The following is a 288,358-nucleotide window of genomic DNA, read 5'->3' on the forward strand; positions in this document are numbered from 1 at the left end:
TCCTTGTTAAAACATAAACAAAATAAAACATATCAGAGTCTCTCAGATTAACATTAATAGTCGTTTCTTATGAAATAAAATCTTCTAACTCACTCCAAAATCTTCTGACATAAGAACAGTCCCAAAATAAATAGTCAAGAGTTTCTGGGTCACAACCACAAAATACACATTTGTTGTCAATAGCTATTTTAAATCTGTGTATAACAAAAGGTCTTTACAGGGTAGATTCTATGAATGAGTTTGTATGATACTACTTTCACCTTATTAGATATACAATACCAAATCAAATCAAATTTTATTTGTCACATACACATGGTTAGCAGATGTTAATGCGAGTGTAGCGAAATGCTTGTGCTTCTAGTTCCGACAATGCAGTAATAACCAACAAGTAATCTAACTAACAATTCCAAAACTACTGTCTTATACACAGTGTAAGGAGATAAAGAATATGTACATAAGGATATATGAATGAGTGATGGTACAGAGCAGCATAGGCAAGATACAGTAGATGGTATCGAGTACAGTATATACATATGAGATGAGTATGTAAACAAAGTGGCATAGTTAAAGTAGCTAGTGATACATGTATTACATAAGGATGCAGTCGATGATATAGAGTACAGTATATACGTATGCATATGAGATGAATAATGTAGGGTAAGTAACATTATATAGGGTAGCATTGTTTAAAGTGGCTAGTGATATATTTACATCATTTCCCATCAATTCCCATTATTAAAGTGGCTGGAGTTGAGTCAGTGTCAGTGTGTTGGCAGCAGCCACTCAATGTTAGTGGTGGCTGTTTTGATTGTGGCCTGTGGAATGTTGTCCCACTCCTCTTCAATGGCTGTGTGAAGTTGCTGGATACTGGCGGGAACTGGAAAATCCCAAACATTCTCAATGGGTGACATGTCTGGTGAGTATGCAGGCCATGGAAGAACTTGGACATTTTCAGCTTCCAGGAAATGTATACAGATCCTTGCGAGATGGCCATTATCATGCTGAAACATGAGGTGATGGTGGCAGATGAATGGCACGACAATGGGCCTTAGGATCTTGTAAAGGTATCTCTGTTCATTCAAAATTGCCATTGATAAAATCCAATTGTGTTCGTTGTCCGTAGAGCACGGACAACGAACCATGGAGCACTCTGTTCACAACACTGATATCAGCAAACGACTCACCCACACAATGCCAAACACATGGTCTGCGGTTGTGAGGCCGGTTGGACGTACTGCCAAATTCTCTAAAATGACATTGGAGGCGTCTTATGGTAGAAAAATTAACATTCAATTCTCTGGCAACAGCTCTGGTGGGCATTCCTGCAGCCAGCATGCCAATTGCACTGACCCTCAAAACATCAGACACCTGTGGCATTGTGTTGTGTGACAAAACTGCACATTTAGACTGGCTTTTTTTTGTCCCCAGCACAAGGTGCACCTGTGTACGAATCATGCTGTTTAATCAGCTTCTTGATATGCCACACCGGTCAGGTGGATGGATTATCTTGGCGAAGGAGAAATGCTCACTAACAAGGATATAAACACATTTCTGCACATTTGAGAGAAATTTGCTTTTTGTGCATATTGAACATTTCTGGGATATTTTATTTCAGCTCATGAAACAGTGGACAAACCCTTTACTTGTTGCATTTATATTTATTTTCAGTGTATTTTAATGTGGACAAATGTGTTGACTATCAGCCTGTGGGCAAGGATACCAGGCTATGCAAAAATGTTTTATAACATTAGAACCACTGGGCATCTCATATCACCTCCTTCAGGGCAGTTAGTACAATCCTTTTCTGTGTCATGTGGGCTATTCTCTTTGGTGGACCTCTTGGTGCCTGTCAACTACTAACTATTGTTCAGTCATTATCGCATGAATGGGAGATAGAGCAGTGTTTCTCTAAGAGAAAGTCTTAAGACCTGTGATGCTATGTAAGAGTGGTAGGTCTTTCCGTAGCTATGTAGTTCCCATTAACACACTTATCTGGATACACTAGGCTGCAACGGGCCATAGGGACATTACACTGCCGTCATCGACACAATCACCTCGCCTCTAATTGTCTATGGTGGATGAAAGTATGGGGTCAATGGGGGTAATCGATAACTGGTCTATCCGACCTGATGTTGACCAGGTTCAAAACCATTAGATCAAATTAAAGTGCATTTAAAAATGAACACTAAAGTAACAGAAAAGAGCAGTCCCAGACTTATGTAAACAATTTATTCTCAACTATGTACAGATCCAAGCAGTGATTACCGTTAACATCCATCACATCATACAAATGTCATTACAAAATTACTACAGTACAATATAGATTCTTTGCATGATCCAAAATATTTGGTGGCCCCGAAAATTATTTTACCTTTAAAAAAAAAGGTCCAATGCAGCTGTTTTTATCTCACTATCAAATCATTTCTGGGAAACAATTAAGTACATTTTAGTCATTTAGTGGACGCGCTTATCCGGAGCGACTTACAGGAGCAATTAGGGTTAAATGCCATGCTCAAGGGCACAGACATCTTTCACCTAGTCGGCTCGGAATTCAAAACAGTGACCTTTCAGTTACTGGCCCAACGCTTTCAATTAAAATGGTCCAAAAAAAACAAAAATAGCTTCTTAGCAAAGATCGATTTCTCAAGCAAAAATGTTGCTTGGACTGTTTGGGAGTGGGGAGGGGTTAAACTGAAAATTAGCTGTTATTGGCAGGAAGATTTTATAACCCTCTTTCTTATTGGTCTATTAGCTAATTTACCTCATGGTGATGTCACCATGGAAGGTCAAAACTCCATCCCACCAAAACAGGCTGAAATTTCAGGTGGCCTTTTCAAAAACCTCTCGCACTAAAAGGGCATTATAATTTTCACAGTATTATTCCAGTCTCATAGTGTATATAAAACAGTTAAATAAAGTTTGACTGCACTGGGCCTTTAAAATTTCATCAGCATTTACAGAAACCAGTCAAAAGTTTGGACACCTACTCATTCAAGGGTTTGTCTTCATTTTTACATTTTACATTGTAGAATAATAGTGAAGACTTAAACTGTGAAATAACACATATGGAATCATGTAGTAACAGAAAAAAAAGTGTTAAATAAATATTTTAAATTCGAGATTCTTTCAAAGTAGCCACCCTTTGACTTGATGACAGATTTGCACAATCTTGGCATTCTCTCAATCAGCTTCATGAGGTAGTCACCTGGAATGCATTTCAATTAACAGGTGTGCCTTGTTAAGTTGATTTGTGGAATTTGTTTACTTCTTAATGCGTTTGAGCCAAATCAGTTGTGTTGTGACAAGGTAGGGGTGGTGTACAGAAGATAGCCCTATTTGGTAAGAGACCAAGTCCATCTTATGACAAGAACATCTCAAATAAGCAAAAAGAAATGGTCCATCATTACTTTAAGACATGGTCAGTCAATACAGAAAATGTAAAGAACTTTGAGTCTTTAAGTGCAGTCGCAAAAACAATCAAGCGCATTGATAAAACTGGCTCCATTGAGGACCACCATAGAAAAGGAAGACCCAGAGTTACCGCTGCTGCAGAGGATAAGTTCATTAGGGTTAACAGCCTCAAATCTGCAATTAACTGCACCACAGATTGCAGCCCAAATAAATGCTTCAGAGTTCAAGTAATAGACAACACAAACTGTTCAGAGGAGACTGCATGAATCAGGCCTTCATGGTCAAATTGCTGCAAAGAAACCACTACTAAAGGACACCAATAAGGAGGAACAGACTTGATTGGGACAAGAAACACGAGTGATGGACATTAGACCAGTGGAAATATGTCCTTTTAATGAGTCCAAATATAAGATTTTTGGTTCCAACCGCCGCGTGAGACGCGGAGTAGGTGAACGGATGATCTCTGCATGTGTGGTTCCCATCGTGAAGCATGGAGGTGGTGGAGTTATGGTGCTTTGCTGGTGACTCTGTCTGTGATTTATTTAGAATTCAAGGCACACTAAACCAGCATGGCTACCACAGCATTCTGCAACTATACGCCATCCCATCTGGTTTGTGCTTAGTGGGCCTATCACTTGTTTTCAACGGGACAATGACCCAACACACCTCCAGACTGTGTTAAGGGCTATTTGACCAAGGAGAGTGATGGAGTGCTGCATCAGATGACGTGGCCTCCACAATCATCCTACCTCAACCCAATTGAGATGGTTTGGGATGCGTTGGACGGCAGAGTGAAGGAAAAGCAGCCAACAAGTGCTCAGCATATGTGGTAACTCCTTCAAGACTGTTGGAAAAACATTCCAGGTGATGACCTCATGAAGCTGGTTGAGAGAATGCCAAGAGTGTGTCAAACTGTCATCAAGGCAAAGGGTGGCTACTTTAAAGAATTTGAAATGTTTTGATTTGTTTAACACTTTTTTGGTTACTACATGACCACATGCCATTTCATATTTTTAAAGTCTTCACTATTATTCTACAATGAATGAAAATAGTCCAAATAAATAAAAATCCTTTAACGAGTAGGTGTTTCCAAACTTTTGACTGGTACTGTATCTAAATAAAATCACTAGTTTCTTACATTATTCAGCAAAAAGGGTGAAGGCAGACTTGGGAGAAATTCTAGTCAAGTTTTTTTTTCTCATGGCTAAATTAAGGTATTAGGCTATTGTTAGAGGTGTTCTTTAAATGAGACATTCTACGGTTGGTTGGTGCTGTAAAAAGAGAATAAGATTTTTCAATAAAGCTATTTTTGCCCCTCACTTCTTCAAAATGAAAGACCTCAATTTGCAAACAAAGCTGTAAGAAGCCATGAGCCTATTTGTTTTTCGCTTAATGTCTAAGGTCTTTCTTCCATTATTGGAAAACATTATGAATCACCATCAAAATCATCCAGTTGTTATCAAGGCATCATGTACATATTACATTTTAACACCACCTAAAAATGTCTTACAATCACTTTGCCACAGTTGCATTAATTATGTGCAAGTTCTCTTCCTAATTTCATATTCCTCAAAGTTACAAGTCAATTTGAATGTCTGTGTATATCTAGATACAATTACTCTTTGACACTGACTCTGGGTGTGTGTAAGTCTCAGTGTCTTAATGGTGAGCTAGCACACATATCAAAACACAGTGAACTGAACACCCATGGACAGGTATATGCTCTGTATTCAAGGGTTAAAGCAGGAGAGGCTTACTAATCTCTTATCGGTAAAGGGAGATGGAAAAAAGGCATACATTTGGAAAATAACAACAAGAAAAATAACAGTAAACATAACCTCCCGAGGTTACTACAAACAAATATTCAAGTAAAGAAACTACATCATAGCAGCGGCAATATCAGTAAAACAGCACACCGGTTCTGCGGAGGACACAGATAAAGCTAAGTCCTGGACTAAACAAATACTTCAGTGGATATTCTCCATTCACCATGCTTTTTAGTCCACCACTAGGTTTAACTTGTGTCTCGGAAACCGGCCTTCTTTGTTTGTATTTTTTAAATTCAGTGTGACAAGTAGTGGTAGGACGAAACTAATCAAGCCATGCCTCATCCAATTTTTTACATGACAAAAACACCTGGAATGTGACAAAAACTCAATTAATTTCAACTTCAGGACACAACAGACATGGCACAAAAACAACTACAGAAACAAGTGCCTCCATATATCCCATGATGTCTTATTAACCTGGTGAAGTGAAAAGGAACAATCCAGTTTGGATCCAGGCTAACTTGACATACCCCATCATTTTTTTTTTTTTTTACTAGTGTTAAAATGTCCCATTAACTACATGTTACCAATGAGTAAAACCTCCCATCAATACACAGTTACAAAAAATAACAATAATACAAAATGTATAATAATAATAACAACAACCTTAGTTTGTTGGCTTTGGAAAGGGTTTGTAGCTATATCTGCAGTACTTCATATCCAGGCTTAGTTTACACCAATTATCTTTTAGAGCATTTCTGATATTGAGAATCGTATATTTAAAAACAGGTCAAATACACCCACAAGTTTAAAAATATATATATATTTAGAAGTGACTATACCATATCGAATACCCAGTGAAGTAATACATGAGGTGTTTAGTGTTATAAGTCTCCTGTAAATTAATACTTTATGAGTATGTAAATGTGTGGGTCTACTAAAGTATGTGTATGTGTAGTCTGTTTGAACAAGTGCTTCCAATGTTCTTGTGAGGGGGGGACAAAATACTACAAAATGATTACACTCACCTACAGAGTGAATCTGATTAGTTGGTTGGGCATAAAGATGCTTTCTCCCCTACTCAATCTCTGACAACCATGGGATACATTCAGGCAATCAACAACTTCAAGACTTCTGTCAAAAACAATAACACTCCAAAACAAAAAGGAACAAAAAGTAGGTCAAGCGTCACAGTATTTAACAAGATAATACATTTGGATGTGGGCTACGGGTAAAAGGTTAAGGGGGGAATGCTCCTGCAGGTATGTATGAGATACAAGGTCCAATATTGTACGTCAACTAAATGGTTTGGGAAGTAAAGGGCCACCAACACGCAAGGGATCAAGCATTGGAGTACGCTGCATTCAAAACGGTCATTACAATCATCCTCAAAGGTCATGCTTTTAAAACAAAAAGCAAAGCCACAATAACAGAAAAGAAAAAAACAGTACAAGAAAAAAAAAAAATCATTTAAAACAACGATTTGCTTGCTGTTGAGTTTTGGATCGACAACCAAACAAGGTCAGAGACATACACGCTATCAAGACCGTGCCATAGTCCCAGTAGTAATACTCAAGGAACAAAGGAGGAACACGTTCAGCCAAAGCCCTGTATGCCCTTTCTCGACCCCGCTCCCTACCTCCCTCCTCTGACAAGTTTAGAAATACGTCTCCACGATTCAAAGTTTTGTTTTCGGGAAAGGTGAGAAAGATGGAAATTGAGATTTTAAACAATATGAGTCAGGTAAGCATCTAAGAGTCTGATATTATGGCCGCTAGGTAAAACGTCCATGCATGCAGAGAACACGTCACTTCCACAGCACAGAACAGAGGCAGCCTGAAAAAGTTGACCTTAAAGTTATGACATGTATGAAGCAGTGTTCACGGTCTCTTTTTAGAATCACAACCAAAACCCTGCTAGATGGATTCAACTAGATGAGAATATAAAAAAGGTAGTTCCCAGACTTGTATGTTTTCTAAACCTGGTTCATGCTAGACACTGATGGGAAAGCCTCTGGTAAACAAAGGGGTGGTGGAGGGATAAAAACCTGAAAAACAAGAAACTACATGGTTGTTTAAGAAACCTCATCACAGGGCTACACAAGAAATACCACAACTATCCGATGACGCCACACACTGACGTCACACTAACGTTGTACACCCACTGTCCTCACTTCCAACTTTGACGCAAGCATGCTACTTAGTTATTTCCTGTTTTTAAGACAAGTCACTTTTCAACCACAACAAATAAAAATCATATGCACTTCTGTCTGTGATGTGCGTTTGACTGACTGGTTTAGGCAACAACTTCTGACCTGCCTATAAAGATTTAAACTCTGATATTACTCTAAATATGCACTGACAAGATGTTTTATTAACTCAATGTAATTACTTTGATGACTACAAGAAAATACATGCTATTCTTATTCTAAGATATGCAGAGGCAGTTTCCCAAAGAAAAAAGAAAAACTTGCTGGTTCGATTTTTGAAATTAATGATAGTATCAGCATTTACTTTACTCGAATACCCTCCGCTGCTGTTGTTTGGCTAGCAGCCGTCCTGGCTGTTGAGGATACTATGCTGTCTTTGAGACCATTAACAACATTTCCATGCAACTTCCTGATTTCTTTTAACCACCCCTACATACATTTTATGGTTGGTATCCTCCAGTCTAGTTCTACACCAAGACCCTCCCTCCCCCTACCTCTGAGTGACACTTTCCGGCCGATATGTATCGATTAAAAAGCTCTTCTTCACTGACCGTTTATCCTCAAATCAGCACTACCCCCTCTGTAAATATAAAACCATGATTTTACCACAACGAAACAAAAGTTTCCCCCGTATTTTTTGTTTTGTTTAACGTCGCTGGAGAGCATGGATGAAAGAAAATGTTTAAAAAAGAGACAAAACAAAAAGCTAAGCTGACATCTTTTCATTACTGATTGTGATGTGGAAATGATTAAATACATTTTTCATCCCTTGATAAATTTGGCCCGCCGGTCCCCATGTTCCCCTCGCCTGTTGCGTGGGGGGGCGGTGAGTGCCTCGGCTGGCTAACACCTCCCTCCCACCCCGCCCATCCAGAAGGTTGAGGAGGGGTCACGGTCTGCACCCCCTTCCCTCCCCAGCTGGCAGACCCTACCCCCAGTAAAGGGTAACATGTTCTCTGGGTATAAGAGGTTCCAATCCGTCGTCTCCCATAGTGAATTACCTGGTAGGAGAGAGACAGAGGGAGACCAATATTAATTGAAAAATATGCTTTAATCCCATCCCCCTTTTCCTGCTATAACAGACTCCACTCTTCTGGGAAGGCTTTCCACTAGATGTTGGAACATTGCTGCAGGGACTTGCATTCAGCCACAAGAGCATTAGAGAGGTCAGGCATTGATGTTGGGCTATTAGGCCTGGCTTGCAGTCATCGTTCCAATTCATCCCAAAAGTGTTTGAAGGGGTTGAGGTCAGGACTCTGGTGTGGAAGAACTTGACTGGTCTGCACAATCTCTACAAACCATTTCTGTATGGACCTCGCTTTGTGCACGAGGACATTGTCAAATCAGAAACAGGAAAGGACCTTCCCCAAACTGTTGCCACAAATTTGGAAGCACAGAATCATCTAGAATGTCATTGTATGCCGTAGCGTTCAGATTTCCCTTCACTGGATCTACGGGGCCTAGAACGAACCATGAGAAACAGCCCCAGGTCATTATTATGTTGCTTCAATATATTCACATAATTTCCCTGCCTCATGATGCCATCTATTTTGTGAAGTGCACCAGTCCCTCCTGCAGCAAAGTACCCCCACAACATGGTGCTGCCACCCCTGTGCTTCACGGTTGGGATGGTGTTCTTCGGCTTGCAAGCGTGCCAATTTTTTCCTCCAAACATAACGATGGTCATTACGGCCAAACAGTTCTATTTTTGTTTCATCAGACCAGAGGACATTTCTCCAAAAAGTACGATCTTTGTCCCCATGGGCAGTTGCAAACTGTAGTCTGGCTTTTTTATGGTGGTTTTGGAGCAGTGGCTTCTTCCTTGCTGAGCGGCCTTTCAGGTTATGTCGATATAGGCCTCATTTTACTCTGGATATTGATACTTGTATACCCGTTTCCTCCAGAATTTCCACAAGGTCTTTTCATGTTGTTCTGGGATTGATTTGCACTTTTCGCACCAAAGTCCATTCATCTCTAGGAGACAGAACGCATCTCCTTCCTGAGCGGTATGACGGCTGCGTGGTCCCATGGTGTTTATACTTGTTCATCTGTACAAACAAAAGTACACGTGGTAACTTCAGGCATTTGGAAATTGCTCAAAGGATCAACCAGACTTGTAGAGGTCTACAATTTATTTTCTGAGGTCTTGGCTGATTTAATTTGATTTTCCCATGGTGTCAAGCAAAGAGGCACTGAGTTTGAAGGTAGGCCTTGAAATACATCCACAGGTACACCACCAATTGACTCAAATAATGTCAATTAGCCTATCAGAAGCTTCTAAAGCCATGACATAATTTTCTGGAATTTCCCAAGCTGTTTAAAGGCACAGTCAACTTAGTGTATGTAAACTTCTGACCCACTGGAATTGAGATCGTGAAATAATCTGTCTGTAAACAACTGTTGGAAAAATTACTTGTGTCATGCACAAAGCAGATGTCCTAACCGACTTGCCAAAACTATAGCAAGAAATGTGTGGCATGTTTAAAGAACACAAATGACTCCAATCTAAGTGTATGTAAACTTCCAACTGTCTATATCGGTGTATTGTTATTCTGTACAGGCTTCCCTGTTCTTTGGGTTTGAAATTCACTGCTCGCCTGAAGGACCTTACAGATAATTGTATGTGTGGGGTACAGAGAAGAGGTAGTCATTCAAAAATCACTAATCACTATTAAAAAACTATTATTTCAGTGTGAGTCCAATGCAACTTATGTGAGTTGTTCAGCACATTTTTAACCATGAATTTAAGCTGATTAAGACATGTATTTACATGAATTTACTGACTTAAGACATTTAATTTTAAATTAATTTGTAAAAATGTCAAAAAACATAATTCCACTTTGACATTGTGAGGTATTGTGTTTAGGCCAGTGACAAAAAAAATCTCAATTGAATCCATTTTAAATTCAGGCTGTAACACAACATAACATGGAAAAAGTCCAGGGGTGTGAATACTTTCTGAAGGCACTGTATATCAACTAGAGGTCGACCGCTTAAATCGTAATGGACAATTAATTAGGGCCGATTTCAAGTTTTACGGTGGGTTAACTGCCTTGTTCAGGGGCAGAACGACAGATTTTTACCTTGTCAGCTCAGGGATTCAATCTTGCAACCCTACGGTTAACTAGTCCAATGCTCTAACCACCTGCCTCACGAGGAGCCCGCCTGTTACACGAATGCAGTAAGAAGCCAAGGTAAGTTAATAGCTAGCATTAAACTTAAATCATAAGTTTAATCATAATCACTAGTTATAACTACACATGGTTGTTGATATTACTAGTTTATCTAGCGTGTCCTGCGTTGCATATAATCGATGCAGTACGCATTCGCGAAAAAGGACTGTCGTTGCGCCAACGTGTACCTAACCATAAACACCAATGCCTTTCTTAAAATCAATACACAGAAGTATATATTTTTAAACCTGCATATTTAGCTAAAAGAAATCCAGGTTAGCAGGCAATATTAACCAGGTGAAATTGTGTCACTTCTCTTGCGTTCATTGCACGCAGAGTCTGGGTATATGCCTGGCTCATTGCGAACTAATTTGCCAGAATTTTACGTAATTATGATATAACATTGAAGGTTGTGCAATGTAACAGGAATATTTAGACTGATGGATGGCACCCGTTAGATAAAATACAGAACGGTTCCGTATTTCACTGAAAGAATACAACAATACTACAACCTAAAACTTCTTACCTGGGAATATTGAAGACTCATGTTAAAAGGAACCACCAGCTTTCATGTGTTCTCATGTTCTGAGCAAGGAACTTAAACGTTAGCTTTCTTACATGGCACATATTGCACTTTTACTTTCTTCTCCAACACTTTGTTTTTGCATTATTTAAACCAAATTGAACATGTCTTATTTATTTGAGGTTAAATTGATTTTATTGATGTATTATATTAAGTTAAAATAAGTGTTCCTTCAGTATTGTTGTAATTGTCATTATTACAAAAAATATAATAATCGACCGATTAAATCGGTACCGGCTTTTTTTGCCCTCCAATAATCGGTATCGGCGTTAAAAAAAAATCATAATCGGTCGACCTCTAATATCAACATAATTTTGCTAACTTTATCGTTTTGCTCAAATAAGGTGGATGACAAACTGAAGAGACACGAAAATGCCTTAGATCCGATATTTCAGCTCTAATTAGATTTCCAACCATTTTTAAACATGAATGCGCAACGTACCCCCTTGAACAGGCCTGTTCCTATGGAAAGTGTTACACCCCGTAGAAGGCTGCCAGTCGTTCCTTCAGAGGCAGAGGGAACTGGTCTGAGAAACGCCCCCAGTTCTCCTCGCCCACCTGGTTCTTGAACCCATGGAGGATCTGAAAATATCAACACATAATTACAATGTACACACAAAGCTATGCACGCACATGCATACACACACACACATTGTGCATCAGGATAATCTCATCTTCTCCTTTCTCACACAAAGGTACTCAGTCTTGGCCCATGGCACATGAGCAACTCCAATTGAGAAAAGGTCTAACTCCTGCGTCCTCTCTCCTCCTTCCACGCTCGCCTCCTTTTGAAAAAGGTCAAAGGTAATCGAGGAGAGTTGGCGATGTGAAGGAACGTGGGTGAAAATGCGCTTGTATGAAATAACTCCACTCGCGCATCATAAATTACGTTTATAGGGGTGGAATCCCAAAATGAATGTGTAAAGTCTTAAAACTAATGTAGTTAGTTGTGCAAGAAATGTAATTTCTTATAATTTTTAAACGTTTGCATACTTTTCTCATTCGAGAAAACAACTGCTTCAAAGGGGGTGTGGCAGATGTCAAAACTCTTCCATAAAAGGACTGGCTATCAAGGCTATCACCCTACTAAGAAATTGACACTCTCCTCAACCACTTACAAGTTTCCAAGTCACGGAAGAGAGTGGACGGAATTTTGCCCAAATGAAAAAGGCCAAAGTCACGATCAGTTCTTACCTTGCCAAACATGTCTCGCAGATCATCCTTTGGATTTACCCATGAGGCCACTGCATCACAAAAAAATATAAAATCCTGGAGGAAATGAGAAAAAGTCTGGCTTGAGACAAGTTTTACAACTAACATCCTTCACGAAATGGGGCCATCGAAACAGTAATGCAGTTCCTTTATTTTTCTTAGACCTCAACTGATGGGGCCATGAAAAGTGCAGTTCATATATTATCCTCAAGAGGGCAGCGTTGCCTAGGCGGCCTCACCTGCACAACTCCTCCTGGGTTGACACTGATCATAGTGCAGATGCCTCGGAATGCCGAGTCTTTCTCCTCATTGTCTCTTATGTTACGTAAAGAGGTACACCTGCCAACAGGAACAGCCACGTTTTACACCAGGCCAGAAGGGCTGCCTTTAAGTACTGCATAGAATTACAATTCAATACCCTTATAGCACTCTGAAGTTACCATTGACTGCATTCAATAACTTACTTGTACAGGTATGCCATATTACTATTACTTTCCATTAATACATTCTAACACAATTCAAAAACAAATTCCGTATGAAATGTCATGTATAAGTAAAATACCTTCTAAAATATAAAAATACTACATATTGCCTCAAAGGGTTTTTGTTGATTATATGTTACTGTAAACATTTTTATAAATATAACCTATAGTACATGAAATGTCAACTTGCCATTTTTACTCTATACATGTGAATTCAATCTACAACCTTTTAGATCTTTCAAAGATTTGATACTACTGGAAGTACTTTTACAAAGACTACTTAGTTCGGTACAACACATTCTTGTGGAGAGAAAATTATTTCTCTCAGGTTATCTAAAACAGTATCAGAATTGTGCATGCAGATCAAACAAACCTGTCATTCTGAGACTGTGTGAAGGCACTTAACTCTATTCACTTACACGTGAGTCACTAAAACTGCTTTATAACACTTCACTTTGGCCGATATGGCATTCACTATATTTACAAAAAAAAATTTCTTAAAAGGAAGTTTTGAGGAATTCTGGGATAAGCACGTGCAGCTGGAGGACTATTGGACGAGGGGGGATTTGGGAATGATCTGGATCTGGGAATGCTTTTGGAATTTTTTTTGGAATGCGTCTGGAATTTTTGGGAATCCGTTTGTTTTCCCTTTCTGAACCAGCAGGCATGTGACAATCTGATCCCATGCACTAATTAGTAGTCACCGACATTTAACAACGACAACAAAAAAAAAGTAAAATAAATAAACCAATAATGTATCAAATACATAAAGGTGCTACTGAGGCAAAAATAAATCACAGACTGAGGGGACCTAAAAGAGGACAGGATTAGTCACATGGTTGGCAATGCTTACAGACTGATTCAGGAGAAACAGAAAATACTGAGAGAGAGAAACAGAAAATACAGAGAGAGAGAGAGAGAGAGAGAGAGAGAGAGAGAGAGAGAGAGAGAGAGAGAGAGACAGAGAGAGAGAGACAGAGAGAGAGAGAGACAGAGAGAGAGAGACAGAGAGAGAGAGAGACAGAGAGAGAGAGACAGACAGAGAGAGAGAGAGACAGAGAGACAGAGACAGAGAGAGACAGAGAGAGAGAGACAGAGAGAGAGACAGAGAGAGAGAGACAGAGAGAGAGACAGAAGCGAGACAGAAGCGAGACTGACAGGACAGGGAGCGACAGACCAAGAGAAAATGAATAAAATAAAATATTGAAAAATACACACCAGGGTCTTATAAACTGCTGTAGCATCGGTGCCACCTCTTGAGGACAAACGTAACCAAGACGACCAATTGTTATTGCTAAAGGTAACGCAATCACGGTTATACACCACCAAACGCCAACCAAGACATGAGCAATGAGGAGAAAAAAAAAAAGAAAAAATAAAGAAACATAAATCAACAGAATCTGTGCATGATAATAAACAGAAGAATTCACTAGTGTTGATTATTACAGCCCCACTCACTACTGGGGAGGAATTTAAGATAGTAAAAACAAAAAAATAATTTAAGGGAGAACACTTTGACGACACAATACCAATCAAACGGCAACATGCCTGCTCGGACGTCAGAAATATGACGTCAGAAATATGGCCTCTGTTCACTTGCAACAAACTCCTCTTTCCAAAATGTTAATGATCTTTGTCGAACTAAAAAAAAAACTGTAAATGTGAAGTCATTAGTTAACTGCCAGCATGGAATGTTTACACGGTTATTATTCCTCTCAAAGTTGGTAGCTGGGAATTGAGCTTTCATAGGGTTCTCCCTTAAACTCACAAAAAGGTTAATCTTTCCTTAAGAAACAGAAACTTTTTCTTTTGGTTGTAAAGAAATTACATTACTCCAAGCCAACTACATGGAAGGAGACTAGTATCCAGGACAGCAGGTTCTTATGAAGAGGCAGAGAGGACCTACGTTTAAGAGACACAAAACTATGCAACATTCTCATTAAGAAAACAGGCATTTATGAACAGTCCAATGAGACATGCAGAAAGCAGATGATAGGCTCATTAGAAATCGAGTTCAGTGCAGGATAGGCTGATTAGTTTCAAATGAGGGTGGAGGGGAGGAGTTATATATGGCCTCAAACCCAAGCCACCTCAATTTTTGTGTTGATGTGACATTAACTGTGCTCTGAATGATCAAATTGGTGAGGTATAAGATAATCAACATTAATATATTTCAGAATGTTTTGATTGGTTAGGGGAAAAATTGAGATTGGGAAACCAAATGGAAACAAAGAGGTTTATGTTTCAATTTATCAAACTAATATAGAATGGCAGTGGTCAGAGCTCAACATCATAGTGCTAGGGCTCCATCAACCCATCACGTATCCTGCATCAAACATTTGCCATCCTTTCACTAAACAACATTCAACATCTATTGGCAGATATATGCATTCACATAAAAAAACAGTAACTAAAAACAAATAAACTGACAAACAGAACATCTACAAATCCCCTATTTTTCCTGGTAGGGTTAGTTAAGCAGATTACACTTCACCCTCATTTTGGCTCAGTAGTTCTAGTTTATGTCAGCTGGCCATTTTGGCTTTCCCAAGCACAGTTTACAATTCCAATAGAGCGTCTAAATAAGAGCAGAGTGTAACCGAAGGTTTGTTTGCTAAGTGTAGGTGCTATAACACCACAAAAATGTTTAGGGTGGGATTAGCTCTTTCCTCAATCAGCAAAGAAGACTAGTTATTATTATTCATTATTATTATCCGAGTGTTTGGTAAACATTCAATTAACCGTATGAACTCTTTAAGCGTTTAACTATAAGTGAGGTTGGGAGACACTCATCTGTCTCAGTTAAGGCCTCACTGTCAGCTACTGATGCTGCTCAACACTTCAACTTCACTTCAATGGAAATACAGCTAGAAAAAGCTGACAACCACAGGTACAATAGAATCAATTCATGTCAGTTAATCACGCCAAGACTGTACACTTACAGGGTTCGCTCGGTTTAAAAAAAAAAGCTTTCCAAGATTTAGTCTATAGCTAGGTTTCCATCCAATTGGCGACAGATTCTCATGCTAATATGATAAAATCTGCATAAAAACGCGCATTTTCACACCAGCGATGTGTTTCCATCAAATTGACTTGTTGCGGATAAAAGGCTGTGCGTGATGACGCGGTGCATATAAAACAACGTTGCGGATAAAAGGCTGTGCGTGATGACGCGGTGCATATAAAACAACGTTGCGGATAAAAGGCTGTGCGTGATGACGCGGTGCATATAAAACGTTGCGGATAAAAGGCTGTGCGTGATGACGTGGTGCATATAAAACAACGTTGCAGATAAAAGGCTGTGCGTGATGACGTGGTGCATATAAAACAACGTTGCGGATAAAAGGCTGTGCGTGATGACGTGGTGCATATAAAACAACGCTGCGGATAAAAGGCTGTGCGTGATGACGTGGTGCATATAAAATAAAGTTTGCAGTTAAATTCCCATGTAACGAATAAAGAAATACAAGTTAAATTGGTTTCTATCGCATATTCAACCCTACTGATGGTTTTGTCACAACAAATGTTCCATTATATATAGCGAATGTGCCCACTCTGGTCTTCGCATTTGTGTGCTCTAACCAACAGCTTGCAGGTACAGTGCAGGTAGGATACATGTATGCTCTTAGCATGTATTTTTTCCCCTTGTCAAACAGCCATCAAGCGGCAATCCTCATGTCACCAGAATAAGACCCTCAATATTTATTGGAAAGGAGCATCAAGCTCATCACCGTGCTCTTTCACCACCCTGTGAAGTTGATCATCATTTATTTCATCTGTAGCCTAATAAACTGCATGCTTTCCCGAATTCGTAGTGGGAGGACTACACAACATATTGCGTTACTCCAAGTTTACTTCGATATGATGGTTATTATATCAATTGTTATTATATTTATTTGTGCATAAAGGGGTTTCAACCGTGCCTGGCTACCCAGACGCCTTGCCTCGGCCAAACGGTACACCACGCCCATGGACATTAGTTTCTTCTCTGCAATGAGTCTGGATCCGAGTACCTCCCTGACGCATCACCGAATGCGAACATATTCAGGGCCATCTGATTGGTCCAGAAACTAGTCGGTTGGGCCAGAGCCAGAACACACGTGGGTAAAGCGGAAGATTGAAAATTCGTCATTGGGTTTGATAATCTGATTGGTTGGAGAGGATACAATCGATGATGACTTTTGTACAATGCCCATCGTCACCACAAATTGCTTCCAATGATTGCAGACTAAAGTATGTAGCAAATGAAAGAGCAGCGGAAGAATTTAGTATGGGTCACCAGTCTAGTTTCCAATGCCATTTCTCGCACAACTAATTTTACCGACAAAAAGTTCACCTTGTCTAGCGTATTTTGTTTAGTCAACATTTGGAAAGTTTAGACAAAATGTGCCATTCCCATCAGGCCTGTCATGCCATTTTTTATCCGACATGTACTTTACTCGCATAAAAGGATTTCAGGAGGCCTCCCGAGTGAGCGGTCTATTTAAAAAAAATTATAATTGGCTCATCGCGCTCTAGCAACTCCTTCACGCAGGCTGGGCACCTACAAGCTGACTTCGGGTTGTCAGTTAAGAAGCGCAGTTTGGCAGTTCATGTTTTCGGAGGACGTACGACTCGACCTTCGCCTCTCCCAAGCTTGTTGGCGAGTTGCAGCGATGAGACAAGATCGTCATAATGAAATTGGGGAGGAAAATGGGGTAAAAAAATAAATGGATGGGTGGAAACCTGGTTCACTCAGTCTTTCCACCTGAGCAACATTTCATTTACTTCAGCTGGGATCCAACAGCCCATAAACAGAGCCTCTAAGCCATAAATCGATTGGTAGGAATAGTTGGAATATTTGGGCGAAACCGGCGAAACCTGTAAGGCATAGGGCTTGGGGAGGCTTTCAGATAATAGAGATGAATGGCCTCTCTCCAGTCAGAGGGTGCATCCCAATAATCTCTCCTTCATCCTCAAGTGTGCACTTGTTCACTACTCCCCAAAAATGTAAACACTTTGGATTAGTCTTGGCAAGGGGGAGTTTTCATATACCGATCATTTCCTGTCAAATCCATGAAGGGAAGTGAACAAGTGCACACTTTTGGAGAAGGGAGGAACGATTGGGACGCGCTCAGAGCAGGCCTGATGGACTGTGCGACACCTCCCTGCACTGTGGCTGGCGGGCTCAGCAAAGTGCCACCTTGTGGTACCTGTGTTCTCCAGCAGGGTCTTTGGGGTGTTGGGCCTGTTGATGATCTCAACCAGCTGGTGCAGCACCATGGCCACGTATGGTTGCATCTCAGCTCCTGGGGAAAGGCGGGAAAAGGTCAGTGAAGGAGGCTGTGTGTGTGTGTGTTCATTAGAATGCATGTAAGCTGGTGTGTGTGTGTGTGACTGTTTTGTGACATTTTGCGAACACTCACCCATTTGTATAGATATCTCTCCGATTGCCCATGTTGCATTATTGCACACCGATATCAATTCTGGGTTCAGATTAGTGCCTAATATAGGCATGAAATCAGCTGCACAGGAGAGAAAGAGGCTTATATCATCAGTAATTGATAACCTGACATTTGGACTACGAAGCGGTGTGTTACTGCCAATGTGGATTAAGAGAAAGAGTACTTACCAATGCACGGCTTTACGTGCATGAAACAAGCCTTAGTCAGGTCACCCAGCAGAGCAAAGGAGCTCTGACGCACCTCAGGCATTTTGTCCTGAGTGGGAGGAAGAGTGAAAAGAAAAAAGAAAGAGCGAGAGAGCGAAAGAGGGGGAGATAAAGAGAAAGGGGAAGACAAAGGAAGAGAGAGAAAGAGAAGGCGAATGACAGAGAGAGGAAAATAGTTGGGAGAGGAAACAATAAAGAGAGGAAGAGAGAATTTGTCGATAACAAGCAAATACAATCTAAAAATAACATTTAATGTATAGTAACTTTACATTAGCGGCAATGTCAAGACAGACAACTGTGATGGTAGCCTGTGATTTAAAAAGTAAGCCATCTAACATATCCAGGAAATGCATGATTGATATTTTGATGTGCAACCTTTGATGTTGGATCCAGACTTTTCCGATTTATTTTTGGTGCTTCAGAGAATTTCCTGACATCTTCGTCCATGTTGGCATACACTACAGGCTATATTATTCACCACCTGAGGAAGTGGGAACTCAAAACACTTAGTGAGATTGCTAACTCTAAATATGATATTGTTGCTAGATAGCCATGTAGGCTAATTGATTGATCATTCTGTAAATGTAGCCCGATGCCCTACACAAACTTTCCAGTGCTAGGCCTAGGCTACTATTCACTGCAAATGGTGCGCTGCGCTCTTTGGGCGCATCAAAACCATACTAACTACAGCCTTCTCCGGATGTAGTGGTGCCATGAACTCAATATTAAGGAGGTGAGAAATACATGATAAAAATCACGGAAAGCTGTGACTCTCCTCTATGTAACTAGAACAGTAGTTGCTTTGAAAACTGTATTTTTAGCAACGGTCATATGCTTGTGCTTCTCAGAATGCATCTCTCCCTCCTTGAGCAGAGTGGGGAGAGATTGAGAATGGCTCGCTCACACAGCAGCCGACAGCAAAACGGGGTCAGGCAGATACAGTACCTTCATAGCAAGAATCAACATAATCCATAGGCTATTCCTGTTGACCAAATAATGGTTTTAGAACAATCTACAGCAACTTTGTGTAGCAAAAAAAAAAAAAAATTCACTGAAAATGACCGATGTAAACTAAATGCACCGGTAAGAGGAAGGCAATGGCGGTCATTTTCGGTTTATCGTCACAGCTCTAGATGAGGACACAGGTTACCTGCATGCACTGGTACATGAGCGTGAGGATGTTGCTACGCGCGACCAGCTGCTCGATGTTGTCGCCCAACCCTTCAGCCAATCCACTGAGAAGGTCCAGGGCCACAATCATAAAGTCCTTATCAGGGGCCTCGTACTGGTCTGGCTGGGACTGGTGGAGCTGGATGATGGGGGGGGTAGACAAGTGGTAGAGGAAGTGAGAGTGTGGATTACAATTAGATGCCACATTCCCCAAGCATGACACCCTACTGCAAGCAGAAAGTCTTCCGAACGTTCTCACACACAATCTGTGCCAATGGTGTGTTCAGTGCCAACTCACTCAGCCAGTTGGCACAAACAATATATTGCTTATAGGAAAGAAAACAAGCATTGCGCTACACAAACAAAGTCACTCATGCAACAGACTGATTTAGGGGAGCCAGAATCCAGGCCAAACATTTACATCATTCACTAGACAGACACTTGGTAGGGTGTGGGCCTTTAAAAATGAATCGTATCCATTTTAGAATAAGGCTGTAAAGTAACAAAATGTGGAAAAAGTCAGGGGGTCTGAATACTTTCCAAATGCACTGTATGTGCACTGTGTGCGTGCGTGCCCGTGTGTCTCACCATAGTCTGAGCGAGGGTCTTCTGCACCAGGTTTACACAGCGCTGGTACACAGGTTCACAGTAGGGCAGGAAACCACTCTGGAGAGCCGTGGCTACTGATGAAAGGCACTGAGAGAGGGATGATGAGAGAGCGAGAAAGAAGGACAAATGCGGGAGGGGGAAGAGAGTTGGGGGTGATTGAGAGAAGGGAGATGGGACAAGAGAGGACATAAGAGGAAGAAAGAATATTATACTTGATAACCTCAGTTACAGGAAGTAATTAATCGTTTTACAGGGTAAGCATTTGTTGTTGGTAAAGAAAAAACTCCCCTTGAGGCAAGTGGATTGGTCTGATTTGAGGACAGTGAGTAGGGCTGCAAAAGGAGGGTATATTACTGGAAACTTTCAAAGTTTAACAGTAAACTAACATAATTGTGGTATCATCCAAGGATTTTATTTAATCTACCACAAGAGATCTAGTGGCCCTTTTGGGTACATGAGATTATCACAGGTGTCGGTCATTATCTATGGCCCTATGTGTGGCATGATCACATGTAAAGTATATGAAATAATTCAATAAGATGATTTTGAAATTAAAATATAATGAAAAAGCTGTAAAACATCCCAAATATAAACCCTACATGAATACCATTGGGGTTTCAATATGAAATATCCTTTATATTTTCTTACACACTTTTTTTACTATGTCAATATGTGACTCGTTTCAGGAAACTAGGCATATGTCGCGCATCACTACTTTACAGGAGAGGCATTTGAACATATTTTTTTAATCAAAATGCATTTGCAGCATTTGCAGAAATGCCTTCTGGAACTTTCTTGTGCCTTAATAACAAACTATGCCATCTGTAAATACAAATCAAATGGTTACATTACAAGCCTAGTTGGTTTAGCCACAGAAAAAGTCAGGAACCTTCCCGCTAGCCATGATCGGCTGAGATAATGGATGGGCTGGAGATGCCGAGTGATGAATACGGATTGGTCTGCCATGTAGCATGCTTCGGTCTATAACATGAGCTGCTCAATATGTATAGGTTTATCCTTTCTAATGCAGATTTTTTTGAAAGATATCACAAAGAATTGCATAAGAATTTCTAATGCTCTCCACTTTCTGGAGAACAGAGTTTTGAAATCAGTGGAATGCCCGGTGAAAGCAGAGTATGACAGCTAAAGAGATGGAGAAATTCAGCCATTTGATTACAAATAATGTGGAGGGAGTCAAAAAGACAACACACAGAAGGCTGTTGTATAAAACAATTGTCTCCGGATTAGATCTTCAAACTAAGGGCAACCGTGGCATCCATGACAGAGGGGGAAGCGTTCATCTATGTATACGGCTAAGAGAGTCTAGCTAGCTACATTCAGATATACATTTCTAATTGTTAGAACGTAATTTTCATTTCTAGTTCAAGTGTACTGTTAGCAAGCTAGCTAAAGTTAAGTGTATGATCTAATGTAGTAATATTATTAATATCTCAGATCCATTTTCATTGCTAGTTATAGCCTAATGTTAGCTAGCTAGCTAACATTGAACCTAACTAGTTTGTTAGCTTTAGCTACCAGCAGATTCATGCAGGGTAGTAATGTTATGAGTTGGGATTATTGTCCATTGTTTAGCTAGCTAGCTACTGCACATGATTAAACAAAAGACTCCACTATGCAAGTAACCATTTCACTGTACCGTTTACATCTTCTCTATCCTGTGCATGTGATAAATAAACATTGATTTTATTTGATATAGAGTGTGTTTAACAGCGACGGTAATGTGAAGAACATGACCTGCACCAATGTCAAATTAGGATATAACATTAGGCCAAAGAAACAGTGTCCAAGTTCTAAAATTCTCCGGTAGAATGCCCTGCTTTTACTTCGTCAAAACTCACGACCGTAAGCTATTTTCTGTAATGAGCTCACCATTAACTTGTAAAAAAGTATCTTGATGTCAGTTTATTTTCCTGTAATATTCAAATACAAACTAGCTCAATTTAAGACGTTGTCAGCTCCAGTTGAAGTCAGAAGTTTACATACACTTAGACTGGAGTCATTAAAACTCGTTTTTCAACCACTCCACAAATTTTTTGTTGACAAACTATCATTTTGGCAAGTCGGTTAGGACATTGATTTTGTGCACGACACAGGTAATTTTTACAACAATTGTTTACAGACAGATTATTTCACTTAATCACAATTCCAGTGGGTCAGAAGTTTACATACACTCAGTTGACTGTGCCTTTAAACAACTTGGAAAATTCCAGAAAATGATGTCATGGCTTTAGAAGTTTCTGATAGGCTAATTGACATCATTTGAGTCAATTGGAGGTGTACCTGTGGATGTATTTCAAGGCTTACCTTCAAACTCAGTGCCTCTTTGCTTGACATCATGGGAAAATCAAAAGAAATCAGCCAATACCTCCACAAGTCTGGTTCATTCTTGGGAGCAAATTCCAAATGCCTGAAGGTACCACATTCATCTGTACAAACAATAGTATGCAAGTATAAACACCATGGGACCACACAGCCGTCATACCGCTCAGGAAGGAGACGCGTTCTGTCTCCTAGAGATGAACGTACTTGTGCAAAAAGTGCAAATCAATCCCAGAACAACAGCAAAAGACCGTGTGAAGATGCTGGAGGAAACGGGTGCAAAAGTATCTATATCCACAGTAAAACGAGTCCTATATCGACATAACCTGAAAGGCCGCTCAGCAAGGAAGAAGCCACTGCTCCAAAAAAGCCAGACTACGGTTTGCAACTGCACATGGGGACAAAGATTGTACTTTTTGGAGAAATATCCTCTGGTCTGATGAAACAAAAATATAACTGTTTGGCAATATTGGCCATCGTTATATTTGGAGGAAAAAGGGGGAGGTTTGCAAGCCGAAGAACACCATCCAAACCGTGAAGCATGGGGGTGGCAGCATCATGTTGTGGGAGTGCTTTGCAGTAGGAGGGACTGGTGCACTTCACAAGATGGATGGCATCATGAGTCAGGAAAATTACGTGGATATATTGAAGCAACATCTCAAGACATCAGTCAGGAAGTTAATGCTTGGTAGCAAATGGTCTTCCAAATGGACAATGACCCCAAGCATACTTCCAAGTTGTGGCAAAATGGCTTAAGGACTATAAAGTCAAGGTATTGGAGTGGCCATCACAAAGCCCTCTGACCTCAATCCTATAGAAAATGTGTGGGCAGAACTGAAAAAGCATGTGCGAGCAAGGAGGCCTACAAACCTACTCAGTCACACCAGCTCTGTCAGGAGGACTGGGCCAAAATTCACACAACTTATTGTGGGAAGCTTGTGGATGGCTACCCGAAACGTTTGACCAAAGTTTAAATTGTTTAAGGCAATGCTACCAAATACTAATTGAGTGTATGTAAACTTCTGAACCCACTGGGAATGTGATGAAAGAAATAAAAGCTGAAATCATTCCCTCTACTATTATTCTGACATTTCACATTATTAAAATAAAGTGGTGATCCTAACTGACCTACGAAAGGGAAGTTTTACTAGGATTCAATATCAGGAATTGTGAAAAACTGACTTTAAAAGTATTTGGCTAAGGTGTATGTAAACTTCCGACATCAACTGTATATGATATGGTCATTATTTGAACTGCCTAACAAGCTAGAAACTAACCAAAACATTGATGTCATGCAACCTGTTGTTTTTGTGTTTATTCATTTTCATAATGACAAGTTTGATGGCGGACGACAATTGAATGTCCATGATGTCACAGCGACAACAGTCTACAGACATGTCAATAGACATAGGGCGGCAGGGTAGCCTAGTGGTTAGAGCATTGAACTAGTAACCGAAAGGTTGCAAGTTCGAGCTGACGAGGTACAAATCAAATGTCATTCTGCCCCTGAACAGGCAGTTAACCCACTGTTCCTAGGCCGTCATTGAAAATAAGAATTTGTTCTTAACTGACTTGCCTAGTAAAATAAATAAAAATAGTATAAACCAGCCTTTAGTCTTGAAATCTTTGGTTGTTTAGTACACTACCGTACTCACTCTGTTAAGCACATGGCCTCATGTGAATCCTTAAAGGAGATGGGTGGGGCTAAGGCTTAAGAGGGTGTGTGAACGATGCTGCATGGGTGTAGACAAAGAAAGGCTCTCCAGTAGGTGTACCAAAATAGGGTCTATTTCTCAAACGTGGGGTTACAAGTTTATCAACTTTAAAAGCAGAATAACTTTCCCATTGTTTCTCAACTGTAATATATTATATAACATTTTTTTTATCTCTAAGTCTCTACTTTTATCCAATGTAAAAAACTGCATTTTAAATTTTGCTACATAAGGCTGAATCCTGCTGGTCGGTCACATGTATTTTTTGTCAATGTTTTGGTGTCAAACTGGTGGCAGTTGTGAAAAAAGTCAATAGTTGGAAGAGTTGCAGAGTTCATTGAAAATAATGCCATTGTTGATTAGATGCTTTTTTTCATTATGTAGGATACTTATTCTTGAAGCATATGGTCTATCTAATAGAAACTCATGGACAATACGGACACAAATAAAAATAAAACTGAAGACTATATGAATAAAAAAATTAAAGTTAATCAAGAATACATTTCCAGATTTACAATAGATCGACATAGATTTAATTACCGTAATTACTTAAGATTCTGGTAAGATTCCGGTAACTTTGGTAAACTACCTGTAGCTTTACAACCCTAAGGGTGAGGCTCACCTCTAGTAAAGGGAACAGATCCTTGTCTTCATCCTTCAACTGGTTCCACTTTGCTATCAGTGGAGGCATCAGCATCTGAATGTACTCCTAAACACATACAGTAGTACACACATTAGCAATCACACCTGAAAGGGGAAATCAAATGCAAGTGCAGATTCTGTATTGCTCAAGTCATTGTGGTGTGTGTGGAAGACATTGGCGGAATGTGTGTGTGTGTGTCTAAAGACAAGAATTCCTAAAGGAACATTCCCCCCCACACACACATTTTGAGGTCACAGTGTATCTGCCTCGCCAGCTCTTTCACTTATTTAATGATGCAAGTGTTTTAGTTCTTCGGTCTGTCACATGTAGAATATCCTCAAGATGATTTAGTCTCCAGAGAAGGTTCCGTGTCGGCATTTAAAAAGCCGTAGTGTACCCTTACAAACAAACGGGCCATAGCCGAGGCACTTTCATGGGTATATGACTGCGGAAAATACAACTTCATTGCCTTGCCCTACTGTAGCATACATGCCTAATATGACTATTATTCTGCATTGTGAATTGATGTGGAATTGTGCGAGGGCGGGGTCTACTAAACTAAAATATGTTATTGTTTTAATTCTTAAGAGTCTGACACACCAGCGCATCAATCTAAATAAATCATTTTTAAAAATTCCCATCAAAATCCTTCAGTTTAAGCTAGAGATATTTTTTGCACGGGCTCTGTCTCAATCCACCGAATCCGCCTATTTCGGCCTTCCGCATCTGCAGTGGAAGGTGGCTGAGCTACAGCAGTGTTCGTCAGCCCATGAGTCATCCTAAAAATCGGTCTTTCACAAAAACGTCTGTTAACGTCCAAAAGGTTTGGCCTCTGTAGAAAGGGGACTCTCACGAAGGTGTTCTCCGTTTTGCTCTACAACCCCCACAAGTGTCACGGGACTGTCTGAAGGTAACCCATACAAATAAATGGAAGTATAAAGGTACATTAATTTAGTTGTGGGATGTCTCATGGCCTGACAAACACCGCTGTAGCTCGGCCCCTTTCAGCACAAATGCGGAAGGCGGACATTGGCAGATGCGGTCGATTGAGAAACAGCCCATGCAAAAAAAAAAAAAAAAAAATCTCTCTAGCTTAAACATAAAACAAAATGTTCCATTTATCACATCCCTAGTATTTGTGTGCGCTTCTGTGTGTACCGGCTTGTTGAGGTGGTGTCCCACAGAGTCAGCGAGCGTCCCTATAGCGTCATACAGTATGAGCAGGTTCTTGTGTTGGTACTTGCTGAAGGCAAACACCAGAGTGTCCAGAATATAGGCCAGGTAGGGAACCAACTCTGTACACGCCTCCTCTTCCAGAGTGGCAAAGGCACTGAGAGGGGAGAGAAGAGAGGAGAGAGAGAGAAAGGGGTGAGAGAAAAATAAAGGGGAGTTTGGAACGTAACTTTGCAATCAAGCTGTTCAAAAACGTTTGATTGGGTCAACCAAACATCAATGATCATCATCTTTACTTCCACTCCCAAGGACAATAATCATCAGCTTGAGTGGGAAAACCAGTAATAAGTGGCTTTTGGTTATCTATCGATCATTTACAAAAAAATAAGAAAAAAAAGGACACATCTGGACAAAAGTAACCACAGCAAACCACACACTGACCGCAACTGAACCACAGTCAACCTCTCTCTCACCTGCAGGCGGCCTCCTGCACCCTCTTGTTGGAGTCCAGGATGCGTTTGAGCAGCTCAGTCATCAGGGGCTTCAGGTAGGTGTCAGGTGGCTGACTGACCACCCAGTGGGCATACCGACTCAGGGTCCAGCAGGTGATGGAGCGCACCAGGGCCTTCTTATCACTCAGACACTGCACCAGGTGGGGGATGAGCTCTGGCAGGTAGGCAATCATACCCTGCATACAACCTGGAAGGACAAAGGTGGGTGTTATTACTATAATTACCATGTATGCCAATGATGTCTGCTGGTTTCAAAGTTTACATATCAATGATATTCTAGCACTTCCAGGTGATTCTCATCCTCCCTACAAAGTCTCTTTCTCCCATCTCTTTCGGCATAACACTTCCTTCCCTTTCTCTCCCCTCGGGTTTCTAGTAGTCGCCCCCCGACCTTAGGGGTTAGGGTACTATAACAGGGCCTTACCCTCAGCGATGGCCCCCAGAACAAGTATTCCAGACTCCTTGATGACCCACTCTGGGTGAAAGAGGAGCTCTTTGAGGAGAGGCAAGATAGGGAGGAGCAGGTCGTCTCTGAACACGTTAGCCAACACATCCAACGCCGCTGCTGAACACTTACCTGAAAACAGAGAGAGAGAAGGACATGTAAGTATAGAGGTGTACACAGAAAAGCACCCTTGCCCACAAAAAAAGGTCAACAATATCAATGGCATATTGTACATATGTGGGGTAAGGCTGGAAGAGAGACAGCAAGATAAAGACAAAAGCATTGGACTTAAGTGGATGGAGATTGGAGAGGAGGGAGAGAGAGCTAGAAAAATTGTGAATGTGGAAAGAAAACCGAGTAAGTGTTTACATACCACAACAGTCAGAGGCTGGCACTAAGATAGCATTGAAAGAGCTGTATTCCGCCATTAGCAAACAAGAAAACGTTCACCTAGAGGCTGCGTTCCTATTAGCCAGGGACTTAAACGCAGGGAAACTTAAATCAGTTTTACCAAATGTATATCAGCATGTTAAATGTGAGACCAGAGGGGGGGGAAACAAACTCTGGACCACCTTTACTCCACACACACAGACGCATCTCACCTTCCATTTGGCAAATCTGACCATAATTCTATCCTCATGCTTACAAGAAAAAATTAAAAGCAGGAAGCACCAGTGACTAGATCAATAAAGTGGTCAGATGAAGCAGATGCTAATAGGACTATAGGACTGTTTTGCTAGCACAGACTGGAATATGTTCCGGGATTCCTCCAATAGCATTGAAGAGTACACCACATCAGCCATTGGCTTCATCAATAAGTGCATTGATGACGTCGTCCCCACAGTGACCGTACGTACATACCCCAACCAGAAGCCATGGATTACAGGCAACATCCACACTGAGCTAAAGGCTAGAGCTGCCGCTTTCAAGGAGCGGGACTCTAACCTGGAAGCTTACAAGAAATCCCGCTATGCCCTCCGACGAACCATCAAACAGGCAAAGTGTCAATACAGGACTAAGATCAGGACACCAGCTCTGACGCTCGTCGGATGTGGAAGGGCTTGCAATCCATTACAGACTACAAAGGGTAGCACAGCTGAGAGCTACCCAGTGACACGAGCCTACCAGACGAGCTAAATTACTTCTATGCAAATAACACTGAAACATGCATGAGAGCACCAGCTGTTCCGGAAGACTGTGTGATCACGCTCTCTGCAGGCGATGTGAGCAAGACCTTTAAACAGGCCAACATTCACAAGGCCGCAGGGCCAGACGGATTACCAGGACGTGTACTGCGAGAATGCGCTGACCAACTGGCAAGTGCCTTCACTGACATTTTCAACCTCTCCCTGTCCTAGTCTGTAACACTAACACGTTTCAAGCAGACTACCATAGTGCCTGTGCCCAAGAACACTAAGGTAACCTGTCTAAATGACTACCGACCCGTAGCACTCACATCTGTAGCCATGAAGTGCTTTGAAAGGCTGGTCATGGCTCACATCAACACCATTATCCCAGAAACCCTAGACCCACTCCAATTTGCATACCACCCCAACATATCCACAGATAATGCAATCTCTATTGCATTCCACACTGCCCTTTCCCACCTGGACAAAAGGAACACCTATGTGAGGATACTATTCATTGATTACAGATCAGCGTTCAACACCATAGTCCCCACAAAGCTCATCACTAAGCTAAGAACCCTGGGACTAAACACCTCCCTCTGCAACTGGATCCTGGACTTCCTGACGGGCCACCTCCAGGTGGTAAGGGTAGGTAACAACACATCCACCATGCTGATCCTCAACACAGGGGCCCCTCCTGTACTCCCTGTTCACTCATGACTGCACAGCCAGGCAGGACTCCAACACCATCATTAAGTTTGCCGATGACACAGCAACGACGAGACAGCCTATAGGGAAGTCAGAGACCTGGCCGTGTGGTGCCAGGACAACAACCTCTCCCTCAACGTGATCAAGACAAAAGGAGATGATTGTGGACTACAGGAAAAATGGACCGAGCACACCCCCATTCTCATCGATGGGGCTACAGTAGAGAAAGTTGAGAGCTTCATGTTCCTTGGTGTCCACATCAACAACAAACTAACATGGTCCAAGCACACAAAGACAGTCATGAAGAGGGTACGACAAAACCTATTCCCCCTCAAGAGACTGAAAAGATTTGGCCTGGGTCCTCAGATCTTCAAAAGGTTCTGCAGGTGCACCAGAGAGCATCCTGGCTGGTTGCGTCACTGCCTGTTATGGCAACTCCTTGGCCTCCGACCACAAGGCACTACAGAGGGTAGTGCGAACGGCCCAGTACATGGCCTTTCTAGGGAGTTTTTCCTAGCCACCGTGCTTGCTTGCATTGCTTGCTGTTTGGGGTTTTAGGCTGGGTTTCTGTACAGCACTTTGAGATATCAGCTGATGTACGAAGGGCAATATAAATCCATTTGATTTGATCACTCTATACCAAGAGGTGTCAGAGGGAGGCCCTAAAAATTGTCAAAGACTCCAGCCACCCTAGTCATAGAATGTTCTCTCTGCTACCGAACAGCAAGCGGTACCGGAGCGCCAAGTCTAGGTCCAAGAGGCTTCTAAACAGCTTCAAGCCCCAAGCCATAAGACTCCTGAACACCTCAATCAAATGGCTACCCAGACTATTTGCATTGCCCCCCCCTCCCCCTCTTTTACACCGCTGCTACTCTTTGTTGTTATCATCTTGGCATAGTCACTTTAATAACTCTACCTACATGTACATATTACCTCAAATTACCAGTGCCCCAGCACATTGACTCTGTATCGCTACCCCCCTGTATATAGTCTCGCAATTGTTATTTTACTGCTGCTCTTTAATTAGTTGTTACTTTTATTTCTTATTCTTATCCATATATTTTTTTAACTGCATTGTTGGTTAGGGGCTCGTAAGTAAGCATTTCACTGTAAGGTCTACAACAGTTGTATTCGGCGCATGTGACTAATACAATTTGATTTGAAAAACAGATAATCAGAGGTCCACTCACGGAGGTTCCAGTCAGAGATGGTGTCATCATCTTCCAGGTCATCGTCTTCATCGTCGTCTTCCTCAATCCCGTCCCGGTCACCCTCGTATTGCTGGGCAACCGTACGGGAGCGGTGGAACCTGGGCCTGATGTCCTGCTCGTTGTCAGGGATGGCCTCATCATCCTCCTCCACGTCACCCTGACACACACACTCACACAGTTAAACACACAAGTCTCACAAAAACACAAAGTTAGACACTCGCAAGTGTACACAGACACACACGTATGCAATTCAAATTATTTATACTACTTTAAGACATTGAGCTTCCTTTAGGCTTTAGCTGGGTAGCTGTCAGTTAACCTATCAGACTATAATCTTACAAGCAGACAGAGACCCATACATATTTATGAATCTTTAAAAATGTATATAATTGTAACCATAGTGACAGGTCAGTGACGGGTTATACTCAAACCTCAGGACCAACACATACCCAAGGTTGAGACAAGAGCCATGCACAGCAACAAGATTGATATGCCTTGCAATACCCTCCACCCTCTCCCTCCCCCAGGGTTGAGGTGTGATGTGTCAAGTACATCTTAATCACAGTCTCCAGTCCAGCAGCAGTCTAGCAGCCCATAGATCTATTTCCGGGCTCACACTCGGAGCAGACTGACCTTGAGCAGAATGATGTCGATCTCCGAGTACTTCATCCCGTTGACAAGCACCGGAGTCAGCCTGAAAACAGACAGGGGATGGAGGGTAGGGGAGAAGGGGCAAGGACAGGCCACATTTATACGTCAGCATTGTCACCACCGTGTAACAGATGAGCTCTAACAGCTATGTCTCTTGAGCAATGGCCGGGGTGACAGGATGAGGACAGTACACCCAGGGGTGAGGTCTAGAACGACTTAGTGTGGGATTGGAGCAAATGTTATAGCTAAAGCTTTGATATGGAGGCTGGTGTTGTACTGTGCATGTGTCACAAAGCATTTGTGCTGCTATGACCGTTATTGCTTTCCCATATGCCATATCTAACATTCTTGTAGTATCATCTGTGAGATGTTCTCTCTGTGTGTGTGTGTGTGTGTGTGTGTGTGTGTGTGTGTGTGTGTGTGTAAATTGTGTTACTCACTTGGAGAGGTGGTTACACAGAACGTCCTTACATACAGGCTGTTCAGCCAGGGTCAGCCAGAACTCACAGGCCTCCAGAGCCACATTCTCATCCTGGTCCTGAGTCCTCTGCAGCATGTACTGAGAAGGAGAGTACCAGGGGAAAATGTGTCCTTTAGCATTATACTTGTAGTGCACTTCCTCTATCAATATTCAGGATCCATTCCAAGGCCACAAGCTGGCCAGCCACAATCACCTGATTATGGATAAAGTTGGGAAATATAGCTTTTGGCCACTAGGTGGCATCTTGAGCTCATGTGATGAAAGACTTAGCTGAACCCATTCTAGTCTCTTGGTTTGTTTTTCTCCCTTCTTTCATCTCTATATCCCTCCCCACGCCCTCTCCCTCCATCTCAACCGCCTATATCCCTCCCCCAGTCCGACGCCAACCAGCCCCAGTCCGACGCCAACCAGCCCCAGTCCGACGCCAACCAGCCCCAGTCCGACGCCCCGGTCCTAGTCTCACCTCTATAATGTTGTGCATGTGTGGTAGGAGACGGTCCATGCGGACCTCCAGCAGCATGACCAGAGCTCTGCACACGTTCTTCCTCACCTCCGGTTCTTCATCAGTCGCCAAGGCAAATAGGTTCTACAGGGAGGGAAGGGGGTCAAACATTGTACACCTATGTACCCATACTAGTCTCAAAGGGACTGTCATTCCTCACTTAAAATTATTTGTAAAAGAATAATAATAATAATAATCCCATTACTATTGAATCGCATTTCCAATCTTAAAGACAAAGGGAAGGAGACGAGATAAGGACACATTTTAGGGCAATTGAGATAGAGCCAAGGAAAGGTTACTTGAGTTCAGACAATGTCTTCATGTGCGTCCTGAGGTCTGACGTGTACCACTTCCAACTACTGAGCCTCTAGCCATCTACCGACCACCTGAGCCTCTACTGACCACAGCCATCTCCTTTTACTCAAAGCCTGCTATCAACTCTGGCCTTCAGCCTGTTATCACAAAGAACTCCAGTGAAAATAGCTTTATAAAAACACCCTACAGAAATAAACCAATTTAGAGTATGCAAATCAGATTCCATGTGACCTGTCCCTCTTCTACGCAGAGTGCCCGCTCTCTCACCCCTACACCTAAAGACAGAGGGACTTTCAACAGCAGCCTTTTCTTTATCCCTTATCCGCCTGCAATATTCTACTGCCTGTCATGTATTGTCAACGTCACCGTGCTGGGTGCATCTGTCCTCATCCAGGGTCCAGCTGGCTGGAATTTAAGCTCATCAGTGGTTAACCTGATCTACTTCCAACGGCTTACCAGCCCTGAGCCAATCGGAGGAATTGGGGTTTGTGTACTGAACTGAAGCTAGGGTAGAACAGTGTTGTGCTGCCTAGAGGCTCAGAGCTAACCCACTGACACACTGCACTAAGGCCATATACCTGCCTGCCTGGATGACGCCTTCTGGGTCTTAGGGCTGGGGTGGGTGTGTGATAACCTAATGGCCATGTGTGATGGTCAGCAGAGGTGTTGTGGGTGTCAAAGGGAATATGTGCTAGTTGTGTGTTTGTACGTGTGGTATATGACTTGCTTGCATAACTTAGGGGTCACATAAGCCTCATACCATACCATGTGTCTGACTTTGTGGGCATATTAGAGAGTTACAGGGCTGTCTGGGGGTTATGAGAGGTCAGAGTGTATAGGTCAGAGGTCACTGCGGGGTCAGACTTGCCTCAATGAAGCCATCGATGTGCAGCATGAGGGCCTGGGTCCTACTTATGATGAACTGGTTGACGCAGGCGATGGCATGAGACCTGCAACACAACATGCCCTTTAAAACCTTAACTTCACACAAGCCAAATTCACATGATCCCCTCATCAATGCTGCCTCGGTCTCTGTTCCTCCCCCCACCTCCCTTTTCCCCAGTCTCCTATCTGGAATCTCAGACCTTGACAACACCAAAGGATGGATACAAATCAGAGAGAAAGTTTAATCTATAAGCCTGAGGAAAGAGGGATGTGAGGGGACATTTTGGGTCAAAGCGCCTGTGAATTTCTCTCAAATGTTTTAATAAATACTTGGCTATGGGTTGTTTTGGGACCGATTAGAGGAGGTGCAAGGTGTTGGCTCCCCCGTGAGTGAGGAGTGGGGAAAAAAAGGCAAGGCTGTGTGAGAGAGGGAGGTACAGTACACTCATACTAGAGTACAGTCATTCCTTCTAGGGACTTTTGCTTACCACTGTGCTTCAGCTTGCTGTCTGTGGTCTAGGCCAGGTTATTATAAGTCACTTTGTAGTGTGTCCAAACAAAAATGCATTTTTTGACCAATGGGTAAGATGTTAATTGGATAGATACTCCTCTAAAGAAAACCAATGGTCCAAACCTAATGTCTTTATCATAATCCGTTCAAAAAGGTTATTGGAGTTTTTACCCTTTTATGATGGCCAAAATTAGGGCAACTAAATCAATGGAGGCCAAAAAAAAGACAACAAAAAATATAATAGTCAGCTAGGCTGGATGCTGTACACGAACTGAGGCTAACTGAAAGGCTCACCGTTGAACTAGTAATCTTTCTTCATAAAATCCAGAGATCATAAAGCAATAGAGGTAAGATGGATATGACATGTAGTATTTTCACATTTTATTTTAAACTTCATATTAGTGCACCCTACACATTGTGACAACTGCTGTTGTAAAAAAAGGCTTTATAAATCTATTTGGTCTGAGTGCCTGATCAGGCGGTAAGGGCTGTTAATGAACCTCATTGGCCAAGGAGTGAGGACTGAGGGAGAGACAAGGCAGTGAGCAGGGGGAGCGGGAGAGATAGCCAGTACCTGATCTTGGGGCTGCTGTGCTTGAAGAACTGCAGGAACTTTGGGATCATGACATTGAGCGGACGGTCCAACATGTCACTGTCCAAGACCTCTGCGGAGTCCTCACAGATTTTCTGAAGAGCTCCAAACGCCCCCTAAAAGATAGGGGGGGGTGGAGAGAGAAAGAGTGAGAGATAGAGGGAGAGATTGAAAAATAGCAAGAGAGGAGGAAGGGATAGCGAGATGAAAATGGAGGAGGTGAAGGGTTAACCAACATGTTTCAGGGCCAGACAGTCACCTCAAAGACAGAAGATAGAGCAGAGACCATATGGACAGGAAACATGTCACACTCCATCAATCCTGAGTCAACCTATAAAAAAGGACAAGTACTATATCTAACGTCAGCACAAGGATAAAACGCGTAAACCAGACCCGGCTGGCCAATTAGGAAATGAACAGCAGGAGGTACTGATGAATTTGACGGTTAAATATAAAAACAGCTACACTATAGGCCTAGTCAAGGGAGAGGCAGTCAGTGTGTACTGTAGTCGCTCTATAACGACTAAAGTAAAGAACGTTTTTACCATAAAGGTCAACAGCGCTTCCGTGATATACAGTTTGGTACACACTCACAGTGAGCACACACACTAAACATGAGTCCAGCAGGTGTCCACTTGGCAGAGCAGCTAGATATACACAACCAAAAGTATGTGGACTTGTCGAACATCTCATTCCAAAATCATGGGCATTAAAATGGAGTTGGGTCCTCCACAGACGGCACCGCCGAGTGCTGAAATTGTCTGTCCTCGGTTGCAACACGCACTACAGAGCTCCAAGCTGCCTCTGGAAGCAATGTCAACAGAGAACTGTTCGTCAGGAGTTTCTTGCAATGGGTTTTTGCAAGAAGCGCCCGACGAACAGTTCTCTGTTGCAACCGAGGACAGACAATTTCAGCACTCGGCGGTCCCGTCTGTGAGCTTGTGTGGCCTACCACTTTGCGGCTGAGCCGTTGTTGCTCCTAAACGTTTCCACTTCGCACTTACAGTTGACCGGGGCAGCTCTAGCAGGGCAGACAAACTGACTTGTTGGATAGGTGGCATCCTATGACGGTGCCACGTAGAAAGTCTCTGAGCTCTTCAGTAAGGCCATTCTACTGCCAATGTTTGTCTATGGAGATTGCATGGCTGGGTGCTCAATTTTATACACCTGTCAGCAACGGGTGTGTCTGAAATAGCCGAATCCAATCATTTGAAGGGGTGTCCACATTCAGTATACATAGTGTATCAATGAGAGCCACATGTGTCTATGCACTACGCTTAACTACTCTACAGGAGTGTCTTATTTTCCACACTTAAAATATGTATTATTTTCTCCCAACCTGTCACTCAATGCCCTTGAGCCCAAAACTAGCAAACATCACAGCTGTACATTATATACAGTGCCTGTTCACACCCCTAGACTTTTTCCACATTTTGTTGTGTTACAGCCTTAATTTAAATTGGATTACATTTAGAGTTGACACTGGCCCACACACAATACACCATAATGTCAAAGCGGAATTGTGGTTTTCAAAATGTTTACAAATTAATCAAAAAAATGTGAAGCTGAAATGTCTTGAGTAAATATTCAACCCCTTTGTTATGGCAAGCCTAAACAATTTCAGGAGTACACATTTTCTTAAATCACATTATAAGCTGCTTGCAATATTAGTGTCATTATATTTTGAATGACTACCTTATCTCTGTAGCCCACACATACGATTATCTCTAAGGTCCCTCAGTCGAGCAGTGAATTTCAAAACAGATTTAACCACATGGAGGTTTTCCAATACCTCGCAAAGAAGGGCACCTATTGGTAGATGGGTATAAAAAAAGCAGATATTGAAAATCCCTTTGAGCATGGTGAAGTTATTAAATTACACTTTGGATGGTGTATCAATACACCCAATCACTACAAAGATACAGGTCTCCTTCCTAACTCAGTTGCCTGTGAGGAAGGAAACCACTCAATGACTTCACCATGATGCCAATGGTGACTTTAAAACAGTTAGGGAGTTTAATTGCCGTGATAGGAGAAAACTGAGGATGGATCAACAACATTGTAGTTACTCAACAATACGAACCTAACTGACAGAGTGAAAAGGAAGCCTGTAAAGACAAATATTCCAAAACATGCATCCTGTTTATGAGGCACTAAAGTAATACTGCAAAAAATGTGGCAAAGCAATTAAACTTTTTGTCCTGAACACAAAGTGTTATGTTTGGGGCAAATCCAATACAACACATTACATTACTGAGTACCACTCTCCATATTTTCAAGCATAGTGGTGGCTGCATCATGCTATGGGTAAACTTGTAATCGTTAAGGACTGGGGAGTTTTTCAGGATAAAAAATAAACGGAATGGAGCTAAGCACAGGCAAAACCCTAGAGGAAAATCTGTGTCTGCTTTCCACCAGACACTGGGATAGGACTTCACCTTTCAGCATAACTTAAAACACCAAGGCCAAATCTACACTGGAGATGCTTACCAAGAAAACTGTGAATGTTCCTGAGTGGCCGAGTTACAGTTTTGACTTAAATCTACTTGAAAATCCATGGCAAGACCTGAAAATGGATGTCTAGCAATGATCAACAACCAATTTGACGATTCCAGAAAAGAATATGCACATATTGCACAATCCTGGTGTGCAAAGCTCTTAGAGACTTATCCTGAAAGACTCACAGCTGTAATTTCTGCCAAAGGTGCTTCTACAAAGTATTGATTTAGGGGTTTGAATACTTATGTAAATGAGATATTTCTGGATTTTATTTTCAATACATTTCTAAAAACATGCTTTCACGGTCATTGTAGGGCAATGTGTGTCGATGGGTGAGATTTTTTTTATTTTTATATATATATATTTTTATAAATACATTTTGAATTCAGACTAGAACAAAACATGGAATAAGTCAAGGGTTATGAATAATTTCTGAAGGCAATGTACACACAAATAAGCACAAGCCCCTTGAAAAGCTCCATTGTCTAAATCTAACGAGGACATTGACGATGTAAGCCTGCATCATGTTTGAATGCATCTGATGATTTGCAGTTCTGTCTGTAAATAATGATAATGCAGCCCAGGGAAATATATATTCTGGGATTGACGGCAGTGGCAGATAAATTCAATATGCCGTCAGTCATACATTACACACACGGAGAGGAATGCAACAAAGACCACGGCGGCCGTGGCAGCGGTGCTGTCTGAGGGCCGTTTCCTAGGTAACCATTTCCAGGGCGGGCGCTCTTTCCTTCCAACCAGTCAGCTTAGAGACTGAGACCGAGACGATGTGGTTAAAGAAAATAAGGTTTCTGTCTGTATGAGAGACAGCCGGTCCAACCAAGGTTAAACCAAGGTCAGCAATGATATAGCTTACAAGGAAGTGGATGCAGCCTATTAGGATGGAGACTGTGTAGGCAAAGGGCTGTAATCCAGGCACTCCACGTTGCGTTGTCCATAAGAACAGCCCTTAGCTGTGGTATATTTGCCATATACCACACCTCCTCAGGCCTTATTGTTTAATTGTTCAAATTCATTTCTGATTGGCTAGAAGGACATTCTAGAACGGACATTATATTTACTGTAGATACACGGGACAGCACTTTCTCAAATCAGATACTGCTGATCTGTCTGATATGATCTGTCTGAACTTGCAAACGCTCATGGGATTGCTAAAAATAAAAGTTTGGCCAGTTTCTAAACCTTTAGACCTAATGACGTGCTTCTGAACATGAGCTTAGCAAGTGTAGCACATGGGGATTTGTGACATGTACTCCTCAGCCTTAAAATGTCCTGCTTGCGTCGCCTCATTATCGAGCTTTTGAGGTGGCATGATCGGCTAAGACGCTTGAGGAGGGTGGCCACGTGTGTTTGTGAAGCGGAGGACCCGAGGTTGCGCCAGGTATGGGCCGAAATGAGAGGAAGTGGTACTCGCTAAGCAAGCAGTGTGAAGGTGTTCCCCCTAGCCAACGTCGCCATGACATAGTCTACAAATGTAATAGGAGATTTCTATTGAAGAAGCAGTTTCTTCATACTGATACAATATGCTGCCCTAACTAGGGGTGTTAATGTTTAAACAGGATCGTTAATTAAAATCACAGTGCAGTTATCAAAAAACTACTAACAGGCCCCGATCATCATCATCAAGGGAAAAATAATAAATGCTGTAACATTAGTAGAAGATATGCATCTTTTCATTGATTTGCCACGGATAAAAAGCGCGCCGCACGTCATCGTCATTATCTGTAAGAAAAATGGCAGTCCCATAGCGCGGCGCACAATTGGCCCAGCGTCGTCTGGGTTAGGCCGTCATTGTAAATAAGAATTTATTGTTAACCGACTTGCCTAGTTAAATAAAATGTTTTAAAAAATAAAATGTTAGATGTCTATGAATATGCTGTCATACATCACTGCAACGAGCAATCACATTGATGAGAATTGGAACATGAAGTAGGTACTGGCAACAGAACATGGAGTAGAGGCACACAGAGAACCTACAACGACATTAACCTTTTGAGTGACGGGGGCAGGATTTTGATGTTTGGATGAAAACGTACCCAAATGAAATTGCCCATTTCTCAGGCCCAGAATATGCATATAATTGTGTGATTTGGATAGAAAACACTAAAGTTTCCAAAACTGTCAAAATATTGTCTGTGAGTATAACAGAACTGATATTGCAGGCGAAAACCTGAGGAAAATCCAACCAGGAAGTGCTGTTTTTCCTGAAAGCTCTATGTTCCATTGCATGCCTTCCCTCCATTTAAAGGGATATCAACCAGATTCCTTTTCCTATGGCTTCCACATGGTGTGAAGTCTTTAGACATAGTTTCAGGCTTTAATTCTGAAAAATGAGCGAGAAAGATCACATCACGTCATTGGATGGCTGGGTGCCAGCAGCGTTTTGCATGCACCAACAGAGTGGAGCAGACATGCTCTCTCCCTCTCTCTCTCCTATTGAAGAAGCTATAGTCCGGTTGAAATATTATCGATTATATATTGTAAAAACAACCTAATTTGATTATAAAAAAACTTTTAACATGTTTCTACGAACTTTACGGATACTATTAGAATTTTTCGCCTGCCCCGTCGTGACCGCTCGAGCCTGTGGATTTCTGAACATAACGCGCCAACCAAATAGAGTTATTTTGGATATACAAATAATCTTTATGGATCAAAAGGAACATTTATTGTGTAACTGGGAGTCTCGTGAGTGCAAACATCCGAAGATCATCAATGGTTAGAGATTCATTTTATTGCTTTTCTGACCAATCTACTTTGCTGCTAGCTGTTTGTAATGCTTGTCTGCTGAGAGAGATGTTCTAACATAAACCCTTGGATAGCTTTTGCCAAAAAGCTTTTTTGAAATCTGACACACTAAGCTAAGCTGTAACAAGCTACGCTGTGTTTTGCTATATTGCACTTGTAATTTCATGAAAATTAAATATTTTTTGTAATTTAATTTGATGCTCTGCAATTCAGCGGATGTTGATGAAAATGATCCCGCTAAAGGGATGAGTGCGCCAAGAAGTTAACCTCTGGTGACACCCCATCCCGTGAACAGGACCGTTGTCATCATCTGACACTAATTAGCATAACGCAACGGACATAAATCTTCCTAGAAAATATTCCTATTCATGAAAATCACAAGTGAAATATATTGGAACACAGCTTAGCCTTTTGTTAATCACCCTGTCATCTCAGATTTTTGAAAATATGCTTTACAGCCAAAGCTAGACAAGCATTTGTGTACGTTTATCGATAGCATAGCATTATGCCTTGCTAGCAGCAGGCAACCTCGTCACGAAAATCAGAAAAGCAATCAAATTTAATCATTTACCTTTGATGAACTTATTCACTCACGAGACTCCCAGGTAGATAGCCAAAGTTCATTTTTCCCCAAAATATTATTTTTGTAGGCGAAATATGTCCGTTTGTTCTTCACGTTTGGCTGAGAAATCGACCGGAAATTGCGGTCACGACAAAGCCGAAAAATATTCCAAATTAGCTCCATAATATTGACAGAAACATGGCAAACGTTGTTTAGAATCAATCCTCAAGGTGTTTTTCAAATATCCATCGGGACAATTGGTTTCTCAGTAGAAGCGATTGGAATAATGGCTACCTCTGTACTTTACGCAAGATTTTCTCTCCGGGAGCATCATGTGACCACTTGCGCAATGTAGCCCCCTACGGGTATTCTTCAACATAAATGCGTAAAACTACGTCACAATGCTGTAGACACCTTGGGGAATACGTAGAAAGCGTAAGCTGGTTCATAGCACACAGCGCTTTCAAAACCTGGGGCACTTCCGGATTGGATTTCTCAGGCTTTCGCCTGCAACATCAGTTCTGTTATACTCACAGACAATATCTTTACAGTTTGAAACTTTAGAGTGTTTTCTATCCAAAGCTGTCAATTACATGCATATTGTAGCATCTTGTCCTGACAAAATATCCCGTTTCAAACGGGAATGTTTTTTTCCCAAAAATGAAAATACTGCCCCTAGAGTCTCAACAGGTTTTAATACCACCGCGCTGAGTGGGTGTGGGACAGCAGTAAGGTGTGTGCCGTCTGGTAGGGTTTCCACTAGTTACCACAGTCAAAACATTTTGGGATGGGCTATATCGTAAACATTTATTAATTTAAGGTTAGGCGTAAGGTTAGCAGTTTGGTTAGGGTTTAAAAATCACATTTTAACCCTTGTGTTGTCTTAAGGGTAAAAAAAAAAAAAATGACCCACCACTATGTTAACTGCAGAGAAAATCCCCTAACTGACATTTTTCAACTGGACTTTTCCTAGTGTGACCACAACATTAGAAAAAGTGAAACATCGCCTTTGTTCATATTTCCATGAAAGCTGTTCTCGACCAGGGTACAAATATTGTCTTAGAGTCATTTTTGACCCGGCAGTTATAAAATCATTTACACACCACAAAAACAATGAGAAATTTAGATTGTGTGCTACCGATTGAACTCAGACAAAACAAAAACTCTGCATGTGCAGCATTTCCCCTCAGCGACCCCACACGACTTTCACAGAAAAAAGAAACAATGACAAAATAAACAATTTCAGGCAAAATAAAAATTTCTTGAAAGCGATGTTTACTAATGGGGAATGCAGTCAGAGGCTATAAAGGTGCTGCAGATGACAGTCCCCCCAGTTCTCTCTTTGCTGAAGGCATGAGTGCACGTTTCAGTGCCCAACAGGTCGTAGACCTGATTTATTAAGATGTCCAGGAGGAATAAGGAAACAATTTAGAAGAGGAGGTATCTGAAGAAGATGGGGGAAGAATACAACCCAGAGCACATTGCATCATCTTCAGATGAAGAAGAAATCCCCCAAGCTGAAAGAGAGACATTTCTGTAAAAGACCAGCAAAATAACATGGTCCTTGTCACCATTGACAATCAGGGCAGGATGGCAGGACAAATGTCATAAGGATGACCCCAGAGCCCACAAGACATGCAGTTGCTCATGTCCAGGACAGTGCCTCAACATTCTACATGTTCATCGCAAAAGGCATCGAAAAAAATCTTCCTGGAGATGACAAATTGAGGGTTTCTGTAAATATGGAGACAACTGGAAAAGGATGGATGAGATTGACCTGCGTACCTATACAGGGCTGCTAATCTTAGCGGGTGTGTATAGGTCCCGAGGCGAGGCTACATGTGGTCTCTGGGATTCTGAGAGTGGAAGGGAGATTTTCTGTGCCACGATGCCACTGAGTCTTTCACACGTTCTCAAGAATGCTACGGTTTGATAACCATGAGTCAAGACCTGCAAGACTTGTGAGAGACAAACAAACGACCATAAGAGAGGTCTGGGAGAAGGGGATTGAGCGTCTGACAATCCTCTACAACCCTGGGCCTGCAGTAACAGTGGATAAGCAACTGGTTCCATTCAGAGGTACATTTTTATTTTCATATCACTAATGTAAGTGATTTTCACTGTTCATTTTATTATGTATTGCTGTAATATCCTTGATGTATGTTATTGTTTTCTGTGACACTGATACTAATTACTGATAGTAATCTCTTTTGTCAAAAGGTTGCTGTCCTTTCCCGGCAGTATATGCCCAGCAAAGTATGGCATCAAGATATGGGTAGCCTGTGACGCACAATCCAAGTCTACACAGGGAAGCCGACCAGTGGAAGCCTGGAGAAGAACCAGGGGGTGCGGGTTGTACTTGATGTGACAGATGGACTGAGGGGGCATAATGTCCCACGTAACAATTTCTTTACCTCTTATGGACTCAGCCAGCAGCTCCTGAAGAGGAAGATACCATGGTTGGCACAGTTCGAAAGAATAAGCCTCGCACACGAGGCGCACAATTGGCCCAGTGTCATCCGGGTTTGGCCATCATTGTAAATGAGAATTTGTTCTTAACGGACTTGCCTACTAAATCAATTTAAAAAAACAGGCTTTATGACTTTGTGGCAACGACAGGTAGATAGAAGCCAGGACCGTGGTAGATTGAACTGCATTGCCCCCTAGCGGCCATACGTAGAACCACATCTGAACTCACCTCTTAACTTTTTGTATTTATGTTGTTTTTTTAATGGCACTTTAAACGTTAAGACAAAATGTATATCCCTAGTCCTAACATTCAAAAAGGTTACCAAGAAGACATCCAACCAGGAAAAGGTCCAACCAGGAAAAACATAGCTAGCATTCATTTATTTTTGCAGCTTCTGATGACTGGGACAGGTGTGTGTGTGTGTGTGTGGTGTGTGTGTGTGTAAGCAGCAGAGAAAGCGGGAGGGCAGTCAGACTAAGAGCACATTCCAATGAACCTGGACAGTCCTGGTAAGGCTAAGAGCCTTGCTTTGGAAACGTGTAAGAATTACAACTATGCAAAAATAAATCGGAGCTGGTTGAGAGGAGAGAGAAAGGAATTATATAAAAAAAACTAATGTTACTACTCCTTTATCCTCTGTTAGAAAGCTATGTTCAGACAACATGGTAGAGTATACAGTACAGTGTCTGAATGAGAAAGCACTTGGTTGTTCGGTCAGTCGACCAGCACCAACCTCCCGTTAATCACCACAGTAAAAACGGCTCTCCAGCAAAACCTAAATTAAGCAATCAGCCAATATTCTATAAGCATGAGGTGACATCCCACACACATACCTGCTCTGGCCTTTTTATAGAGCGAGGGGCGCAGAGGGAAGAGGGGAAGAGAGGGAAAGGGGTGACAGAGGAGAACGGGAACAGGAAACAGGGAGAGAGGGGTATTGCTGTGACAAGAGACAGAACCGGTTCGGACGCGGTCTGCGGTCGTAGTGACTGCTGTGCTGACGGTCAGAGAGACAGACACCTGTGTGGAGTTAGCATTAGGGTTGGGTGACGTCTGGAATGACACATTTTCCCATCCTAACATTGTTGATATACGATTGTATAGTCTACAAAAAGTCCCTCTGTACCCAACATCATTACTAAACTTTAAACAAGTTACCACACCAAGTCTCAGGGATGGCTATCTCTGGAAATTCCTTTGGTCTCTACGGAGTTCGGTAAATCAGCTTTAAATTTTCTTAAACCTTATTTTTGGAACAATCTTCAAAATGTTCTTAAATTTGATGTTTTGGTGCCTCTAGGCCAATTCAGAAAGCTGATTGAGGACCTTATTACTAATGAACGTGTTTATGACAGTGTTTTTCCTTTCTGCTTTCGTTTTGTATTTAAATTTGGATGTGTGCATTTTCAGTAATTCAGGGCTCATCTGTAAAAGAGACCTTGGTCTCAGTATGACTCTCTAATAAAATAAAAGTTGAAAGAAAGAAAATGAAGGCTATGGCATTTAGGGACAATACAATTTGGCATGTTGCCCTGCTGTGTGCTCACTGCCAGACTACAGTCAAATTCAAATAAGCTAAAACAATCATGTGACATCACGATGTTGTCACCATCGACGATGGTAGACGATGCAATCGTAAAATTGCCAAACCTAGTTAGCATTTTCATTCCACACTGAGGTAGAATCTACTCAGCTCACAGGGATCTGTGCAGACAGAGGGACTGAGATTCATCTAATACTTGGGAGAGCAGGAGAGGGCAAAACGCAGACAATGAGACTGCAGCACAGAAACTCAAGATTGTGTCTGAGAGCACTGCAGATTTCAACATAAATATAGTCTGCGTGCAATAAGGATTTTAACACACACAGCTCAAAACGGTGTGTGATGTGGATAATCTAGTAATAGGCCAGCCGCTGAAGGATCATCTTTATGTATAAAAACACATAAAAGACACACTGCTCATAGCCAAAATCAGAGCCACGCCACCCAGTGCCAATAGCACTGCCTTTGAGGCCCAGTAGACTTTGAGGTCGTCAACTCACATAATTTGCTACCCAGAGCCCTGTACCACGCAAAGCTGTTAGGACCACTGCCAGAGCTCAGTCAGTGGAATGCCTTTTTTACACACACATACACACACACAAATGTACCAGTCAGCTAGAATTTACAAGTCCAACGGCTGTATGTAACATGACCCGGCTGAGGCTAATCCATATGCTCTGAATAACTCACATCAATCACTGACATATTAACAGCAGGCCTGATACGCTACATGCATACTATTTGTATTCTCTGATGAATGCAACTACTCTTTCAGCAAATTAAAAACAGCAGAACTAGGCTACGCAGATCTCAAGGCGACACTTCTAAACCGACTTGACGAGGTTCCTCTAGTCGAGTACACCAAACCCTTAGGAGTACCCGCCAGTCTGCCTGAAGAGTACTACCAAAACACAATCACAGCTCATTCCAGCTCCACCGCAGAAAATACAGAGCTAAATCTCTGCTTCTAAACCAGCTCTGTGTTGGGAGGAACACCCTGTGTCAATAGTGAGAACCATTGTACAGGCTTTCCTTTGGGATGTCTGCCAGGCCCAGGCGTAAGGGTCAACTCGATCTCCCGTCGGCTTTACTTGGATTCCCTTTGATGAGTCCAGATTGTGTCCCGTTGAAGATAGCACTGGGGCATATTTAAGTGTAAGACTATAAGAGTGATCCATGCTTCCATGGTAAATTATCAATGGCATGCAGATTGTGTAGATCTGAATGAGCCATTGGACACACACAGACACACACAGGTTCAAAGAGATGTTAAAAGGAAGTGGAGACACTAATCTGTCATCAAGCCAAGATTAGGTCATTCTGAAGTACAAAGGTCATGTGCTGTCTGTGTCCAATCAACACTACACACAAGTGAGTAAGAAGAAAATGAGAGGGTGTCTGGGCTTTACTGTAAGTGAATGCACGTAGGTGTGTGAGCTCACCTGTGTGTGTGTGTCGTGTCTGTGTCTCTCTGTGTGTCCTTCAGAACACAGTGATCTGAAGGATGGAGAACAAGCTATATGATGAAAAATAGTGGAGTTGGTACAGGTACAGCAGACTAGTGCTTGCGAACACAGCATTGAGAGATATATATATATGCATTTACAATTTTTTTTTTAACAAATCGATAGTCAAAGCATCCATATAATATAATGACATTTAACTGCGTCAATTACCCCCTCTCCCCATCACTAGTGTATGTGAAGAACTCTGTGTGTGTGTGTGGCACCCTCAAATCAGCTCATTTGTGAGGCGCGAGTGTGTGGCTTTATATTTACTGCTGCTGGCAAGCCGCCAGGGGCCACCGCAAAGAATCCTGGGACAGCCAGGCTATTTTTGGGGCTGTTGCAAGGGAGTGTTTTCCCACGATGCAACTCTGCATCAGCAGCACCGGGCTTGATGCAAAGTATGACGCCCAAATCAAATTGGTATTTAAAATACGCTAGCCTCCATGCAAACACACTCCATTCATTCCTTCGTAGTTTGATCATCAAATGCACTTAGTGGATTTTTCTAACCCTCTCCCTGACTTGAATATCTATGAGCACAGCATAGCAGAGAGAAGGCTATAACTCTGGACACACCCATAACTAAAGGCGTGTCAGAGAGGAGAGCTGTGAGAGGGGACTGGCAGACCAACAGCAGATGGAGTAACACCTGAGGGGTATACTACAATCGAAGCAAGATTTTCTCAGGGTTTTGTAGCTTCAGATTCCAGCTCAGGCTTCATCCGTACTACGACGGTGGAGATTTCTCGCCCGGCTGCAGCCAACTCTAGCAGGCTTGTAACTGCGGATGCGGGTCACACATGGCTAGTCAAAACGCCAAACTCTTCACTGATAATGCTGAAACATCAATCCATGGGCAAGTCAGTGCCACGTTTTCATGTGCCGAAGTCAAAAGGAAAGAAAAGTTACCTTGCAAAATCAGCAGGCTATCGTGTGAAATAAGCTTGAAGTACAGTCTTAATTTTATTACTACTTTATTACTCATTAATGCAGCCTTTGGCAGGTAGCCTAGTGGTTAGAGGGTTGGGCCAGTAACCGAAAGGTTGCTAGACCAAATCCCTGAGCTGACAATGTACAAATCTGTCGTTCTGCCCCTGAACAAGGCATTTAACCCAGTGGGCCGTCATTGAAAATTTGTTTAAACGAAGGTTAAATTTTAAAAAATGAAAATCCGTGCACAAGCACCTAATTTTGCACACCTAACAATTTTTTGTTTGTTATTAAAGACAAATAAGTTTCATCATTGTATGATGCAAGGAACCACATTACAAAATAACCTATATTACCATATTTGTTTACCATCGAGAATCGGAAGAAAATGCAGAAAAACACCCTGCCCATTGGCTTCTTTGCATATTCAAGCTTGTCTCAAAATACAACACTGCCCCTTTAAGGCTCTCCTGGAGGATGGCCACCCTTGCTAGCCTATAAAATACTGCAAAATTACAATTACAACCAAATATACTGAACAAAAAATTTAATTTAACTAGGCAAGTCAGTTAACAAATTCGTATTTCCAATGATGGCCTACACCGGCTAAACCCGGACGACGCTGGGCCAATTGTGCGCTGCCCTACGGGACTCCCAATCATGGCTGGTTGAGATACAGCCTGGATTTGAACCAGGGTGTCTATAGTGAAGCCTCAAGCACTGAGATGCAGTGGCTTAGACTGCTGCGCCACTCGGGAGCCCAAGTTACAGTTCATGTAAAAAGGAAATCAGTCAATTGAAATAAATTCCTTAAACCCTAATCTATGGATTTCACGACTGGGCAAGGCCGCAGCCATAGGTGGCCTGGGAGGGCATGGGCCCACCCACCTGGGAGCCAGGCCCAGCCAATCAGAATGAGTTTTTACACCAAAAAAGGACTTTATTACAGACAGAAATATTATAATATTCTAATACAGACAGAAATATTCATCAGCTGTCCGGGTGGCTGGTCTCAGACGATCCCGAAGGTAAAGAAACCGGATGGGGAGGTCCTGGGCAGGCGTGGTTACACGTGGGCTGTGTGGTTGTGAGGCCAAATTCTCAAAAATCGTTGGAGGCGGCTTATGGTAGAGAAATTAACATTAAATTCTCTAGCAACAGCTTTGGTAAACATTCCTGCAGTCAGCATTCCAATTGCACGCTCGCTCAAAACTTGACATCTGTTACATTGTGTTGTGTGACAAAACTGCACATTCAAGTGGCCTTTTGTCCCCAGCACAAGGTGCACCTGTGTAATGATCATGCTGTTTAATCAGCTTCTTGATATGCCACCCCTGTCAGGTGGATGGATTATCTTGGCAAAGGAGAATTGCTCACTAATAGGGATGTAAACAAATGTATGCACAATATTTTCAAGAAATAAGCTTTATGTGCTTATGTTTTATTTCAGCTCATGAAACATGGGACCAACACTTAACACTATATTTTTGTTCAGTTTACTTATTTCTTTTTTAAATAATTCCCTCCAGGCCTCAAAATTAAATATATTGATACTGTTCAAAACAGACTACAAAAGCAATGGTTGATGCAAAAGAATTATCTTAAAATGCTGATTGTTTTATTTTTTCATATTATAAGCTCGACGAACCAACGAACCATGCCTCAAGTATGTCGACAGAATCAAGCCTTTTGACGTTAATTATCATTCATTACAAACTGGGTGGTTTAAACCCTGAATGCTGATTGGCTAACAGCCAGAGTATATCAGACCGTATACCACGGGTATGACAAAACATGTATTTGTACTGCTGTAATTATGTTGGTAACCAGTTTATAATAGCAATAAGGCACCTCGGGCGCTTGTGATAAATGGCCAAGATACCACGGCTAAGGGCTGTGTATAGGCAGCCCGCGTTGCGTCGTACGTAAGAACAGCCATTAGCCGTGGTATACTGGCCATATACCACACCTCCTCGGGCCTTACTGCATCAGCTTGGACAAGAGGCTGTAGCCAATATGCATATCACCTACACTGACATGTAGGCTTTTTTATTTATGTACACTGCATTTGGAAAGTATTCTGACCTAGACTTTTTCCACATTTTGTTACAGCATTATTCTAAAATGGATTAAATACAGTTTGTTCCTCAATCTACACACAATACCCCATAATAACAAAGTGAGAACAGGTTTAGCAATTTAGCAAATGTCGATTTAAAAAAAAAAGAATTTTATGAAATACCTCATTTACATAAGTATTCAGACTCTTTGCTATACGACTCGAAGTTGAGCTCAGGTGCATCCTGTTTCCATTGATCATCCTTGAGATGTTTCTACAACTTGATTGTAGATTCAATTGATTGGACATGATTTGGAAAGGCACACCTGTCAATATAAGGTCCCACAGTTGATGGTGCATGTCAGAGCAAAAACCAAGCCATGAGGTAGAAGGAATTGTCCGTAGAGCTCTAAGACCAGATTGTGTCTAGGCACAGATCTGAGGAAGGATAACCCCACTTTTTGAAGCATTGAAGGTCCCCAAGAACACAGTGGCCTCCATCCTTAAATGGAAAAAGTTTGGAACCACCAAGACTCTTCCTAGAGATGGCCGTCCGGCCAAACTGAGCAATTGGGGGAGAAGAGCAAGAGAATAAAATTACAGCTTGATCCTTGATGAAAACCTGCTCCAGAGCACTCAGGACAACAACCCTAAGCACACAGCCAAGACAACGCAGGAGTGGCGGTCCTTAAGTGGCCCAGCCAGAGCCCGGACTTGAATCCGATCAAACCTCTCTGGATGTAACAAAATGTGGGGGGGTAAAAAACAAAGGGTCCAAATAAATGCACTGTATATGAACATTCGATCAGATTATTATTCCAATGTTGGCCTCACTGATCCAATTCATATCGGAGTAATTGCTTGATATTGTGATTTTTATTTTTTCTATTTTACTTGTCCCGGACAAGTAAACAAGTTATTGTTGAGCCCTGCACTACATTCAGGATAAATGGAGTTAGCCTGCCCGGGAGTAGGTTAGTTCTGGAGGATTCGTTGCCATATACATTTACCTGGCTAATAGGTGAGCCACTTTCATGGTACCAGTTACTCAGAGTTGAACTCAAGAGTTGACCAAAGTTACGTTACCTCGCTACCTTCTCAAATCACATACATAGTATAATGCTTTAGTCTTAAATGTCCCCCAAACATGGCATGATGACACATTAAATGAATGAAGATCACAAATCTGACTGATCGATTGACTATCCACAGATCTGCTGTGTCAACTATGAGGGATACTGTGAGATTCCCTTGAGATTCTGACATAAAAATGGATAGTTTTTTATTTTATTATGAAGGAAGTTAGTTATAGTGTTTCAGGAGCGAATGCTAACTAGCTTTAGCACAATGACTGGAAGTCTAAAAGTACAGTAGCATTGTATCCATCCCTTTAACCTTACTAACACTTCTTGCAATAATAAGTCATTCTAATAGTTGTGTTAGTAACACTAATACTAGGGCAGCCACCCAACATTGACACCAAATGTGATTAAGTGCTAAAAATATCCCCCCCCCCATAAAAAAGCTTAACCTAGCACCACCACTTTGATGTTGTTGGCTTGCTCCTAACTCATAACCAAAGACGGTATTCTTGGTCATGGCGAGAGCCAGTCAAGAAATGAGGTCAGATTATATTCACTGGTATAAAAGATAGGCAGATAGAGAGAAAGAAAGAGGGATAATATAAGTGATTTCATATTGAATAAGCTGCAGTTTTGGGTTAGTTCCTATCCAGCTGTGAGTATTTCCCTTCAACTGAGTCAGTCAGCAGGACTCCATCCAGATGCTGCTTTATTTGACCACCCCTCCCCAGAGAAGTGCACAGGAACACTAACAAACAGACACCTACATATTTTTGGCTTGTGTCTGGTATTGAATGTGAAAAAGGACAAGAAAACCAGATCACTCATTCAAAACGTCAAGGTCACTCATTCAAATACAGATAATCTCTGATAAATCCACAGATTACAGCGACGAGACAACGACTCTCAAACCAACCTCTATCCTAAACCAAACTCACCCCAGTAGCCGTCATGAGACAGTATTAGTAGTACATTTGTAAACCTGAGCTCCCAGACGTAGCAGTGTAGTCCAGGCGTATCCTTATCTAGTCTTCTCCTCACAATATTTAGCATATGACAGTTCAGAAAACCTCGGCAGCCCAGTCCTGTGTTAACCTAGGTCGTCACCTCACAGAACTGATAAACATATAGCTCAGCTCACAGACCTGGCAGCCCAGACCCTGTCCTAGTCTAGTCGCATCCCTCACCTCACAGGTGTTGTAGTCCTCAGAGTCCAGCAGAAGGCAGAGTTTGGGCAGCAGCTCAGGCCAGTTCTGCAGCTCCCCTTTGGAGGCGATGGTAGTAATGAGGATACCTGGGTCGAGAGAGATAGATAAAGACACACACAGAGAGACAAAGACAGAGAGAGCGAGACACAGAAAGAGAAAGAGACAGAGAGAAACAGAGATGAGACAGGTCTCCTCGAAGCAACTCCACAACACTCCCTTATAACAATCACCTCCTTGCTTAATCATCATGATCACCATCAGGATTGGCAGAGCCAATATCCTGCACTTTTAGTCGGTTTATAATAGGTGATTTACACACTCCTGTTTGTTCATTTCTGTCAGATGTTAGGTAACCATGGCAACAGAGCCCTGGCACAGTCTTTGCTTGCCTGCTGACTCTGATAAGGAGGCACCATGCAAACACCATTGGGCTATCTCAACAAGCCAGCTGGCTAATCAAACCTTCAGAAATATCCATGCAGCCAGACACCAGTGAGATGAACGAAGTTATATTACCCTGAGCCGCAGTGTACCAGTCTATGGCATGTGACATGAACAGGCAAAAACAGTGAGGGAGGGGCGCCTTTCTCAAATCAAACAATGATCTGTGGCGCTTGGTCATGTCGGCTATAAGGCAGCATGGTACATCGTCCAGAAACATTAAACATATTTTCCATAAAATATGTTAGAATTTTCAAAGTAGTTTTAAAATTGGGAAGGCAAATAAAGCATTTTTTTTAAGCAATCACTTCTGCATTGGAAACAGAGAATCCTACTCATTACTTCACGTGCATAATCTAGCCTATGCTACGTCACTTTTGTTTTGAGATGATTTTGCAGTGGGCTTTGTGGTGTAAAGTACTTAAGTAAAAATACTTCAAAATGTACTACTAAAGTTGTTTTTTGGGGGTATTTTTGATAACTTTAACACATTCCTAAAGGGAATAAATGTACTCCATACATTTTCGTTGACACCCAAAAGTACTTGCTAAGCATTCAAAATGTAACAGGATGATAAAATTGTCCAGTTCACGCACTTATCAACAGAACATCCCTACTGCCTCTGATCCCTGGTCATCCCTACTGCCTCTGAACTCACATGCTTCATTTGTAAATGTCGTCAATGTTGGAGTGTGCCCCTGGCTTTCTGTAAAGAAAATTCAGTTAAAAAAATGTGCCATCTGGTTCGCTTAATATAAAGGAATTTGAAATTATTTACACTTTTACTTTTGGTATATTCAAAACCAAACACTTTTCGATTTTTACTCAAGTAGTATATTACTGGGTGACTTTCACTTGAGTCATTTTCTATTAAGGCATCTTTACTTGTACTCAAGTATGACAGTTGGCTACTTTATCCACCACTGGCTTTGAACGGGGCACGTGGCTCACACCCGCAAGGCAGCCCGGTTCCAAAAAGAATGCAATCACTTTTCACCCGTTGCAAACTTCTCCCACCGAGGTAACCCGGGCCAGATAATCAAATCCCCCTCAATGACTCAAAGATTCAGGTTAATTCACACCAATGGGTGTGTCTGAGTCTTATCAACATTAAAACCTAGGTAAGCGATTCCAATGTTCCCTCTAAGCTGCGAGTGGGCGCACAGCTGGCCAGGGACTGATGAGCATTTATTTTTAAATAATTATCAGAATAATAATAAAAATCCACCTTTGAGAAAATCACAAGACTGAACTGAACTAACGGGGAAAACTCTAGCAAGTTAACACTATCAACGTTTCCCTTCACTGTTGGAATTCTGATGGAATCAGCGCAATATTAGCCACTATCAATGCAACATACCGAAACAAAAACTAACTATGCAAGACTTCATATGCAAAACTAACTATGCAAGAGATTATTTTTTAATAGGCAAAGCGCAATCGGACTAGGATTCTATTGCATTGACAGGCACGACGACTCAGGCCTGTACTCTACAGAGACTGGTGCGCCATAACAAATCAAAGCTGCAGTAGACCTATATGCAATTAGAACATTGCCATATATAGATGTGTCATTTAATTTGAACTGGACTGTTTTACAGCATGAGCGGTCGCAATTATTATGTGCTTGTTTTGAGATCAAGGCGAGAGCTGCATATAGACACGTGCGCACATTTGTTCACATTCTTAGCTAGTTAGTGAGTTATTAGCCCAGTTATAGCTCATTTGTAGTCAGCAATGTGGGAGCACAAAACTTCAACATTTCTAGCCATCTTTGAAAAGCATTTTTTTTTAAATGTCTTAAAAAAGGCTTGAATAAGCCAAGTAGCCAATAGGCAACAGGTAGCACAATCTGTCTGATTCTCTGTAATAAATGGTATTGGAATAATAATCAATTTTTCTTTTGTAAAGCATCACAACAAAATGTTCAGTCGCCTCCTTGTCTGAAGGACAAGTTGCTAAACAAGTTCATGTCAAGCCCTGCATGTTGTTTTTTGTGGGGGGTTTTCAAAAGTCTCATGGAATGCAGACCTACATTGGCTGCTACTGTAGGCTGAATGATATCCTTTTAACATGGAAATAGCTGTTACGGTATGCATTTTCTCCATTGTTTTTGATGGTAGGGCACTCTGGTAGGCCTACATTATGATCAAATAGCCACAGTAGCCTATTTGGCCACTGTTAAAACAGTATATTAAAGCGGGTACAGCCTTGAGGGTTCACAGCAAACGCACGCCGGAAGTTACACAGACATTTCACAAGGTTCAAGTTAGCGATCAGCAGACCAAAAAAATTGCTCAATGCCTATAAATATTAGAGGGAACATTGCCTGGAACACCATTCTCCTGCTTTGATCTGTTTGAGTCATTGAAGAGAAGGAGTGTGTGAAGGGTTTTGTAATCAGGTATGAGCTGGGCTGGAACAAAAGCTTAGACACCACTGCCATTCAGATCTGGAGCTGTCCATCCTTAAGTCATTTTTCTGGACTATGGGTACAATGGTATTGACAGTCACAGAGTGTACAAAACATTAAGAACACCTGCTCTTTCCATGACAGACTGACCAGGTGAATCCAGATGAAAGCTATGATACCTTGAGGTCACTTGTTAAATCCATTTAAAATCAGTGTTGATTAAGGGACATGAATTGTGTATGTGTGCCATTCAAAAGGGTGAATGGGCAAGAAAATATTTAAGTGCCTTTGAACAGGGTATGGTAGTAGGTGCCATGTGCACCGGTTTGTGTCAAGAACCGCAAAGCTACTGGGGTTGTCACGCTCAACAGTTGTGTGTATCAAGAATTTGGCACCAGCCAAAGGTCATCCAGCAAACTTGACAACTGTGGGAAGCATTGTAGTCAACACAGGCCAGCATCCCTGTGGAATGCTTTGAAAACATGTAGAGTCAATAACACAACGAATTGAGGCTGTTCTGAGGGTAAAAGGGGTGGGGGGTGAAACTCAATTTTAGGAAGGTATTCCTAATATTTGGTACACTCCATGTGTGTGTTTATAAATGAAACACACACAGTACCAGTGAAAAGTTTGGACATATCTACTCACTCAAGGGTTTCTTTAAAATTGTACTATTTTCTACATTGAATGATAGAATAATAGTGAAGACATTAAACTATGAAATAACACATGGAATGATGTAGAAACCAAAAAGAAGTGGTTAACCAATCAAAATACATTTTAGAATCTTCAAAGTAGCCACCTTTTGCCTTGATGGCAGCTTTGCACTCTTGGAATTCTCTCAACCAGCTTCATGATGTAGTCACCTGCAATGCATTTCAATTAACTGGTGTGCCTTGTTAAAGTTAATATGTGGAATTTCTTTGCGTCTTAATGTGTTTGAGCCAATCAGTTGTGTTGTGACATGGTAGGGGTGGTATACAGAAGATATACCTATTTGGTAAAAGACCAGTCCATATTATGGCAAGAGCAACTCACAAAAGCAAAGAGAAACGACAGTCCATTACTTTAAGACATGACAAGGTCAGTCAATACAGGAAAACCATCAAGCACTATGATGAAACTGGCTCACATGAGTATCGCCACAGGAAATGAAGACCCAGAGTTATCACTGCTGCAGAGGACAAGTTCATCAGATTTACCAGCCTCAGAAATTGCAGCCCAAATAGATGCTTCACAGAGTTCAAGTAACAGACATTAAAATCAACTGTTCAGAGGAGACTGTATGAATCAGGCCTTCATGGTCGAATTGCTGCGAAGAAAGCACTATTAAAGTACACCAATAAGAAGAATAGACCGATGGAAATATGTCCTTTGGTCTGACGAGTCCAAAATTGAGATTTTTTTGTTCCAATCGCTGTGTCTTTGTGAGACGCAGAGTAGATGAACGGATGATCTCTGCATGTGTGGTTCTCACCATGAAGCATGGAGGTGGTGGTGTGATGGTACTCTGCTGGTGACACTGTCCGTGATATATTTAGAATTCAAGGCACACTTAACCAGCATGGCTACTACAGCATTCTGCAGCGATACGCCATCCCATCTGGTTTGCGCTTAGTGGGACTACCATTTGTTTTTCAACAGGACAATGACCCAACACACCTCCAGGCTGTGTAAGGGCTATTTGACTAAGGAGAGTGATGGTGTGCTGTATCAGTTGACCTGGCCTCCACAAATCACCTGACCCAATTGAAATGGGTTGGACCACAGAGTGAAAGAAAGGCAGCCAACAAGTGCTCAGCATACAGTTGAAGTCAGAAGTTTACATACACTTAGGTTGGAGTCATTAAAACTAGTTTTCAAACCACTCCACAACTTTCTTGTTAACAAACTATAGTTTTGGTAAGTTGGTTAGGACTAGAGGCCGATTATGATTTTTAACGCCGATACCGATTATTGGGGGGCCAATTTTTTTTAAAAAGCGGATGCCGATTAATCGGCCGATTTTTAAAAATGGATTTGTAATAATGACAATAACAACAATACTGAATGAACACTTATTAACTTAATATAATACAGCAATAAAATCAATTTAGCCTCAAATAAATAATGCAACATGTTCAATTTGGTTTAAATAATGCAAAAAAACAGTGTTGGAGAAGAACGTAAAAGTGCAATATGTGCCATGTAAGAAAGCTAACATTTAAGTTCCTTGCTCAGAACATGAGAACATATGAAAGCTGGTGGTTCCTTTTAACATGAGTCTTTAATATTCCCAGGTAAGGAGGAATCATAGGAATCATAGGACTATTATAGGAATCATAGGACTATTTCTCTCTATACCATTTGTATTTCATTAACCTTTGACTATTGGATGTTCTTATAGGCACTTCAGTATCGCCAGTGTAACAGTATGGCTTCCGTCTCTCTCCTCTACCTGGGCTCGAACCAGGAACACAATGACAACAGCCACCCTCGAAGCAGCGTTACCCATGCAGAGCAAGGTGAATAACCACTCCAAGTCTCAGAGCGAGTGACGTTTGAAACACTATTAGCGCGCAACCCGCTAACTAGCTAGCCATTTCACATTGGTTACACCAGCCTAATCTCGGAAGTTGATAGGCTTGAAGTCATAAACAGCTGCTGGCAAACGCTCGAAAGTGCTGTTTGAATGAATGCTTACGAGCCTGCTGCTGCCTACCATCGCTCCGTCAGACTGCTCTATCAAATCAGACTTAATTCTAACATAATAACACACAGAAATACGAGCCTTAGGTCATGAATATGGTCAAATCCGGAAACCATCATCTCGAAAACAAGACGTTTATTCTTTCAGTGAAATACGGAACCGTTACGTATTTTATCTAACGGGTGGCATCCATAAGTCTAAATATTCCTGTTACATTGCACAACCTTCAATGTTATGTCATAATTACGTAAAAGTCTGGCAAATTAGGCAGCCCAAAATGTTGCATATACACTGTCTCTGCGTGCAATTAACACAAGAGAAGTGACACAATTTAATTAATATTGCCTGCTAACCTGGATTTCTTTTAGCTAAATATGCAGGTTTAAAAATATATACTTCTGTGTATTGATTTTAAGAAAGGCATTGATGTTTATGGTTAGGTACACATTGGAGCAACGATACGCACCGCATCGATTATATGCAACGCAGGACACGCTAGATAAACTAGTAATATCATCAACCATGTGTAGTTAACTAGTGATCATGATTGATTGATTGTTTTTTTATAAGGTAAGTTTAATGCTAGCTAGCAACTTACCTTGGCTTTACTGCATTCGCGTAACAGGCAGTCTCCTCATGGAGTGCAATGTAATCAGGTGGTTAGAGCGTTGGACTAGTTAACTATAAGGTTGCAAGATTGTCAGCTCGGGGGGATTCAAGGTAAAAATCTGTCGTTCTGCCCCTGAACGATGCAGTTAACCCACCGTTCCTAGGCCGTCATTGAAAATAAGAACGTGTTCTTAACTGACTTGCCTAGTCAAATAAAAAGGTGTAAAAAATCAAATATATTTTTTTATTTTACTATTATTATTATTATTATTATTATTATTATTATTATTATTATAATATATATATATATATATATTTTTTTTAATTGGCCAAATCGGTATCCAAAAATACCGATTTCCGATTGTTATGAAAACTTGAAATCGGCCCTAATTAATCGGCCATTCCGATTAATCGGTCGACCTCTTATTTCTTTTTTTTATTTCACCTTTATTTAACCAGGTAGGCTAGTTGAGAATAAGTTCTCATTTGCAACTCCGACCTGGCCAAGATAAAGCATAGCAGTGTGAACAGACAACAGAGTTACACATGGAGTAAACAATTAACACAGTAGAAAAAAAAGAAGAAAAAAGGGGAGTCTATATACAGTGTGCAAAAGGCATGAGGTAGGCGAATAATTACAATTTTGCAGATTAACACTGGAGTGATAAATGATCAATGGTCATGTACAGGTAGAGATATTGGTGTGCAAAAGAGCAGAAAAGTAAATAAATAAAAACAGTATGGGGATGAGGTAGGTAAAAATGGGTGGGCTATTTACCGATAGACTATGTACAGCTGCAGCGATCGGTTAGCTGCTCAGATAGCAGATGTTTGAAGTTGGTGAGGGAGATAAGTCTCCAACTTCAGCGATTTTTTGCAATTCGCTCCAGTCACAGGCAGCAGAGAACTGGAACGAAAGGCGGCCAAATGAGGTGTTGGCTTTAGGGATGATCAGTGAGATACACCTGCTGGAGCGCGTGCTACGGGTGGGTGTTGCCATCATGACCAGTGAACTGAGATAAGGCGGAGCTTTACCTAGCATGGACTTGTAGATGACCTGGAGCCAGTGGGTCTGGCGACGAATATGTAGCGAGGGCCAGCCGACTAGAGCATACAGGTCGCAGTGGTGGGTGGTATAAGGTGCTTTAGTAACAAAATGGATGGCACTGTGATAAACTGCATCCAGTTTGCTGAGTAGAGTGTTGGAAGCTATTTTGTAGATGACTTCGCCGAAGTCGAGGATCGGTAGGATAGTCAGTTTTACTAGGGTAAGTTTGGCGGCGTGAGTGAAGGAGGCTTTGTTGCGGAATAGAAAGCCGACTCTTGATTTGATTTTCGATTGGAGATGTTTGATATGAGTCTGGAAGGTTTACAGTCTAGCCAGACACCTAGGTACTTATAGATGTCCACATATTCTAGGTCGGAACCATCCAGTGTGGTGATGCTAGTCGGGCGTGCGGGTGCAGGCAGCGAATGGTTGAAAAGCATGCATTTGGTTTTACTAGCGTTTAAGAGCAGTTGGAGGCCACGGAAGGAATGTTGTATGGCATTGAAGCTCGTTTGGAGGTTAGATAGCACAGTGTCCAAGGACGGGCCGGAAGTATATAGAATGGTGTCGTCTGCGTAGAGCTGGATCAGGGAATCACCCTAGTTAAGACATCTACTTTGTGCATGACACAAGTAATATTTCTAACAATTGTTTACAGACAGATTATTCCACTGCGTCAGAAGTTTACATAATCTAAGATGACTGTCTTTAAACAACTTGGAAAATTCCAGAAAATGGTGTCATGGCTTTAGAAGCTTCTGATAGGCTAATTGCCATATTTGAGTCAATTGGAGGTGTACCTGTGGATGTATTTCAAGGCCTAGCTTCAAACTCAGTGTCTCTTTGCTTGACATCATGGGAAAATCAAAAGAAATCAGACAAGACCCCAGAAAAACAATTGTAGCCCTCCACAAGTCTGGTTGATCCTTTGGACCAATTTCCAAACACCTGAAGGTTCCACGTTCATCTGTACAAACAATAGTATGCAAGTATAAACAGGGGACCACGCTGCCCTCATACTGCTCAGGAAGGAGACGTGTTCTGTCTCCTAGAGATGAACGTACTTTGGTGTGAAAAGTGCAAATCAATCCCAGAACCGCAGCAAAGGACCTTGTGAAGATGCTGGAAGAAACGGGTACAAAAGTATCTAAATCCACAGTAAAACGAGTCCTATATCAACATAACCTGAAAGGCCGCTCAGCAAGGAAGAAGCCACTGCTCCAAAACCACCATAAAAAAGCCAGACTACAGTTTGCAACTGCACATGGGGACAAAGATTGTACTTTTTGGACAAATGTCTTCTGGTCTGATGAAACAAAAATCGAACCATTTGGCCATAATGACCATCGTTATGTTAGGAGGACAAAGGGGGAGGCTTGCAAGCCGAAGAACACCATCCCAATCGTGAAGCACGGGGGTGGCAGGATCATGTTGTGGGGGTGCTTTGCTGCAGGAGGGACTGCTGCACTTCACAAAATAGATGAGGATGGAAAATTATGTGGATATATTGAGGCAACATCTCAAGACATCAGTCAGGAAGTTAAAGCTTGGTCGCAAATGGGTCTTCCAAATGGACAATGACCCCAAGCATACTTCCAAGTTGTGGAAAAATGGCTTAAGGGCAACAAAGTCAAGGTATTGGAGTGGCCATCACAAAGCCCTGACCTCAAGCCTATAGAACATTTGTGGGCAGAAATGAAGCGTGTGTGAGCAAGGAGGCCTACAAACCTACTCGGTTACACCAGCTCTGTCACGAGGAATGGGCGAAAACTCATCCAACTTATTGTGGGAAGCTTGTGGAAGGCTACCCGAAACGTTTGACCCAAGTTAAACAATTTAAAGGCTATGCTACCAAATACTAATTGAGTACATGTAAACTTCAGACCCACTGGGAATGTGATGAAAGAAATAAAAGCTGAAATAAATCACTCTACTATTATTCTGACATTTCACATTCTTAAAATAAAAGGGGTGATCCTAACTGACCTAAATCAGGGAATATTTACTAGGATTAAATGTCAGGAATTGTGAAAAAATGAGTTTACATGTATTTGGCCAAGGTGTATGTAAACTTCCGACTTCAACTATATATCATTTTTGTTTTATTTATTGTTGGACATGAGACTGTAAAAACGCCAGGAAATCAGTTCCAAGTGATTTTAATTTTGGAAATCTGTTGAAGTATTCCCACGCATAACAGAAAGACACGTGATCTTATACAAATTTAAGCAAGGTTTGACATTATGATTTAGTCAAATATATCCATTTGAGCATCTTGCTTTCAATTTGCAGTATACAAATGATTTGTAATTACGTTCCTCCCCACCGACCATATACTCAAGAAAACAATTATAATAATCAGCCCTCGACTGAATCTAATTGATGATCCCCTGCTCTGTCTTAATCAACCTTTATTATACTGCTTACAGTGTATTTGATTATAGTGATCAAATTGTCCAGCATGGACGTGACCACAGAGGAGAGCACTAGAATTCAATGAGGACAACATTCTCTTTTACAAATGCAGGCTATGACACTTACCCACAGTGGCCCGTATGAGGGGTGAGGAGTCTCCGATGTTCTGCAGACACTCGCTCTTGATGAAGTCAGACACTCCATTGGGGAAGTTCTGGTAGTGGGCCTTCACATTGTTCTTCAGGATCAGACCACTCAGAGACCGGGTCGGCTCATCTGTAGAGAAGGGGGGAGTGGGGGCAATCGATTTATGGGTCAATTCCATTTTCTATTAAGTCAATATACGATTAGTCTGAGCCGAAATGCATAAATTGAATTAGGACTAAACATTCAATTAAGATTTTTCCCAATTAACACTATTCTAATTTTTCTCCAAAATGTTGTTTTAATAGAATTAACACAACTTGTCCTAACTTACAAGATGCATTTGATTGGGGTCTAAATAAACTAAAATATAAAACGCAACATGTAAAAGTATTGATCCCATGATTCATGAGCTGAAATAAAAACATCCAAGAAATATTCCATATGCACAGCAAGCTTATTTCTCTAAAATGTGTTTACATCCCTGTAAGTGAGCATTTCTCCTTTGCCAAGATATTCCATCCACCTGACAGGTGTAGCATATCAAGAAGCCGATTAAACAGCATGATCATTACAGAGGTGCACCTTGTGCTGGTGACAATAAAATGTACAGTTTTGTCACAACAAAATGCCACAGATGTCTCAAGTTGAGGGACAGTGCAATTGGAATGCTGACTGCAGAATTTTGTTCACTTGAGCGGTTGCCAAAGAATTGAATGTTCATTTCTCCACCATAAGCGGCCTCCAAAGTCGTTTGAGAAAATTTGGCAGTATGTCCAAATGGCCTCACAACCGCAGATCACATGTAACCATGCCAGCCCAGGACCTACACATCTGGCTTCTTCACCTGCGGGATCATGAGACCAGCCACCCAGGCAGCTGATGAAACTGTGGGTTTGCACAACAAAATCATTTCTGCAGTGTCCGAAAGTCTCAGGGAAGCTTGTCTGCGTGCTCGTTGTCCTCACCAGGGTCTTGACCTGACCGGAGCTTGGCATCGTAACAGACTTCAGTAGGCAAATGCTCACTGTCGATGGCCACTGGCATGCTGGAGAAGTGTGCTCCTCATAGATTAATCCCGTTTTCAACTGTTTCAGGCAGATGGCAGTATGGCGTCATTGCCGAGCGGTTTGCTGATATCAATGTTGTAAACAGTGCCCCATTGTGGCGGTGGGGTTATGGTATGGGCAGACATAAGCTACGGTTAATGAACACAATTGCATTTTATTGATGGCAATTTGAAGGCACAGATACCGTGACGAGATCCTGAGGCCCACTGTTGTGCCATTCATCCGCCACCATCACCTCATGTTTCAGCATGATGCATGGCCTCATGTTACAAGGATCTATACATAATTCCTGGAAGCTGAAAATGTCCCAGTTCTTCCATGGCCTGCATACTCAGACATATCACCCACTGAGATGTGTTGCGCTTCATAAGGAAAATTGTGGCCACACCAGATACGGACTGGTTTTCTAATCCACGCCCCTACCTTTCAGGTAATGTGACCAACAGATGCATATCTATATTCTCAAATCATGTGAAATCCAGAGATTAGGGTCTAATGGATATATTTCCTTATATGAACTGTAACTCAGTCAAATCTTTGAAATTATTGCATATTACGTTTTATATTTGTTCATTGTAAAAGGGAGTTTGAATACACTACAGACAAAGGCTAAACAATTAGTGAGCATGGGGTTGCTGTATAGCCATGTCTCATATTGCAACACTACTAGAAAACCCAAACATACAAAAACATGTCATACCCCCTCTACTCAGTACATGGGGCACTCAACCAGCTAAACCAAAATAAGGGAAGCCTGTAGCCAGATTCCTGTTGATGCTGAAGAAAACCAAAAAGCGTGACCTCAGCAAAAGGCTGAGAAGGCATTAGAAAAGCTGGATAGCAACAGCAAATCAGCCAATGGCAAATCACTGCTTTCACTGGCTTCTCTGATTCAAAAGTTAATTTTCTTTGACTCATTCCCCTAACACTGTGATGCTCAACTTGGTGTAGCATAACTACAGTAGGCCTACAATCAAAGTCATAGCCTCGGTCATGATTTCTGTTTTATCAAAGGTCTTTTCAGCAAGGAACAAGTTTCCCTTAATACTACTGAATGGGCATTACTCATTGGTATTTCACTGTCTGATAATTCTCCTTCATGGCTGTTCGATCCAATGTCTACCTCTGTTCTGATTAAAAGTACACTCAAATTTGATTACCGCTGCATCTCTCTCAACCCAGAGCAGTATAATAAATGCCAACCTCAAAAGGCAATGGCTCATCAGCCTAAACCATTAGGTCATCTATTCTACTGTACACAAAACAGGTTGTCAGCAGGTCGGGAGTTGAGTTGTGCCCGGCCGGGGATTAGTTTTCAAATTTGAGTGACCCATATTCTCGTGGTGTGGTGCCACATCAGTGACAAGACATTTGATTTATTAAGATCCCCATTAGCCAACGCCAATGGCAACTGCTAGTCTTACAAGGGTCTGACACAACATTACAGACAAAATACTTTACAATTTACATATATTTAAAATCATTAACATGTGTGAGTGCCTATCAGTTACACATATACGGAACAAAAATATAAAAATGCAACATGTAAAGTGTTGGTCCCATTGTCCATGAGCTGAAATAAAATATCACAGAAATGTTCCAGTCGCATAAAAATCGTATTTCTCTCAAATTGTGTGCAGAAATGTGTTTACATCACTGTTAGTGAGCATTTCTCCTTTGCCAAGATAATCCATCCACCTGACAGGTGGGGCATGTCAAGAAACTGATTAAACAGGATGATCATAACACAGGTCCACCTTGTGCTGGGGACAATAAAAAGGCAGTTGTCGCACAACACAATGCCACAGATGTCTCAAGTAGAGGGATCGTGCAATTGGCATGCTGACTGCAGGAACGTCCAACAGAACTGTTGCCAGAGAATTTCATGTTAATTTCACAACCATGTAATTTTAGAGAATTTGGCAGTCAATCCAACCAGCTTCAACCAGACCACGTGTAACCACGCCAGCCCAGGACCTCCACATCCGGCTTATTTACCTGCGGGGATTGTCAGCGGAGAGGGTGGGGGCTGAGGAGTATTTTTGTCTAAAATAAAGCCCTTTTGTGGGGAAAAACTCATTCTGATTGGCTGGACCTGGCTCCTAAGTGGGTGGGCCTTGTCATGCCTTGTCATGTGAAATCCATAGATTAGGGCAGAATTAATTTATTTCAATTGACTAATTTCCTGTAACCAGTTTTTTAAAATCTTTGAAATTGCTGCATGTTATGTTTATATTTTTGTTCAGTATACATGTCAGTACATACACACAAGTAAGTCACATGGGGAGAGGCGTTGTGCATTGAGGTGTTGCTTTATTTGTTTTTTTGCTGTTCACTTTTTGCTGTTCATTTGCACTATATAAGACGGAAGGGAGTTCCATGTACTCATGACTGTATAATACTGTACTGGACCTGGGGAAAAGACCCCTGGTGCCATGTCTGGTGGGGTAAGTGTGTGTGTGTAAGTTGACAATGCAAACAATTTGGAATTTCCAACATAATGTTTCTTACAAAAACAAGTGACGCGCCTCCCGAGTGGCGCAGCGGTCTAAGTCCCTGCACCGCAGTGGGGAGGGTTTGGCCATCCGGGATGTCCTTGTCCCATCGCTCTCTAGCAACTCCTTGAGGTGGGCTGGACTCATGCACGCTGACTCATGTCACACATTGGTGCGGCTGGCTTCCGGGTTAAGCGAGCAATGTGTCAAGAAGCAATGCGGCTTGGAAGGGTCGTGTTTCGGAGGACGCATGGCTCTCGACCTTCGCACCTCCCGAGTCAGTACGGGAGTTGCAGCGATGGGACAAGACTAACTACCAAATTGATATCACGAAATTGGGGTAAAAAGTATGACAAAAAAGTGACGCAGTCAGTTTTCGCTAAGAGTGACTGGCATGCATAGTATTAATATTAGCCCTCTGATTACAATTAAGAGCAAGACGTGCTGCTCCGTTCTGGGCCAGCTGCAGCGTAAATAAGTTTTTCTTTGCAATACTTGACCATATGACTGGACAATAATCAAGATAAAACTAGAGCCTGCAGGACTGGCTTTTTGGAGTATGTTGTCAAAAAAGCAGAGCATCTATTACAGACAGACCTCTGCCCGTCTTTACAACCATTGAATCTTTATGTTTTCACCATGACAGTTCACAATCTAAGGTAACACAATATAGTCTCCTCAACTTGTTCCGACAGCCACACCATTCATTACCAGATTCAGCTGAGGTAAAGAACATAGGGAATGATTTGTACCAAATACAATGCTCCTAGTTTTGGTCATTGTCAACTTACACACACACACACTCTGTATATCCATCGCAAAACCCACTGGTTGATACTCATTTATAAAACCCTCTTAGAACTCACTCCCCCTATCTGAGATATCTACTGCAGCCCTCCTCTTCCACATACAACACCCGTTCTGCCAGTCACATTCTGTTAAAGGTCCCCAAAGCACACATCCCTGTGTCGCTGCTCTTTCAGTTCGCGGCAGCTAGCGACTGGAACGAGCTGCAGCAAACACTCAAACTGGACAGTTTTATCTCAATCTCTTCATCCAAAAACGAAACCATGGACACTCTTACTGACAGTTGTGGCTGCTTTACGTGATGTATTGTTGTCTCTACCTTCTTGCCCTTTGTGCTGTTGTTGTCTGTGCCCAATAATGTTTGTACCCTGTTTTGTGCTGTTACCATGTTGTGTTGCTACCATGCTGTGTTGTCATGTGTTGCTGCCTTGCCATGTTGTCATCTTTAGGTCTCTTTATGTAGTGGTCTCTTGTTGTGATATGCGTTTTGTCCTATATTTATATTTGTATTATTTTCTTAAATCCCAGTCTCCATCCCCACAAGAGGTCTTTTGGTAGGCCGTCATTGTAAATAAGAATTTGTTCTTAACTGACTTGCCTTGTTAAATAAAGGTTAAGTAGAATAAAGTAGTTTTAGAGATGTTAAGGACCAGTTTATTACTGGCCACCCATTCCTAAACAGACTGCATCTAAGGGTTTCAGTGAGTTCATTAGCTGTGGTTGCTGATGCATTTTTTTTTTTAAATATATAAATAAATGCATATACAGTGGGGCAAAAAGGTATTTAGTCAGCCACCAATTGTGCAAGTTCTCACACTTAAAAAGATGAGGCCAGTAATTTTCATCATAGGTACTCTTCAACTATGACAGACAAAATGAGAAAAAAAAAATCCAGAAAATCACATTGTAGGATTTTTTATGAATTTATTTGCAAATTATGGTGGAAAGTAAGTATTTGGTCAATAACAAAAGTTTCTTAATACTTTGTCATTGCCAACAAAGGGTATATAACAGAGGTCAAACGTTTTCTGTAAGTCTTCACAAGGTTTTCACACACTGTTGCTGGTATTTTGGCCCATTCCTCCATGCAGATCTCCTCTAGAGTAGTGATGTTTTGGGGCTGTTGCTGGGCAACACGGACTTTCAACTCCCTCCAAAGATTTTCTATGGGGTTGAGATCTGGAGACTGGCTAGGCCACTTCAGGACCTTGAAATGCTTCTTACGAAGCCACACCTTCGTTGCCCGGGCGGTGTGTTTGGGATCATTGTCATTCTGAAAGACCCAGACACATTTCATCTTCAATGCCCTTGCTGATGGAAGGAGGTTTTCACTCAAAATCTCACAATACATGGCCCCATTCATTCTTTCCTTTACACAGATCAGTCGTCCTGGTCCCTTTGCAGAAAAACAGCCCCAAAGCATGATGTTTCCACCCCCATGCTTCACAGTAGGTATGGTGTTCTTTGGATGCAACTCAGCATTCTTTGTCCTCCAAACACGACGGGGTGAGATCTTGCGTGGAGCCCCAGACCGAGGGAGATTATCAGTGGTCTTGTATGTCTTTCATTTCCTAATAATTGCTCCCACAGTTGATTTCTTCAAACCAAGCTGTTTACCTATTGCAGATTCAGTCTTCCCAGCCTGGTGCAGGTCTACAATTTTGTTTCTGGTGTCCCTTGACAGCCCTTTTGTCTTGGCCATAGTGGAGTTTGGAGTGTGACTGTTTGAGGTTGTGGACAGGTGTTTTTTATACTGATAACAAGTTCAAACAGGTTCCATTAATACAGGTAACGAGTGGAGGACAGAGGAGCCTCTTAAAGAAGAAGTTACAGGTCTGTGAGAGCCAGAAATCTTGCTTGTTTGTAGGTGACCAAATACTTATTTTCCACCATAATTTGCAAATAAATTCATTAAAATTCCTACAATGTGATTTTCTGGATTTTTTTTCTCATTTTGTCTGTCATAGTTGAAGTGTACCTATGATGAAAATTACAGGCGTCTCTCATCTTTTTAAGTGGGAGAACATGCACAATTGGTGGCTGACTAAATACTTTTTTGCCCCACTGTATATTGTTGAATCATCCGTATACATGGGCACACACTTTGTTTAATGACAGTGGCAGGTCATAAAGACATCACACACCAGCCGTGGGGTTCTTTTCCAGGGTTCGCCACTCCTAGAACAGACTGACATGCAGCCCCCGTCACTAGACTAGGTGGTCAGAACGTCAGCCTGTCTGTAACCTCGTCCCCACATTAATTTGCTATCAGAGTGAGCTGGTTGGTGGACGAGATAAGCCTGTGTGACTGCCAGCGACCATTCTATAGCCTACAGTTGTCTTTTGTGCCAATAAGCAGTAAAATAGAACAAATAGGAGATAGAGAATGAGAGTGGAAGGATAAATATCTTACCTTCTGATTTCAACTTTGTGAGCACAAATATCAAGTAGTTGTTGAAGTCTGGGTAATGGTTGAGCTGTTCCAGTCTCTTTGGAAAATATGGTTAAGGAAAGGACAGAGCCTACATTGGGCACACAACCATAGAAGTAGACATGTAGTGTGTGCTGTAGACACAAAAACAGGCTGTTTGTAAAGGTTGATATTAAATAGCAATTAGTGTTAAATGGTTGAGGGCATCAATGGACACCATGAATAACAAAATCAGAAATCAGTCACAGTTATCATAGGATGCGCAACAGGCTGATGCTGTGTAGTCTGAGCATGTGTAGTCAAATAGAAGCACTTGGCAATTCAACCAACACCACCAATCAGTAAGAACTCTAATCTGCATTGCATACATGCACAATATTGCATCACATACACTAAGTAGGTAACATATAAAGGCGTTATAACACAACATAACGTCTTGCCCGTTATTGAATGCACACACCAACGTTCATGATTCGAATGCACCTTGATACTGTAACACCTGTATTGTATGATGACAATGTGACGAGGCTCGTATACATGATCACTGCCACGAGCGAGTGTCTGGCTGAAAAGTCACGTTCCTAAACTCACAGGTTCAACAAGATTGTCAAGACAGAAGATTAAACCAAAATGAGAACGTTGTTTTCAGCTCTTTCCCCTTTCTGACATTGTACGACGGGAGAGAATCGAAAGCATACTGGGGGGCGACAGGGGGATGACTCGTTCTAAACACAGGCTTGCAGTTTCTTTGTTGCATTTAAGCCCAACGGGTCAGCAATCGCTAGTAACTACCCTGTGCCCGCTAACGTTACATTATTTCAACAACACTAAACGTTACACGGAGATCAAAGGATTTGAGACTATACGAAAACTAAACTATCATTGGGAAAACATGTGTTTGAGAATACTTGATTAACTAATTACTGATAGCTACTGCATGCCACCCCATTTATAATATTCCCATCATAGTGTGTGGCTGATTCAATAGAAAAGTACATTTGTAACATTGTAGCTAGCTAACTACACGCAGTATACTATCCGCTAGTCCGGAACAGAACAGAAGCCTAGCGCGTTCCCTAACCGCGTGTAATGTTTGCCAAGCCAAGCTAACCACACAAACGACCACAGAAACACCTCGGATACACCACCCAGTGAGGTCCAAACTTTCATGTTTAGCCGAGAGCGAAGGATACTTGCTGGACGGATCTTTGAGTGGACGTATCGGGAGACTGGGACTCTTTCAAAAGCTGTAGAATTTGCTGAAGTCCTTGGTCGTCTGGTTTCCACTCGCACTCCATCTTGGTTTGCTGCAATGAGATGAAAGGGAGAATGCAAAACTGTCAACACACGCTGTAAATGAACGTTGTCTTATTCACGGTTGAAAAGAAGCCATTAGCTAAGCGGTGTGACTTTTAGATATTATAGTTTCACCTTCCCGATATATTGTGGGATTTCTTTCTCAAATGCTACTGTCTGTAATTTATTGACATGGGGCTGTCAGCGCAGGAACATTCCGTTTTCGCAACAAGCTAACGTTACTCATGTGGATTCATGGCGCATTTATGATCCAACTGTGCTGTGAAGTCTGCGAGGTCCTATTGCTCCTCCCATTTTTTCACTCTGACCAAGAATGGTTCAATTGGGGCCAAAGCCGCCTGAAGTATGGGTACTGAGGGTGCTGCAGCTCCTGCTGAAAAATCAGATTACATACATTTTTGTACGTGCTTTTAAATAAAAATACAACAACAGGGGGCGCTGGTGAACAGGAACTCGTGAATATGTGTTTTCTCTGTGCTGTCCAGGGCAAACAACTTACTATTAATAATTGACCAACACCTTCCGATCCGTGTTAATTTTGTAACATTCAATTAGGAATCAAATCCAATTCACTAATTTGGCCATTTTTCCTGACATTTTTACCCTTTTCATCTTAAAATGTCAAAACAACGTCCACAAGTCACGAAAGAGCAGGCCTCTACTAAAGGCCGGTGTTACTGGACACTGACACGGATTCTGATCTCCCCGACCTAGCTAAGGTAATGGCGGTTATCATTAAGTCTGAACAGACGGTGCTAGCTAAGGTGGAGTCACTATCCACTGACCTATCTGCACAAATAGCCACTCTCGCCACTGAGTTCGGCACAAAGATCGACTCCGTAAAGAAGACTTGGCAGAACAAGGCACACGTCTGAATAGCCTGGAAGGCGGCGCAAATACTTACTTGTCAGTAAAAGTGTCCACTTACAAAGTGGTGACACTGGAAGAGAAAGTCACCTGGCTATCATCAGATGTCGTCAAACTTCCAAGGTCGAGACCATCGAGAACAGGTAGTGCCGGGGGAATGGTCACATTTTCGGCGTGAGAGAGGGACTTGAGACCATAGGCGGATTGCAGCCTGTCGGCTTGCGGCCTGTCATAGCTAAACTGCTACAGGAAATTCTAGGGCTCCATTACGCCCCACCCTTGACCGTGCGTACAGAAGCTTACAGTCCGCACCGAACAATGGGGAGCCGCCCAGACCCATCATAGTCAAATTTGACTACCTTCAGGAGAAGGAGGCTGTCATCCGTAAAGCATCATGAGTGGCTCCCATCACCCACGACGGCCAGAATATTCACATTTACCCTGAAAACACAGAGCAGGCATGAAGATGATGTCTGCCTTCGATGAGGTAAGGGGGCTCATACATTGCTTTCTGGACATCAAGTTCGGCATTCTCTACCCAGCAGTAGATGATGACGATAAAAGTGGAGTTGGGGTGTTGAAGAAGATTGGTGTCAAGTGCAAACACAGTGAGTCGTGCACCGAGTTCTGGAGATGAAATGGAAGTGAATGAGGGTGAGTTAAATGAGGTGGAAGGTGTGGTGAAGAACTCAGAGCCCAAGCATGGCATCGGTGGATATGATAAAGAAGAATCTGGTCCAGTAGGAGTGACATTTTGGGAGAAAGTGGATTGTTGCATTTTGGTGGATCCATTTGTGGTTTCAGGGTAGTTGGGAAAGGATTTGGGTGCAGTTAAATCAGTGAAGTTAACCTGTAGTGGACTTGTGATATTTGTTTGTGTTTTGTTCTGATCAGAGGGAGCATGCGCTCCGTGTCACGCAACTTGGGTCAAGATCTGTTTCTTGCTTTGCTCTGAGAAACAGGGCACCATTGAAGAGTGATTTCTGGGGTAGCGTTAAGTGTGAAGGTGGAGCAATTGAAGTTGAATATTCCTGGTGTTTGTGATGCCCGTGGTTTAGTGCGACGAAGACCCGGTGGTGAGTATGGTGAAAGAGAGGAGTCACTGTCAGTCCTTCTGAGTTTTGGGACAAGGCAATGTTCGGATTCATCAGTTATCCTTTTAGAGCTTTTGTGGCTAATCCGTTTCTGGTGCAACATTTATGGTAACGTCACAGCAGTCTGTAGGAGGGAGATTCCAAGATGTGGGAAGTGTGCAGGAAGGTGTGGGATAGAGGATTGTGTCGTTTTTGGTGGATAAAGTTGTGTAGTGGTGCACATGTTGCTGGGGATAGGAAGTGTCTGGTGGGAGAGAGGCAGGTTAAGGTGACTAGAGTCAGAGTAGTGGAAAAGGTATCATTTGGTGAGGCAGTCAAGAAAGTGTAGGAGGATGGGTCAAGGGTGAAGGATTCTGAGAGGATCCCTGTAGATCTGTGCCAGCACAGAGAGATAGGCCAATGAGTGATAAACTCAGCAAAAAAGAAACGTCCTCTCACTGTCAACTGCGTTTTTTTTCAGCAAACTATAAATATTTGTATGAACATAACAAGATTCAACAACTGAGACATAAACTGAACAAGTTCCATAGACACGTGAATGACAGAAATGGAATAACGTGTCCTTGAACAAAGGGGGGCTCAAAATCAAAAGTAACAGTCAGTATCTGGTGTGGCAACCAGCTGCATTAAGAACTGCAGTGCATCTCCTTCTCATGGATTGCACCATATTTGCCAGTTCTTGCTGTGAGATGTTACCCCACTCTTCCAACAAGGCACCTGCAAGTTCCCGGACATTCCTGAGGGGGTTGGCCCTAGCCCTCACCCTCCGATCCAACAGGTCCCAGACGTGCTCAATGGGATTGAGATCCGGGCTCTTCACTGGCTCTTCACCTGCTGGAGAGTTCATCAGTCTCTCTGGTTGCATTTCCCCGAAGATCAAAGTCTTTTGTGGTTGTTAGAATGAATACTTCAGAGTACCATTCGGGAAATGTTCTCATAGATTAGATATGTCGGCGTTTGTCTTTATTTTCATCCTAAATTCACGTAATTTCTAGCTACAGACTAGTAATTTGTGTCATCTAGAATTTCTCACTTATTCTGTAGTGAATTGATAGTCTCAGAGATTAACCATTTCCAGTCGTGTAGCCAATGCTCCACGTGGTATAGTCTTGTCCTTTGGTAGAGTCGTAGTTTAATCCACTTCACACACCAGCGTCACCCGGCATGTTTTGGTCTTAGAAATTCAGCCATTTGCAACCTTAGCTTATATCGGGGTTTGCGTGGTCTGATGTGAATTTCATCAGGAGTGGGTTTTATACGTTTCAGTAGAAAAGGGCGGTCCATGATGCCTAATGTGATGTCTGGGCTCACGGGGCGTGGCCACTGACTAGTCAATCTTTGTATGAATATCCATGCTCTCATTTAGAAGATTAATATCACATTACATCTTTTCACAAATAGTTTCATGTTTAATCACAATATTTTGATGTAAACCTGACAGCTGGTAAATGTACACTTCAAGGGAAACCGTTATGTGTGTTTCCTGTCCTTCATGAGATCACCAAATGAAACACACTTATCATAACTGCCCCTTATAAAGCATCCACAGACCATTCCTACATTCTCAAAAGTAGATCTACACCCAGAAAGGGCCACATCATGACAGTGCTTAGTGTCATTGTCCCATTGGAAGATGAACCTTCGACCCCCAGTCTGAGGTCCTGAGCGCTCTGGAGCAGGTTTTCATCAAGGATCTCTCTGTACTTTGCTTCGTTCATCTTTGCCTTGACCCTGACTAGTCTCCCAGTCCCTGCCGCTGAAAAACATCCCCAGAGCATGATGCTGCCACTACCATGCTTCACCGTAGGGATGGTGCCAGGTTTCCTACAGACGTGATGCTTGGCACTCAGGCCAAAGAGTTCAAACTTGGTTTCATCAGACCAGAGAAATGGTCTGAGAGTCCATTGGGTGCCTTTTGGAAAATTCCAAGCGGGCTGTCATGTGCCTTTTACCGAGGTGTGGCTTCCGTCTGGTCACTCTACCATGAAGGCCTGTTTGGTGGAGTTCTGCAGAGATGGTTGTCCTTCTGGAATGTTCTCCCATCTCCACAGAGGAACTCTGGAGCTCTGTCAGAGTGACCATCGGGTTCTTGGTCACCTGACCAAGGTCCTTCTCACACGATTGTTCAGTTTGGCGGCCAGCTCTAGGAAGAGTCTTGGTGGTTCCAAACTTCTTCCATTTAAGAATGATGGAGGCCACTGTGTTCTTGGGGACCTTCAATACTGCAGAATTTATTTTGTACCCTTCCTCGACACAATGCTGTCTTGGAGCTCTATGGACAATTCCTTCGACCTCATGGCTTTGTTTTTACTCTGACATGCACTTTTAACTGTGGGAACTTATATAGACTGTTGTGTGCATTTTCGAATCATGTCCAATCAATTAAATTTACCACCGGTGGACTCCAATGAAGTTGTAGAAACATCTCAAAGATGATCAATGGAAACAGGATTCACCTGAGCTCAATTTCGAGTCTCATAGCAAAATGTTTTTTTTTAAGTAATACATTTGCAATAATTTCTAAAAACCTGTTTTTGCTTTGTAATTATGGGGTATTGTGTGTAGATTGATGAGGAAAACATTTAATTTAATATATTTTACAATAAGTCTGTAACGTAACAAAATGTTTAAAAAGTCAATGGGTCTGAATACTTTCCAAATGCATATATATATATATATATATATATATATATACTATAGTTTAGTTGGTTGGGGCGGTAATGCAAAATATTCGATGCTAACCGTCGTTAAACCTTGCTGAAAAAGAAGAAGAAGAAATTAATGGTTTTAATTATGAACATCTCATCCGCTACTGGTTGGACAGGTGTAGTGTTTGTTACGCAAGATAGAGGAGAGTCGTGTCTCGTCAGAGATCGCATTTATTTGGGGCGATTAATATGACCTTTTCATTGAAGACAGGAGAAACACATTGTTTCAGCTGATAATAAAACATGTCTTGTTCAGTTACTTTTGCCTCAACTTATTTCCAACTTTCTAGCAAGTCACGCTCAGAGCAGCTAGCTAGATAATTTAGCCAAAAACTAGGCTATACTGTAGCTACTCTCACCTAATAATCATCATCACAATAACTAAAACGGGAGGTAACAGTCACAACGTTTAATTGGTTTATTAGCCAATGTGTATTATTTAACATACTATTAATTGAGGATAGCTACTGTGATTGGTGAATGGGTTGCAAAAATATGACCAATAGGAGTCCCTATTGAAATAGGTAAACGCCTTCATTTTTCAATCTGTATAACCCATGATGGCAATGGACCAAAACTACTCCCGGAGATGTGCTTCAAAAGTAGGATTAATAAAGGCCTATCTGAATTGAATCACTTGTTCTAGTGCTAAATACTGTCGGTGATTCTAACATAAAGTTGAGAGCACCAGTTTTACCAATGAAAAACGATTTAACCATATTTAAATTCACTTTGATTAAACACTGCTCTCTGCTGGTCCGAGTAGAGTATTAAGAAAACGTTAATGTGATTCTATCGCGAGATTTCATTTCCAAGTAGGGCTCGTTGAAGAGAGCTGTAAAATAAGTGTGCTGTGCAGTTTGCCAGATCTCACAGTAATGTTACTCAATCAACCAGCTAAGCGAACGTTTAGGGCGGTCGAATGTATAGTACCGTGGCTAGGTAGCTAGATGTTGCAGAGCTCGCTGATGCAAAGCTACATTTTAATGGCAGGGCGAAGTTTTGTTTCAGGCCAGGGTCCGCTTTAAGCAGTCTGTGACATTTGGACTAGTTTGACAAGCCACGGCACTGGCACTGTGCTGATACTGACTGGACTGGAATCATTTGTTTTGACTTCATCTCTTTCCACAACGGCATAGCCAAGGCTCCTATTGTATAACTTTAAAGAATATAAACATGAGCTTTCTTTTGTGAGTATTCGCCTCTTATTATTTTGATGTACTTGTTCAATGTGCCTGCCTTTTCAAGTTAATGTTACCATTTCCACCGTTTTTGGATATGTTAACGTTAGCTAGCTAGCTAAGCTAACACACAGTTAACTAGTTTAGGTTAACTAGCTAGCTGGCTAACAACATGTAAGCCAGACTAGCTAGCTGAGTGTCTGCAGTGAGTGTAACTGGCTAAACTGTTGGTTGGTTTGGTAATTTAACTAGCGCTAGGTCTATAACGTCAGCTGAGCGCTGCCTTGTATAAATTGCTAATTTACAATGTCTAGATTAACTAACGTTAGTTAGTCTAGCTAGCCAAGGTTAGCTATTCTAAATTATCTATTGCTAGTTAACTAGGTAGCTACTTACCCAAATGTACTATTTCCCTCTGTTGTGTATTTAAAGCATTAGCAATTTTGTGCCATTAATTTAACTAGCAAGATGCAAGTACGTAGGCCTTAGTTGGCCATGTCTATCTAGCTTGCTAAAAAGAGGAGTCGGTTTTACAGTTGGTGTGTCTTTTCCGTTTACATAACTTTGTCAAACACTGGAATGAAAGCTAGCTAAATTGTTAGCTGACTGTATCAAAGAGAGCACTTTGGCTGTTACTATTTATTAAGAGGGTGTGAGGTCAGCTTTTGTTATTGTTGAAATCAGATTATATACTCTTTCCTGTTCCATAACAATTTATTTCAATCAAATAAATGAGTAGTCTACTGTATCACTCCCTACTTCACTTCTCTTGTTTCCCTTTATGAGAGACACACGATCCAACTCATCTAATTTCTCACACAGTGGCAATCGGTCTTCCAAGACCTTCAAGCCCAAGAAGAACATCCCAGAGGGATCTCACCAGTATGAGCTGTTGAAACATGCTGAGGCTACACTGGGCAGTGGGAATTTACGCATGGCTGTCATGCTGCCTGATGGGGAAGACTTGAACGAGTGGGTGGCTGTCAACAGTAAGGAACAAGTCTGCTTCTCTATTCAATAAACACCACTAACATAGTAGGCCTAAAAAACAACTTTGACTGTTAAACAGAGCTCATCGTCCACTCCTGTTGGTGCTTTGTTTGTCTCTGGTCTTCCACCAAGACCAACGACTCGTCCGGTGGATATCTCACATCCTCTGGCACACACAAACACATTCTCTCTTACACACACAAACATACACAAACAGATGACCTCTGTCACTCAGTGGACCGACTAGTTAGGTTTCTGCTGTGAGATTAGCAAATAGAGAACCAGGCTACGCTAACATCATTAAGACAGAGTTCAATCTATGACAAAATAATTTCTGAGTAGTTGTTCCTCATGTTTCAATATAGAATGGGAGGATGGTTTGACGGGTGGAACTTTCAGAACATTGCTCATTTACTGACTTCAGTGTGTATTCGATGAGATGGTATTTGATTTCATGTGTGTTTGAGAGGAATACATGGGAGTCTAGCTATTTGGGGACCTTGAGCAAGATTTAATTTGCAGTAGACTGCGTATAGGGAGAGGTGACTCTGGAGGGGTGGAGGAATGTGAGAATGCCTTTGTGCCCCTTATGTCTGCCTACACACTAATTAGATCTGAGATCACACACTAGCACTTTGATTTTCTTCAATATGAATGTTGTCTGTAGGATATAAAAGTCTCTGAAGCTCAGCTAACATGTCCCTCATGATGCCACATGTCCTTCTTATTTCTTTATTTCCACAGCTGTAGATTTCTTCAACCAGATCAACATGCTCTATGGTACCATAACAGACTTCTGCACTGAAGAGAGCTGTCCTGTCATGTCTGCTGGCCCCAAGTAAGTGTGGGTGTGGTTGTGTAGGTACGTGCATGTGCTTGCTTGCCTTTTTGTCATGTCATAATGATAATTGCCATCCATGAAACTTCTCTTCTGTAGATATGAGTATCATTGGGCAGATGGAACCAACATCAAAAAGCCGATCAAATGCTCAGCTCCCAAGTACATTGATTACCTAATGACCTGGGTGCAGGACCAGCTCGATGACGAGACACTCTTCCCATCTAAGATAGGTATGAGTTTATATCTGTCATGTTTTTCCATAACCATGTCTTTCACATTGCATTTGTAGTAAAGTGACACCATAATTTATCAGAATACCTCGTCTCTGTTTAATCTTTACACTTTGTACCCTTGTCTTTGCCCTCAAGGTGTCCCGTTCAAGCGGAACTTCATGTCGGTGGCTAAGACCATCCTGAAGCGCCTGTTCAGGGTCTACGCCCACATCTACCACCAGCACTTTGACTCTGTGATGCAGCTGCAGGAGGAGGCCCACCTAAACACCTCCTTCAAACACTTCATCTTCTTCGTTCAGGTACTGGACTGGAGCCCACTATCAATGTAGCCTGGTTCCCAAGTCTATTTCAGTACTGAAACCGACCTCTATGAACGTCACAGGAATAAATAGGCCTATAATTTCTTGGTAATTGAAGTGGTGGAAAAAGTACCCAATTGTCATATTTGAGTAAAAGTAAAGATGCCTTAATAGAAAATGACTCAAGTGGAAGTCACCCAGTAAAATACTACTGGAGTAAAAGTATAAAAGTATTTGGTTTTAAATATACTTAAGTATCAAAAGTAAATGTAATTGCTATAATTCACGTAAGTATCAAAAGGACAAGTGTAAATAATTTCAAATTCCTTTATATTAAGCAAAGCAGACGCCCACATTTTCAAGTTAATTTAGTATTTTTATGGCTAGCCACGGGCACGCTCCAACTCCCAGACATAATTTACAGACGAGGCATGTGTTTAGTGAGTCTACCAGATCAGAGGCATTAGGGATGACCAGGGATCTTCTCTTGATACGTGTGTGAATTAGACCATATTCCTGTCCTGCTAAGCATTCAAAATGTAACGTACTTTCGGGTGTCAGGGAAAATGCATGGAGTAAAAAGTACATGATTTTCTTTAGGAATATTAGTGAAGTAAACCTTATCAAAAATATGAATAGTAAAGTACAGGTACCCCAAGAAAATGACTTAAGTAGTACTTTAAAATATTTCTACTTAAGTACTTTACACAACTGGGTAATTGTATAGTGCTGGCAAGGCTACGCTAAAAGATAAAGATGCTAGACTGGGAACCAGCCATTTACATATCTGCTTTAGCTAGCTCGTTTGATGTTGACTCAAACAAAGTTGCAACCAGGCTATCCTCAGAGTATGCGACCTAGAACTGGAGGCCATGACCCTTTGAGTAGGACTGAGAGATTATCTTTATAACGATGAATTGGGTTTATATAGTGCTTTTCCAGATGCTCAAAGTGCTTTGCAATGGTAAAGGGTAACTCACCTTATCCACCACCAATCTGTAGCAATTGCCTGTTTTAACCCAAGTATTCTATTTTTGTCTTTTTCAGGAGTTTAACTTGATTGAAAGGAAAGAGCTGGTCCCACTACAGGATTTGATTGAGAAGCTGACCACCAAGGACAGATAAACCCAGGCTGACTGATCATTTTAACTCTGTGATAGTCTACTATTCTTTTTGCACAGATACCCCTTCTGCCCTGCCCTGGCCTATATGTATACAGCATATGCTAACTTTGTGAACATGTTCTCTAGAAAGCCAGGTAAGTAAGGAAGAGTCTTGCACTGTTATAGGCACTAGGGTAATACTATGGGGGAGTTCTATACTACTGTCTGAGCCGGTATGTGCTCTATAGTTGGATGTACTATGTGGTTTTAATTTGGACGGATCCCTAAAACTGAAATAACTATGTATTGACATCCTCTGTGTGTTGTATATTTACAGTACCAGCCAAAAGTTTGGACACACCTACTCATTCAAGGATTTTTCTTTATTTTTACTATTTTCTACATTGTATAATAATAGTGCAGACATCAACTATGAAATAACACATGGAATCATGTAGTAACCAAAAAAGTGTTAAACAAATCAAAATATATTTAATTTGAGATTCTTCAAAATAGTCACCCTTTGCCTTGATGACAGCTTTGCACACTCTTGGCATTCTCTCAACCAACTTCATGAGGTAGTCACCTGGAATGCATTTCAATTCACAGATATGCCTTGTTAAAAGTTAATTGGTGGAATTTCTTTCCTTATTGCGTTTGAGCCAATCAGTTGTGTTGTGACAAGGTAGGGGTGGTATACAGAATATAGCCCTATTTGGTAAAAGACCATGTCGATATTATGGCAAGAACAGCTCAAATAAGCAAAGGGAAACAACAGTCCATCATTACTTTAAGACATGAAGGTCAGTCAATCTGGAAAATTTTGAGAATGTTGAAAGGAAGACCCAGAGTAATCTCTGCTGCAGAGGATAAGTTCATTAGTTACCAGCCTCAGAAATTGCAGCCCAAATAAATGCTTCAGAGTTTAAGTATCAGACACATCTCAACATCAACTATTCAGAGGAGACTGGTTGAATTGCTGCAAAGACACCACTACTAAAGGACACCAATAAGAGTAGGTGAACAGATTATCTGCGCATGTATGGTTCCCGCTGTGAAGTATTGAGGAGGAGGTGTGATGGTGTGGGGGTGCTTTTCTGTCGACACTGATTTATTTAGCATTCAAGGCACACTTAACCAGCATGGCTGCCGCAGCATTCTGCAGCGACGTGCCATCTCATCTTGTTTGTGCGTAGTGGGACGATCATTTGTTTTTCAACAGGACAATGACCCAAAACACACTTCCAGGCCGTGTAAGGGCTATTTGACCAAAAAGGAGAGCGATGGAGTGCTGCATCAGATGACCTGGCCTCCACAATCACCTGACCTCAACCCAATTGAGATGGTTTGGGATGAGTTGAACCGCAGAGTGAAGGAAAAGCAGCCAACAAGTGCTCAGCATATGTGGGAACTCCTTCAAGACTGTTGGAAAATCATTCCTCATGAAGCTGGTTGAGAGAATGCCAAGAGTGTGCAAAGCTGTCATCAAGGCAAAGGGTGGCTACTTTGAAGAATCTCAAATATAAAATATACTTTGGTTTAACACTTTTGTTGTTGTTGTGGTTACTACATGATTCCATATGTTTTTTCATAGTTTTGATGTCTGCTATTCTACAATGTAGAAAATAGTACAAATAAAGAAAAGCCCTGGAATGAGTAGGTGTCAACTTTTGACTGGAACTGTATATTAACATTTATCATCTGCTCGTATTGAAGTTCACCACTACAGATTGCACATTTTTAACAGAGGGTATAAAAGTTCAAGGGACTACATAAGTATTTGAGCATATTGGTCACATTGTGATTTGCCTCAAAACATATGGTAATTTTGTAAAAGTCTGTTTTCAATACAATACTGGTAATCCAGCAAATTGCCAAAGCTTTATTTGATGGGCCACATACAGTATACAAGTAAAATATTGTCTTTGAGATCAAGAGTGCCATATTTATAGCCTGGTTTCTCATGTTCTCCCCATAGAATGTTCTGGCTAATAAGCCAGCAAATTAAATATAACAGCACATTCAGTGCTATATGCTTCTGTTTCAATAGTGTGATGATTCCCTATGCCTTTTGTAAGGTCTGAGTAATGTATTGCTGTGCTGCAGACTGCTGAGGGATGGAATCCAAAATGAAAATGTTTACTATGCAATAAGTCATGCCACTCTTCAAAATTTCAATGATTACTAGTTTCCATTCACGCAGATGGGAACAAATGCTTTTCTTTACGTGTGTTATTCATAGTTAGTGGTGTTACTTTAAAAGGTAGATGTTGGGACTGAGATGTTGCTTTTGGATGACTTCAATATAGATCTACTAGAGTATGCAGTAAGACATGAAAGCAATGGAATACTTTGTTAAAATGCCATTTTATCTTGACATCTTTTTCAGGAAGATTTGATATGGAGATATAACTAACTTCTGTTCAGAAATCCACACTGTAAATACAACAATAAGGCCAGGAATTTGCTGTGATATCATATTTTGGTAGCCGGCATGGACTGGTAGTTGTAGGTCTATTAAAGGATTTAGAATGTTATTAGGTATTTTTTAGAGGTTGTTACTTCTTCCCTTTCCACCATGTCATAGTCCCTTTTTCCTTATATCATTGCGTTTAATATGTTAATTTAGATTTATAGCTTTAGAAAATTACAATTTAATGTGATTGTGTTTATCATAAGGTGGTAAAGCAACAAAGCCATCGGCCATGCTTCTCTGGGAACATTGCAGCAGAATTAGATCCCGTCTATACTCTTCCTTCAGAAAGTATTCATACCCCTTGACTTATTCCACGTTTTGTTGTTACATCCTGAATTCAAAATGGATTAAAAATAAATAAATACTAATTCTCACCCATCTACACACAATACCCCATAATTATTATTATTTTTTTGCAAATGAAATACCAGAGGCAATACTTTGTAGAAGCACATTTGGTAATGATTACTTACAGCTGTGAGTCTTTCTGGGTAAAGTGCTTTCCACACCTGGATTGTGCAACATTTGTCCATTTTTATTATTTTTAAAATTCTTTAAGGTCTGTCAAATTGGTTGTTGATCACTGCTAGACAACCACTTTCAGGTCTTGCCATTTTTTTTTTTTCATTTAGATTTAATGATGCCACTTATGAACATTCAATGTCATCTTGGTAAGCAACTCCAGTGTAGATTTGGCTTTGTGTTTTAGGTTATTGTCCTGCTGAAAGGTGAATTATTTTTGTATTTAACTAGGCAAGTTAAGAACACCATTCTTATTTACATTGATGGCCTACCCAAACCCTAACTTTGCTGGGCCAATTGTGTGCCGCCCTATGGGACCCAATCACGGCCGGTTGTGATACAGCCTGGAATTGAACCAGGGTCTGTAGTGATGCCTCTAGCACTGAGATGCAATGCGTTAGACTGCTGCGCCACTCGGGAGCCCTCTCCCAGTGTCTGGTCAAAAGCAGACTGAACCAGGTTTGCCTCAGGGTTTTGTCTGTGTTTAGCTCTATTCTGTTTGTTTTTTTATCCTGAAAAACTCCCCAGTCCTTAACGATTACAAGTATACCCATAGCATGATGCAGCCACCACTATGCTTGAAAATATGGAGAGTGGTACTCAGTAATGTAATGTGTTGTATTGGATTTGCCCCAAACATAACACTTTGCGTTCAGGACAAAAAGTTTAATTGCTTTGCCACATTTTTTGCAGTATTACTTTAGTGCCCCGTAAACAGCATGCATGTTTTGGAATATTTGTCTTTACAGGCTTCCTTTTCACTCTGTCAGTTAGGTTCGTATTGTGGAGTAACTACAATGTTGTTATTCCATCCTCAGTTTTTTTTTTTCTCTCTCAGCCATTAAACTCTCTGTTTTAAAGTCACCATTGGCCTCGTGGTGAAATCCCTGAGTGGTTTCCTACCTCTCTTGCAGCTGAGTTAGGAAGAATGCCTGTATTTTGTAGTGACTGGGTGTATTGATACACCATCCAAAGTGTAATTAATAACTTCACCATGCTCAAAGGGCTATTCAATGTTTTTTTAATGTTTTTTTATATATATTTTTTATAGCCATCTACCAATAGGTGCCCTTCTTTGCGGTGCATTGGAAAACCTCCCTGGTCTTTGTGGTTGAATCTGTCTTTTGAAATTCACTGCTTGACTGAGGGACCTTACAGGTAATTGTATGCATGTGGTACAGAGAAGAGGTAGTCATTCAAAAATCATGTTAAACACTTATTGCACACTGAGTCCATGCAACTTATGTGATTTGTTAGGCACATTTTTACTCCTGAACGTATTTAGGCTTGCCATAACAAAGGTTTTGAATACTTATTAACTCAAGACAATAAGTATTCAACTTTTCATTTGTAAAATTTTCAAAAAACATATTTCCACTTTGACATTATGGGGCATTGTGTGTAGGCCAGTGAAACAAAATCTAAATGTAATCATTTTAAAATTCAGACTGTAACACAACAAAATGTGGGAAAAGTCAAGGGGTGTAAATACTTTCTGAAGGCACTGTATATTCCCTTTACTGTAATATATATAATCTTTTGATAAATGAGTTGTAAATAATGAATTTGATTAGGCTGTTGAAACTTACTGAACTGTAATATACTGAATGCTGTTTATAAGGCAAATAAAGGTGTTTGACCAGATTGCCTAGTATGTCTCACTTTTGTGGAAAATAAAGTAGACTTCTAGCATAATGTATTTTGTGGTGATCAGATCATATGTGTTGAAAAGATGCTGTATAGGGACATTGTAACCAGTATATACACACAAACTGGAAAAAGTTAGGCGGATCTACAGTATCTCCCGCACCCACACCCGAGATGGGTGAGGCTCTACAGACAGGCCTCGTGCCCAAATGGTTGACGTATGTCGCGCAGCTGAGAGTCTTGTGTGGGGACAAATGGATTTGTTTCAGTCAGTCGTCCTGATAAGCCCTTTCCGCTCTTTGCAGTTTAACCTGTCCCCAGACTTGAATCGCTATAGAGCGTGGTAACAGTGTGGGACTGTTTAGAATTTTAGGGTGTGTGGATTTACTGAGTGACATGCTAATCAATTTGAATTCTGCGCTAATCACACAACTATGAGGTGTGGCTCTAAACCGAGGCAGCAGACGGTCATCACTAATTAACGCATCCAAAATCATAAACCCTGCCTATTTCTGTTTTAAACCGAACACTACCCACACTGCTAACCTTATGCCTAACCTTATAAATTAAGGCACAATGTGTGGCTAAAATGGCAAAAATAACCTATCACATTAACCATATTATTTTGGGGAAGACCAATTGATTCGGAGTTCAAACATATATGTGAAGATGGGTGGGCTGGCATTTCGGTCAAATGCCAAATGGGCTGGTCTGTTTTTTTGCCTATTGTACCTGTCAAGTTTTGGGGTGAAATTATTATCTGGCTAATGGACTGGGCCTTGAAACACTTCCTCTGCTTGCACCAAAGACCGTACAGCATGGAGATAGGCTGAAACTGCTTCTCCAATAAAAATCGCTGATAACACTTGTAGGCTGTCATGGCGACCTTGGCAAGCAATGCTCATGCGTAGAAACACGTCATCGGGGCTAATGGTCTCTCGCGCCGAACTGCGCAGGTGCAGGCCGTCACCTCAAAGGCACTCTTTCGATATAAAGTTGTTTTTGACGAAATTGACGAAGTGTGTCAGTTTGTCACTTTCATGCGGTTAGAGTAATAATATGTTCAACTACTTAAGACATTGTCTCGAATATTGGTTGTGCCTTTTAGATTTTGAGAAAATGAACAACTAGGTAAGAATTTTTCACTTCTCAAAACCCAGTCTGGTCTGTTTCTTTTAAGCGTTCCGGGAAGTCTCGCAATGTTGCGTCTCTGAGTGTAGCAACTTGAGCTTTGAAGTCCACAATGTAGAAGGGAAGTTCTAAGGTTTGAGCTAGATAGATGGTTATATCCTGAGAGATCAGCCAACTAAAACCTGTTCCTGCTATAGTGTGCTTTCGAGCGAATAACTTAGGTAGGTGTGTAGCATTATGGGGATAAAAATTGTCTGACTTGCGCCTACATGTCGAATACAAAAAGTGTATTTATTCGTGTCACTTTCTATTTCTTATTAATATTTTTGTTTTCTTTCTACATTGTTGTTTAAGAAGCATGTGACGAATAACATTTGATTTGAGATCTTTGCGCTGCATGCCGACAACACAAACAACACAGACAGTGTCGTTCGCTCCAGCTTGCTGCAGTAAGGAGAGGGAAGTAGCTAGATAGTGTAGCCAATATCAGACAGGGATTTTCACCGAAAATGTACAACTACGGCATTACAAAACCTAACGTAAAAACATTTTTTTGATACCCCCCCACAATTACTCAGATGAAAACAGAATTATTCTGAATACTCCCATGCCATGTTCCAAGTTTTTAGCCATAAACTATCTAACTGGGAAGGGCTCATTAGGATGTCTGAATGACTAAACTGAACTGACTGAACCGAATCTGTATAACGCCACTCGATTCTTCTTCTATGGTATAATGGTGGTCAGTTTAAGGTGCTTGCTGCCACCTACTGTGCTGGAGTTTGGTCAATCAGTTCAAATCAAATAAAACTTTATTTGTCATATGCACCGAATACAACAAGTGAGACCTTACTGTGAAATGCTCACTTACCTTAGCCAACTGTGCAGTTCAAGAAAGAGTTAAGAAAATATTTACCAAATAAAGTAAAGTAAAAAATAATAAAAAGTAACACAAAAAAATAACAATAACGAGGCTATATACAGGTTTCCCTTTGTAGTGCGTAATAGTTTTCAAGCCCTGCCACATCTGACTAGCGTCAGAGCTGGTGTAGTAGGATCCGATCTTAGTCCTGTATTGACTCTTTGCTTGTTTGATGGTTCGTCTGAGGGCTTAGTGGGATTTCTTATAAGCGTTCGGATTATTGTCCGGCTCCTTGAAAGCGGCAGCTCTAGCCTTTAGCTCGATGCGGATGTTGCCTGTAATCCATGGCTTCTGGTTGGGATATGTACGTATGGTCACTGTGAGGACGACGTAGTCAATGCACATATTGATGAAGCTGATGACTGAGGTGGTATAATCCTCAATGCCATTGGATGAATCCCGGAACCTATTCCAGTCTGTGCTAGCAAAACAGTCCTGCAGCGTAGCATCCGCATCATCTGACCACTTCCATATTGAGCGAGTCACTGGCACTTCCTGCTTTAGTTTTTGCTTGTAAGCAGGAATCGGGAGGATAGAATTATGGTCAGATTTGCCAATGGAGGGTGGGGGAGATCTTTGTATGCATCTCTGTGTGTGGAGTAAAGGTGGTCTAGAGTTTTTGTTTTCCTCTGGTTGCACATGTGACATGCTGGTAGAAATGAGGTAAAAGTGATTTAAGTTTGCCTGCATTAAAGACCCTGACCACTTGGAGTGCTGCTTCTGGAGTAGCATTTTCTTGTCTGCTTATAACCTTATAGAGTTGGTTGAGTGCGGTCTTAGTGCTAGCATTGGTTTGTGGTGGTAAATAGACGGCTACGAATAATATAGATAGTGTGGTCTACAGCTTATCATAAGGTAGCTCAGACGAGCTTATACCTCAAGACTTCTTTATTATTTGACATTGCACACCAGCTTTTATTGACAAATACACTCTCACCCCCACCCCTTGTCTTACCAGACGTAGCTTCTCTGTCCTGCCGGTGTGTGGAAAATCCCGCCAGCTCTATATTATCCGTGTCGTCGTTCAGCCACAACTCGGTGAAACATAAGATATTACAGTTTTTAATGTCCCGTTGGTAGGAAAGTCTTGATCGTAGGTCATCGATTTTATTTTCCAATAATTGCACGTTGGCCAATAGAACGGATGGCAGTGGAAGTTTACTCGCTCGCCTATGAATTCTCAGAAGTGCAATAACTCAATTTGCCTTTGCACTCCTACACAATGCAATTTTTTTGAAATTTTGGCAAAGGGTAAAGTCTACAAAACTTTGTTCACTCTGTTCTTAACAGATTGTAGTTTTGGGAACAGAAACTGTATTGTGCTAAAAAATGTTTCATTACCAGTAAATTATCTGACGGTCAAAATCCATCTCATTACATCTTATCCCACTGCTGGGCAATGGGCTTCCTCTATCTACCGTATTGGGTAGTGAGTGGAAATGCCAACCAGATGCTTCATATTTATATGTCTGGTGAAATATCGGTCTCATTGTTCTATCTGTGGTATAGCATCTCCCCACAGGGACTGTTTACCCATGATAGGCTACAGTATGTGACTGACAGCTGTTGTCGCCAAAATTTCAAACATCACAAAGTGTAACTGGTGTGAAATGGCTAGCTAGCGAGTGGGGTGCGTGCTGATAAAGTTTCAATCGGTTTCCTCATTCGCTCTAAGACTTGAAGTAGTTGTTTCCCTTGCTCTGCAAGGGCTGCAGCTTTTGTGGAGCAACGATGCTTCAAGGGTTTCAGTTGTTGATGTGTGCAGAGGGTCCCTGGTGCTATAGGAGAGGGATGGAAGCAAAACTGTTACAAAAGCGAGAGCTCAATGAGAACTGTATTACACTCCCTACAACTGTAACGAAACCTTGGATTTCCAGAAAAATAGAATAAATATCTCTGTCACGCATGCCCTGGAAAGATGATGTCATAGACTACTAAATGACAGTATGGAGAAGAGAATAACATTTATTTCAAATGAAGGCAATATTGGTAAGTACATATTATTTAGCTTAGTTGGCTAGTTTTGCACAATTAATCAAATTACTAAAAGCTTCTTATCGTATGTTGCATTGTTTCCTGTTCATCAACAAAGTGATGCACAATTAGATAGCTCCATGGCCTACTACTGTTCCAATTTTAAGCAATACTCTAGTTACACTATATATACAAAAGTATGTGAACACCCCTTCAAATTAGTATATTCGGCTATTTCAGCCACACTCGTTGCTGACAGGTGTATAAAATTGAGCAAACTTTGGCAGTAGAATGGCCTTACTGAAGAGCTCAATGACTTTCAACGTGGCACCATCATACCTCTTACATAGAATACCACTTTTTCAACAAGTCAGTTCATCGAATTTCTGGCCTGCTAGAGCTACCCTGGTCAACTGTAAGTGCTGTTATTGTGAAGTGAAAACTTCTAGGAACAACAATGTCTCAGCCACCAAGTGTTAGGCCACACAAGCTCACAGAATGGGACCGCTGAGTGCGTAGTGTGTAAAAACCTTCTGTCGACGGTTGCAACACTCACTACTGAGTTCCAAACTGCCTCTGGAAACAACATCAGCACAAGAACTGTTCCTCGGGAGCTTCATGAAATGGGTTTCTATGGCCGAGTAGCCACACACAAGCCTAAGATCACCATGCGAAATGTCAAGCGACAGCTGGAGTGATGTGAAGCTCGCCGACATTGGACTCTGAAGCAGTGGAAACGTTCTCTGGGGTAATGAATCACACTTCACCATCTGGCAGTCCAACTGAAACGTTTCGTGGAGGAGGAATAATGGTCTGGGGCTGTATTTCATGGTTCTGTCTGTAATGCTTGCCTCAATATATTTCATGATGTGTAACAATAATGTGCCAAGTCTTGATTTAGTGCGGTAAGCCGCCTCAATGTTTGCAGCCGTAGGTGATATCTTTCTACGAGCTGATATGTCATCAGTATTGTGGAATAATTATAACATTACGGTATGATTTAAATTGAGAAATCTGATCTGAAAACCGTGCAGCCTTTATTTTGATCCTTTCAGTATCGACACTATGTCTCAACGATGCACTTGGAGAATTTACTCTCTGTGTGGTGTTTTGGGAAATGCATGCTACATCTTTGACCATTGTAGGACAGATGCATCGTTAAAACACTCGTAAGCTTAAGTTCCATCACTATCGCGGAACTGGGCTCTGGGCTGTGTATGTAAATATCTTAAAATTTGTTTCCTAACACCCCCACATGATCCGACTGAGCATTTCAAGATAGATAAACACAAACAGTGATTGATTAGACATACAGTGAGGATGATTTAAATTACAAAGACTGCATGGGGATTTATTTTACAATGAAAACTTCTATATAAAAATTAATAATACAAATGTGTCCCTCTGCTGCTAAATGAATATAGGGGAAACACTGGTATATATGTGTTAGTGTGTGTGTGTGTGTGTGTGTGTATGTGTGCCTATACATGCTGTGTTTAGAATACAGCAGCTGCCATCTGTCCCACTCTGCACTGGACAGTGTCTGTTAGACAGATGGCCCCACCCTGAACAGCTGAGTATGGAGACAGGGCAGGGCACCACTACTAAACACCAATACACCCTCGGCTGCCCACCCAACATACATTACCCCGCCGGTGCAATCTCTAGTTCAATCATGTCAAACATGTCTCTCTTTTCTTCTCTGTCTCTCACTTACACAGTCTTTCAGTTCCTTAATCTAAATAGCTAGTTTTTTCCTCTGTATTTTATCTCAAATCAAGATGTGTACTGACATTACAGTTGCACCAAATGGTGAATAAATACGATGCCCATCTCCAACACTCTCCAACCATCATTAGAATCAGACAGGCTCTACATGTACCTTGGGATGTTTTCATTAAGAAATTGCTTCTCCATTTCTACACTGACCACAAGAGGGCATGACGCACCCAGGTATGACTGAATTGGAGAGAGGTTTGGAATTATAAATTATGGGTGCACTGACTGCTTGTATCAAACTTTGTGAAGTTATTGGCATTGTCCCAAACCAGAAACACATTCCATAAGCTGTTAATTCTCCCATCACTCATCTCTCTCTGCCAATCTAGAGCCTGGCACCACTCTCACTCTCAGTTTACTCAGTACTGATTAGCCTACAGCCCGATACTACATAATGCACCAAGGGCAAAATTGTGGTGTAGATATTGTGGGGGACGAACAATAGAAGGTGGTCCTCCCCTGGATTTTCTTTTGACATTTGAAAACAATTCAACACAGTTTGACATGACTTGGGGAGTATTTTGAAAACGGGTTTCTGCTGAAAATATGCAGAATTCTTTGGTGTACAGTTGAAGTTGGAAGTTTACATACACTTAGGTTGGAGTCACTAGTTTTTCAACAACTCCACAAATTTCATGTTAACAAACTATAGTTTTGGCAAGTCGGGTAGGACTTGTAATTTTTCCAACAATTGTTTACAGACAGATTATTTCACTTATAATTCACTGAATCACAATTCCAGTGGGTCAGCAGTTTACATACACTAAGTTGACTGTGCCTTTTAACAGTTTGGAAAATTCCAGAAAATTATGTCATGGCTTTAGAAGCTTCTGATAGGCTAATTGACATACTTTGAGTCAACTGGAGGTGTGTCTGTGGATGGACTTCAAGGCCTACCTTCAAAGTCAGTGCCTCTGCTTGACATAATGGGAAAATCAAAAGAAATCAGACAAGACCTCAGAAAAAAAAATGTAGAGCTCCACAAGTCTGGTTCATCCTTGGGAGCAATTTGCAAATGCCTGAAGGTACCACATTCATCTGTACAAAGAATAGTGTGCAAGTATAAACACCATGGGACCACGCTGCCTTCATACTGCTCAGGAAGGAAATGTTCTGTCTCCTAGAGATGAATGTACTTTGGTGCGAAAAGTGCAAATCAATCCCAGAACAACAGCAAAGGATCTTGTGAAGATGCTGGAGGAAACAGGTACAAAAATATCTATATCCACAGTAAAACGAGTCCTATATCGACATAACCTGAAAGGCCGTTCAGCAAGGAAGAAGCCACTGCTCCAAAACTGCCATAAAAAAGCCAGACTACTGCACATGGGGACAAAGATCGTACTTTTTGGAGAAATGTCCTCTGGTCTGATGAAACAAAAATAGAACTGTTTGGCCATAATGAACATCATTATGTTTTGAGGAAAAAGGGGGAGGCTTGCAAGCCGAAGAACACCATCCCAACCGTGAAGCACGGGGGTGGCAGTATCATGTTGTGGGGGTGCTTTCCTGCTGGAGGGACTGGGGCACTTCACAAAATAGATGGCATCATGAGGAACTGAAAATTATGTGGATGTATTGAAGCAACATCTCAAGACATCAGTCAGGAAGTTAAAGCTTGGTTGCAAATGGGTCTTCCAAATGGACAATGACCCCAAGCATACTTCCAAAGTTGTGGCAAAATGGCTTAAGGACAACAAAGTAAAGGTAGTGGCCATCACAAAGCACTGACCTCAATCCTATAGAAATGTTGTAGGCAGAAATGAAAAAGTGTGTGCGAAGAAGGAGGCCTACAAACATACTCAGTTACACCAGCTCTGTCTGGAGGAATGGGCCAAAATTCACCCAACTTATTGCGGGAAGGTTGTGGAAGGATACCTGAAAGGTTTGACCCAAGTTAAACAATTGAAAGGTGACGCTACCAAATATTAATTGAGTGTATGTAAACTTTTGACCCACTGGGAATGTAATGACAGAAATAAAAGCTGAAGTAAATCATTCTCTCTACTATTATTCTGACATTTCACATTCTTAAAATTAAGTGGTGATCCTAGGTCCTAGGTCCAAACTGACCGAAGACAGAGAATTTTTACAAGGATTAAATGTCAGCAATTGTGAAAAACTGAGTTTAAATGTATTTGGCTAAGGTGTATGTAAACATCCAACTTTAAGTGTTTATGTACATCATGAATGGGACACAATTTTATACAAATAAAGGGGACCTGTTGCATGTAAAACGACATTACACCCACTTACTTGAGATTTGGAACATTTAACTTTTCTTTCTGTACAATCAGTGTAAACAGATATGAAGTTAATAAATCAAATTAATAAATATAAGAGTGTCATGAATAAATACTTTTTAGTTAGAGAGAGATTGAAAGAGCCAGAGAGTGAGAAATATGCTGTGGGACGAGTCACCTCTTTTCTGCCTGGAGGATACATATTTCAAATTCAAAGAAAAACCAACGAATTGATGTAGCCTATACAACTCAGACCGTAATAAACTTGAATGTTATATTTTTGGATGTATGAACTAGGGTTCAAGAATTTCATTGACATAAGTGTTACACAATAGCACCCGACGTCACAGGAAGGCCAAAAAGATCATCAAGGACATCAACCACCCGAGCCACGGCCTGTTCACTCCGTTATCATTAAGAAGGCGAGTTCAGTACAAGTGCAGCAAAGCTGGGACTGAGACACTGAAAAATGACTTCTATCTCTAGACCGTTAAGACTTTTAAATAGCCATCACTAGCCGGCTACCGGTTACTCAACCCTGCACCTTAGAGGCTGCTGCCCTATATACATAGACATGGAATCACTGGCCTCCAGCTGAGTGGTGGTGCCAGTCATCTGCCTCTGCCTTGCTACCATACTCCAAGACGTGTAGGTTCTGCAACTTGTTGCCGATGTTGTGGGCTTATGGCTCTGATGTCTTCTCCAGCTTCTTAAGGAAGACCACTATAACTCCAAACTGTGGTCAATGATGAACACATAGGCCTTTAGCGAGGACTTGTGATTCCCCAGCAGCTCCTTCAGATCCTGGACACACTTGGCAGGTGGTGGGCCCATACCTTCCAGACCTACGCCTGCATGAGCAGGGTCTGAACCCAGATGAAAGCCACCAATAGGAAGCTCAGAGAGACAGAGAACCCTGTGCAGTTCTTCGAAAGGTCCGTCTACAGCAACAGGTATGGACGAACCAGACATTTCACCAGGAGAGTCATGTCTTCTTTAATATGATACGAAGGATAGGGTTTAGAATTTTATAACAATGGAAAGAATTCTCCCCTCCAAAAACATTGCTGTAAGTATGTGTTAGTATCTGTACAGCTTCCACAAGTGCCTCTAAGCACACCCCTCTCATTTGTCCTATGTTGTTGTTCTGTCTGTGTCCAGATACGTCTTTGCAGCGAACCTGTATGAGAATGAGAGTCTGAATGAGACAGAGTGGTCTATCTACCAGGACTGGCACGGCTGGCTCCACAAACAGTTTTTTTTAAATGCATTGAGCTGGACGGCATCATCTACCTTCAAGCCGCACCAGAGGTCAGCAACTAACTTAACCTCGATACATGTTCGTTAGAAACCTATCGTAGCAAAACATATCAGTTGCATTGTAGTATATTATATAATGTAGCCTATTGGCTCTTTACTAGTACTGCCATACACCTTATGCAAAAAAGAAAGAAAGAAAAATGTACATTTTACATTAATGTGCACTTATACCTGTGTAGTAACACTGCATTTAAAATGGTACTTCTCGTGTGTTTGTGTGTAGAGATGCATGGAGAAGCTACATCTGAGAGGCAGAGAGGAGGAGCAGGGCATTCCTCTGGAGTACCTGGAGAAACTCCACTTCAAACACGAGAGCTGGCTGCAGCACAAAACCATGCGGCGAGAGAGGGAGGAAGGAAGTGTTGATGGGATTGTGAATGAGGAAGGGAGTGTTAAGGAAGGGAGTAGGTTGAGGTACAGACGTGCGTGCGTGTGTGTGGGAGCATTAAATAAAAAGCTTACATTTTGACATTTCTATACAACTAACAGGTTTTAGAGATGTATGAGACAGGAAACAGGCTTGTTCCTCAGGTCTATTTTGAGCTGTGAATTTCCTTACAAAGATGGAAATGTACTTGAAATAACAAGGAAACAACCAGTAAATAGCCTGACCTGAGAAAATGTGTTTATTGCATAAGCATTATGTGTGTGCGTACATGTGCGTTGTTGAAGTCACTAACCGTATGTCTCTATTCCCTCCTGGTCCTTACCTACAGCATGGTATAGGAGTATCTGATTGACACACCCATTCTGACGCTGGATATCAACAAAAAAATTAAATGGGATAAGGTCAAGGGTGCTGACATGGTGGAAAGGTAAGAAGTTGTATCAAACCCATTTGTTTTAAACAATGTCTTTAAATGGAAATTGGTTATTATTTTTAATTAAGCAGTGTCTTTCAGAAATAGAAAGATGTGACTATATTTAGCTGTTATTTTGTTAAGGTGATTTATGAAAACATACTCTTTGGAGGACACCGGTAGTAGTGAAAAACATCCTGTTATCACTGAGTACAGTCCAGGTTATTAGTAGAGGGATGTTGATAAAGACACACACACGCATGTTTCACTTATGGAAATGAGGCCTGAAGAGCTGCTAATGTAGCTGTTTCACGTTGAAGGTAAACACCAATGCTTTGCCTGATATCATAAAGCCAATTAGTAAAACACACACACACCTATTGCTTCCTGTCCAGTTGAAGCGCTGTCATCCTTTGGCACGTCCAAGCTTAGCTCCACATTGGGTCCACATCAAACACTTGCACTGACCTGACAAACCATTTATACTGACACTAATATCCATATTCATTATGTGCTAACAGCTTGTTATGTGATTTTCTTCCAGGTCAAAGAGTTTCTCAGTACCTTGTAAACACCAGCAGATGACCATCATAGCCTGCTCTGGATGTCAGCCAGCAGTGAGGACAGATGTGGAACTTGTTTTGAAATGAATGATGTCAATTATTTTTTATATTTTATTTAAAGCATTTGAAATGTATCGACCTGCATGGGTACCTGCATGGGTAAACACAATATGATACGTTTGTATAGCTTGGTTTCACCTTCATATCCTGTCTATTTTATTTATCAATTTTAATGAGAAGGGGAAAACCTGAATATGTGTTTCTTTATTAGAAATCATTTGAGCTGTTTTATAAACGTGTAAAATAATAAAGGGCTACCAGTATAAAGGAACCTAAGGAAGTTTTCTGTGATTCTTGAGCAAACAAAAATTGCCCGTAGGTCTCTGAGAAGTTTACCTGAAGTGCTGTGAATAGCATATGCCCATAAAATGGAGCTAGGCCTACTCAACTACATGTCTAGATGACCGGTCTGAGCCCTATGGTCTGAGCAAGGCGCTGGCCAGGCAGTCCACAATCCAGATTTTCATGCAAAATATTCATATTTTCCCACCAGTGGTATTTCCACCAAACTGACTTGTTGCAGTATAAAAATCAGTGCCTGATGAGGTAGTGCACAATAAAATGTACTTTTTCGCTTATGTGCCGAATAGTTTTGTCCCAAAAACGGTCGGTATTGTTGAATGAAAAGCATTTTAAATTATTATATAGCAAATGGGCCTTAGCACATGCTCTCTATAGCCAACAACTCGCAGATACAATGCGGGTAGCAGAAACCAAACCACATGATTGGAATGAAAAGTATTTTAGTAAACATGAAAAGGTGAATGTAAGAAGTGCTCATCATTTCAAATAGGTTACATTATTAAACAACATATAAACACTCGAAATAGGTCAGGAGCCAGACATAGAGCCTAATAAGGAATACAAATGTATTATTTAGGCTATAGCCTACAAAGAAATACATTGTGAAGCATTTGCGAGTGCGACACTAGGCTGGTAGGGGCATAAAGCCTCGGCATTTAAACAACATTTTGTTGTATTAAATCATTCTAGTCTATAAATAGCGCATATAAACTGTGATTTACATATGCCAGGCATACCCTGAATTCGTGAATTAAGCGCTACTGTAGCGGAATTGGAGTGGGCAAGAAGGCTGCTCCAGCGTTTGGGAATCTCGCTCTGCGCTTCCGCTCTGCTCACATACTCTGGCGGTTAGGCTAGTGTACATGATGATATTATGTCAAGCATTGACCATCATGTCACCAGAATAAGACCCTGTATATTTATTGGAAAGGAGCCTCAAGCTCATAATCGTGCACTTTCACCACCTTGTGAAGTTCATAATTTATTTAATTTGTAGCCTAATAAACTGCATGGTTTACGGAGTGGAAGGGCCACACACCATGTCATTGCGTGACTCCCACATTTCGATGTGATGGTTATATCAATATTTGAGCTAAAGACGTTTCCACCGCTCTATCTCGCATGATACATTTTACCTACACAAAAAGATCCCACCAACCATGTCGAACCAACAAATGATCTGTCGGCATTTATAAATTGTACCGAAACTTCCTGTTTCCATCACAGCTGTCAGGATTTAAAAAAATACAAGGTATTACTCGCATAAAAACTATGGATGGAAACGTGGTTGCACACCAACCAATCTGTTATTACACAATTACTGTACTTGTAAATTAGTTTAATTCACATTAAGACCACAAGAGGTCACCAAATTATTTCCCCAACACTTTCCCTGTCTGCCACTGCTGTTACTCAACAAAAATGTCCTCTGTCATCACTTTTGGCGATATCAACAAAATTACTTTGTGGTAAATTGATCAATTATTTTTGCAATTTTAGATATATTGTATATATATATTCCAATGAAGTTAGATCTATAATTGTTTTTTAAATATACAAGTAGGAAAGCCTTACAATAAATGTTTATTTTTTATTTTTTTATTTTACCTTTATTTAACCAGGTAGGCAAGTTGAGAACAAGTTCTCATTTACAATTGCGACCTGGCCAAGATAAAGCAAAGCAGTTCGACAGATACAACGACACAGAGTTACACATGGAGTAAAACAAACATACAGTCAATAATACAGTATAAACAAGTCTATATACAATGTGAGCAAATGAGGTGAGAAGGGAGGTAAAGGCAAAAAAGGCCATGGTGGCAAAGTAAATACAATATAGTAAGTAAAACACTGGAATGGTAGTTTTGCAATGGAAGAATGTGCAAAGTAGAAATAAAAATAATGGGGTGCAAAGGAGCAAAATAAATAAATAAATTAAATACAGTTGGGAAAGAGGTAGTTGTTTGGGCTAAATTATAGGTGGGCTATGTACAGGTGCAGTAATCTGTGAGCTGCTCTGACAGTTGGTGCTTAAAGCTAGTGAGGGAGATAAGTGTTTCCAGTTTCAGAGATTTTTGTAGTTCGTTCCAGTCATTGGCAGCAGAGAACTGGAAGGAGAGGCGGCCAAAGGAAGAATTGGTTTTGTGGGTGACTAGAGAGATATACCTGCTGGAGCGTGTGCTACAGGTGGGAGATGCTATGGTGACCAGCGAGCTGAGATAAGGGGGGACTTTACCTAGCAGGGTCTTGTAGATGACATGGAGCCAGTGGGTTTGGCGACGAGTATGAAGCGAGGGCCAGCCAACGAGAGCGTACAGGTCGCAATGGTGGGTAGTATATGGGGCTTTGGTGACAAAACGGATTGCACTGTGATAGCCTGCATCCAATTTGTTGAGTAGGGTATTGGAGGCTATTTTGTAAATGACATCGCCAAAGTCGAGGATTGGTAGGATGGTCAGTTTTACAAGGGTATGTTTGGCAGCATGAGTGAAGGATGCTTTGTTGCGAAATAGGAAGCCAATTCTAGATTTAACTTTGGATTGGAGATGTTTGATATGGGTCTGGAAGGAGAGTTTACGGTCTAACCAGAGTATTAGTATTTGTAGTTGTCCACGTATTCTAAGTCAGAGCCGTCCAGAGTAGTGATGTTGGACAAGCGGGTAGGTGCAGGTAGCGATCGGTTGAAGAGCATGCATTTAGTTTTACTTGTATTTAAGAGCAATTGGAGGCCATGGAAGGTGAGTTGTATGGCATTGAAGCTTGCCTGGAGGGTTGTTAACACAGTGTCCAAAGAAGGGCCGGAAGTATACAGAATGGTGTCGTCTGCGTAGAGGTGGATCAGAGACTCACCAGCAGCAAGAGCGACCTCATTGATGTATACAGAGAAGAGAGTCAGTCCAAGAATAAATAATCCACTTGTTTAGAGAGAAATATTTCAATAATTTTTGAGTAAGTAATATTATGTTGAATGAGTGTTTTATGGTTATGAATGTCTTTCTACCTGTCATTTAGACAATGACCAGTCCAGTTAGCGCTAGTTTATGCTAACTTGCTATCTAGCAACTTCACTAATAGTAAATGCTAGCCAGCTTGCTAGTTAGCATAAGCACATAGGAGGGTTAGCTATCAACCTTACAACGAGATCGTCTGAGGTAAAATACATAACATAACTTAATTGCAGTTGTAAATGTTTCCACTAGTGACTGATAGCATTACAGTTAATTTTACTTTATAGCCTTTTAGTGATTTTAAACAGCATTTTATGTCATATATATATTTAACTAGGCAAGTCAGTTAAGTACAAATGCTTATTTACAATGACGGCCTACACCGGCCAAAACCGGACGACGCTGGGCCAATTGTGCGCCACCCTGTGGGACTCCCAATCGCGGCCTGTTGTGATACAGCTTGGATTCGAACCAGGGTGTCTGTAGTGACACCTCTAGCACTGAGATGCAGTGCCTTAGACTGCTGCGCCACTCTGGAGCTGTATAGCTAGATAGCTAGCTACATTTTTAAGAGAGAGTTTTTCAATTGGCATCTCTCCCCATTTTCAGTCACATGTGGGGACTGGATTAGGTTTGAGCAGTTCAGGCGGTGGGCTCATTACTGGGGATAGCTTTATTTGTGACCTACAATGTATGTACAAATTAGAATTGTGCAATAGCAGAGCATAAGAGAGTTGCCACGTCAATGTTACACTGAATTAATTAGTGAAGTTATTGTTATTAAATGTTATATTCCAATATTATTTAATATTATTAGTTATATTCCATTCCAATTAATACATTTTTTAATGAATTAAAAACAACTTTGAAAACCGTTTGCTCCTGAATGTCATTTGAAAGGCTGCTGCGATTTACAATCTTGCGTTATTCAAATAATATTTAGCGCAATTGTACATAATGGATTGCATGGAAAAGGAACAAAGAAAGAAAGAACAAAGAAAATTAATATGCAGGTGAGATAAAAAGAGCTTTACATCAAATCTCCTCATATTGGGGATATTAATGGTGACATGTGCAACAACATTTACTCCCCATATTTTATTTAAATAATTAAAATAAGACATCTTGACATAGCTTTTAAGTATTACTTACTAAATAATTTCTAAATAAAAAGGATTAAATTGATTTTAACACACCTGTGTGAAATCTTCTACCGGGGTAATTTGGCATCCTCGGTGGCCAGTTACACCATGGGGAGGGGGGCAGTTACCCCGGTTCTTAAAAAAAAAACCAACTTTTCTACAAACATTTAATTAAATAACAAAAAAAATGTAAACTGTAGCTATTATTTCCCTTTGGAGTTTATTCGTCTAAGCATGACCTTCATTCACATACCAATGTTTTTCCAAACGTTTGTTTTTGTGTCAGAAATTAGACATTGTTCTTAGGGGGGAATAATTACCCCAGTAGCCTACCTGTAAAATAGACCTTTCATGTGCATAAAAACACAGTGTCCAAAACATTAAGAACACCTGCTCTTTCCATGACATAGACTGACCAGGTGAAAGCTGTGTGTGATCTCTTATTGATGTCACTTGTTAAATCCATTTCAATCCGTGTAGATGTAGGAGAGAAGACATGGATTGAGTATGTGTGCCATTCAGAGGGTGAATGTGCAAGACAAAATATTTAAGTGCCTTTGAACGGGGTATGGCAGTAGGTGCCAGGCGCACCGGTTTGTCCAGAACTGCAACGCTGCTGGGTTTTTCACATTCAACAGTTTCCCGTGTGTATCAAGAATGGTCCACCACCCAAAGGACATTGAGCCAACTTGACACAACTGTGGGAAACATTGAAGTCAACATGGGCCAGCATCCCTGTGGAACGCTTTCGACACCTTGTAGAGTCCATGCCCCGACGAATTGAGGCTGTTCTGAGGGCAAACTGGGAGTTGCAACTCAATATTAGAAAGGTGTTCCTAATGTTTGGTACACTCAGTGTATAGATGAGCTTTGAGTGCAGGCAGTTTAAAGGTTCCATTTGGTGCAATAACACAATCTTTAAGTTTTAAATGTTTATTATGATTTTAGTGGCAAAGCAGAATTCAAAAATCTAAATATGAGGTAAACTCCCAACAAAGCCCCAAGTCCAATGGATTTATCCTCTGGCATGTTGATGTCCTCTGTAGGCTATCCATAGCCAGAGTGATTTTGCAGTGCATGGTGATCACATAGGTTTCCTGTTATAGTCAGAGGTATAAGGAGGGTGAAGTCTGTAAGTACAAAAAATTATAGAACCATATTCAATACCTTGTTTTTTTGTGGTAAAAATGTATGAAAAAACGTCACATTTGACAACGGTTTTCATATACATACCTTGTTTATAATGTAGGGGCCTCTGGGTCCTATAAGATTTTTGAGAAACCATTGATTCAAATGAGATGACACTTGTGATCTGCATAACATTATATCGACAAACCAATAACAATTGTACATACCTGTGTGTGCCTCCTTGTCTGTATACCTGCAGACACACAGACACAAATAAATTAGCAGTTCAGTCATCTGCGCCCAATGCGGGTAAATTCTTTAACATATTCTTACCTCTCTGTTGATTGACAGCCATTGAATTGTACATTTCCTTGTTTAGAAATCATTTTAAATACGAGTGTCAAACAACACAGCCATTTGCACAAATATGAAAAGATAGATGGTATCGTCATAAAACATTATGAATTTAGGTCATTCAAGGGAGAACCCTTACCTCTACATGAGGAGAGCTTTCAATTTTTCAGTTAAGTGCCTGCACCTGCTGTCTACTCAAATTCAAATCCACATTTGTCTGCTGGGCATCGAGGAACTAAAGGGGTTCCTCGATGAACCCCATCTCCTATGGGGTTCTAGGAATAACTTTTTGGGGGGACATTTTGGATCTAGTCACAAACTGGTTGACTAAAGACATTTTTTTTAAACTTATTTTTACTGACAGGAATATGACATATTTTTCTGACAACCATAAGGCCAGCTGGTCATAATTCTGACCACTATGTTATGCGCTATGTTACCTACTAGTCAGGTTCTTCGAGGCATTGTGAGACTCCCTGTTAGTGTAGAAAGTAAACAGGTACAAGTCAGTTTCACCTTGATTTTTTTCTACACCGTGCTGCTGACATTAATTATTTCTCAGACGTTTTCTTACCTCTCCCTCCCACTCGTGGCGTGACGTTGAAAGAGGGATGGAACTTTAAAAATTGAAAAAGACACTCCGCGCTCGAAGAGCTTCTTCAGACGCGCGCAGCGAAATACACAACGATCGCAAAAACTCGAAGATAGAATATGTCGCGGTATGAATAATCTGAAACTCAGTTTCTATATAGTTTGTAGGACCGACGAAATAACATTGATTACTGCCAGATAGTTTCACTATAAGCATTTCTAGACGATATTAGGCTACTCCTCTTGGAGATTAATAGGCTACTTCTCAAATCCGGGAGAGTTGCTCTATGGAGTGAGACCCGTGTTGCAAAGTTATTTCGTTGTTTGAAACTCAATAACAACTTTCTTGATTTTATTGAACAAGAGAACTGGGACCTCGGCTTCAGCGCGCCTCTGGAGTCATCCCTGACTAAAAGCTGGACACAAAACTCCGGTAGAATGAGCACGGATAAAAACAAGTGAGTATGAACCAGATTTACATCTGAAAATAATTTTACAATGACCATAGCCTACCCAAAATTGGGACTTGAATTGTCCACTATATAGTGGGGCTGTTGTGTGTTGTGGCTGGGCATGTTGCGCTTCAAATATTGCCCCAGTCAGAAGTGGGGTAATTTATTTTCACGTTACTACTGAGTAGCAGATGTTCCTAATACTACGACTTTGATAGAGTTCCTATTTCAACATACGCTATATATTTTTTTCTGGAATCTAAGCGTAATTACGCATAGACCTTTTGTCGCCAAAAGTGTTCCATCATGGAAAATCTTTCTGTCATTGCATTGAATCTGGCATGGCATTGTGTACCTTTTTGAGAATTCCATTTTAAAAGCAGGGGGAACTACTTATAGTGTAAATTACAACACCTTTCGAGGAAGGATGTTAATTAATCTACGTGTTAACTATTTAGCAGCCTACATTTGCTCAATTCTCAGTAGCTAACGGATCTTATAGGCTAAGCAAATGAGGTCTGGATAAGCCGCATGTTACGGTTGCTTCTTCGAGACGGCTTGAGAGGGCACGGTAATCTTTTTCCCGAGATCCTGTCACAGTCAATTAGATTGGACGCGTCTAAAAAAAACACTAGAGCCAAGTGTTATCGCTCGTCGGGGTAAAATAATCCATGGTTACAAACATGTCTGTATATAAGACAACACCACAAAGCATGTGGCACTTCTCCTTCAGTCTGTGTGGCCTCTGTTGTAAAGCATACCCAACCAATTGTGCTTGCTTCTCAGGAACATGCAACCACGTGGAAAGTTTGAATGTTTGGGTTGTATAGGTTGTTACACTCTACTCATTCTCCTCATATCTAATCCTCCAGATGGCATTGTACTATTTTGCGCAGTTATTTGTACAGAGTATGTAATCCATTCATTCAGTAGATTTTATTCTGGTATATGTCTGAAGCAGTAACTGGGGGGGACAGACATCAGCTGGTCAAATGCATTGAAAAAGAGAGCTAAGAGAACCTTTGGATATATTTGTGATCTCCTTCTGAATAATTTCCACACACATTCAATGTGCATTCATTGCTTCATAGTTTAACAAGGAAACACATTTTAAAAGATCTGGCCACACCTTTAATCTGAAGTTGCCTACTAAGAACCTTTATAAAAAACAATTAATTCCTCGTTCTTTGTCTATGTTCATCATCTATTTACTGTCTATCAGTGTATTGTTTCTGCTTTAGAGAACACATAGAGCAAACCAGTGATAGACACTTCACAGACTGCATGGCAATGCTGGTTAGATTTTGAAAACATCTCTTACTTCCTTGTTCTTTTCTTTCAAGTGGCGTCACACCTGTACAGGTATTGTTAGAGGAAATTCCAAAGTGACTTAAGACTTAAAAGTGCACAGTCACTAGGAAAGATACAGCCACTGTTTACACAATCCTTTAGAGCCGATAGCAAGTTTCCCAAAGATCGTTTTCCAAGCACACTGCAAAAACAGCCACCTTAACATGTGAGAGAGAGAGGGAAGCGCGGTGGGGAAAGTACTTCACCCTGAGCCAGGGATGAAGGCCTATGCCTTGACTAAGCAGGTACGAGTGAATGCAAAGTTGAATACCAATCAAACAAGACTTACAAAGAACCACACATGCACAGACCAAGCATACCCTCCAAAGGACACAACAGTTTTTTGCTAGCCCTGAGAAGCTAGCTCTCTGTCACTATCTTTCTGTTATTAGCCTTGTATAACTAGCTCTGTGCCAACACTGTATTAAGGTTAAAACCCCAGCCAGAGGCTAGGCTTAAGGACCCTCTTCAGGGTGGAGGACCTGACCAGAAACAGTGTGGTGGGATTGGGATTTAATGAGTCATGCTGTAAGGAGCCTGGGTCCAGGGATGATTTCTGATCCTATGGCCCTGGCCTGCTGATCCCACATCCTCACGCACTGACACACTAATCTGGGCTAGCCCAAGAGAGAGGTCACCTATATGCTGAGAGGTATCGTTAGCAAGAGGTCTGTTGGTAGTAGATAAGATAAGATTGTACTTTAACACTCTGTGATGAAATAAGTCCTTGGTGGAGAGGTTTTGCCCTCTGGTGTATCAACAGCCTATTCAGATGTTTCCACATGAGATTTTAATTTGCATAATATGTACATAAACTTTTCTTTTTACATAAACAATGGAAAGGCATGTGCCGAGAGAGGGTTCGGAGGCTTGGCGACTAAACATTCTTTCCCCGCAGCTAAAATTAAGTCAACTCCCCTTCCGTCCTTGACTTTTCCTAAATAAATCAATTTAATACACCGACTTTAGAATTTCGATATCACAAACAGAGTTTTTGTTATAAGCAGTTTTATGAGGACATGTCATTTTCCCCCCTGCCCTTCACCCGACAGATAGCTACCGATCTGACGATGTCCCATCGAAACTACACCTAATTTATATTGAAACAAATTTCACACATGTAATAATAAAGAAATTATTAAATTGACATTAGTCTGATGGGTGACAATATACATCAATTGTCTTCTGAATGAAGAGACTGATGAACAGTGCCGTGTGTAATTGACAAAGAAGGGAACGGAACATCAAGGGATAATAAATCCTGGGCTGAAAAATAAAAGTGTCAATGTATGCCGATGACTCGAGTTTCCCCTTAAGTCTGCAATCTGGATACCTGCACGGTCTCATTGAAGATCTAGATTACTTCTCTTGCCCCTCTGGACTAAAACCAAGTTATGATTAGAGTACCATATTACGTATTGGATCGTTAAAATACACAACAATTACACAACCTTTACATAAAATGGTCTGATTGTGAAGTAGACATATTTGGTATTCATATCCCTAAAGATATAAATTCATTTACCACAAATTTCCATAGAAAGTTAGCAAAAACAGATAAGATCCTGCAACCATGGAAAAATAAATACCTGTCAAAGTATCACCCTTTCTTAAACAAGCCATACAAAGCTAGTTACAATAAATAATTTATATTCCAGAAAAGACAGAACACATATTACAACAAATATTATGTTTAAACTCGTATACTGATTGATAAAAAAAATCTTAATGACAAAAAGGTAATATAGTTGTGAATTATATTATGAATAGGAATGGTGGAGTTATGTCATACATGCAGCTATTCAAACTTATAAACAACTGATTGCAACATTAACGCAAAAATGGAGGAGGCAAGTGGAAGGGAAAGAAGTTAGGGAACTTGTCTGCCATATATTAAAGACCAAAATTCTCTGAAATACATTGAACAAAAATAAACGCAACATGTAAAGTGTTGGTCCCATGCTTTTTGAGATGAAATAAAATATCCAAGAAATATTCCTTACGCAAAAAAAGCTTATTTCTCTCATTCTGTGCACAAATTTGTTCGCATCCCTTTTAGTGAGCATTTATCCTTTGCCAAGATAATCCATCCACCTGACAGGTGTGGCAAATCAAGAAGCTGATTAAACAGCATGATTGTTACACAGGTGCACCTTGTGCTGGCCACTCTAAAATGTACAGTTTTGCCACACAACACAATGCCACAGATGTCGCAAGTTTTGAGGGAGTGTGCAAATGCAATGCTAACTGCAGGAATGTCCACCAGAGCTGTTGCCAAAGATTTGAACGTTCATTTCTCTGCCATAAGCCGCCTCCAACGTATTTTTAGAGACTTTTGCATTACATCCAACCGGACTCACAACCGCATACCACGTGTATAAAACCGAGGAACCGAGAATACCAAAAAGTGATTTTTATTCCTAAAATATGGTCAGAAACGGCAGATTCTAAGGTTTCTAAAACACCTACATTTGCCAAACAGCTCTCAAAATTGATTGGTTGGGCTATATTTAAACATATTTTCTCTTTTTGAATAACTGTAACGCTCGTCGTATGAAGTAGACCAAGGTGCAGCGTGGTACGTGTTCTTGATTTTTCTCAGAACACTAAACAAAACAACAAAAGAATAACGAACGTCACGTTCTGTAGGCTTTACAGAGCTAACAAAAAATCTACATCCCACAACCTAAGGTGGCAAAACAGGCTGCCTAAGTATGATTCCCAATCAGAGACAACGATAGACAGCAGTCACTGATTGAGAACCATACCCAGCCAGAACATAGAAACACAAAACCTAGAAATAAAGAACATGGAATGCCCACCCAAATCACACCCTGGCCAAACCAAAATAGAGACTCTAAGAATAAAAACTCTAAGGTCACGGCGTGACAGTACCCCCCCCACCCCCACCCAAAGGTGCCTCTGGACGCTCCCGGACCGAGGGGCGCCTCTGTGGACGCTCCGGACCGAAGGGCGCCTCTGTGGACGCTCCGGACCGAAGGGCGCCTCTGTGGACGCTCCGGACCGAAGGGCGCCTCTGTGGACGCTCCGGACCGAAGGGCGCCTCTGTGGACGCTCCGGACCGAAGGGCGCCTCTGTGGACGCTCCGGAACGAAGGGCGCCTCTGTGGACGCTCCGGAACGAAGGGCGCCTCTGTGGACGCTCCGGAACGAAGGGCGCCTCTGTGGACGCTCCGGAACGAAGGGCGCCTCTGTGGACGCTCCGGAACGAAGGGCGCCTCTGTGGACGCCCCGGAACGAAGGGCGCCTCTGTGGACGCTCCGGACCGAAGGGCGCCTCTGTGGACGCTCCGGACCGAAGGGCGCCTCTGTGGACGCTCCGGACTGAGCGCAGGCACAGGACTCACCAGGCTGGGGAGACATACCAGAGGCCTCTTCCTTGACCGAGGCACCGGATACACTGGGCCATGGAGGTGCACTGGGGGTCTCGAGCGCAGAGCTGGCACCACCCGTTCTGGCTGGATGCCCACTTCCACCCGGCATCTGCGAAACGCTGGCACCGAGCACACCGGCCTGTGAATGCTCAGCCGAGACAGCCCGGGGCCTGACCAGTCACCTGCTTGCCACGGTAAGCACGGACAGTGGGCTCAGGTGTCCAACCTGACTCCGCCACACTCCCCGTGTGCCCCCCCCCCATTTGTTTTGGGGGCTGCCTCTCGGGCTTCCTTGCCAGCCGTGTTCCCTTATAACGCTGGTTCCCCTTTCCTGCTGCCTCCGCTCTCCTGGCTGCCTCCACCTGTTCCCATGGGGGGCGATCGCATCCACTCAGGATCTCCGCCCATCTGTAGGATCCCTTACCGTCCAGGATGTCTTCCACGCTGCTTGGTCCTCTGGTGATGGGATGCTCTGTAACGCTCGTCGTATGAAGTAGACCAAGGTGCATTGTGGTACGTGTTCATGGTTCTTGATTTTCTCAGAACACTAAACAAAAGAATAATAAACGTCACATTCTGTAGGCTTTACAAAGCTAACAAAAGAACGACATCCCACAACCTAAGGTGGCAAAACAGGCTGCCTAAGTATGATTCCCAATCAGAGACAACGATAGACAGCAGTCCCTGATTGAGAACCATACCCAGCCAGAACATAGAAACACAAAACCTAGAAATAAAGAACATGGAATGCCCACCCAAATCACACCCTGACCAAACTAAAATAGAGACATAAAAAGCTCTAAGGTCAGGGCGTGATAATAACCGCAATTCCATGCATTCCACACCTGAGCACTCGCAGTAGCATAGAGCCTAGGCTAGTGATCACAGACGGCAAACAAATAATATAATGAAGTGTAAAATATGCAAATACATGGCTCTGCTATTAAGATTTTTTACTGTAGGAGAATTACGTTTGAAGAGACAATTCTGTTTATATCCGACTGCTCAGAGAGGGTGGACTTGGGCAAGTTCGACTGCGACCTCCGGAGGTGGAGCACGAGAATTTCGCAGCTTTACATTACAGTAAATTGTCCAGTCGCTGGTAATCTTTGATACCTCTTGAATCTATCATAGAGTAAAAATGTTCTTAATCATGTGTAAACCTAAAACAATTCACCCAGACTCAGGCAGTTATATGAGGAAGACGTGTGTTTGTGATTGACTAGCTACATAGCAGTCGAGTCGGACGGTGCAAAATCACTGGTCTATAAATCTCCATGCAGCCCAAATAGCTACTCATTATGTGATCCCGATGAGCTATTCTGCTCCTCTTGCCTTGCTCAAACTGATCCCCTCAAACATTGGATCTTAGGAAGACGTACTATCTCAAAATAATGAGTTGAGTGACTAGCAAAACCGTTGTATGGAATGAAGCCAGTCCTGTAGAGACAAGCCAAACCACAGCTTTGCTGACCTTACACCTGACACACAAATCTGCTCAACACCAAGGCGTGAAAAATCGTGTTAGGCCAAATGCCCCAGTGGTAACCTCTTGTACACTGTTGTGGCCCGATGTACATGGAGACCACGAACACTACATATCATGAGGCTGGTATAAAGAAATAGAGTATAGAGTATTGTGTCACTAATAGTGGGGAAAAAAATATATCCTGAAGATATTTTTCACCCCCCTGGTGTGTGTACATCTAGTCCTGCGTCCCTGTTGTGGGTTTACCTCCGGTCCTGTGCTGTGCATTACTCATAAGGCCCTCACTTTCAGAAACCGCATCATGGGCTGATTAACTGGCTTCTGTCCTGGGCGGCGTATGGGGCCCCTAGTGTGGTAGGAGCGTTATCCACCCTCATCCATCCCCATCATTGAGCCTGCAACATGACCCTGCTTTCTTTCTTTCACTCGCTCTCTCCCCCTCTTCCCCTTTTGGGCAAGGCTAGAATGAAGGCCCTATCACTCTGTTACTCGACCTGGCTGCACTCCCCCCCAATCCGCACCCCCTTCACCCCCTCTGAAGGCTAACCTGGTGAATGCTATGCTAAATGCTACTTGAGAGGGCTATGGTAAAGGCTACACTAAATTCTACGTGAGTGGGTCGGCTAAAGGGTTTGTCCCCGTCTGTTTGGAAGATCGTAGACTGAAAGTGCACTATCAGCCAGTACTTCCATATCACGTTTCTGATGTCCTTCCAATATGCTATATCACAACAATGTAATACTAAGGCTTTATAAAATAATGAAGGTAAGCCACTGTAAACTTCATTCACTCTTCACTTTTTCCAGGGAAATTGGCAAAATAATTAGCAGTTGCAACTTACAAATACACATTTGACAAAGCCTTGTTCTGTTCAATGTTCTCTACTTTATATAGTACTCTAAATACCTAAATTCATGTTCTTAAGTTCAAAAGAATAGTAGATAAAAAAATTGCTGGCTAATTTAACTAGCTAAATATTGAAAACCTGAATTATGCCAGCCTTACAATTACCTCTGCCTGTTTGGCTGTCTGTCTCATAAACCCTCTTAAACCACCAACCAGAACTCCCTACTCCTTTTAGTTAATATGAATAGGAATGACCTCTGACCCTGTACACCTCAAAGCTCACTCTCCCTATGTGCCTGCAGCTGTCCGCACAGACATTTCTCTCTGTCCTTAAACAGAGCCTCAGAGGAAGGGCTGGCCTCGTCATATCACCAATGACACCTCAGGGACTTGAGAGATTGACTGGCTGACTTACTGACTGGCTGGCTGACTGAAGCTATGGCTGGCTCTGACAAATAGGAGATGATTCTCTGTAGCTGTTCGCCTCGAAGGCACGTAGTATCTTGGAGGGATTGACTGAGGCCATGGCCTGCCCTCTGTGTGACACATATGACTCTATAACTGTTCGCACCAGGAAGGCACGTAGGCTGTCCTGGAAAGACAGAAGAAGAAGAACCAAGGAGATAATGGTGAGAGATGGAGTATAGTACAACACCCCCCCCCATTTCAATCCCTCCTTTACCTCACAAAGAAACACAATGAAACTCAAGGCTGCTTTGATCCCGCTCAAAACACAACTCTGTGGTAACTAAACCTTTTCCCATTCTTTCCTCCATTCTTTCCTTTAAGAATGAAAAACCAAAGGAGGGTACATGAGTCTGAGTCCAAGCTTTGTCATCGCATGACAGGATGGCCTAATGCCAGGCCCCCAGGCCATGCCTCTCCCCTGTGTGTTTGATGTTGGGAGCTTTGCTTCAACTTTATGGTTATGGCCTGACCCCAATCATATCTGAAGGCCAGATAATGGAGTGATAAGGCTGTCCCTCCACTGGGGAAATGCAGATGAGCTGCTTGCTAGCTGGTGCTATCTATCTCAGGAACAAGTTGTATCCTTCCTGTCTTTGTTTATTATTTCTTTTTCAAACTGTGTAGCAGTGTTATTCCAGCCCGGGGCAGTGAAAAGGGAGAAAATAAACATTTGCTAGCCTACCTTGCTGTCCAAGATGCTCGAATTAAGGAAGTTGAATGTGAAATGTGAAATCACCTGTTGACGATGTGTCTACAGGACCATATTATTGATGAGTTAACGCATATATTATTTTTTTAAATCTAAGGACAGTGAGAAAGGGGGATGGTCACAGTTCTGCCCTTATCCTGTTAATGATCTGTATTGAAAACTGGCGTGCCCAATTACCCATATGTTGGGTAGATTTAAGAAGTATAGCTTACAATAGGTACTGTAGGTATGTTCAGTATGTATAGCTGCTGCCATCAAACCACAGATGAACAACAGCCCCTCTCCAGTACCCTCTAATGTTACAACCCCACTGGTGAACCCGGAAACCATGTGGAAGCAAACTGCTAATTCCCTTACCAACGCCTTCACTCATCACCCTTCCACAAGGCCGGAACCACTGACTGACTGTCTTTTTTTTCTCAATTTAAAGTACTGACTGACTGTCTAAAGGAGAACTTACCAGACTGATTGTCAGTCTGCACAGTACGGGGCCGTTTATTCGCCGTTCATTCGCTTGCTGTCAGCGCGGTGTGCTATGGGGACCACCTGCCATTGGCGACTGACAGCCGGCATTTCTACATGTAGAGCCGATTTGCATTTGGTTTACAAATTACGATGGCACTCTGTTCAGAGATGCTAACTGCTCTCGGCCGGTAGACGCTTGACAATCCTACCGTTCGGTCCGTGCCTTAATCTGTGTCTTTATGTTAGCATAAAAAGGGGGGATAGAAATGGAGAGAGAATAAGAAGGGGAACAGAGATGTGAAAAGAGAGAAGAAGAAGAAGAAGGGGGGTAGAGAGATGGAAAACTCTCTCTACTGATGCGACCCAAGTCTACAGGTTAAGAACATTGTGCAGGTATGTAGAATACCAAGTGTGCTGGGAGTGCGACCCTAGCCCCTGTATCTTCTGTATAGACACTCTAAGCCACGTGTCAAACTCGTTCCACGGAGGGCCAAGGGTCTGCGGGTTTTTGCTCCACCCTTGTACTTGATTGATGAATTAAGGTCACTAATTAGTAAGGAACTCCCCTCATCTGGTTGTGTAGGTCTTAATTGAAAGGAAAAAACAAAAACCAGCAGACACTAGGCTCTCCATAGAATGAGTTTGACACCCCTGCTCTAAGCGGTTGATTCACTGTGAACATTTTAATCCAAGAGTAATGAGGAAAACAGAAGTATAATGTGGTTTCTACAGGAGAGATAGGAATGATAATACAATTAGAATTGTACAAGGATTCATCAACACAGTAGTGTAACATAGTAGTACAATGGTAATAAGCTGGGATATTCATGAACATAGTGGTAAAAATACGCATAATAATATGAAGAAATGCACACAAACATAATGGTAAACATTATAGGGAATATGCATACATAATACGTTGCTGGAATATACATAAGTAATAACGAGTTATTAGGACCTCTCTGGGAAGTCATGAAGTGGCTGCCTAAAGTGGTCAGGACGTTGTGTCATGGTCCCCTGGAAGCTTTGTTTAGATCCCGGTTAGTCTCAGGGACATCCCAGAGGATGTTTTTAGGACGTCCCTGGGACAAACTGGGAACTAGACAAAACCTCCAGGGGACCAGGACACAACGTCCCAAGAACGTTCAGGGGACCAGGACACAACGTCCCAAGAACGTTCAGGGGACCATGACACAACGTCCCATGAACGTTCAGGTGACCTTCAGGGGGCCATGACAAACCTGTAACTATAAAAAGATCCCCCAGAGAACGTTACCTTGGGACCATTGATGGGAACTACACAAAGGTCTCTCAGAGAACATACCCTTGGGACCATCATGCAACATTCTTAGAACGTTCTCAGAACATCAGTGGTATAACGTCGTGCTGAAACCCTTAAGGGAACTAATGGGAACGTTGCCGAATGTCCTCAGGATGTCCCCTGTTTCCTGGGATATTAGCTGTAATATAAACTGCGTGGGAGAACAATGTAATGCTTTAAATGGCTGACTACTATGAAGACGCCGGAAGGGGTAGAGCTAGTGAACAACAACCTGTTGTAACCAGGGGTGAAAGTAGATTGAGAAGTTGTGTGATTGATACTTCGAAGGAAGATTGCGGAAATGTATGTTTTGTTTAAAACTGTTGGCGAGTCGGTTGAAGATGATAGCACAGAGAGTGAGAATGAGTGGGTGACAGTGGTGAAAAAGAAAGGAAACATGAAGTAAATTTATGGTGGTAATAGGACTGTGGCGGGTATGAAATTTTGTCAGCCGGTGATTGTCAAGCAAATGCCTGCTGGTCTCACAGTAATTGAACGTTAATTAACATAAACACGTTTAGCATCTCCTGGTTTCCACGCATGGCCTACAAGCCACTGATGCAGGACTTTGGAACATCTACATTTTAAAAAGTCCCTAAAATCTATGTAATATAGCCTACACCTTCACAATAAATCCATGATTTACTTTAGACAGGTCTAAAGAAACATGATATGAAGGAAATGTAGTCTTTTTCAGAAGAACTGAATAGCATACTGATTTTTGCTTATGTTAGGTCCTGATCTGGCTATGCCAAATGGCTGTGGTCTACACTAGCTCATTTAATCTAGCAGACAAGATTTGCTTAGAATTCCGTGGCATTGTTTTATACTATTTTATAGTATTAAGAATACAATTGAACATAGCTGAATAATATAGAATGGATATTTTCTCCATATGATTTGAGGGAGTGTGCACACATGCGGCTATTCTGTGTTAAGCGGTTAACAAAGTTACTGGTCTTCCTATATTCCGAGGTGCGTATTGAAGATGTTGGAAGAACTGTCCACATTTACTTTTCTACAAGATGAGTAGGCCTAACGTATAGCAAAAGCACTAGCCTATGTCAATCTACTATCTTCTACAGTAAAACAAGTAGATCTATTCTGTGCGAGAAACTCTTGCCCTGTGTATGTATGCCAGTTAGGCTCTACACCCGTTGTAAAGCAGATTAAAGTTATTTGTCCACCTTAGTTGTGATACAAACCTTATCAAAACATATAGGCCTATGGACTAGGCTACATGAGGTGTGCGACTATGATTTGAAAAAGTCAACAACAACAAAAAAGGCATGTGCTAATTTTTGCCGTAGTGCCCACAAGCTGGGCATCACTCACAAGGATAATATATAATTCACAAGTGATAGGCTAATATTGTCACCCATCAGACTATTCTTTGATTTAATCTTGTCTTTACATATACTAAATGATTTATGTGTGAAATTTGTTTTGATTTAGAATTTACCTTTATCATGCACCTGTATCTAAACAGAGGCAGGGAAGAAAAATACATCTATGCACTATGCACTTAAATGGTGGATGGAGGATGCTTTTTTTTATGCCAGCCAGGTAGGCTATACTCCTGTTGTAAAGAGAAGCAATGTGCTTAATATTAGGAAAGTTGAGAAATAAATGTAGTAGGCCTAGCCTATAGAAATGTTGCGCAACATGAGCTCATGAGCTCTCATGAAGAGTGCTGTGTACCAGGCAGTTAGCAAGTTTGGTAGGCTACTAATGACCATCAGCAGCATCAGAGCTTGGAGAAGCCTAATGACTAAACAGTCACGTGGAATTTGACTGCCGCCTTGACTCGTGACTGCCGTTGTGGCGGTAATATGGTCACCGTAACAGCCCTAGATGGAAACTAGGAAACCCCTAAATAATTTTGTCAGATTGAACGTTTTAGACCAATGTAACCTGGGAGATCTGTAAATGTCATGGATGCGTTGGGTGAAGTGGCATCCGCAGAGCAGTAGAGGCGTGCATTATGCCTCAAGGAGATATATGAGTGGAATGTTTGGTGTATGGATCTTCAAAACAGAGTGCCCATCGAGAGGGTTATCTCTGGGGTGGGGGATTAAGTGTGTGCAGACGAAATACCAGAGGAAGTAGGTGGATTGGTTCGCGCCCGTCGACTGACCCGTATGGTTGATGGAGTGAAGAAATTCACTTCATCCACACTTTTGTTATTTCATGTGATGTTAGGCTATATGAGATACCTTGTAAGACCATTCGGGCACAAACCCCTTCAGTGCCGTAAATGCAAAAGTTTCGGACATGTGTCAAGTGTGTGCAATTGGAAAGAGTATCGAATGCCAGTGGAGGTTAGATGCTGCATTTGTGGTGGCAAACATGCTCCCGAGATGGAGAGAATAAGGGCTGTCCAGCGTGTCTCCTATCTGCAGGGCAGTGGAAGGAGCTGGTGGCTTTGAAGACGCAATGTTTTTAGGCCTGCACCAGTGAATTTATCTCGGCAATCAATGGATCCTGATATATTACATGTGAAAAAGGTGGACTTTGTATCATTTATTACTATGGTCATAAACTTCACGGCACAAAAGAAGAAGAAATCATTGTGAGGGCAGCAGAACGCTTTTTTGGACTCTGAGTTTACAGCCGAGGCATTGCAAGAAATCCTGTAAAAGGATGTTCTGCCCTCACAGGCCCCTAAGCCTGTGTAGGGATGTGACTTGAATTGGAATGTGACGGAAGGAGTGGGATGTTGTTTATGTATCTATTTTGTATTTTGTTGGATGTCGTTTTTTTTGCCCTTTCATACAATGGATATTTTTTCTATAGTATACCACCTGTACAGTAGGTGGCGGCATCCACCTCTACCGATTGTTTACCGACCGCCATAATACCATAGAAAAAGAAGATGGAAAGTAGAAGACGAAAGTAGATTGAAATTCTTACCGGTACAGGACCTAATATGTCTGCACGCAACATTTTTGTATGGGTCTAATCATAGAATTATACAGGACCTTTTTATAGTGCCTTTGGAAAATATTCGTATTCATTCAGACACTTTTACTCAGTACTTTGTTGAAGTGGCAATTGGCAGCAATTACAGCCTAGACTCTTCTTGCGTATGATGCTACAAGCTTGGCACATCTGTATTTGGGTAGTTTCTCCCATTCTTCTCTGCAGATCCTCTCAAGCTCTGTCAGGTTGGATGGGGAGCATTGGTGCAAAGCTATTTTGAGGTCTCTCCAGAGATGTTCGATAGGGTACAAGTCCGGGCTCCCCCTGGACCACTCAAGGACATTCAGAGACTTGTCCCGAAGCCACTCTTGCGCTGTCTTGGCTGTGTGCTTAGGGTCGTTGTCCTGTTGGAAGGTGAACCTTAACCCCCCAGTCTGAGTTCCTGAGCACTCTGGAGCAGGTTTTCATCAAGGATCTCTCTGTACTTTGCTCCATTCATCTTTCCCTCGATCCTGACTAGTCTCCCAGTCCCTGCTGCTGAAAAACATCCCCACAGCATGATGCTGCCACCACCATGCTTCACCGTAGGTATGGTGCCTTTTGGCAAACTGCAAGCGGGCTTCATGTGCCTTTTACTGAGGAGTGGCTTCTGACTGGCCAATGCTGCAGAAATATTTTGGTTCCTCGTCACAATTCTGTCTCGGAGCTCTACAGACAATTCCTTCGACCTCATGGCTTGGTTTTTGCTCTGACATGCACTGTCAACTGTTGGAGCTTATGTAGACAGGTGTGTGCCTTTCCAAATCATATCCAATCAATTGAATTTCCCACAGGTGGACTCCAATGAAGTTGTAGAAACATCTCAGAGATGATCAATTGGAACAGGATGCACCTGAGCTCAATTTCGAGTCTCATAACAAGGGGTTTGAATACTTACTGTATGTAAATAAGGTATTTCTGTTTTTCAAAAAAACTGTTTTCGCTTTGTCATTAGGAGGTACTGTGTTTAGATTGCTGCAGATTTTTAAAAATGTAATACATTTTAGAATAAGGCTGTAACGTAACAATATTTGTAAAAAGTCAAGGGGTCTGAATACTTTCCGAAGGCACTGTATGGTCTCCTCTTTCTGTGGCAGCACTGGCAGTGCCATTGAGGCTATTTCTATTTTAACGTTGCATGTGCCATGCTATACCAAATGAGTTAAAGAGGATCACTATGTGGGTAGGGGACACTTCAGAAAACAGTGTAGAATATTGATATGCATAGCCAGTAGGGGGGCTCCAACTCTTCAAGAGCCCAAAAATTGACATATTTTTGGCCAAAACAAAGATGTCTATAATGTGCAATAATGTACTGTACCCTACTGTACTATACTGTGCTCTAGTCTACTGCGCTGTACTGTACTCAAGTTTACTCGACTTTAGATTCTTACATTTTGAAGAAAGAACCCATGGACTCTTGATCTAGTTGTTTTGGTCTTGAGACTGCTTAAGACCACGTACATTTTGTCTTTCACTTGTCACAGTCTCAACTCTTTGGGTCTGGATATTGGGATCAACATCCTCGTATAAATCTTGGTCTTGGCTCCTGGATATCACTGTAGTCTTTGGTTTACACACCCTAGGCAACCCAATTTGATTGATGACATTGCTCTCTGATCATTGGCTGATCACTCCCAACCCTGATCAATCCCCACCCAGTTGACAACTTTTAAATGGTGGAAGTTATAAGTTACAACTTGTGTAGCTGTGGCAATATAATACAAACATAATACCTTACACTTTATAACATTAGGAGGATTACTTACACAGGCATAAATGCACACATAACTAGAAAAGAACACAGATAAATGTTTGTGAGGGACAGCTGTAGCTGTAAGTGACCACTGCCTTTGGTGATTGAGCTGGAAACTGATGGAGAGAATTGTGTGCAGACTCTCTCACCGGGGTGACCTCACACCCCAGCTCGTGTCTGAGGGAGCAGGGGGTTCTTCACAATGTGTAAATATTTGACTATCTCCTTCCTGCTCCTCTCCCTGTGTTGTGCCGTCTTGTTCTGACTGAGACTGTCTCTCCATGTGGTCTGAACATCTGGTCTCTAATGTCACCTAAGCTGGCTGGTCTCTGCTGGACTGGAGGAGCCACATTCCTAGCCCTCCCTGCTCCTGGAAGAGCCGGCTGGCTGGGGGATCAGAGGAGATTTTGTAAGCCATGTAGCCCCAGAAAGTGATCCGACTATGGGACAGGGAACTGAACATGAGCCCTTACTTCCTCATACACCAGATACCTACCTGTCCCGCAGCAGGCTTTTAGCACAGACTATTTTGTTCTCTACTACGACTGGCACATTTGAAGCAGGTGTATGGTCATTGTCAGGGGTATGACTAAAGGCGAAATACACAATTAGGCCTACATACCAGTATACATACATAGGAAACATATTAGCATGGACACCGATGAAGGACAGGACATGCATGCATGCACATGCTCAAATCGTTTAACACTGTGTAACAAGTGTTTGGAAATCCTGCTCAGGAAATGCAAATCATTACTTTTCCAGCCTGGGAGATCGGAGCACACATGCTGGTATGAGCAGTGCCACACACTCTCTCATAGACACCATTTTGTGCTGGTCAGTCATGGGAACGTGAAAGAGCATCTGTCCAATGCAATGGAGTCGCATTGTGTCTCGAGACCTGAAGACTTACTATCCAACAACGAGAACATAGAACTTTGCTCTATTACGTGATGTTCCAGAGTCCATGCCAGGTTCAGTGACCTCCCATGAAAAAGATGAGCAATAGAGACTGAATGGGAGGAGTAATGATGTTCTATCTCTCCATTGTAGTAGCAGGATCCTCTGCCCTCTGGCACACTGTTTGACAGCTCTGAATAATAAAGGAAATAATTAGTTAGTCTGACAATGCACAACTGTGTGTGTGTGTGTTATACAGTAGAAGTGGCGGAGGTTAGCTATAGCAAGAGTACTTCACCATTGAATGAACAGCAGCAGATTTTACTCTTTCTATTCCTACTACGCACTTGTTGCCCCTAGAATGAACAAATAAGCATAAAACAAGTTTTGAGACCCTTGAGACCCTACACAGCATTTAATGAGTCTTTCTACCATTTGCTTGTTTATCAATCTGCTCGTGTTCTTTTTTTTCTCTGCACGCATTTGGATACACAATAGACGGTAGGTGGTGTGATCATACTATACATTTCACAATGGAGCTCATAACAGTCTTGATGTAAATAAACACTGAGCCTTTGATCTAGTAACTTGTCTCTTAGTGCAGGTAGCTGCAGTAAAGAAGCTTTGTGTGTGTATTTGTGTAACACGTGTTGTAGGTCTATTCCCCTGTTCAACTAGTGTTCTAAGTAAAGCTTGGCTAATCCCGACAGCCAGGGCAGATCATTGTAAGAAGCCAGCTGGAGGGGTAAGGCATGTGTGTCTGTGTCACCCTCATAACCACAGGAGTCTCTGCTCAGAGGAGCCTCTGATGTTAGGTTAATGACACACATCCTGCTCTCACTGCTACAGACTCTCTATTGATCTAATAATAGAATAATAAATAATCATAATGATAATAATGTATATGCTATTTAGCAGATGCTTTTATTCAAAGTGACTTAGACATGCATGCATATATATACACGTATGGGTGGTGTTTCCCAACCCTGTCCTCAAGACACCCTAACCCAGACTTTTCACTTATCTTACCTATTCCAGTACTAGCACAACTGATTCAGGTCAACTTATCAGCAAGCCCTTGATAAATTGGATCAGGCTGACTCGTGTTGGAAATTAACAAATGTGGAGTGGCTGCTGGTGGTCATAAGGATGGGTTTGGGAAAAAGTGATGTTGCTAGTGGTCTATTCCTCTTGTTCTACAAGTGTTCTAGTTATATTCCCCTGTTCTACAAGTGTTCTAGTTATATTCCCCTGTTCTACAAGTGTTCTAGTTATATTCCCCTGTTCTACAAGTGTTCTAGTTATATTCCCCTGTTCTACAAGTGTTCTAGTTATATTCCCCTGTTCTACGAGTGTTCTAGTTATATTCCCCTGCTCTACGAGTGTTCTAGGTCTATTCCCCTGTTCTACGAGTGTTCTAGGTCTATTCCCCTGTTCTACAAGTGTTCTAGGTCTATTCCCCTGTTCTACTAGTGTTCTAGGTTTATTCCCCTGCTCTACGAGTGTTCTAGTTATATTCCCCTGTTCTCACAGTGTTCCTGTTGTTGTTCCTGCAGGGTGGAGGATGAGGCGGTGTTGGACAGAGGTGCGTCCTTTGTCAAGCATGTCTGTGATGAGGAGGAAGTGGAAGGTAAGAGCACTGAGCCTCTGACGTCTATGATGACTGGCTAACAATGTTATTATATAATGTCTCCTCTCATGCCTCTCAACCACCAACTCCACGAGTCTACCCCTTTTATTTCTCCCTTCACTCCCTTCCTCGCTCTTCCTCTCTCCATCACTTCTCCCACCCCTTTCTCTCCTGCGCCATCCTTTTTTGCCAGCTGTCACTCTCCACTACCCTATTTCGTAGTACTCTCTCTCCAGGTCTGTGTTTTCTATTGGTTCTCTATTGTTGTGGTTTTCCCACTAATATCAGGATGACGTATAGGAGGGATTAATATTGAAGATAAAGATGTGGAGCACATAACACAGGTTTATCAAGCCATGTAATGCCTGCCCTACTCCCCACATGAAGATGTTTACTCCTTTAATCTCCCCAATGGCCAGCACACACACACACGTTTTCACAAACGCATACATTCTTACAAATTTTGACACACACACAATCACGCCACAGTTTAAGCTATGATAGGCAGTGTGTACACAGCCATATCTGCCAGCTATCTCACCTTTCTGTGAGATTGTGTCTTAGAATTTCCCTCAGTTCAAAGAAACTCCAAAACCAGAGTTCACCTCACATGGAGTCACACAGTGAAAATAATCAACAGCCAGAAAGCCACAGTCAAACTGAATGTGAAATCACCCAAAGCCACATTACTCAGTCACGACCAACCTTATGTTTGAATGGATTTCGCCTTTTGGTGGATGACCCCTGGTTGATCTCAACTTTGCTCTTTTTTTATACATCCCAAGACAGCCTGTCCTGCCATGTAGTCAGTGCTCTGATTTTAAGTGACCTTTGTAAAGCCTAGTTTATAATATAATATTCATAATACTACTTTCAGATAAGATGAAAATATATAAGCAACATTTTAAAAAGCAGCCTGTAAAATGTCTTCACTTGACTCCCTAAATCCACTGTGAATGCTACATATAGGCATGTTAGAATGTAGAATGTAGCATGTTAGAATGTAGCACGTAGCATATTAGAATGTAGCATGTTAGAATGTTAGCATGTGTGTGAGATCACACTAGGGCAGTTCTTTCCAACCCTGTTCTTGGAGAGCTACCATTCAGTTTTCACTCCAAACCTAATCAACCCTAATCTGATTTGAATGATTAGCTGGTTGATAAGACGAGGGTAGCTCTCCAGGAACAGGGTTGGAGACCCCTGCACTAGGGAGTGAGGTGTGAGTTCTGTTTTGTATAGATTACCCATGCCAACCAAATCAAATGTTATTTGTCACATGTGCCAAATAAAGAGGTGTAGGTATACCTTACAGTGAAATGCTTACTTACAAGCCCTTACCTAAACAACAAACCTAACAACTAAAACATTTTTTTATTTTAAAGTACCGGTACAGAGTCAATGTGCTGGGGCACTGGTTAGTCGAGGTAATTGAGGTAATATGTACATGTCGGTAGAGTTGTTAAACTGACTATGCATAGATAATAACAGAGAGTAACCAATACCTACATTAGTGTACATTGGGATCGTGTATACAATCCTAAAGAACTTTGACCAGGCTGGGATACAGAAATCTGTGTGCTGGAGCATCTGGCTCTGTGGGACTGTTTCTTTTTCTCTCTGAAATGACTTCCTGGAGATGTTTAGCAGTTTCCTGTCAGAGCTGCTGCACGGGAAGTGGTTGAAATTTATTTACATCCCCAGCATGTGTCAGGATGAGGACAGATCCCAGTCGGATTGGCCCAGGGGAAACAGCTTGACGAACAAAGGTTGTTTTGTCAGATAACTTTTGTTTGGTAACAGCCTAATTCATACCTAAAGGCAGGTAGCCAAATCGATCAGTAGGCATACATCTATATGTATTCTTTGACAGCCAACCCTCCCCCTGTCAAATCTAATCCATCCCTGTCTATCCCACAGTTTTACTTACCGAACAGATCCTCATTGATTTTGTGCATTTCTTCCGTTTGATGCGGATTATCAGCATGGCAGGATTAATGTTATTTCCTTGGCATAGTAATCGTAGTCCTCCTAATCTGACCTGCGTCCTTTGCATTGTGTCCCCTCTCCCTCCCTCAGGTCACCACACTGTGTACATCGGCGTACACGTGCCCAAGAGCTACCAGCGGAGGCGGCGCCACCGACGCAAGTCCAGCCACAAGGAGAGGAAGGAGAGGCCGGTAGAGAACGTAGAGGGGGACAAAACGGACGGAGAGAATGCTGATGAGGCAGCGCCCAACATCCTCAAACCTCTCAGTGAGTTATGACAGGAGAGACTACACTACCCAGCGTGCATCTCCACTAGTAAAAACAAGGAGTGAATAGATCTATGGATCTTTCAACTGTTAGGTTCTAAATAAACAGAGTAAAAAACTCAGATGCTTAATCGAGCTCAAACCAAGTTTATTCACCCACTGGGTCATACAGCTGCATAAGACAATGAATATATTCACACAATCACTGATAATTAACCCTTTCTCATATGCTGAGCCCCTACTTACAGATCTGAACAGCCAATACACCTCTGTTGCTATCCAGAAGATTAGTGATATATATTCTTCCCCACTTCATCTAACCTGACCTCTGCCCAAATTCCTCACTCCTCTCCAACTCACGGCTGTCATGGTGACTTGTACCAGACTGTTTCTCTTCTCCTCCCATAGGATCCCTAATGGCTAACAATAACATATCCTGATATAATGTAAATGTTATACATTAACCGTCTCTTCCTCAGTGAAATTAATAAGTAGGGTGGCAGGGTAGCCTAGTGGTTAGAGCACTGGACTAGTAACCGAAAGGTTGTAATATCGAATCCCAGAGCTGACAAGGTAAAAATCTGTCGTTCTTCCCCTGAACAAGGCAGTTAACCCACTGGGCCGTCATTGAAAATAAGAATTTGTTATTAACTGACTTTCCTAGTTAAATAAAGGTAAAAAATAAGTATTTCTCATTATTTCAGAGGTTAAGAAATCAGAACCCATCACAACAAATATAGGGAATAATCAACCAACCAGTTCACGTTTCACTCATGAATATCCTGATAACCATTTAATTAGATAGATTTGGTAGATCTCTGTCAGCCTTGGGATACCTTACAGTATGTTGACATTAGAAAACTGTTCATCGACAGCATCGCTGACTGAGAAACTATTACCTAATTCCCCTGGCCTAGTATTGCCTAGTAACACATCGTTGTTAACCAAACCTCACTACATCAGTATTCACGGATGTGTTACTTTTAGCTGTTGGTTCACACTAGACCACTCAACAAATAAATCCAAGTGGAGTTGTTTTTATGCTAAGAATGCTATTTCCATACTGCAGGCTTAAACCAGAGAATAAATGGGCAGGACGCTTGTCCTAAATGTAAACTAACACAGAAGCTCATGATAGACTCGTGCCATACCTTCTGTCTGTGATAACTCCGCTGGTGTCACGTCAAATAGAGACGTGTCAAAACCATAATAATTCAAACCACCACAAGCAACTTTAACACATTCAGGGTTTCTCTTGACTGTGCAGTTACCCCTCCTTGCAGTCAACTGCTTTAATCCAGCGTGTTGATAGCCCTTATTGTTGGTTTTATTACTTCGGGGCTCAAAGTTGATGGCCTAACAGCAGTAAAGAGTATATCCCCCTGCAGAAATACAGCGGCAAGCAGCAGTATGTCTAGATGATGATTGAAAAGAGGGGACAGAAGGAGATTAATTCTCCTCTGTTTGGGTCACTGATGGAGTTTAGATCTGGTTGAAAGATCCTCCACTGATCCATAGAGATACTCTTGATTGAAATGTGTGCTCCATGGTATCTTATCTCTCAGTCAGTGTCTGTCCTTAATTTGCCTTGTAACATTTCTATGTTGTATGATCCACACAGAGCCATGTACACAAATAAAAACCAAGCATTAGCGGCTGTTTATGAAGTTCTTATCTCTGCTCGGATGCATTGGAACAGAACCAGACGGACTCAGGGATGGGGGACTCTTTTGGCTGTGACAAGGCACCCAGCCAGCCAGACAGCCAGTACCTATAGTGTGTACTTAACCATAATCCCCTCTCTGTCTGCCTGTCTGTCTGACACTACCTGTAGTATACACTTTTCCATAAACCACCCTCTCTGTCTGTCTGCGAAATGATGTTGCTGTAAACAGCTCTTTGTGGTTGACTGAGAGGGTAACTAGAGGGAATACTATCACACGGTCTTGAACCCCCCGAACCATAAATACCCTGACACACTGTATTGACGATGAACTTAGCTATTGCCTATTACGCCAAGTGTCAGTACACTGAAGAGGATTATATCATTGACACACACAGCCTTTACCTGGTCCTGTTCTTGGTCTATAGCGGGATATTGAGAAGGGTGTGGTCATGTCACCAACCCTGGTTAGCTACTAGGGATGTGCATCTTTCCCTTTCAAGACGATTCAATACGTATCTTGATACATGGGCTCCGATACGATACAGGAACGATACGGTTTAAAAAACAAGGTGAACCCCGAAAGCAAGATGGAGATGGGTTAATTAGACGTGCATTTGGTCTTTATATTACTGTAGCATAGACTATGCCCCAGCAAATGTAAGCCTACCTGTCACAAGAAAAAAAGTTACCATGATGAGATGAGGGGTTGACATGCATTGTGAAGTGTGCTCCGTACTGAGATGGGCGGTCTCTCCCCACCCTGAGCGTTGATTCGTCATTCAGTGGCCGTAGAGAAGCCAGATTTAGACATCACATATAATTGAACAGTTCCATTTCACGCCATCCTGTTCATCTACATCATGTATTATATTTGACCGGTTTCACACATGTATTTATCCCAGGAAAAGGGAGAGGTTTTGAGCGATAAATCCCAGTAACCAGGTTCCCGCCACACAACCTTAGTATGGGCAACGTGCCATCGCATCACAGCACACGCAGACACCTATCCTACAAGTCTACAGCACAAAAAATGTTAACTTTGAGGATTTTCCGAACTCTGTTTTGCCCTCTGGCTAATTCCCCTTAATCCTGTTGATTTTGGCAAACAGTGTGAAGCCGTCCACCTGAGAGTTGTGTGCAACAGCAACAAAGCCCCGTTTTTTTTTATTGATAACACCAGTTGGTAGATTTAGGAGCTGAATGGCATAATGTTCTGTACGGCGTTAACGAACACTCCGTTGTAAAAGTCAGGCCCTAAAAGTCAGACAGAAGGGAACACACACGTATGCGCGCTAGCACGCATGTACACACACACACGCTGCAGACATCAGAGGGACAAAAGGTTGCCTTAAGGCCGCGTGCGTGCTTGTTTGTTTGTTTGTTTGTTTTTGTTTTGTTTAGGGGAGCTGATATGCTCTAGTCTAGTGAAAATGTCCCTTATGTCTGTATGGTCTATGTCAGGGAGTCCTAACAGTCTGGTGTACCATATACAGGACTGAAAATATAACTCTGTATTCCCCTTGTCTTGTCAGGAACGTGATATTTATTTACACTCTGTCATTTATTCCCTCTTTGTTTATTTTGAGCAGTTATGCAGCATGACTTTGTATATGAGCATCTCCGAATGAAACAGGACAAAGTTGTCCTAGAAATGAAATCAATATAATAAACTGCAACAATGGAAAACTGTATTTATAGAGCACAAAGTGATTAGCCATGGATTAAAAGCTTACTTTAAAAAAAAAAACTTTACCACGGCAAATTATTTCACAATTATTTTGTGAACTATGTAAAGCAACTCTTAAAGGGGCAATCCGAAGCTGAAACAATAACACCGGGGCATCCCCACCCCTGTTTTGGTAAAAAGCTGAGGGATGTGATTGGAGAAATGTAAGCACTCTCAAATTCATGAACAGAGCTAGGGATGCAAGGACTGAGCATCTATGATATCAAAATGATAGTTTTAACCGTGTTTTGAGGCTAGACAGTGGTTTGTGACATTTACTTTATTTCTAAACATTGGCGTAAACAAGATTATATTTTGGGTTCTACCATGTGATTACCTACCATGTGTGTACGACAGTTGAACTAAGCTCATGGGGCATATATCAATGGGAACATCATTAATTAATCAGTCCAAAAATGGATGTTGCAACTGCAGATTGACCCCTTTAAGCCCTCTTTGGTGTGTGAGAGTGTTTCTTAGGTGTCAGTAAGTCAGTTAGTCTTTGGAGCTTATTAATGGCTTCCGTAGGAAACTCTCGTCCTTCAGAAATAGCCTGGTGATTGACATCTTCACATCCTCTTTGTGACATCGACTCTACAGGAGTTGCACAACCTTTCCCTCTCCTATTCATAGAAGTGACAGCAGATGTCAATACAACTCTTATCTATTCTCACAAATCTACTTGTGACGAAATGCCTCTCGCGTGTCAGCTTATCGGCTTCTCCAACTTAAAAAAAAACGTTCTCTGAAGCGACGTCTCTCTATGTATACACCAAGTTATTTGCGTTGCATTTTACGGCCTTTCTTAACGCAATCCCGGTTAACCCAAAACTATGCGTAACAGACGAGTGAATCTCCATGAGAGATTTAAAAATGATATGACTCATTAGTCACACACACCGGGTGCCAAGTAGACATAACCCCTTTTCTTGGAAGGAAGTCATTTCCTGAAACACACATGCACACAGAACATTTCTGTCAGTCTATCAGGTGTGTGATTGCCTTCCCTTACGCTAAGCATTCCATCAGCTCTGGCTTAGTGAGTATGTCTCATTCTGGAAGCCCTGCTCCTAGGAAGTAGGGAGATCTGTAGGTCAGAGGAGAGTGAGCTAAGCATACACATGTATTTACCGTAACATTTTTTTTACGGGTCATGCACATGTTGTGACTGGTATTTTATTTCTGTCTGAATTCCCTTCTTTATATAATGAGTTATGATGTGATGACGTACAGATGGGAGCTGCCAGTGAGCACACTACAACATGCCCGCCAATAGTAGTGATCAGTAATATTACTGACACAGGCCTACCTCAGACCAGGGGTTTAAAGTTATCCGTCACGGTGACAGATTTCCGTCATATGTGTGACATGAGAGGTTTTGAGTAAGAATGATTGATTATTTTGGGTGAACCCCCCCCGACTCCAGGACACACTTGAATGTCTAAAACTACTGTAGATAAAGTATGTAGAAATGAAAATAGACCTTTTGTACAGTATTTTCAAATAACTGTCCTTTTTCTTGCCCGAAATTGATTGTGACAAATGAATTGGTCAGAAAACAATCTGTGCAACCCTCGATTTCAAAATTTCAATATGGCCCTTCAATATGACTTAAATTTCAGTCATGAGATTTTGTTGTTGTTGCTTTAACCACTGAGCCTCAGACCCTCATGTGATCTTTCGCTCTTCTTTGCTCCCTCTCTTTCTCTCTCCACCTGCTCTCTCGCTCTTTTCCTCCCCATCCCCTTCCAGTCTCCGCAGCAGCAGAGAGGATCAGGTTCATCCTGGGTGAGGAGGATGATGGACCCCCGCCCCCTCAGCTCTTCACTGAGTTGGATGAACTGCTGGCCGTCGATGGACAGGAGATGGAGTGGAAGGAGACAGCCAGGTGAGCGTTCATCTATACACATGCATATGGTGTACTGTACACACTGACTCTTTCCTTTAGTTGGAGAGTTGGTCAGTAAATCACTCAGTCACTCATGTGCGTCAGTTCAAATGTCATGGCTTTACACGTTTAACTTGGGCCATCAAGGCTTAGTAACGTTAACCCCTTGTCAACAACACACACCCAGCTGTGGTATATTGCAGTATCGGGTGTGTGTATAGATGTAGGGGAGTGTTCGTGTGTGTACATGAATTAGGGCTGGGAATTGCCAGGGACCTCACGATACTATATTAACACGATATTTAGGTGCAATTCCATACTGCGCTTGTATTGCAATTTGATGTTAGGAAGGTGTTCTTAATGTTTTGTGCACTCTGTGTATGTCTGCTGCAGAGAGAGCACAAGAAAATTAGTTTTCATCAGTCATGAAAATAAAAATGCTGAAAATATTTTGGCTCACTTTTGAAGATGGAGAACAAGCTATAGGTGCAGGTAGGGTACAGCTGACTAGCGCTAATGCTCCCCAACAAATTATATATTTTTGTATTATTTTGTATTTTTTTAGTGATACTTGGAGTCAAAGCATCAATATATTGTCGTCCAAAATAATATTGCGATATGTAACGGTATACACCCCCCCCATCACTAACATGAACTCCTTGCCCACTCTTATCTGGATGAACAACGCTGCACTGTCCCCTCAGCGAACCCAGAACACAACCTCAGTTACCTACCATGTGATCTTCTTTCTGGACAGGTGGCTTTCTGACAGCGCCTCAGTGTTGATTTCGGATACATTATGCCTTTTACAGATGTAGGATTTCAATTGGATCACTCTTTTGTTGCTGTCATTTTTCTGCAAAGCACGAAATGCAAACTTGTAGTGTATTTGAGTTTTAAAAAGGTTTCTAAAGTTGGTCATTTCCACTTTGACATTTCAGACTTGATTTGCCCTAATGGAAAATGTCAAACCCTACAAAAATGTCCAAAAATTATAATAATTCACATTTCCTGTTGCTGCAGGATTCTTTTCCTGAACTGTGCAAACTGGCTCAAATTAAGATCCTACATATGTAGATGATTTAAGATTAAACGGACGGCCGGACGGGGGGGGATCTGATCCAACATCAGTATTAGTACTCTGATGCGCTTAATACATATAAAGTTTTGACCCTAAGGGCCCTGGTCAAAAGTAGTGCACTAAATAGGGAATAGAGTGACACTTAGGAAAACAAGCACAGTAATGAAATAGCCAAATACGTCAGTTGTTTTTACTAGCAGCAGTGAGTTCCTGGTTGGCTCAAAGTGACAGACGGGCAGACGAACAGACGGACAGACAGAGACAGTAATAGCATTGCAGGTGGAAGACAATGGACATTATCTTTAGGGAAACAAATGTCTGCTTTATACACCTCTGAGTTTCAGTAGTAGGCTTATCTATTATCATAAAGCCACACACTGATACTCACACCCTATCATTTTCTCGCTCCCCCCTCTCCACCTCTCGCCCCCACCCTCTGTCTCTCTCTGTCTCTCTCTGTTTCCTCCCTTTCTTTCTCACCTTACCACTCACTGACAGAGACATGTACACATATACTGAACGATACGTGCTCCTTTACCCATTCACTTAAAATCTCCAATAAACCCCTGCTGTAATACTTGAATTGAGAGTGCCTTGAGTGTCTTAGCCCTAGTTCAAACACTGCTCTATCGCCACTCTGAACAGAAAAAAATGCCACTCTTTGGAAGAGCGTGGGTAGAGTGCCGTCTGAAACAGTGCGCCTCGGCGGACATTTGACGATAGTTCGGCAGCCTCTGCCTCTCTTTTGGTACGGTGCAGGTGAAGCACGCCTCTGTTTCATGCAGCGAGCCAGAGCAGTTCTTCCACTGTCGGGAGAAATGGTCATGCATATTAATAATAATGCAAATAAAGGTTGCTTTCTACCACACCCACAACGGAAGCACAGTCATGGTCTCAGATTTTCAGGTGAGGCTAAGGCTCATGGTTAGCGTCGTTTTTGGTGTTCTTTGAAACCAGAAAAGACAGTTAAAACATGACTTCTCAACACAGCGGTTGAAACAGTCATAACCAATGGGCAATACATCAGCGTACAAATTGAATGTCTACGTTGCACAGTAGGCATAATATCGCTATCTCTAACAGATCTCATGGCTTATTATAGGGATGAGGAGACTCTTCCTGATTCCTTAGTAAAAGGGAGTTATGAAATCTGAAGACACGTTACATTAACTGGGACATTAAACCAATCATATTCACAGTTTCAAACATTAACTTCAGCAATGCATGCACAGGTGTGTGAATCATCTTTATTTGTATTTTCAGTGCAATAAACTTGGTTTCTTTAAAACAAGAGGTCAGTGTTATGCCTGAATTTGACACAAAACCAACGAGGAAGTCTGCAACGGTTGTATGAAACCAATCAGTATGTCAAGCAAAGCTCTCAACCATGCCAGCCCACTCTTAATTTCTATTCAGTTTGCCTCGCCATATGTTCGGTGTCTGAATTGTGCGTTAGAAGATTTCAGTCCACCCCCAAACTCCCTGTGGGTTCCAGCTCCCTGCCCCCCTTCCCTCATCCCTGCCTCCCCATTAGAGGGAAAGTAAATCCCTAAGGCTGTATGTGTCCTAGGGGTCCCCTACCTCTCCCTCCCTCCCCTCCCCTCCGGGGGCCTGAATGGAGGTGAGTCAGGGGGACCGAGGTTAGATGAGGCCCGGTGGAGCATGAGTTATGACCATAGGGACACTCTATCCTCCTAGGAAACCCCATCCCCTCACCCTCTCCTGGACCAGGTGAATAGCTCTTTGTTATGGAGAAATGTGAAGAATTCTAAAGGGATGAACCTCTCCCCCTCAAGGTTCTGACTGCCACAGAGGGTGTGTGTGGTCCTTGTCTTAGTTCAGAGGCTGTTATTTTAAGATGCTTTGATGTGTACGGTTACAGTGTTTCTACCTTTAAAAGTTTTGGAGCTTACGCCGCAACCGTTTGTGGTAGATGGTGACAGATTGTGGTAAATTGCGCCATTCTGGCAACAATGGCTGCCACTTAAATGACGTGCCATAGAATTCTGCGGCACCCCGCAAACTGTGCTGCAGTACGCCGCAACTTTTCAAGGAAGAACCACGACTTGGCAATGGAAAGAACCACGTTCAGCATGTAAATGTATAGTTTTTGTATTGGGTCGTCCCGCATCCCCTGCTATTTTCCGTGAACAGTGATGAAAGCATGACATAGAGGGGTTGTTTTGTAACTAAAAAAAAAAAACTGTCTTTGTCTTCGGACCGTTTTTGGCTGTGAAATGATATGAAAGGCTTTGTTGGGATGTTTTTATTGCTCTCCTCTACTGAACTTTACTGTGAGGTAACTTACCTTGCAGAACCTGCACCTCCGTAATAATTAAGTGTTTTTTAAATCAAACTTAACTAAGGTTATTCCCTTCTGTTTGTCTCTGTATCTATTTATTTCTGGGTCTGTCTCTCTCTCTCTCTCTCTCTCACCCCATACCCTCTCACCCTCTCTTTCTCTGTGTCTTAATCTATTTCTCTCTAGGTGGATAAAGTTTGAGGAGAAGGTGGAAAAGGGAGGCGAGCGTTGGAGTAAGCCCCACGTGGCCACCCTGTCCCTTCACAGTCTGTTTGAGCTGAAGACCTGTATCGAGAAAGGCACCATCCTGCTGGACCTGGAGGCCTCCACTCTACCACAGGTGGTTGGTAAGACAACTACACTTCACATAAGCCCCGGCATCTCACTGCACCAGACACGCAAAATCATCAGTCAGTGTGTGTGACTGTACAGTGCTTTTACAATTGGGACATTGCAAAACAGTGTTCTTTGAAACCTAGTGTCCTCAATATTGACATGCTCTTCATTCCCCTTTGCCTCTCTCTGTCCCCCCCCCCTTCCTCTCTCAGAGTTGATCACTGACAGCCAGATCGAGATTGGTCAGCTGAAGGCCGAGCTGAAGGATCAAGTCATGTACACGTTGCTACGAAAACATCGCCACCAGACCAAGAAGTCCAACCTGCGTTCTCTTGCCGACATCGGCAAGACGGTGTCCAGTGCAAGCAGGCTGTTTTCCAACCAAGACCAGAACGGTAATGCAGAGGCCAGTTTGTTGCAGTCTTTATTTTTTTGTCCTTACCTCCTCCTACCTTATTCCAATCACATCTACAATGATAAATGTTTTACCTCTGGTGGACTTTAACATCAATTCTATAGGATATGGTGTAGTGTATGATCAACATTATGGGCCATCATTTGATTGCATTAAAGATGTTATAGGTACATACAGTTGAATTCACAAGTTTACATACACCTTAGCCAAATCCATTTAAACTCAGCTTTTCACAATTCCTGACATTAAATCCTAGTAAAAAAAATCGGATCACCACTTTATTTTAAGAATGTGAAATGTCAGAATAATAGTAGACAATTATTTATTTAAGCTATTATTTCTTTCATCACATTCCCAGTGGGTCAGAAGTTTACATACACTCAATTAGTATTTGGTAGCATTGCCTTCGGGTAGCCTTTCACAAGCTTCCTGTTACGGTTTTCTAGTGGTGATGAAGGAGAGTCGGACCAAACTGCAGCGTGTCGATTGCGATCCATATTTATTAAACAAAACGTAAACACGACTAAACACTAAACACTACAAAACAATAAACGTAATGAAAACCGAAAACAGCCTATCTAGTGCAAACTAACAGAGAGTACAAGTAAGACACTAAGGACAATCACCCACGACAAACTCAAAGAATATGGCTGCCTAAATATGGTTCCCAATCAGAGACAACGATAAGCACCTGCCTCTGATTGAGAACCACTCTAGACAGCCATAGACTTTGCTAGACAACCCACTAAGCTACAATCCCAATACCACCACCAAAACCCCAAGACAAACACACCACAATTACAAAAACCCCATGCCACACCCTGGCCTGACCAAATACATAAAGATAAACAAAATACTTTGACCAGGGCGTGACAGAACCCCCCCCCTAAGGTGCGGACTCCCGAACCCACCTCAAAACAATAGGGAGGGTCCGGGTGGGCGTCTGTCCATGGTGGCGGCTCCGGCGCGGGACGTGGACCCCACTCATTTAATGTCTTAGTCCCCTCTCCCTTCGTCCCTGGATAGTCCACCCTCGCCGCCGACCATGGCCTAGTAGTCCTCACCCAGAACCCCACTGGACTGAGGAGCAGCTCGGGACTGAAGGACAGCTCGGGACTGAGGCAGCTCGGGACTGAGGGAAGCTCGGGAGTGAGAAAAGCTCGGGAGTGAGAGAAAGCTCGGGAGTGAGAGAAAGCTCGGGAGTGAGAGCTCGGGAGTGAGAGAAAGCTCGGGAGTGAGTGAGAGAGAAGCTCGGGAGTGAGAGAAAGCTCGGGAGTGAGAGAAAGCTCGGGAGTGAGAGAAAGCTCGGGAGTGAGAGAAAGCTCGGGAGTGAGAGAAAGCTCGGGAGTGAGAGAAAGCTCGGGAGTGGAGAAAGCTCGGGAGTGAGAGAAAGCTCGGGAGTGAGAGAAAGCTCCTGAGCTGACTGGGAGTGAGAGAAAGCTCGGGAGTGAGAGAAAGCTCGGGAGTGAGCTGGGAGTGAGCTCGGGATGAGAGAAAGCTCGGGAGTGAGAGAAAGCTCGGGAGTGGCTCGGGAGTGAGAGAAAGCTCGGGAGTGAGAGAAAGCTCGGGAGTGAGAGAAAGCTCGGGAGTGAGCTCGGGACTGGCTCGGGAGTGAGAGAAAGCTCGGGAGTGAGAGAAAGCTCGGGAGTGAGAGAAAGCTCAGGAGTGAGAGGAAGCTCAGGCAGGTAGGTAGATCTACCATATCCTGGCTGGCTGGTGGTTTCAGCAGATCCTGGCTGACTGGCAGATCCTGGCTGACTGGCAGATCCTGGCTGACTGGCAGATCCTGGCTGACTGGCAGTTCTGGAAGAGTCTGGTTGACTGGCAGATCTGGAAGAGTCTGGTTGACTGGCAGATCTGGAAGAGTCTGGTTGACTGGCAGATCTGGACGAGTCTGGTTGACTGGCAGATCTGGACGAGTCTGGTTGACTGGCAGATCTGGACGAGTCTGGTTGACTGGCAGATCTGGACGAGTCTGGTTGACTGGCAGATCTGGACGAGTCTGGTTGACTGGCAGATCTGGACGAGTCTGGTTGACTGGCAGATCTGGACGAGTCTGGTTGACTGGCAGATCTGGACGAGTCTGGTTGACTGGCAGATCTGGACGAGTCTGGTTGACTGGCAGATCTGGACGAGTCTGGTTGACTGGCAGATCTGGACGAGTCTGGTTGACTGGCAGATCTGGACGAGTCTGGTTGACTGGCAGATCTGGACGAGTCTGGTTGACTGGCAGATCTGGACGAGTCTGGTTGACTGGCAGATCTGGACGAGTCTGGCTGACTGGCGGATCCTGGCTGACTGGCGGATCCTGGCTGACTGGCGGATCCTGGCTGACTGGCGGATCCTGGCCGACTGGCGGATCCTGGCCGACTGGCGGATCCTGGCCGACTGGCACTACTGGCAGATCCTGGCCGACTGGCACTTCTGGCGGATCCTGGAAGACTGGTGGATCCTGGAAGACTGGTGGATCCTGGCTGACTGGTGGATCCTGGCTGACTGGCGAATCCTGGCTGACTGGCGGATCTAACTGATCCTGACAGACTGGCGACGCTGGGCAGACTGGCGGCGCTGGGCAGACTGGCGACACTGGGCATACTGGCGACGCTGGGCAGACTGGCGGCGCTGGGCAGACTGGCGGCGCTGGGCAGACTGGCGGCGCTGGGCAGACTGGCGACGCTGGGCAGACTGGGAGCACTGGCGGCGCTGGGCAGACTGGCGGCACTGGCGGCGCTGGGCAGACTGGCGGCGCTGGGCAGACTGGCGGCACTGGCGGCGCTGGGCAGACTGGCGACGCTGGGCAGACTGGCGACGCTGGGCAGACTGGGAGCACTGGCGGCGCTGGGCAGACTGGCGGCACTGGCGGCGCTGGGCAGACTGGCGGCACTGGCGGCGCTGGGCAGACTGGCGGCTCCTTGCAGACTGACAGCTCCTTGCAGACTGACATCTCCTTGCAGACTGGCAGCTCCTTGCAGACTGGCAGCTCCTTGCAGACTGACGGCTCCTTGCAGACTGACAGCACTGGCTGCTTCATGTAGACTGACAGCTCTGGCTGCTCCTTGCAGACTGGCTGCTTCATGCAGACTGACAGCTCTGGCTGCTTCATGCAGACTGGCAGCTCTGGCTGCTCCATGCAGACTGGCAGCTCTGGCTGCTCCGTGCAGACTGACAGCTCTGGCTGCTCCATGCAGACTGGCTGCTTCATGCAGACTGGCAGCTCTGGCTGCTCCATGCAGACTGACAGCTCCATGCAGACTGGCAGCTCTGGCTGCTCCATGCAGACTGGCAGCTCTGGCTGCTCCATGCAGACTGACAGCTCTGGCTGCTCCTTGCAGACTGACAGCTCTGGCTGCTCCTTGCAGACTGACAGCTCTGGCTGCTCCTTGCAGACTGACATCTCTGGCTGCTCCATGCAGACTGACAGCTCTGGCTGCTCCTTGCAGACTGGCAGCTCTGGCTGCTCCATGCAGACTGACAGCTCTGGCTGCTCCATGCAGGCTGGCAGCTCTGGCTGCGCTGAACAGGCGGGAGACTCCGGCAGCGTAGGAGAGGAGAAAGGCTCTGGCTGCGCTAAACAGGCGGGAGGCTCCGGCAGCGCTGTAGAGGAGGAAGGCTCTGGCTGCGCTGAACAGGCGGGAGGCTCCGGCAGCGCTGTAGAGGAGAAAAGCTCTGGCTGCGCTAAACAGGCGGGAGACTCCAGCAGCGCAGGAGAGGAGAAAAGCGCTGGCTGCGCTGAACAGGCGAGGCACACTGAAGGCCTGGTGCTGGAACTGGTGGTACTGGATCGAGGACACGCACAGGAAGCCTGGTGCGGGGAGCTGCTACCGGAGGACTGGAGTGTGGAGGTGGCACAGGATGGGCTAGACCGTGAAGGCGTACTGGAGATCTTGAGAGCAGTGTTGGCACAGGATGTGCAAGGCTAGGGATGTGCACAGGAGGCCTGGTGCGTGAGGCTGGCACCAACTTCACCAGCCGACTAACACGCACCTCAGGACGAGTATGGAGCGCTAACCCAGGTGCCATCAAATCCCCAACACGTTCCGTCGGGCGAATTCCATGCAAAAAGCACCAACACAGCAACTCCCTCATTTCTCTCTCCTCCAATTTCCCCATTAACTCCTTCACAGTCTCTGGTTCTGGTCTCCTCCTTGGCTCCTCACGATAAACAGGGAGAGTTGGCTCAGGTCTGACTCCTGACTCTGCCACACTCTCCCTGAGCCCCCCAAAATTTTTGGGGCTGATTCTCAGGCTTCCATCCGCTACGCCGTGCTGCCTCCTCATATCTGCGCCTCTCAGCTTTCGCCGCCTCCAGTTCTTCCTTGGGGCGGCGATATTCTCCAGGCTGAGCCCAGGGTCCTTTACCGTCCAGTTCTTCCTCCCATGTCCATTTCTCCAGGTGGTGCAGCCTCTCCCACTGCAGCTGCTGCTGCTCCTGCTGCTGCTGCCTCTGTTGCCTCTCCTGTGGTTCCTGCCTGTTAACACGCTGCTTGGTCCGTTGGTGGTGGGTGATTCTGTTACGGTTTTCTAGTGGTGATGAAGGAGAGTCGGACCAAACTGCAGCGTGTCGATTGCGATCCATATTTATTAAACAAAACGTAAACACGACTAAACACTAAACACTACAAAACAATAAACGTAATGAAAACCGAAAACAGCCTATCTAGTGCAAACTAACAGAGAGTACAAGTAAGACACTAAGGACAATCACCCACGACAAACTCAAAGAATATGGCTGCCTAAATATGGTTCCCAATCAGAGACAACGATAAGCACCTGCCTCTGATTGAGAACCACTCCAGACAGCCATAGACTTTGCTAGACAACCCACTAAGCTACAATCCCAATACCACCACCAAAACCCCAAGACAAACACACCACAATTACAAAAACCCCATGCCACACCCTGGCCTGACCAAATACATAAAGATAAACACAAAATACTTTGATCAGGGCGTGACACTTCCCACAAAAAGTTGGGTTCATTTTGGCCCATTCCTCTTGACAGAACTGGTGTAACTGAGTCAGGTTTGTAGGCCTCCTTGCTCGCAAACACTTTCCGTTTCTCCCACAAACTTTCCATAGGATTGAGGTCAGGGCTTTGTGATGTCCACTCCAATACCTTGACTTTGTTGTCCTTAAACCATTTTGCCACAACTTTGGAAATATGCTTGGGGTCATTGTCCATTTGGAAGACCCATTTGCGTCCAAGCTTTAACTTGCACTGATGTCTTGAGATATTGCTTCAATATATCCACATAGTTTTCCTCCCTCATGATGGCATCTATTTTGTGAAGTGAATCAGTCCCTCCTGCAGCAAAGCACCCCCACAACATGATGCTGCCACCCCCGTGCTACATGTTTGGGATGGTGTTCTTTGGCTTGCAAGCCTCCCCTTTCTCCTCCAAACATAATGATGGTCATAATGGCCAAACAGTTCTATTTTTGTTTCATCAGAAAAGAGGACATTTCCCCAAATAGTATGATCTTTGTCCCCATGTGCAGTTGCATACAGTAGTCTGGCTTTTTTATGACGGTTTTGGAGCAGTGGCTTCTTCCTTGCTGAGCGGCCTTTCAAGTTTTGTCGCTATAGGACTCGTTTTACTGTGGATATAGATACTTTTGTACCCGTTTCCTCCAGCATCTTCACAAGGTCCTTTGCTGTTGTTCTGGGATTGATTTGCACTTTTCACACCAAAGTACGTTCATTACTAGGAGACAGAAAGCGTCTCCTTCCTGAGTGGTATGACAGCTGCGTGGTCCCATGGTGTTTATACTTGCGTACTATTGTTTGTACAGCTGAACGTGGTACCTTCAGGCATATGGAAATTGCTCCCAAGGATGAACCAGACTTATGGAAGTCTACTATTTTTTTTTTCTGAGGTCTTGTCGGATTTCTTTTGATTTTCCCATGATGTCAAGCAAAGAGGCACTATCCCCAATTGACTCAAATGTCAAATGATGTCAATTAGCCTATCAGAAGCTTCTAAAGCCGTGACATCATTTTCTGCAATTTTCCAAGCTGTTTATAGGCACAGTCAACTTAGCATATGTTAACTTCTGACCCACTGGAATTGTGATACAGTGAAATAATCTGTCTGTGAACAATTGTTGGAAGAATTACTAGTGTCATGCACAAAGTAGATGTCCTAACCGACTTGCCAAAACAATAGTTTGTTAACAAGAAATTTTGAGTTGTTGAAAAACAATTTTTAATGACTCCAACCTACGTGTATGTTAACTTCCGACTTCAGCTGTATATCTAGGTGGCTATAGACTGAACTATTAACCATGTGAATGTGCCTGGCAAGATTACTGTAACCCTGAGTGTTGATGCTTGTTTTTTTTTCTTCTAAATACTACTATCTCCGAAATGGATTCAGACTTTACAGCATCTGATTGAATTATTTATTAAAACCGTAACTGCTTGGATAGCCACTCACAGTAATATGGTACTGCACTTTGAAGTGTGTGAGATTGTTCTTGTTCTCTTTAACCTCTAACTGCGCTCTTTATTCTCCTGAGCAGACTAACATTCTCTACACTGGCTTTGTAGGAAAAGTCTAATAAGTTCTTGTCTTTCTCTTCTTTTCACTTCTTTCCTTTCCCTTTCCCCCGTCACTCATTTACGCTCTCTCTCTGGATGCTCTGTCTGCACTAAAGCACGCAGTCCCCATGAACACCCCCAGCCCTTCCCCCACTCCCACCCCCAGTCCCAGTCCCAATTTGTGCCTTATGCAACCCCGCTCGGCTCTGAGGAACCGATAGAGGAGGTCCAAAGGAGCTCCAGCATGCAATACATCAGTAAGTCAGGTTATAATGCATTTATTATACATGGGATACCTTATGTCAGGTTATAACACATATGGCACAAGACTTGCCTGTGTAAGTCAGGCTATAATACATTATAACCAGGGGTTGGAACCAAAGTTATTTTCCTTTTGTTTCATTCTAAACAGAACCACTTACTTTTGTTCCACTGTTCCGACTAGCAAAATAAAGTTCTGAACTTGAAGCGCTGGGCACCTTGTTAGGTGGATAACAAGCTTGTGTGTGCAGAGCGGTACCAGAGTTAAAAACACGTCTTTTTGTAGTTATTAAATCCAATAACTATGCCTATAGTGTCCTTAAAAAAAGTGAATGAATAACAAATCTCTATCATCTAAATCAAGTTTGTAATGTCAGTACAGTAGCCATTCTTCAGTTGTGGGGATGGACAGGTAGCTTAAACACACACAGGCAAAGATTATCAGCTTGCTGCCAGCCACTGGAATAAGTTTCGATTTACAGTGCGAGGGCTTTGCATAGGCGCTTTTGTTGCGTTTCGTTGTGGGACTAGAAAAAAATGCCTGTAACGTAAAATTAATATTATTAACTGGTTCCCATGCTTTTAAAATAACGGTTATGTTCTGAAACAGTAAGGATAACTTTCGTTCCAGGTTCCGTTTCTGTTCCTTACAAAATGTCATTATTTTCCGGTTTTCAGTTCTGTTCCCTGAACCGGTTTCAACCCCTGATTATAACATTATAATGCATTATAACATACCCTTGTGTGGGATACTTTTGTAAGTCGGGTTACAAAACAGTAAAACACTCTAAAACATGGACATTTTTCAGTAAGTCAGGTTATAATGCATTACAACGCCCTAGTGTGGGATACCTGTGTAAGTCAGGTTATAATAGTCATATAACATTAGTCTATAACAGGTCATAACACATACCTTGACAATAGTATATGTGCTAATTTGCGATCCAAAATCATATTGCTGATAATAGCATTGATGACTGAAAACAATACTCTCATGGGAAATCACAATCAGTCCACCATTTTTGGAGGATTTTTTTATACGACTGCATCAAACAGCATCCACGTCAGTCTGTCATGCCCAGAGAACTAGTAAACAACCAACAACCAACTAGCTAATGTAGACCCTACTTGACTTTTGAACAACTTTGTCAGGTTACCAGAACTGCAATGCAAAGCCAGCCTTCTCACTGAGTCTGGCTATCTCTCCCACTCACCCACCAAACCCACCATAGACTACAAACAAGACTGAGTGTCCGTGCCCTCTCTCTGCTTTGCCGTGTCAGTGAGTGACCAGTTGGCATCAGATCAGAGACGAACAGGGCATGGCAGTGGGAGATTTCAGTCAGAAGATCTGATCCACTGCAGCTGGCATCGGCCCTAAAGCTTAACTAAGCCCTGGCAGCCTTCCCGATTTTTATATTAGGCCTTCTGAAGTTTCTGTTCCTATTTTCTTCTGTTTCTCTTCATCTCCTTCTCTGAGATCAGTCTAATCTAACTGGGCCTTTGTCTTTTCTATGACGTGTGCTTTACCTTTCATCTCAGTGACTTTGTTGGACTCCAGGGTTGTTTTCATTAGGCACCAAATGGAAGAAAACTGCCTGAAACAGGGAGGGACTACCTGGTCCAATAAGAAACACTCACCTCCACTTCAGAAAGCTATAAAAAACATTTTACTGTTTTGGGCCCTAATGAACACGGTGACCCCTCTCAGTCCTGGTCTTTGAACTCTGACCTCTGACCCCACAGGTAGCCCAGCCACGACCCATCGGAACCTGACCTCTAACAGCCTCAATGACTTCTCTGACCAACCAGATCGAGACCAGGTGAGGATATTATTGTGTGTGTGCGCGCGTCTGTTTGGGCACTCTAAATTTCAACTCCTGCTCTAACACTATGCAGGGTCAAAGATTGGGCACAGCGTGTGTGGTTGTATGTGATGGAGTGTGTTCCCTAGGGGTGTGTGGCCTTGCTCGACTGATAAAGCCGATGAGCCCTGACACTCTCTTAAGTGTTTAGTGCCAATGTTGCTACTCCTCCTGAAGCCTGCTGAAACCAGTACACAGACACAGTAACTAACTCCGGGAATTACACTGACAACAGTAGCTCATTTGTCAAATTGCTCTGGCTTTTGATAACAAAACCAAGGCCTTGCTTAGTTGATCATCTCCTCACCCGAGGTCTCTGGATGTTTATTTTTTTTTTAAACATTTCACTGGGACTAAGTAGTACGTCAGTGTCCCACTTAGGCCTTAATTTGAATTTAGCGGCATATTGACCTAAAGGGAAGGGCTGGTATGCATTCACCTGGCCTGTTATTCTGTATACAGTTGTACAGAGGTGAATCTTTTCTTCTGTTGCTACTGTTACATTCTCATTACATATCATTATAGAGACTTGTTCAAGTGTATAACCAATGAACAGAAAGGACTTCATTATGTGTCCTTTCTCAGACGGCTTGTGAGTCACAGAGTGATAAAAACGCTTTAATCTGTTTCTACAGACGCGACGAGCTGCAATGTTGCCACATAAATCAGCATGCAATGCCAATGTGCCGGGGACGGGTTGTACTGTGCGGCCCCATTTAATTCATGGAACTATGTACAATTTTGGAGCATGTGAAATGTCCATTGTTACAGTACCTTTGCTGCTCTTCTCATTCTACTCTGATAAGGACAGTCGTTTCAAGCACCGTGTCTTTTGAATGGATGTGGGTCAAGGCTAGGATTTCATTGCTTTCTTTCTCTTTTTCCGTCTCCATCTTTGTTTCTCATTCTCTTGCTCTCTCCTCTTGCTCTTTGTTCAACTCTCTCTCTCTCTCCTTTCTCTTTATCTCTTGTCCCTCCCCCTCTCTCTTAATCTCCCTTTCTCTTCCCCCCTCACCATCTGTAGCTGAGGAATAAGTTTATGAAGAAGCTTCCTCGTGATGCCGAGGCATCTAACGTCCTGGTCGGAGAGGTGGACTTCCTGGACACGCCCTTTGTGGCGTTCGTCCGTCTGCAGCAGGCTGTCATGTTGGGAGCTCTGACAGAGGTCCCCGTCCCTACCAGGTAACCTAATGACCTCTGACACCAACTACAACCACAATCACACCAGAACTCAACAAACCCACCAAATATACCACATATCTCATAGCCTGTAGAGCAGGCCTGGGCAATTCCAGTCCTCGGGGGCCTGATTGGTGTCATACTTTTGCCCCAGCTAACACACCTGACTCCAATAATCGAATAATCATGATCTTCAGTTAAAAATGTAATTTGTTTAAATCAGGGGTGTTTGCTAGGGATGGGGCAAAGGTGTGACATCAATCAGGCCCCCACAAAGACTGGAATTGCCCAGGCCTGCTGTAGAGGATGATTGGTACTGTATTTATAGAGTTCAACCACTAGTGACCACTGTTTCACCCAATTTTGGCTTTTTATCTACAGTCTATTTCTGAATATCCTTCTACTTTTTTCTCCGTTTCCTTTCAGGTTTTTATTCGTGCTGCTGGGGCCCAAAGGAAAAGCCAATTCTTACCATGAGATCGGACGCGCTATCGCCACCCTCATGTCTGATGAGGTACGTGACCACTGTTTCCAGCCCGTTTATATTGTATATTTACCAAGGATTTGATACTGTCCAGTCTTCCTGGAGTTCAAGGGACTTGGTCCGTGTGAATGTATATTTTGTTTGTTAATCTGAGTGTGAGTCTATTGCTGCGCTGCTGTGTTTGCCCTATGTTTAGTGAATGTCTGGCCAGCTGTAGTATTAAGAGATTAACATAGGCAGAAAGAAGACTCCAGGCCACATATAGCACCCAGGTGGCATATGGCTCAACACGGTGTAGTCTAGGAAACTAAGATGTCATGTCTTACACAAGGCTTTCTGGATCCTACAGTTGTAATTATGAAATTGGCAAGGCTTACAAGGTTGATCTGGGATTGAAGTCATGGTACGGTTAGAGTTGATTTTAGCCTTATACTTCCACATTATTTTTTTTATTTCACCTTTATTTAACCAGGTAGGCCAGTTGAGAACAAGTTCTCATTTACAACTGCAACCTGGCCAAGATAAAGCAAAGCAGTGTGACAAAAACAGAGTTACACATGGGATAAGCAAAAGTACAGTCAATAACACAATTAAAAAATCTATATACAGTGTGTGCAAATGAAGTAAGGAGGTAAGGCAATAAATAGGCCAATAGTAGCAAAGTAATTACAATTTAGCAAATAAACACTGGAGTGATAGATGTGCAGATGATGATGTGACAGAAGAAATATTGCTGAGCAAAAAAAGTAAATAAAAACAATATGAGGATGAGGTAGGTAATTGGATGGGCTATTTACAGATGGGCTGTGTACAGCTGCAGCGATCGGTAAGCTGCTCAGATAGCTGATGCTTAAAGTTAGTGAGGGAGATTTAAGTCTCCAACTTCAGCGATTTTTGCAATTCGTTCCAGTCATTGGCAGCAGAGAACTGGAAGGAAAGGTGGCCAAAGGAGGTGTTGGCTTTAGGGATGACCAGTGAGATATACCTGCTGGAGTGCGTGCTACAGGTCGGTTATGTTATGGTGACCAGTGAGCTGAGATGAGGCGGAGCTTTACCTAGCAAAGACGAGTCGTGGAACGAATATGTAGCGAGGGCCAGCCGACGTGAGCATACAGGTCGCAGTGGTGGGTGGTATATGGAATTGATCTTGCGAGCTTACATACGGTCAGATCCATAATTATTGGCACCCTTGATAAAGGTGAGCAAAAAATACAGTATAAAATAAAGAATACAATACTGTGCTGTATTGTATGATTATTTTTTTGCAAATGTTTTGCTCATCTTTATCAAGGATGCCAATAATTATGGACCTGACTGTTTATAGTTAAATAAATAAATACAATTTTTATAATTTATTATCCGTGTAGCAAATCATATATGTAAACTTGTGAGATCAGTGTGGTAGTACGAGGCTAGGTTGACCCTCATGCCTATTGACAAGACATTATGACAAGACAATCGTAAAAAGGAGCAGCCGCGTACTGTACGACAGCTGTATCGTTTAGTGTTATTGCAGGGAAATGCCATATTCTCTGACTGTCTCCCAGCCTCATAGTAGGATATAAGGTGTTATAAAGACCAGCACTGCTCCTGCTTTAGAGTTTCTGTGATTGTAATCTCTCATGATTGTCACCATATTCTTTTCCTGTGTTGGTGGATATCAGAGTTCTTATTTTACACTCCTCCTAACCTCTCCTGCACTGCCCACACTGACCCACGAAATGTTTACAAACACTCCTCTCCCTCCGATTACCCATATTGCACCCGACTCTCATATTCCCCACGCCCCCTTTTTTCCCAGGATTTCCTCAAGTTACAGTTTAACTAAAACCTCAGCTTCCCTGTGAACGCTCAGTCCCATAGAGATCTTTATCTGACTGTGGCTCTGATGCTGCTTTTTGACTGTAACACCAGTGTTTCACTTAGTGTATACTGTACCAGGGAAGTTATACTAGGGGAGTTGTGTGCCTAGCTAGGGCTGACCGTGAGGACTTGTGAAGAGCAGAATCGACAACCCCCGCATAATCAAAACAGTTGCTTTCTGAGAAGCTGTTAAAGCTGAAAGTACCAGTGGCCTGGCTTTGGCCCCAAGTGAGAGCTGGTCCGCCGGAGTCAAGGCCCAGTGAGACACGGGTGCCAGCCCATGTAGATGGAAACGGAAAGGGCAAAGCCTTTTTGGTTAAACACCTGGTTAAATCCTCTATGAAGTGATCTGCCCTGGCCTGGCCTGAGTGGCTCAATACTCTGTGCCTGAGATTTACAGAGATACTCTCAGTGCAATAAGAGCTCCTGGTGGTCCTCTGTAGCTCAGTTGGTAGAGCATGGTGCTTGCAACGGCAGAATAGTAAGTTCGCAACCCTGTACGTAAAATGTATGCATGCATGACTGTAAGTTGCTTTGGATAAAAGTGTCTGCTAATTGGCATATATGTATACTATTATTAAGAGATTATGGCTTAAAAAGATTGGATACGGTAAGTCTTTACATAGAAATAGATGATAATGATTAGGATCCAATTACTCAGGTCACAATATGAGGAAGAGGCAAGTGTGAAACAAGAAATAATTGGTTGTGTGCTGCTGTTGATGTTAATATGATTCCTCATCGGCTGTGTTGTGGTCAGGTGTTCCATGACATTGCCTACAAGGCCAAGGACAGACAGGACCTGCTGGCGGGCATCGAGGAGTTCCTGGATGAGGTCATTGTCCTACCCCCAGGGGAGTGGGACCCCGACATCAGGATAGAACCCCCCAAATCCCTGCCCTCGTCTGACAAGAGGTACAGCCCTGTCACACACACCTCTGGTCCTAGAAGGTTAAACAATTCTGTAAATGTTCCTAGTTCCAGGAAATTACTTAAATTGCGCATGTTTCTTTTTAAAAGTGACCCAGACTATTCCCTCTCTTTCCTCCAAACTTGGTACTCATGGTGGACCACAAACAATCAGATGTGTGTCGGAGAGTGATGTCTGTGGGTTAACCTACTGTGTCTGTCTGTATAGGAAGAACCAGTATAATGCTGGGGGTGGAGGGGATGGGCCCCAGATGAATGGGGACACACCGGGACATGACGGGGGTCAGGGAGGAGGGGGACATGGACATGTCGGAGAAGAGCTCATGAACACTGGGAAGTAAGGATGACACTTCATTACTACTAGCCTAAACCATATGATATGGTGTAGTCTTGAATAACAGAGCAGTCTTCAACTGTCAATACAGAGCTGTCTTCAACTGCCAATACCAACAAGGGCCTCAACTCTCACTGAAATCAGAATGCAAAACTATTTACTTTTACACTGTAACTCCACGCATGTTTACTACGGAATTCCAGGAAATTACACCTCGTGTGTGTGGCCAAAGCAAGACACTATTTACCATTGCTTTCAGTTACGCTTTGTGCCAGACACTGATTTGTGATGAGACCGCATCTTTAGTTATCTCGTAAACCAGACAGATTCAGTAGCTACGCTGACCAAAACAGAATGGGGATCGTAGCGATCCTTCTCCTGTTACAAGGCTACGTCTTTAAATCATTTGCCAATAACAAACAGTTTGTGGCATAAATGTAACATTTTACTGTCACATTTTCATTAAGGTTTTGCGGCGGCCTCATTCTGGACATCAAGCGGAAGCTGCCTTTTTTCGCCAGTGATTTCTACGACGCCATTCACATCCAGTCGCTGTCCGCCATCTTATTCATCTATCTGGGCACCGTAACCAATGCAATCACCTTCGGAGGCTTGCTAGGAGACGCTACGGAAAACATGCAGGTGAGCCCCACCTGTTTATGTCTTTGTGAAACAGAATCAGTTGAAATATTTATTATATATATTTTTTGCATAGGCATAACTGGATTTAAGCATTGGCAAATACTATATTAATAATTTGTAATGAGGGACAGGATATCGACCTGTGACCTCGACAGGGCCCTAGTTGTAGCATATAACTGGGACTCCTTGTCATAGTACCGTCATGGCAAATGCTCAACTTCTAAATCTAAATTGCTTTACATCTCCTTATAGCTCATATTGTAATGTAGGCTATAATATAATTAACCTGACCTGGGACACAGCGCCCCACCCTACTTGTGCAGTTGCCACTAACTGTGTGTTAAGGGCATATGCCAAGACAGGTGTGTGTATATTGCTGGCTAGGATGATCTGGTTTACTGTAGATATGCAGACGGCTTGTTGACTGTTAGAGTATGAAGTGGGAGAGTTGGGGAGAGTACAACTACACTCACGCACACACACACACACACAACCCCCCACCCCCCACCACACACACAGCAAGCTGCATCAGTCGTAGCTGAGTAAACGTAACTCCGTATACTGAACATCTCAATGGAGTTGAGTTGCAACATCTCAATGGAGTTCAGCTGCGATGAGTTTTGGCGGAGTGCATCGCCGACTATATCAAGTCGGTATCTGTCGATACTTGTTAAAATGTACATTTTTTTACGCGTACCTTGTACCTATGTTTGGACTGTATAGCTATGTTTGCTTTGGGTGCTGTAGTTTTGGATAAAAATAGCATTTTATACAACCTCTGCCAAGGAAGCTGTTTGTAAAGCAGCCCCTTTATTGCACGGCAGATTTTTTTATAGAATACAATTTTTTTTAAAATAAACTACGGATCCCAACTTCTATCGTATACTCCATTGGGAAACAGTGGATTACATGGCCCAATAGAATTAAGTTATTAACAAAAACAACGGATTACAGAACCCCCAAAAAATAACATAGTTATATAGTACAAACATATGTATGCATTCAAGAATGCACATATTTGCAAGTATCGACAGATGCCGACTTGATGTAGTCTAAGTGACAACTCAACTCTATTGAGATGTAGCTGAGTAAACTCAACCCCATATACGTCAGTCGAGGCAGGCATGCATGAGCCGAGGAGAGCTGGTCTCAGGGGATTTGGCTCCACTAGAAATAACTACAGATCCAGATTACTCAGCTAGCCTCGTCACTGCCCCATCTCCTCCGTCCTCCCCCAACCTCACTCCACTGTGTGGGAGGAGGGGAAGGGAATCCCTCTCCTGACCTCTGACCTTTCCAAGAAGCCATAGCTATCCAAGCATTGGTGCACAGCGTTCCAGGCAGCGAAACTCTGATCCTGCATCCCATCTGTCCGTTGGCTCCTACCCAGGCCTGGTGATGGTGTGTAAAATACAGCTAGTATAAACACACAATGGCACAATGTGAACTTGAACAGGGCTGTCTGTCCTGATTGACCTGTATAACAGCTCTTTTGTATGTCTGGAGCTGTGTGATGGGGGAAATAAAGCAAACGCTGAATCGGCAGATTGATATCATGATGTCGAAAGCTTAAAATCAAAAGAAATTACATTTGTCACATGCTTCATAAACAACAGGTGAAGACTGTGAAACGCTTACCAAAAATGTAGAGAGAAAAAAAGATGATTAATACGAAAAATAATAACACGAGGAATAAATACACAATGAGTAACGATAACTTGGCTATACATTGCCTTTGGAAAGTTTTCAGGCCCCTTGACTCTTTCCACATTTAGTTACTTTACAGCCTTATTCTAAAATGGATTAAAAATATATATATATATATTTTGCAGTCTACACACAATACCCCATAATGACAAAGCGAAAACAGGTTTGTAGATTTTTTTTTGCAAATTTATTAAAACTAAAAAACAAAGACCTTATTTACGGGGCGGCAGGGTAGCCTAGTGGTTAGAGCGTTTGACTAGTAACCGGAAGGTTGTAAGTTCAAACCCCCGACCTGACAAGGTACAAATCTGTCGTTCTGCCCCTGAACAGGCGGTTAACCCACTGTTCCTAGGCCGTCATTGAAAATAAGAATTTGTTCTTAACTGACTTGCCTAGTTAAATAAAGGTAAAATAAAAAAAATAAAAAAATAAACGTAAGTATTCAGACCCTTTGCTATGAGACTTGAAATTGAGCTCAGGTGCATCCTGTTTCCATTCATCATCAATGGTGACTTTAAAACTGAGCAATGAAGGGCCTTGGTCTGAGATATGACCAAGAAACCGATGGTCACTCTGACAGAGCTCTAGAGTTCTTCTGTGGAGATGGGAGAACCTTCTAGAAGGACAACCATTTCTGCAGCATTCCACCAATCAGGCCTTAATGATAGTGGCCAGACAGAAGCCACTCCTGAGTTAAAAACTATTTGATACATTATTGTAACAAAATGTGGAAAAAGTCAAGTCGTCTAAATACTTTCCTAATGCACTGAATACACTGTAGATATGCAGACGGCTTGTTGACTGTTAGAGTATGAAGTGGGAGAGTTGGGGAGAGTACAACTACACACACGCACACACACACACAACCCCCCTCCCCCCCACCACACACATAGCAAGCTGCATCAGTCACGTAACTCCGTATACTGAACATCTCAATGGAGTTGAGTTGCAACATCTCAATGGAGTTCAGCTGCGATGAGTTTTGGCGGTAGATATAGGGATAAAGTGACTAGGCAACAGGATAGATCATAAATGGTAGTAGCAGCATTGTTTTATTTTTATTTAACCTTTTATTTAACCAGGTAGGCTAGTTGAGAACAAGTTCTCATTTACAACTGCGATCTGGCCAAGATAAAGCAAAGCAGTTCGACACATACAACAACAGAGTTACACATGGAGTAAACAACATACAGTCAATAATACAATAGAAAAAGTCTATATACAGTGTGCAAATGAGGTAGGATAAGGGAGGTAAGGCAATAAATAGGCCCTAGTGGTGAAATAATTACAATATAGCAATTAAATACTGGAGTGATAGATGTGCAGAAGATGAATGTGCAAGTAAAGATACTGGGCTGCAAAGGAGCAAAATAAAGTAAATAACAATATGGGGATGAGGTTGTTGGATGGGCTATTTACAGATGGGCTATGTGCAGTGATCTGTGAGCTGCTCTGACAGCTGGTGCTTAAAGTTAGTGTGTGAGAGATGAGTCCCCAGCTTCAGTGATTTTTGCAGTTCGTTCCAGTCATTGGCAGCAGAGAACTGGAAGGAACGGTGGCCAAAGTAGGAATTGGCTTTGGGGGTGTCCAGTGAAATATACCTGCTGGAGAGCATTCTAGGGGTGGGTGCTGCTATGGTGACCAGTGAGCTGAGATAAGGCGAGGCTTTACCTAGCAAAGACTTATAGATGACCCGGAGCCAGTGGGTTTGGCGCCGAATATGAAGCGAGGGCCAGCCAACGAGAGCATACAGGTCACAGAGGTGAGTAGTAATATGGGGCTTTGGTGACAAAACGGATGGCACTGTGATAGACTGCATCCAATTTGTTGAGTAGTGTTGGAGGCTATTTTATAAATGACAGCTCCGAAGTCGAGGATCAGTAGGATAGTCAGTTTTACGAGGGTAGGTTTGGTAGCATGAGTGAAGGATGCTTTGTTGCGAAATAGGAAGACGATTCTAGATTTAATTTTGGATTGCAGATGCTTAATGTGAGTCTGGAAGTAGAATTTACAGTCTAACCAGACACCTAGGTATTTGTAATTGCCCACATATTCTAAGTCCGAACCGTCCAGAGTAGTGATGCTGGACGGGCGGGCAGGTGTGGGCAGCGATCGGTTGAAGAGCATGCATTTAGTTTTACTAGCATTTAAGAGCAGTTGGAGGCCATGGAAGGAGAGTTGTATGGCATTGAAGCTCGTCTGGAGGTTAGTTAACACAATGTCCAAAGAAGGGCCAGAAGTATACAGAATGGTGTCGTCTGCATAGAGGTGGATAAGACAATCGCCAGAAGCAAGAGCAAAATCATTGATGTATACCGAGAAGAGAGTCGGCCTGAGAATTGAACCCTGTGGCAACCTCATATAGAGACTGCCAGAGGTCCGGACAACAGGCCTTCTGATTTGACACACTGAACTCTATCTGAGAAGTAGTTGGTGAACAAGGCGAGGCAGTTAATTTGAGAAACCAAGGCTGTTGAGTCTGCCGATAGGATGTGGTTATTGACAGAGTCGAAAGCCTTGGCCAGGTCGACGAATACAGCTGCACAGTATTGTCTCTTATCGATGGCGGCCATCTTGGCTCTCATTGTATGTGATGAGTCAAAAGAGTTAGTGCAAAAAGGGTCAATGCAGATAATCCAGGTAACTGTTGGTTAACTATTTAACTAACTATTTAGCAGTCTTATGGCTTGGAGATAGATGTTCAGGGTCCTTTTGGTTCCAAACTTGGTGCATTGGTACCGCTTTCCGTGTGGTAGCAGAGAGTGGTAACAGTCTATGATTTGGATGGCTGGAGTATTTGACAATTTGTAGGGCCTTCCTCTGACACTGCCTGGTATAGAGGTCCTGGATTGCAGGGAACTCGGCACTAGTGATGTACTGGGCTGTACACACTACCCTCTGTAGTGTCTTGCGGTCGCATGCCAAGCAGTTGCCATGCCAAGAGTTGATGCAGCTAGTCAAGATGCTCTCATTGGTGTAGCTGTTGAACTTTTTGAGGGTCTGAGGGCCCATGCCAAATCTTTTCAGCATCCTGAGGGGAAGAGGCATTGTTGTGCCTTCTTCACAACAGTGTTGGTGTGTGTAGACAATGATAAATCCTTAGTGATGTGGTCACGGAGGAACTTGAAACTCTCAACCCGTTCCTCTACAGCCCCTTTGATGTAGAGTGAGACGTGCTCAGCTCTCCTTTTCCTGTAGTCCACAATCAGCTCAATTGTCATCGCTGTAGGCGATTATAAGCTGTTTCATTGTCATTGGTGATCAGGCCAACCACTGTCGTGCCGTCAGCAAACTTAATGATGGTGTTGAAGTCATGCGGCCATGCAGTCGTAGGTGAACAGAGTACAGGAGGGAACTAAGTATGCACCCCTGAGGGGCCCCCGTCCTGGGGGTTAGCGTGGCGGATGTGTTATTGCCTACCCTCAACATCTGGGGGCAGCCCGTCAGGAAGTCCAGGATTCAGATGTAGAGGGAGGTGTTCAGTCTCAGGGTCCTGAGCTTGGAGGGGACTACAGTGCCTTCAGAAACTATTCACACCCCTGATCTTCTTCCACATTTTGTTGTGTTACAGCTGAATTAAACATTTATTAAATTTAGATTTTTTTGGGTCACTGGCCTACACACAGTACCCCATAATGTTAAAGTGGAATTATGTTTTAAGCAATGTTTACAAATTAATTAAAAAGGAAAAGCTGAAATGTTGTGTGTCAAAAAGTATTTGTTATTGCAAACCTAAATGAGTTCAGGAGTAAAAATGTGCTTAACAAGTCGCATAATATGGATGGATGGATCATCAAAAGTGTGGTTATTCTGCAAAACTAACCTAATTGGCAGAGTGAAAATTTGGAAGCCAGTAAAGAATAACAATATTCCAAACATGCATCTTGTTTGCAACACGTCACTAAAGTAATACTGCAAAAAAAGTGGCAAAGCAATTCACTTTTTGTCCTAAATACAATACAATACATTACTGAGTCCCACTCGTCATATTTTCAAGCGTAGTGGTGGCTGCATCATGTTATGGGTATTCTCGTAATCGTCAAGGACTGGGGAGTTTTTCACCATTAAAAAAAGAAAAGGAATGGAACTAAGCACAGGAAAAATCCTTCAGAACAACCTGGTTCAAACAGCGTTCCCCTGGAAGACTGGGAGTTGAATTCACCTTTCAGCTGGACAATAACCTAAACACAAGGCCACATCTACACTGGAGTTGCTTACCAAGAAGACAGTGAAAGTTCCTGAGTGGACGTGTTACAGTTTTGACTTAAATCTACTTGAAAATCTATGCCAAGACCTGAAAATGGTTGTCTAGCAATGATCAACAACCAATTTGACAGAGCTTGAAGAATTTTGAAAAAAGATTGGGTAAATGTTACACAATTCAGGTGTGGAAAGCTCTTAGAGACCCAGAAATACCACAGCTGTAATCACTGCCAAAGGTGCTTTTACAAAGTAAAATCGTTCTGTTTTTCATTTCCAATAAATTAGCTAAAGAAACCTAAAACATGCTTTAACTTTGTCAATATGGGGTATTGTGTGTAGATGCTTGAGAAAAATAACAACTATTTAATAAATTTTGAATCCAGGCTGAAACACAGCAAAATGTGGAATAAGTCAAGGAATGTGAATACTTCCTGAAGGCACTGTATGGTGTTGAATGCTGAGCTACAGTAAATGAGCAGCATTCTCATGTAGGCGTTCCTCTTGTCCAGGTCGGAGAGTGTGGAGTGCAATATAGATGTGAATTGGTACAGGGTGTCTGGGATGATGGTGTTGATGTGAGCCATGACAGATTACCTTGGCGTTCTTGGACACAAGGACTATGGGGGTCTGCTTGATGCATGTAGGCATTATAGACTGGGTCAGGGAGAGGTTGAAAATGTCAGTGAAAACATTTGCCTGCTCTGAGTATGCGTCCTGGTAATTTGTCTGACCCCACGGCCTTGTGAATTTGAACCTGTTTAAAGGCCTTACTTACATTTGTTGCAGAGAGCGAGATCATACAGTCGTCCAGAACAGCTGGTGCGCTCATGTATGGTTCAGTGTTGCTTGCCTCGAAATGAGCATGGAAGGAATTTAGCTCATCTGGTAGGCTAGTGTCACTGGGCAGCTCACGGCTGCGTTTCCCTTTATAATCTGTGATAGTTTGAAGCCATGCCACATTGGAGCGTCACTGCCAGCAAAGTAGAATTTGATCTTAGTCCTGTATTGACATTTTGACTATTTGATGGCATGTCGGAGATCATACCGGGATTTCTTATAAGCATCTAGATTAGTGTCCCTCTCCTTTAAAGCTGCAGCTCTAGCCTTTAACTCAGTGTCGATGTTTGCCTGTAATCCATGGCTTCTGGTTTGGATATGTATGTACTGTCACTGAGGACGACATTGTCAATGCACTAATTAATGAAGCTGGTGACTGATGTGGTAAATGTTATCGGATGAATCCCGAACATATTCCAGTCCGTGCTAGCAAAACAGTCCTGTAGCTTCATTAGACCACTACCCTATTGAGCATGTAACTGGTACTTCCCGATTGAGTTTTTGCTTGTCAGCAGGAATCAGGAGGATGAGTTATGGTCAGATTTGCCAAATGGAGGACGAGGGAGAGCTTTGTATGTGTTTCTTTGTGTGGAGTTAAGGTGATCTAGAGTTGTTTTCCCTTATTGTTACACAGGTGACATGCTGGTAAAAATGAGGTTAGACTTTTCCCTGCATTAAAATCACCAGGCACTAGGAGCGCCACCTCTGGATGTGCATTATGCTTATGGCCCTGTACAGCTCATCCTGAATTTAATTTTGCTGCTCTATCGATCTCTCCATGCATCAGTCTGAACCTCCTATCCTAGAAGTCGTTTGGGCTGATGTCCCAATTACATGATTCAGGATCTGTGTAGGCCGGCTCTGGTCCCAGAAACCAAATGGGTTGAGCCAATCAGAACGTTTTGAATGTGTTCACATTTGAGAAGTCGTCAGGGAGGAAGCAAATCCAGACTCATTGTAGAGAAGAAACAGTGATTGTGGCTTTTGGCCGGAGCGATGCGGATGGGTAACCGGGCAAGCCAAGTGTGACCAGAGCTTTGCTCTCTTGTTGTTTTTGTGAGAGTAGGGTACGAGAACAGTAGTTTGGAACCAAACCCTGCCTTTGGCCCTCCACCAATCAATCTCCTGTCCAGTCCCACTCGGTTTAAACATATCTAACAGTGGTTTGGATTTTGCCACTCTCGCTGTTTACTCTGTGTTCTTGACCTAGGACCTTTAACTAACTCCACCCGGAGACTAAATCTTTCTCTGGATTTGGGACAAACGTCTCCATCTGCCTCTTTTTTTTCATCTCTGTCTGTTTGTGTGTTTCTTTGACTCACCAGCCCTTCTGTGTCCCTCTACTGTCCTCCAGGGTGTGTTGGAAAGTTTCCTGGGCACGGCAGTGACAGGGGCCATATTCTGTCTGCTGGCTGGCCAGCCTCTCACCATCCTCAGCAGCACTGGTCCTGTACTGGTGTTTGAAAGGCTCCTCTTCAACTTCAGCAAGTATGTGTCACCCTCTCTATTTTTCTTGCATTATGAGTACCACAGATATTGATACTCCGCTGGGGAGGCTTTCAAGAGTAGGTTCCTCCAGGTTGTTAACGCTGTGGCTCCCATTATGCAAGTTAGAGTAAAGCAGAGAGCCAACCCTTCGTTTAATCATGAAATCCTTGAAGCCATTGAATGAAGGAACAAGGCCTTCCTTTTATATAAAGGGCTCAGGAATGAGGCTCAGAAGATTGTGGGAGCCAAGAGGGGGTACTATACTGACTACATTGCAGAGAACAAAAATAACCCCAAAAAGCTGTCAAAATCATTAAAGGAATTAATATGTAGTAACTCGGCCACAAACAAATCCACTAGACTGGGAACTAATGAATTCAACTCATATTTTACCTCAGTAACTAAGTTGGCAACTTACCCACCACCAGTCGTTTGTTTCTCTCTCTCATATTTAAATGACCTCCTATGACTGGGGAAATATGTCTGAGAGAATTCAATAGAAGTAAAACAAATTAGCAACAATAATGGCCCTAGGGATGTCTTATTTTGCGCCAGTATTTGTTTTCAGAGTTGGACTGTTGTTGTGAGGATTACCAGTGGTATGTGGTCCTGGCTCAAGGGTACTGTGGTGCCCACTAAAAACCCAAACCCCAATCTAATTCACCATGGGAATGTGTTTAGTTCTCCTTCTGGCAAAAGCTGCATATTGCTTTTCTATTTACACAGGTTCTGTGTATCCTTCAATATAAAACAAGTAAAACTAAAATACAAATAATACTCACGATAGACATAAACAATATGAAATTCATCTCCAGTCAGAGGTTGGCCACATTGTTTTGGGCTCAAGTTTTTGTATCTATCTGATTCTCTGGAACAAACAGTCCTTCGATTTATTCACAATAACAAACAAACTGCCTGCGGTCCCGTTGCCAGGCCGATTGTCCTTTCATTTCCCGCTGCGTCCTGCTCGCTACTTCCTATTTCCTCCACTAAATGGGGTCATGTGACCCCGGTCTAGACCTGCTCCCACACGGGCCAGACCAGACCAGAATTCTCTTCTCCTCATTCTCTCTTTTTTCCCTCCTCCTTGCCATGCCAGAGAGAAGGCCATCTTCTAGCATTACATTACAGAGAACACTGGAGTGGTTATGTTCCGTTATGAATAATTCACATTCATTCAATGTCATAACGTGAATGGAGACTATCAAAGCTGAGCTGACGGCACCATGTTTCCACGGCTCGGGTCTGAGTTGAAGCCTCCATGCCCTTCCACTGTTTTCACGACTGGGTTCACTGACTCCTGAGTGGTGTTGTTTGCAGGTCTTACAGCCTCTGTCCATCTTTGTCTGTCTCTGATACACACAAAACACACATACTGTACATGCTGTGCATGCATCGATTTGGGATAGGAATGGCCAAGTGACTTAGAAGGGACTTCCTTTTTAGATAAAGGTTAATATATTAATATGTTACCATCTCTCCCACCTGTCCCTCTACAGAGACACTGACTTCCTGGAGTTCTGGTCGTGGATTGGCCTACTCTTACATTAACTAACCATGGTTGTACCATCACTCTCTCTCTCCCTCCAGAGACAATGACTTTGACTACCTGGAATTCCGGCTGTGGATCGGCCTGTGGTCAGCTTTCTTTTGCCTGGTGCTGGTTGCCACAGACGCCAGCTTCCTGGTCCAGTACTTCACGCGCTTCACGGAGGAGGGCTTTTCATCCCTCATCTCCTTCATCTTCATCTATGATGCCTTCAAGAAGATGCTGAAGCTGGCCCACTACAACCCCATCAATGCTGACTACGACCCGAACTACGTCACAACGTACGACTGCCGCTGCATGCCCCTACCGGACGACGGTATGCTGATCAGCACTGTGCTCACAGCTCATTGGCTGTTGTGTGGTTTAAACCAATCAGATCAGAAGGTGCTAATGATGATGATCCAGGTGACAACAAGGGTGTACCAAAGAGGGTTTGACCCATCTATATATAATCCCTTTCTGGTTCTGTGGTTTGGCCAGTGTTGCTCTAGCTTTGAGCCGGTGATCTCACGTCCCATTGACATCCCTATAGCTCAGAAAACAATTTTTCACAATATTTAAACTGGTTATAATTATATGGTACAAGTATGTATTTACTTAAGAGATATCACTGTGTACTTGCTCAACAGTTTTACCAGGTCCTGTTTAGTGAGTGACTTGGCAGATTTCTATGGTTGTAGTGCTGAGCGATTAACCAAAATCTCTGTTACTTTTCCTTTTTTTAAACAATTAATTGACCAAAATTGGTTCAATTATTTGAATTCCATTTAGTTATTTTTTTCTGTGAGCTCAATGCGCAGTTTCTCTAGAGATAAATCAGATCAAGCCCGAACTCTACAATGTAGTAGGAAATTATAGTTTCCAACAGGCCAATATTCAACATAGTTTAGTGCAGAAAACGTGTTAATTAACTATAATGACCATAATCCATTGCGAGCCTACTTGTTCTGTCTGTGTGGAGCAGATACAGAGAGGGAGAAAAGAGACAGAAGACACACGATCGAGAGGGATAGAGAGTAATTGCTTCGCAAAGTATTTCCAACTGAAAAGTATGCCTTATTTACTTTGAAGAACTACTAAAATTGTGATTTTTGTCAGAGAGCATAGGCAGCAGCTCTATGGAGATGAGATGATGACATGGAATGAAATAATAAAGTCATAAAACAAATGAAATATATATATATAAATATAATATGTTCTATTAAAGTAATGTGAATAAATTATGGTTAATAAGTGATGAGCAGTAATGGTCAGTCACTACCGTCATGGGACTTTTGTTCTGTATTGTTACAGGATTCAACACACCTAATGCATTTAATAACAAATTTAAATAACAAAAAAATTGAGAAAAAACGTGATTCTTTTTTATATTCGAACCGACCTCAAAAGCACTAATCGCTCTGGACTACTGTATATGGTTGGTGGGAAATATGTTCCTCAGGGGCTCGGAGTTAAGTAGCACAGCATATGCCTGAGCCTGTCAACCATCATCTCTCTCCTTTGACAATTCCGACAAAAGGCTAGTGCTTAAAACTCAAAGGAAAATGCATGTTATAGTTTGACAAGTAAAGTGGTTTTGTGGAGACCTCACTGTCGTTGTTTTTGCTGTGGTTTGTTTCCATCCAGGAAATATGACAGGTCTCTATAGCGATGTCTCTTCCTGGATAAATGATACTGATCTGGTAAGCAGCCACTTGAGTGTTTCTTCTCTGACAGCCATATCATCTTCAGTCACGGAGGTCTGAAGGAAGTCTATATTCCTGAGTGTGTCTCAGACAGGAATGTGTCTGAGCTGGTGTGGGTTAATTAGTTTATGACAGTGTTATCCATCAACAATGCAGTGAATTGTTGATGGACAATGCTGTCATTAACTGATTTCAATTAAATCAACATTTAAATCAATAGTCTTTCTTTCACTTATGTCATGAAATGTTTTTCCTAGGATTTAGGAGATTCTGCATGTACGTTAATCCTTTAGTCATGACTCATGATGTAATGGTTTTGTATGTGTGTGTGTCTGTCTTTCTCCCGTAGCCGGTAAATGCCACGTGGGCGTCTCTCGATAGGGAACAGTGTGTGAAGTATGGTGGTGAGCTGATTGGTCCAGCCTGCGGCTTCGTCCCCGACGTCACTCTGATGTCATTCATCCTTTTCCTGGGGACCTACACTTGCTCCATGTGTCTCAAGAAGTTCAAGTTCAGCCGCTTCTTCCCCACCACTGTGAGTGACTGACATCCCTGACCGCCAATCACATTTCAGGATCAAAGTTGTGACAGCCCAGTCGGCCAATCATGTTTCAGGGTCTTCGTTTCACTGCCCCGCCGGCCAATCATGTTTTAGGATCAGTTTGGTTGATTTTTAAGAAAGGGAAAGGGGCAAATGTAATTGAAACGTCAAAACATTGTATATTACAGGGACGGGGTGTGAACAGGTAGTGGCAATACAATCAGGTTACTTTCTATATATTTACAGATAGAATTGATTCTACAGCGGTCATATGATAGTTAGGCCTATATACCTACTGTATGACTCCTAGGATTTCATTACCTTCTATGTATTCTTGGCAAATTTCCATGATCCATGTCTGGGTTTAGTGGTGAAATCTTCGGTGTCGTCAGATGAACAAATCAAACCCCCGACAGCCCTGACCCTTTTGACCCAGTTAGCATCCACTGAGCTTCTGTTCTTCCAGGTTTGAGTACATAACGATGTGTCATGATCAGACTATGTGAGCAGTCGGAAATCCTGCTCATCACTCATGGAGCTGTGCAGGCGCACCACTCCAGTGCTCCACATCCGTTCCAACCTCTCTGCCTATAAACCGCTCCGTGCTCACAAGAAATAAAGGCTGCGCCGAATTCGCCCCACATTCTTTAAGATCACAAGTTAATCAACACCCATCAATTTTTGTAAACTACCTGAATCTACCATTTGGTTTTGAAATATTGAAACCAAACCATATGATTTTTATGAAATATTTTTTCGTAAACATGAAAAGGTGAATGTAAGAAGAGCTCATCATTTCAAATAGGTTACATTATTAAACAATATATAAACACTCGAAATGGGTCAGGAGCCAGACATGGAGCCCAATAAGGAATGAAATTGCATTATTTAGGCTATATTATTTCAATTATTTCAAGGCTATGGCCTACAAAGAAATACATTGTGAAGCATTTGCGAGTGCGACAAAAGGCTGGTAGGGACATAAATCCTCGGCATTTAAACAACATTTTGTTGTCTATAAATCTATCAATTGTGCATAATGGTTGTGACTTTAAATACAAATTCAATGAAAAATTCATTTTTAGGCTCAGTCTACAGTGCCTTTGAATTCATTTTTAGAAACACGAGTTTGGCCAGAGTCTGTGGCTTCAGGCTCATGCGATGGTGCCTGGAGAGCAGGCCAGCAGCAGAGTATATCCTATCTGCGCTTGCAGGGATGCAGAGTTGTTTTTTTAACATTTTTCTATAGGTAGGCCCAAAGGTTTTTAGGCAGAATAACCCAATCAAAACGGAAAGCTTCTTGAAAGTGGGAATATGCCAGGCATATTGAGCCAAAATCTATTATTGTATAGATAACTTTTTAAGAGATCTGATTTTTAGTTTATAAATACAGCACACAAGTAGACTACAAATGGATGCTGGGCCAGGCATGCCCTGAGCTCAAGTGAGCTCTACTGGAGCAAAATTGGGGTGGGCAAGAAGGCAGACGCTCCAGCCTTTGGAAATCTCGCTCCTTACTCCAGTCAAATTGGGCCCGCTCTGCTCCAGCTCCCTTCACACACTCTTGTCATGATGTACAGTAAATCACTATAAACTCCCTTGCTCCCCCTCCTTGCTAGGTTAGTCTATAGGCTCAGATGTCAATGAGTCTTAGCAGGAAGGTCAGATGTTGACCATTGACACTGTGCAAGGTGCTGTGCTGTAAGGAATGGCATGTACTAAAGTGTAAGTCTATGTGTTAGTGTGGGCATACACGAACACTACGCTTACTCTTCAGTGTATCTGTATCCTTAAATATAAACAAAACACCAGTGGATGAGCTGCCTGGTATACAGTATGGGCAGTACTCCTCTCTGTATTTCCCAGTGGAGGAGGGCCCCATCCTCTTGTCCTCATTCACACACAGTCATTACATTAGTAGTGTGTGTTAAGCCAGCCAAGAGTCCTCTCTAGACTCTGGGGCCTTAGTTGGAGTGTTTATATAGGCAGCTCATAATGATTAAGAGTGGGGGGGAGGGGGCTGATCCTAGATCAGCACTTTAAAAAAATTAGGCCCAGAGCTAGGTTCACTTTACCCTGCTCCTCACTACTCTCTCTGTCAACTGCTTTATCTGTGTCCTGTATTGCTAGCTCGGACCCTAGGCAGGACCGTAGATCAGTGCTTGACTTGAGCAGGAGCTCAGCAGTACTGAGTTTTTATTTTTTACTATGCAAGTCAGTTAAGAACAAATTCTTATTTTCAATGACGGCCTAGGAACAGTGGGTTAAATGCCTGTTCAGGGGCAGAACGACAGATTTGTACCTTCCGGTTACTAGTCCAACGCTCTAACCACTAGGCTACCCTGCCACCCCACTGCACCACTCATTTCCTACTGCTTGAATTCCTGCACCTCATAAAATATTAGCTCCAAAGTTTTGTGCAGTTCCTGCACCTAAATATAAACCGGCACCCAAAATGAGTAACGGCACTTATTATAGACCAAGTCAAGCACTGCTGTAAACGTTAACATTTCCACTAATTTATCGCACTCTGGGAAGGAGGGAGGGATCGGAGGGAGAGAAGGGAGGGTGGGGCACCTCCATTACATACTGTTCACAACATGAGTCCAGTAGCCTATTTACAGTAAGGTGTTTCAATGTTTGAAAACATGGCTCAAATATATGGAGCAATATAGTAACAGTAATCTAAATATACAATATCTACAGTAAGATGAATGTGAAATCTGAGAATTTGAATATTTTGGTTAGCCTTATTGTAACCATCCCCCCCCCAATAAAGCTTTGGCTAAATACCTGCACTCAGTGAAACTACATTGGTCATAATGGCTTAGTTGGAAAACAATCTGCTCCACCCTCGTGAACATATTTTTGTGTGACGAAAAATGTACTGTCTCAGCCAAAAGCCTTGCAAAACTCAACACGGTTGTGCCTCCCTATTGTACCCGCAGGTGAGGAAACTGATCAGTGATTTTGCCATCATCCTGGCTATTGTCATCTTCTGTGGTGTGGATGCCTTGGTCGGAGTGGACACACCCAAGCTCATCGTGCCAACTGAATTCAAGGTGAGTACCAGGGCGGATATCTGTGGTGTTGAGAAAGGCCTTGTGCAGAAACGTTGGCTTTGTATATGGTCCACTATATCCCCTGTTCTTGTTTTGTATAGTGCGCAGGTTTACACCTGCATTCATTTTAGTGATGATGCTTTCTATTCAAGTATAAGCAAAGGTGTATGTAGTACACTCTGGTCTAGATTTTGATTTATATATTGCAACAATATCATTTTCTATAGTTACTCTATCAGGGACAGGTGTATCAATCAGATCTCCGCCTGAACAATGCTGCATTTTCTTAGGCAGACATAAAGTCTTTGTAATCCTTGTCTTAAAGTCTTGTATAATCATTACCTGGTTGTGTACTACTGCCAAGGAGGGAGAGCAGATAGAACCTGAAACTCTGATACAGAGCCAGTCACTAAGATTATTAGCTTACCTCAGTTTACCTTACCTCACTGGGGCCGAATGGTGGGGGTGAGGAAGTATCGAGCGTGGGGGTTGGGGAGGGGTGAGTTTGAATGGGGCAAGGGTGATGTGGAGGAAGAGGGGAAATGTGAGGTTGGGTGAGGAAGGGTAAGAGGGGGTGTGGGGAGGGTGCGTGCATGAAATACAAGGTGATTATAGGACATTGGGAGAACACTGAGGTCCTTATAGTTGCAGGTACAGACACAGCTTTGTGCGGCTGCAGACTAATTTCGGAGTGTTTTCTTTGTCGTGTAATGATGTACCTCTCCAGGACATTTAGACTCTAACTCGAAGTACAGCAGAATAAGGACATTTTGTTTCCATGAGAGGAAATGTTTCATATAATGTCAGGGCAACCATATCACATTTTACATTGAGTCATGACACACTCCTAACAACAAAATTACATTTCTAAGAACACCCTGAAACCATGACCATGTTAGCTTGGTAAGGATGAAGTGTGACAGAGTCTGTTGTCCTGTGTCTTTTTAAATCAACCCTGGCCTACAATATTTATCTGACTGGCTGTGTCTCTCTGCTCCTGGTCCCCAGCCCACCAGCCCCAACCGTGGCTGGTTCGTGCCCCCGTTTGGAGGGAACCCGTGGTGGGTGTATCTGGCTGCAGCCCTCCCTGCTCTCCTGGTCACCATCCTGGTGTTCATGGACCAGCAGATCACCGCTGTCATCGTCAACAGAAAGGAGCACAAACTCAAGGTGAGGAGCGGAGGGGATGGAGGGCGGAAGGGAGAGAGGGGCAGAGGGGTAGAAGTGGAGGGATGAAGGGGCACTCTGTCAGAGGGGTAAAGAGAATAGATAAGTCATTATCTTATCACAAATACACCACATGTATGTAGACACCTGCTCGTCGAACATCTCATTCCAAAATCATTATCATTAATATGGATTTGGTCCCCTCTTTGCTGCTAAAACAGCCTCCACTCCTCTGGGAAGGCTTTCCACTAGACGTTGGGGACTTGCTACCATTCAACCACAAGATAATTAGTGAGGTCGGGCACTGATGTTGAACGATTAGGCCTGGCTCGCAGTCGGCGTTCCAATTCCTCCCAAAGGTGTTCGATGGGTTTGAGGTCAGGGTCTGTGCAGGCAAGTCAAGTTCTTCCACACCGATCTTGACAAAACATTTCTGTATGGACCTTGCTTTGTGACGGGGGAATTGTCATGCTGAAACAGCAAAGGGCCTTCCCCAAACTGTTGCCACAAAGTTGGAAGCACAGAATCATCTTGAATGATATTGTATGCTGTAGCGTTAAGATTTCCCTTCACTGGAACTAAGAGGCCTAGTCCGAACTGTGAAAAACAGTCCCAGACAATTATTCCTCTTGTACCAAACTTTACAGTTTGCACTATGCATTCGGGCAGGTAGTGTTCTCCTGGAATCTGCCAAACCCAGATTCATCCATCGGACTGCCAGATGGTGAAGCGGGATTCATCACTCCAGAGAACGTGTTTCCACTGCTCCAGAGTCCAATGGCAGCGAGCTTTACACCACTCCAGCCGACACTTGGTATTGCGCATGGTGATCTTAGGCTTGTGTGCGGCTGCTCGGCCATGGAAACGCATTTCATGAAGCTCCCGACAAACAGTTCTTGTGCTGTCGTTGCTTCCAGAGGCAGTTTGGAACTCGGTAGTAAGTGTTGCAACCGAGGACAGACGATTTGCTTCAGTACTTATTGTTCCTAGATGTTTCCACTTCACAATAACAGCACTTACAGTTGACCGGGGCAGCTCGAGCAGGGCAGAAATTTGATGAACTGACTTGTAGGAAAGGTGGCATCCTATGATGGTGCCACATTAAAATTCACTGAGCTCTTCACTATGGGCCATTCTACTGGCAATGATTGTCTATGTAGATTGCATGGCTGTGTGCTCAATTTTATACACCTGTCAGCAACGGGTGTGACTGAAATAACTGAAACCACTAACTTGAAGGTGTATCCACATACTTTTGGTGATGTAGTGTATCTTAAGATAAGGATAATGAACTGGAAAAAACAGAGGTGCGGCTCCACTTTGCATTGGATGTCCATGGCAACTCATTTGATTCCTTGTGGTAAGTGGTTACTGACACACACCTCTCCATTTCCTTCTCTTCTCTCTTTCCTCCTCCACACAGAAAGGGGCAGGCTACCACTTGGACCTGTTCTGGGTAGCAGTACTACTCATTGTGTGTTCCTTCATGGGCCTGCCCTGGTACGTGGCTGCCACTGTCATCTCCATCGCCCACATCGACTCTCTGAAGATGGAGACCCAGTGCTCGGCTCCCGGGGAGCAGCCCAAGTTCCTGGGTGTCAGGTGGGTGAGCAGGGAGGGGAGGGAGGGAGGTGAGAAGGGAGGAATGGAGAAAGAGTCAGTGAAGCGAAGAGAGCTATCAGAGCAGAAAGACTCCTGGCTCCTTTACATGTAGCCTACAGTACAATGGACTTGAGTTTCACTTTGTCGCCATTCCCACACAGTCACATTTTTGTTTTTGTTTGAATAGAATACATTTTACAATCTCGTAGCAGTACGTGAACATGATGAAGTTATTTGATTGTCACATCAGAACAGTGGTGAATAGTTTGAAAATTGACTGTGGTTGATATGGTGTCTGTTGCAGTGTGTGTTTGTATGATGTGATGTGGGGTGAACTGTCCCTTCTTACCGCAGGGAGCAGAGAGTGACCGGTGTCATTGTCTTCGTTCTGACTGGACTGTCTGTCTTCATGGCTCCCATCCTCAAGGTAGCGCTTCATACATGTGTTCATTCCCCAATTCCCTTTAAATCTACCGGCTCTGTACCTGTCCATTCTCTAAATCCATCTAATTTATTCCCTTTAAATCTACAATAATATATGCCATTTAGCAAACACTTTTCATGTGAGTGGCCTTAGCTGGAATCAAACCCACAATCCTGCCACTAGCTGAGCCTGTTCTACCTGTTCATTCCTTTAAATCTATCTTTTCTATTCTCAATTTACTGGATTACTGTCCTCCCCTTTTTAGTGGGAAATCCCATCACTCATTCCAATTGTAAATAATGTGAATTATTGTGGTCATCCAATTAGTGAGGGGCCTAGTTGAGGTGATGTGATGTGAAATAAGCATGTTCATCATCGGGGCTTAGGGTCAGGTTGCAGCTCAGTGACTATGACTTCTCCGGTTACCTCTTCTCTCATTAATCTGACCATCATAAATGACTTTTACAGTGCTGTGAGTGGGAAAGGTCCTCCCCCTTGTGGGCCGTTTAGAGTAGTTACATCTCCATCTCCGAGATGGTGTCTTTTCTAGTGTAGTCTACTGTAGTCTCTTCACATCCCTCAGCTCCCTGAGCCATTTAGTGTGTTTGTGTGGAGGGGGGAGCGGGGTCTTACTCTAAACACATTGATCTCCTTCTATTCAGAATAAATTAGTGTTTTTTGTTTTGTTCTACAACATCTAAATAAGTAGGAGCTGAAGACAGCAAAAAAGGTTAACGTGGGGACCTCCCGGGTGGCGCAGCAGTCTAAGGCGCCACTACAGACCCGGATTCGATCCCAGGCTGTCACAGCCGTTCGCGACCATGTGCTGCCCATGTGGCGGGACACAATTGGCCCAGTGTCGTCCGGGTTAGGGGAGGGTTTGGCCGGCCAGAATGTGCTTGTCCCATTGTGCTCTAGCAACTCCTTGTGGCGGGCATGCACGCTGACTTCAGACACCAGCTGTATTGTGTTTTTTTGGTGCGGCTGGCTTCCGGGTTAAGCAAGCAGTGTGTCAAGGAGCAGTGCAGCTTGGCAGGGTCATGTTTCGGAGGATGCATGGCTCTCGACCTTCGCCTCTCCTGAGTCTGTATGTGAGTTGCAGCGATGGGACAAGGGTACCCCTCTTTTTTGATAAGACGTATTCATATCAGCCCTAAAAAATGTAAAAAGGAAGGAATATGTTTTTTGATTGTAGTCCTGTTCTGACAGTCCTGTTCTGTCTCCCCAGTTCATCCCTATGCCCGTGCTCTATGGCGTGTTCCTCTACATGGGCGTGGCATCTCTCAACGGTGTCCAGGTGAGTGGCTCTGACCCAAACCTGGTACACCAGTCGCTTCCATGTATCTGGGCCTTAACGCTGTACAAATGTCAGTCAGAACACCGTGTCAAAATGGAATCTGAAACTCTGTGCCTGTTAGTTATATTAGTCCAACAATAGTGTCTGTGATGCCAGTCGCACCCCCAGCCCACGTATCCTAGCCTTACTTCTGTGCGACTGTCTGTCCATCAGTTCATGGATCGCCTGCAGCTTCTCCTGATGCCTGCCAAGCACCAGCCTGACCTGATCTACCTGCGCCACGTTCCCCAGCGTCGCATCCACCTGTTTACCTTCATACAGGCTCTCTGTCTCGCCCTCCTCTGGGTCCTTAAGTCCACTGTCGCTGCCATCATCTTCCCTGTCATGGTGAGCCATACGCATGCAACACACACACACATACAAATGCAAGCAGACACACGCACTCCCAGGTATGTGTGCAGCAGTCAGACAAGTAAGTACACCTACAAGATGAAATGTACCAATTAACCAATAATAAACCATTCCTACACATACAGATGGGTAAAATATGGTTGTGACACATCCACTCAGTGTGGAATCTGTTACTAGCTGACACAAACACACATACCGTACAATGAATCCAGCCACATACCCACCAACACAGTATATAGTAGAACCATTATCTATCTCCATTGATGTGTGTCTGTGTCCGTCTCTCCAGATCTTGGCCCTGGTGGCGGTCAGAAGGGCCATGGACTACATCTTCTCCCAGCACGACCTCAGCTACCTGGACGACGTCATCCCGGAGAAAGACAAGAAGAAGAAGGAGGACGAGAAGAGGAAGAAGAAGCAGAAGAAAGGAAGCATTGACAGTGAAATCGATTTTGTACGTTATTTTGAGGCTTTATTGGAAACGGAACAGTTTGTTTAATTTAATGTGTTTTTCCCAAATGTTCTACCTCGTGATGATGATAAAAGTAGTAATAGTAGTCATGTAGCACTATTATGTTACTTTTTGTAGAACACTGACACCCTTAACTTAATGACCTGTCGTCCCTCACTTCTCCAATCCTCAATTTTGTCACCTGTGTTCACCCTCTGTCCAATACTATCTCTCTAAAATGAATACTGTCTGTCTGTCTGAGCACGGTCTTTTCCACTGACTTACGGTACAGAAATGACCAGGTATTTGTATAGAAACTACATTGTTAAAATCATTAATAACACAGCAAGAATGACAGTATGAATTACTTTGTTTTAAGACTAGCGCCACTAGACACCATTACAGTAAACGCATGTGTCGTAGTCATTATTTACCAAACAAAGTAAAACGCAATGAAACAGGTAAGGACTACCTGAACTTGTTCAATGAGAAACACACGTTTTGGTTTTCCATTGCAAAATGATTTTTTGCTACTGTGTGCCCAAATTAATACGACCCAGTTAATTAGTTGCAAAAAAATATAGCCATTGTTATTGTCTCTCCCTCCAGCCCTCTGAGTACCCCTACACTGACAATATCCCCAGTATTAAAATCTCCATGGATATAATGGAGACGGAGCCCATGTTGGGGAATAAGGATAAGACCTCAGACAGTGAGTACAACAGGATTGCGTGGGGTCTCTTACCCACAACCACACTGGGCTTACTACTTAGAGCTGCTAATGAATGCCTTGGAATTGTTTCTCTCTTACCTTGCCCGCTTCCCTTCTTTTCCTCTGGGAGAATCTAATTTGGTTTTGCTCGACTCCTCGCGTCCTGTTTTCCATCGAGGGAGTGGAGGCAAGGAGAGGAAACATGGAAACACAACAAATCCCACCATCAATGTGTAAAGTGCTAAAAACAAATGTAGCTGGTTGTGCAAGACATTTTATAGAAAAAAGGATAAGTGGCGTATGGTTTTTAAATGTTGGCAGGCTTTTCTCCTTTGAGAAAAGAACAGCTGATTCAAAGGGGATTTGGTGGATTTTAAAAACACTTCCACACTTGCTGCCAGGAGAATACTCTTGTGCATCCTCTGCCGAACTAGGTAATCGCGTAACGGAGCGTACTCCTCCGGTCAGCACACTAACGAATTATGCCCATTTGAGTATCAATCTCTCTCCCTCCCTCCCTTTCTCGCCGCAAAGCAGTAACCTCATCTTTGGGGCTTCATCAAATCCCATGCTTTTCTCTGACTTTGCAGACATCCAGTTTTATTTTGAGAAACTAATGCAGGTGACCTTACTTTTCTAATTCTTTCTTACTGTTTTATTTTCAGCTGCTTTCAAATGCTTAATTAAAGGGCCAATGCAGCCATTTTTTAAAATCTCAAAATCTATTTATTTTTGGGGTAACAATTAAGCACCTTAATGTGATTGTTTTTAATTTAAAAAGTCAACAAGGAAAATAAAAAAACAAGAATTTCGCAGTATTTTTGCTAGGACTGTCTGAGTGGGTAGTGGAAAACTGAAAATGTGCTGTTATTGGCAGAGAGGTTTGGAATTCTCTTTCTTATTGGTCTACTAAATAATTTACCACATGGTGATGTCACCATGGAAGGCCAAAACTCCATCCCACCAAATCAGGCCATCTTTTCAACAGCTCTTACTGAATGGGCGTTATCTTAATGTTCACAATTTCACAGTATTATTTAAATCTCATAGATTTTAAATCTCACTACCGGTCAAAAGGGTTTTTCTTTATTTTTTACTATTTTCTACATTGTAGAATAATAGTGAAGACATCAAAACTATGAAATAACACACATGGAATCATGTAGTAATCTTCAAATAGCCACCCTTTGCCTTGATGACAGACTTGTACAGTCTTGGCATTCTCTCAACCAGCTTCACCTGGAATGCTTTTCCAACTGTTGTGAAGGAGTTCCCACAAATGCTGAGCACTTGTTGGCTGCTTTTCCTTAAGTCCACAGTTCGACCCATCCCAAACCAACACAGCCTGGAGGTGTGTTGGGTCATTGTCCTGTTGAAAAACAAATGATAGTCCCACTACGCACAAACCAGATGGGATGGCATATCGGTGCAGAATGCTGTGGTAGCCACGCTGTTTAAGTGTGCCTTGAATTCTAAATAAATCACAGACAGTGTCACCAGCAAAGTACCCCCACACCATAACACTTCCTCCATGCTTAACAGTGGGAAATACACATGTGGATATCATCCGTTCACCCACACCGTGTCTCACAAAGAAACGGCAGTTGGAACCAAAAATCTTCAATTTGGACTTTCAAAGGACAAATTTCCATCGGTCTAATGTCCATTGCTGGTGTTTCTTGGCCCAAGCAAGTCTGTTCCTTCTTATTGGTGTCCTTTAGTAGTGGTTTCTTTGCAGCGATTTGACCACAAAGGCCTGACTCACAGTCTCCTCTGAACAGTTGATGTTGAGATGTCTGTTTCTTGAACTCTGTGAAGCATTTATTTGGGCGGCAATTTCTGAGACTGGTAACTCTCTATTCTCTGCAGCAGAGAGAACTCTTTCCTGAACTTCCTTTCCTGTGGCGGTCCACATGAGAGCCAGTTTCATCATAGCGCTTGATGGTTTTTGCGATTGCTCTTGAAGAAATGTTCCGTATTGACTGACCTTCATGTCTTAAAATAATGGACTGTCGTTTCTCTTTGCTTATTTGAGCTGTTCTTGCCATAAAATGGACTTGGTCTTTTACCAAATAGGGCCATCTTCTGTATACCACCCCTCCTTGTCACAACACAATTGATTAGCTCAAACGCATTAAGAAGGAATGAAATTCCACAAATTAACTTTTAAGAAGGCACACCTGTTAATTGAAATGCATTCCAGGTGACTACCTCATGAAGCTGGTTGAGAGAATGCCAAGAGTGTGCAAAGCTGTCAAAGGCAATGGGTATTTTGATTTGTTTAACACTTTTTTTTGGTTACAACATGATTCTGTATGTGTTATTTCATGGTTTTGATGTCTTCACTATTATTTTACAATGTAGAAAATTGTAAAAAAAATAAAGAACAACCCTTGAATGAGTAGGTGTTCTAAAACTTTTGGCCGGTAGTGTATGTACACAGGAAAATCACTTTTTGACAGCACTTCTTTAACAGCTACTTCGACTGTGAAACATCCTGGCTTTGCAAAGCTTGCTCTAACTTTCCTCTTTTGCTATACCCGTCTTGAATTGGGAGAATATTTGGGGGGAATATTTAAGTGGCTAAAACATTTATGTTAATGTTGTGCGTATTTGGTCTTCTCCCGTAGGACCCCCGCCGTCTTTCCTTGACCCACACTCAGCATGCTGAGGGCTACTTTAAGCCCACTACTGTTGCAAGGTAACTATGTGAGTGTGCCTGCTTGCATGCCTTATTTTATACCCATAGACACTCACACCAATATCACATGTTGTGACAATCTATTCTAGAGTACAGCTTGTCATATTAATGTTGAACGTTTGCTGTCCCTGGTTGTTCACTCTCTCATACTTCTCTCTGTCTCCACCTCCACTCTCTTTCTTTCTCTTTCAGTCTGAATCCATTAAAAAAAGCAGCACCTCAGATTAGGATAGAACTGGAGCAGGAGGACAAAAGCTTCTTCTGGAAAAAACAGGCTCCGGGTTCTGAAACGTCCCTTTAGTCTAACAACAACCTGTCCTAATGTCCAAACAACCCAACTGAACCAGCAGCATTGCCTGCACACCACTACTCAACACAACACAGCATCTGAAATCCCATAGGGCCCTGGTCAAAAGCAGTGCACTATATAGGGAACAGACCTGGGTTCAAATATTCAAAATTATGTATTCAGAAAACCTTTATTTGAAAAAACAAGCAGTTGAATATTGGAATGTATTTGGAGATACTAAAATACATGGACTGAAATACACTCTCATGCATTTAACTCAGCTATATGAAAATATACTTTCAAATACAATTTGGTCAACTATTTGTTTTTTTTGCATATCCATTTGAATACTAAAAAATAAAAGTGCTTGTTTGGGGCTGTGTATTTGAAAATACTCAAGTACACATGTATTTGAACCCAGGTCTGGTAGGGAATAGGGTGCCATTGTGGATGTAACCACAGACTCCTACAGCAGCCTCTTTTTATACTGTAGCACTGTTGTATACTCCTCCTTTTAATGTCCTGCATAAGTACATATTTGTCATTTTAAAAAACGGACAGAATTCTTTGTTTTGAGAGTGAGAAGTATAGGAGGGACCCTTGTGATAGGGGAGATGTGATTCTTCATTTGCTGTATGAAAACAGTAATGGCCGATTCCGCGGCAGCGTAGCCTGAAAATATTTTCTGCTCCCACTGGCTTGGAATCGCCCTAATGCTCTGTACCAAGGAAAACTTTGAAGTTCATTGTTAGCCATTTATGGCTAATTCATGGGTAAGGTATTCATGATATATAAAAGCGTTCACAAACTAATGCAATGCTTTATGTATTCATAGTACATGCCTGTTAGATCATTAGGTACAACATACTTTCTTATACAGATCTTATGGAGATGTGACGTTAAACTGGACTGTCCTATTTTTGCCGGCCAGAACAGATTAAACTTTCAAATTCCATTATTTTTTCATGTCCTACTGTCCAGCATAGGCCTATTATAGTTTTATTGTTCATGTATATTAATATTCTTCCGTCTTTTATCTTATTCCTTCACACTTGTATTATTTATTTCATCTCTATCTATGCAAAAAAAAACAAATGCTCTTGATTCAAAATGTTGATTTGAGTATTTTCCTTCCCATTGTGTGTGAAACTTTTCTGATTGAACTGTTTTCCTAAGAATGTCTGTTTCTATGAGCATAATAAGAGACAGGAGGACTTCAACCACACTTATCTGTAGTAGGGATGTATATACTTGTATTTGTGGCTCTACCTCTGACTTAATTAATGTAGGCGCCAGGTATTTGTAAGTACAGTATGATGAACACATTGTTATTATGCAAATATCTGTCATCATACTGAATTATTTTAATGAAAGGGCACAGCATAGGATCTCTATCTAATCACTTTCTGAGTTCCTTTTGCTCTGTAACTAATTCATTCAAGAGATTTTTATTTGTATCATATTGAAATGAAATGAAAATGCAATAACAGTGACGTATATTATATTGCTGAGAGAATAAGTAAAATAAGTGTATTTACTATTAAGCCGTTAATGAGATGACAGCATTTTTACAGTTGTCTGTGGAGTGACATTTGTATTACCTTTTTTTAACAAAGTGATGATTTAGTGTTGTTTTTTTATTATATTAAACTGATTATGAACTGATCAATCATTGAATAATCACTGTGAGACAATGCAATGTTGATGTTTCTTGTGTCTTGCAGTTGCATTTCTGCAAAAACTAATGCTGTGTATAGTTTGCAGCTTTTCACGAAGTTCCATACCAAGAGAAAATATGAATTCAAAAACCATTTATTTAATATCTTCAACGAGCCGACTCGCTCAGTAGCAATTGAACCTGGGGATGAGGTTATTCAACATTTCAGAGCTGCCATTTTACTGATAAACGGATACATTGCAGCCCTTTATAGAATGTATTATTTTTTAGATACAGTGTACAAATTAAGGCTTAAATTACTCACTTGAGCAAAATTGATTTTGTGGTCTTAGTGATTACTGGGTTTGTAAAAGATACTGTAGTGATAAAATACCAAAATTATATTTGTTGTAATCTTGAGAGGTATAATCAAACAAGATTGTTTTGTAGGTGTATCGGAAGTGTGAGAGGACTGCAGCGGATGTTGAAATGATGGTACACTCTTAATCAGGGTCACTATTGATGTCATGTTTTCTATCCCAAATAATGCCAGCATCCCATCTTAGTCAGTCTTGGGACAAATGTTAATCGTCTACAGTATACTCATTTTCTGCGATTCTAATTTTAGGATGAGTCCATGTTTTGCTGTAAAATGTGTTGATTCAGTGGGCTAATTTAATTAAAACGTATGTTTTTAATATTGTTGACACATTTGATGCAATATTTATATCTACAAACATGGTTCATATTAAATAAGCACTTAGATACAGGTATCGAGCAGTTTATTGTAAAACGTGGTAGAACAAAAGATTCAAGCAATTAAACTATAATTACGATCAATTAAACTTACAGTACTTGTAAGACTTCATCAGTATTTCCTTCATCTGTATAGACTAACATGAATGAGTATGTTACTTATAAAATGATTGATTTGGCATATACATTTTTCAAATGATGTATATTGACAGCAATAAACTCACTTTGAAAATGATTGCGTTAGTCTCTCCATGTAAGAAATTATATGTGATCTAATATAACCTTGTCAAACATTCAGGGGCTGGATTTACAAACAAATCCTTCTTAAGAAATGTCTTCTGAACTGCCATTTTCCAGGTCTCTTTGCAAAATAACTGATGTTAGATTGACCACCTTATCAGAGACTGCCGGCAGACACTAATTGGTTGATATACTCCGTTACCATAGACGTCATAATATGTTGAAGTTGAATAAGCCAGAGCAATCTATAGGGGTCAACCATAGGGTCAACAATTTAACTGGGATGAGAAACATAACCCTGGAGAAAAGTGAGCTGATGCGATCAAAGTGAGCTACTTAAAGACCATTAGGCCTAGCTCAATCTCCTGTCCGATAGAAAGGCCTAGAGCAGGGCACACAAGGTCTCCGTCCACACATGTTGTAGGTGGATAAGCTGTGTTTTGTGTCCACCTAACAGGCCAATATAAAGACGTCCGCTCAAGCATTATCAAAATGACCTCCTGTCACAGCATCGAGTCTAACAGCAAAGATAACCACTAGTGATGGCTGTTGCATAGTTTCCATTGCCGTAGCGAACAGAATCACGGGAACGGAATGAACGCCTAATGAGCTCAAATCTGTAACTATCTTGTATGGTGTGCCGGACACTATTGTCATGGTTTCCAGGGGAAAAGACTATCGCTTGAGGTTACCCGTTACTTTGATCTTGAGGGCCACATGACATAAAGAAATATTTTTATTGTTACATAAAGTTGCAGTTAAAAAGTGTAGTTTTTACAGGGTCAGCCATAGTAGTACGGCGCCCCTGGATAAAAATAGGGTTAAGCGCCGTGCTCAAGGGCACATCAACCGATTTTTCAACTTGTTGCCTCAGGTATTCACACCAACTTTTCAGTTACTGGCCCAACACTGTAACCACAAGGCTACGTGCTGCCCAAAGCATAATGGTTCCCATAGGGGTTTCCATAGCATGTTCCCACGGATTTCAGGCATCCGTAAACCTGATTTGAGATTACAGGTGTCTCTTTCATGGAGGGTGAAGGATGATGCTATGCCAAAACGGGGATTACAATATATTACTCCCTAGGTTACTACTTATGTCGTCCATACGCCTTCCCATTGGATGTGATATATACTGTAGGTCTAACGGAATGTTGGTTTTAATTGATAGAGACAATACAATGTTTTGAAGATAGATTTTCTTTCTGAATTCATTATTGACGTGAGCACAAAGAACATTTTCACATGTCAGATCCATATTTGCATTGCCTCATTGCCTTGAAAGAACTGAGATAAGAGACCTAAATAGTGGCCAGTACTAGAAGTAGGCTAGAGTTAATCTGCACCCTAAAGACTTGTTTCAACATTTCATATTGACTGAAAACATCAAAGGTGGATCAGATACGATAAGAGAAGTGGGAAGTGGATTCTGGCCTGTGATAGCCACCTAGGCTGTGTTTACACTGAAAGCCAAATTCTGATATTTGTTGACCAATCAGTTAAGCTCTAAAAAGATCTGATGTGAAAAGATCTGATGTGATTGGTCAAAAGACCAATTAGTGTAAAAAAAAATCTGAATTGAGCTGCCTGTGTAAACACACCTAGAGGGCTTTGAGCCTCCAGTCCCTGGTATGACCACTGAGCGGCAGTATAGACAAGGATGGACACTAGGCAAAACTAAAGTTTTATTGACCAAAGACAGCAGTGGGGGTTCTAACTTCTTGTATCCTCTGCCCTGATGTTCAGAGACCTAATACAGGTATTTCTGGTTGTCCAGCATATTCTAGATCTCTTGTGCTCTTGGAGAGAAAACAAAGAGAAAACAACAACAAAAATAACAGTTATTCCTTGAAATAACATTGAACTCTTGAAGGGGGGGAATTCATGTAGGGGGGAATTCTGACCTGAGTTACGTACATGTACATTTATGCAACTTTCTCATTTATGACTTCACATCTGCTAATTTCCACCTTCCCACTTGTTTATGAATGCAGAATTAATTCAACCAGCTTTACATGTGAGGAAACAGCGAATAAGGTTGAGTAACTTGTTGTGAACATTTAATTCATTTTCCCCAATAGAAATAACACCATTCTCCATGCAATGTATTTAAAGATTGAAAAGAGCTATTGCTAAGAGCTAGGTAAATGAGTAAGCTGTTTGGATAAGGGGATTGTAAATATAAATGACAATTGTTTTAGATCTATTTTACCTGGAGACAAATGTGAAACCAGTCATATGGCAACAAACGGAAGCATATCAACTTGACAGGTACCGTATGTGCGCCCTTTTCCCACAGTGAAGGATATGAAATGCAGAATTTAAATTGTATGGACTTTGAGGGATGACTTTGCAGGGATGAATCTTGGAGACGCAAGCTAATGTGATGGTAAGCTAAATCCGTGCCCAGTAACACTCGGCCAAATGTAACCTTTGTGTGCTCTAGACTTTACTATGTTTTTTATTTCACAATTTGTATCATGTTACATTAGCAACTATTGATAGCCACCTTCAGTAACAAACAAATGTTTTTTCCTGTCACTTTAGTGTTAACTCACTTGAATTTGTAGCCTACATTTGGCATCATTCCCTTTCTTTCCGCTGTCACGTCCGTGTGGTTGATCCTCAGGGTCGCTAGCAATAGTGGATAATATTTCACTTATTAAGTTGTTCAACACATAGTCCATTTCATGGAATCATCATGGAACGCAGACCAGGCCTGGAAGTTTAAACCTGGAGCCTGGCACATGGTTTATGACAACTGGACCGTTGACATATCAGTTTCATGATCAGTGAGGATTGGGGTAGATGTATAGGACTATTGGTCAACCCGTATTGTTAGTTTTCTCCCCTTCCAATATTTAACGGATTGAACAACTGAATGGCCACCTTCAGGATTAATCAAACCACTGTATTTTTGATTCACCAATATCAATCAATCAATCAAATGTATATATAAAGCCCTTCTTACATCAGCGGATGTCACAATGTGCTGTACAGAAACCCAGCCTAAAACTCCAAACAGCAAGCAATGCAGGCGTATAAGCACTATACATTAACTGAACCATTGGTAAACGAATAGGTTAAAATAACCGTATATTAACAATTAAGCTTGTATGATAGAAAGCTATCTACGTTAGCTTCCTAGCTACAGTAGCATGGCAGGAAGGGGGGACACCTACTACAATATATGTAGTGTGTAAAGGCTCTCCAAACTTGTTTTATGTAGGTAGATTTCTAAATGCATACCTAATCCTAAATAATAAAAGCATACATTTCCTAAATCTGAATTGGGCCCTGTAGAGATCAACCCGACCAAACCTCAATGAGGCTGCTCTTTGGTCTCTCTGGTCTCTCTGGTTCTGTGCTCAAACTGTGCATTACCCAAAGGCCTGCACCCTGCTGTGTGTGTCATTTGTTCGATCTGGAGTTCTCCACTCCTGGGGCCCTGTAACCTCACTGTGAGGACAGAGATTAAACTGGGATGGGTTTAGATGTGGATGTCTTAAGCGTCTTCTCCAAGAGTGTTCTTCAATCAAACTCCCACAGAGTGGTTAGACGCTAGAGCATGGATATTCAATCTGGGGATCACTGAGGTAATGCAAATGGTCCGCAAAAATACACATACAAAAATACATAGAAAAGAGGAGAATGTCTTTCTTATGATGCCAACTTTATTTCTTATTTCCAAATGCAAATTACACTCACTGGAGTATCTGACATGGGCTTTTGAAAAAGCACCCGAGAGCAAGACTGGCCCAGACAAAATGCAATATATACATTTAGCTCAACAATCAAATTACTTCACCTGCTAGGGGGCTACAGACCAACAAAAAAATGACTTGTTCCTATTATTATGTCATCCACTGACAGTCACTCAATTAGCTCATGTCAGCTAACATTTTTAGACAGCTGGCTAGACTAACTTACCTAGCAATCTAAACATGGTAGCAATGTAGTGACATGGTAGTGGCTTACTGACCAGGAACGCAGGGCATGTGCATAAGGGCCCTGACCTCCAGTGAGGCCCCCTTGATTCTGTTAGTCACTCTCACTAAGATATCATGGCAAAATGTGTAGAATTGCAGGAAATGAGCTTATGCTGATTTTAGAAGGGGCGCCAGTTTGCCTGGGTGAGGGTCCCTTGGAAAGAGACGTTTGAAGACCCCTGATGTAGAGAACAAACCCACCAAACCGGTACTCAAACTGCATCAGTGTTTCCTGTTGAAAAATGTCTAGGGAAAAGGTCACAGAGGGTGGGGGTTCGGGGGTTGGTCCCTTTTTAACAAAGGCCATTAAAACTGCTGTTTTCCCCACGATGGCAAGAATTTTTTTGCATTGACTGCTTGACAGAATGTTTTCCTTCCTATGGCACTCGTAACATGAATGTACCTCGAGAATAATATTTATCTGGCACAGAACACACAACAAGCAGACTAGTTAAATAGATAAACTATTCTACCATGGGGTTGTTTGATTAAAAAAATATATATTAATGACTAAAATAAATTATACGAAACATACTGTACATATACAAAAGACAACATACAGACGCACACAAACAACATAGAGACCCACCCGTTCTCACCCCTATCTCCAGTGCCTGCACTACTCAAATTGTACCATTTTGTTCCTCTCCATCGCCCACACTCTTTCAATATTCAGAAAATGAAGCATATGATATTTCTATTGTCTTAACGTTGGATGATTGGTTGATTTCCAGTTAGGTATACATTTCGTCAAGACAACTGACGAGAAGAGAATCATCCAACCCATCGGGGTAACTCACTGCCCCCTCACATGACATCTTGAAATATGCAGACAGACCGATTTAAAGTACATTTTAAATGTAATACTTATGACAGCCAGCTTTCTTACTCTGTGCATCATTTTTGGACTTTATAGAATTCCCAGAAGGTATGGATTATTTAGTAATTGTTAGTTTTATTCTTAATGGCATGTCATTGTGTTGTAGGATTTGTGAATTGTGTCTCTTGTATAATACATTCTATACATTAGTTTATACCAGGGTTGGAACCTAAATTATTTTCCAATCATTCTTACAGTTTGAACATAACCCTTATTCTTTTCATTCCCTTCTACTATTCTGACCATCAAAATAAAGTTCTGGACCATTCGAAATGGTTTATAACGGTCCTTTCTGTTCCTTTTTAATAGTCTGAAATCATTAAAAAATATATACATTTAGCTCAACAATCAAATTACTTCACCAATCAGTGTGGATAGAGTAGATTGCTATGGAGCGGGTAAGCGATTTAATCAGTATAGGAAAGTTGTTCATTAAGAGTAGGGCTGTTACGTGACCGTATAACCACCACACCGGCGGTCATGAGTCATGAAGGCAGTCAAATTCCACGTGACCATTTAGTCACAGTAATTAGGTTTCTCAAAGCTCTGATACTGCTGATGGTCAATAGTATTCTACCAAACTTGCTAACTGTCTGGTACTCAGCACTCGTTTGTCTCTCTAATCACTCTGACATCAATGCAAATGTGATAGAAAATCTAATAAAACACTTCACGAGAGCCCATGAGCTCATGTTGCGCAACATTTCTACTGGTTACGCAATTGCGCGTTTAAAACAGTGATGGCCTCTATTAAAAAGAGGAGGATCCCATCAGCTTTCTATAGGCTAGGCCTACTATATTTATTTCTCAACTTTCCTAATATTAAGCACATTACTTATCTTTACAACAGGAGTTTAGCCTACCTGGTTGGCATAAAAATTAACCATGGGAAAAGCACCCTCCATTCGCTATTTAAGTGGATAGATGACATGTATTTTTCCCCTGCCCAATTCCCAACAATACAAACAAGAACCTTCAAAGTGCGCTTCAGCAGAATATTTCCAGTGTCACAGCTAAATGATTGCAGCGGAATCACTGCTGTGCATTACCCGAAAGCCTGCACCCTGCTGTGTGTGTAATTTGTTCAATCTTGAGTTCTCCACTCCTGGGGCACTGTAACCTTGCTGTCAGGACACAGATTAAAGGGATACTTTGGGATTTTGGCATTCCCCAGAGTCAGATTAATTATTGGATGCCATTTTTATGTCTCTGTGTCCAGTATGAAGGAAGAGTTAGTTTTGCGAGCTAATGCTGATTAGCATTAGCGCAATGACTGGAAGTCTATGGGTATCTGCTAGCATGCTAGTAGGTACACACGCACATGCATAATACTATTATTATACACATATACAAGTAACTGCTAAAATAATGGAAACAATTCCGTAAATGAGGGATACAAAGTATATTGAAAGCAGGTCATTCCACACAAGTGTGGTTTATTTGTTGATGAAGCATTTAACATACCATCATGTATAAAAATGCTGGGCAGGTCATTATTTTGCCTACCATGGCATTTAAAAAATATTTTACCTTCATTTAACTAGGCAAGTCAGTTAAGAACAAATTCTTATTTTCAATGAGGGCCTAGGAACTGTGGGTTAACTGCCTTGTTCTGGGGCAGAACGACAGATTTGTACCTTGTCAGCTCGGGGATTCAAACTTGCAACCTTTCGGTAACTAGCCCAACGCTCTAACCACTAGGCTACCCTGCCGCCCAGCTATAAGCAAGCAATTCCCCCATCCATAGGGCACAAGTGGTCACTGAGTGGTTTGATGAGCATGACAACGATGTAAACCACATGCCATGGCATTCTCAGTCACCAGATCTCAACCCAGTTGAGCACTTATGGGAGATTCTGGAGTAGCACCTGAGACAGTGTTTTCCACCACCATCAACAAAACAAATGACTCAAGTAAAAGTGAAAGTCAACCAGTAAAAAGAAAATTACTACTAAAAGTATTTGTTTTTAAATATACTTAAGTATCAAAAGTATATGTAATTGCTAAATTATACTTAAGTATCGAAAGTAGAAGTATAAATCAATCCAGATGGCACCATTTTTTCATTTACACCATTGCCAGGGGCAGACTCCAACACATAATCGGCCAGATCAGAGGTTGTTGGGATGACCAGGGATGTTCTCTTGATAATTGTGTGAATTGGATAATTTCCCTATCCTGCTGAGCATTTAAATTGCTTTTGGGTTTCATGTAAAATGTATGGAGTAAAAAGTATATTATTTTCTTTAGGAATGTAGTGAAGTAAGTTGTCAAAATTATAAATAGTAAATAAGGTAAAGATACCTGAAAAACTACTTAAGTAGTACTTTAAAGTATTTTTACTGAAGTACTTTACACCACTGATCAAAGTGATGCTTGTCCATAAATCCAAACCATAAACAGCTAGACTGCTTTAGGAAATGGAATACACATTAAAGTCACTAAAGTACAGACAATGACGAAAATGAGGAAGTAAGCAACAAAGGAAAATCATATGATATCCTACAGCGGGGATCATCAACTACATTCAGCAGTGGGACAATTTCTTCTTGAGCGGATGGTCGGGGGGCCGGAACACACAGTAATTACAAATCATTTGTAGACTGCAAACTGACCGCAAGAAGCCCAAACAGATATAATATTTTCCTAAAACATAATAATTTCAAACCTTGCTTACATTTGTATATAATCAAGTGGGAATACATGGGAACAGATTTCCAACATTTAAATCACCTGGAGCTGATTTAGTGGTTTTGTTACAGTCTTTTGTGTCCGACAATAAACCCCACTGAGGCCCCATTATAGGTTAGAGCTCCAGCTTTTCAACTCAGTTGTAGTTCCCCAACACTCCCAATACATAATCCGCCAAAGCCACAGCTCATTGTCATCCCTCAAATCTTTAAATCCCCAAACTGCCACATTGACTTTGCTTTTAACCACAGAATGCCAAATTCATAGAGATCTGGTCTTCATTCGTAACATCTGTGGTCTCATCTACTTCTACTGCAACAAATGGGGCTCCATTCATCATTGTCCTTTCGAATCACATCACTGACTGTTTCAATCAAATCATTCTGTATTCGGCTTGATGTACCTGAAAACATGGTGGTCTCAGTGTTTTCCACAAGCACATGGAATAGCCAGCCAAATAGAAATAGTAGCCAGCCAGGCTCCCCCGGGAAGAAGGGAAATCATATTTTTTTCTTCCAAAAGCTCTATTTTGGTGGCCTCTGGTACATTCTAATGCTAGATTGTATTTTCAACCAGCAACTACTAGGAAATAACACTGATACATTTCCCCCCCCACTTTTACAGTGTTAGTTTCATCAGCTGTGACAATATGATAAAACACACAGGAAAACGTAATGTTGAGTGCACTGGGCCTTTAACGAATCCTGTAAGTCTGCTGACTTCCACAGGCTTTAAGCTTCTTTTTAAGAGCCATTTTCTCAGCTATCTGCAAAACAGGTATAATTGTAGAATGAAGCAGGTGTTAAACATGGGCTTTATGACACAGAAAGCAGCAGTTTATTACTCCATTGTCAACACTTTGATTAAATCAGTAGACCTAAATCAATATCTTTAATAATGCCATATGAATATGATTAGCTTTAAAAACAATTCAATCTGTTTTCTTTTGTAATATTTTGGACCAGAGTGACGCTCGCTCTCCATTAGCCTACCTATTGTTCCTACAATGACGAGGATTCACAATCTTCATAATGTTTTTGTCAGGGGTGCGTACTGGCGGCAGGGAAGTCAGGCGCAGGAAAGCAAAAACTGGGTTTACAATGGAGCAGTTGAATACATAAAACCACCGGCATCCAGGACAAACAATCAATGGGTACAAAAACCCGTCGCTCACCAGCTAAACGTGCACAAGCACTAACAATAAACAATTCCAGACAAGGACATGGTGTGAACAGAGGGTTAAATACAGAACAGGTAATGAGGGAATTGAAACCAGGTGTGTGAGAAGACAAGACAAAACAAATGGAAAATGAAAAGTGGATCGATGATGGCTAGAAGACCGGCGACGCCGAACGCCGCACGAACAAGGAGAGGAACCGACTTCGGCGGAAGTCGTGACAGTTTTCATAATTTATCTGCAGATAATGGCCAAAAAGCCTACAAGTATGCAAATTAGGCAGCCAAATGAACAGCTTTCTTAACGATGCAATTCGGTAGGCTACTCGGTAGACTCACCCACGTTATAATGTTACTGTTTGGCAAGTCCTGATGGACTTCATATCAAAAATACAAACGAGAACTTAGTTTACTTGTTCGAATGTGATAACATGGACATATAACTATGTTGTATGATTTATGAATGGCAAGGATACATGAGATTGACTTTATTCATTCAGTTCGACACCTTTCATAAAACTAGTCAAGCTTGCTGTTTGTCAATCAAAGCACAGTAAATAGCCAATGCGCCACCACTCCGTGGCTGCAAGTGAAACATGCCAGGGTCCAAGGTTAACTTTTATTCTCAAAGGCAAAAATCTACTGGCCCGAACAGAATTTCTACTAGCCCTGACATGGTGTAGTTATTAAATGCATTGGGGTCACGCAGGGTGTAACGGTTCTCCTCTTCTTCTGATGAGGAGTAAGAGATGTCGGACCAATGTGCAGCGTGGTAAGTGTCCATTTTAGTTTATTAAAACTGAACACTAAAGAATACAAAATAACAAAGTGACTGATACAAACGAAAACCGAAACAGTCCTGAAATGTGAAACAAACATCCAACAGGAAACAATCACCCACAACTCAAAAGTGAAACCAGACTACCTAAGTACGGTTCTCAATCAGGGACAACAATTGACAGCTGCCTCTGATTGAGAACCATGCCAGGCCAAACACAGAAATCCCAAAACATAGAAAAAGGAACATAGACAACCCACCCAACTCACGCCCTGACCATACTAAAACAAAAACATAACAACAGAACTAAGGTCAGAACGTGACACAGGGCCTATGAGTTCGCATGCTTTCTCTCTATATTCAGCCGTTAATAGGATGCATTTGGTTATCATGATATTTATTAAGGGATGCACAAGCCAAATTATTTACCCACACAACATGTGTAAGTAATATCCATGTAGAAAATGTGAAATCGGCTCAATGCAATGAATTTGAGCTAGGAAGCAGCGAAGCCTAGTGATCCTGTCCATTAACAGTGACTGTAGTCAGGAACGGCCGTGCACATCAAGAATTTGAATGGATGGTGAGGAAGGCATGCATACCCTGGCACCTTACATTAGGATGCAGTTTTATCATATTTTGAGATTTGGAGCATAAAGACCACCAGAAACATTCAGAAAAATAGATAACATTTTATTTTATGTTATTTTTTTATTTTTTACTTTGCTTTTCATAACAGCTTTAAACAAAACAAAAACATCACAGGGTAAGCACTGACTGCATGTCACTGCTATATATAAATAATGACACTCAAATTGAAAATCATTAAACAAAATAATGAGGATTTCTTTAAATCTAATTTAGGTGTTCGTAAATTCAATCTGGAGTGCACTCTGGGTGTTCTTAAATTCAGAGCATTGTCATGGAACGTACAGAGCTCACACTGGATGCTCTGGCTGAGGAGTAGTGGTGATCCAAGCATTCTGACTTCACAATGGCAGTCAGGCACCCAAGCTAACTGGCTAACATTGGCTAGCTTGCTAGCTACTTCCAGACACAAATGAGAGAACATCTCACTCTGACCATTTTACTCGCCCATGCAGAGCTGGTTAGGCTGTTTTCATGTTATCTAGAGCGTTGGTGACTGTAACTGTGCTGCTGTCAACAATTTAATTCCTTTTTTTTTGCTGATGTCTACCGACACCGGCCATATTCAAAGGATGTTGAGCGTTCATAAATTCATCAGTTATTCTGCGCTATGGCACACAGACGAGAGTGCTCTGAAATTGGAGTAGATGGCCAGAGTGAATTTATGAACATCACGTACATCTCACATTGCAATGTTTGAACTTGTAAACAAGGCTGCATGGAATTTATCTTAATTGCAACTCTGTGCAGCCAATGGCAATGTCCGCCTTATGTATAATGCTGGTGGATTTGACAGCTCTAATGCAGGTCCACTTCTGACACCGCCAAATCAACCTCTATGTAGGTATCAGCTACCAGAGATCTGATATAATCTATCCCTGACCTGGGATGGATTTAGATGAGGAGTGTCTTCTCCTTTAAAGTGTCTTCCCCAAGAGTGGTCTTCAATAAAATTCCCAAAGTGGTTAAATGTTAGAGGGCTGGGCCGTTCCGTGAGGCGTAACTAATAACATGTACTACAATGAAAATAAACATTATTGACTATGGTTTGGAGCCTGGTCATTGAGGTGGGCTAAGGAGAGTTAGAGCTCTGCTACCCGACCCGACTCATTCCCTGACTTTGAGAAGGGATTGCGTGACGATTAGCTTAGAAACCACGTGACACAGCATGACAACGTGAATGCAATTGGTCCATAGTCTGCTGGGTGGGGTGTTATACGTTCCTCCATTCATTGCCCAATGGGATTCCTATCTCCTTTCTCTAATATCTCTGGCAGAACTCCCCAAGCAAAGAACTTGCTTGTATGGATACACAGACTCATAGCTGCCATGAGCAGAGTGCATGCATAGTGAGCTGCCTGCTCAGAGAGCGATCGAGTGACAGACAGAGAGGAGCCGCTAATGGATTTACTAACCGGAAGTTGTTTCTGATTTCATGTTTCGGGCAGGGTCGGGCCTTAAACTTGGCAGAAGCAATCGGGCTTGGGTAAGGTAGGGCCTAAACGTTGCAGACATGTGTAGGGCTCGGGCTTAAAATTCATGCTCGCGCAGGAGAGTAGTGGAAGAAGGGTCCATCTGATGGCTTTGGTGGCATTAGTGGCACTCAAACGTTTTACATTTACATTTTTGTAATTTATCCAAAGCGACGTACAGTTAGTGCATCCATCTTAAGATAGTTAGGTGAGACAACTTCATATCGCAGTCATAGTACATTTTTCATCGATAAAAGTAGCTAGCAAAGTCAGTGCTGGCAAGAACAGACAAGTGCGAGTGTTAGTTCATACAAGGCAAGGGTGTTAGATGTATTTCAATTTTTCCTTCAAAGATACTTTTTGAAGAGGTGGGGTTTCAGACATTTTCGGGAAAGATGGCCTTGGACACTGGTCTGACGATAAGGAGGCACAAGTGTCAAACGCGAACGTTAGTTTGCATATTCGTCTAGTAGCAGAAGTCTCTCTTCGCTAGCAGTTGCAATGAGCTCAAACTAACATTGAACAAAACAATGTAAATAGCCATGAAACACAGGACAAAGACAAAGTTTAGTAGACTTTCTGGTAAATTTGACCAACTTGTATGCCTGTGCGCTTCTAAAAATGTATATTTTTAGCACATTACTTACAGTGGCCTTTAGGGTCCACCCTGAGATTGGAAGGTTGTGAGTTCCATTCCTGGCTGAGTCATACCAAAGACTGTAAAAATGGGACCTGATGGGTCTTTGCTTGGCACTCATAGATAGATCGGGGGTAAGGCCCTGCGATAGACTAGTGTCCTGTCCAGGGGGTTGTACTTGTACATCAAGCTGCCTGATGCTACAGAAACAAGAGATAGGCTCCTACCCTATGAGCCGTTCCGTCTCGCACGCTACGAGAGCTTCAAGTTCCTCGGTGTCCACATCACTAAGGATCTTTCATGTTTCACAAAGAAAGTTGTGAAGAGTGCACGACAATGACTCTTCCCTCTCAGGAGGCTGAAAAGTTTTGGCACGGGCCCTCAGATCCTCAAAAAGATCTACAGCTGCACCATTGAGAGCATCTTGACTGGCTGCATCCCTGCTTGGTATAGCAACTGCTTGGCATCCAACAGGACCCTGAACAACTTTTACTCCCAAGCCATACGACTGCTAAAAAGTTTGCTAAATAGCTACCCGGACTATCTGCATTGACCCTATTTGCCCTAACTTTTATGACTCATCACATACGCTGCTGTTACTGTTGATTATCTATCCTGTTGCCTAGTCACTTTATTCCTAGTTATATGTATCTCCCTAAATGACCTCATACCCCTGCACATCATTTCAGTACTGGTACCCTGTGTATATAGCCAAGTTATCGTTACTCATTGTGTATTTATTATATTTATTATTTATTTATTATTATTACATATTATTACTTTTCTATTATTTCTCTATTTCCTCTCTCTCTCTGTATTGTTGGGATGAATAACATTTTATTTGATCAATAAAGTGCCACCAGTCACTAAAACAGGTGTTCCTTATTTTGTAAGGATCAGAATAGATATACCATTTAGTGTGAATTAGTTATACATTCCAGAGCTTGAGTTGTAAAACCATAACTTGTAATGATACATGCCATGATTTTGACTTTGATTATAACCTTACGATCTGAGATTGATACGTTTTATTTTTTATTTACACAAATGCAAGTGCCACATTGGAGCACTTTGGCAGTTAACGACAAAGAGGTTAAGCTATGTGAATAACTGACAAAAATGTATGAAGAATGACAACTATCTTTCATTGCAATCTGGTTTCTTTATTTACTTTCAACAGTGTTTTTACTCAATAGAAAAATTGAAAATAAGTTATAATCTCCAGTATCATCTCAAAGTCTATTTCACAAAATAATGAAATATAGACTTTGTGATGCTTCTGAAGATTATACCATGGAGGCATAACACAGAAAGTAATACTAAGTATGTGTTTTACCTCTGAAATGCAGAAGCCAATAGTCTGCCCTGTAGATAATCTTGGCATTCTGCAATGACTAGACGGCAGACAGGGTATAGGCCAGGATGGTTTAATTTAACTAGGCAAGTTAGTTAAGAACAAATTCTTATTTACAATGACGGCCTACCAAAGGTAAAAGGCCTCCTGCGGGGACGGGGGCTGGGATTAAAAATAAATAAATATATATATAGGACAAAACACACATGACAAGTGAGACAACACAACACTATATAAAGAGACCTAAGACAACAACACAGCATGGCAGCAACACATGACAACACAGCATGGTAGCAACACAACATGACAACAACATGGTAGTAGAAACACAACATGGCAGCAGCACAACATGGTAGCAGCACAAAACAGGGTACAAACATTATTGGTCCACTATGCAAACAGGCTGTTCTGGTCCTGTATCTTCTGGTGACGTATTGAAAACAGTACAACAATGATATAACAAATTAAGATGCATAATGTACTGTATGCCTTTTGTTTTGATGGCAAAACAAAGAAGTCTTCACACCTGTGGAATTCGTCACTTTCAGGGTCCAAATCCAGCTCCAAAAGACTGCAATATTATATGCCCATGGGGAGAAATGATGGTGCCTGTAACTGTATAGCCTATTTAAAACAAGTTATTGTTTCACTCTCTTTTAAGCCTCATCAATAGTTAATTTCATATTTTTTTGCACCACCGCCAGCCACTACGCCCATAATTCCGATTATGAAAATAGCAAAAATATTTTGACAGCATAGCGCTACCGCCAGCACTAAGATTGCATTAGGTTTGTTAAAATATAGCCCGTTATTTCTTATCGCCGGTTGTCATGGCAACCCCAAAAATTGGGAATTGGGAGAAAGAGATAGATATAGAGTGAGCCTAGATGGAGAATTGTTTAAAAAATGTATTTATTTAACCTTTATTTAACTAAGCAAGTCAGTTAAGAACAAATTCTTATTTACAATGACGGCCTACCGGGAAACAGTGGGTTAACTGCCTTGTTCATGGGCAGAACGACAGATTTTTACCTTGTCAGCTCGGGGATTCAATCCAGCCATCTTTCGGTTAATGGCCCAACGCTCTAACTACTAGGCTACCTGCCACCCCAAACTAATGTACAATCTACCCTATAAGCAATGAACTGAGCTGTTATGCTGTCATTCTCTTACGGCGGACCACGGTGGCACCCTGAGCCCAGAGAAGAAAGATCATGCCATAAAAAAGATGGCATGGGGGCCATGTCCAGTAGAACATGCATAATACATAGTCCTGCCTTGATTAGACACACACACACACACACACACACACACACACACACACACACACACACACACACACACACACTCCTCACAACACCCTGTTATTACCACCATTCATCACAGGAAAAAAATCATTACAAATCGACCGCATGCCAAGTGTGTAAAACTTACATAAATAACTAATGGATAGTCAACTGACAATAGATAAAGAGGGAATGCGTTGTGTGTGTGTGTGTGTGTGTGTGTGTGTGTGTGTGTGTGTGTGTGTGTGTGTGTGTGTGTGTGTGTGTGTGTGTGTGTGTGTGTGTGTGTGTGTGTGTGTGTGTGTGTGTGTGCACAATATATGAGTGTTGTGTTTTATGGTTTTTGTGTGTGGGTTAGTGTGTGCGGTACAGTGTGTTTTGCTGCTCTTTTTGTTGCTGAGAATTTTCCTGCAAGGTAGAAAATGCAAATTTGTAGAGTATTTGAATTTTAAAAAGGCTTCTAAAGTCTTTAATTTCCACTTGATTTGCCATAACGAAAAATGTTTCAACCCCTGCAAAAATGTCCATTAAATATATTAATTAATACATTAAATATAATCCACATAATAATTCACATTTCCTGTTGCGGCAGGACTATTTTCCTGCTTTAGCAAACTGGCTCAAATTAAGATCCTACATCTGTAGAAAAATATATTTTGTTGTCCTGCTGCTTTACTGTATGGAGTTCTAGTTTCGTCCACCCACCTTTTTCAGGCAAGATAGACACACAGATAGACACTCTGACATATCTGCCGACAGAAATACAACCTGAAGCACAACAGATTAATAGAGAGAAGTTCAGAACGAGAGACTGAGTATTTATCTGCATGTAAATCAGGGTCTATTTCCAGACCTGTCTTTTTTTCTATTCTCTTTTCTTCCTCTCTTCTACTTTGAACTGTATGGAGAGGAACCAGATTATAATCAGGTCAGATGTTGCCCTCAGATATTCTCTCTCCTTCATCTGGTTCTGTTTTTACTTCTAATTCTCTCTTTCTTCTTCTTTTTACTGGAGAAATATGCCATCGCTGTGTGATTCTTGCCTTTTGTACACCTCCCCCCTCTCGCCTTTGTCCAAGGTTATTGTCCTTGGAGCTTGTCTGAAACGGGCAGGGAGGAAGGCTGAGACTGAGGCTGAAAGGTCAGGGTGAGACTGTAAGGCTGAGAGATGGGTCTGATACGGGGATTGAGTGAACAATGAGTATTCTTCCTCAATAAGGGCTGAAGCAGACGATAGATAAATAAATAAAATAAATAAAAAGTATACTGCTGTTTGTAGACAGGCAGGAAGGCAGGCAAACAAGGCACGCACACACGCAAACACAAACTCTCACTCTCACTCTCTTCACACAGAGTCCTTGTTAACCAATCCCACTTGAATTGAGCCTGGTCATCTGTCAGATTCTTATCAGTATTTGCTCTGTGGAAACTTCCAAATTCTACTTACACACGGTCTTTCCCCCCAAGCCCAGTGCGTTCTCTTGTTAGACTAGCAGACTAGAGTGGTGAGGATGTAGGAAGGTAGACAGTGTCTATGTCACAAATGGCACCCAAGTCCCTTTATAGTGCACTATTTTTTCCCAGGGCCCATAGGGGACAGCCAGTGTTTTCTTAGGGAGAGAGACTTCCTGAACTCCCTCCTCCTGGAACTTGGAACAGAGCTACGGTGGAGACAATTGACTTAATCCACACTGATGAAGTGGTGAGGTCATCCAGTAAGGGAGTGAGTTGTATGGCACTCTACTCCAAAACAGTGTGGCTGTACTGTTCCAATGAAGAGAGAGAGAAGACAAAGCCAAAACAATGTCTGACTGCATCACTGGAGTGTTGAGTTGTTGTTCTATCCCATATCCCATTTTATTGTACTCTGCATATAATAATAATACAATTTTAAGTTCTTTTCATGAAATGACTTTTTTCATGACCCAAAGTCACTTTACATACACTAATCAAATGTATTTATATAGCCCTTCGTACATCAGCTGATATCTCAAAGTGCTGTACAGAAATCCAGCCTAAAACCCCAAACAGCAAACAATACAGGTGTAGAAACACGGTGGCTAGGAAAAACTCCCTAGAAAGGCCAAAACCTAGGAAGAAACCTAGAGGGGAACCAGGCTATGTGGGGTGGCCAGTCCTCTTCTGGCTGTGCCGGGTGGAGATTATAACAGAACATGGTCAAGATGTTCAAATGTTCATAAATGACCAGCATGGTCAATGATAATAATCACAGGCAGAACAGTTGAAACTGGAGCTGCAGCACGGCCAGGTGGACTGGGGACAGCAAGGAGTCATCATGTCAGGTAGTCCTGAGGCATGGTCCTAGGGCTCAGGTCCTCCGAGAGAGAGAAAGAAAGAAAGAGAGAGAGAGAATTAGAGAGAGCATACTTAAATTCACACAGGACACCGGATAGGACAGGAGAAGTACTCCAGATATAACAAACTGACCCTAGCCCCCCGACACAAACTACTGCAGCATAAATACTGGAGGCTGAGACAGGAGGGGTCAGGAGACACATTGGCCCCATCCGATGACACCCCCGGACAGGGCCAAACAGGAAGGATATAACCCCACCCACTTTGCCAAAGCCCAGCCCCCACACCACTAGAGGGATATCTTCAACCACCAACTTACCATCCTGAGACAAGGCCGAGTATAGCCCACAAAGATCTCCGCCACGGCACAACCCAAGGGGGGGGCGCCAACCCAGACAGGAAGATCACATCAGTGACTCAACCCACTCAAGTGACGCACCCCTCCTACGGACGGTATTAAAGAGCCCTAGTAAGCCAGTGACTCAGCCCCTGTAATAGGGTTAGAGGCAGAGAATCCCAGTGGAAAGAGGGGAACCGGCCAGGCAGAGACAGCCTAAAATTTATGGATTTGGCTATTTCAGCCACACCGGTTGCTGACAGGTGCATACAATTGACCACACAGCCATGCAATCTCCATAGACAAACATTGGCAGTAGAATGGCCTTACTGAAGAGCTTAGTGACTTTCAACGTGGCACCGTCATAGGATGCCACCTTTCCAACAAGTCAGTTCGGCATATTTCTGCCCTGCTAGAGCTGCCCCGGTCAACTGTAAGTGTTGTTATAGTGAAGTGGAAACATCTAGGAGAAACAACGGCTCAGCCACGAAGTTGTAGGCCACACAAGCTCACAGAACGGGACCGCTGAGTGCTGAAGCGCATAGTGTGTAAAAATGGTCTGTCCTCGGTTGCAACACTCACTACCGAGTTTCAAACTGCCTCTAGAAGCAACGTCAGCACAATAACTGTTCGTCGGGAGCTTCATGAAATGGTTTCCATGGCTGAGCAGCTGCACACAAGCCTAAGATCACCATGTGCAATGCCTAGCATCGACTGGAGTGGTGTAAAGCTCGCCCCCATTGGAATCTGGAGCAATGGAAACACATTCTCTGGAGTGATGAATCATGCTTCACCATCTGGAAGTCTGACGGACTAATCTGGGTTTGGCGGATGCCAGTAGAATGCGCCTGCCAACTGTAAAGTTTGGTGGAAGAGGAATAATAGTCTGGGGCTGTTTTTCATGGTTCAGACTAGGCCCCTTCGTTCCAGTGAAGGGAAATCTTAATGCTACAACAAACCATGACATTCTAGACGATTCTGTGCTTCCAACTTTGTGGCAACAGTTTGGTAAGGTCCTTTTTCTGTTTCAGCATGACAATTCCCCAGTGCACAAAGCGAGGTCCATACAGAAAGGGTTTGTTGAGCTCGGCATGGAAGAACTTGATTGGCTTACACAGAGCCCTGACCTCAACCCCATCAGACACCTTTGGGATGAATTGGAACGCCAACTGGGAGCCAGGCCTAATCTTCCCAAATCACTGCCCGACTTCACTTGCTCTTGTGGCTGAATGGAAGCAAGTCCCAGTAGCAATGTTCCAACATCTAGGGGAAAGCCTTCCCAGAAGAGTGGAGGCTGTTATAGCAGCAAAGGTGGGACCAACTCCATATTAATGCCCATGATTTTGGAATGAGATGTTTGATGAGCAGGTGTCCACATACCTTTAATCATGTTGTGTACAGAAGAAAAGGAGCAGCATCAAAAGCAATAAAATCACATATTAAATAAGCAAGTATATTACAAATCGATAAAAGTACACTAAACATGATGACAGACTAACCAGGGAAGTGAACTAGACAGAGGATAAAAGTTAAGACAACAAATAATCTGAGTTAGCCTGTGTGAAGAGGTGTGTCTTTAGTGAGGACGTTAATATGTGTATGGATTGTGAGGTTTACCATTGCGTTAGGTTTGTGAAAATAGAGCTCTAAGAGAGTATACTGAGCATTTGGAAAGTATTCAGACGCCTTGATTTTTCCACATTTTGTCATGTTAGAGCCTGATTCTAAAATGTATTAAATAGTTTTCCCCCCTCATCAATCTACACACAAACAAAAGGTTTTTAGAAATGAATGCAAATAAAAAATTAAAACTTAAATATCACATTTACATATGTATTCAGACCCTTGATTCAGTACTTTGTTGAATCACCTTTGGCAGCGATTACAGCCTCAAGTCTTTTTGGGTATGACGCTATAAAGCTTGGCACACCTGTATTTGGGGAGTTTCTCCCATTCTTCTCTGCAGATCCTCTCAAGCTCTGTCAGGTTGGATGGGGAGCGCTGCTGCACATCTATTTTCAGGTCTCTCCAGAGATGTTCGATCGGGTTCAAGTGGAAAGTGACACTCAACAATTGATTCGCCCCAAACATAACACTTTGTATTGAGGACAAAAATTATTAGTTGTTAAATCTGTGTTTGAAATCCACTGCTCGACTGAAAAACCTTACATATAATTGTATGTTTGTGGTACAGAGATGAGGTAGTCATGCCAAATCATGTTAAAGACCATTACTGCACACAGAGTCCATGCAACTCATTATGCGACTTGTTAATCACATTTGTACTCCTGAACTTCTTCAGGTTAGCAATAACAAAGGGGTCGAATACTTATTGAATTTCAGCTTTTCATTTTTAATTCATCTAAAAACATTGTTTTACTTTGACTTTATGGGCTATTGTGTGCCAGTGACAAAAGAAATCTGAGGAAGCCCAATGATCTGGTGGAGACTTAACAGTTTGACGAGCCGGCTGGGCGAACAAGACCTGACGATCCGACTGAGGCCCGACGTGGGATGGGCACCTTCCAAGCCAACCGGGGCAAGGAAACCTCTCAAGCCAGCTAGGACGTGGAAGCGCTGACGAGCTGGCTAGTGTTAGAGTTGCGTCAATTCAAATCTGGTATCAGGATAAATATGACAATGAGTAACGATTGTATACTATGTATTTTTTATTAGCTAAGCAATAAGTGGTAAATGCAATTTTCGTATATACGGGCTCTCTGTCCCACCTCGCAGGGCAAGCAGAGAACTGACAGGATGTATGTAAACAGTATTCTTTGTACTGTGATAGACATAGTTCCAACCCGTCTGTTGGCCTATCACAGTAGAGACTGGGCGTGGTTTAGACTCACCCAGCCTATTATTGATTGTTGTCGTACGAGCTGGTACCAGCCCCCGGGCGCTCCAGTTGATAGATGTAACTTGCTGTGTCGAGTATCTATGCGCTCATTCCCTAGATACCGTTATCACATATCTGGTTTCTGTTATTGTTAAGTTTGAGTTCTAACAAAAACAGTCTGTGGTTTGCTACACTATGTTCTGTATGTGTCCGTTTTTATGTTATTCTGTATTTTTCCATCATGAGAAAGGCCTATGGCCTTGAAACTGTTAACAATGTTTCAAGTCAGCTATGTTGCATAACACATACATACATCCACACAAGCCAACAGCAGATAATATTCAATCATATATATGGTAATGGGCTATAGTGCACAACACAGAAACCTCATACTAGGCACCCCGGTTCCATCAGCGGCGACCCTGGTCCGACGTCACCACCAACCGGAAAGCCAGTGCTCCCCGATACTTCGTGGGATGGCTTTAGGATTCTGTAAGACGTGACACCGGACAGGAGAAGCACGGGGATTCAAACATTTAATCAGGAATGGCCATAGAACATGGCAGGAAAAGCATCAGCACACAGGTAAACAAGGACAAACATCAATCCCGAAGCAGGGAACAGACAGATATAGGGAAGGCAATAACATAAGTAACAGAGTTCAGCTGAGTCCAATGAGCGCAGATGTGTGTGATGGGGAAAGGCAGGTGTGCGCACTGATGGTGGCTTGCGTAATCCATTTGGAACTTCTAACGCGAGTAGGATGGGTGTGGCTTTGTGACAATGACCACATGGCCGATTTTGACAGTTCCAACTAGGTTACACCTCCAACACTGCCAAAACACCAGCTTTGCGGGTGTCGGATATTGTGTGTTTATGCTTGATCTCATTTAATCTAGGTCTTAATGTCAAGTGTCCCTGACACTGCTACTTTGTAGTTGGTGTTGTCAGATGTTGTCAGATAATCGTACAATTATTGACTTGATTCCCGGCAACTTTTAACAAACTGCCGAAATGTATTCTTGCCAATAAATCTGTGGCCGATCTCTGTCACAGCCACAGGCTTGGTAGCGAAGCAGGAACTTCAAGTTGCTGTCATCTAAGAGGTTGTGAGTTCAAATCCCAGGTGTGGTTGCATCCAAAGTGTGCAAACTAATGTTGAGATCAATTCCAATCACTATGATAAAAATACTAGTTTTTCTTGAGTGTATTTTTAACAATCATGCAATGACTTGAACACGTCTTGTGGGCTTTTGGGGTCACACACTTCACAGAGCTACCACATTGAAACGGTGTTGTGTACATGGTAATATTTTCATGGACCTCCGTATATTATTCATGTTAATGGCCATTTTGATATTGATATCAAATCATTTCTAGGTATAAAGAAATACCTTACTTTATACCATTGCAATGTTGAATACTCACATTGGCTTGAAGGGCATTATTTCCCTATGACACACAGTATATCCCTACAGTTAAATTCAATGGCCATAGTTAATTCTTACATGTTCAATGTTTAAGCTGCTTTTGAAAGCAAAAGTCAAATTAAAAACATTATTGGCATTGTTAAATTCATTTGAAGTGACAAATGTGACAAAAATCCAGAAAATCACATTGTAGGATTTTTAATGAATTTATTTGCAAATTATGCTGGAAAATAAGTATTAGAATTATTCACTAGCCAGTCTGGTTCTGCTCCCTTGCCAACTCCTTATGGAACTGTGTTTGTCTTGACTAAGACAGCAATGGAGTTGGCAAGATTCACAAATAGATCCGGGACTACCCAGTAAGCACCATCCGACGCTGATGTCCATGGACGTCTAAAATGTTTAGTTTTGCTCACTGGGCAGGCTTCACTGCTATAATAGTGAAAACTTTCTGAACAAATCTTTTTCAATTTCACTCTTCCTCCTCCCACATCCAAAACAGATTTGAATATGAATGTTTTGATATCCTGTTCTGCTTGCAGGCTTTGTTCAGGTCGGGGGAGGATAGAAAGAGAAAGATAGTCAGTTGTTTCAAAGTTTCAAGGGCCCAACAATAATAAATGAAATATATAAATAACAATGAAATATACATCTGTCACAAACATATGATTGCTGGGGAATGTGAAAGATATATGAATTTGAGGATGACATTTGGCCAAATACTATAATAGACAGCCAAAAGCCATCCCATTCCTAACAATATGTAAAGCATTATGGAAATGAGTTGGAAAAGCAGGACGCTTGAGACTATTTAATAATGAATCACAAATGCAGCCGAGCAATCTCACATTGTTCTGTTCTGCATCTATTTTCTCTTTAGGGTAAGAGGAGCCCCATAATTATTGTTCTTTGTTTAAACTGAGAGCTGGCACAAGTCTCTGCCTCGGGTCTATAATCTTCACATACCAGTGAGTGGTTGAGATTCTATCTGGTCTGTGTCTCTATGTTGCTGTGCCCAATAGGCGTGTAATATGCATGCAGTTGGACAGTATTCAAGCCAGAACTGGGTTCAAATACATGGGTATTTCATTATGTTATTTAAATACTTGCTTTGTGTGTATTTGAGTATTTTAAAATAATGTGGTCAAATCAGCTACTTCAATTTGAACTATTTACAATTATTTTCAAATAACTTCCTATAAATAGCCAAAACGATTTTTAAATACATTATTTCAAATATCCCTAGGACTAAACAGACCTGGGTTCAAATGCATGTAGTATTTAAATATTTGTATTTGAAAATACACTTGTTTGTGTATTATATTTTCAAATGCATGCCAATACTTTACAGATGTATTTCCAAATAGAATCCAATATTCAACTACTTACTTTGAAATGTCTTTGAAAGTAACCCACGTCTGATTCAAGCTTCTATCTGCACATGAATCCAATGTATTTATTTAAGGGGGAGTTTTCACTTGACCTCATGCAACAGACTTGAACACATCTTGTGGGCTTTTGGGGTCACACACTTCACAGAGCTACCACACAGAAACTGTGTCTTGTACTTTTGTCGTATACATGGTTGTGTTTTCATGGACCTCCTCCATATGTTAAAGGTAATTTTGAAATCAATATCAAATCCTTTCTGGGTGCAATTAAATACTTTACTTTATACCATTGCAGTGTTGAATACTCATACTGGCTTTAAGGGCATTCTAGAGCGTGCATTATTTCTCTTATAACACACAGTATATCCGCACAGTAAAATTCAATGGCTATAGTTCATTCTTACTTGTTCTATGTTTGATCTGGTATTGAAAGCAAAAGTCAAATTGAAAACGTTATTGGCATTGTCAAATTCAATTTTCATAATGGCAAACTAGGACTGTTGGTTTGGTTAGATAAACTAGCAAGTATGTTTGTTGTGTTAATAAGGCAACTACTATAGCTATCTAGTAAACTTGCTAGCTACTTCAGTGGATGTTGAACACAATTCTAATGGAAAATAAACACATTTCTACCAGCAAATGTGTTAAATTATAGCCATAGTATAAAAAGGATAATTAACTTTGGGCTCTATGCGTTCTCTGGGAAAACTGAAAACTAGCTGTTATTGGCAGAGAGGTTTGGAACTCTTTGCTATTGGTCTATTAACCAATTTACCGCATGGTGATGTCACCATGGAAGAAAGAAACTCCCGCACATGCAAACCTGCTGATTAGAAGGTCCTATGTAGATAGTATTTTCAACCAGGAAATATCAGGAAATCACTGATAAAATTTTCTCACATATGTACAACGTTAGTTTCATCAGCTGTTGTACAATATATTTTTTTTTTAATCATTTTTTTTTCACCTTTATTTAACCAGGTATGCTAGTTGAGGACAAGTTCTCATTTGCAACTGCGACCTGGCCAAGATAAAGCATAGCAGTGTGAACAGACAACACAGAGTTACACATGGAGTAAACAAGTAACAAGTCAATAACACAGTAGAAAAAAAAGGGGAGTCTATATACATTGTGTGCAAAAGGCATGAGGAGGTAGGCGAATAATTACAATTTTGCAGATTAATAACACTGGAGTGATAAATGATCAGATGATCATGTACAGGTAGAGATATTGGTGTGCAAAAGAGCAGAAAAGTAAATACATAAAAACAGTATGGGGATGAGGTAGGTAAAAATGGGTGGGCTATTTACCGATAGACTATGTACAGCTGCAGCGATCGGTTAACTGCTCAGATAGCAGATGTTTGAAGTTGGTGAGGGAGATAAAAGTCTCCAACTTCAGCGATTTTTGCAATTCGTTCCAGTCACAGGCAGCAGAGAACTGGAACGAAAGGCGGCCAAATGAGGTGTTGGCTTTAGGGATGATCAGTGAGATACACCTGCTTGAGCGCGTGCTACGGATGGGTGTTGCCATCGTGACCCGTGAACTGAGATAAGGCGGAGCTTTACCTAGCATGGACTAGTAGATGACCTGGAGCCAGTGGGTCTGGCGACGAATATGTAGCGAGGGCCAGCCGACTAGAGCATACAAGTCGCAGTGGTGGGTGATATAAGGTGCTTTAGTGACAAAACGGATGGCACTGTGATAAACTGCATCCAGTTTGCTGAGTAGAGTGTTGGAAGCAATTTTGTAGATGACATCGCCGAAGTCGAGGATCAGTAGGATAGTCAGTTTTACTAGGGTAAGTTTGGCGGCGTGAGTGAAGGAGGCTTTGTTGCGGAATAGAAAGCCGACTCTTGATTTGATTTTCGATTGGAGATGTTTGATATGAGTCTGGAAGGAGAGTTTACAGTCTAACCAGACACCTAGGTACTTATAGATGTCCACATATTCAAGGTCGGAACCATCCAGGGTGGTGATGCTGGTCAGGCGTGCGGGTGCAGGCAGCGAATGGTTGAAAAGCATGCATTTGGTTTTACTAGCATTTAAGAGCAGTTGGAGGCCATGGAAGGAGTGTTGTATGGCATTGAAGCTCGTTTGGAGGTTAGATAGCACAGTGTCCAGGACGGGCCGGAAGTATATAGAATGGTGTCGTCTGCGTAGAGGTGGATCAGGGAATCGCCCGCAGCAAGAGCAACATCATTGATATATACAGAGAAAAGAGTCGGCCTGAGGATTGAACCCTGTGGCACCCCCGTAGAGACTGCCAGAGGACCGGACAGCATGCCCTCCGATTTGACACACTGAACTCTGTCTGCAAAGTAATTGGTGAACCAGGCAAGGCAGTCATCCGAAAAACCGAGGCTACTGAGTCTGCGTCAGAGTCAAAAGCCTTGGCAAGGTCGATGAAGACGGCTGCACAGTACTGTCTTTTATCGATGGTGGTTATGATATCGTTTAGTACCTTGAGCGTGGCTGAGGTGCACCCGTGGCCGGCCTGGAAACAAGATTGCACAGCGGAGAAGGTACGGTGGGATTCGAGATGGTCAGTGACCTGTTTGTTGACTTGGCTTTTGAAGACCTTAGATAGGCAGGGCAGGATGGATATAGGTCTGTAACAGTTTGGGTCCAGGGTGTCTCCCCCTTTGAAGAGGGGGATGACTGCTGCAGCTTTCCAATCCTTGGGGATCTCAGACGATATGAAAGAGAGGTTGAACAAGCTGGTAATAGGGGTTGCGACAATGGCGGCGGATAGTTTCAGAAATAGAGGGTCCAGATTGTCAAGCCCAGCTGATTTGTACGGGTCCAGGTTTTGCAGCTCTTTCAGAACATCTGATATCTGGATTTGGGTAAAGGAGAACCTGGAGAGGCTTGGGCGAGTAGCTGCGGGGGGGGGGGGAGCTGTTGGCCGAGGTTGGAGTAGCCAGGCGGAAGGCATGGCCAGCTGTTGAGAAATGCTTGTTGAAGTTTTCGATAATCATGGATTTATCGGTGGTGACCGTGTTACCTAGCCTCACTGCAGTGGGCAGCTGGGAGGAGGTGCTCTTGTTCTCCATGGACTTCACAGTGTCCCAGAACTTTTTGGAGTTGGAGCTAGAGGATGCAAACTTCTGCCTGAAGAAGCTGGCCTTAGCCTGACTGACTGCGTGTATTGGTTCCTGACTTCCCTGAACAGTTGCATATCGCGGGGACTATTCGATGCTATTGCAGTCCGCCACAGGATATTTTTGTGCTGGTCGAGGGCAGTCAGGTCTGGAGTGAACCAATGGCTGTATCTGTTCTTAGTTCTGCATTTTTTGAACGGAGCATGCTTATCTAAAATGGTGAGGAAGTTACTTTTAAAGAATGACCAGGCATCCTCAACTGACGGGATGAGGTCAATGTCCTTCCAGGATACCCGGACCAGGTCGATTAGAAAGGCCTGCTCACAGAAGTGTTTTAGGGAGCGTTTGACAGTGATGAGGGGTGATCGTTTGACTGCGGCTCCGTAGCGGATACAGGCAATGAGGCAGTGATCGCTGAGATCCTGGTTGAAGACAGCGGAGGTGTATTTGGAGGGCCAGTTGGTCAGGATGACGTCTATGAGGGTGCCCTTGTTTACAGATTTAAGGTTGTACCTGGTGGGTTCCTTGATGATTTGTGTGAGATTGAGGGCATCTAGCTTAGATTGTAGGACTGCCGAGGTGTTAAGCATATCCCAGTTTAGGTCACCTAACAGAACAAACTCTGAAGCTAGATGGGGGGAGATCAATTCACAAATGGTGTCCAGGGCACAGCTGGGAGCTGAGGGGGGTCGGTAGCAGGCGGCAACAGTGAGAGACTTATTTCTGGAGAGAGTAATTTTCTAAATTAGTAGTTCGAACTGTTTGGGTATGGACCTGGAAAGTATGACATTACTTTGCAGGCTGTCTCTGCAGTAAACTGCAACTCCTCCCCCTTTGGCAGTTCTATCTTGACGGAAAATGTTATAGTTGGGTATGGAAATCTCAGAATTTTTGGTGGCCTTCCTGAGCCAGGATTCAGACACGGCAAGGACATCAGGGTTAGCAGAGTGTGCTAAAGCAGTGAGTAAAACAAACTTAGGGAGGAGGCTTCTGATGTTGACATGCATGAAACCAAGGCTTTTTCGATCACAGAAGTCAACAAATGAGGGTGCCTGGGGACATGCAGGGCCTGGGTTTACCTCCACATCTCCCGCAGAACAGAGGAGGAGTAGAATGAGGGTGCGGCTAAAGGCTATCAAAACTGGTCGCCTAGAGCGTTGGGGACAGAGAATAAAAGGAGCAGATTTCTGGGCATGGTAGAATATATTCAGGGCATAATGCGCAGACAGGGGTATGGTGGGGTGCGGGTACAGCGGAGGTAAGCCCAGGCACTGGGTGATGATGAGAGAGGTTGTATCTCTGGACATGCTGGTTGTAATGGGTGAGGTCACCGCATGTGTGGGAGGTGGGACAAAGGAGGTATCAGGGGTATGAAGAGTGGAACTAGGGCCTCCATTGTAAACTAAAACAATGATAACTAACCTGAACAACAGTATACAAGGCATATTGACATTTGAGAGAGACATACAGCGAGGCATACAGTAATCACAGGTGTTGAATTGGGAGAGCTAGCTAAAACAGTAGCTAAAACAGTAGGTGAGACAACAACAGCTAATCAGCTAGCACAACAACAGCAGGTAAAATGGCGTTGACTAGGCAGGGAGGGTCGGATTAACTACACACAGAGCCTGAGTGCGGCTGGGGCTGACAGATAAAACATAAACAAGCAGAATGGAGTACCATGATTAATGGACAGTCCAGCATGCATCAGCTATGTAGCCAAGTGATCAGTGTCCAGGGGGCAGCGGTGGATGGGGCAGGGAAGCTGGACTGGCGAGTATTATCCAGGTTTAAAAAACTGTCTGGCTGTGCAGAGGGTAAGGTAAAAGCCGCTAGCAGTGGCTAACAATGACTAAATAGCTTGTAGCTAGTTAGCTGGTTAGCTTCTGGAGGTTCTTGAGTGTGTTCTAAAAATTGAAAATAATAGCGATTCCGTATCACATTGGGTGAGGCAGGTTACCGGAAAGTATAAACAAATTAAAAATCAAAAAGAGATTGAAAGTAAATATGGGTCCAGTGAGTGTTTGGGACGCGGCTAACAGTTAGTAGTAGCTAACAGTTAGTAGGCCGGGGCTAAACAAGGTAGCAGTTAGCGGACCGGGGCTAAACAAGGTAGCAGTTAGCGGACCAGGGCTAAACAAGCTAGCAGTTAGCAGGCCGAATTAGCAAGCAAGGAGATAGCAAGGTCTAGAAAGTTAGCCTTTGGGGGGCGTCGCGATGGGGTGAGTCTGTTTATGCCTCTTCATGCGGTGACATCGATAGACCGGTCGTGGGTCCGGATATTGTAGCCCAGGAGTATGCTTCGGTGGTAGCACAGGAGCTCTGGCCGGGCTAGCTTCAAGCTAAGTGGGTGGAAACGCTAGCCAGGAGTAATTATCCGGGGTTGCGGTTAGCTAGTTAGCTAGTTGTGAAGATCCAGCTGAAAATGTTCCGTTTACGGTGGGAATCCGGTGGGAATCCGGGGATAAAAAATAAAATAAAAAATATAGGTCCGTTATGCTCTGGTTAGAGTCGCGTTGTTCGAACAGGCGAGAGCTTTCCGAGCTAAAGGTTAGCTGATGACCGGTTAGCTGAAGACCGCTAGCAATGGTTTGCTGACTGATACCTGGTAGTTAGCTGGCTAGCTTCAGTTGAGGGGATCCGGATCCGAAGTAAATATAAGTACTTTAGAAAAAATAGCTACATTGGGTGAGGCGGGTTGCAGGAGAGTATTTAGAAGTTGAGGTTTAGCAAAAAGTTTTAAAAGATATGCGAAGAAAAATATGTAAAAAAAACCCGATATATACGATATAAACAAGGGACACGACACGACAAGACGTCCGACTGCTACGCCATCTTGGATTCCAATGATATGATACACAGTTGAAGTCTAAAGTTTACATACACTTAGACTGGAGTCATTAAAACTAATTTTTCAACCACTCCCCATATTTCTTGTTAACAAACTATAGTTTTAGCATGTCAGTTAGGACATCTACTTTGTGCATGACACATGTCATATTTCCAACAATTGTTTACAGATAGATTATTTCACTTATAATTCACTGTATCACAATTCCAGTGGGTCAGAATTTTACATACACTAAGAAGACTGTGCCTTTAAACAGCTTGGAACATTTCAGAAAATTATGTCATGGCTTGAGAAGCTTCTGATAGGCTAATTGACATCATTGTGTCAATTGAAGGTGTACCTGTGGATGTATTTCAAGGCCTACCTTCAAACTCAGTGCCTCTTTACTTGACATCATGGGAAAATCCAAAGATTTTGATGGTTCAACCTTGGGACAAATTTCCAAATGCCTGAAGGTAGCACGTTCATCTGTACAAACAATAGTACACAAGAATAAACACCATGGGACCCCGCAGCCATCATCCCGCTCAGGAAGGAGACGCATTCTGTCTCCTAGAGATGAACGTACTTTGGTACAAAAAGTGCAAATCAATCCCAGAACAACAGCAAAGGACCTTGTGAAGATGCTGGAAGAAACAAGTACAAAAGTATCTTTATCCACAGTAAAATCCACTATATCGACATAACCTGAAAGGCCACTCAGCAAGGAATAAGCAACTGCTCCAAAACCGCCCTAAAAATTGGAGAAATGTCCTTTGGTCTGATGAAACAAAACAAGAACTGTTTGGCCATAATGACCATCGTTATGTTAGGAGGAAAAAGGGAGGCTTGCAAGCCGAAGAACACCATCCCAACCGTGAAGCACGGGGTGCCAGCATCATGTTGTGGGGGTGCTTTGCTGCAGGAGGGACTGGTGCACTTCACAAAATAGATGGCATCATGAGGATGGAAAATTACGTGGATATATTGAAGCAACATCTCAAGACATCAGTCAGGAAGTTAAATCTTGGTCGCAAATGGGTCTTCCAAATGGACAATGACCCCAAGCATACTTCCAAAGTTGTTGGAAAATGGCTCAAGGACAACAAAGTCAAGGTATTGGGGTGGCCATCACAAAGCCCTGACCTCATTCCTATAGAAAATTTGTGGGCAGAACTGAAAAAGCATGCGCGAGCAAGGAGGCCTACAAACATGACTCAGTTACACCAGCTCTGTTGGGAGGAATGGGCCAAAATTCCCCCAACTTATTGTGGGAAGCTTGTGGAAGGCTACCCAAAACATTTGACCCAAGTTAAACAATTGAAGGCCAGGCTACCAAATACTAATTGAGTGTATGTAAACTTCTGACCCACTGGGAATGTGATGAAAGAAATAAAAGCTCCAATAAATCTCTACTATTATTCTGGCATTTCACATTCTTAAAATAAAGTGGTGATCCTAACTGACCTAAAACAGGGAATTTGTAGTTGGATTAAATGTCAGGAACTGTGAAAAACTGAGTTTAAATGTATTTGGCTAAGGTATATGTAAACTTCCGACTTCAACTGTAAAACACAGGAAAATCACATTTCTGACTGCACTGGGCCTTCAAAGCCGTTTTAAAGGCTGAACATGAGCTATTCCACAATACAGTTGATTGCTACAGTACAGTTCCACTATAATTATGCATTACATAATACCCCATCTGAGTGTGACTGTGAAACTGGGGCACAGTATTCATTACACACTCTCACCCCCACTGTTCTTTATCATCATGCCCTTATACATCCTTATCATCATATCCTTATGAATCTTTCAGATTCTTATAAATACTTTTTACCCCTTTTGATCAATTCCATCGATGTGCACTCCAGGGGGCAATTCAGGGCATATCAATGATAACAGGAAAATAACATATAAAAACAATATTTAAGATGCTATGAAAGAGGATGAACTAAGGACATTAGTTGGGGCTATAGTGATCAATTCATTTGATGTGCCTACTGACTTGTGGATAGGATTTTTTAACTAGGCAAGTCAGTTATGAACAATTTCTTGTGTACAATGACAGCCTAGGAACAGTGGGTTAATTGCCTTGTTCAGGAGCAGAACGACATATTTTTACCTAGTCAGCTCAGGGATTCGACCTTGCAACCTTCCGGTTACTGACCCAACGCTCTAACCACTAGGCTACCTGCCACCCCAATAACAAATGTATTGGACATCATATTTTGAGGAGATTAAATTAATACACTGCGTGCACAATTATTAGGCAAGTGACTATTCTGATCTTATCATTATTTCTATTCACATTTTCAAACTCCAAACCATATAAACTTGAATGCTTATTGGATTTAATCATTTTCAGGTGATATGTATTTGTGTAATGAGGGAGGGTGTGGCAAAAGTTAATACACCCTATATCAAGGTGTCCATAATTATTAGGCAGCCTCATTACCTCAGGTAAAATGGTCCACAAACAAGTTTTAACTGACACTGAACAGCCCAAAATGTAAAATGCCTTTCAGACGGATGCGACACTCTTTAAATAGCTAAATTATTGAGGCGTGACCACCGGACAGTCAAACGTTTTGTTGCCAATAGTCAATTGGGGCGCAAAAAACACATGGGGAAGGCGCAAATGAACTGCAAAAGACTTTAGAATAATTAAAAGTCAAACTACCAGGAACCCATTATCCTCCAGTGCCACCTTATTCCAGAACTGCAACCTACCTGGAGTGTTCAGAAGTACAAGATGTCAAGTGCTCAGAGACATGGCCATGGTCAAGAAGACTGAAACAAGACGAACACTGAATAAGATTCACAAGTTGAAGCGTCAAGATTGGGCAAAGAAATACCTGAAGACAGATTTTTCAAAGGTTTTATGGACAGATGAAATGAAAGTGACTCTTGATGGACCAAATGGAAGGGCCTGTGGCTGGATCAGTAATGGACACAGGGCACCACTTTGAGTCAGGCGCCAGCAAGACGAAGGAGGGTTACTGGTATGGGCCGCTATCATTGAGGATAAGGTAGTTGGACCTTTTCGGGTTGAAGATGGACTGAGACTCAACTCTCAAACCTACTGCCAGTTTCTGGAAGATTCTTTTGTTAAGCAGTGTTACAGGAAGAAGTCCTCAGCATTCTAGAAGGCCATGATCTTTATGCAGGACTATGCTCCATCACATGCATCCAAGTACTCCACTGCTTGGCTAGCCAGCAAGGGCCTCAAAGATGCTTGAATACTGACCTGGCCCCCTTCCTCACCTGACTTAAATCCTATTGATAACTTGTGAGCCCTTCAAACGTGAGATTTACAGTGAGGGAAGACAATACATCTCTTTGAACAGCATTTGGGAGGCTGTGGTTGCTGCTTCAGCGAAAGTTGATCGTGAACAGATCAAGAAACTGACAGATTCCCTGGATGGAAGGCTCATGGCAGTTATTGAAAATAAGGGTGGCTATATTGGTCACTGAATATTTTTGAAAGGCCAAAAATGCTATATAATTGTAATTTTGTATGACTTATTTGTTACACTTACTCTAAAAATTGAGAATCAACAAGTGAGTTGAGAGAAATTATTTTTGTAATTTCTGTTTCAAATATTTTTATTAAACACACACAAGAATGGTGTATAGGTATACAAGACAGGTATACAATTCTTATCTAAACATAAAAGAGCATACAGGAACAACAAGACCCAGAGTTCTGGGTGCAGAACAAATAATACAAAACACGACATACAAAACAAGGACACGTAGAAAGAAAGAGGGAAGATTTCCCCCTACCCCCCTTATTCCCCCAAACCCTCCCTCTTATTCCCCCCCAACTGCTCGGGTGGCAGGGCCAGCACATGCTGCCCAAAGGTAGATTAAAATATTACAATTGAGAGTGCGTTAATAAGTACAAATTCACAGCGCCGACTCGTCCAAGTAGGAGAGGAAGGCTGCCAGATTTGATCAAATGTTGATAATTTATTGTTCAGAATATATCGAATTCTTTCTAAGTGTACAGTGTTTGCCAGTTCACTGAGCCATAATTTGGTAGAGGGCGCTTCCCTCCTTTTCCAAAACAACAAGATTTGTTTTTTTGCTGAGGTGAGACCGTACGAGATTAGTTGTTTTTGGGGGTTGGTTAATCCGTTTAGGGACTCAGATACTCCCAGGATTATCAGAAGCGGGTCTGGATCTATTGAAGTCTCCAAAACTTCAGAGAGGATCCCAAAAATTCCACACCAATAACCATGCAAGCTAGAGCATAGGGCAAAGCTGTGGAGTAGTGTACCCTGCGTAGCCTGACATTTATCACATGTAGGGGATGTGTCAGGAAATATCCTATGCAGTTTAGTTTTGGAATAGTGTAATCTGTGTAATACCTTGAATTGTATGAGACGATGTCTGGAATTAATGGAGCATGTGTGGATATACTCCAAGCTCTCTTCCCAGTCTGCCACCGAGATGTCAGTCCCTAGTATGCCCCTTCCTCCCATTTTGCCTTGATGGCATCTGTAGAAGGTGTGCTAACAGATTGAAAAGCATCATATAGACGCGCTATCAGTTTATCTGAGGTGGGGCATATTTTTATGCATCTGTCAAACATGGAAGGTTTAGCATTCCCAAATGTTGGGAGGTGTTTTCTAACGTAGTCTCTAATTTGTAGGTATCTGAAAAAATTACTTCTGGGAAGATTATGTTTCCCTCAGCATCTCAAAGGAAGCAAAGGTCCCCTCTATGTATAAATCCCCTATGGTACTTATCCCCAACTCTCCCCATCGCTCAAAGGTGTTATCAAGGTTAGAAGGGGCAAAGGAGGGATTCCTGGCGACAGGGAGCATGAATGACATTGGTCTAAGCTCAAAGTGGACTTTAATTTGCTTCCAGATTTGGACTGTGCTATGTATAATAGGATTGTTACAATAAAGTGACATCTCCAGGTTGACAGGCGACAAAATCACAGCGCCAATAGAGAAGGGGTGACACTCTTCACGTTCCATACTAAGCCAGCTGGATGCCGGAAGTACGTCGTCCAACAGAAACGTAACAACGCGGAGGTTAGCGGCCCAGTAATAAAATATAACATTTGGGAGAGACAATCCTCCTTCCATCTTGGATTTACAGAGGTGTTTTTTACCTATCCTGTGTGTTTTATAATCCCAGATGAAAGGATTGATAATTGAGTCCAGTTGTTTATGAAAGGATTTAGGTATGAGTACTGGGATGTTCAGCAGTTCTGGGAGGAAGACCATTTTAATGGCATTAATTCTTCCGAGCAGAGAAATTGGTAGAGTTCTCCAAAATAGTATGTTTGCTTTGAGTTTTTGTATCAGAGAGGGGAAATTCTCTTTAAATAGTAAAGAGTATTGTTTGGTAACTACAATTCCTAGGTAGGTAAATTCTTCTGAAGATAACTTAAATGGGAGATGTTCTAGCCAGGAGGTATTTTGCGACGGTATGGGCATTAATTCACTCTTGTTCCAATTTATTCTGTATCCCGAGAAGGTACCAAACAAATTGATCACATCAAGAATAGCTGGGATACTAGCCTGCGGTTCTGTTACATAGAGGAGGATGTCATCTGCGTATAGGGAGATCTTATTTAGGGTATCTTTAGTATTATAGCCGTGTATTGCTGCATGAGATCTAATCGTCTGAGCGAGCGGTTCGATAATTAGGGCGAAGAGCATAGGCGACAGCGCACAACCCTGCCTTGTCCCCCTATTGAGGTTAAATCGGGGCGAGAATGATTGGTTAGTGAGTATTCTGGCACAGGGGTTCCTATATAAAAGCTGGATCCAATTTATGAACCTATCTCCAATATTACATTTCTGTAGGACCTTGAATAGATAGGGCCACTCAACTTGGTCAAAGGCCTTTTCGGCATCAAGAGATATGACGGCAAGGTCCACGTTGGGTAACCTCTGAGAATACATAATATTGAAGAGGCGCCTGAGATTGAAGAATGAGTTTCTGTTAGGGATAAAGCCGGTCTGATCCGAATGGACCAATTTGCCAATTAAAGTGCTAAGCCTGTTAGCCAGAGTTTTTGCTAAAATCTTTTGGTCTGTATTAAGGAGAGATATTGGTCTGTATAACCCTACCTCTTCTGGATCTTTACCCTTCTTATGTATAACTGTAATTAACGCTTCGTCCAAAGTAGAAGGGAGAGCTCCATCCTCATTGGCCTGAACCAACATTTTGTGCAGGTAGGGAGAGAGCATGTTGCTGAATGTTTTATAGAATTCACCAGGGTATCCATCTGGGCCCGGGGTCTTGCCACTCTTTAGAGATTTAATTGTTTCTCGAATTTCATCAAGAGATATTTCCTTATTCAGGAAGTTAGAATCTTCCTGGTTCAGGGCAGGAAGATTACAGTCCTCCAAAAATGTTTGCATAATTAAGGGGTTAGGATCCGCTTTAGATGTATATAGAACCTCATAAAACTGCCGGAATCTGTCATTGATGTCTTTGGGGGAAGAGAGTAATTCCCCAGATGCAGATTTAACCCTGTGAATCATTCGGTCACTCACATTTTTTTGAAGTTGTCTGGCGAGTAATTTGTGTGGTTTGTCACCAAACTCAAAATATTTTTGCTTGGCATAGAGAAAAGATTTAGCAATTTTAGCTGAGAGAATCTGATTATATTCAAATTTTAAAGAGGTAATTTTTTTATGTTTCTCCATAGATGGGTGGCTAGCATTCTCCCTATCCAGTAAGTGAATTTGTCCCTCCAGTTCTTCCAGTTTTCCTCTGTTTTGCCTACTCCTGGCAGCCTGAAAGGAGATGATACAGCCTCTCAGATAAGCCTTCAGTGTTTCCCACAATAATGTTGGGGAGGTCTCTGTGTTGTCGTTGGTATCAAAGAAAAATGTAATTTGGTCTTTAAGATATTCACAGAATGTTGGTTCTGTGAGGAGCTGAGGATTCAACCTCCAGACCCTCTCGTTTGGTACAATGTCACCCAATCTCAGGGAGAAGGTGAGTGGACTGTGGTCCGAGATTATAATATCATGATACCTCACATTACAGGTATAGGGGAGTAGTCTAGCATCCAACAAAAAGTAGTCAATTCGAGTGTAAACCTTGTGAACATGAGAGTAAAAGGAGTATTCCCTACCCGTAGGGTTAGCGATCCTCCATATATCAAATAAGTTCAAATTTTTTATGTAGGTATTCAAGAATTTGCTTGAATAGGAGGTAGGGGTTCGCCGGGTAGAGGATCTATCCAAATATTGGTCTAGCACGGAGTTAAGGTCCCCTCCAATGACCAGGTTAGTATGGGAGATATCTGGAATCAGGGCAAGGACTCTTTTGAAAAAAGAGGGGTTGTCAATGTTTGGCCCATAGATATTTAGTAGAGTTACTGAGGTAGAGTGGATTTCTCCTATTACGATCACATACCGACCCTCTTTATCCGCAATAGTGGTTTTATGTAGAAAGGGAATTCCTTTCCGTACCAGAATCGCTGTGCCTCTCGTTTTGGCAGAGAAGTTAGAGTGATACACTTGCCCCACCCACCTACACTTAAGTCTGCTGTGAGAGTTATTCTTCAGATGGGTTTCTTGCAAAAATATAATATCAGACGAGAGTGCTTTCAAGTGGGCTAGGACCTTGCCCCTCTTAATTGGTTCGTTTAAACCCTTGACATTCCAGGAAGTGAATGTAAGCCCCGCCCTCCTCTCGTTTGTAGTTCCTATGGTGGCCTGCATACCATGTAACTTGATAAAAAGGTAAGAAAGCGCACCAAACCATCACGATCAGCATATGTAGCACCTACACCCGAGCAGTATCCAACCCTGCAAGCACCTTTACTTCCCACCCTGTACCCCTAATTTCCCCAACACTTACCCCCCCATCAACCCACATTTAACAGGCATGTACAAACAGGAGAAAAAAAAGGAAAAATAAAAATAATAAACACATTGTCTGGCCGATGCCAAAAAAGCACAGCGCGACCTCGAACAAGAGGTAAAGCAAAAATAAAATCTCAACTATACGTTCACCTCTCACTATCCTAGAACTTCTACTAACATATGAACTGAGGAGGCTCCCCCGAGTTAAGTGTTCAGTTAGCATCTAATAAACCTAAACGGAATAAGTTGCAACTTAAACATATTGCGCATTTAGCATCATCCTGGGTCAATCCCAGAGATAAGCAAGATACAGCCTCAAGATTATATTGCTAAGCACTGCCGGTCAAAAAATAAACCATCCGCAACCGACATAGTCAGCCGTACCTTTACATACTGTGGGTCAGGAGATCGGAACAAGGATTTGTTAAATTAATCGTTCCCCCCATAAAAAAACATGTTTAATAATAAATAAATAAAAATATATGCATACATATATACATACATACACATACATACACACATACACACATGTACACACATACATACATACATACATACACACATACACACATATACATATATATACATACACACACATACATACATACACACATATACATATATATACATACACACACATACACACATATACATACATTCACATACATACACACATATACATACATATATATACATACACACCTATATACATACATATACATGTATGCATACATACCCACACAAAAAAATCATATATAAAAATATATATTTAAAGAATATGTATATACATCCATATGCACATATACACATACACACATTCATACCCCAGAATAACAATCTACACTGATTTAAAATATACACATACATAATACTAAAATGCTAAGAGAAAATAGTAATAAAGTACAAATAGTAATTATATGTACGCACACCTACACAGACACAAGCACTGCAGAGGGCTGGTGGGACTCTAGTCGGGAGAGAGGCCCACGGCCAGACAAAGGCAGAACGGCACAAAACATCAACTTGCTAACCAGGTGTCTGCCCCCTCCCAACCATCACCCCCAGTCCCCCGCAAGCAATAAATAAATGGTATGGTAGTAAGAATAATGTAAGGATTGTAAAATAAATAACGAAACAAAACAAAAGTGGGGGAATACAAGTATATCCGTCCGAAGGTGTCAGTGATCAAACCTGGAAGTAAAAAATATGCATCGCTCTGAGCACAGCCGGGATGAAAGTGAATTTAACGTTAAATGAGAGCTCTGACCGCCATTCATTGGTCTGCTCAGCGTTTTACATGTTCGGTAGCCCTTGGTGAGCCCGTTAAATACGTTTTCACCCAGTATGGTATAGTATGGATTCGAGTCCTTGAGCAGACCCTAACACGCAATAACAAGGCACTCTAACCTGTACGGGGGATTGGTGTATATCCCCGGATAAACCACTCTGCATCCAAAACCGAGGAGAGCCAAATCTTCTCACCGGAAGGCGGGGTAATTCTTAGTCTTGCAGGGAAGAGTAAGGCTGGGCGAAGATGGAGTTTGTAGAGTTTGGTCATGACATCTCTGCAGTCGGCGCGATGCTTTGCCACATCGGGCGCATAATCCTCATAGACACGGAATAGATGCCCTTTATGTGACAGGTTGCCCCTCATTCGAGCTTCACAGAGGATAAGATCCTTGGTCTTGAAACTGTGACAACAGATGATTACTGGGCGAGGACGTTGGCCCGGTCCAGGCACTGGGACAAGGGAGCGCGGTCCAGCTGGGGATCCGAATCCAAAACATCCGATCCCATTGCATCCTTCAATAGCTTGGCGAAGAAGTCGGTGGGGCGAGAGCCCGCCTCTACCAGACCAACAACGCAAAGGTTATTACGTCTGGATCGGCCCTCCAGGTCCACCACTTTCACAGAAAGCCTCTGCACAGTATCCTGCAATGACGTGCATAGCTTCTCTAACTCGTCGATCCTACCAGCGTTGAATTCAGAAGCTTTCTCAAGGTCCACAATACTCTGGCCATGCGAAGCGACCGTTCGAATGATGCTCTCGATTTTGGTGTCCAGTTCAGCAATAGTGGCCTTAAGATCCTCAGCTATAGCAACACGTAGCTCCCCCAAAGCCCGGGTAAGTTCTGTAAGTGTCACGTTGTTGCATGTGCCTCCCGCCATGTCTGTCTCGTTGTTTAGTGGGGAGTAGGCCTCCGCTGTCGATTTATTGTCCTTTGGTCGCTTATTACTCGGCATTTTCATATAAAAAGTTACAATCTTGTATTAGAAAGAAACGTTTGTTGTAAAAAGTGCCATAAAGTAGGTTAAATTAGATTATTTCGCAAAAATTTGCAGGAGCCTCTCACGCACAGCCGTTCACTCCAACATGCTAGCTCCGCCCCATTATTTTTGTAATTTAGTTGCCTAATAATTCTGCACACTAATAGTTGCCTAATAATTCTGCACACTTATATATTTCCCTGAGAAAGACAAACTCACTTTTCCTTTGTTAAACATTCAGGTTTGAAGTTCAATAACATTTTGGATTGACTGAGAGCATTGTTCAATAATAAAAGGAATCCCGAAGAATACAATTTGCCTAATAATTGTGCACGCAGTGTATAGTACCAAGTAATTTTCGGGGGTATTATCATTGTATTATTGTTATTTTATTTTATTAATTTAAGGGGTAGATCAGCTTTAATATTGCAGATTGTGTCTTCTATCAATGTAATTGTCTGTGTCATTTTCAATCCCCCATATATTATTTGGTAAATATACTGAACAAAAATATAAATGCAACATGCAACAATTTTACTTAGTTACAGTTTTTAGAAGGAAATCAGTCAATTGAAATAAATTAATCAGGCCTTAATCTATGGACATCACATGAAATCAGGGGCGCAGCCATGGATGGTCTGCGGTTGTGAGGCCTGTTGGATGTACTGCCAAATACTCTAAACTACGTTGGATCTGGCTTATGGTAGATAAATGAACATTCAATTCTATGGTAAAAGCTCTGTTGGACATTCTTGCAGTCAGCATGCCAATTGCACGCTCCCTCAAATCTTCAGACATCTGAGGCATCGTGTTGTGTGTCAAATCTACACATTTTACAGTGGCCTTATATTGTCCCCAGCACAAGGTGCACCTGTTTAATGATCATGCTGTTTAATCAGCGTCTTGATATGCCACACATTTCAGGTGGATAGATTATCTTGGCAAAGGATAAATGTTCACTAACAGGGATGTAACAAATTTGTGGACAAAATTTGAGAGAAATACACTTTTTGTGCGTATGGAACATTTCTGGGATCTTATATTTCAGCTCCTAAAAAATGGGACCAACACTTTACATGTTGAGTTTATATTTTTGTTCAGTATATATATTTTTGATATATATTTTCCTTCTTTATTAATTTCCCCTAAGCCTATCATCCCTCCCCTAATTGGAGTAAACTAATGGACAACAATACTAAGGCTTCTATTTCCAGTTTATACCTACTATTTTACATTTTATGGACACAGTATATTTTACATGAGATATTTCGTAGCTATTACAGCGAAAACATGCCATGCGATTGTTTGAGGACGGCGCACCACATCAAAATATTTTTTCACCGGCACAGGTTTCATACATTCACAAATAGCGATTAAATATTCACTTACTTTTTGAAAATCTTCCTCTGGTTTGTCATCCAAAGGGTCCCAGCTCTAACATGTTTGTTAGAAAAAGTCATTCTTTATATCCCAAATAGTTGGCGCCATCGATTTGAGTAATCCACTCGTTCAACATGCAGAGAAAGGAATCCAAAAATCTACCCCTAAACTTTGTTTCAACAAGTCAAAATATGTTTCTATTTACTCCTCAGATACCCTAAAATGTAATCAAACTATAATATTTTGTTCGGAAAGATGTATGTTCAATAGGAAAGCGATGCGTAGCAGGTGCGTAATGTCTTCATGGTGCGGGCAATCATGAATTTCCAAGACTGTGTCCCTCTACTAAAACTGATATTTCTTATTTGTTTTTGAAGTTACAAGCCTGAAACCTTGAACACAGACTGTTGACAACCTGTGATAGCCAAAGGAATTGCATCCAGGGAGCAAATTTTTCTTTCTCTTGCAATTCTAAGAGGACGGTCTCTCGAAATAATTTATTCTGGTTGGTTTTCTTTGGATTTTCTGCTACCATATCTATTGTGTTATATTCTCCTACATTTAAAAACAATTCTACAAACTTCAAAGTGTTTTCTTACCAATTATATGCATATCCTGGCTTCAGGGCCTGAGCTACAGGCAGTTTACTTTGGGCACGTCATTCAGACAGGAAGTGGAGAAAAAGGGGGCCTAGCCCTAAGAATTTAAAGATAAATGTTTTTCTAAGAGTATTATTATATTATTGATTGATTGACTATGACTTTTCAAATCACCCAGCAGTGCTATTTACAGAGTTAGCTCCAGGTAAATGTTGTAATTCTTCAACCTGTGACCAAAAACAATCTACGTATGTGCAGTACCAAAACAAGTGATCTAATGATTCTTTCTCTCCGCAGCAAAATGTGCAGAGTTGGGATGGTTGTCTCCCCTATATATATAACATTCTATTGGTTGCAAGAATTTTGTATGATAATTTAAATTGAAAAACTCTAAGTTTTGATTCCGGCGTTGTTTTGTGCATCAGTTCATAAACCATGTGCCATGGAATTGGTACATCAAAAATATCTTCCCAACTATTTTACAACCTGTATGGCACAGCTGTCATTTTTTGGTCCTTAAATGAAACTGGTATACTTAAGCAATAAGGCACGAGAGGGTGTGGTATATGGCCAATATACCACGGCTAAGGGCTGTTCTTAGGCACGACGCATCACGGAGTGCCTGGACACAGCCCTTAGCCATGGTATATTGGCCATTTACCACAAATTCCTGAGGTGCCTTATTGCTATTATAAACTGGTTACCAACGTAATTAAGAGCAGTAAAAATGAATGTTTTGCCATACCGTGGTATACCCAGCTCTGATATACCACGGCTGTCAGCCAATCAGCATTCAGGGCTCTAACCACCCAGTTTATAATTGTGTATTTATCACATTTAAAAAACAAACAATTTTGGTCTTTAATGCAGGGCTGACAGACAAGTTCCTTACCTTCTCCACCTTCAACTTGCCTCTTCCATTTTTGCGGTAATGCTGTAATTAGTTAGTTTTGAATAGAGCAGACATTTCGATATATTTTTGTTAGCTGCATGTGTGACATAACTCCACCAGTCCTATTTATGATATAACCTATTATGGCTGCAATCCCGATATCGGGATTGATATGACAACTACCAGCGAAAATAGAGGGCACCAAATTCAAACCACAGAAATCTCATAATTACAATTCCTAAAACATACATGTTTCTGATATCATTCTAAAGCTATTCTCGTTGTTAATCCAACCAAAGTATCCGATTTCAAATAGGCTTTTCAGCGAAAGCACTACAAACGATTATGTTAGGTCTCCACCAAACCACAATAAGCACAGCCATTTTCCAGCAAAATATAGCATTCACCAAAACCAGAAACAAAGATAAAATTAATCACTAACCTAGAATTATCTTCATCAGGTGACACTCATAGGACTTCATGTTACACAATACATGCATGTTTTGTTTGATAAAGTTCATATTTATTTCAGAAAATCTGAGTTGAGTTTACATTGGCGTGTTAGATTCACTAGTTCCAAAAACATCAAGTGATTTTCCACATCGTTTCAACAGAAATACTCATCATAAATGTAGATGATACTACAAGTTATACACATGGAATTATAGATATACCTCTCCTTAATGCAACCGCTGTGTCAGATTTTAAAAAAAAGTTTCCCGAAAAAGCAACCCATGCAATAATCTGAGACGGGCTTCAGAACAGTAGCCAAATTAGCCTCCATGTTGGAGTTAACAGAAACCAGAAAATACATGATAAATATTTCCTTACCTTTGATGAACTTAATCAGAATGCAGTCCTAGAAATCCCAGGTCCACAATAAATGCTTGATTTGTTCTAAAATGTCTGTTGTTTATGTCCAGTTAGCTACTTTGGTTAGCGCGTTTGGTAAACAATTCCAAAGTCACAAAGCGCGTCCACTATAACGTGACGAAATGTCCAAAAGTTCCGTAACAGTCAGTAGAAACATGTCAAACGATGTCCTGAATCAATCTTTAGAATGTTGTTTACATATATCTTGAATAACGTTCCAACCGGAGAATTGGAATGACTTCAGATGAGCGATGGAACGCAGGTCCTTCATCTGTGAACGTGCCTGGTGAAAGCATGGTCCACTCATGGCTGTGGTGACTATTTCCTGTGTCAATTGACCTCCCTTCACATTAGAGTCAACAGACAAAGTTATATTGACTGCTGACATCTAGTGGAATGCGTAGGAAGTGAAAACTCATCCATTTCTCGCTGTAATTTCAATGAGACCTTGGTTGAAAATCTGCCACCTCCAGAAAAAAACAGGAAGTGGAATTTCTCAGCTTTTTGCCTGCTATATGAGTTCTGTTGTACTCACAGACATAATTCAAACAGTTTTAGAAACTTCAGAGTGTTTGCCATCCAATACTAATAATGATATGCAAATATTAGCAACTATTGACTGAGGAGCAGGCCATTTGATATGGGCACCTTTCATCCAAACTACTCAATACTGCCCCTGCAGCCATAAAAATATAATTTACAAAGATTATACCGTAAAAAAAAATATATATAATATACACTGCTCCAAAAAAATAAAGGGAACACTAAAATAACACCCTAGATCTGAATGAATGAAATATTCTTATTAAATACTTTTTTTATATAGTTGAATGTGCTGACAACAAAATCACACAAAAATGATCAATGAAAATCAAATTTATCAACCCATGGAGGTCTGGATTTGGAGTCACACTCAAAATTAAAGTGGAAAACCAAACTACATGCTGATCCAACTTTGATGTAATGTCCTTAAAACAAGTCAAAATGAGGCTCAGTAGTGTGTGTGGCCTCCACGTGCCAGTATGGCCTCCCCACAATGCCTGGGCATGCTCCTGATGAGGTGGCGGATGGTCTCCTGAGGGATCTCCTCCCAGATCTGGACTAAAGCATCCGCCAACTCCTGGACAGTCTGGGGTGCAACGTGGCATTGGTGGATGGAGCGAGACATGATGTCCCAGATGTGCTCAATTGGATTCAGGTCTGGGGAACGGGCGGGCCAGTCCATAGCGTCAATGCCTTCCTCTTGCAGGAACTGCTGACACACTCCAGCCACATGAGGTCTAGCATTGTCTTGCATTAGGAGGAACCCAGGGCCAACCGCACCAGCATATGGTCTAACAAGGGGTCTGAGGATCTCATCTCGGTACCTAATGGCAGTCAGGCTACCTCTGGCGAGCACATGGAGGGCTGTGCGGCCCGCCAAAGAAATGCCACCCCACACCATGACTGACCCACCGCCAAACCGGTCATGCTGGAGGATGTTGCAGGCAGCAGAACGTTCTCCACGGCGTCTCCAGACTCATGTGCTCAGTGAACCTGCTTTCATCTGTGAAGATGCACCTGTACTGACCTCGCCTTCTGGATGATAGCGGGGTGAACAGGCAGTGGCTTGGGTGGTTGTTGTCCTTGATGATGTTTATGGCCTTGCTGTGACATCGGGTGGTGTAGGTGTCCTGGAGGGCAGGTAGTTTGCCCCCAGTGATGCGTTGTGCAGACCTCACTACCCTCTGGAGAGCCTTATGGTTGTGGGCGGAGCAGTTGCCGTACCAGGCGGTGATACAGCCCGACAGGATGCTCTCGATTGTGCATCTGTAGAAGTTTGTGAGTGCTTTTGGTGACAAGCCGAATTTCTTCAGCCTCCTGAGGTTGAAGAGGCGCTGCTGCGCCTTCTTCACGATGCTGTCTGTGTGGTTGGACCAAATGCCGAGCTGTAGTCGATGAACAGCATTCTCACATAGGTATTCCTCTTGTCCAGATGGGTTAGGGCAGTGTGCAGTGTGGTTGAGATTGCATCGTCTGTGGACCTATTTGGGTGGTAAGCAAATTGGAGTGGGTCTAGGGTGTCAGGTAGGGTGGAGGTGATATGGTCCTTGACTAGTCTCTCAAAGCACTTCATGATGACGGAAGTGAGTGCTACGGGGCGGTAGTCATTTAGCTCAGTTACCTTAGCTTTCTTGGGAACAGGAACAATGGTGGCCCTCTTGAAGCATGTGGGAACAACAGACTGGGATAGGGATTGATTGAATATGGAGTCTGTTTCTGACTGTTTGAGCAGACACATGCACATTTGTGGCCTGCTGGAGGTCATTTTGCAGGGCTCTGGCAGTGCTCGTCCTGCACCTCCTTGCACAAAGGTGGAGGTAGCGGTCCTGCTGCTGGGTTGTTGCCCTCCTACGGCCTCCTCCACGTCTCCTGATGTACTGGCCTGTCTCCTGGTAGCGCCTCCATGCTCTGGACACTACGCTGACAGACACAGCAAACCTTCTTGCCACAGCTCGCATTGATGTGCCATCCTGGATGAGCTGCACTACCTGAGCCACTTGTGTGGGTTGTAGAGTCCGTCTCATGCTACCACTAGAGTGAAAGCACCGCCAGCATTCAAAAGTGACCAAAACATCAGCCAGGAAGCATAATAGGAACTGAGAAGTGGTCTGTGGTCACCACCTGCAGAACCACTCCTTTATTGGGGGTGTCTTGCTATATAATTTCCACCTGTTGTCTATTCCATTTGCACAACAGCATGTGAAATTTATTGTCAATCAGTGTTGCTTCCTAAGTGGACAGTTTGATTTCACAGAAGTGTGATTGACTTGGAGTTACATTGTGTTGTTTAAGTGTTCCCTTTATTTTTTTGAGCAGTGTATTTGAGTTAAACCAAAATATTTGTTGTAATATTTGTTCTCTTTTCTGGTCGATTAAACTGAAATAGCAACCAACTTTCTATGGCTTGTTTTAAAAATAACGATATTTTGGAGATGATTTCATTTTCAAATAACCTAAAGTGAGAGGTTATAATAAGAATAAAGGGGAAAAGGCCGTTCTTGAACACGGGGTGAGCCATTCTTACTAATCTGGTAGAGAACCAGTTTGAATTTAAGTATATTTTTTAATTTTTTAAATCATTTCTGCCCTCCGAATTCATATTCATTATATAAATAGGCCCGTTTCCTTTTGTCTGGCTTACGTTCTAAATAAAATGGCATATATTTTGCTGATATAATTTTTAAAAGTAATTAGGTGTAGGCAGGGCCATAAGTCATTAGGTGTAGGCAGGGCCATAAGCTAATAGGTAAACTGGAAAATGCCTAAAGAGTTAATCAGTGTGATTTTTCACAAATAGACGGGTATTTTCCTTTCCATGTTACAGAGTTAGCTCCAGGTAAATGTTGTAATTCTTCAACCTGTGACCAAAAATAAGAGCTTACCTGTTTTGTTAACTTTCTATTCAAATGTATTGTAGTGAGAATCTCTTTCTGCCACGATATGAATATCTAGCATGTCCACTTCACCGTCAGATCATTTTATTGGTAAACTACACAGTAATATAAAAGTTGTATTTGTTAGCAATTGAATGTGTAATATGGTAGATGCACTTATCATAATTTGATTGTATTCCAGAGAGGATAGAAAAGTTATCTAGATCCTCTGAGGCTGTGAAGGGATCCAAATTGTTTAGTCATTTGTTTATACACATACTTTCTATTGATGGGTAGCTGTCCCACACCCTGACTCCTAAACTTCATGTTTGAAAATAAAGCAATTAATGATTTGTGTCATTTTTGTAATATTATTATTTCAATAGAACATCTTGAGTTGTTCTATTACTACATTCAAAGATACTGATCTAATTGGTAGTTTTGTTAATTTTTAAACATCTTTCTCTAAATAATGATGTCCAACCTTTTGAAGTCACTACCAAAACACACACATTAAAGTCACATCCTTACAAATATCACCAGGTGATGGAATTGGACCCCTCTCCGCAATGGCCACATGGTGAGTAGTCTGTCTGCACCATGCTCTACCAACTAAAATACAGAGGACCACAGTGTGGGTAGTGGACAGGAAAAAGTGTATTGAGATTCATAGCCAGCAGGGGGGCCCCAACCCTCCAGAGCCCAAACATTGAAATCTATTTGTCCAAAACATAGATGTCTTTAATGTACTCTAGGATACTCTACTGTACTGTACAGTGGTCTACTGTACTGTACTGTGCTCTACTGTACTGTACCCTACTTTAATGTACTCTACTGTACTGTACTTTACTCTACTGCACTGTACTATGAGCTACTGTACTGTACTTTACTGTACCCTACTCTACTGTACCCTACTCTACTGTACTATACTGTACTGTACTGTGATTTACTCTACTTGAGTTTCTTACCGTTGAAGAAAGGAAGCCCTCAATGGCAATGTCTATACTAAAACCATTGCTATACTAAAACCATGCTACACAAAGATAAATAACAAAAAAACAATCAAAACTAATCCAGTCAAATAGTTAGATTTATTGCAGCTGTTGCTGAAATGGTTGTTCCAGTTTAAATGGTTTAGGTAGTCTTTTTGTCAATTTACCTGACCCTGACAGTCATTCTGAATACAGATTAATAAAAATTCCAACAGTTGGATATCCTAACTTTGGCTGGATTCCAATAACAATTACACATCACTTTGCAAGCCAGCACAATGTGACTTGCAAGCCTGATGTAGCCTGTAAACCAGGAGTTTCCTAACACCACTGTGTTAGCGTAAACCTAGGCCAACAAAGTGAGGCCTTAGGATATACCTGTATATATTGTTTTGTCATAGAGTTTAATTTTATTGATGGCAATCACCTAGATACTCACTTTGCGAAAGTCACAGGCTTTACAAAAGAAAGAATTTAAAATACTTTTGTCTGTCACTAACAAATACAGTCATGGGTTGTAAACGCTACAATTCACTCGAAAAGAAAAGGCACCCAGGGAAATATAGCTTTACAAACTACAGCGTTAAAACAAACAACACGACAAAATTATTAAGGAGAAGGAGAATAATGGCTTTGCTCCAAATGGTACCCCGTTCCCTATTTAGCCCTGGGTCAAATGTACTGCAATATGTAGGCAATAATGTGCTATTTGGGATTATAACCTATGGTTTGGTCTGAAAGTCTGGTATGAAAACTGTGAACTAATGAGTATCAGGGTTGTTAGAGCATAGATATTATATATATATGTGCTATACACACCACATGCACGCACTTGCACACATACACATACACACGCACACACACACACACACACACAACCAAACACACTGCACAAATACTGCATAATCACATCTTTAATTTCTCTCTCATCTTATTCTCTGTAACCAGGCTTTCCAGTAAAGAACACGGTAGTAATTGTGTTTTCCCTGGTAGAGACATACTGTACGCCCAGGGTGACAGCATCAAGAAGATTTACTTCTTTAGTCAATGATGCAGGTAATTGAAAACTTGTCTGTATCATAGCCTAAGAGTCTATTGGCACACCTGTGTGTCAGTCTAAGTAATATAATAACAATCTGCCAGTTTAACATAGACATATCAGGTTTTTTGCTCTACGACCCCCACAAGTGTCACGAGACTCATCAGAAGGTAACCCATACAAACTATTAGAAGTATGGAGGTAGTTTTGTGCCAACAAGAATAAGGGGGTAAATATGTGTCCAAAGAAGGAAAAATATTTTATATATTATATTTTTCTCATATCACCTAGATATAGGACAGACACTTTAAAACCTTATTCCTTATGATTTATTTTTTGACTGTCTTTTTTGCCACTTATGAATGTGTTAGTATAGCCCAAATTCAATATTCTGTCAGTTTCTAAATGTAAAATGTAAAATCAAATAGCTAAATAATCCATGGTATGACCATCTTTAATCAATTCCATATGTTAGCTTAGTACCCCCACAACGGCTTTGACTTTTAGAGGCTAAAGCACATCACACCTTGCACACAGTGTTGGAGTGGTGCCTGGAGAAGTGGGTATACTCTAATACTGCTCAAAATTTCCCAAACGGCCCGCCCAGCGAAAGAAAAGTGCCCTGTCTGAAAAATGATATGTAAAAAAGTGACATGTCCCCTCTACCACTGACTGTCAAAAACGGCTGATGCACAACCAAATGTAATTTATTTAACCTTTATTTAACTAGAAAATCATTTAAGAACAAATTCTTATTTACAATGACGGCCTACATACTTAGACTTGAGTATTTCAACAACTCTTCTCTTCCAACTTGTTAGGCAATCATATGTACCTACGTGGAAAGGATGGCCAGCCACACAGGTGGGTGATTTTTACTAAGGAGGAGAAGGAGGCCGTGCTGACCGAGATGCATGCTGGCCCTTTCGGAGTGAAGCGCATGATTGCCAAAATCAAGCTACACTTCTTCTGACAGGGAATTGTCTAGGAGGTGGACGGTGAGACGGTGAAGACTGTGGCGCAGGAGTTGAAGCCCATCAAAGTTGTTTCACCATGGCACATGATCAGTAAGTGTCCCAATTCAAATTTTGCACTGATAAGTTGTTTTGTAATGGTTACTTTATTTGACCACAGCAGAGTTCAAGGAGGTATGTGAGTGTGTGTCTCAGTATCCTTACAAATATGAAAATATGCATACTGTATGACACAGATATAGGTAAGAATAAAGTAATCTTCTCTCTAACACTTTAAATGTTAGGGATGGACCTCATCGGACCCTTCACGAAATCCAGGAATGGCAGGAGAAGGAGGCCGTGTCAGACACAGCTGGTGTCTTCCAAGGCGATGGTGAACATCTTCAACACCCACGGTTCTCCTGAGGTCATCTTGAGTGACCGAAGTCATGAACGCTGGAACAATGTACTGATGTTATATTCTGTCAACAATGGTTTGTTTATTTTTTACAATTTGTTTTTGTTTTTCCATGGTACATAATCAGACATATTTTAATATATTACATTGTCAATAGATATTGCTTTCCTACCCCCTCCTCCAGGTTTGGTGGATGGACCAACAAGACTGCCAAGGGCAAATCCCTTGACTGGTACCAGGAATGGTGGGAGAACAAATTGAAAGGTAATTCTCTTTGCACACAACAGCAGCAAATCAGCAGCAAATTAGCAGCAAATCAGCTGATGTTCAAATCAAATCAAATGTATTTATATAGCCCTTTATATAGCCCTTCTTAGATCAGCTGATATCTCAAAGTGCTGTACAGAAACCCAGCCTAAAACCCCAAACAGCAAGCAATGCAGGTGTAGAAGCACGGTGGCTAGGAAAAACTCCCTAGAAAGGCTAAAACCTAGGAAGAAACCTAGAGAGGAACCAGGCTATGAGGGGTGGCCAGTCCTCTTCTGGCTGTGACGAGTGGAGATTATAACAGAACATGGCCAAGATCTTCAAATGTTCATAAATGATCAGCAGGGTCAAATAATTATAATAACAGTAATTGTCGAGGGTGCAACAGGACAGCACCTCAGGAGTAAATGTCAGTTGGCTTTTCATGGCCGATCATTGAGAGTTTCTCTACCGCTCCTGATGTCTCTAGAGAGTTGAAAACAGCAGGTCTGGGACAGGTAGCACGTCCGGTGAACAGGTCAGGGTTCCATAGCCGCAGGCAGAACAGTTGAAACTGGAGCAGCATCACGGCCAGGTGGACTGGGGACAGCAAGAAGTCATCATGTCAGGTAGTCCTAATGCATGGTCCTAGGGCTCAGGTCCTCCGAGAGAGAGAAAGGAACGAAGAGAGAATGAGAGAATTAGAGAGAGCATACTTAAATTCACACAGGACACCGGATAAGACAGGAGAAATACTCCAGATATAACAGACTGACCCTAGCCCCCCGACACAAACTACTGCAGCATAAATACTGGAGGCTGAGACAGGAAGGGTCAGGAGACACTGTGGCCCCATCCGATGATACCCCCGGAAAGGGCCAAACAGGCAGGACCCCACCCACTTTGCCAAAGCACAGCCCCCACACCACTAGAGGGATACCTTCAACCACCAACTTACCATCCTGAGACAAGGCCGAGTATAGACCACAAAGATCTCCGCCACGGCACAACCCAAGGGGGGGCGCCAACCCAGACAGGAAGACCACTCAAGTGATGCACCCCTCATAGGGACGGCATGGAAGAGCACCAGTAAGCCAGTGACTCAGCCCTGTAATAGGGTTAGAGGCAGAGAATCCCAGTAGAGAGAGGGGAACCGGCCAGGCAGAGACAGCAAGGGCGGTTCGTTGCTCCAGGGCCTTTCCGTTCACCTTCACACTCCTGGGCCAGACTACACTCAATCATAGGACCTACTGAAGAGATGAGTCTTCAGTAAAGACTTAAATGTTGAGACAGAGTCTGCGTCTCTCACATGGGTAGGCAGACCATTCCATAAAAATGGACCTCTATAGGAGAAAGCCCTGCCTCCAGCTGTTTGCTTAGAAATTCTAGGGACAATTAGGAGGCCTGCGTCTTGTGACCGTAGTGTACGTGTAGGTATGTACGGCAAGACCAAATCGGAAAGATAGGTTGGAGCAATCCCATGTAATGCTTTGTAGGTTAGCAGTAAAACCTTGAAATCAGCCCTTGCCTTAACAGGAAGCCAGTGTAGGGAGGCTAGCACTGGAGTAATATGATATTTTTGGGGGGGTTCTAGTCAGGTTTCTAGCAGCCGTATTTAGCACTAACTGAAGTTTATTTAATGCTTTATCCGGGTAGCTGGAAAGTAGAGCATTGCAGTAGTCTAACCTAGAAGAATCAAAAGCATGGATACATTTTTCTGCATAATTTTTTAACAGAAAATTTCTGTTTTGCAATGTTACGTAGATGGAAAAAAGCTGTCTTTGAAACAGTCTTGATATGTTCGTCAAAAGAATGTTCAGGGTCCAGAGTAACGCCGAGGTCCATCACAGTTTTATTTGTGAAGACTGTACAACCATCAAGATTAATTGTTAGATTCAACAGGAGATCTCCTTGTTTCTTGGGGCCTAGAACAAGCATCTCTGTTTTGTCCGAGTTTAAAAGTAGAAAGTTTGCAGCCATCCACTTCCTTATGTTCTCCCAATGCTAAAGGGTGGAGATCCCTCAGATGCTAATAGCTATCGTCCTATCTCCAAACTCACTATCCTGGCCAAAGTCTATGAATCCCTAGTGAACTCACAGGTAAAAAAACTTCTTAATTGAAAAGAACATACTGAGCTAGGTTCAGTCTGGCTTTAGATCGGAGCACAGCACCACAACTGCAACTATGGCAGTGGCAAATTACATCATAAATGCACTTGATAAAAAGCAACATTTTGCTGCTCTGTTTGTTGATTTATCAAAGGCTTTTGATTCAGTTGACCATGAATTGTTGCTAGCTAGACTCAGTAGCATTAGTCTCAGTGAAGGGGCAGTAAATTGGTTTAGGGACTATCTTCCTGAAAGAATACAATGTGTATATATTGACAATCACAAGTCTAGCTCTCTTGAGATTAATAGAGGTGTGCCCCAAGGTTCTATTTTAGCTCCTGTGTTGTTCTCCATTTGTATTAAATATCTGGGAAATGGGATGCAGCCAGCAAAATTGCATCTATATGCAGATGCTACAGTCATATACTAATGTGCTCCTTCTCTGGTTCAGGCGGTTGAAGAGCTCCAGACTGCTTTTCAGTCACTGCAGGCCTCCCTTTATGGCCTCAAACTGGTCTTGAATGTACATAAATCATGACCTTTACCAGAGCATGCACTCAGCCAGAGAAGGTTAGCATTGTCACATCTGGTGGCTTATCCATTGAAAAAGTGTCATCCTACAAATACCTACAGTTGAAGTCGGAAGATTACAAACACCTTAGCCAAATACATTTAAACTTTTTCACAATTCCTGATATTTAATCCAAGTACAAATTCCCTGTTTTAGGTCAGTTAGGATCACCACTTTAATTTAAGAACGGGAAATGTCAGAATAATAGTAGAGAGAATGATTTATTTCAGTTTATATTTCTTTCATCACAGTCCCAGTGGGTCAGAAGTTAACATACACTCAATTAATACTTGGAAGCGTTGCCTTTAAATTGTTTAACTTGGGTCAAACCATGCACAAGCTTCACACGGTAATTTTGGTCCATTCCTCCTGACAGAGATGGTGTAACTGAGTCAGATTTGTAGGCCTCCTTGACAGCCAGACAAGCCAGTATATGAATAAAATGAATTTACATATGAATGGTATGGAAATTAGTAACTTTAATGTGTCAAGCAGATTACACGTTTTCTTTGCCATTTCTGAAAAATAGTAACGTTTAAGACATGGATTTCATGTTGTAATGTTAACAAGTTACCCAAAAGTAGTTTGAAGTAATGTTTTCATTTGATTAACTAAACATAACAGCGAAATTGTCACTGAAATCAGGCTTGTTTGCATAGCGATGATGAAAATAACATAAATTAGGCTGTAATGATCTCCAAATTTCTAATCATTAGGTCATCACACCATTGATATAGCAACAGACGCTAATAGTTAATTGAATCCCATTGTAATGCAGAGGTGGACACTTTTAGGTCAGGGGACATTATTTGGGATGACAGGCCCCCTAATCGCTGGGGCCCGTAAGTGACCACTTATGTTGCTTATGCTTGGAGCCGGCCTTGTCATACAAGTTCAGTATGTTTGAGCATGCCTTTCCTCCTCTCTCAATGATCAAACACACAGCAGGGCAGTGATTGACTAGTTAATAATGGTCGTCTATTAAAAACTTCTTGTGGTTTAGATCCCGCTAACGGGATCGATATGACAGCCAGTGAAAGCGCAGGGTGCCAAATTCAAAACAACAGAAATCTCATAATCAAAATTCCTCAAACATAGAAGTATTTTACACAATTTTTAAGATAAACTTGGTTTTAATCCCACCACAGACCACCACAGACCACCACAGACGAAAGCACACCAAACGATTATGTTAGGTCTGCACCTAGTCACAGAAACACACAGCCATGTTTACAGCCAAAGAGAGGAGTCACAAAAAGCAGAAATAGAGATAAAATGAATCACTAACCTTTGATGATCTTCATCAGATTATGTTACACCCCTGAAAACAGGGGAGAAATAATCACGAGATTACTGTGTTGTTTTCTCAATTCAACTTTTAGTTCAATCATTCAATCATCATCATCATTCAATCAACAAAAGTAACACATTCCAAAACAACAGAAAACCCATTATACAAATAACACAGCAAAATATCTTATTAACAACGCACATGTTCATTCACAATCGACATAAAATGGTAGCTACTCTCAGTACGATGCTATTCTTCGTACAACCGAGCAGGGCTAATATTACTCTCTGCAAACTTAACTCTAACTTCCTCAAGATGTTACTAAGACACACCTTAAACACTCTTGACATGTTAGCGAGTTATTACATTTAAATTACTCTTTTTTATCATCAATAACGTACCTGAAAACAGGGGAGAAATAATCACGAGAGTGATACGGTGTTGTTTTCTCAATTCAACTTTTAGTTCAATGAGAAAAGACCGCGATTTTCCCAGGAATATGGGTGGAGACCAGAGCAATCGATCTCCGGCTCATAGATTAAAAGCATTTCGTAGATCACAGATGAACACTTTTAGGCACCACAAAATAAAGTAATCAATATAATGTTTACACATTACTCTCACAATTTGTACCCCTTGTACGCTTGACGGATTTGAACTTTAACACAATTATATGAATGTTATCAATCTCTATCAACTAATACTGAATGCATGATCTTTTTAACCTTAGTTTTAAGATCCTCACATACTATGAACTTACTAATACTTTTTAATGCATAACAGGCTATGAATATTTCCTTTAACCTGTCACAATTACACTCATAGGACTTCATGTTACACAATACACGTGTGTTTTGTTCAATAAAGTTCATATTTATATCCCAAAATCTCAGTTTACATTGGCGCGTTACGTTCAGTAATATTTTGCTTCCAAAACATCCGGTGATTTTGCAGAGAGCCACATCAATTTACAGAAATACTCATAATAAACATTGATAAAAGATACAACTGTTATAAGCATGGAACTTTAGATAAACTTCTCCTTAATGCAACCGCTGTGTCAGATTTAAAAAAGGCTTTAACAAAAAAGCACACCATGCAATAATCTGAGTACAGCGCTCAGACAACAAAACAAGCCATACAGATGTCTGCCATGTTGAGGAGTCAACAAAGTCAGAAATAGCATTATAAATATTCACTTACATTTGATGATCTTCATCAGAATGCACTCCCAGGAATCCCAGTTCCACAATAAATGTTTGATTTGTTCGATAAAGTCCATAATTTATGTCCAAATACCTCCTTTTTGTTTGCGTGTTTAGTACAGAATCCAAACGCACGACACGTGGGCAAGTCCAGGTGAAAGTTCAAACGAAAAGTCATATTACAGTTCTTAGAAACATGTCAAAGAAAGTATAGAATCAATCTTTATGATGTTTTTATCATACATCTTCAATAATGTTCCAGCCCGAGAATTCCTTTGTCTGTAGAAATGCAATGGAACGCAAGCTAACTCTCACATGAGCGCGCGTGATCAGCTCATGCCACTCTCTCTGGCAGACCTCTGACTCATTCAGCTCCCATTCCCCCCTCCTCCACAGTAGAAGCATCAAACAAGGTTCTAAAGACTGTTGACATCTAGTGGAAGCCTTAGGAAGTGCAATATGACCCCATAGACACTGTATATTCGATAGGCAAAGAGTTGAAAAACTACAAACCTCAGATTTCCCACTTCCTGGTTAGATTTTTTCTCAGGTTTTTGTCTGCCCTATGAGTTATGTTGTACTCACAGACATCATTCAAACAGTTTTAGAAACTTCAGAGTGTTTTCTATCCGAATCTACTAATAATATGCATATATTTGCAACTGAGCCTGAGTATCAGGCAGTTTACTCTGGGCACCTTATTCATCCAAGCTACTCAATACTGCCCCCTTCGGTTAGGGACTGAGGATGAAGCATTTGACATGGATTTGTGTTCCATGAACCACATGGTGCCATCTTCCTCTGTAATGTTCAGTAAAGACCTCCTGCATTCATGTGCTGACCATGTAATGGCTTGCACTTCCATGTGCAGGCATCTTGGTTAGAGAACACAGCACCTGGGTTCAAATATTATTAACATCTTTGAAATACTTTGAGCGTTTGCTTTGCCAAAAGATTAGTATTTCAGCCCATATTCCTAGCACACAATGACTACATCGAGTTTGTGACTCTACAAACTTATTGGATGCATTTGCTGTTCGTTTTGGTTGTTTCAGATGATTTTGGGCCCAAACGAAATGAATGGTAAATAATGTATTGTGTAATTTTGTAGTCACGTTTATTGTGAATAAGAATAGAATATGTTTCTAAACACCTCTACATTAATGCGGATGCTATAGGGGTGTGCCGATCTCGTAATAATATCCGTTTAATTACACTTGATACTCGGATTTACTGGTGAACGGCAAACCCGGAAGTGTGCTTTAAATGTCGGAAAGCCTAAACCTTTAATCTGCATTACTACGCTCAGAGTGCATCGCAGTGCGAATCATTATGTTCCTTCACTCATTCACAAACATTGCTCAAAGTTAAACGACCCTGACAGATGAAAATGCAAATTAGGGCCATTTACTTACTTAGTCCTATTCAATTATCAAAGAAATAGGCTAATAAATACCCTAATGCATGGCTGGCTACTACGGCCTGAATTTATTACAGACATTAGATGAAGGTAGGCTAATTCGCTTGCCAAATGTTGTGACTCTTATGTCACAACATTTGTACAATCACAATAAACTATCTGCATTTATAATTAGATGTTACAATGATCTGTTGCTCGTTAAACATTCTTGGCCTTGAATAAATAATAATAGCAAGACGCATGGGCTTGGCTCACGACATAACGACAGACATCATCAGCAATGGAGTAATTATACGGACAGACATAGTAGGCCTACTAAACAATGCCAAGTAGACAGACAAAAACAACCATACGGCATCAGCAAAGTCTACAGAAAATAACTAGATTGAACAACGACTAGCTACGGATTCATACATGATGTTTGGAGAAGGCAAGATTTATGCCCTGAGACGATTGACTCTGAATGAGTGAAACAAAATGACACAATACATTATTTACCATTCACAAAATAATCTGAAACACAACCAAAACGAACTGCAAATGCATCCAACAAATGTGGAGATTCACAAGCTTGATGTAGTCATTGCGTTCTAGGAATGTGGGACCAAGTACTAAACTTTTCTTCTTATTTATAAGAATCTTTAGGGGTGTAAATACTTTTGACACCTACCTTCTTGAGAAAAAACATCTCTTTCTCTGAGCAATTGTAAAATAATATAATCCCCCCCACCCAAAAAAGAAATGTGTATACAATATAGCTCAGTATTTTAATTGTTTATTCTATACAGTCATTATTGCTCATCTTTAAGTCAATCTCGACAAACAGAAATACATCCCTTCCTACCTTCTAGGCTTACCAAGTGTTGAAGGCCTGATTTGACAATTTCATTTATCGCTTTGTAACAGATCTCTTTCCATTTATAAAATGACCGCTGTACGTTTGGATTGATTGATTTTATTTGTCAATAATTTTATAAAAACAATGGTGGGGTCCGACATTTTAGACATTCTTGAAAGTCTGTTTATTGTGGTGTTGAAAAAGGCAAACCATGATATTGAAACACCCGAAGTCGGTGTGCTTTGATTATTGGTTGTGTGGAGAGTTGGCACAGAAACCTGTTGGTGGAAAATTTGTTGCATATATATTATATAATTATAAATATGGCATCAAAATGTTGAAAATCTGATTTCCCCCTAGCTGATCATTGTCTGCAGCCGGCTTTGATCGTACTCACAAACTTCCACAGATGCACAATCGAGAGCATCCTGTCAGGCTGTTTCACCGCCTGGTATGGCAACTGCTCCGCCCACAACTGTAAGGTTCTCCAGAGGGTAGTGAGGTCTGCACAACGCATCACCGGGGGGAAACTACCTGCCCTCCAGGACACCTACACCACCCGATGTCACAGGAAGGCCATAAAGATCATCAAGGACAAAAACCACCCGAGCCACAGCCTGTTCACCCCGCTATCATCCAGAAGGCGAGGTCAGTATAGGTGCATCAAAGCAGGGACCTAGAGACTGAAAAACAGCTTCTATCTCAAGGCCATCAGACTGTTAAACAGACACCACTAACATTGAGTGGCTGCTGCCAACACACTGACTCAACTCCAGCCACTTTAATAATGGGAATTGATGGAAATGTACGTAAAATATATCACTTGGCACTTTTAAACAATGCTACTTAATATAAAGTTTACATACCTTACATTACTCATCTCATATGTATATGTATATACTGTACTCTATATCATCTACTGCATCTTTATGTAATACATGTATCACTAGCCACTTTAAACTATGCCACTTTGTTTACAAACCCTACATTACCCATCTCATATGTACATACTGTACTCGATACCATCTACTGCATCTTGCCTATGCCGTTCTGTACCAACACTCATTCATATACAGTGGGGCAAAAAAGTATTTAGTCAGCCACCAATTGTGCAAGTTCTCCCACTTAAAAATATGACAGAGGCCTGTAATTTTCATCATAGGTACACTTCAACTATAACAGACAAAATGAGAAAAAAAATCCTGAAAATCACATTTTCAATGAATTTTTAATCAATTTATTTGCAAATTATAGTGGAAAGTAAGTATTTGGTCACCTACAAACAAGCAAGATTTCTGGCTCTCACAGACCTGTAACTTTTCTTTAAGAGGCTCCTCTGTCCTCCACTCGTTACCTGTATTAATGGCACCTGTTTGAACTTGTTATCCATATAAAAGACACCTGTCCACAACCTCAAACAGTCACACTCCAAACTCCACTATGGCCAAGACCTTAGAGCTGTCAAAGGACACCAGAAACAAAATTGTAGACCTGCACCAGGCTGGGAAGACTGAGTCTGCAATAGGTAAGCAGCTTGGTTTGAAGAAATCAACTGTGGGAGCAATTATTAGGAAATGGAAGACATACAAGACCACTGATAATCTCCCTCGATCTGGGGCTCCATGCAAGATCTCACCCCGTGGGGTCAAAATTATCACAAGAACAGTGAGCAAAAATCCCAGAACCACACGGGGGGACCTAGTGAATGAGCTGCAGAGAGCTGGGACCAAAGTAACAAACTACGCCGCCAGGGACTCAAATCCTGCACTGCCAGATGTGTCCCCCTGCTTAAGCCAGTACATGTCCAGGCCCGTCTGAAGTTTGCTAGAGAGCATTTGGATGATCCAGAAGAAGATTGGGAGAATGTCATATGGTCAAATGAAACCAAAATAGAACTTTTTGGTAAAAACTCAACTCGTCGTGTTTGGAGGACAAAGAATGCTGAGTTGCATCCAAAGAACACCATACCTACTGTGAAGCATGGGGGTGGAAACATCATGCTTTGGGGCTGTTTTTCTGGAAAGGGACCAGGACAACTGATCCGTGTAAAGGAAAGAATGAATGGGGCCATGTATTGTGAGATTTTGATTGAAAAAACCTCCTTCCATCAGCAAGGGCATTGAAGATGAAACGTGGCTGGGTCTTTCAGCATGACAATGATCTCAAACACACCGCCCGGGCAACGAAGGAGTGGCTTCGTAAGAAGCATTTCAAGGTCCTGGAGTGGCCTAGCCAGTCTCCAGATCTCAACCCCATAGAAAACCTTTGGAGGGAGTTGAAAGTCCGTGTTGCCCAGCAACAGCCCCAAAACATCACTGCTCTAGAGGAGATCTGCATGGAGGAATGGGCCAAAATACCAGCAACAGTGTGTGAAAACCTTGTGAAGACTTACAGAAAATGTTTCACCTCTGTCATTGCCAACAAAGGGTATATAACAAAGTATTGAGAAGCACAAGCATTTTGCTACACTCGCATTAACATCTGCTAACCATCTGTATGTGACAAATACATTTGATTTGATTTGATTTTTGGTTTAGGCATAATAAAACAGTCAGGTAGATTTGTCTGTGGTGGTCAGCGAACCCTTAACCTTCTGTCCCGTAGCCTTGTGCGGCATTTACTGTGCCAGAAAAGCATGAACGTGCCAAACTTCGACATCCACATTTATAAACAGGGTCCTACAGTTATTGTTATTTGTGATCGTAAACATTATTTTGAGTTAATTCCATGAGGGGGGCATTTCATATTTTACAGTAGAGCAGTGCTGGTATTTCATATTTTCCAAAGAGCAGTGTTGGTAGCCGCAACCGTATAAACAAACCATCAGTCTCGAAAAACCATCAGCATCATAACAGCGGCACGCACTTTACCTACCCGCCCTGCAATACTGCGCATCTTGTGCTTGTTATTGGATTTATTTGTGCCAAAGCGTGCGGAGCGACAACAGTCAGTCCGTGTCTCTCTTCTCGGTCGTTGCTATGTACAGATTTTCTTCAAAGCAGTGCTCTCATTCAGAAGTGAGCACATCTATCTCTTTGGACTTTTGAGTCTTCCTCTTCTAGTTTTCTACATCACCTTTTGGACATTTTATGAAGTTCTTAAGGTAAGGCAAGATATTTCTTATTTTTTTTGTTGGTAACACTTTAGTTGACACCTAGCATCATAACACATTATGACATGGTCATAATATGTCATATAATGTCATATAATATGTCATAACAGCTGACATAACTTGTCATAACCTGTCATAATATGGTCATGACACATTTTTTTAGACCGGTTGTGACATATATTGCGTTATTTTATGGCTGATTATGACACCTACATAAGAGTGTCCAAACCCACAAAACCTGCCACGGTAGTTATTGTATGGCTGGTTATGAAACCTACGTAAGAGGTTCAAGACCCACAAAACCTACCACACAAGGCAAAACATTCAATTACACCATAGCATACTTGTTATAATGTTATATCACATTTTCTGAAATTGACCATATTAAATGGTAATTGTGTACACATTGATGTCACACAAGCACCCCCAACAAAGCTCTGTTGCTGATGAATGCAAGAGCAGATTTCAGGAGCAGGACAAGACATCCTCTTTTTAACTGATGACTGACTGACTGTACTTTGGTAGGCCTATCTGGCTTACATGAATCTGATGTTTATAATGCTTATTGACACTGTCATAAAGTGTATTTTCTACAAGTTCTTTAAAATCTGATGAAAAAAACATGACTGTAAAAAATGCATTACAAGTTACCATAAAGGATTTGAGGAACACACTGTCAAACAAAAGGAAGCTTCTTGGCAGGGAAAAAATGTGAATACATGTGGGTCTTGACACTTATGTAGTTGTCACAATTAGCCATAAAATAATGTAATATATGTCACAACACGTGTAAATATATGGGTCATGACAGCTATGACCATATTATTACAGGTTATGACCATGTCATAATGTGTTATGACGCTAGGTGTCAAGTAATTTAAAAAAATGTTTTCTTCTAAATGTTAGAAAGTAATGATAAATCATCAAAGCATTATGCCTATCCATTTAAAAAAGACTTAGCCTTTTTTTTTTTTAAACGCATACAAATTGTCACTTTTCAAAGCGAGATGACGACTGCATTCACATGGTCCATAATCAACCTAATTATATGACTGACCTTAATTGATACTCTACAACTACATATTTTGATCTTGTTTTGATATTGATCTTTCAAATAATTTAGCTGTACTTGATTGAGCTTGCCTGGTGCAATGCAACCAATTAAATAAACCACTAGAGAAAACCCCACTTGGCACTCCAGGCAGTCAAACGGTCAATGTTTTTACGTATTTTTTAAAACCCAGATCTGCCCAGGAGACAGCCCTAGAGAATATGCTGATTGAAATTCAGAATGATTGCTATATGGTAAATTCCATCAGTGAGTCTCACCTGTGGCTTAAGTAATGAAGTGCTGCAGGTGAACTGACAGCATCTGGAAGTCAGTCTGATCGGATCATTTCTCATGTTGGTGGAGTTTTTTTCTAAATCCAATTGAACTTCTTCACTTACTTTTCTTTAGAAGTAAAGAGTAAAGTAAGGATGAAAGTGCCCACAGGTGGTATGTGAAGTGTATTTAGCTAGAAAAGAGGTCTTCAAAACTACTTGTCAACTCTGTTAAAATGTCATATGTGAAAGTTAACAACAGCCTAAAGGAGTGTACTTATCAATCATTGGCAGTTTGGAGCTTCAGAGAGAAAAGAGCTTGATATCAAGGATAATTCTCTCCAGTCAAATATTTGAGAAATGTGCCAATTTTTTGAAGTGATGTGATTGATCGCTTTGATCGTTTTGATGCCTTGGTGCACAGAGGGGTACCAGCATGCCAGCAGAATATCACCATAAAAAATACATTGGAATTTTTCACTCGAGCTCATGTTTTAATTGTCTGTGTGTGTGTGTATGTGTGTGTGTGTGTGTGTGTGTGTGTGTGTGTGTGTGTGTGTGTGTGTGTGTGTGTGTGTGTGTGTGTGTGTGTGTGTGTGTGTGTGTGTGTGTGTGTGTGTGTGTGTGAGAGAGAGTGAAGTTGAGAGACAGCATACACTTGACGGAATCATCACACAATCATCAAGGAAGAAAAATGGTTCAAGTTGATTTCTGGAGACTAGGTTGTGTATGTTGTATGTAATGGTGACCAATCACTATCCACTTCATGTGAGTGTGGTATTGCCTTTTATTACCTGTAGATTGTGAAGGCCTTAACCTTTCTGAGTATGGGCATTCTTGATTGGATGATTTTGTAAATAGGATGTTTCTAACATAGTCTCAGCACACGGTTCTGGTAATTTAAATCTTCAAAGGTTGAAATGGTTACACCCAGTGATGTAGTGGTAAAATAATAGGTGGGTGAATGCTGATAGCCATTCAGGATTGTTTAAAGAAGTAACGCTCCCTATACTTTTAATGCATTTTCCCGCAAAAGGTGGGTAAACGCTTGAGCAAAATAAAAAAAATTCATAAACGGTATTTACTTGCGTTTTACCCTCCACTACAGCCCTGTTTACGCCTCCCTCCACTTACTGCCACACACACACATCCATAGAGACCTACAGTACACACAATATAATATTTATCACGTATGGTGTACTGTATGTCAATGGTAAGTGCCTTCAAGGTTCAACGCCACAATAGAAAGATGGCTTTTGACGGAGAAAAAAATGTAATCTGAAAATAGCCAGACTGTTGCACATCATCTCTACCAGAACCTTTCTTTTGTCAACCACTACAGTATATTCACAAGGTGTCCAACGTGACAAATCATTTCACTATCTGTACAGCACAAAGAAACCCACAATCTAAAACCACCATCTCACTGTTATACTCTCCCTCCCATTTTCTCTTTCTCTCTCTTTCCCTCTCCCCCTCAATCCCTCCTCAGATTCCACCATGACGCAGACTCTGGATCCCAACTGCTCCAACAGCTCAGAAGACTGGAACAGCTTTTACTTCAACTCATCAAGGGACCCCCAATACCTCCAAAACCCACCCTACCACTACACCCAACAGAATATCACCTATGTGGACTTGTACCTCCACGAGCCCTCGGTGGCGGTAGTCTTCATTGTGTCCTACCTGCTCATCTTCCTGGTCTGTATGGTGGGGAATGGTGTGGTGTGTTTCATTGTGCTGCGGAGCAAGAATATGAGGACAGTCACCAACCTCTTCATACTCAATCTGGCTATTAGTGATTTGTTGGTTGGCATATTCTGTATGCCCACTACCCTGGTGGACAACATCATAACAGGTTAGTACTCAAAGGCCTCCGAACCCTGACCCTACCCCTCAACCACAACACTAACCATAGCTTCATGTCCAAACTTTGGCTCAACCTTAACCCTACACAATTGCAGGATTGCCCACAGCTGTGGAGGGCACCTGGGCAGGCAATCAACAGGCAGTGGTTGGTAAGGACGTGGACGCACTAGCTTTCTCTGTCCTTCTGGGACACCTGGTAAAAAAAATGGGGGGATATGGGGAGCCAGGGTGCAGAGTCAGAGCCAAAGCCCTCTCCTGACCATGAGCTCCACGAGCCAAGGGTTAGAGAGGCGGTGGGAGTGAGCCACACTGCACTGCACTACACTGCCAACAGCAGAGGTTTGAATTAGGCAGTGCCTAGCAGAGTACAACAGGGAAACAAGTGAGAATACCCGGTTCACCAGCAACCCCCAATCCTCTTCGGACACAGCCTTGATGCCGTGCATAACGAGGGAAAGGGAGAGAGTCAGTCAGTGCGCAACCAAGGCTATGGGAACCAACAGGTCTGTGTTGGGAGAGAGAGGTGGTTCACCAGCGACTCCCAATCACCTTCGGACGTGGCCGTGAGGCCATGCGTAATGGGGAGACGGGGAGAGCCAGTTGGGCGCAATCCAGGCAAAATGGTGAGATGCGGTGAGATGCGGGGAGCCGGGACGCAGAGTCAGGTGGGTGCCTCCCTCCGAGACGGGAAGGGAAAGGAGGAGTGCACGGGGGAGAAAGGAGAGAGCCGAGACCCCCTCTCTTTACCACGAGTTGTCCTGGTCTACACTTAGGAGGACAAAGGCCACACGGAGGTGGCCTGCTACTGCCCCAACTGTGAAAATCCGGGGGTTCCGATTGATGGCAAGGCAACCCTCAGACACGCGTAGCCCCAGGAGGAACCTGGGGCAGCAAGGTGTTTTCACCATTTTGTTTTTACACGGAGGCTAGTGGCCAGACAGAGAAAGGGGGAGAGCCAGTCTGGCACAATCAATTCAAACTTTATTTGTCACATGCCCCGAATAAAACAATTGTAGACCTTACCGTGAAATGCTTACTTACAAGCCCTTAACCAACAGTGCCATTCAGGATGAGTTAAGAAAATATTTACCAAATAAACTAAAGTAAAAAATTATAAAAAGTAACACAATAACATAACAATAACAAGGTTATATAAAGGGGGTACATGTACCGAGTCAGTGTGCGGGGGTACTGGTTAGAGGTAATTTGTACATGTAGGTAGGGTTGAGGTGATTATGCATAGATAATAAACAGCGAGTAGCAGTAGTGTACAAAACAAATGGAGGGGTGTAAATTTAATAGTCCAGTGGCCATTTGATTAATTGTTCAGCAGTTTTATGGCTTGGGGGTAGAAGCTGTTAAGTAGCCTTTTGGTCCTAGACTTGGCGCTGCGGTACCGCTTGCCATGCGGTAGCAGAGAAAACAGTCTATTACTTATGTGACTGGAGTCTCTGACAATTTTATGGGCTTTCCTCTGACACCGCCTATTATGTAGGTCCTGGATTGCAGGAAGCTTGGCCCCAGTGATGTACTGGGCCGTACACACTACCCTCTGTAGCGCCTTACGGTCAGACGCCGAGCAGTTGCCATACCAGGCGGTGATGCTCTCGATGGTGCCGCTGTACAACTTTTTGAGGATTTGGGGACCCATGCCAAATCTTTTCAGCCTCCTGAGGGGGAAAAGGTTTTGTCGTGCCCTCTTCACGACTGGCTTGGTGTGTTTTGTTGATCTCTCCAGCTCTCAACCCGCTCCACTACAGCCCTGTTGATGTTAATGGGGGCCTGTTAAGCCAGCCTTTTCCTGTAGACTACGATCAGCTCCTTTGTCTTGCTCACATTGAGGGAGAGGTTATTGTCCTGGCACCACACTGCCAGTTCCCTGAGCTCCTCCCTATAGGCAAATCCAGGCGATGGGAACCAACAGGTCCGTTTTGGGAGAGAAAGTTGGTAAGACCCGGTTCACCAGCGACCCCCAATCGACCCTGAACAAGTCTGTATTGGGAGAGATACAAGCATATAAATATCAGCGATTTACTTTAGTTGGAACCGCACACTGGATCCATGCACCTGGTATCCGATCGGGATAGGGGGAAAGCTCCAGGGGTCCCCAAGGGTGTGCTGGGTGTCCATGGCTTTGTTGGGGGAGACCCCGACTGGGGAGACCTTTTCAACCTTCTCCCTCTATGGAGCTCCAGACAGGCTCCCACTGACATGGTGACTTCTGCCCCCCTCGGGGTACCCACTTTCTGCGTTTCACTCCTGCCTCACCCTCTGGAGCTCCACGCCTTACACTGGAGCTCCACAGCCTAAGCCCAGAGCTCTAGGTCTACACTCGAAGCCTGCTCTCCATGCCTGCCCTGCCTATCCACCTGCCTGCCCTCTTGCCTACCTCTCCCTGAGCCTGAAACCATGGCCTACTCCCTAAGCCCACCCTATGGAGCTCCACACTGTCATTCACAGTTCAGCCCTGCACATGGTAACCCACCCTTAAAAATGCATGAAAGATCCGGGGCCAGGGAGGGCTGGGGCAGACCAAATAAACACCATCCGATTAAGGACACAAACTCAATAAAATGATGCACAATTATAATTTATTCTCAATTTATTTTGAATCAGCATTCTTGGTTTTCTGGGCAACCTGACCGAATTCTAATAACGATTCTGTATCCAAAATGTAATTCACAATTCCTTGATCTGTGAAGCTATCTTGGGTGAAATTGAATGTTGAAAATTGAACACCTTAGACTTCCAAACGTTACATCACAGCCCATACTCTTCAAATATTTTCCCCCACGCTTACACCTTGCCCCGACAGCTAAAGAAAAATGTATTGGATGATCCCTAATAACCGCTTAGAGAGGGGTGGATTTGGTGGAAGCGCTGTAGACAGTCAAATCCTTCTTCCGACAAGACAATTTGAGATTACCCGAAAGCATAATTGGTTTTGTGACTATAAATACAGAGTTGGTACCCCTGGTCCTCTGGAACCACTTCTGAAATTTTTTTTCATTGAAAGACAAGAGAGGCTCCCTGCGGGACCCTATCTGATTGCGATGGCCAGTACTCAAACCGAGTCAGCCCTTGTTTGATCAAACCGCTGCTTTTTTGTAAGAATGTCTGCAGCTGTACGGGGATTAGCAAACGGGGTTGAACCTAAATCATTTTCCAATTTCTTCATTCTGAACAGAACTGATGTTTTTTTTCATTCCGTTCCACTTTTCCGAGTAGCAAAATAAACTTCTGAACCGGTTCGGAAAAAAAACAAAGAACCGGTTTATATTGTTCCTTTCTGTTCCCTTTTTAAACTTTAAAATCTACAGTGTTTTTTTTACATTTAGCTCATTAAGATACTTCACCAATCAGTGCGGATAGAGCAGCTTGCTATGGAGCGGACAAGCTACCTAGTTATTTACAGACAAGTGTAGGGCGCGAGATGAGACTGAAATTTTGCACGTGGGGAGAGATTATAGGAGAGGATAGGTGGAACAGGAGGCTTGGCTTGAATCCCTGGGCACATTGTAATGACATCTATATTTTAATATGCAAAAAAATGGAAGCTGTGAGATAGTCTGCTCCTGTGTCGATTTTCGTCATTTTAGGCTCAAAAGAAGCGTGTCATCCTCACATTTGTGCTGGCCACTTCTGTAGATGGCGTAGCAGTCGGACATCTTGTCGTGTCGTGTCCCTTGTATATATCATATATATCGTTATTTAAATAAAAAAAATTAAACATATTTTTCTTCCCATATCTTTTAAAACTTTTTGCGAAACCTCAACTTCTAAATACTCTCCTGCAACCCGCCTCACCCAATGTAGCTATTTTTTTCTAAAGTACTTATATTTACTTCGGATCCCCTCAACTGAAGCTAGCCAGCTAACTACCAGGTATCAGCAACAAACCATTGCTAGCGGTCTTCAGCTAACCGGTCATCAGCTAACCTTAGCTCGGAAAGCTCTCGCCAGTTCGAACAACGCGACGCTAACCAGAGCATAACGGACCTATATATATATATTTTTTTTTTTTATCCCCGGATTCCCACCGTAAACGGAACATTTTTCAGCTGGATCTTCACAACTAGCTAACTAGCTAACCGCAACCCCGGATGATTACTCCTGGCTAGCGTTTCCACCCACTTAGCTTGAAGCTAGCCCGGCCAGAGCTCCAGTGCTACCACCAAAGCATACTCCTGGGCTACAATATCCGGACCCACGACCGGTCTATCGATGTCACCGCATGAAGAGGCATAAACAGACTCACCCCATCGCGACGCCCCCCAAAGGCTAACTTTCTAGCCCTTGCTATCTCCTTGCTTGCTAATTCGGCCTGCTAACTGCTAGCTTGTTTAGCCCCGGTCCGCTAACTGCTACCTTGTTTAGCCCCGGTCCGCTAACTGCTACCTTGTTTAGCCCCGGCTAATTTGATTATACCTTCCGGTAACCTGCCTCACCCAATGTGATACGGAATCGCTATTATTTGAAATTTTTAGAACACACTCAAGAACCTCCAGAAGCTAACCAGCTAACTAGCTACAAGCTATTTAGTCATTGTTAGCCACTGCCAGCGGCCTTTACCTTACCTGGATAATACTCGCCAGTCCAGCTTCCCTGCCCCATCCACCGCTGCCCCCTGGACACTGATCACCTGGCTACATAACTGATGCATGCTGGACTGTCCATTAATCACGGTACTCCATTCTGCTTGTTTATGTTTTATCTGTCGGCCCCAGCTGCACTCAGGCTCTGTGTGTAGTTAATCCGACCCTCCCTGCTTAGTCATCGCCATTTTACCTGCTGTTGTTGTGCTAGCTGATTAGCTGTTGTTGTCTCACCTACTGTTTTAGCTACTGTTTTAGCTAGCTCTCCCAATTCAGCACCTGTGATTACTGTATGCCTCGCTGTATGTCTCTCTCAAATGTCAATATGCCTTGTATACTGTTGTTCAGGTTAGTTATCATTGTTTTAGTTTACAATGGAGCCCCTAGTTCCACTCTTCATACCCCTGATACCTCCTTTGTCCCACCTCCCACACATGCGGTGACCTCACCCATTACAACCAGCATGTCCAGAGATACAACCTCTCTCATCATCACCCAGTGCCTGGGCTTACCTCCGCTGTACCCGCACCCCACCATACCCCTGTCTGCGCATTATGCCCTGAATATATTCTACCATGCCCAGAAATCTGCTCCTTTTATTCTCTGTCCCTAACGCTCTAGGCGACCAGTTTTGATAGCCTTTAGCCGCACCCTCATTCTACTCCTCCTCTGTTCCGCGGGTGATGTGGAGGTAAACCCAGGCCCTGCATGTCCCCAGACACCCTCATTTGTTGACTTCTGTGATCGAAAAAGCCTTGGTTTCATGCATGTCAACATCAGAAGCCTCCTCCCTAAGTTTGTTTTACTCACTGCTTTAGCACACTCTGCGAACCCTGATGTCCTTGCCGTGTCTGAATCCTGGCTCTTGAAGGCCACCAAAAATTTGGAGATTTCCATATCCAACTATAACATTTTCCGTCAAGATAGAACTTCCAACGGGGGAGGAGTTGCAGTTTACTGCAGCGAGAGCCTGCAAAGTAATGTCATACTTTCCAGGTCCATACACAAACAGTTCGAACTACTAATTTTGAAAATTACTCTCTCCAGAAATAAGTCTCTCACTGTTGCCGCCTGCTACCGACCCCCCTCAGCTCCCAGCTGTGCCCTGGACACCATTTGTGAATTGATCGCCCCCATCTAGCTTCAGAGTTTGTTCTGTTAGGTGACCTAAACGGGGATATGCTTAACACCTCGGCAGTCCTACAATCTAAGCTAGATGCCCTCAATCTCACTCAAATCATCAAGGAACCCAACAGGTACAACTTTAAATCTGTAAACAAGGGCACCCTCATAGACGTCATCCTGACCAACTGGCCCTCCAAATACACCTCTGCTGTCTTCAACCAGGATCTCAGCGATCACTGCCTCATTGCCTGTATCCTCAACGGAGCCGCAGTCAAACGACCAATAATTTTGCACGCCCAATTTTTCAGTTTTTGATTTGTTAAAAATGTTTGAAATATCCAAGAAATGTCGTTCCACTTCATGATTGTGTCCCACTTGTTGTTGATTCTTCACAAAAAAATACAGTTTTATATCTTTATGTTTGAATCCTGAAATGTGGCAAAAGGTCGCAAAGTTCAAGGGGGCCGACTACTTTCGCAAGGCACTGTACCTAGGTGTCTGGCTAGACTGTAAACTCTCCTTCCAGACTCATATCAAACATCTCCAATCGAAAATCAAATCAAGAATCGGCTTTCTATTACGCAACAAAGCCTCCTTCACTCACGCCGCCAAACTTACCCTAGTAAAACTGACTATCCTACCGATCCTCGACTTCGGCGATGTCATCTACAAAATTGCTTCCAACACTGTTTATCACAGTGCCATCCTTTTGTCACTAAAGCACCATATACCACCCACCACTGCGACTTGTATGCTCTAGTCGGCTGGCCCTCGCTACATATTCGTCGCCAGACCCACTGGCTCCAGGTCATCTACAAGTCCATGCTAGGTAAAGCTCCGCCTTATCTCAGTTCACTGGTCACGATGGCATCACCCATCCGTAGCACGCGCTCCAGCAGGTGTATCTCACTGATCATCCCTAAAGCCAACACCTCATTTGGCCGCCTTTCGTTCCAGTTCTCTGCTGCCTGTGACTGGAATGAATTGCAAAAATCGCTGAAGTTGGAGACTTTTATCTCCCTCACCAACTTCAAACATCTGCTATCTGAGCAGTTAAACCGATCGCTGCAGCTGTACATAGTCTATCGGTAAATAGCCCACCCATTCTTACCTACCTCATCCCCATTATGTTTTTATTTATTTACTTTTCTGCTCTTTTGCACACCAATATCTCTACCTGTACATGACCATCTGATCATTTATCACTCCAGTGTTATTAATCTGCAAAATTGTAATTATTCGCCTACCTCCTCATGCCTTTTGCACACAATGTATATAGACTCTTAATTGTTTACTCCATGTGTAACTCTGTGTTGTCTGTTCACACTGCTATGCTTTATCTTGGCCAGGTCGCAGTTGCAAATGAGAACTTGTTCTCAACTAGCCTACCTGGTTAAATAAAGGTGAAATAAAATTTAAAATTTAAAAAAAAATCCTCTGTTCCCTGGTAGTTTAGAGATGTTAAAAGTTTGCTTAAAAGTCATGAACATTCAAAATCATGTTTTCATGGAATTTGATATTTGGATGAAACCAGATCAAAGTATTATGACTAAAAGAAAACTGACTGTTGCTTATACATGAATTAAGTTTGATCATAACGTTACTGGTCCATTCCCCCATGTCAAACACTTGATTTCAGGACGCAGGATTATTAAGGGGCTAGGGTGACATCGCACTAACTCTCTCATTTGAATACACCAATGGTAACATGATATTCTCTTACCTCATTTGAATAAGTACCGCCTAGTCACCAACATTGGAGAAGGTGTGTTTGTGGAGGGGTGTGATTTATATAACTAGATAGCTACTCTACTGGTGCCAAAAATTGACTGTAGGGTGTCAGCAAATATAATTAAAAGTTTACACTATCCATCCATGGCAAAGATACTTAAATGTCTCCCCTTTCATCTGTATCTGATGTGAGCTAGTTACTGTCTAGCTAGGTCTTCAGCCAGCATGGGACAAAAGGCGGGGAAGGGTCGTTAAAAACTCTACCAGTTGTCATTTCAACACATCAATCGGTGTTGCTGTGACACAAGAGACAAATGGGAGATATATAAATAATTTACATAATTGATTAAATGTAAATGTTGTTTGAGTTGTTATGTACATCACCAAATTTTCTTGAGATCATTTTTTTGCAACACGGCTCACTGCATCCAAGTTTCTTGACATAGGTGTCAATAAAGGCGAGCTCATGAATACAAGCTCTCTGCCCACTTAGCCTGTCTTTTCTAACTTCCTGGTAGTTAGCCATGAGAGAATAAGTATATTTTCTCAAATTGTGAGTGTTTCTATCCCCCAAAAATAGTCACTCAAAAGGCTATTTTACTACATGGGAATCAGAATAACTGTTCAGGAGCTATAAAAAAAGATGGTCTTTTAACTAAAACTTTTATGACTAACTTTTTATTATTAGATGGTTGTTGAAGGAATTCTAAATTCCTCTGTTTTATTTCCCAATCAAAATTAAACACTCTGTCAATGCATTAAGAGGTTTGTAAGACCCTTAATTTATAAGAATGGACAGAGCCCCGGTCTTAAAAGTAACAGCGTTTAATTCAAGAGAGTACTGCCTTCATACACATTTTACCACAGGTTATAAACTGTTATAAACAAGCCTTCCCACATCCGTCTCCCTACCAATTTAATATAATTTACGAGTCAAGGTTTTCTTGTGTAAGCATTCTAGCCAGTCTGATTCATTTGTACCAATGAACAGACTGTCATTGTTACTAAACTCTTGACCACATTCACTTCAGTACTGGGATCAGATAAGAAAATTCATACATATACAGTAACATTTAGTATTTTGATTAGTACATATACAGTACCATAATTGTATTCTGATTAGTACATCCTGATTGAAATGTATACATAATTAGTCATTATAGATAAAAATTCCCTTAACAATGGTTTATAAAAGTTTTTAGGCCGTATAGATAATATATAAGTAGATAATAATAGCCTAATATGTTTGGGATATATACAATTAAAACATTGAATCATTGTATCTGTCCCTAGCCAATAAATAAATAAAAACAATGTATTTATATATTTTTTAAAACACATTCAATCACCAACAGTCAAGTCAGATGCATGGCACCATTATGGTTTAGTTAATTTGCTCATTTGCAGCGCATAGCCCTACAATCACTTCTTGATCCAACGGTTGGATATCAATACTGTAAATGGCAAATCATTCATTCTTAAGCATTTGCTATAGCTATAACATTGTACAACATTGACAGACAACTAAGGAAGAGAATAGAGACAGGAAAATAAATGGATAATCTATATTATAACACGGTAAGCGATTTTAAGACCAAAAGAAGAGCGCTGTCCTCTTATATACCACTGGACACTATATTTTGCTGTTTTTTTGTTTTTGTGTTTGGAATGGCATGGTTACTATGGGAGATTTAGCTGTCATAATGCAAAGGAGCATTTGTAGGCCAATTTTGAATCGGTAGACTGACTGCATTAATCATAATACTAATTTACTGGACAGCGAGCAATTGACAGTGAGCAAAGTAACCATAGACAGGAAGTTGACAATGGCATATTAATAGGCATACATAAATTGTATTTCTACAGTTGCAGTCCTCAAAGAGGAAATTGCATTGAATCAAATTAATCAGATGAAATGATTTACCACCCATAGAGCTAGGGTACTCCTAGTGCAGGGGCCGGCAACCTTTTTTGTGTGGAGTGCCATTTCACAATTTATCCTACCATTTCTAACGATCTGCATGCCAGTTATGATTTTCTATGTGTATTATAACTAATTGTGTTTGTTTTATGTCTATTTGCGGACACACGGATGCATTCCATAGCTCGCTAAACGGAGGTGCTGTCCATTAGCACAACCCAGCTCCACTAAAGGCCTACCTGCATCAAATGAGCAATGCCGCACCAAGGCGATGTCCAAGTTGTTGAATCCGGTGCCATCTTCCCTCCTTTTCAAACGCATCTATAGATCTTTGTATTGTACTTCCTGATTTTCGCCATTGTTTGGTCGATATTGTTTGGCAAGCGTCCTTGATGGTTGTAAGTAAATTCCTTTGATGTTATGCCTCTTATTTCATTGCGTTATGTGTATTTGTCTGACATGCAGTTGTGGTCAGCAGTTTTAATGCTATGGTCATTTTAATTTTGATGTATTAATTTGAATTCGGTCTTATTGTGACTTGATAGGAGTGGCTTTATGTATATTATGTTTCGTAAAGCTGTCTAAATGGTAGTTTTATGGTTTTGATTTATGGATAATATTCCTTGGATTGTGTTTTATCTAGATAGAATCCAGATTTCGATTCAAGTGTCTTCTACTGTTTCCAATTGCATTTATCAGACATTTCAATTGTTTATGTGAACATTTTGTTGGAACACTTGGAAATATGATTTATGCATCTTTGTTTAAAATAATAATAATAATAATAATGATGTGTATAAATTGCTCCTCTTTCATGTGTTTTTGTGGAACAGTCCCATTACAAAATAGGCTACATAACTACAAAGGTCAAATATTACGTGTGATTAAAAAATACAAGGTTCAATAAAAATAAACAACTAAGATAACTGTTAAGCCTGCCAACAGCCCTGAACATAACTGAATGTAAAAAAAAACATCTTATTTATATTATCATCTCCATATCTGTTGCTGAGAATTGTAGCCTACTCCGTCTTCCATCTCCCCCGTCTTATTCCAAATCCCCTGCAACACAAATACACACACGTTTACATTAGTACTTGCTGAAATTTTCTGTCGTGAACATTACAAGGTTATATAATTTGGTGTTGAAATTCACATCTTACCAATTTAGTGTGATCCTTGTCCCTGCTTTCCATATCTGAGCTGCGTAATATCTATGCTATATTTGGAGACTTTGAGCTGCGCACAGGCCTCTGAGTGGTCCGTTGTCAGCCGGCGGCGTGAAGGGCTCAGGGTTGACTTCATGTGTGAAAAGATCTGTTCACATAGTGGATCCAAATGCTGAAAGCATTGCAAATATAACATTCTTCAGACTGTCAAATTTCACTGGCATGCTCTTCCAACAGTGGATAATGGAGGCCCCCTGATCTCTCTCAGTCCCTTCCGGTTCTTTGCGCAGCTCCGTCAATTTTGATGACCAAAGGGAGGATGCCTTGAGCTCGATCAGCTGCCTTTCAGAGTCCTCGATGCCCATCCACTGAAAAACAGACAGATCCAAGTCGCTCTCCTCAAAGTTGTCTGACTTGATCAAAAAAGAAAACATTGGGCCATGTTACGTGAAGTCTTGAAATCTTACAGGGAACTCAGCTCCCCCATGTACACTCCGATAACGTCAGCACTGACAGTGTGTGGAATTGCCAGCCCTTTGAGTTGCATGAAGTGCCCGAAAGTTCCACTTTGGACATCCCGCAAGTAAACTTCTATCTTGGCAAACAATACCTTCCATGCATTGAACAGATCCAGCACTGTTTAGTTGAGCTCAGTGAGGTGACCTGTTATATCAGTGAGAAACATCAATTTTACAAGCCAATCCTCATCCTCAAGCTTTGGGTAGTTTTGGCCCTTTTCTGAAAAAGCTTTAACCGTATCCAAACACTTCACGAACCGTTCCAGAACCTTCCCTCCACTTAACCACCTGAAACTGCAGTGAAGAGGCAAGCCTTTGAGGATTTGTTCCATCTGTTCCAGCAGTGTCAAAATGTCTGTGTCAAAGATAAGCGAGCAACAAAGAAATTCACGATTTTAACTATAGTAGCCATCACAGTACCTAAATCGGAATTTGAAATATTGTAACATATTCTCTTGGTGAATGGTACAGTGAAAATTAACCACAGGGGTGGCCAATCATATCTTCTATCAGCATTGCGAATCCTTTATGTTTCCCCACCATAGCGGGGGCACGGTCAGTTGTAATAGAGAATATGTTTTTAATATTGACACCTCTCTCCTTTAAATGATCAGTGAAGGCTTTTGCTACATCTTCCCTTTAGTAGTACCATGCATGGGTTTTAGACAAAGGAGCTTGTCGGGTACCTGCTCTGAGTCACAGTATCTTGCAACAACTGACAGATGTGGAATGTCATTCACATCCACACTCTCATCAAGAGCCACACTTTAACGCTACAGTTTGCTGCTCCTTTATATTTTCAACCATCTCAGTAATGCGCCTTTCAACAGTTCTGGCAGACACAGGCATGAATTCTATCTTTGAGATGATTGTGTCTTTGTTAGGCAATCCATCAAATAAAGCCTGCGAACTACTGAGGAAAGACTCCTTGATATATTTCCCGTCAGTAAATGGTTTTCCATGTTTAGCAGTGCACTGCGCAACTTTTGTAGCTCCCCTCTGTTGCTTGATTTTTGACTGCATGTAGATTTTTTAAACACACTTCTTTGCTTTTCATACCTGGACACGGCCATCTTGATTCATTCAGCCTTGCCCGCCTCATCCTTGAAGTTTTTCTCATGTCTCGTTTCAAAACGACACTGTGCACTTGACTTGACATCCAACAAACAACAGTTTTACAACAGAGAATCCATATTCCGTTGTCCAAGAGACAATACATGAGTGGAAATCTGCCTTATTTTTTCTTTGCTGATGAGATTTTGCGGCCTGAACCATTTTAAATAACAAAAGAAAGCTTGCGGGTCATCTTGCGCTGAACTAATAATATTAATCTCCTGCAAAATCATAAACCCATTGGCTAATCAGGTTGTCATACCTTGGTAATAACTACAACATTGCGGTGAATATCAATGCAATTTCGAAACCAATGCATGCAATTTCACAAATTTTCTCCAGTCTATAAAAATAAATTACCTGGTGAAAATAAGTGAGATAATAAAAATCAAGCCAAGGCTTGGCAAGCCACGCAAACAAATAATAATTTTTAAAAAGCCTTTGCGTGCTAAGGCAAATACCCTTGCATGCCAAGGCTAACACCCTTGTTCTAGTGCATTATGTTATAACATGCATTATCTGACTTATACCTACAGAATTTTATCTCGGGAGGAGCGGCTTCTGTGGAGGAACTTTGAATTTCTCTGAACTTCCGATTGGCTTAACGCTGGACCAGAGCTAGCTAACAAGCTTCTGTGTGCAGATCGGCACCAACATTTAAAATTAACTTTTTGTAGTTAATAAGTCCAATGTGAAACAATAGTATCTTTAACTAGCATTGAAAAAGTGAATCCATTCTTCTCTAATAAAAAAAAAAAAATATTCAGAGGGGGGGGTAGGCTACACACACACCCACGGACAGATTTTCAGCTGGCAGTCAGACACTGGAAGAAGTTTCTGAGTGACAGGCGCTTTGTTGTTTTTTGTGTAACATAAAATAATGTTATTAACTGATTCCCATGCTTTAAAAAGAATGATTCTGGAACAGTATAGACCATTTAATTCCCAGTTCTGTTTCTGTTTCTTGGAAATGTTTGTTATTTTCCGGTTTTCATGTCAGGTACTTAGGTAGCCTTTTCCCACATGTGTGTTTTGTGGGTAGTTGTTTTCTGTTTTGTGTCTTTCTGCACCAGACAAAACTGTTTCGTTCGTTCTCTTCGTAGTTTTTTTGTTAATCAATGTTCAGTTCAAATAATAAAGATGAACACGTACCACGCTGCACCTTGGTCCTCCACTCCTTCCAACAGCCGTTACAGAACTACCCACCACCAAAGGACCAAGCAGCATGGCCAGGAGGAGCAGGGATCCTGGGCCCAGGAGAAGAGAGAATGGAGGACATCGTGGACATGGGAGGAGGTGATGGCAGGGGACAAGACCCTGCCATGGAAACAGGCTGAAGTAGTGAGGGAGGAACAACGTCGCTACCAGGAGTCACGGCAATGAACCAGACATGAGAGGAAGCCCCAAATTTGTTTTGGGGGGAGGCACACGGGGAGTGTGGCAGAGTCAGGATTCAGACCTGAGCCAACACCCCGTGCCGAGGATGGAACCAGAGTCAGTCGGGGTGAAATTGGAGGTGAGCGAAGGGAGCGAAGCAGAGACAATGAAGGAGTTGATGGGGAGATTGGAGGAGAGAGTAATGAGAGAGTTGCTGTGTTGGTGCATGAGGCACGACATCCGCGCAACGGAGCGTGTCCTCGATTTGATGTCACCTGAGTCAGCTCTCCATACTCGTCCTGAGGTACGTGCTAGCCGTCTGGTGAAGACTGTGCCAGCCCCACGCACCAGACCTCCTATGTGCCTTCCCAGCCCTGCACGTCTTGTGCCAGCTTGGTGCTCCAGACCTCCAGTGCGCCTCCACAGCCCGGTGAGTCCTGCGCCGGCTCTAGGCACGGTTTCTCAAATTCGCCAGGAGGACCCAGTGCGGCCTGTTCCATCTCCCTGCACGTGCTGGGCTAGGGTGGGCATTCAGCCTGGAAGAGTGGTGCCAAGGCTACATACCAGATCTCCAGTGCTCCCCCACAGCCCGGTCTATCCTGTGCCTCCTCCACGGACCAGGCCTCCAGTAGGTCTCCCCAGCCTGGTGAGTCGTGTGCCTGCGTCCTTTCCGGAGCTGCCAGAGTCTCCCTCCTGTCCGGAGCTGCCAGAGTCTCCCTCCTGTCCGGGGCCTGCTGCGAGGGTCCCCAGGCCCGGGGTCGGCGACGAGGGTCCCCTCTCCAGATGTGCCACCTAAGTGGGCCAAGCCTAAGGTGGAGCGGGGTCCACATCCCGCACCAGAGCCGCCACCTCAGATAGATGCCCACCCAGACCCACCCCTATAGGTTTAGGTTTTGCGGCCGGAATCTGCACCTTGGGGGGGGGGGGAGTACTGTCACGCCCTGACCTTAGAGATCCTTTTTATGTCTCTATTTTGGTTTGGTCAGGGCGTGAGTTGGGGTGGGCTTTCTAAGTTTTTGTGTTCTATGTTTTCTATTTCTGTATGTTTGGCTGGGTGTGGTTCTCAATCAGAGGCAGCTGTCTATCGTTGTCTCTGATTGAGAACCATACTTGGGTAGCCTTTTCCCACCTGTGTTTTGTGGGTAGTTTTCTGTTTTGTGTCTTTCTGCACCAGACAGCACTGTTTTGGTTTTGTTCGTTTTCTTCATTGTTTTTTTGTTAATCAGTGTTCAGTTCAAATGATAAAGATGGACACATACCACGCTGCACCTTGGTCCTCCACTCCTTCCAACAGCCGTTACACCGATCGTGACAGCCAAAGAATCCTTCAAGGTTCTAGATAGCACCTTTTTTTCTAAGAATGTACCTTTTTCTTAAGAAAAATATTCAAGCTAAGGATCCACTACTGACTCATTATTTGTCCCAGATATCTTCTTTCCTTGTATATTCTACATATCACGTCTTTGTCTTATTTGACAGGCTGGCCTTTTGGAAGTTTAGTGTGTAAGCTGAGTGGGATGGTTCAAGGCATATCAGTGTCAGCTTCAGTCTTTACTCTGGTGGCAATAGCTGTGGACAGGTGAGGTTTCTTTCAACTGATGAAATCATGAAATAATCTGTGTGTTTGTGAAACAAAAGTGTGTGTGTGTTGAAAATGTTCACTAAGGAACAATCCATTCTCTCCTCTCCCTATGACAGGTTCCGCTGCATTATATACCCCTTCAAGCAGAAGCTGACCATCTCCACCTCCACGCTGATCATTGTCATCATCTGGGTCCTGGCTATCTCCATCATGTGTCCTTCAGGGGTCATGCTCCAGGTATGCTGGTACAGCTCAGGTTTTATTATTCAAATGTCAGTTTCAACATCAATGTTATAAAGGCCATATTTCACTTTCACAAAAGGAAAACAATACAGTGCATATACAGTACATTACCAGTCAAATGTTTGGACACATCTACTCATTCAATGGTTTTCCTTTATTTTGATGATTTTTTACGTTGTAGAAAAGTAGTGTAGACATCCAACTCCTTCAAGACTGTTGGAAAAGCATAGTGGAGTGTGTAAAGGGTGGATACTTTGAAGAATCTCCAATATAAAATATATTTTGATTTGTTTAACACTTTTTTGGTTACTACATGATTCCATATGTGTAATTTAATAGTTTTGTTGACTTCACTAAAATTCTACAGTGTACAAAATAGTAAAAATAAAGAAAAACCCTCGAATGAGTAGGTGCGTCCAAACTTCTGACTGGTACTGTATGTAATCAATCTGATATCACTGCATGAAAAGACACGTTTCTGGGGTGAAAATTCCAGCATACTTTTCCGCAAACGGACAGTTTTTGGGAATTTTTGACGCCGTGTCACAGATACATGGCTTTGGCACACCCCACGGATATGATGGGAAACACAGGTTGGTGTTCAAGCCACGTTTATATGTCTATTCACGTGGCATGATCATGTTGAGTACTCCAATGAACTTACCCGATAACATACAGTGTCGCTGAAGTTTCCTGGCTATACACATCACAAAATCAAAGTCAAGTCTATTTGTCATATACACAGAATACATTGGCTGGGTGGTAAACTGTAAAAGATAACTATATACAGGTATTTTTTCACAGGCTGGTTTAGATTTTTACTTTACCTCTTAAAACCTCTTGCGACGAGCAATCCCGTATCTGAGATCATAATTATAGCCTCAAGCTCATTACCATAGCTCATTACCACAAATAATCTTTTTGGAAAAACTGAACATTTGCTATCTAACTGAGAGTCTCCTCATTGAAAACATCTGAAGTTCTCAAAGGTAAATTATTTTATTTGAATGCTTTTCAAAAATGTTGCCTGCTGAATGCTAGGCTTAATGCTATCTAAATCAATACTCTTACACAAATGCTTGTTTAGCTATGGTTGAAAAGCATATTTTGAAAATCTGAGATGACAGTGTTGTTAAAGCTAAGCTTGAGAGCCAATATATTTATTTCATTTAATTTGCGATTTTCATGAATAGTTAACGTCATGAAAATCGCAAATTAAATGAAATAAATATATTGGCTCTCAAGCTTAGCCTTTAACGTTAACTATTCATGAAAATCGCAAATTAAATGAAATAAATATATTGGCTCTCAAGCTTAGCCTTTTGTTAACAACACTGTCATCTCAGATTTTCAAAATATGCTTTTCAACCATAGCTAAACAAGCATTTGTGTAAGAGTATTGATAGCTAGCATAGCATTAAGCCTAGCATTCAGCAGGCAACATTTTCACAAAAACATGAAAAGCATTCAAATAAAATAATTTACCTTTGAAGAACTTCAGATGTTTTCAATGAGGAGACTCTCAGTTAGATAGCAAATGTTCAGTTTTTCCAAAAAGATTATTTGTGTAGGAGAAATCGCTCCGTTTTGTTCATCACGTTAGGCTAAGAAAAAACCCAGAAAATTCAGTCATTATAAACGCCAAACTTTTTTCCAAATTAACTCCATAATATCGACAGAAACATGGCAAACGTTGTTTAGAATCAATCCTCAAGGTGTTTTGCACATATCTGTTCGATGATATATCATTCGTGGAAGTTTGGTTTCTCCTCTGAACCACATGGAAAAATGCATGCAGCTGGAGATTACACACCAATTTCGACGGAGGACACCAGGCGGACACCTGGTAAATGTAGTCTCTTATGGTCAATCTTCCAATGATATGCCTACAAATACGTCACAATGCTGCAGACACCTTGGGGAAACGACAGAAAGTGTAGACTCATTCCTGGCGCATTCACAGCCATATAAGGAGACATTGGAACACAGCGCCTTCAAAATCTGGGACATTTCCTGTTTGAAATTTCATCTTGGTTTCGCCTGTAGCATCAGTTCTGTGGCACTCACAGATAATATCTTTGCAGTTTTGGAAACGTCAGAGTGTTTTCTTTCCAAAGCTGTCAATTATATGCATAGTCGAGCATCTTTTCGTGACAAAATATCTTGTTTAAAACGGGAACGTTTTTCATCCAAAAATGAAATACTGCCCCCAGAGTTTCAAGAGGTTATTAACAGCATTTTAATGTTTGTTTTACACTTTAAATAATTCAGTAATGACTCCAAAAAATGATGGCAATCATCCCATTTTATCACCACAAAGAACTGCCTTCAGCAGAAAACTGCTAGCTAACAGAGCAGAAGTTTACTTGCAAGCACAACTGTGGGAGTAAAGACCCACAGAAATCTGGTGACTACCCTTAGTGGTGAAAGTAAGAAGGTGAGATGAATCAAAGAAACAAACCAAAAACTGACTAGGTTGTCCCTTTCATCTGTGGCTTAATTGTCAGAGTAGAAGACCAAAAATGTTGTATGGGTCAAAATTCTACAAACATCCAGCTAAGAAAAGGACCATATGCATTTTTAGGTAACTTAAAACAACCCAATGTTTATCTCTTAGGAAAAATGAGCTAGCAACCGTAAGATAGCAACACGTCCTGGGGAGGGTAGCCATTGCTGGTCAACAGCCTAGCGCTGTATACAACATGTCTGACAGAAACACAATGACAGAAAGAGGGTTTAGATAATAAAAGTTACCACATTGATTATTGCGATCCTAATGAATATAAAAATCATTTTTTATAATAACAAGCATGTGGATAATTGCTCAACTCTATCTGAGCTGGTATGCCATGACCTCATGCTATTATAATTTTTAAATAATCTTCCAAAGACTAAAATGTCACCCCAACAGGGTCACCCCCAAGACTGACCTGGCAAAATATAGCCTGTGAGAATGGAGTACCAGAGCGAGGGGTGTTCCTCCTCCCTGGGAGGAAGCAGAGGTGCATGGATATGGAGTACAATAATATTTAATGTCTCCATAAAACACCTTTAAGATTCAGTATTAATTGCATATTTTTTTCCCTATTCTCACAAAATTAAATACTGAAAGAAAATCTACACATACATGAAGCCATTTGATACCTTTGATACCCAGCTGAGCATGAACAATGTTGCACATGAAAGAGGCGTTTGGCCATGTCCTTAGCTCTCCCCTGGTGCTGTTGAAAATTTCCACCAAATTTGGCACACATGTCAGCCAAGAAGGGCTCCCTGATGTTGTCACTGAGGCAAGATGTTAGAGGAATTCTAAATTCCCATATGTTTTGTAGCCAAAACCAAATTCGCACTCTCTCTATTTCATAATAAGTTGTAAATGTATTATTTATGCATGAAATAGATCGAGACCAGTCTTAAAAGTCAGGTAACAGCGTTTAATTCAAGAGAGTACTGACTCAAAATACAAAGAACATTACATTATAAGGAGAGAACATAAAATGACATCATCAGTTTCTCACACTCTCTCTGATCCACACAATAGTGCAGTGTCTTCAGGTCTGGAGATGTCTTCTACTCCCCTCATAAAACAAACATTCCAATCTGTCTAAAAGGTATACTTTTCTCCACTAATGGAACATCAAACAAACATTCTTATCTGTCTGAAAAGATATTTGCCCTCCTTTCTCCCTTAAACCCGCAAGGTACAGACAATTAATTTGTTTTACTTACATTTTCAGTAACAGCTTAACCAAGAACCCATACATTTCATACCATAACACAATAGTATTAAAGGAAATGGTTCTTAAATAAATGTATACATAATTAATAATTTCAACTATAATTTCCTCCAACAATCCTCCCTTTGATTAAATATTATACATTCAAATCTACATCTAATTTTATCAAACATAAAAAATAAAAATATGAACATACTTATAACTAACCTTATTATAAAGGTTTATCAGATTTATCATACGAATAGACTTATAATTAACCTTATTATGAAGGTTTATCAGACTATTCACCCATCATTAATCAAATCTAACCTTAACTCCAACTGTTTTTAAACCTACATCAGAATCATAACTCTTCTTATCAGGATTTTCGTTACAATCTTTATTAAAAAACAGTCTATACATTGAAACATTACATTGAAAGAAAACATCTACATTTCCTAAACATCAAATATGGTCTCCTCGCGAGTGAAAGGATCCAGATTCTTCTATTACGTCCAAGCCATGTATTTTGTATTCCACTGGTCAGTGCTTAGGATTGGTCCATTTATCTCCATCTGAAGTGTCATCGATTTCTCCAGAGTCCTGGAAATAATAACTTTCATACACGCAATCAACCACGTCCGTATAAAACTAACACAATCACACAGGTGAATGTAGCCCGTAACACAGTGATCATAACATTTTTCCATTTTCCAAACGTACTATCAAACCCAATTAGTCAAGGAAGTATCCACCCCAGAGTTTTCTGCCAAACCGTGAGCCAGGGTGGTCAAACCAGCTGAGGCTTCGGGCACTGATTCGTCCGGAGCTGTGTTATTTGGGATGTAAGCACAAACATGGTCCTGATAATCACGCATACTTCTCCCTTTTCAGCCTTTAACATATCTAATGCAATTCTATTCTGCCAAGCCATCCAGCTGGTTGCTTCAGTCTGTTCTGCAAAACCTTTAATAGCATCTCTGGTATACTTGTTAAAGCGCTGTTGATTATCATAAATATAATTAATCCAGTCCACGTTCTTATTGAGAGTAGACCCCCCAGAAATGCTTAACTCTAATCCTGCTAGGATCTGATTTCTTGCTTTGACTCATCTGGCACCCCCCTTGGAACCCCAATGTTATCAATGTGTACTTAGTCAATAAGAGACCCGGCTGGAATAGCTCTTTTCTCCCATTTGGCTATACTTCATGTCTTGGTGTCGAATGAGTGTCAAAGGCATTACAATGGAGCATAATCCTGTCCAATCTGTTGGTAAAACCTCGCCCTGACATCATTTCCCAAGAGTACTGTACCGGGCCAAACGGTAATAATCTCCTCCGTTCACTGTAAGGGAGGAACCTGGGGATTTAAATAGTGCAAATCAATACAACTGTCATTATCTGGCATTCCTGCTTTCGTGAACAGCTTTACCATACCGGCCCAAACTCCTCTACCCAGAACCGTACTAGGGTGTCGACCAAGACCTGGTCATATCCATACTACAACCCTAGATTCTCCTTCATTTCTGTTTAAAGGGTTAAGGGTATCTTTATGCAATATACATCCCTCTCTCCTGATTACAATCAAAAACTCTCATCTTCACTCTACTCTACCTTCTTCCATACTGGGCGAGTGGATTCATATAGCCCTCTCTCTCCAAATGAGCTATGACCTGTGTCCATGATCAATATGGGAACCTGCACCGATATATGCCATAATGGCTCAGAGTCCTAGACTGCCATGTAGTTAGAGACTCCATTTTGGTCTACATAAAACTCCATTGAGAGATCCTTCCCAACCTCTACTCTAACTTCCTGTCTACCCAGATCTAGGGATCTCTTATGCTTATTTTGGAACAAAATCCTCATTGTCTAAACCATGGGTCAAATTACCACTCTCCGCATACTCAAGTAGGACGTGCTGTATCAGGAATATGTCACCCACGATAAAACAGCTCAGACGAACAGCTTCCATGTGAAGCCCCACCCTCTCCCCGAGAACACATCACTTAGCAAGAGCCAGACACATCTTCACTTCTATGAACAACAACAGTGAGGAAAGGACAGGTAAGGTATTTTTCATTCGAGAGATGGCCCCCAGAATTCTGTTAATTCCAGTTCTCCTCTCGAACTCTGTTATTGTTCGACAGTGTCAGTGTGTCTTACCCTCCCGCAGTGCGATATGAATCCGGGTAGCTCTTTCAGCTAGCTGTCACCAGGAGTCCTTGGTATGGTCCCCCCAACAAGCCGCTGGGACTGGATTGAGTGACTTCACCTGTAGTTCACCTATAGTGCATAAAATCTTGGACATACAGGTTTGGTTAACAAACAGTTTCATTTGTTCTATCTGATTATTAGCTAAAAAAAATTGTATTAGTTAATTATCCTGTAGGTCACATCCTATCCTAGAACACAATTTACCCATCCCCCTTTGTTACCTGGCTCTGCCCAGGTAACAACCTTGCCTACTCTTAAACAATGACTTAGGTAAGATTAGTAAATTATCCTAATGTCTGACATCATCATGTAGGAGCCCCTTTTAGTTTTCCACATGTCCAATTCTCCCTTGGGCGTCCATTCATGTCAATCCTGTAACAATACTCTGTCAAGTTTCTTATCTACTTTAAGAACTATCTGTGCTACTTATATATTTTATATATTATTACCAATTTAAACCGTAACCCATTTCTCTCATATCTCTCAAATACCACTAAGCTTCTAACTGTTTGACTTTATCTAAAATCATTGATTTTAGAAAAAACATGTCTATGAGTGGCTTTTCTCTAAAGTCCTTACATTTCCTTAATCAATCTATCTTAATCCTAACAATGATCCTAAATCATCACAGATGTCCTATATTCCTGTTAAATGTAGTACTATTTAAAAACTTCTAATAATCAAACAAAGTCTAATAAATGCTAACCATATCAAAATCCTTCCTACACTAACAAGCCCTTTCCTTCAGGGACCCTCAGTATTCTATCTGACAATAACATGAATTTAATATGTGTTGCAAAGTGTGGAATACCTTATCTACAGTAATTTACCACCCCTAAAAGCTGTAACTTATTTGTATATGTAATTCCCTGCCCTATTGGCTTAATCTATCTCCTATCCAAACCTCAATGTATCTTATCTTCCCCTAATTATTCTCAATGATAAATATGACTTTTTCTCTGTTACTATACCAAATCATTAATAGCCCATTCAAAAACTTTACAGCTAATGTTGTAAAACAGAATCCTGAACCACTTTCTCATTTGCGGTTCAAACAATAATTCTAACCCCCTAACCAAAACTCCATTATAATGAATTTACCTTAAAACTAGTAACTCAATATGACCATATTCATTATACAAATGACTCTCCCCTGAGGCTGATCAGACCTCAGAAGACAGTCACGATAAGATCAATAGGTCATAAAATCAAAAAATTCACTTGTATAATTAAAACTCATAAACTAAAAACTCATAAAGTTCCATATGTGAGCGTGCCTCTTTAAAATACCTTTGCACTAAAACAAATAGTCCTAACAATTGTTTTATGTGTATATACTTGCAGACCTGTTTTAATTTGGTCGTTTATGGCCTCATTCTCCCCAAGATTATAATCCCAGGAAACTTCTAAAATTGAGACACCTAAACATCAATTTTCCCAGAAGAACACAACACGCCTAACTAGCATTCACTCTGCTACTTCCGATTCAGAAACTCAAAAGTGAACTATAAACTAAACCTAATGATGATTCCCCTTTAACTCAAATCATTAATCATAAGTTTTAAACAATGTCAATGTATATGTTTACTTAAAACCTGTTAGGGCAAGGTGAGACGTCTGCGTCTCACATAGCCTACAGGAAATGGAAATGCGCAACGCCAAATGCTAATAGTACTCGCTAAAACTCAAACTTTCATTAAAACACACATGCAGGGTACTCAATTAAAGCTACACTCGTTGTGAATCGAGCCAACATGTCAGATTTTTGAAATGCTTTTCGGCGAAAGCATGAGAAGCTATTATCTGATAGCATGCACCCCCCCGCAATACCGGAAAAAGACGTAAACAAAGGAATTAGCGTAGCCGGCGCTACACAAAACGCAGGAATAAACTATAAAACATTCATTACCTTTGACGAGATTCTTTGTTGGCACTCCTATATGTCCCATAAACATCACAATTGGGTCTTTTGTTCGATTAAATCCGTCCATGTATGCCCAAAATGTCAATTTATGAAGCGAGTCAGATCCAGGAAAAAGCAGCTTTACAAAACGCTACGTCATTTTTTTAAATTAAAAAAGTTGCCGATAAACTTCGACAAAACACTTCAAACTACTTTTATAAGCCTACTTCAGGTATTAGTACACGTTAATAATCGATCAAATTGATCACGGGGCGATCTGTATTCAATAGCAGCAGTTCTTGAAATGAAGCTCCGTTTTCTCTCTATCAAAAGTTCAAGATGTGTACTTGATGACAGGCAGGGTCTATTTCTCATCTGACCAAGGATTAAAATCAATGCAATTGACAGTACTGGCGACATCGTGTGGAAGCTGTAGGCATTGCAAGCTCATCGCTATCGATTTTCCCTTCCCATTGACAATACAGGCAACTGGCGGAAGGATTTCATTTTTTTTGTGTGAATAGTTTTCCTTGGGCTTTCGCTTGCCCCTCACGCTCTGTTATAGCCACAGACATGATTTAACTAGTTCTATAAACTGCAGAGTGTTTTCTATCCAACAATACTAATCATATGCATGTGCTATATTCCTGGCATGAGTAGCACGACGTCGAAAATTTGCGCGATTTTTAACAAAATGTTGAAAAAAAAGACCCGAGCTCCAAGAGGATTCATTAAATGAACATGTTACCCTTAGATACAATTAACCTGATAACATTATTGTATTACTTTTTCCCCTTTGCCGCAAATGTCGTACATTTCTCAGTGTAAGAAATCCTAATCCCAGATATTTACTAAAAATGTAAACTTGTTTTCCCTTGTCTCCTTCAACTAACATATTTTAGATAACTTCCATCCGTCCCGGTATGAAGAATCCTACTTAAACACGCCAGAATACAATGTTTACCTAAATTAAATCAAACTCCAAAATTGACCATAACTAGCAAACAAATAAACAAACCAAATCAGCTAAAAACAAAGTATACGAAAACTCACTACTATAAATGCTTCAGAAACTCAGAAACTCAGAAACTCACGTTTACATCTCGATAAAACAAAACATCATCTGCGTGTTCCTCAAGAAAAAAACACAACTTGACAACTTGCCCCTGTTACAGATGTCTAGTATCAGGGGAATAGCTCAAATAACCAAATTCAACCTAGCTAGTTTCCCAAAACATATGCAATTATGTTTTACTATAGAGGTTGCTTTTCAACATTAAATACCCTAACATTGTTCCACATAATGGAAACAGTGCTCAAATTCACTGGTGTTACAATCAAACCAGGAATCAATAACCATCAGAATCCATTATCACGATGTTTTACGATTCAGACATTCAATCTCCCTTTCTCATGGCCTAATTACAGTCCAAATAAGCGCCACAAATCAATGATACCCACCTAGCGAATCAGCTGCTAGTTTTTAGCATCTTTCCTGACGACTTACATACTCCTTTTAAAAATGTATTTCGACATTTTTATCAACTTCTGAAAAGTGACTCAACACAATAATGCACCCATTTTCCTTCTAAAAGACACAAACCATTTTCTCCGTTACCCCCAGTCACGACATCATTTCCGTGGCGACGAAAGCCTCGCGAGTGATGTCATCAACAAGCGCTCAACCTCGACTCAATTCGCAACGATTTCCAATTCATTGTAAATAATGGTTGGCTGTCTGCAGCAACAGTATTTCGGGTTTGATAAACCAAACCTAATTTATCACATCTGTTGAATCCTGAATTAGAGTTTACAACATCAATCAACATCTCTCAATTCGCTAATTTTATAAAAACATTTCGATGGACACAAATCTATCGTAATTGTTTCCCCGTTATTATTCAGAATTAATTAATTAATTTAATTTAATTTGATTTAAGTTACTGTCTCGTCTTTGATTTAGCATTTTAATTACAACTCTATTCCCAATATATTATTCCCAACAGATCATTTAGTGAACAGACATCGTCTTGCATCAAAATTCGCTTCGTTCTTATTTTAAGTTGAATGAATTAGTCTTTCAATTTGAACCAAACAAACTATTTAAAACGTCCAGTTTATATCTTATACCAATACTAGTGACTATAACTTTCCCTGCAAAACAATTAGTTTAAATTGTTAACCTGTTGAGACAGCTGGTTCCCAATTGGGGACCAGCCCTCCCACCGTCAGCAGGAATGTGGCGCATGGAACGCAAAAATATTCTTAAAAATATTTAACCTCCACACATTAACAAGTCCAATAGCTCAAATGAAAGATAAACAACTTGTTTATCTAGCCAGCAAGTCAGATTTCTAAAATGTTTTACGGCGAAAACATAGCACATATTTATGTCAAACCACCACCGAAGACACACCGAAGACCAAGCTAATTTCCATAGCCAAATTCCACAAAATATGCAATCACCAAACGCAGGATTAAAAGAAAAATAATTGCACTAACCTTTTGAAGTCTTCATCAGATGACAGTAATATAACATGTTACACAGTACATTTTTTTTTTCAATAATATGCTATATATATCCATAAATCTGTTTACAATGACGGCATGTTCAAAAAAATGCTACTCAAATGTCCGGAGAAATGACGATAGCTCCAGCATATGCCGTCAGCTAACAGTGGAATACACAACATAAACTTAGACTAAATATGCATGTTCTACATATGTATAGAAAGATACACTTCTTCTAAATGCAATCGCTGTGTTACTTTTATTGTTAACGTTACAGATTTCGTTCACTAGGCTATAATATGAGTCGGCGCTCAGGAATTAGCATTTTTACTCCTCTACTTCGGAGTCCACAGAAACCCATAATAAACACATAAATCTTCCCTTACCTTTGCTGTTCTTCCATCAGTAGACCTGGAAGAGTTTATACTTACCAAAAACAGCTTTAGTTTGGAAGTCTGTGTCTTTCGGTGATCAAACACGACACATTTCGGTTGAAATGCAGCCAAAAGTCAAGTGGGTGCGCACCAAAACGTCGAAATTACATATTATATGTTGACTAAACTTGTAAAACTATGTTCAAAACACAGCATTAGCATGTTATCTAGCTTCATAGCAATTTTCAGGACGAAGAGAAACACAGCGCGCGTAAGAGTAGGCTGTTTTCTCACGCGACCGCAAGGTTTCGCCCGCCAAACCCCTCGTGAGCGCGCGATTCTCGCAATGAGAAGCCCCATTGAAAGCTGACATCGAGCTGAAGAGATAGGAACTGTTCCCAGGACTGTAAGTGCTTGGGAAGGGTGGGGGCGATGACGTCAAAGTTGGGCCAACTTTTATGATGACAAGAGAGACTTTGGGAGAATGAGTGCCCTGAGAGTTCTGCTTTACCTAGAGACATAATTTAAACGGTTTTAGAAGCTTTAGAGTGTTTTCTATTCAATAATAATTTTTATTTGCATATATTAGCAATTTTTGACAGATTTTTTTTCTGTTTACCATGGGCACCCAAACTCCCCAAAGGGGGCAGCAATCAGCCCTATCCTTAACAGGTTTTAAGGTCGGAAGTGCTATTACTACAGTAGCAACAGTAGCAACAGTCTCTAGTCAGGATTTGTCCTCGTCGCTATCCAAGTCAGATTTTGGGCGTCTCTCTCCTTTTCCCTTTTTGCCCCCCTGTCTCTGTGGCTTTTGTTTACAATATCCACATGGAGCCTCGCATTCCCTGGCGAAATGTCCGTTTTGATTACAATTATAACATTTTAGCTCCCCTTTTCCCCCTTTATCTGACGTTCCCTTTCTATACGCACCCGTCCTGCTCTCTCTGTTCTCTGTTGCTTTATCTTCTAGTACTGTATCTAACTGCCATTAAAAACTCATCTTTCCTATTCTCTTTTTTCCTTTTTCCTGTCTGCCCGTGCTTCATGGTGGACCGCATATCTTTTTACCTCTGAGAGTTGCCAACCCCCACCCCACTAAGTTATTTTTCACCTCTTTACTGATTTCAACACACATTCCAGTTAAAAAGGCTATTTTTAGTTGCTGATAAGGGGTATTTTGATCCCCGGGGACTGGTTCTGGTGTACCACTGTTGGCATTAAATACATCTTTTAAACGTTCTAGGTACTGACTGACTGTCTCATTTTCTCCCTGTCTACATTCAGTTACCTTAGAGAAGTCGGCGTGTCGGTGGTAATGTTCAGGTAGGTTAGCGCAGAGTTCTGTAATTTTTGCTCTAAATGGCTCCCCAAGTACCGCGCTCCACTGTATAATGTCCCCATTATTCCCCGTTGGCACCCAGGCTCCGCGCACAGCAAACCAATCCTTCCCCACTATGGTTCTAACTGCTCTTTCCACCTCCCCTGTGTTTAGCCTGAAGGGGGGCAGAGTATCTTGGTTCTTTACGTCTTTCTTTTTTCTATCTCCTTCCACTCTTTTCCTGGCTTCCGAAAGCCAGACCCTGGCTGTGTACAACCCTTGTTTATTCTGCTTCTGCATGTCCTTGCCACATTCCTCTGTTTTATAAGAAATTCTAACTTGTCCACATTTAGATGCCCATCAAAACCATATTTCTTCCTCCATTTTAGACCGAAATCATTGTTTCTCTTGTCTTTCTGTTCCATATAACGCTCATCTCCCGTTAGTTCCGGGGCTTTTTTTTAGGCATTTCCACCCATTCTTAATCCTTACCGTTACTAGTAGCTATGGTATTTAATCACTTATCTATGCCTTACTATATTTAATTTTTAATTCTATGTGCGTGTGGTTCTACGAATTTGCAATTTACCGTTACTTGGTTACTTAGTCTTTTCTGTCTGACCATGTGTGTGTCCCTTTAAAAATAATCAGTATGTATTTTCCTTCCTGTGAACCGCGTCCATAGAAGACTTTTGATCGGACATCACATTTCACCCATAGGATATTCCTTTTGGGAATTTCAACGTTAATGTCTCATATCTCACTACTCTAGACTAAGTTAACCTCTCCTGTGAACCACGTCTATAGAAGACTTTTGATCGGACATCTACATTTCACCCATAGGATATTATTTTTGGGACTTTCAACGTTAATGTCTCATATCTCACTACTCTAGACTAAGTTACTTCATCCTTTGATATTAATTTCTTTCAGCATTGTACAGGTTCAATTATTCTGTTTGCCTAGAATTACCCTGCATTCTCACCAAGCCTAATTTATCCTCACCTGTTATATATATATATCTTATCTGCTACTTCTTGATAGTCAGACTACTTCCCATATACAGATAGACTACTCAGGTTCAAACTTTATTTAGGTATGTTTTTTGAATTAATGGCTATCCTATTTGTACGGAACAAGCGTCCTAATTCTCCAATGCGTACTATATCTCTCCTTAATAACCTTCTGGCTTGCAAAACCAGGATTTATTAAGCTCTAGTTTATTTATGGTAGCGCACCTTACCACAGGTCAATTTCAGACCTGCTTCCTTCCTATCGATTTTGGTTAAAACCCAAGGTAGAAACCCATTTTATTTTATCAGAATATTCAAGCACCTATTATTGATCAAATTCAACTCCTTTATAACATTTTAATCAATAGATATCCTACATAATCCCTCCCAAATTCGAGAATAAAGGCTACTATACCTGCTGCCGGCTGGGAAAAGCACTGTTCGTTGTATCTAGTCACCCTCCCTGATTTCTGTTATAATACGCAGGCCTGAATTTTAACCTCAATTCGGAGGCCAGGACTTTTTTTTTTGTAAACGGGTGTCTCCCGTCCTTGCACAATTTTCAGCGTACTACCTCCAGATAACTGCGAGGGGTATTTAGATCCGGCTCAAAGGACCAATTGTTAGAGGAATTCTAAATTCCCATATGTTTTGTAGCCAAAACCAAATTCGCACTCTCTCTATTTCATAATAAGTTGTAAATGTATTATTTATGCATGAAATAGATCGAGACCTTTCTTAAAAGTCAGGTATCAGCGTTTAATTCAAGAGAATACTGACTCAAAATACAAAGAACATTACATTTTAAGGAGAGAACAGAAAATGACATCATCAGTTTCTCACACTCTCTCCGATCCACACAATAGCGCAGTGTCTTCAGGTCTGGAGATGTCTTCTACTCACCTCATAAAACAAACATTCCAATCTGTCTAAAACATATACTTTTCTCCACTAATGGAACATCAAACAAACATTCTTATCTGTCTGAAAAGATATATGCCCTCCTTTCTCCCTTAAACCCGCAAGGTACAGACAATTAATTTGTTTTACTTACATTTTCAGTAACAGCTTAACCAAGAACCCATACATTTCATACACAATAGTATTAAAAGAAATTGTTCTTAAATAAATGTATACATAATTAATCATTTCAACTATAATTTCCTCCAACACAAGCAAAGGTCACCTCCTTGAGGAGAATGAACCCCTTGTATGTAGCATTGGGGAAAAAGAGTTGGACATGAGAAATTACATGCTATATTTTTTTGTAGCTATCTATTTACCACCACAAACCGATGTTGGCACTAAGACCACATTCGACGAGCTGTATAGGGCCTTAAGCAATGAAGAAAATGCTCATCCAGAGGAAGCTCTCCTAAGTGCATCGAAGGCGTCATCCCCACAGTGACCGTACATACATACCCCAACCAGAAGCCATGGATTACAGGTGACATCCGCACTGAGCTAAAAAGTAGAATTGTCGCTTTCAGGGGGTGGGACACTAACCTTTGAGGCAAGCAACACTGAAGCATGCATGAGCGCACCCGCTGTTCCAGACGACTGTGTGATCCTGCTCTCTGTAGCCGATGTGACTAAGACCTTTAAATAGGTCAACACTCAAAGCGCATCACTAAGCTAAGGACCCTGGGAGGAAGCACCTGCCTCTGCCTCTGCAACTGGATCCTCGACTTCTTGACGGTCCACCCCCAGGTGGTACGGATAGGCAACAACCTATCTGCCACACTGATCCTCAACACCTGGGGCCTCTCAGCGGTGCATACTTAGTCCCCTCCTGCACTCACTGTTCACCCACAACTGTGCTTGCGGCCAAGCACGACTCCAACACGATCACTAAGTTTGCCAACGACACAACGGTGGTAGGCCTGATCACCAACAATGATGAGACAGCCTAGGGAGGAGGTCAAAGACCTGGCAGTGTGGTACCAGAACAACAACCTCTCCCTCTTCGTTATCAAGACAAAGGAGCTGATCGTGGACTACAGGAAAGGGAGGGTCAAACACACCCCCATCCACATCGGTGGGGCTGTAGTAGAGCAGGTCAGGAGCTACAAGTTCCATGGTGTCCACATCACCAACAGTCTATCATGGTCCAAACACGCAAAGACAGTCGTGAAGAGGGCATGGCAACGCCTATTCCCCTTCGGGAGACTGAAAATATTTTGCATGGGTCCTCAGATCCTCAATAAGTTCTATGGTTGCACCTTCGAGAGCATCCTGACTGGTTCCATCACCGCCTGGTATGGCAACTGCTTGGCATCCGATGACATGGCGCTGCAGAGCACTACCAGAGCACAGGCGGTGTCAGAGGAAGGCCCTAAAAATGGTCAAGGACTCTAGCCATCCTGGCAGTAGGTGCCAATGACTGGCTGTTTGGCTGTCTACATACTGCCCATGCTCAGAGCCCCCGCTAGCTCTTCCCTGGCTGGCTCTGGTAGTGACTTCCCCAGTCAAACCACATACAGGACACGTTTTCAAATAAATACACTAGGGAAATAGGTAGTTTTTTGGGCTAGATTATAGATGGGCTATGTACAGGTGCAGTAATCTGTGAGCTGCTCTGACAGCTGGTGCTTAAAGCTAGTGAGGGAGATAAGTGTTTCCAGTTTCAGAGATTTTTGTAGTTCGTTCCAGTCATAAGCAGCAGAAAACTGGAAGGAGAGGCAGCCAAAGAAAGAATTGGTTTTGGGGATGACCAGAGAGATATACCTGCTGGAGTGCGTGCTACAGGTGGGTGATGCTATGGTGACCAGCGAGCTGAGATAAGGGGGGACTTTAACTAGCAGGGTCTTGTAGATGACATGGAGCCAGTGGGTTTGGCGACGAGTATGAAGCGAGGGCCAGCCAACGAGAGCATACAGGTCGCAATGGTGGGTAGTATATGGGGCTTTGGTGACAAAACGGATGGCACTGTGATAGACTGCATCCAATTTGTTGAGTAGGGTATTGGAGGCTATTTTGTAAATGACATCGCCGAAGTCGAGGATTGGTAGGATGGTCAGTTTTACAAGGGTATGTTTGGCAGCATGAGTGAAGGATGCTTTGTTGCGAAATAGGAAGCCAATTCTAGATTTAACTTTGGATTGTAGATATTTGATGTGGGTCTGGAAGGAGAGTTTACAGTCTAGCCAGACACCTAGGTATTTGTAGTTGTCCACGTATTCTAAGTCAGAGCCGTCCAGAGTAGTGATGTTGGATAGGCGGGCAGGTGCAGGCAGCGATTGGTTGAAGAGCATGCATTTAGTTTTACTTGTATTTAAGAGCAATTGGAGGCCACGGAAGGAGAGTTGTATGGCATTGAAGCTTGCCTGGAGGGTTGTTAACAAAGTGTCCAAAGAAGGGCCAGGAGTATGCAGAATGGTGTCGTCTGCGTAGAGGTGGATCAGAGACTCACCAGCAGCAAGAGCGACATCATTGATGTATACAGAGAAGAGAGTCGGTCCAAGAATTGAACCCTGTGGCACCCCCATAGAGACTGCCAGAGGTCCGGACAACAGACCCTCCAATTTGACACACTGAACTCTATCAGAGAAGTAGTTGGTGAACCAGGCGAGGCAATCATTTGAGAAACCAAGGCTGTCGAGTCTGCCGATGAGGATGTGGTGATTGACAGAGTCGAAAGCCTTGGCCAGATCAATGAATACGGCTGCACAGTTATGTTTCTTATCGATGGTGGTTAAGATATCGTTTCGGACCTTGAGCGTGGCTGAGGTACACCCATGACCAGCTCTGAAACCAGATTACATAGCAGAGTGGGTATGGTGAGATTCGAAATAGTCGGTAATCTGTTTGTTGACTTGGCTTTCGAAGACCTTAGAAAGGCAGGGTAGGATAGATATAGGTCTGTAGCAGTTTGGGTCAAGAGTGTCCCACCCTTTGAAGAGGGGGATGACCGCAGCTGCTTTCCAATCTTTGGGAATCTCAGACGATACGAAAGAGAGGTTGTACAGGCTAGTAATACGGGTGGCAACAATTTCGGCAGATCATTTTAGAAAGAAAGGGTCCAGATTGTCTAGCCCGGCTGATTTGTAGGGGTCCAGATTTTGCAGCTCTTTCAGAACATCAGCTGACTGGATATGGGAGAAGGAGAAATGGGGAAGGCTTGGGCGAGTTGCTGTGGGTGGTGCAGTGCTGTTGACCGGGGTAGGGATAGCTAGCTGGAAAGCATGGCCAACCGTAGAAAATGCTTATTTGAAGTTCTCAATTATAGTGGATTTATCAGTGGTGACAGTGTTTCCTATCTTCAGTGCAGTGGGCAGCTGGGAGGAGGTGTTCTTATTCTCCATGGACTTTACAGTGTCCCAGAACTTTTTTGAGATAGTGTTGCAGGAAGCAAATTTCTGCTTGAAAAAGCTAGCCTTGGCTTTTCTAACTGCCTGTGTATATTGGTTTCTAGCTTCCCTGAAAAGCTGCATATCATGGGGACTGTTCAATGCTAATGCAGAACGCCATAGGATGTTTTTGTGTAGGTTAAGGGCAGCCAGGTCTGGGGAGAACCAAGGGCTATATCTATTCCTGGTTCTACATTTCTTGAATGGGGCATACTTATTTAAGATGGTTAGGAAGGCATTTAAAAAAAATAACCAGGCATCCTCTACTGATGGGATGAGATCAATATCCTTCCAGGATACCCCGGCCAGGTCGATTAGAAAGGCCTGCTCGCTGAAGTGTTTCAGGGAGCATTTGACAGTGAGGAGTGGAGGTCATTTGACTCCTGACCCATTATGGATGCAGGCAATGAGGCAGTGATCGCTGAGATCTTGGTTGAAGACAGCAGAGGTGTATTTAGAGGGCAAGTTGGAGGGTGCCCGTGTTTACAGCTTTGGGGAGGTACCTGGTAGGTTCATTGATAATTTGCGTGAGATTGAGGGCATCAAGCTTAGATTGTAGTATGGCTGGGGTGCTAAGCATGTTCCAGTTTAGTTCGCCTAGCAGCACAAGCTCTGAAGATAGATGGGGGGCAATCAGTTCACATATGGTGTCCAGAGCACAGCTGGGGGCAGAGGGTGGTCTATAGCAGGCGGCAACGGTGAGAGTTTTGTTTTTAGAGAGGTGGATTTTTAAAAGTAGAAGTTCAAATTGTTTGGGTATAGACCTGGATAGTAGGACAGAACTCTGCAGGCTATCTTTGCAGTAGATTGCAACACCGCCCCCTGTTGGCAGTTCTATCTTGTCTGAAAATGTTGTAGTTCGGGATGAAAATTTCAATTTTTGGGGGTCTTCCTAAGCCAGGATTCAGACACAGCTAGAACATCTGGGTTGGCAGAGTGTGCTAAAGCAGTGAATAAAACAAACTTAGGGAGGAGGCAACTAATGTTCTAATAGCTAATAGCTTCTAATAGCCTTAATGAAACTAAGGCTATTACGATTACAGAAGTCCTCAAAAGAGATCGCCTGGAGAATAGGAGTGGAGCTAGGCACTGCAGGCCCTGGATTCACATCTACATCACCAGAGGAAGAGAGGAGGAGTAGGATAAGGGTACGACTAAAAGCAATGAGAACTGGTCGTCTGGAACGTCTGGAACAGAGAGTAAAAGGAGGTTTCTGGGGGCGATGAAATAGCTTCAAGGTATAATGTACAGACAAAGGTATGGTAGGATGTGAATACAGTGGAGGTAAACCTAGGTATTGAGTGATGATGAGAGACATATTGTCTCTAGAAATATCATTGAAACCAGGAGATGTCATCGCATGTGTGGATGGTGGAACTAATAGGTTGGATAAGGTATAATGAGCAGGACTAGAGGCTCTACAGTGAAATAAGCCAATAAACACTAACCAGAACAGCAATGGACAAGGCATATTGACATTAAGGAGAAGCATGCTTAGTCAAGTGATCATAAGGGTCAAGTGAGTAGTGAGGTTGGTTGGGGTCACGGCGATTCAGACAGCTAGCCGGGCCATCTGTAGCAAGCTAGCCAGTTATGCATTAGGGGGCGCTATTAAACATTTTGGATGAAAAACGTTCACGTTTTAAACAAGATATTTTCTCACGAAAAGATGCTCGACTATGCATATAATTGACAGCTTTGGAAAGAAAACACTCTGACGTTTCCAAAACTGCAAAGATATTGTCTGTGAGTGCCACAAAACTGATGTTACAGGCGAAACCCAGATAAAAATCCAATCAGGAAGTGCCGCATTTTTTTAAACCGCCTCATGCCAATGACTCCTTATATGGCTGTGAATGAGCTACGAATGAGCTTACGTTTTCCACGCATTCCCCAAGGTGTCTACAGCATTGTGACGTCTTTTTAGGCATTTCCATTGGAGAATTACGTAAAATACTGAGGTAGCCATTTTTCCAATGGCTTCTTATGAGAAACCAATTGCCTCGACGGATATATTATCGAATGTATATGTTAAAAACACCTTGAGGATGGATCCTAAACAACGTTTGCCATGTTTCTGTCGATATTATGGAGCAAATTTTGAAAAAAAGTTTGGCGTTATAGTTGTAGCATTTTTTCGGTCGATTTCCCAGCCAAGCATGATGAAAAATATTATTTTTGAAAAAAATAAACATTTGCTATCTAACTGGGAGTCTCCTGAGTGAAAGCATCTGAAGTTCTTCAAAGGTAAATTATTTAATTTGGTTGCTTTTCTTATTTTCGGAAAAATGTTGCCTGCTGCCAGCAGAGCCTAGCATAGCATTATGCCATGATAAACTTACACAAATGCTTGTCTAGCGTTCGCTGTAACGCATATTTTGAAAATCTGAGATGACAGTGTTGTTAACAAAAGGCTAAGCTTGTGTTTGAATATATTTATTTTATTTAATTCGCGATTTTCATGAATAGGAAAAGTTGCGTTATGCTAATGCATTTGAGGCTATGATTACGCTCCCGAATACGGGTTAGCAGGATGAAGGTCTGTTTTTAGCCACCTCGTGCATTTCCATCGGTAGGATTAGTAGGGTTCCGTGTGGTAGAGGGGATCAATCCAATTGGCAAAAAAAATAGATATAGTTATAGAGGCCCAAGAAAAAAAAATTGTCCGATAGATCTATTCAGATAGCAGCCGATAAGACAGCTAACGATTTGCGGGCCGCAGATGGACGTTCAGGTAACGTCGCGACGGAGGAGCCAGCTGGATAACTCCCTCGGGCAGATAACGTCGGTAGTCCAGTTGTGAAGGCCCGGTGGGGCTCCACGTTGGCAGTAAAAAGGGTCCGGATAGGTGATTGTAGCCAAGGAGTGGCTGATGGAACTCTTCAGCTGGCTAGATCCGGAATAATTGATGTTTGCTCTGGGGTCGACGTAAGCCGATAGTCACACGGATAGCAGCTAGCTGCGAGATCCAGGTATAAATGTCCAGAGCTTGCGGTTGAAATCCGGGGACATAGAGAGAAAAATAGGTCCGGTATGTTCCGGTCCGAGCGGCGCCGTACAAAACTGGTGATAGATTTTCAAGCTAAAGGATAGCTGATGACCACAAACTGTGGTTAGCTGAATACTAACGATTAGCCAGTAAAGACGCTAACTAGCTTCTGGCTAGCTTATGACTAGCTTCTTATTAGCTTCTGGTTAGCTTCAGGCTAGCTTCTGGTTAGCTTCTGGCTAGCTTATGACTAGCTTCTTAATAGCTTCTGGTTAGCTTGAGGCTAGCTTCTTGTTAGCTTCTGGCTAGCTTCTGGTTTGCTTCTATGGAGGATTACAGATTTGAGGTAAATAATACTTTTAAAAAATATATATAAATTGGTGAGGCGGGTTGCAGGAGAGTGTTTTGAAGTTGAGTTTATGGAAAAGAAAAATATATATATATAAAAAGGTATGCGAAGAATGTTGTAAATATATATATATATATATATATATATGGGACACGACAAGACGAGGACAAAGGACTTCTGACTGCTATGCCATCTTGGTGAATACAAAATGATGATGCAGAACATGCTAAACTCCGCAGAGCATGGGTGGGACAGGTGTATTTCTTATCTTTCAAATCTAACAGTAGAGGCACAGCCATACCTATCCATAAGCATGTTCGATTCATAATTGACAAAAACATATGTGAGGGGCGATTATTTCTGATAACTGGGTTACTGTATGGGCAAATAATTACGATCATAAATATACACTGCTCAAAAAATAAAGGGAACACTTAAACAACACAATGTAACTCCAAGTCAATCACACTTCTGTGTAATCAAACTGTCCACTTAGGAAGCAACACTGATTGACAATAAATTTCATATGCTGTGGTGCAAATGGAATAGACAACAGGTGGAAATTATAGGCAATTAGCAAGACACCCCCAATAAAGGAGTGGTTCTGCAGGTGGTTACCACAGACCACTTCTCAGTTCCTATGCTTCCTGGCTGATGTTTTGGTCACTTTTGAATGCTGGTGGTGCTTTCACTCTAGTGGTAGCATGAGACTGAGTCTACAACCCACACAAGTGGCTCAGGTAGTGCAGCTCACCCAGGATGGCACATCAATGCGAGCTGTGGCAAGAAGATTTGCTGTGTCTGTCAGCGTAGTGTCCAGAGCATGGAGGCGCTACCAGGAGACAGGCCAGTACATCAGGAGACGTGGAGGAGGCCGTAGGAGGGCAACAACCCAGCAGCAGGACCGCTACCTCCGCCTTTGTGCAAGGAGGAGCAGGAGGAGCACTGCCAGAGAACACCAAGATTGGCAAATTCGCCACTGGCGCCCTGTGCTCTTCATAGATGAAAGCAGGTTCACACTGAGCACATGACAGAGTCTGGAGACGCTGTGGAGAACGTTCTGCTGCCTGCAACATCCTCCAGCATGACCGGTTTGGCGGTGGGTCAGTCATGGTGTGGGGTGGCATTTCTTTGGGGGGCCGCACAGCCCTCCATGTGCTCGCCAGAGGTAGCCTGACTGCCATTAGGTACCGAGATGAGATCCTCAGACCCCTTGTGAGACCATATGCTGGTGCGGTTGGCCCTGGGTTCCTCCTAATGCAAGACAATGCTAGACCTCATGTGGCTGGAGTGTGTCAGCAGTTCCTGCAAGAGGAAGGCATTGATGCTATGGACTGCCCATTCCCCAGACCTGAATCCAATTGAGCACATCTGGGACATCATGTCTCGCTCCAGGTCCAGGTCTGGGAGGAGATCCCTCAGGAGATCCCTCAGGAGACCATCCCTCAGGAGACCATCCGCCACCTCATCAGGAGCATGCCCAGGTGTTGTAGGGAGGTCATACAGGCATGTGGAGGCCACACACACTACTGAGCCTCATTTTGACTTGTTTTAAGGACATTACATCAAAGTTGGATCAGCCTATAGTGTGGTTTTCCACTTTTACTTTTGTGTGACTCCAAATCCAGACCTCCATAGGTTGATCAATTTGATTTCCATTGATAATTTTTGTGTGATTTTGTTGTCAGCACATTCAACTATGTGAAGAAAAAAGTATTTAATAAGAATATTTCATTCATTCAGATCTAGGATGTGTTATTTTAGTGTTCCCTTTATTTTTTTGAGCAGTGTATATGCATCTAAAACATACTCCTGCTTTCATGTCGAAAAAGATAACCCTGTTCAACAAGCATTGTTTCCTTCGGAGTGCTGGCTGGAGATTTTAATTGTACCCTCAACTCAGGACAAATCATCTCAAGTCCCCACCACACACCCTAGATTGGCAAGAATGTTGAACTCTCTTTCTAAAGACATGGGACTGATAGATATCTGGAGAGACAAATAGCTCATCTATACATACTACTCCAATGTCCATAACACCTACTCTCGGATAGATTACATTTTTATCCCAAAGATTTTCATAAATTCTGCCACTTGTACAATCGGACCCATAGCACTTTCAGATCACGCCTTTGTCCACCTCCGCTTTGACCTCAAGTAAAAACGTACTGAGCTGGAAATTCAACACCTCCATGTTATCAAACAAATCATTCCATACATTGGTTACTACATGGATAGACAACTCCACACAAGACAACAAAGACTCCTGTTTCTCCGGCCACAATATGGGATGCTGCCAAAGCCACACTAAGAGGTCAACTAACTGACCTCTTAGTGTGGCGGCAGGTAGCCTAGTGGTTAGAGCGTTGGGCCAGTAACCGAAAGGTTGCTGGATCGACTCCTGTACTCTGTCGTTCTATCCCTGAACGAGACAGCTAACCCAATGTTCCCCGGCTTGATGACTAACTGGTGTCTCCAAGTGGCCACACATCTCTCCAAAATGTGCACAGTTCCTAAGCATTGAAATCAATGCACTTTTATGACTCAAAGAAGAGTCTTCAACTATAAGGTCATTTTTTGAGCTCTTCTACCGGTGCCGTTGAGAAACAAGAGCAAGCACACTGGTAGATGTTTCATTTGGAACACAACCCTGCATCCACCCCATCACACATTATAAATCGCAATCTGGGTAAGGTGGGCATGATTTGAATGCTTGTTCAATTGCCAACATGACTAGCTAAGTTATAAAATACGATCTTGCTGTGTTAGGCTTCCACAGGAAAATTCAGATTGTTATTTTAGTGCGCATAGAAAGGAGTCTTGAGTGCATTCAGGTGCTTGTGCCATGGCAAATTTTCTTCACAATAAACAGACATAGGCTCATGCTGTTTTTTATGTGTCCACTTTCTCCAAAAACTCTGTTAAATATCTGCTCTGAATTAAGATGCAAATACGTCGGCAGGAAGAATGGGGTGTCAGCTATGACATGACACCTTGAGTTAGAAAAAATACTTTTTTAGTTATTGAATTACAGTAATTGAAGTGGATTTACACCCGGTAACAGAATTACGTTAACGGAATTACATTATGGGTCCCTGATCTGTACTACATTGAAATGCATAATTATGGATATTAATGTCATTCTCTTCATGGTGATGTATCCTAAATAGGTACACAAAGGTAGAAATATGCAATATCATCCATTGCATCTATTGGTATTATTCTACACACTGGCTATTATTCTAATGAGCTCTGACCCCAAACCCAATTTGGTTGGTCCGCACTGTGAAAATATGTTAGTGCTTGCGTCCATATCAGTTCGCATGCATTTGAGTGGTTACATACAATACATTTTGACAGAATGGCTGTGACAGAGACTGTTGTCGTACTCCCAGGTAAAGCCCCTGCTTCCGGTACCACTGAAGTTGAGATGTGCAGTTTGATTCATTTTTTTTAACAACTCTTTTTACTGACTTGAGAGTCATGATTTGTTTTTCTGAGTGACTGGTTCATTTTAGTTGTTAGTTTGACCCAATGAATTCTAGGTCCATGCTATCCGGGGTGCAATTAACCTTTTGCTGCAGTGGGCTAAATCAGGGTCACAGTGTTTATTGGTAGTCTTAAACAAATCTACTTTGAAATGAAAGCATACACCTCACACACATGGTTATGGCCTTAAAAAAAGACACCTGTACAATGTCAGATATAGAGTTTGCATCCCAATATATACCCTGAATATACAAAACATAAAAAATACCTGCTCTTTCCATGACAGACTGACCAGCTGAATCCAGGTGAAAGCTATGATCCCTTACTGATGTCACTTGTTAAATCCACTTCAATCAGTTCAATCCACTTCAAATCCACTTCAATGCACTGCATTCGGAAAGTATTCTGAGCCCTTGACTTTTTCCACATTTTGTTACATTGCAGCCTTATTCTAAAATTGCTTAAAGTCTCCCCCCCCCCTAAAGCTGTCTGTCCTCTACAGAAATGTTTCCCAGTTGAGTTGCCCCAGTCAGATCCAGAGCCTTCACCTGGTGTAACGTCATAGGCAAAATTACAGGCTCTGTCATGCACTTGAGGGGCGTTGCTTACTAGCCCATATTTTTTTCTCTAGCAGCCCGTGGGGAATTGTTTTACCTTTTTTAAGAGTATTGCCATCTATTATATTTTATTGGCAAATTTAAACCAAATGTAACTTGCAACATGGTCTTTAAGGTGCTTGAGTAGGCATCAGAGCAATTTATTTTTTGTGTGACGGTCACTTTGTATGTATTATAGTGTGTTGTATGCTGCAAAATTACTGGCCAAATTGCATCATAGAGGACATTAAAGTCAATTTAAATTAAATGAATCTAGTTTAAAAAAATCTAATCTTATCCAAGGTGACCAAGGAGCAGCGTGTCCTGATTCTACTGGGGGACGGCTACAACAACACACTCCCAATCTACTGGTGCCGTGAGAACTGGCCCAATCAGGAAATGAGGAAGATCTACACCACCGTCCTATTTGCTAACATCTACCTAGCCCCACTGTCACTCATTGTCATCATGTACGTCCGCATTGGATTCACACTCTTCAAGATGGCTGTACCCGCCTCAGGCCGGGGAATCAGTAGTGGCAGCAGCGGTGGGACGAAGCCCGGCCTGGACAACCACCGTCAGACGGTGTCGAAGAAGAAGAAGAGGGTGATCAAGATGCTGCTGATGGTGGCGTTGCTTTTCATCCTGTCCTGGCTGCCGCTCTGGACGTTGATGATGCTGAGTGACTACGCCAGCCTGACAGCGAGCCAGCACCGTGTCATCAACATCTACGTGTACCCGTTGGCCCACTGGCTGGCCTTCTTCAACTCCTCCGTCAACCCCATCATCTACGGTTTCTTCAATGAGAACTTCCGCCGGGGGTTCGAGGCTGCGTTTAAGTTCCAGCTGTGCGTCGCCTACATGGAGCGCCAGGTGATCTACTCGCGTCGTATCCAAGGCAACGCAGTGTTACCTGAGAACCTGCATCTGCCCACCAGGCCCGGCTCGGCAGGGTCAGGATTGGCTTTGGTGAACGGGAAGGGGCTGGGCCGGGAGGAAGTTGTCAGGCGGACGTCAGGCGAGAGGTTGTCGGGGAGCAACATGAAGGAGCATGATCTGATCATGGAGGACCTGGAGAAGGTATCCCAGATTTAAACATGTCATACTGTATGTGCCATTGGGACATGTATTCAGATAACCTGGAGATTGTATCCCGTATTTAAAAATTACAGTTAAACATTTGTACTGTTGCATGAACTGTAATACACATACATGTAATGTACCTATATTGTGCAATAGACATTCAGGGCACAGAGAGGACACAGGCGGTGGGTGTTCCAAATCGCACCATGTTCCCTATATTGCACCACTTTTTACCAGGGCCCATTAGGGACGCAGACGCTGTGAAGGTATTATATCAGAGAGTCAAACCAACCACATAGAGAGAGGCCCTTGAGGGCAAACTTGACTCTTTAGGAACATTTTTAAATATAATTCTTTCCCCACAGCACAATATCTTGTTGTGTTGGTTTATTATGTGATTAGTCACCCATTCACATCTTGGTATAGCATAAGCATGTACTATCCCAGTAACAAAATTACATTGGAAACACATCTAAAATATGTTTTTTTTTTAGAAGTTGAAGTTATGTTAATTTTAGGTTCTGAATGAAAGGTGAAAATACGTATTTTCCTTGTGTTAAAAATACGTATGTTTCAGGTGTTGGAAATACGTATTTTCTTGACATTGAAAACTTATTTTCAGGACTTTGAAATCAGGCTCATTTTCTATTCTGAAGGAAAGTAGAAAATACGTATTTTCCAGATGTTGAAATCAGGTATATTTTTTATTCTGAAAGTTGAAAATACTTATGGAAGTTGAAAGTACATATTTTTGGACCATTATTGAGAGACACTGATTGTGGAAAACAGGGAAGATGATTACTAGGGAATTACTTTCTTGCTTTCCTGATTTTTACATTTACAATAATTAATTTGCCTTCTGCAAAATAAATGACTCATGCATAGTAATCAGGGGTTGGAGTCGGTTCAGGGAACAGAGACGAAAACTGAAAAATAATGTCATTTTTTGAAGAACAGAAATGGAACCGGTTATGAAAGTGATCTATAGTGTTCTGGAACATAACCATTATTTAAAATAATTGGGAACTGGTTATTAACGTTATTTTACATTCCAAGCATTTTTTCTTCAGTCCCACAAAGAATGACATCAAAGCACCTATGCAAAGCACTCACTCTGTCAACCAGAAACTTCTCCTCACATTGTCTGTCTGCCTGCCAGCTAGTTTTCTAGGGTAGTTAATGATACTCTAGTTATCACGTTTCACATTGGATTTATTATCAACAAAAAGGTTATATGTGTTTTAAATTCTGGTGTTGCTGCACACACATACTTGTCAGCTAGCTCTGGTCCAGGGCGTTGAGCTAGCCTTGTTGTTGAGCCAAGTCTCGGATGTTCACAGTTCCTCCATATTAACTCTTAAACCCTCCTCCATGTCCACCTGTCTCTCTCGCTCTCTCTCTCTCCACACCCCGCAAAAATTTGAGTCGCATCTTGCGCCCTACACTTGTCTGTCCGTTAATCAGGGCCAGCCTTAGGCATAAGCCACATAAGCGAACACTTAGTGCCCAGTGAACTTGGTAAGTTAGTCTAACCAGCCATCTAAACTTGTAGTCAAATTACCAACCGGTCACAGAGGGCAGAGGGGTTCTGACCTACAAGGGGCCCCATTGATGTTATTAGTCACTCAGATATCATATTTCAGTGAATATGACCTATAATTACTTACAATATGAGTGAAATAGTTTTACTTCCCAAAATATTTTAATGAAGTATGTTAAAAAGCTGCTTGTGTTGGAATGGTGTAACATACCTCAACATCAGAATGGTGTGGATGCATACAGGTCATTAATAATATTCATGCGAGTAGACCACTGATTGGCCAGCTCATCCTAATCAGGAGTAAGACATCATATAGCAAGCATTGTAAAAAGTTTTGAGTTGAGGTTTTTCTCCAATTTATGCTTTGGCCACAAATATAGGACGAGTCATCAACATTTCCTGGGTATGAGTTAACAGAATATGTTAACTTTTAAAAGTGAGATTTTCACTGGACAGTTACTTTAACATGGCATAAGTCATGGCAAAATGTGTAGAATGTCAGAAAATGTGCTTTAAAATTGCAAAAATGTATCACCACCCGATTGCAAAATGAGTAGAATTGCAGTATATTACTTATAACATTTCTAAATCTTCTCTCCACCCCATGGCAAAATGTATAGAATTGCAGCAAACTTGCTTTAAAACGGCAACATTTTCACAACACTCCATGGAAAATGTGTAAAATTGCAGGATATTAACTCCACAAAATAAATACTCTCCACTGTCAAGTTGGGGGCCCTCGAGGTATGAGGTGGGGGGGTGGGATGGGGGTTAAATGTCACAAGTTAAAAAAGGAACATAAAGGGACGATAAAAAACTGTACTTTATTCTGGTTCGAACCAGTTCAGAACTTTATTATGCTGATCGGGACAGTGGAAAGGTAGAATTTTTTGGGGGGTTCTGCTCAGGACTAAACGATTGGAAAATAACTTAGGTTCCAACCCCTGATAGATAATAAAGAATTGTGTATGTTATGTTATATGCCAATCTGTATATGGGGAGAAGTCTGATTGGAAACTACAACATTAACAATAGAATACATTTTGATTTCAGCATCATCTTGTATTATACTGCACTTTGATAGTCTTATCTTACAGAAAAAAAGACATGATTTAACGTGTGGAAAATCACGATGTTTATTTATACAGTAATTATTATTCAACATGTCCTCACCTGGGATTTTAACTCACAACACATCTGCCACGCTGATCCTCGACACTGAGGTCCCACAGGGGCCCGTGCTTAGTCCCCTCCTGTACTTGCTGTCCTCCCTGACTGCGTGGCCAAGCACCATCATTAAGTTTGCTGACTACACAACAGTGGTAGGCCTGATCACCAACAACGATGAGACAGCCTATAGGGAGGAGGTCAGAGACCTGGCAGTGTGGTGCCAGGACAACGACCTCTCCCTCAATGTGAGCAAGTTTAAGGAGTTGATCGTGGACAATAGGAAAAGGTGGGCCGAACAGACCCCCATCAAGTTCCTTGGTGTCCACATCACCAACGAACTGTCACGGTCCAATCACACCAAGACAGTTGTGAAGAGACTTTTTCCCCCTCAGGAGACTGAAATATTTGGCATGGGTCCCAGATCATTAAAAAGTTATACAGCTGCACCACCGGTTGCATCACCGCCTGGTATGGCAACTGCTCTGCATCGGACCGTACGGCGCTACAGAGGGTAGTGTGTACGACCCAGTACCTTATTTGGGCCAAGCTTCCTGACATCCAGGACCTATATACTAAGTGGTGTCAGAGGAAGGCCCAAAAAATTGTCAAAGACTCCAGTCACATAAGTCACAGACTGTTCTCTCTGCTACCGATTGGCAAGTGGTACCGGAATGCCAAAGTCTAGGACCAAAAGGCTCCTTAACAGTTTCTACCCCCAAGCCATAAGACTGCTGAACAATTAATAAAATGGCCACCCGGACTATATACAGTGTTTTTACACTGCTGCTACTCACTGTTTATTATCAATGCATAGTTACCTTACAAATGACCTTGACTAACCTGTACCCCCGCACATTGATTCGGTACCTGTACCCCCTGTATATAGCCTCGTTATTGTTATGTCATTTTCATGTGTTGCTTTTTTGATTTTATTACATTCTTTTACTTTTGTGTATTTAGTCAATATTTTCTTAACTCTACTCCAATATTTCTGCTACGCCACCACATCTGTGTCAATAACTGGTGTCTCCTGTATTCACACACTTTAGCTTTCAAAGTAAATCTCAGTTTTGTTAAAAATACACTCAAGAAAAACTATTATATTTATCATAGTAATCCAGGAATAACATTGAAACTGAATAATATGTCCCATCAACATTAGACAACTATACAGAAAACCCTGAAATTGCAAAAATAAGTAAATAAAATCAATGATAAGAGAATTGTCATATTAATTAACTGATAACTAAAATAGGAGTGCAGAAGTCACTATTTTGCTGAGTGCAGAGATGTATAGGTAATTAAGGTGTAAGGGACTGAAACAGACTTTGGGGTGCAGCTAAAATTCAGCGGATGTGAGATCAAATCCCAGGTGGGGTGATATTTTAGCTGAACCGCATACAACTTACTTTAAAACCATCATACCACCATACATTTCAGTACTTTACTTACAATGGTTTGGGATGATTTGAGACCATCTGGGGCCATCATGTGAAGTCCTGGCGATTGATAACAAACATCATGAGAACATCTTACAAAAGATGTTAGGAAATGATGTAAATATATCACTAGCCACTTTAAACAATGCTACCTTATATAATGTTACTTACCCTACATTATTCATCTCATATGCATACGTATATACTGTACTCTATATCATCGACTGCATCCTTATGTAATACATGTATCACTAGCCACTTTAACTATGCCACTTTGTTTACATACTCATCTCATATGTATATACTGTACTCGATATCATCTACTGTATCTTGCCTAGATACAGTAGATGATATCGAGTACAGTATATACATATGAGATGAATATGTAAACAAAGTGGCATAGTTACAATAGGCAAGATACAGTAGATGATATCGAGTACAGTATATACATATGAGATGAGTATGTAAACAAAGTGGCATAGTTAAAGTGGCTAGTGTGATACATGTATTACATAAGGATGCAGTACCATCACTCATTCATATATCCTTATGAACATATTCTTTATCCCCTTACACTGTCTATAAGACAGTAGTTTTTTGGAATTGTTAGTTAGATTACTTGTTCGTTATTACTGCATTGTCGGAACTAGAAGCACAAGCATTTCGCTACACTCGCATTAACATCTGCTAACCATGTGTATGTGACAAATAAAATTTGATTTGATTTGATTTACAAACATCCCAACGTGGTCCTCAACCTTATGGAAAAACCACATGAATTTCACGTAAATCACGTGTTTCAGTGATCCCATGTAATCTTATGTGCAGTTAATGGGCGCGTTCCTCTGCCCAGGCGTGTCTGATGCATGCCAGATCTTCAATGCCTGGATAGGTATTTTATCAGATAACCACATCATATGCTATAGCAATCTGGTACCCAATGGCACTGTCGATGACGTGGCACGAAATCATTGGTTGATGCATGCAATGTCTGAGCAAGGGAATGCAACCAATGTGACAACATGTAAAGCACAGTGATAACATGAAACTACACGTGAGAAGATGTGACAACATGTAAGCACATGTGGAAACCTGATCTCATGTGAAGTGTTCCAAAAACACATTTACATATGATTTCATATGTGAAATTTCACTTGCACATGATTTCACATGTGAAATGTCACGTGAATTTTTCCAGAAACATGTTTTCACATGTAAAACGGAAAATGTGAAGAGTTCCAAAAATACATGATTTCACATGTGAAAAACCCCCACAGATAATATGCTCTTACAACGTTTACAGAACAGACCATGTCAAAGGTCGTAATCACCTTGCATTGGCATGACCATTAAACACAAACACTGATACAACGCTTCCACTGTACCATAACCATGCCCTTGTTTTTTTTTTGGCGTTAATGCAGGTTCCAAGGCAAGCAATAAGTATGAACCTGGTGGCACTGCAGAAACATCAATGCACTCAACCAAGAGGTTGCAAGTTTAAATCCTCAAAGCATTCATGTATAGTCTATGTCAAGTATCCTTGAGCACTTTTAAGTGGATGGTATGTTGGTGGTGATAATTTTATAATTATTTACTTGATTCGGGACAGCTTTTAGCAGAAAGTCCAGAAATGTTTTCTTACCAATAAGTCTGTGGCCATATCTTTTTTTATGCTCGTAGACCTGGTGGTGTAGCAGGACATTGCAGGTTGCTAGTAACAGAGGTTATAAATTCAAATCCCAGTTAAGGCTGAATCCCAAGTGTGGTCAACGTACCAGATTTTTTACACAAATTAAAATTAGAATACAGCAGCATACTGCAACTGCACTGTTGGTTAAGGGCTTTTTAAGCATTTCATAGTAAGGTACACTTATTTTAAGTACACTTACTTTATTCGGCCCATGTGTCAAATCAAGTTTGATTTGATTTTATAGACACAACATCTTCAAGTTGTTGTATATACATTAGGGCAAGTACAATATATGTTTAGCCAATCTTTAGTACAGTGCATTCGGAAACTATTAACTTTTTCCACATTTTGTTACGTTACAGCCTTATTCTAAAATGAATTAAATATTTTTTTCTCATCAAACTACACCCTACCCCATAATGACAAAGCAAAAACAGGTTTTTAGAAATGTTTGTAAGTGTATTCAAAATTTTTTAAAACGTGCTCACACGATGTCACGTGTAGTTTCATGTTAGTACATGCTGAAATTTTGCGTCCCCATGTTATCATGTTTATTTCACATGAGATCACATTCTCACGTGCTCTCATGTTATCACATTAACTTCACATAAAATCATACATGAAATCCATGTGTTTTTTTCTTTAATTAAGAGGTCTCAATGATTGCATACCATTTGCTTGCATACCAAAGATATCATCTTTCAATTCCGTACCTTTTCTGTATTGAAAACCATGTCTAGGACATCTTGTTCTTCAACTTTCTCTTCCTTCCGCAGATTATATATGACCTATGAGACACTTAGTGTCACAAAGGAATGTGCACTTCCTTCATTTAGCCGTGCACGTAGACATCCATTTCCACATGGCTATTTAGGGTCATGACTTACATGTAGGGTTGCAAAGCGAGGGTATATTACTGGAAACGTTCAAGGTTTAGCCGGAAATTATCAGAATTTTGGTAGATAGTGGCCTTTTTGGATATTTCAGATTATCAGAGGGATCTGTAATTATCGCTGTCCCTCTGTGTGGCCTTATCACATAAAATACATGTCATTTTATTTTATTTTTTAAATCAAATGACAAATCTGTATAAACCATCAACTTAGTGAACAATATTGGTGTTTAATATGAGGGTTTCAGTATTAAATATACTTTATCTTTTTTTACTATGTCAATAGTAATATGTTGTAAATGTTTTGCTAATAGAAAAATGTAATTGTTGATTAGATGCCTTTTTCATTAATTAGGTTATTTTCTCTTGAACCATATGGTCTATCCACTAGAAATGAATGTACACTATGGACAGAGACATAGGAAATTAATAATATGAAGTTCTTCAAGTATAAATGATCATAGATTACCTATTAATTACCAAAATTACAGAAGATTCTGGTTACTTTAGTAAATTACTGGTAGCTTTGCAACCCTACTGACGGGTGACATTTAAGGAGGACATCTCACACTAAAGAAGTATTGAATGTCACAGATGCTATGCGTGGGTTCAGCCTTACAGATGGACAATAGAGTACTAAGCCAAAAATGAGGGTGAGAGGATGCTGGTGGCTTCTTAATGCTGGCCGGGGGTGTAATTACAATATGACAGTCTTTCTTCCAGTCAACTGGGATGTCTCTCAGAGCTGAGGCCGAGTCTATTCAATTGCCTTGGGACTGACACCACATCAGAACAATCCAATAGATCATGTGGGGCTGGGTGATGCCTCCTGCTACTGCACACTTAAAGGTCCAATGCAGCCGTTTTTATCTCAATATCAAATCATGTCCGGGTAACAATTACATCGCCTGCAGAAAGTTTTCACACCCCTTGACTTTTTCCACATTTTGTTTTGTTACAGCCTGAATTCAAATGGATTAAATTCAGATTTTGTGTCAGTGGCCTATACACAATACCCCATAATGTCAAAGTGGAATTATGTTATTAGAAATGTTTACAAATTAATAAAAAAATGAAAAGCTGATATGTCTCGAGTCAGTAAGTAGTCAACCCCTTTGTTATGGCAAGTAAAATGTGCTTTAACAAGTCACATAATAAGTTGCATGGATAAGTTGCAATAACAGTGGTTAACATGATTTTTTAATGACTACCTCAGCTCTGTATCCCACACATACAATTATCTGTAAGGTCCCTCAGTTGAGCAGTGAATTTCAAACACAGATTAAACCACAAAGACCAGGGAGGTTTTCCAATGCCTTGCAAAGAAGGGCACCTATTGGTAGATGGGTAAAAATAAAAAAGCAGACATTGAATCTCCATGGTGAGGTTATTAATTACACTTTGGATGATGTGTCAATACACTGAGTCACTACAAAGATACAGGTGTCCTCCCTAACCAGTTGCTGCTCAGGGATTTCACCATGAAGCCATTTGTGACTTTTAAACATTTACAGAGTTTAATGGCTGTGATAGGAGAAAACTGAGTATGGATCAACAACATTGTAGTTACTCTATATGACAGAGTGAAAAGAACAAAGCCTGTACGGACTAAACATTTCCAAAACATGCATCCTTTTTGCAATGAGGTACTAAATAAAGTGAAACTGCAAAAAGGTTTGCAAAGAAATTAGCTTTTTATCCTAAATACAAAGCATTATGTCGGGGGCAAATACAACACAACACATCACTGAGTACCACTCTTCATATTTTCAAGCATGGTGGTGGCTGCATCATGTTATGGGTATGCTTGTCATCGGCAAGGACTAGGGAGTTTTTTGGGGGGATAAAAATAAATGGAATAGAGCTAAGCACAGGCAAAATCCTAGAGGAAAACTTGGTTCATTCTGCTTTCCAACAGACACTGGGCGACAAATACACCTTTCAGCAGGACAATAACCTAAAACACAAGGCCAAATATACACTGGAGTTGAATGTTCCTGAGCGGTCTACAGTCTATGGCAATCTTGTAAATCTTGAAAACCGACATGAAAGAGCTTGACGATTTCAAAAAGAATAATGTGCACATTTTGTATAATCTAGGTGTGCAAAGCTATTAGAGCAAGGGTGTGCCAAAGAGGCAGCACACTGAGAAACTTTAATTGATCATTTTGGTGAAACATCTGGTCTTCCAGGTTGGTTAAATCAAAGACATGAAGTACAGTACCTACAGCACTCCAGGACCAGATGTGCCTATCCCTGTCTTATAGACTTACCCAGAAAGTCTTACAGCTGTAATCGATGCCAAAGGTCATTTTAACATGTATTGACTCAGGGGTGTGAATACTTATGTAAATGAGATATTTTTGTATTTCATTTTCAATACATTTGCACACATTTCTAAAAACATGTTCTCACTTTGTATTGGGTATTGTGTGTAGGTGGGTGAGAAAAAATACATGTAATCAATTTTGATTCAGGTAGTAACAACAAAGTCAATGGGTATGAATAATTTCTGAAGGAACCTCACTGTGATTGTTTTCAAATAAAATGGTTAAAAAGCCCCGCCCCACCTACTCAGCCAGTCAGAATCTGCTACTGCATTGCGGCCATGGCATACTGCATACTTTTTACTAAACGCGACGATGCGACGATGAGTACAGTATGCAGTTTAAGTATGAACAGTAGTACACTAGTATGGTTATTCGGCCACGGCCACTGACACTGTTGACAGGCAATTATGGATCTGTTCCTGGAGAGTTACCCTGCTGTAGGTTTTCGCTCCGACCCCAGTTGTAGCTAACCTGATTCAGTTTATCAACCGGCAAATGTTTTGAATCAGGTGCGCTAAATTAGGGTTGGAGCAAAAGCGTACAGGACGGTAGCTCTCCAGGAAACGGTTTGCTGTGTAAATATATTATGAACTGTATCATGTCTGTTGAAGTCATGAAATGTTATGATAGGTTGTCTATCATTCAAATAAAAAGCATGAGCTGGTGAACACCCAGAGAAAATTATTTTGTATAGAGGTGCTGAGTAATGACGAATAAACTGTAAGCTATAAAAAACGAAATAGAGTCGTTATAGACACTCTATGTCTATAAACTCTGAGTAATTTATTGGGTTATTGCCGACCCAATAAATTACTGGGAGTGTGTGTGTGTGTATATGGCGGTGTTGTGATTGTCTCATTCAAGAAATGTGCACCATAAAAAATACATACCTCAGCTTATTGGTAGAAGAGTAGTCCACCCACCCTCTGAGATTGAACTGTTACAGACAGGCAGATAAGACCATATTTCTTCTGCGTAGTAAACCTAATACATAATTAGGTAAGAGGATGTCAAAGGCTGTACTATGTTATGTTGTGTTACTGGGCTTCTGTGTAAACAATTTAAATGCTGTGTGAGCTTGTCATTTCTGATGGAGGACAACAGTGGGGCTTCAAAATAAACATGTTAAAAAATCTTCATGGAAGCTCAGTTGTTGAGTCAGTGAGTTTGTGAATGAATGTATGCTTTGATGGACTTGAAAATCAACATGAATTTAGACTTGAGTTTGATGAATATTTTTCAATATATCAATGTTCTGTTCAGGGACAAAATCGAGACACCTAATGTAGGTTATGTCTGAAAATGAAAACTAGAAAAAGATTGTGAGAAGTATAACATGTCTGCAGTGAGATTTGGAATGTGCTTTAAACTTACAAAAAAGGAGTATAGAGTACCATTGGTTTTTAGGGAGCCATGCTTGTCAGTTTGCTCAAACAGACTTTCAGAGTGTTGGCTGTTAGTCATTTAGCAAATACAGAAGTACTTCAAAAGTAAGTCCATCTTAATAATGCCCTCTTGGGGATCAATAAAGTTCTATTATATTAGACAAGGGCTTCACCATATTTAGACGGACTTCACCAGATTGTCCTTGTTGTTGGCAACACATTTCACAGGTATTATTATTGGGCTCAGAGAATTAGCATTACTGTATAAAATGTTGTAGCCCTTACCATTTTGGGTATGTGCGGTTAAGTAGCCTTGCATGAGCCTTGGCTTGTGCAAGTCGGAATGGCTCATAGGAGAAGGAGCATATATTTTCTCTGTAGCAGGTCTCCTTACCAATTCTTCTATTTTTGCTTTGATCTTCATTTGGTTTTGTACATAATGTTTCCGGCATCGTTTCCTATGACCGAAAAAACTTCTGGACATTAGAACAGCTGTAACGGTTTTCTAGTGGTGATGAAGGAGAGTCGGACCAAACTGCAGCGTGTCGATTGCGATCCATATTTATTAAGCAAAACGTAAACACGACTAAACACTAAACACGACTAAACACTAAACACGACAAAACAATAAACGTAATGAAAACCGAAAACAGCCTATCTAGTGCAAACTAACAGAGAGTACAAGTAAGACACTAAGGACAATCACCCACGACAAACTCAAAGAATATGGCTGCCTAAATATGGTTCCCAATCAGAGACAACGATAAGCATCTGCCTCTGATTGAGAACCACTCCAGACAGCCATAGACTTTGCTAGACAACCCACTAAGCTACAATCCCAATACCACCACCAAAACCCCAAGACAAACACACCACAATTACAAAAACCCCATGCCACACCCTGGCCTGACCAAATACATAAAGATGAACACAAAATACTTTGACCAGGGCGTGACAGAACCCCCCTAAGGTGCGGACTCCCGAACGCACCTCAAAACAATAGGGAGGGTCCGGGTGGGCGTCTGTCCATGGTGGCGGCTCCGGCGCGGGACGTGGACCCCACTCCTTTAATGTCTTAGTCCCCTCCCCTTCGTCCCTGGATAGTCCACCCTCGCCGCCGACCATGGCCTAGTAGTCCTCACCCAGAACCCCACTGGACTGAGGAGCAGATCGGGACTGAAGGACAGCTCGGGACCGAGGCAGCTCGGGACTGAGGGGAAGCTCGGGAGTGAGAGAAAGCTCAGGAGTGAGAGAAAGCTCAGGAGTGAGAGGAAGCTCAGGAGTGAGAGGAAGCTCAGGAGTGAGAGGAAGCTCAGGAGTGAGAGGAAGCTCAGGCCGGTAAATAGATCTACCAGCTCCTGGCTGGCTGGTGGTCTCAGCAGATCCTGGCTGACTGGCAGATCCTGGCTGACTGGCAGATCCTGGCTGACTGGCAGATCTGGAAGAGTCTGGTTGACTGGCAGATCTGGAAGAGTCTGGTTGACTGGCAGATCTGGAAGAGTCTGGTTGACTGGCAGATCTGGAAGAGTCTGGCTGACTGGCAGATCTGGAAGAGTCTGGCTGACTGGCAGATCTGGAAGAGTCTGGTTGACTGGCAGATCTGGAAGAGTCTGGTTGACTGGCAGATCTGGAAGAGTCTGGCTGACTGGCAGATCTGGCGGCGCTGGGCAGACTGGCAGATCTGGCGGCGCTGGGCAGACTGGCGGCGCTGGGCAGACTGGCGATGCTGGGCAGACTGGCGGCGCTGGGCAGACTGGCGGCGCTGGGCAGACTGGCGGCGCTGGGCAGACTGACGACGCTGGGCAGACTGGCGGCGCTGGGCAGACTGGCGGTGCTGGGCAGACTGGCGGTGCTGGGCAGACTGGCGACGCTGGGCAGACTGGCGACGCTGGGCAGACTGGCGACGCAGGACAGACTGGCGGCGCTGGGCAGACTGGGGGCACTGGCGGCGCTGGGCAGACTGGCGGCACTAGCTGCCCCATATAGGCTGACAGCTCTGGCGGCTTCTTACAGACTGACCGCTCTGGCGGCTCCGTGCTGACTGGCAGCTCCTTGCAGACTGGCAGCTCCTTGCAGACTGGCAGCTCCGTGCAGACTGACAGCTCCGTGCAGACTGACAGCTCCGTGCAGACTGACAGCTCTGGCTGCTCCATGTAGACTGGCTGCTTCATGCAGACTGGCAGCTCGGGCTGCTTCATGTAGACTGACAGCTCTGGCTGCTCCATGCGGACTGACAGCTCTGGCTGCTCCATGTAGACTGACTGCTTCATGCAGACTGGCAGCTCGGGCTGCTTCATGTAGACTGACAGCTCTGGCTGCTCCATGCGGACTGACAGCTCTGGCTGCTCCATGCGGACTGACAGCTCTGGCTGCTCCATGCGGACTGACAGCTCTGGCTGCTCCATGCGGACTGACAGCTCTGGCTGCTCCATGCGGACTGACAGCTCTGGCTGCTCCATGCAGACTGACAGCTCTGGCTGCTCCATGTAGACTGGCTGCTTCATGCAGACTGGCAGCGCGGCTGCTTCATGTAGACTGACAGCTCTGGCTGCTTCATGCAGACTGGCAGCTCTGGCTGCGCTGAACAGGCGGGAGACTCCGGCAGCGCTGGAGATGAGGAAAGCTCCGACAGCGCTAGATAGGCGGGAGACTTCGGCAGCGCAGGAGAGGAGAAAGGCTCCGACAGCGCTGGAGAGGCGAGGCGCACTGTAGGC

At 42.0% G+C, this 288,358-nt stretch overlaps 4 protein-coding genes, 1 long non-coding RNA gene and 1 pseudogene across 10 annotated transcripts; 4 read left to right on the forward strand and 2 right to left on the reverse strand.

The window, feature by feature from the left end:
* Nucleotides 1–5,582: 5,582 nt before the first annotated feature.
* tnpo1 (transportin 1) lies at nt 5,583–68,900 on the reverse strand. 2 transcript variants are annotated; one of them, XM_024397292.2, is made up of 25 exons: nt 68,700–68,899; nt 68,462–68,575; nt 67,251–67,326; nt 60,448–60,597; nt 50,686–50,792; nt 34,059–34,192; nt 32,957–33,038; nt 31,735–31,857; nt 31,231–31,349; nt 30,773–30,833; nt 30,119–30,296; nt 27,073–27,225; nt 26,610–26,835; nt 26,122–26,293; nt 24,943–25,029; nt 20,248–20,355; nt 19,640–19,798; nt 18,451–18,538; nt 18,245–18,343; nt 18,032–18,127; nt 14,058–14,133; nt 12,597–12,696; nt 12,340–12,414; nt 11,588–11,727; nt 5,583–8,390 (listed from the first exon to the last, which is right to left on the reverse strand). In XM_024397292.2, the coding sequence occupies exons 2-24, from the start codon at nt 68,564–68,566 to the stop codon at nt 11,620–11,622; spliced, it is 2,682 nt and encodes an 893-aa protein (XP_024253060.2). In that variant the 5' UTR covers nt 68,567–68,575; nt 68,700–68,899; the 3' UTR covers nt 5,583–8,390; nt 11,588–11,619. The 2 variants fall into 2 exon arrangements, 1 of the variants encoding a protein (XP_024253060.2); XR_006080671.1 differs by lacking the exons at nt 5,583–8,390; nt 11,588–11,727; nt 14,058–14,133 and having other exon boundaries at nt 68,700–68,900.
* Nucleotides 68,901–74,135: 5,235 nt separating this feature from the next.
* On the forward strand, nt 74,136–78,345 carry LOC112230558 (MOB kinase activator 1B). Its single transcript, XM_024396833.2, has 6 exons — nt 74,136–74,444; nt 75,258–75,424; nt 76,170–76,263; nt 76,363–76,496; nt 76,635–76,798; nt 77,846–78,345. Exons 1-6 carry the CDS (start codon nt 74,431–74,433, stop codon nt 77,921–77,923), a joined length of 651 nt encoding a protein of 216 aa, XP_024252601.1. The 5' UTR covers nt 74,136–74,430; the 3' UTR covers nt 77,924–78,345.
* Nucleotides 78,346–82,720: 4,375 nt separating this feature from the next.
* Nucleotides 82,721–93,603, forward strand: LOC112230494 (annotated as a pseudogene).
* Nucleotides 93,604–98,593: 4,990 nt separating this feature from the next.
* On the reverse strand, nt 98,594–99,896 carry LOC112230915. 2 transcript variants are annotated; one of them, XR_006080649.1, is made up of 5 exons: nt 99,788–99,896; nt 99,193–99,689; nt 99,087–99,112; nt 98,965–98,993; nt 98,594–98,828 (listed from the first exon to the last, which is right to left on the reverse strand). It is a non-coding gene; the product is annotated as an uncharacterized LOC112230915 (long non-coding RNA). The 2 variants fall into 2 exon arrangements; XR_002950391.2 differs by having other exon boundaries at nt 98,594–98,861.
* Nucleotides 99,838–169,104, forward strand: LOC112230914 (electrogenic sodium bicarbonate cotransporter 1). Of its 4 annotated transcripts, none has more exons than XM_024397293.2 (26): nt 99,838–99,932; nt 100,169–100,262; nt 117,471–117,544; nt 119,624–119,800; nt 124,944–125,079; nt 128,649–128,809; nt 129,011–129,193; nt 137,762–137,838; nt 138,905–139,062; nt 139,486–139,573; nt 142,167–142,321; nt 142,545–142,673; nt 143,138–143,312; nt 151,414–151,547; nt 153,138–153,412; nt 154,723–154,778; nt 155,131–155,316; nt 158,271–158,384; nt 159,393–159,554; nt 160,975–161,153; nt 161,508–161,580; nt 162,806–162,874; nt 163,088–163,261; nt 163,575–163,739; nt 167,079–167,149; nt 167,342–169,104. In XM_024397293.2, exons 2-26 carry the CDS (start codon nt 100,243–100,245, stop codon nt 167,448–167,450), a joined length of 3,300 nt encoding a protein of 1,099 aa, XP_024253061.1. In that variant the 5' UTR covers nt 99,838–99,932; nt 100,169–100,242; the 3' UTR covers nt 167,451–169,104. The 4 variants fall into 4 exon arrangements, with proteins under 4 accessions (XP_024253061.1, XP_024253064.1, XP_024253063.1 ...); XM_024397295.2 differs by adding an exon at nt 164,346–164,448 and having other exon boundaries at nt 99,880–100,262; nt 167,079–167,157; XM_024397294.2 differs by adding an exon at nt 164,346–164,448 and having other exon boundaries at nt 99,881–100,262.
* A 64,442-nt stretch (nt 169,105–233,546) lies between these two features.
* Nucleotides 233,547–275,207, forward strand: LOC112230496 (neuropeptide FF receptor 2-like). Its single transcript, XM_024396787.1, has 4 exons — nt 233,547–233,904; nt 248,944–249,043; nt 249,163–249,283; nt 274,416–275,207. The coding sequence occupies exons 1-4, from the start codon at nt 233,547–233,549 to the stop codon at nt 275,205–275,207; spliced, it is 1,371 nt and encodes a 456-aa protein (XP_024252555.1).
* Nucleotides 275,208–288,358: the final 13,151 nt, after the last annotated feature.

This window comes from Oncorhynchus tshawytscha, linkage group LG33 (assembly GCF_018296145.1).
Source record: "Oncorhynchus tshawytscha isolate Ot180627B linkage group LG33, Otsh_v2.0, whole genome shotgun sequence".
NCBI classification, from domain to species: domain Eukaryota; kingdom Metazoa; phylum Chordata; class Actinopteri; order Salmoniformes; family Salmonidae; genus Oncorhynchus; species Oncorhynchus tshawytscha.

Bases quoted from the DNA above. Each gene is read 5' to 3' on its own strand.
- tnpo1 (XM_024397292.2), bottom strand. From the start codon at position 68,566: ATGGAGTGCGAGTGGAAACCAGACGACCAAGGACTTCAGCAAATTCTA. The intron at 27,226-30,118 runs GTGAGTGGACCT...CTCTGTTTTCAG, and splicing joins CATCTCTGACTGGAACCTCC to GTAAGTGTTCAGCAGCGGCG. The intron at 12,415-12,596 runs GTGAGGCCGCCT...CATTTCCTCCAG, and splicing joins ACCCAGGAGGAGTTGTGCAG to GATTTTATATTTTTTTGTGA.
- LOC112230558 (XM_024396833.2), top strand. The intron at 76,264-76,362 runs GTAAGTGTGGGT...TCTCTTCTGTAG, and splicing joins GTCATGTCTGCTGGCCCCAA to ATATGAGTATCATTGGGCAG. The intron at 76,497-76,634 runs GTATGAGTTTAT...TTTGCCCTCAAG, and splicing joins ACTCTTCCCATCTAAGATAG to GTGTCCCGTTCAAGCGGAAC.
- LOC112230496 (XM_024396787.1), top strand. From the start codon at position 233,547: ATGACGCAGACTCTGGATCCCAACTGCTCCAACAGCTCAGAAGACTGG. The intron at 233,905-248,943 runs GTTAGTACTCAA...CTTATTTGACAG, and splicing joins GGTGGACAACATCATAACAG to GCTGGCCTTTTGGAAGTTTA. The intron at 249,044-249,162 runs GTGAGGTTTCTT...TCCCTATGACAG, and splicing joins GTGGCAATAGCTGTGGACAG to GTTCCGCTGCATTATATACC.
- LOC112230914 (XM_024397293.2), top strand. From the start codon at position 100,243: ATGAGCACGGATAAAAACAA. The intron at 163,262-163,574 runs GTGAGCCATACG...CCGTCTCTCCAG, and splicing joins CCATCATCTTCCCTGTCATG to ATCTTGGCCCTGGTGGCGGT. The intron at 167,150-167,341 runs GTAACTATGTGA...TTTCTCTTTCAG, and splicing joins AAGCCCACTACTGTTGCAAG to TCTGAATCCATTAAAAAAAG.